Source organism: Pelodiscus sinensis, chromosome 10 (genome assembly GCF_052426305.1).
Source record: "Pelodiscus sinensis isolate ZL-2025 chromosome 10, ASM5242630v1, whole genome shotgun sequence".
Classification (NCBI taxonomy): Eukaryota; Metazoa; Chordata; order Testudines; family Trionychidae; genus Pelodiscus; species Pelodiscus sinensis.
This window is the reverse complement of record NC_143061.1, coordinates 30,499,555-30,787,912: the sequence shown is the minus strand read 5'-3', so window position 1 is coordinate 30,787,912 and position 288,358 is coordinate 30,499,555. Positions and strand designations below refer to the sequence as shown.

General features: G+C 43.8%; 5 protein-coding genes and 2 long non-coding RNA genes across 14 annotated transcripts; 4 read left to right on the top strand and 3 right to left on the bottom strand.

Moving 5' to 3' along the window:
* Positions 1-18,496: 18,496 nt before the first annotated feature.
* On the bottom strand, positions 18,497-65,823 carry LOC112544625 (uncharacterized). Of its 2 annotated transcripts, none has more exons than XR_016350363.1 (7): positions 65,685-65,823; positions 50,145-50,321; positions 37,089-37,239; positions 30,603-31,344; positions 20,566-20,617; positions 20,241-20,391; positions 18,497-18,767 (listed from the first exon to the last, which is right to left on the bottom strand). It is a non-coding gene; the product is annotated as an uncharacterized LOC112544625 (long non-coding RNA). The 2 variants fall into 2 exon arrangements; XR_016350364.1 differs by having other exon boundaries at positions 20,241-20,364.
* LOC102455777 (carboxypeptidase B) lies at positions 27,490-66,110 on the top strand. The gene is made up of 11 exons (XM_006115917.5): positions 27,490-27,617; positions 27,728-27,803; positions 37,961-38,085; positions 46,839-46,938; positions 47,030-47,131; positions 47,947-48,048; positions 49,778-49,888; positions 49,980-50,070; positions 51,056-51,258; positions 64,253-64,337; positions 65,734-66,110. The coding sequence occupies exons 1-11, from the start codon at positions 27,547-27,549 to the stop codon at positions 65,919-65,921; spliced, it is 1,254 nt and encodes a 417-aa protein (XP_006115979.3). The 5' UTR covers positions 27,490-27,546; the 3' UTR covers positions 65,922-66,110.
* An 11,124-nt stretch (positions 66,111-77,234) lies between these two features.
* LOC102456017 (mast cell carboxypeptidase A) lies at positions 77,235-91,983 on the top strand. Its single transcript, XM_006115918.5, has 11 exons — positions 77,235-77,393; positions 77,483-77,558; positions 78,325-78,449; positions 83,239-83,341; positions 83,997-84,098; positions 85,389-85,490; positions 86,005-86,115; positions 88,158-88,248; positions 88,428-88,633; positions 89,153-89,237; positions 91,456-91,983. The coding sequence occupies exons 1-11, from the start codon at positions 77,320-77,322 to the stop codon at positions 91,641-91,643; spliced, it is 1,263 nt and encodes a 420-aa protein (XP_006115980.3). The 5' UTR covers positions 77,235-77,319; the 3' UTR covers positions 91,644-91,983.
* A 32,233-nt stretch (positions 91,984-124,216) lies between these two features.
* On the bottom strand, positions 124,217-136,551 carry LOC102456607 (uncharacterized). Of its 3 annotated transcripts, none has more exons than XR_012906237.2 (4): positions 136,423-136,551; positions 134,365-134,546; positions 133,019-133,103; positions 124,217-132,726 (listed from the first exon to the last, which is right to left on the bottom strand). It is a non-coding gene; the product is annotated as an uncharacterized LOC102456607 (long non-coding RNA). The 3 variants fall into 3 exon arrangements; XR_012906236.2 differs by having other exon boundaries at positions 136,418-136,534; XR_012906238.2 differs by lacking the exon at positions 136,423-136,551 and adding an exon at positions 134,719-135,431.
* On the top strand, positions 136,516-167,841 carry GYG1 (glycogenin 1). 2 transcript variants are annotated; one of them, XM_075937695.2, is made up of 7 exons: positions 136,516-136,655; positions 144,755-144,890; positions 150,684-150,858; positions 151,145-151,307; positions 154,212-154,338; positions 162,974-163,193; positions 165,521-167,841. In XM_075937695.2, the coding sequence occupies exons 1-7, from the start codon at positions 136,649-136,651 to the stop codon at positions 165,695-165,697; spliced, it is 1,005 nt and encodes a 334-aa protein (XP_075793810.1). In that variant the 5' UTR covers positions 136,516-136,648; the 3' UTR covers positions 165,698-167,841. The 2 variants fall into 2 exon arrangements, with proteins under 2 accessions (XP_075793810.1, XP_075793809.1); XM_075937694.2 differs by lacking the exon at positions 136,516-136,655 and adding an exon at positions 142,900-142,995.
* A 4,741-nt stretch (positions 167,842-172,582) lies between these two features.
* Positions 172,583-284,005, bottom strand: HLTF (helicase like transcription factor). 3 transcript variants are annotated; one of them, XM_075937692.2, is made up of 25 exons: positions 283,898-284,005; positions 223,664-223,874; positions 222,065-222,231; positions 220,150-220,283; positions 218,981-219,078; positions 217,683-217,757; positions 217,233-217,424; positions 217,047-217,142; positions 213,960-214,008; positions 208,855-208,939; positions 207,466-207,542; positions 207,327-207,371; positions 205,927-206,016; positions 205,608-205,705; positions 204,075-204,215; positions 199,523-199,661; positions 196,638-196,773; positions 193,950-194,129; positions 192,305-192,429; positions 190,076-190,254; positions 183,922-184,047; positions 182,633-182,745; positions 182,186-182,366; positions 178,593-178,673; positions 172,583-175,159 (listed from the first exon to the last, which is right to left on the bottom strand). In XM_075937692.2, exons 3-25 carry the CDS (start codon positions 222,214-222,216, stop codon positions 175,007-175,009), a joined length of 2,745 nt encoding a protein of 914 aa, XP_075793807.2. In that variant the 5' UTR covers positions 222,217-222,231; positions 223,664-223,874; positions 283,898-284,005; the 3' UTR covers positions 172,583-175,006. The 3 variants fall into 3 exon arrangements, with proteins under 3 accessions (XP_075793807.2, XP_075793805.2, XP_075793806.2); XM_075937690.2 differs by lacking the exon at positions 283,898-284,005 and adding an exon at positions 228,314-228,469; XM_075937691.2 differs by lacking the exon at positions 283,898-284,005 and adding an exon at positions 228,314-228,469 and having other exon boundaries at positions 205,927-206,013.
* Positions 255,441-267,484, top strand: LOC102457342 (tubulin alpha-3 chain). 2 transcript variants are annotated; one of them, XM_006115924.4, is made up of 5 exons: positions 255,441-255,600; positions 257,085-257,307; positions 260,810-260,958; positions 261,546-262,226; positions 267,087-267,484. In XM_006115924.4, the coding sequence occupies exons 1-5, from the start codon at positions 255,598-255,600 to the stop codon at positions 267,381-267,383; spliced, it is 1,353 nt and encodes a 450-aa protein (XP_006115986.1). In that variant the 5' UTR covers positions 255,441-255,597; the 3' UTR covers positions 267,384-267,484. The 2 variants fall into 2 exon arrangements, with proteins under 2 accessions (XP_006115986.1, XP_014425441.1); XM_014569955.4 differs by lacking the exon at positions 255,441-255,600 and adding an exon at positions 255,901-256,146.
* Positions 284,006-288,358: the final 4,353 nt, after the last annotated feature.

Below are 288,358 nucleotides of genomic sequence, written 5' to 3'. Positions count from 1 at the left end.
CTTCTCAGACCTTGGGATGTGATGGCTGCCCCAATATGTAGAAGCTTGCAAAAATAGTCAAATTTATATGCAAAACCTCACTTTATGCAATTTTTAGTCTCCATCAGATACCTTGTGTTGCTGATAAATTCTAAGACTGCTATGTAGGCATTGTAATAACTCTTGTACCCTTTGTTTAATGCAGGGCAAGCCACCATGCTTACCTACACACAGGTCCACTGATAGGGGCAAAAGGGGCCTGGTGTTGCAAAGGGGCCTGGAATCCCAAACATCCCATGGCGTGCTCCGAGCGGCTCTTAGGGCTGCCTGGGGAGATGGGGGTGCCATGCCATGTGCTCCAGGCAGTAAGGGGCATGATGCCATGGTCTGGGCAGCTCTGAGGCCCAGCTGCCCTCTGTGCCACCCCTTCCACCTGAGGCCCCGCCCCTTTAGGAAGCAAAGAGCCAGGCCCCACCACCACCTTGCCCAGACATGGCTGTCAGCTCCCGTGCCTGCATGTCCACAGGTATGGCCACTTACAGGTCCCATTCGCCACTGTTCACCATTCCCAGCCAGTGGGAGCTATGGGAAGCAGCAGCAACTGGGACACCACACAGCCTGGACTAGGAGTCAGTGTCCAGAGCCAGCACCTGCCCAAGCCAGCACTGGAGATCTGCACCCAAAGCCAGCACCTGGGGCCACCAGTCACAGTGGCTCTTCCAGGAACCGCAGTGGCAAAATGAGCAGAACGTGGGACTGCCAGTCCTAGGAGCCAGCATCCAGCCACGGCAGCTCCTCCAGCGCATCTCAGCTGATACAGCCCACAGCCCTGACCCCAGTGGGGCTGCACAGAGCCCAGGAGACACAGCTGTGAAAGGGCTAGGGGAAGTCCAACCATGCCAGAGGAGCTGTTGGCATGGGGTCACCTTGCAGCAGCATGTTCTGCTCCTTTTGCCACTGTGGTTCTGGAGAGCCCTGCAGCTCAGAAATTGGTATCTTGAGCAGCAGGACAGAGATCCTCTTCCCCCAGGTAACGTGGGGTGGGGAGATTGCAGGGGTCCCGGGTTGAAGGCAGAGTCATGGGGGGATCACATGCCCCTCTTTAGCTGGTGCCCTCCTTTGTGTTCCTCCCAGGAGTCATCTGTGCCATGCCCCATCCAGCCAAGCTCCCTGGATTCCTGTTGCCCAACCACCCCAGGGATGAAGCTCGAGTCCCACTAAACCCCCTAACCCCAGATGGTGAACTCAGCATGCTCCTTCCGTGTTGTGCCTCACCTGAGTTGAGGCAATGCCGGGTGGTGCATCCAGGAGCAGCAGGGAAGAAAGGGGCAGTATGATGGGGGCTAATTTAGCTATGACAAATCAGGAAAGAGATCTTGGAGTTATCGTGGATAGTTCTCTGAAAACTTCCACACAGTGTGCAGCGACGGTCAAAAAGGCAAATAGGATGCTAGGAATTATTAAGAAAGGGATAGAAAATAAGACACAGAATATCTTACTGCCCCTGTATAAAACTATGGTAATCCCACATCTTGAATACTATGTACAGATGTGGTCTCCTCACCTCAATAAAGATATTTTGGCCTTGGAAAGGGTTCAGAAAAGGGCAACTAAAATGATTAGGGGTTTGGAAAGGGTCCCATATGAAGAGAGGTTAAAGCGACTGGGATTTTTCAGTTTAGAAAAGAGGGGATATGATAGAAGTATATAAAATCATGAGTGGTGTGGAGAGGGCGGATAAAGAAAAGTTATTTATTAGTCCCCATAATAGAAGAACTAGAGGACACCAAATGAAATTAATGGGTAGCAGGTTTAAAACTAATAAAAGAAAGTTCTTCTGCACACAGCGTGTAGTCAACCTGTGGAACTCCTTGCCAGAGGAGGCTGTGAAGGCTAGGACTATAACAGAGTTGAAAGAGAAGCTAGATAATTTCATGGAGGTTAGGTCCATAAAAGACTATTAGCCAGGGGATAGAATTGGTGTCCCTGGCCTCTGTTTGTCAGAGGCTGGAGAGGGATGGCAGGACACAAATCGCTTGATCACTGTCTTTGTTCCACCCTCTCTGGGGCACCTGGTACTGGCAACTGTCGGCAGACAGGATACTGGGCTAGATGGACCTTTGGTCTGACCCAGTAAGGCCGTTCTTATGATGCTCCCCTATTACTGCCCAGGAGCCTGTCACAGCCACAGGAAACCCCCTGATGGCTGCATACAGCCTGGCTATGTCTAGACTACATCCCTTTTTCGGAAAAGGGATGTAAATTAGACGTATTGCAATTGCTAATGAAGTGGGGATTTAAATCTCCCGCATAAAAATGGCTGCCGCTTTTTTTCGGCACAGAGCTTTGCCGGAGAAAAGCGCCAGTCTAGACGCTGATCTTTCGGAAAATAAAGCCTTTTCTGAAAGATCCCTTATTCCTTATTTATGTTCAGCATTGGCAAGCAGGCAGATTTTGTCATTTCCTTGGGTCTTTCATTTTGGAGTTCACAGAGGACTGGAGAATAGGAATGTAAAATCCCATTGAAATTATTTACCAGTTAAACAACCTGTTATAAGTGAGCCAGGCTCACTTGTAGTTTAAATAGTAAACAATTTACATGGGATTTCAAATCCCTATTCTCCAAACCTTTGTGAACTCCAAAATGAAAAACCCATAGAGATTTTAAAATCTCCCTGCTTGCCAATGCTGAACATAAAATGAACCATGATCCTAAGAGGAATGACTCCTGAAGGTTCCTAGCATGAGCACAGTTTATAAGTCTGACACCCTGAAATTAAAAGATCATGCAGTTGGCAGATTCCAAACCGCCTCTAAAGTTAGTAAACATTGAAATGATGGAGTCATGAAAATAATAAAGTTCCCCAGATAGTTGAAACAACACTTTACAAGAAAACAGGTTATATGTGGTTCCCAAATATGTTAAAACAAGCTAAGATGAGAGCGAAGACAAATAGAAGAACAGTTATCAAGAAATACTTAAAGGAGTTTTTTTCTTTTTTAAACAAATCTACCCTTCCCATGATCTCCTACCAAACAGGACTGAGCCAGTTTATAGCAACAAAAATATGAAGTTTGACTAGAGATTGTGTAGCCTCTATATCATTATTTGATTAATGACCAAAGTGAGAGAAATAGAAAATGGAAATAAATAGCACAAGTAGTGAAAAGTTTGATATTAAAATATTCCTTTACTTAATATTCTAAGGACCCCAGTTTCTGATGAGCTATTTGCAGGTGAACCTCTGTGGCCACACAGGAGTGAGGATTAAGTCAGCAGTTCTCAAAATATAGTCTCTGCAGAGCAGTTAGGATATGTCTAGACTACAGTTTTGCCAGAAAAACGGCCATTTTTCCAACAAAATCTGAGTTACATCCACACTGCAAGAGTGTTCTTTCAAAAGAAAATGGAAAGAACAGAGTGGTTTTCCCAGCATTTCTATGAGGAAGAGGCCTTTTTCTGAAAAAGCTCTTTTGGAAAAAGGTGTGTGTGGAGGGGAAAGAGAGAGTTCTTTTGAAAGAAGAGGAAAAAGGAAAAAGCACAGGTGCACTAGTGTCCGCTCCATACCAAGCAATCACAGCTCTATAGTTCCTGTCTGCAGAAAGAGACAAACACAAACAGAAAACAGAGAATGAGAGAGGGGGTGCATGAGCCTTTGGGAGGTCGCCGTCTCCCTCCCCTCCTCTGCTCCCCCCCAACACCCTAGGACCCACCTCCTATGAGGCCGTTCCTCCCCCCCCCCCCCCCCAGCAGCAGCAGGGCTGTGCGAGGGTAGGACGGCACAAGCCTCCGGGGACAGGGCTTTCTCCCCACCCCCATTCCACCCCCCACAGTGCCCAGGCCCCCTTTCCCAAGGGTCCCCCTTATCCAACACTTTCCCCTCCCCCCATGCAGGGACTGCAGCCCAAGAGCTCCTTACCTCCATAAGGAGGGCCCCAACAGTGGACTTCCCCACCCCAAACTGGTTGCCCACCACCCGGTAGCTGTCTGGGGTGGAAAGCTTCCAGGGGACAATTGCGACCTGCTTTTCCAGAGGGGTGGCAGGCCGCAGGTGGGTATCACATCTCCAGAGGGCAAGGGCAAGCCAGGCACCGAGCTCTAGAAAGGTGGCCTTGCGCATTCGAAAGTTTTGCAACCACTGCTGGTCATCCCACTGTCCAGGACCATCTGGTCTGATCTGGTCTCCAGCCTCCAGAATCTTCTCTTGACTGTGGGGTGCGGCAGCCAGAGTGAAACAGCTGCAGCCACGGAGAGGGTCTCCAGAAGGAGCCTGAGGTCCAGGTCCTCCAGGAACAGGAAGGCAGCTGGCAGAAAGTGCTGCAAAAACTGCAGCATGGCCATGTGGGGCCATCGCATGCCCAGGGGCAGCTCCAGCTCCATGGCACACAAAGGAAAAAGGTGTCCAAAAATAGAACAGGGCAACCACAGCAGGCACTGCTGTAGCTTTACTATCCCTCAAAGAGGTAGCAAGCACGCAGCAGAAGCAGAGAAATGGCTGTCCAGGGGGGGTCCCTTTAAGCATGTGTCTCTGCAGGGCTCCGAAACCAGCACTCGGAAGCAACTGGTGACCTAAAACCCAGCTTGAACTGGTTCTAGGTGGCCATTTATGCAAGAGAGCATCCAATCAGTCTGGACGCTCTCTTTTGCAAAAGCCCATCGCTTTTTCAATGCGCTTTTGTGTGTTGACACACTTGTGCAAGAAGTTTTTTCAGAAGATCTCTTCCAATAAAAGCTTCTGGCGCAAGAAGCCAGCAGTCTAGATGTAGCTTCAGTAGCATGGCACTGGCTCCCCCTTGTTTCCATATTATTATGGAGTAAAACAAGCTCAAAAGTATTTTAAACTCTTTTCCATATAAGCCAGTTGCTGCAAGGATGTTTTGTGATTATGACTGAAAGCAGCTGAGGTCAGCACAGTTTCTGAATGGGAGTGGAAGGGGATGCACAAGACAGCTCTGTCTCTCTCTGACTATATGGTCTACACTGTGAATGAGAACCCTTGATTAGATTTATTTGAAACAGATTTTTTGTAAGTATGCTTACATGCTTGCTCAAGTTATTTATATAGACATTATACTTACTCATACAGAAACGTTTACAGTACACATTTATATAGACTGTTCATGTTCTTCCAGTCCCTTAACCTACTGCTTGAATGCAATTGTTCAAGACAGATAGAAATAGAAGAGGTAAACAGTATAAAGCAAAAGCCTTTGCAGGATTATACTGAAAAAAAACCCTCAAGATCTGTAATGATCTTATCTCGTTAAACTCAATTATAAAATGGTACCTTCAATGGGAAAATCTTCCTTTTATGATCGTTTTTCTCTTGAACTAATTTTTCCAAAATCCCCTGAAAAGCTATAAGAACACTTTTTTAAACTTTGAGATGAAAAGAGTGAAGTAGGCCAAAGTATGTATCTATTTTCTGTTACTGAGACATGCTGTACTGTAGCAGCCAGCGTCAGCCTGAAATGCATAAGACCTGGAGGATCAGAATGAATAAACTTAAAGCAAGACATATTCCCGATAGGTTTAAATGCAAAATAAGAATGTAGCTTTTTATTGCCAGTTAAAAATGATGCTGTTTTTCTCCCCTTTTAAGGTCAAGTATGAAGTATTTTGGAAAACAAACAATAAAAAACATTTTTAGAAGGAAAGGAAGATGTTATTTACTTCAGTCAAAGAATGCATTCAGAGTAACTTTAAGTTGCAAATAGCAGTGGCATGAATAACACAGTGCTTAAATTACAAATGCAGTAGTTTATACGCAGTGGTCCCCAACACAGTGCCCGCGGGCGCCATGGCGCCTGCGGGGGCATTTGTGTGCGCCTGCCAAGTGCTTGGGGCTGGCCTGGCCCCGGGCACGTGGCGCATGGTGAGCGCCGGCCCCAGGAGCGCCACGGATTGGCCGCCCGTGCTCTGGGCGCGCAGCGCATGAAAGGAGCGCCAGTCCCGGGCACGCGGCGCTTGGGGGGGGGGCGCCAGCCCCGAATGCTCGGAGCTTGGTGGGGAGGCACCGGCCCCGGGCGCGCGGCTATGGGGGCCCCGCCCCCGAGCACGTGGCTATGGGGGGGCCCACCCTCTGATGCCTGGCGGACAAATGGCCACGCCCCCTGGCGCCTGGCAACCTTAAATGGTTGGGGACCACTGGTTTATAGTATCATAAGTCTGGAAGGAACCTCAAGAGGTCTTCAAGTCCATTCCCTTACACTCATGGCAGGACCAAGCACCATCTAGAGTATCCCTGACAGATGTTCATCTAACCTGCTTTTACAGCTCTCCAATGATGGAGATTCCCGAACTTCCCTATGTAATTTTTCTAGTGGTCAACTACCCTGACAGGACAAAACTTGAATTCAAAGAACATTGAGATGAGATGAGAAAGAGTCAAATAGGTTAGGTCAGTGGTCCCCAACCTTTCAAGGTTGTCGGGCGCCAGGGGGCGTGGCCGTTCGCCCGCCGGGCGCCAGGGGGCGTGGCCAGGGAGCGGGGACACATAGCTGCATGCCCGGGGCCGGCGCTCCCCCCGCCCAGTGCCGCGCGCCCGGCGCCGGCGCTCCCCCTGCCAGCGCCGCGCGCCCGGGGCTGGCGCTCCCCCCGCCATGCGCCTGGTGCCAGGCCAGCCCCGAGCACCTGGCGGGCGCATGGAAATGCCCCCGCGGGCGCCATGGCGCCCGCGGGCACCGTGTTGGGGACCACGGGGTTAGGTTATCACTGGAGCCCAGAGATTCCATCAGAAATCCACATAATATTTTAAACTGACATACATATCTATTAATACACTAAGTATACATGTTTTACTGACATTAATCAATACAGATAAAATAAATCTAAAGTGTTAGTTAACATTTGACAATGGCATCATTTTTAACAGCATATTTGGAGGGGACTATATATATATTAAGTGTATTCAGTTGCTTGAACAGTGAACTAGGGCTCCACACCTGGATGTGTTTCTTAAAATACATGCACTAGAAGTAAACCAAGAAAGGATGTGTCTCCTCAGAAACATCAGGTCAGTTTTCATGACAAAATCTTCACAAGAAGAGTAAACTATTCAAGAATAAGTTCTGTTCTGTAGAGCCAGTTCAGTCCTTACACACAGCATCTATCTCTTGCTTTGTTAGGCTTACAGTATAACAGCTGCTAGTTATCTGTGATATGAATATGCTCTCCATATACTGTATTTGAAACAGCTGGATAAACCAAGTGGAAAAACAACCAAGTGAAAAAAATAAAAGCAAAAGAAATGACCTGTAACAATATAAACACAATATGTCCTATATGAGGTTCTTACCAGTCTGGTTTTTATCAACTTAATTATTTTTGTTATCATTCAAGGTCTCCAGCTTTTATTGTACTATGCTTAGTTGAGTTTCAGAGGTGTTCAGCTTCCAATCTACCTTAGTATTTTCTGTGGTTCTTTGGTCTCTAGAGAAGAAGGAAGAATAAAATGGCCACAAAACATATTGTCCATACTTCAAGTGTTTCAGTGGCACAGCTGCTGTAGCGTACACTCTTGCTGCAGCAGTGGGAGGGGTTTTCCATCATTATAGTAAGTCAACCCCCCAATAGGTGGTAGCTAGGTTGATGGACGAATTCTTCCATCAGCCTACCTGTGTCTGCAATGGGGCTTAGGTCCACTTAACTATATCTCCCAGGGGTGTGAATTTTTCATATCCTTGAGGGGCATACCTAGGTCAATCTAACTTTATATAGACCAGGCCTAATTCAACATCTTCACTTCACATTCCCTTCTGTCTGAAGCAGGACATCATGAAAAAATGAATCAATTATCTGCTAGGGAAGTGAGAGGGATACTCAAGCAGATATGCCTCTTCCCTCACTGGTAGGAAGAGACTAGGTCAAGGCTAGGGGCCAGGGTGTAGCTGTAGGGTGTGTAGGGGAACCCAGACCTTCCCTCTCCATCAGGTCCTGACCCAGGGCCCCGAAAGTGAAGCAGCATGCACTGGCCTAAGTTCTGCCAACCCACTGGCTAATCTTCCCTCCACTACTTTCCTCCCACCACTATGTTCAATTTAGGGCATGATTTCAGTGGACTTAAGAGTCTTCACTTTCAAACGAACACAGTCCAGGGCCAATGACTCCAGACTCCTCAAGATCCTTCCCAGTTCTCCCTCCCTCTTGGGGAGCATCTAGGACAGCAGAGGAGACTCACAGCTGTAGGCCTTGCATGAACAATGAAAGATAAAAGCAGCAAGGAAACAGTTTAACAATAGACAAAGCTATTTGCAACTTGTCACAAGTGGCCTTGTAAATAACAGGTAGTCAACAGATAAAGAAATAGTAAGAAGAATAGTATGTAATAAGTTTTTGGCTGCATTTTTGCTTGCTAGCGTATTCTGCAGCACCCAGACAGTTCAAGATTTGTACAGGGAATGGTTACAAAAATTAATACGGAAATTATAAAGTGTGATATAATGTGAAATATAATGTGAATGCATTAGTCTGTTTTAGAATATGTACATAATCGGATGTATTATTGTGTGCTTTGGAGCTGTGGTAAGTCCCTATGGTCACCTCATTATGCTAGGGCAGTGTTTCTCAAAGTGGGCCACTCTGAGAAAGCTGCTAATGGGCCACTCAGGTTTATTTACATACTGGCTCCGCCACGGAGCCTCGCAGCTCTCCTCAGCTTAGGTTCACTGCTTATGGACAAGGGGAGCCGTGGGAAGTGGTGTGGCCTGTAATACTGGTTCCCATGGCTCCCCTTGGCTGCAAACTGTGAATCAGAGCCAATGGGAGCCACGAGGCTCTGTGGCTGCAGAGCTGGTAAGTAAACGAACTGGAGCGACCCACTAGCAGCTTTTTCAGAATGGGTTCACGGCCCACTTTAGAAACATTGCACTCGGGCTTGATCACACTGGCACAGTGTACCTGTAGTCCAGTTAAAAAAGGCCTGTGAAAAGTCCAGATTACTTGGTAACTGAGCAAAAAAAGTCAATAGCGAGGTGGCCTCTGTAGAAGCTTCCTCTCCTATTGTTGAGCAACGCCTGAGGGGTACGGCCTCCCTGACCCAGTACTGCTCCAATCCTTCCTTTCTCTGCCTGAGTGTGGGGTTTATAAACTCGATCACACTGCTGTTACCGTATTGCTAGGATGCTCTGCTGGCCTTTGCTGACACTGATTTCTCATCCCAACAGCTTTCCAAACAGCAAACTTACATAAAAACATTCACTACACACAAAGCAAGCCACTCACCTTTGTTTCATGTAACTTTTAGGTTGAGAATTTAAAAGCAAAAGGAAAATTATTCAAAGTCATTTTCTGCACAAATACTATCTTGTGATGCCTTTGCACAAAAGTAATATGTTTTTATTATTGTATATGCCATTAAGTAGGCATGTGACAGATAAGCAGTGTGGCTCAGTTTCTGTTGCTTGGAAACCATAATTTTGAATGCCTTAGCTTCTCTGCATTTAAATTTTCAAGCTTTTCCATAGCACTGAAATGTCTTTGTTTACATTATTTTAAAATGAAAAGAACAAAATAAGTGATTGCACATTGAAATAAATATGCCTGCAATGTGAGAATCAACCAGTAAAAAAAACAACAAACAAACAAACAAACAAAAAAAGCAATAAACCTAAAACAAGAGACTGATCACAGACTGAAATAATCACAGGCCTCTGCGGGGCTATAATAATGCAATCAGACCTGCCATTAGTTCACAGTTTCCCTGGTTTGGATGCATATCTTGGCCTAGAAAATCAACATAAAACAGATACAGGGGCAGCTACATGAATGCTACTTTACAGTAAGTTATGTTTTCACTCACTTTGAGGGCTAGGGATGACAGGCATCCAGTTTTCGAATGGAACACCTAGTCAAAAGGGGACCCTGGCAGCTCCAGCTGGAACCACCGTCTGGGCTGTTAAATGTCTGGTGGGTGGCACATAAGAGCCTGGGGCTAAGGCAGGGTCCCCACCAGCCCTGACTCCATGCAGCTCCTGAGAGCAGCCCTCAGGTGCAAGTAGCAGTGGCATAGAGAAAAGGGTACGGGGGGGGGGGGCAGTTGCCTCAAGGCACCACGCTAGGGGGGGGCATCAATTTAGCTGCCAAAAGTTATGTTGTTAACTTTTTTATGATTATTTCCTATTTTGTATATATTCCAACAGTCGACCGTGAAAAGGTTTCAGCAAAACCTTCAAAAAGTAAATAGGAAGATAGTTATCATAGAATCATAGGACTGGAAGGGACCTCGAGAGGTCATCGAGTCCAGCCCCCACCCTCAAGGCATGACCAAGCTCTGTCTACACCATCCCTGACAGATGTCTATCTAACCTGTTCTTAAATATCTCCAGAGAGGGAGATTCCACCACCTCCCTTGGCAATTTATTCCAATATTTGACCACCCTGACAGTTAGGAATTTTTTCCTAATGTCCAATCTAAACCTCCCCTGCTGCACTTTAAGCCCATTACTCCTTGTCCTGTCCTCAGAAACCAAGAGGAACAAATTTTCTCCTTCCTCCTTGTGACACCCTTTTAGATATTTGAAAACCGCTATCATGTCCCCCCTTAATCTTCTTTTTTCCAAACTAAACAAGCCCAGTTCATGAAGCCTGGCTTCATAGGTCATGTTCTCTAGACCTTTAATCATTCTTGTCGCTCTTCTCTATACCCTTTCCAATTTCTCCACATCTTTCTTGAAATGTGGCACCCAGAACTGGACACAGTACTCCAGCTGAGGCCTAACTAGTGCAGAGTAGAGCGGCAGAATGACTTCACGAGTTTTGCTTACAACACACCTGTTGATACAACCTAGAATCATTTTTGCTTTTTTTGCAACAGCATCACACTGTTGACTCATATTCAACTTGTGGTCCACTATGACCCCTAGATCCCTTTCCGCCATGCTCCTTCCTAGACAGTCGCTTCCCATCTTGTATGTATGGAACTGATTGTTCCTTCCTAAGTGGAGCACTTTGCATTTCTCTTTATTAAACTTCATCCTGTTTACCTCTGACCATTTCTCTAACTTGCTAAGGTCATTTTGAATTATGTCCCTATCCTCCAAAGTAGTTGCAACCCCGCTCAGTTTGGTATCATCTGCAAACTTAATAAGCGTACTCTCTATCCCAATATCTACATCATTGATGAAGATATTGAACAGTACGGGTCCCAAAACAGACCCTTGCGGAACTCCACTTGTTATCCCTTTCCAGCAGGATTTAGAACCGTTAACAACAACTCTCTGACTACGGTTATCCAGCCAATAATGCACCCACCTTATCGTGGCCCTATCTAAGTTATATTTGCCTAGTTTATCAATAAGAATATCATGCGAGACCGTATCAAATGCCTTACTAAAGTCTAGGTATATGACATCCACCGCTTCTCCCTTATCCACAAGGCTCGTTATCCTATCAAAGAAAGCTATCAGATTAGTTTGGCATGACTTGTTCTTCATAACACTGCATGTGATGGAGGGAGGGGAGATAAAGAAAGCAAGGGGGCAGGGCTTCAAAAGATGGGACAGGGGCAGGGCCTTGGGAAAGGGAAGGGATGGGGTGTTCAGATTCGTGCAATTAGAAAACTGGCAGCCCTGTACAGGGCCCTTTACATTGCTAGAGCAGAGTAAAAGGGCTCTTAGTTTAAATGACAATCAAGCCCACAGTGTATAGGGCATCCAGAGATACAGGGTTCAGAAAAGAATTAAGTAAGTTCATGGGGGATAGGTCCATTAATGGGCTATTAGCCAAGATGGTCAGGGATACAACCTCATGCTCTGAATGAGGATACAACCTCAGTCCCTATCTCTGGTTGCCAGACACAGGGACTGGACGACAGGAATGGCTCATTCGATAATTGTCCTATTCTGTTCAGTCCCTCTTAAACATCCAGCATTGGCCAGTGTGGAAAGACAGGATACTGGGCTAGATGAACCACTTATCTGGCCCTGCATGGCTAGTCTTATATTCTTATGTCCTTTTATACATAAGGAAATCTTCAGTATTGCCATTTGCAAAAGTTTAGCCACAACTATCCCCACTATGAACTTGAAAAACATATTGTTACTCTTCCTGCCATACAGCCGGCCTGATTCTTTTATCCAAAGTCATTCTAAACCGCAAATTACAGTATAAAAGAAGAAACTCAAACGTATCCCTCTGGAACCAGATCATGGCCCTATACCACAGGGGTGAGCCTTATGGAAAGAAACCATTTGTGCTCATATAAATTTAAAAGATATCATGATGCATATGCCAAGGAGGTAATATTAAATTACATGGACAGTTATAATACTGACATTTTCTAGCTTCTGAGCGCTTGATTTTACAACTTTAATAACATTCTTTAATAGACAGTAAAACCTGTGTTATCCGGCATGCTTGGGGATTAGGGTGTTGCAGTTATCTAAAAATTCTGGTTATCTGAGGGTCCCATCAACCTAGGAAAAACCAATGGACAATAATAGTAAAACTCAAGTTTTTAACACTGGTAGTTTTGTGAGGCAGTCGGTCTCACATTTCTATTTTGAGTTAAATATAATTAGTACTTCTTAAACAAAAAATTGTTAAGCCAGTCATGGTAAAAAAAAGCCAGGCCTGTGCACCTGAAGATGTGACAGCATTGTGGCTGGGGGCAATGCCAGTTAAAGTTTTCTGGTTAACAAAGTTCCAGTTAACAAAGGTTTTACTGTAGTTTTTATATGAAATACAATACTTTTTGGACATTTTCCGCACAATTCAAAAAAAGAATACATTGGAGATAGATAGAACAATCTGTGATTATCATGAAGGAAAGGCTGACCTTTAGGTTACATATTCTATATTTCATGCTGTTTCTTTTGAGGGTTGTGTTCAGAACGGTGTGCAGTGCTGATCAGTCTGCACAGCACTGGAACTTAAACTCAGGACTTCTTCACATCTTACACCTTCAAGGGTACCATCCACTTTTTCTCCCTCACTCCCTCTAGACCAGAACAGGGCTTCTAGAGCTCCCGTTATTCTCCCATCCTTGAGACTACACACTGATACAACTCTTCCTCCAAAGGTGAATAGGTCAGAAAGACCTTCGCTTCCTACCACCAAGAGGTGAGTTCACTCACTGTTTGGGACTAAGACCAAAGCTGCAGTCTCCCATGCAGTGAAGTGACATAAGAGCATGCAAGGCATGCATTACATGCCCCAGGACTGGCTGTCCCACAGGATGATTCCATCCAGCCCCAAATGTACAACAGTGTCCCCCACATACTGTGGCCTCGCGCACATAGCACATACAAAGTCAGGCCACATGGAGAATGCCATTTTGCATGCAACTGTACATTTGCATACCTGAGTAAATAGATCACCATAAAAATGTAAGATGAATCCCCTGCATGTCAATTTGTTTTAACATGAATGTGTCTTACCTTCCCTCATCTTCCTCCTGCCACTGTTCAGTTTCCTTTATTATTCCAAGGTCACTCTCATTATCTTCAGGAGGTTTATTTAGCATTAGTTCCTTAGAGTAATGTTCATCCACTGTATCAAATATATTTTTCTCTGGTATTAAGGAGAGGGGCGGGAAAGGACGGGAGTGATGCTTCCTTTCTAATCAGAAAATTAAAACTATATCCTAATTATGAGTTTCACGTTGAGGTTTTTAAATGTTTAAGGTGTCTCCGAATTGTTAATGTACAGTACCATGGCCAAATCCTGTATATGCTGCAAATCAGTATCCTTTTCAGTGTTCTTCCCCAATTATGTGCAAAATATTTCTACAAAAGCACATTAATCATCCCTAGTCATGCCAGTTTGGGAATGCTCACACAGTACTCACACATATCATTCTTGCCAGCATGTGCCAGGCTGCATGGGCAGATCAGGAAGATTGTGCTAAACACATAGACCATGTTCCTTGGCTTCTAAACTCAACCCAAACCCTTAAAATCCTCCCTTGGGGCTTGAGCTGGAGAAGCTACACAATGTCATCTGAGTAGGTTAAATTCTGCCATCAGTTATATCCATATGGGGTTGTGGGGGGCGAGGGAGGAGTATGACAATTAATAATATGCAAGATGAATTGAACCTTGGCATAAGTGGGCACTATTTCCTGGACTTCAGTGGAGTTCCCGCTGCTTTTACCAGGCCTGGATTTGGTCCTGTATCTTGAACTTTCTTTAGAAACACTAAGAATAAATCCTCAGAGCATTCCTTTCAGCTAGTTTATCCACATTTTTAGAGATGGGAAACTAACACAAATCAATTAACCAACTTCTCCAAAGCCACCCAGTGTGGGGAGGGAGCAGGCTTTTGATGCCTTATAAATGTGTTGGTTTTTAAGTGCTTGGTGTACTCTTCTGACAAACCACACTGACCTTCAAGCATAGATCAAACATTTACATGCTAATAAAGCAAATAAAAATGGCCTCTGTATTAATCCTAACTACTGCCACATTTAATATGATTTTAAAGCCTTATTCTGAAATTGTATAAGCCCTGGGAGGCTGATTTCCATGTCTCTTGTACATAAAAATTGCAGTGCACCTTTCTAGCATAATTCACACCAATCACTTCTGTTCCTCATGGCTCATTCAATGAAAAATGGGACTCTCAACTGGTGCATTAAAAACAAATACAGGAGGCATGCTTTTTTCAGGGAGAGGGAGAAATCAAGTATGGAAAATAAGGACTTTCTCCTGCTCCCACTGAGGTGGATGACAAAATTACCATTGGCTTCAAACAGAGAAGGATCAGACCCTTATGCTCATTTCTCCCATATGGCCTCTAGGCCATCCTGAAGAACAACAGAGTGTGAATACAACTCTGGGGAAAGAAAAGTGGCTAAAGAAAAACTAGACATGTAATAAAGACAAACAAAATCCACTCTGGCTATTCTGTTCTAAGATGTCTAGGCAGAACAACATAGGTAGGTGTGAGCAGTTCAGTAGGAACAGAGAGAAATCTAAGAGTCAAAGGCCACCCAAGCTCAGTATCTCTATGCAAAGCAAGACAATGGAAGGCTCAGAATTCTTCAGTCAGCCCTACTCCACAGTGAAGATAATTTTGTCAAAATTTTCCATGGAAAATTGAGTCTGAAAGTCAAACAGTTTGGGTTCACAAATGCCTGTGTAGTGTCTCATGGGAGTTCAGGTGCCTTGCACCCATATTCTCCTCTATGGACCAGGCTCCTTGGCCAGACTACATCCCCCAGGATGCATCATAGTTTCCAACATGAATCCAATGACCACAGTGCATCATGGGAGATGCGATTCAGTGAGAAAATCTGACCCATATGGGAAGAATAAGGTAGGAGGTATGCAAAATACAACTTCCTGGAAGCATGGCAGCAACATTCTCAAATCAAAATTATTTGCGTTTTGGCTGAAATTGTTCAACAGAAAGTCAAAATCGTCCTCTGCAAGCCCACACTTTTTCACAAAAAAATTCCTTTAGTCAAAAAGACCAAGTTTTTCTCTCTCTATATAAAAATGTTTCCTGCAGGATGACAGAGTGACGTCATCGCGTCATCTGCATCCTGACGTCCAACTCCGCCTGAGTCCTCAGCTGTGCGGCCTCCTCCCTCCCCACTCCCTGGTGCTCCGGGAAGGTGGGAGCCATGCAGCAAACCCCCTCCCCCAGCTGGCCCTTGCACCTCCCCTTGCTTCATGCCTGCAGGGTCTATCACTTTGAAAATGGGGCACTGGGAAAGTTGCCTCGACCCCAAGCACCTGACCTGCCTGCCCCGGGAAGGGGCCGTCCCCAGAGCTCCCACCTGGCACTGCCACACGCAGGGTCCAGGGCTCACGGCACAGGCCCGGGGGCAATAAAGGGGAGAGCGCAGGAGCACACGGGGGAGCTAAGTAAGGAAAGTGCATGTGTGTGGGCAGAGAAGGCAGTGGGGAGCCCCAGGCAGACGTGTGCAGTGTGTCCATCCAAGACAAGAGGTCCCTGAGCCAGGGGTGGGGACCAAAAGGAAGCTAGGGCAAGGGTTGATGGGACACTAGAGGGTCCTGGGAGCACTGGGCATTCAGGGGCTTTGCGCATGGGGCTGTAAGTAGGGGAAGCGTTGAAGGGATGTGGGTCTGGGAGGGAGCTCTGGGATTTGAAGAGACACTTAGAGATGTCAGGAGATGACGGAGGCCTCTTAGTAGGTAGCTCATCTCTCTCTCTATAAAAACATTTTCCTACGGGATGACAAAGTGATGTCATCACGTCATCTGTGTCCTGCTGCCCACCTCCATCCTCAGCCACACAGCCTCCTCCCTCCCCTCTCTCCGGTGCTCTGGAGAGGTGGGAGCCATGGAGCCTGCCTCCTTCCAAGTGCACCCCCTATCTCTGCCAGTGAGTGGGATCGAGATGAGCGCGCAGGGTCTGGGCGGGAGGTGGGATGCAGGAACAGGCTGGGAGTAGGGTGTCTGGGCAGGAGGGAGGGTACAGAAGTGAGCTGGGGGTAGGGTGTCTGGCAAGTGGGGAGGGTGCTGAAGCAAGGGAGGGTGAAGGAGCAGGCTGGTGATAGGGCGTAGAGGTGGTGGGGAGGAGGGTTGGTGAACATACCTACTAGAGGGAGGGAGTTGGCATGCATAGCAACTGGGGAGTGGTTTGGCAAGCTCCTGCACCTTCCCTTGCTCTTGCACCTCCCCACTGGGTAGATACCCTAACCACCCCCAACCTGCTCCTGCACCCGCCCTTGCTTCTGCACCCTCTCTCCTGGCCACACACTCTACCCTGAGCCTGCTCCTATACCCTCCCTTCTGGCCAGACTCTGCCCCCTCCCATTGCCCAGACACCCTACTCCCAGCTGGCTCCTGCACCCTACTCCCACTCAGAACTTGCACCTTTACCCTCTCCTGCACCCCAGCTCCCACCCAGACCCTGTACCCCCATCTCTATCTCTCTCAGTGTATGTCTACACTACCACCCTAGTTCGAACTAGGGTGGTTAATGTAGGCAACCGGAGTTGCAAATGAAGCCCGGGATTTGAATTTCCCGGGCTTCATTTGCATATTGCCGGGCACCGCCATTTTTAAATGTCCGCTAGTTCGGACTCCGTGCCCGTGGCTACACGCGGCACGAACTAGGTAGTTCGGATTAGGCTTCCTATTCCGAACTACCGGTACACCTCATTCCACGAGGAGTAACGGTAGTTCGGAATAGGAAGCCTAATCCGAACTACCTAGTTCGTGCCGCGTGTAGCCGCGGGCACGGAGTCCGAACTAGCGGACATTTAAAAATGGCGGCGCACGGCAATATGCAAATGAAGCCCGGGAAATTCAAATCCCGGGCTTCATTTGCAACTCCGGTTGCCTACATTAACCACCCTAGTTCGAACTAGGGTGGTAGTGTAGACATACCCTCACTGGCATCCCTGCCCACACACTGGATCCTTCATTTTTGGCCCCACTTCAGAGCCAAAGGGAGCCCACAAAATCCACTAACCCTGGAACCCCAGAAGCGTTAATCTGGCCTGAGGCCTTGAACCTCAGTCCTCCCTCCCCCCACCATAAGGCTGAAGCACCAGAGGAGTGAGGTGTTTCAGTTGGGGGCCACATCAGAGAGGGTTGGGGGTTTCTGGAGGGTTTTTTTCCTTCTCACTTGTGTGGTCCCCAGCTGATTTTTCTGTGGGTCCTGACCCAAAAAAGATTCTCCACTCCTGCCATAAATAAAGACAATGTTGAAACCTTTTGTGTTGGACATAATATTTTACTTTATTTAAAATGAAGCCTGGCCAACAAGGCCCCAGTTGGGGCCAAGCCTCCCTCTAGCCACAGTGTCCTGTCCCTGTCCCTGTCCCCAATCCTGGGGCAGGCCCCACAATCCAGCCCCCACCTGGCCACAGGAGGGCCTGATAGCAGCCCCCCTCCTGCTGCAGCATGGTTAGGAGGGGAGGCCATGATCTGGCTGCGGCCGAGAGAGGGGGTTGGTGAGCAAAGCGAGCATGGGTCGCAGCACCCTAGTCTTTCAAAATATAGTTAAGACAGAAAATTTTGTACCACTACCTTTCTGGAGGCATGGAATCCATCCTTTTATTGCCATGAAAGCCCAATGTGCCCAAGATTCAACTGAACAATTGCAGTACAATTGTTTCCCCTCTGTCAACAGGGATCTGTGTATCTCCTTCCTCGTGTCATGATGTATGTGATTAGGCTGACCAGATAGCAAATATGAAAAATTGGGAGGGGGACTGTGGGCTAATAGATGCCTGTTGCTCAGTGAGCAGGGTTCAGACCTACATGGGAAAACCTCATTGGATTTGGTTCAGTGTTTGTATTGCTCTGCATGGGGTGGTAACTCCAAAACTGCCTTGTCTGGGGGGAGACCAGTGGATCTGGCTCAGCAGCATAGGGTGGTGGGAAGTCCCAGAGAGCAAGAAGGCTGGCATCAGTGGCATGATCAGCACACCAGAGGACAACTCTAAGGAGACTTCTATAATTCAGCCTATCACAGTAACCCATCACAATGCCTAAAACAAAGTCCCAAATATCAGAGATACCTGTATAAAATTGGGACATCTGGTCACTCTAACTGTAAAACATCAGCCGAAAAAAAGTATTAGGGAAGGTCAGGGAGTAGAGTAGACAAAGACTTATGTTTATTCGAATGTGGACTGTAGTGGACATTTTTTAGGATTGCTAGGTAATTTATTGTTGTTTTGCTTTGTGTGTGTATTGGCCTTCATGGATGATGTAAATCATGAAAGTTCTTTTCTTCTGCATCTGGTGTTTGTGATCCTTATACATGATAAAGTTTAAAGCTCAATGTTTGGATGGTTACCTTCAACTCTGGATGGTTTTGAAATCTTTTGGCCTTTGCTTAGATGAGAAGCAGGCTGGATGAACCGCTGTGAGGGTGGTATGAAGGGATGAGAGTTAGGAAGTTCCACATTTACTAACATTCAATACATTTTAGAACTAAGAAGACTTTCTCAGTTGTCAATTGAAGGAAATAAGCCAGATTCACCACTGACATGAGGAGCAACTCTTCTAAAATAGGCTGCTGGGCACTACAGAAATGCAAATTTCAGTTATGGATTAATTTGGGTCAGTGCTTTTCCTCTATCATCAAAAGCAGAATAATTTGCAGCACAGTAGAATTACTTTCTGCCCTTTCTTTGTAATTCAGAAGTTATGCATCTGTAGTGTGACATGACATATATTGTAAATTTGTACAAATCAATACAATATGAGAAATCCCCAATCAATCCAAAACTAATAAATTTTGGTAGATAGGGTACTCTGGACATAAACTTATTAATCTAATGACATGTTCTGTTTCAAACAGTCCCCGGCTTGTTAACTGAGCACAAGTATTCATAAAACACTTTCCATAGTAATTCATTAGTCTAATAAAACAATACATGAACACCTCGGGAAAGAGTATTGAATATTTATGCATTTTTAGAAAGTTCATAACTGCAGTTTGCTTGTTATCTGAGTAAGAAAGAGCAGGTTACTCAGAAAGAATTGAATTTGGCACTGCTTGCATCTCTGTAAACTTACAAACAAACAGTACTAGAATCCACAAGGGAACCCATCACAAATGGCTACTAAGATTGTTTAACTCAGATGAGTTGCCTTGTGAATCCTGCACTCATACCCCCTCTCAGATCCTGCCTCAGGTAAGAGCCTTTTCCTTCATGCAAACACTCTGGCTACATCTAGACTGGCATGATTTTCCGGAAATGCTTTTAACGGAAAAGTTTTCCGTTAAAAGCATTTTCGGAAAAGAGCATCTAGATTGGCACGGACGCTTTTCCGCAAGAGCACTTTTTGCGGAAAAGTGTCCGTGTCAATCTAGATGCGCTTTTCCGCAAAAAAGCCCCGATCGCCATTTTCGCGATCAGGGCTTTTTTGCAGAAAACAAATCTCAGCTGTCTACACTGGCCCTTTTGCGCAAAATTTTTGCGCAAAAGGACTTTTGCCCAAACGGGAGCAGCATAGTATTTCCGCAAAAACACTGACAATCTTACATGAGATCGTCAGTGCTTTTGCGAAAATTCAAGCGGCCAGTGTAGACAGCTGGCAAGTTTTTCCGGAAAAGCGGCTGATTTTCCAAAAAAACTGGCCAGTCTAGACACAGCCTCTCAGACCCCACACCCTCTCCCACACCGCAGTCCCCTATCCCGAGCTCCCTTCTGCACCTAACCTCCATCCCATACCTCACACCCTTCCATAGAAAATGGCAGCTCTTCACTACATACTAAAATCTTGGAATGGTCCCCCATCAGAAATTATTGCCCACGCCTGCTCTAAGACACCCTTGCTCTAAGATACTAGCTAGCCAGTCCCACTATAGTACCCTCCATTGGTAGTACCTTTGCTTGCTTGCTTCTGTTTAGTCTTGTCAAGATGTCAGTCTTCAAACATAAATCATCTCCCGCCCAAAGAGGACTATAGTCAGACTGTAGCACTTGAGAACAGCTTTTCAGAAGGATGTGACTGCAATGCATTCGTGAATTAGACAGGCTGAAAGTGATAAAGGCAAGGCTCTGGGTAGTATTAGCGGAGTTGTAAATATAATTTGAATTACATTTTTATTACAGACAGGAACACTTGAGGTAGTTACTAGTGAGTGGCTGTAAATTGTACCAGATGCTAAGTATATTTTAACAGCTTTTTAGCTGCATTTCTTATACTCACAAAGGGGCTCCCATTTTAATTTTCAGGTAACTCCAGATTTTCTGCAGAGTACCTGGGAAGAGAGAAATTGTTTTGAATTGAAGCCCAGGGTATCAGTTGTTTGAAATTTCTTACCATATGCTTAACTTTATAAGGCACAAACTATACTTCCCTAGGATACACGCTGCTGAATGGTTATCTTCACTGAAGGAGTAGGAAACCTTCAGGACACCACCAGTGACGCTCATCACGAATGTCCAGATGGTCAAGAAGAAGTGAGAAACTTGGAAATAATCATTGTGCCCAAGGCTAAACAAATTAGCAGAATTAACAAACCTTGGAGACAAGCAGGCACTCCCAAATGTGAGAAAACAAACAAGAGATAACTATGGGAAGCCTGATAATAATCATCAAAGGATAACTGGAAAACTCTGAGATAGAAATGTAGCCGTGTTAGTCTGGGGTAGTTGAAGCAAAATGCAGGACAATGTAGCACTTTAAAGACTAACAAGATGGTTTATTAGATGATGAGCTTTCGTGGGCCAGACCCATGATCTGAGGAAGTGGGTCTGGCCCACGAAAGCTCATCATCTAATAAACCATCTTGTTAGTCTTTAAAGTGCTACATTGTCCTGCATTTTGCTTCTGAGATTAACACCATTTAAGGATTAACAATTGCAGCATGACATTGCAAAACCACACCACACCCCCTACGTCAACAGTAATTACCCCTAACACAAGGGCAGAGGTGGAAATACTCAGTCCAGCAGTATGTCCCCAGCAGCAAAGGTCCTTTTCCTTCCTAAGGCAACAGTAAGCGCCAAGCACAGGCAGCAGCACCAGTAGGCAATCTGGTAACCAGGTGATAGCAGCAACAGCAGGGGAAGGAGCCCTCCACTCCCCCTCTGGGGAGCAGACCAGCAAGACCTCCAAGGAGCAGCAGCAAACAGGGAGTCCACAAGCAGGCAAGGTAGCAGGAGAAGTGGGGGGCGGGAGAATGAGGCTCAGAAGAGAAGCTGAAGCAAGAGCTTTGGGCCCAGCAGCGGCAGCTTCATACTGACAAGGGGTTCTGTAAAGCCACTGTATTGGCTTTAGAATGTTAAAGACCCTTTTTCCTACAAGCTGAGAAGGGGTTACCTCAGGTCAGCTATAGGGACACCTAAATCTAATTAAGAGTTGTGTGAGACTTTTAACCCCCCCCCCCCCCTCCAGGAAAGAGGGAGAGGAAGCTGCCACCATTGCCTCCAGACTAGTGGCAACAGGGAAATAAGCTGCTCCAGGTGAGAGGCTGTGCCCTTTCCCACAGGCAAATAGCCAAACCTGAGTGCCTGCTAGGAGAAGGTTTTTGATCTGAGGAAGTGGGTCTGGCCCACGAAAGCTCATCATCTAATAAACCATCTTGTTAGTCTTTAAAGTGCTACATTTTCCTGTATTTTGTTTTAGCTACACCAGACTAACACGGCTACATTTCTATCACTATGCTAGGAGAAGGACTGACATGCCAGAGCAACCCACAAGATGACACCTGCCCCAGTGATGGGACAGTGAAAGGTTCCCCCTAGATTTTTATTTGAGACTTTCCTTTTTTTGTTTGATGAAAGATCCCTCAGGCTTACCGGAGCAATACAAGCAAGGGAGCAAAGAAGGGGGAAGGCCAACCCTGTCCGATTGGAGCTGATTATCACCGTCCCAGAGGGGGTGGTATTAAGGCTGGTGAGAGAAAAGAGGTGCCTTGCCTCATGTAGTGTGGGGGTGGGATCTGACTTCATGGCGAACCATTCCAGGGAAAAGTAAATCACCCTTATCCCCAAAAAGGACAATGTAGTGAAAATGTTGATTCAGGCCATGGCAGCTTAACAATAGGCAACCAGGGGTCTAGATGGGTGCCTAACAGGAGTCAGTACAGCTACAGCAGGAAATAATCAACTGCTGAAGAGACAGCTACCTTGCAGTAGGTCATGAGGCAACTGTAGGCCCTGACCCATCTGGCAAGCAGCCATGCTAGACGCACCCCTGGAGAAGCAGCACTATCCAGCCATAGAGGACATGCGCAGAACAGGAAGTCTGCCAGTCTTTGCTTCTTAGGGGCCCTTCTAAGTCCCTAAGCTGAGGCATCTATGGACCGAGGCTGCAGCTCATGTGGGGAGCTGTGAGGCATGGAGGAGCGGTGGTGGTGACAGTGCCTGCACCAGTGGGGGAGGAATGAGGGATGGGTGAGAACACCAGCCCCATCAGTGATCCTGGTGAGCTCAGGCAGCCGTGGCAACAAGCTGCTCTTCTGCTTCCCCTTCCAGTGGGGCTCGGAGCACCCGGCCGCCCAGGCTGGTAAGTGACAGTGTGGGGCCAGGTGCCATAGTTCCCTCTAAGCTGCGTGCTTGTGCATGCAAAGGAAATGTCTACCCTGCCCACCTCCTAAGCAGAGCTGTGTGGCAGGGGGCACACTCGGGCTGCCAGAGCTGGAGGAACCACATGGCTGGCGGGCAGGTGGAAGGGCCGGCAGCTGCTCCAGCTGGCCAGGGCCGGAGGTACCATGTGGGGCAGTTACTCCCACTGCCTGGGACTGGAGGAACCGCATGGTTGGTGGATGGGTGGCTGCTCTGGGCTGGAGGAACCACGGGGCAGGAAGCAGTGGCAGCTGCTCTGGCTGGCCAGGGCCAGAGGAACTGTGTGGGTGGCAGGTGGGAGGGAAAGCAGCTATTCTGGCTGGCCAGGTCTGGAGGAACTGCATGGCTGGCAGGCAGTTGGCAAAATTACACATGACAGCTGAAAATTAATTGCCATAGTGACTATGCAAATTAATTGTCATAATGAATATGCAAATGTGTTTGTTGGTCCACTAAAAGTTTAATGAGTTCGCCAGTCCGTGGTATAAGCAAGGTTGGGAACCGCTACCCTAGAAGACTAGGGTCTGCCTAGGTAGAGAAGGAATGCCTTGCAGCAAAGTGGGCCATGGAAGCCCTCCATTACTACAGGCTTGAGGGAGGTTTACCCTGTCACTGACCATGCCCCCATAAAATGGAAGCACTGGGACAAGGAAAGAAAGGCAAGATAACGAGATGGTTTCTCTCATTTCAACCCTTCCACTTCAGAGTGCAGTGCAGGTCAGGGACTAGGCATGGCAACACTGATGGCCTGTCTGGGGTGGCTGTTTCTCAACCCAAACAGCCCAACCCTATGGTGATGAGCAAGAGATGGGGATATATGACAGTCAGATGGTGGCCAGAGGGTCCTGGAGGCTGATATCTTAGCCCTACGATGTTAAAGGTCCTTTTCCCTACAAACTGAGAAGGGGTTAGCTCAGGTCATTTAGGAGCAACAGAATCCAACTGAGGCTTTAGACTAGTGGCAACAGGAAAATAAGCTGCTCCAGGTGTGCTCCTTCCCATAGTGGAGACAGCCAAACCTGAGTGCTTGCTAGAAAAAGGACTGACACCCCACAGCAACCAATAGGATAACACCTTGCCCCAGCAAGGGGGGAAGCAAAAGGTACCCCCGTTTTTTGGTTGTTTTTTTTTTAATGAGGCTGTTTTCTTTTTTTTGTTTGGGGGAGGATCACCCAGTAAGTCGACCCTCAGGCTTACCCTGAAGATATGATCAAGGGAGCACAGAAGGAGGAAGACAAAACCTTGCCTGTATGGGGCTGACGACCCCACATCCACTGTGACCAGAAGAAGTGCTAAGGCTGGCAAGAAAAAAGAGCCCCACAGGATACACACTGCTTGTTCGTTCGTGTTTTATTTTTGGTTACAAAATCTTGCCTTCAAATCTTTTCCAGAAGACAGGCAGTGTCCATGAACAAAGCTATCCAATGCTAAGCTTTTTCAGTCAGTTCCAAGTATATATATCAATAGTTTCCTAATCCATGTCCAGCTGATGAGTCCTGGTCTTGTCATCATAAAATGAAGGGAGCAGCTGGTCTACCCATATTTAATTTTCTATTTAATTTCTCCCTGTGCTGCCACTTTATTATACAGATATTGACCATTTATCTAATACTTATCTAACACTATTAGACAAGACCATATTTAGAGCTATGTTATGATATAATTTGATACATAACCATCAATTCTGGGATTCAAAATTAACCATTTCAAGAAGATTCCAAGTCCCCACTTTTCTCTGACCTAATCTCTGATGGATATGGCAAAGATTATCATCAGATATTATAAAATTCTACATAGCTTTGCAGCTCAGCAGTAAAGCTGTGTTCGTGACTGTTTTTTTTAAAAAAAATGGCCTCCAACTGCATGAAAAGGCACAAAGTATTTCTTAAAAGTGAATTCAAACACTGAAATCTGACAGTCTGCTATTTCTGAGATGCTTCCTAAAGCTCAACGGGGAATGATGACAGCTGCGATTTGTTTGATTACTTCTTGTGATCATTTATTCATTGCTAGTTCTGGGTTTGATCATTCTGTATTATTGTCTTAGCAATGTTCATAGGACCATACAACTTTATCAAATATTGTAGATATCTTAAAATTAAAACTTTTGAAGTCTTTGAATCATTGTTTTGGAAGTCTGTCAGAATAACTCCTGCTGTCATCCTGCAATAATCTGAGTAAGATTATTGTTTCGTGGCAATGTGGAGTGTTACAAAATTAGGTCATTTAGTTGTAAATTACGTTCAGTCCTTATTATTTTCGCAAATATAATTCTCAGGTACATAATTGCAATGGTAATCTTTTAAAACCAAATTCATCAAGGATCAGATTCTTAGGCACAAATGACAGTATATGTTGGCTGTTCCATTCTTAAAGTTTTTCCAGGCCTCCCAAAAGTATCATACGATACTAAGGTGTGGAATCAGTTATCCAAATTCGTTCTTAAAAGAGGTTTCCACAGTTTGGCCCAAATTCAAACAGTCCTTTTTGGATCGAAGTCTGTGCCGCACATGCACACATATCTGTGTCACAAGGTGTCTGTCTGTCACACACGCACAGAGTCTCTCACTCACTCACTCACTCACTCACTCACTCACTCACTCACTCACTCACATGTACTCTATCTCTAACCCCCAGCCAAGCTCCTTCTGTCTAAGGCCCCAGAGTGGCCCCGCTGAGAAAATTATTTTCCACCCCTGATATACAGTAAAAATTCTGTGGTCCTTATTTGAGCAAAAGGCTCACTATATTGGTTACATTTGAATTCAGTGTTAATTTTGATTGTGTATGGGCCTCCAAATTTGACCGACAGTGTTTATCCTCATACCTGACATGGCAACCCTACATATTTGCTCACCTCTGTTGAAATCCTCATGGAACTATTTAGAATTCTTCAGTGCTGTTGATTCACTGAGAAATATATTAGTTATTTCAAATCTCCTGCATTCCCAAATTGACTCTCCAGTTTCTAAACTGGAAATGTAAATATGTTGATATTTTATAGTTACATAGTTAAAATCAGAACACAATACAGAAGCCAGAGAGTTCAATTCTGCCCTAAGTGACATCTCCAGCTGAAGCCCTAAAATGAATAGGACCGCTCAAACATAATTGAGGACAGAATGTAGCCCTTACATTCCATGTTTTGAACATTTGGGCTTAGCCCATCAAAAGCAATTGAAAGACTCAGATACAAAGTTTAAATTACTACCGGTGAACACAATCAAATGAACCTATTGCGTGGTGAATTTAGTATGACATCTATCTATCAGAATTGTGTGTGTTATGGGGCAAGTACTAATTTTCCTTTGCAAACACCTGTATGAAAACAGAGGACACCGTTGGCCCTTTATTCATACAACTTTTGCCATTTGATTTTCTTTGTCCATATGCAGTATCTCAAGTGAAGTACTATATGAGCATTCAGACTATATCAAGGGTTTGGGCAAATTATTCATTGGCTGTGTCTACATTGGCAAGATTTTGTGCAAAAGCAGCTGCTTTTGCCCAAAAACTTGCTGCCTGTCTAAAGTGGCCGCGAGTTCTTGCACAAGAACACTGATGTTCTAATGTAAGAAATCAGTGCTTCTTGCGCAAGAACTATGACGCTCCCACTCAGGCATAAGCCCTCTTGCGCAAGTGGCCAGTGTAGACAGGCAACATGAATTTCTTGCACAAGAAAGCCCGATGGTTAAAATGCCCATCAGAGCTTTCTTGCACAAGAGAGCATCTACACTGGCACGGATGCTTTTGTGTAAAAGCACATGCCAGTGTAGACGCTCTCTTGTGCAAATACTCTTTAACGCAAGAGTTTTTGTGTTAGAGTATTTGTGCTAAATCATGCCAGTGTAGACGTAGCCCTAGACATTTAAAGATTCAGTGAACCATCCCAGTGTTCGCAGTAGGCTGAGTGCTCAAGTGGCCACGCAGGAGACATTCAGGTGCTACCAAGCTGATTAGCAGAGTACCCACTGCCAGCAGCATGTGTTTCTACTGGTGGTGCATATCTATGCATGCCTTGGTGCACATAACAAAATTTATTCCACCCATGGATTGAAGAAATTAGAGGGAGCACTAACCATTACACATATAATGATAAGCAATGATCTCCACCTTTCTGACTGAGGTATAGCATGCGTGTAGTGCCCCTGTGGTCTAGAGAGATACTATAGGCCCAATTATCATACAGCTTATGTAGCTAATTTATTCTCATATACATCCACTGATAGAAATGTAGCCGTGTTAGTCTGGTGTAGCTGAAACAAAATACAGGATACATCCACTGAATTGTTTTGAATAAAAAATCATGTAAACTGTTCACCAGTAATTCACAAATGGGAAAAAAAGAGAGCAAGATTCATCACATACATTCTCCACTATGAATAGCTCATCTAGTTTTAGTGGTGCTTGCCCTGAACCAGCTGTGAGATTCTCAAGCTCTGTTTCCACAGGTGTGCAACAAAATACACAGATTATAAACAGTGTATAGATAAAACAAGGACAGAAAAATAATTAATCAGCTAATGAAGGGCTGCTTAGCTGTGGAATTAGTAAAGAGCATGATAAACTGGATTATAAAAGCAACTGAGAATAACCACATGCCCTTTACTTTAAGAAAATGTGGGCGGTATTGGTTCTTGTAGGTGCCGCAGCTGCTTCAGCTCCATTTCAGAGTCACCAATTTGAGGGGTAAGAATTTAAATTATGGTTAACCTGGCACTTTTTTGCTAAACAAAACTCTCTTAGCTGGTCTGCCTGTTTTAAATATGCCTTTTTCTCTCACTTCTTCCCCCACCAAGAGAGAAGGTGTTTCGTGTAACACCACGAAATGAAGACCAGGTAGAATTCATCAACAACTTGGCCAGCAACATGCAGGTAAACAAGATGGAGTTTGACAGAAGAATAAATTTCAAATTAAAGGCCTTGTGTTTTACCAGTACTGATCTCAGAAATATGTTGTCATATTGTTGAATTAGAGGCCTGATCCTGAGTCCATTCAAGTCAATGGGAATTTTCTTGTTGGAGCACAACTGGATCACAAGGCAGGAACTAAGCAAATACATTACTAAAAACATAGCTCTTAATCCAAGGAGAATATTAACAAAACTATTCCCCTACATAGGAAAGATTAAAAAGTATGGCAGGAAACCACCTTGGATCAACTGGGAGATCTTATATGATCTAAAAATCAAAATGGAGTTGTATAAAAAGTGGGAACTAGGTCAAATTACAAAGGATGAATATAAGCAAACAACACAGGTATGCAAGAGCAAGATTAGAAAGGCAAAGGCACAAAATGAGCTAAATCTAGCTAGAGGTATAAACCGTAACAAGAAGACATTCCATAAGTATATTAGGAGCAAGAGAAAGACCAAGGACAGGATAGGCTCATTGCTCACTGAAGAATGAGAAACATAACAGGAAATTTGGAAATGGTAGAGCTGCTTAATGACTTTCTAGTTTCAGTATTTGTCAAGAAGATGGATGGTGACGGGATGCCTAACATAGAGAATGCTACTGAAAATGAGCTAGATTTAGAAGTTAAAATAAAAAATAACAAGTTAAAAATTACTTAGAAAAGTTAGATGTCTTCAAGTCGCCAGGGTCTGATGAAATGCATCATAGAATACTCAAGGAGCTGATAGAGGAGGCATCTGAGCCTTTGGCTATCATCTTTGTAAAGTCAGGGGAGATTCCAGAAGACTGGAAAAGGGCAAATCTAGTGCCCATCTATAAAAAGGGAAATAACAACCCAGGAAACTACTTTGATCTGAGGAAGTGGGTCTGGCCCACGAAAGCTCATCATCTAATAAACCATCTTGTTAGTCTTTAAAGTGCTACATTGTCCTGCATTTTGCAGGAAACTACAGATCAGTCAGTTTAACTTCTGTGCCAGGGAAGATAATGGAGCAAGTAATTAAGGATTCCATCTGCAAACATCTGGAAGATAATAAAGTGATAGGTAACAGCCAGCATGGATTTGTAAAGAAAAACTCACGTCAAACCCAAACCAATCTGATAGCTTTCTTTGATAGGATTACGAATCTTGTGGATAAGGAAGAAGCGGTGGATGTGGTATATCTAGACTTTAGTAAGACATTTGACACGGTCTCGCATGAGCTTCTTATCAATAAATGGGGGAAATACAACCTACATGGGGCTACTATAAGGTGGGTGCATAACTGACTGGATAACCATTATCAGAGAGTAGTTATTAACGGTTCACAGTCATGCTGAAAGGGCATAACACGTGGAATTCTGCAGGGATTTGTTTTGGAACTGGTTCTGTTCAATATCTTCATCAACGATTTAGATGATGGCATAGAGAGTATGATTAGTAAGTTTGCAGATGATACCAAGCTAGGAGGGGTTGAAAATGCTTTGGAGGATAGGGTCAAAATTCAAAATGATCTGGACGAACTAGAGATATGTTCTGAGGTAAATAGGTTGAAGTGTAATAAGGACAAATGTAAAGTACTCCATTTAGGAAGGAACAATCAATTACACACATACAGAATGGGAAGTGATTGTCTAGGAAGGAATACTTCTGAAAGAGATTTAGCGGTCATAGTAGACGACAAGTTAAACATGAGTCGTCAGTGTGACACTTGCAAAAAAACCAGACATTTTTCTGGGATGCATTAACAGGAGTGTTGTGAGCAAGACACAAGGGTTACATCTACACTGGCATGATTTTCTGGAAATGCTTTTAACAGAAAAGTTTTCCGTTAAAAGCATTTTCGGAAAAGCGCTCTAGATTGGCATCATTTTCGCGATCGGGGCTTTTTTGCAGAAAACACTACTGTGCCGTCTACACTGGCCCTTTTCTGGAACAGTTTTCCGGAAAAAGACTTTTGCCCGAACGGGAGCAGCATAGTTTTTCCGCAAAAGCACTGATGATTTTATATTAGAGCGTCAGTGCTTTTCCGGAAATTCAAGTGGCCAGTGTAGACAGTTGGCAAGTTTTTCCGGAAAAGCGGCTGATTTTCTGGGATAACTTGCCAGTGTAGACACAGCCAACAAGTCATTCTTCTGCTCTACTCTGCACTGATTAGGCCTCAACTGGAGTATTGTGTCCCATTCTGGGCACCACATTTCAAGAAAGATGTGGAAAAACTGGAAGGTCCAGAGAAGAGCAACAAAAATGATTAAAGGTCTAGAGAACATGAACTCTGAGGGAAGACTGAAATAATTAGGCTTGTTTAGTTTAGAAAAGAGAAGACCGAGAGGGGACACGAGAGTGGTTTTTAAGTATCTAAAAGTGTACAAGGAGGAAGGAAAAAAATTGTTCTCTTTGGCCTCTGAGTATAGGACAAGAAGCAATGGGCTTAAATTGCAGCAAGGGAGGTTAGGTTGGACATTAGGAAAAACTTCTTTTCGGGGTGGTTAAACACTGGAATAAATTGCCTAGGGGAGCTGTGGAATCTCCATCCCTAGAAATATTTAAAACAAACAAAAGGACGTTTTTCTTCACTCAGTGCACAGTCAACCTGTGGAACTCCTTGCCAGAGGATGCGGTAAAGGCTAGGACTTTAACAGAGTTCAAAAAAGAGTTAGATAGATTCACTGAGATTAGGTCTATCGATGGCTATTAGCCAGGATGGGTAGACATGGTATCCCTAGCCTCTGTTTCTCTGGTGGTGGATGACAGGGGAGGAATCACTTGAGGATTACCTGTTGTGATCTCTTCCTCTTGGGCATCTGGCATTGGCCTTCTCCTCTGCCCCCAGCCGCAGAACTCTGTCCCCACAAAATGTATCATTATAAATGTTTCATTTTAGATTTAAATAGCATGAATAAAAACCAGACCATTTATTTCATAACTATAAACACATTATTTTAATTTTATATATCGCATAATTTAAAATAAACTGTTTATCAGAGTGTGTAAGTAAGGGCTGGGGATAGCAAGTGATGGACAGGAGGAGAATAGAGAGGGCAGGGCTTCAAGGAAGGGGCGGGGTGATAGATCTTCACCTCTTCTGAGATTTAAAAAGTGATCTTGGGTGTAAAAAGGTTGGAGACCACTGATCTAGACAGTGCTTGGTCCTGCCATGAGGATAGGGGACTGGACTCAATGACCTCTTGAGATCCTTTCTAGATCCATGATTCTATGATTTTATGATAACTTCATTTGTTAATGCAATAGACTCTAAAAAGAGAGAGAGAAAAAATGTATGGTACAATACTTTCAAATACATGTTATGCTAAATCCCATGTGAAGATTTCAGTTTTCAGTGGTTTTAGCTTAATAGTTACAACAGAATTTGATCCCTTAGAAATAGCCTAAAAAACTAGGCTTGTATCCAAATTCAACTTGCCTTTAGCCTTCCATGTGATATATTTTCTTCCCTGGATTTTCTTTAAGGCTTCCTTCCATATCCAATCAAGTTGAATGTTTTTTTTTTTTACTGACCTTGATGCAGATATATGATGACATGGTGATGACATGAGAAAAAAATAATAAAGACAGTAAATGTGTTTTCAAAACTTCCCTTCAGCTTTGAAGTTGTAAAATAGCTGTAGAAGGAAAAAACAGCCTCCTCTGTGAGCTGAAAAGATGATATTGTTAATGAAATGCAGATGTGGAGGCACTATCATCAGCAATGGGGTGGTAAAGGCAAAGCTATTAGTGTTCCACTGCCTCCTCATCCTCATTATATATATTAATATGCTATACTTGTTTTGTTTTCAAATGTGCCTTATAAAGGAATTAAATTAGAAGGCTGGTTTTTCTTTCTCCTAAGAAATGAGAATCAAAAATCTGCAAAATTATGGCCAAAACAGTTGACAATCAGAACTAATAATACATTTAGGGATAACAACTAGCTCCTACAAATATAGCGTTCAAGGATGGAAATTCCTGCCACAACCTGTCTTACACTTTGGGAGGAGATGGCTAGTGAAGAGGTATAGTCAGGAGAGATGGTGAATCAACTCCTTGCTCAGCAGCCTCTACATATAGGACCTCAATGAAGCCATCAGTGAGTCTGAAAGTTGATTTCTCCCAACAGTAAGCCCAAGGGTCCTTTGTAGTAGTACCACCAACTATCCTCTCTGGGCTGAGCTCCCTATCTGGGGAAAGGGAAGAGGTATAATTTGAACACTGTACCAAATTTAGTAAATCAGAACCCACATTATTTATACAAATTGGAAATAATGATCCCCATCTCACTGAGTTACGTACAGTGTGTACAGGGGTCCTATGGACTACAGATACTCCATGGAACCAATTTTGCATGCACTTTGAATTCTCATTGATCTGCATCAGTGTGTAAGGAATGCAGAACCTGGTCTTATCTGTTGTAAAAGATAATTATAATCCATGCACATAACTCATACATTTATAATTATCTGTACACAGTAGTAATGAGGAAAGCATGCTGGTGCCTTTATAACCGTAGGCTTAATCATTGGGAAGTGACAATGTTGACTACAAAAGAACCAAGAAAACTATAGTCATCTTTGCAGCAATAATGACTATTCCAAGTGAAACATACTTGAAAATATTTGTTGTTATTGGAATCAGAGTTCTCTATATTTTAAAACACTTATGCTTGCCAAGACTTCCTCCCCCAAAATCCTTTTTAAAAAAGAAAAAAAAATTTGGACTATGCTTAAAATTATAGGCAGTGATAAAACTATATGGTCAGATATGTCTGCTTAAGGAATGGCATGACAAAACTTTAGGGGGTGTGTCAGTCCTCAGATAATGAACTCTTAATTACAGCACAGCATTATTGTGCTATGGAGTAGAGATGCCCCTGGGCAGGGAATCAGTATTTTGTTTACAAATGGAGGCAGGGTCATTAGGATAAAAAAGGGTTGGTGACGAAGGATCCAGCAGCTTATTCTATAAAACAGGGATCCCTCTATGAGATGGAGGGAGAAGGGGCTGTTACTGAGATAACATGGGAGAGGAGGGAACTTAGAAAAAATACAGCCAATCCTCTGAGCCAACGGGACATTCAGAAAAAGGGAGAGATTTGGGTGGCATAGGTGAAAAGACGAGGCCAAGAAACCCAGGGAAGGGATCTGCCTCCAGTCATTATGTGGCCCCATTGCTTTAGTATCTGAGGTTATATCTAGACTGCAGGCTTCTTGAGCAAGAAGCTTTTATCAGAAGAGATCTTCCACAAAAATTTCCTGCGTAAAAGCACATCCACACTGCAAAAGTGCATCGAAAAAGTGATGCACTTTTGTGAAAGAAAGCGTCCAGATTGCATGGACGCTCTCTTGAAAGTAATCTCTGATTGCTATGCACTGAATGGCCAGCAGGGCACTTGTGCTTTTTCCTCTTTCCTCTTTGTGCTCAAAAACCCTCTTCCCCATCCACACACACCTTTTTGCAAAAGAACTGTTGCAAAATGAGGAATACCTACGCCAGAAAACCCCCTCTGTTCTTTTGATTTTTTTGCGCAAAAACGCACTTGAGGTGTGGCTGTTTCACGAGTTGGGGTTTTTTTTTCCGGAAAAATGGCCCTTTTTCCGGAAAAAAAAAACCCTCTATAGTGTAGACATAGCCTGAGTGCTTCACAAAGTCTAACCTATTTCTCCTGACAGCCCCTTGGTGAGATAGAGCAGTGCTGTTATCCCCATACAGATGGGATACTGAAGGACACACCAAATAAAGGTGGGATTTTCAAAAGGTCCTAGAAGGCCAAACTTGGTGAACTGAAAAAAAGTGATAGAAAGTAAACTAGACAGTTCTACAATCGTTTCAAATATTATATTCACAAGTTAGTAACAAAGTAAGCATACTAAAATTTTAAACCTAAGTAGTTCCCTTTAAGAGATGTGACACAGGATGTGAGAACACATTAGTATTAGAGCTGAGTGAGGCTAATATTTATTTAATTCTTTTTTAAATATAGAAATTAGATACAATGCTCCTGTAAGCCAATTTCTAAGTTATTATCTGCAGAATATCTGCTTAAGTGGAATCATGGCTAAAGTTGCTCCTCCCCCTTAAATCTGAAATGGGTCCTTGGACACGTGTAAGGAAGCCAAAAACAAATAAATAACTTTTATTATTGTGGGGAAGATAAATGTATAAATCTTAAATAATGAACACCAATTTACCATTGTATATTTAGATGATAGCATTCTCTGTTTACATTATTGTAATCCCTAAGGTAGTAATATTTTTTCACTGCTTTGATACCAAGAAAAAAGCTTTTGCCAAGGGAGGTGGTGGAATCTCCCTCTCTGGAGATATTTAAGAACAGGTTGGATAGACATCTGTCAGGGATGGTGTAGACGGAGCTTGGTCCTGCCTTGAGGGCAGGGGGCTGGATTCGATGACCTCTTGAGGTCCCTTCCAGTCCTATTATTCTATGATTCTATGAAATGTCTCAACTCCTATCCATAGCCTTTTCTCATGCAAGCAGGCCTACTGAGTCCCAGGCAAAATGTATGCTACTTAAGATATAAATACAAATAAAGACCCTACAGCAATGGTACCCAAAAGTCATTCCTCACCCCTTACTAGTAGTGGAATCTGTCTGTGCCCTCCCTTCCCATATCTGCGCAACCAAAGCAACCAACAGAACTGGAGACAGTACTGGGGATGGTAGAAGAGATGGGGCTAGGGACACAACTGGTCTGAAAGTGGAGACAGAATGAGGGCAGAGACAAGCTGCAGGAAGAGAGGGAATCAAAGCAGAGCCTGACCAGGAGCTGTGGTTGTGAGCAGAGAGGGAACGGAGGCAAAGCCATGTTGGGGACAGAACGAGGGGTGCAGTAGAGTGTTGGCTGGGGGCAGAACTGATGAGGGGGTAGAGATGGGGTTGCCAGCTCTCCCAGAGCACATAGAAGGCATCTAGTCCCTCTGGTCTGGGAGAGTTGGCAACTCTTGGCAGAAAGAGAGTGAGATCAGAGCTGGTACTGGAGGTGCAGCAGGGCTGGGGAGGAGCAAGACTAGTGACAGAACTGGTTTGGAGGCCGAGCAGGGCTGGAAAAATGGCACCTTCTCCTTGCCCTTCATGGAGGCTAGCACCACCGCCACCATACACTCCCCTGACTGTGACTTTGTGCCCCACAGTTTGGGGACCACTGCCGTATCACCCTAAGCCTGCAAGCCCCTGGCAAGGGACTGGCTGGGGGCATGCCTCCTCCTCTGAGACTGCCCCTGCCCCAAGCCTCTCACCCCCCAAGTGCCCTTTAGAGACAGTGGAGAGGGGAGGGGCTGAAGTTCCCTCTCCTGATTCGTATGGGAACACTGCTGGCTGTTCTCCTTCAGCAGGAAAGTGCAAGGGGGAATGCAGAGATCTAAAGGTCACAGTAGATAACCAATTGAACATGAAATCCTAGCATGATGCTGTAGCTAAGAAGGCAAATATGATCCTTGCATGCAAAAGCAGAAGAATACCAAGAAGGCATAAGAAGTGGTATTACCTCTTTATATGGCATTAGTCAGGCCTGCCAATGGGGAAGAGGGGGCAAAAAAATGGGGCAGTTACGTGGGGGCCCAGTGATTCTAAGGGACCCCAGGATCCCAGCTGCTGCCATCCCCATTCTTGTAGCAGCAGCTGGAGCCCAAGTCCCTTTAAACTGTCACGGGAGTGCTGGGCAGTCCATGTGGCTCTAAGGGCTGCGGGAGGGGGCAGCGCCATGATCTAGGTGGTGCTGAGAGCTGGCTGCTCCTGGCCCCACCCCTTCTGAAGGTGCGGAGCCATACCCCCACCCACCTTGCCCATGGAAACTGTTCCCCCCTCCCTCCCGGCATTAGTGAAACCATTGCTGAAATACTGTGGATAGATCAAGTGTTCACGCTTCAAAAAGAATGATGAAAATTGTAAAGGAGTCAGAAAAGAGCTAAAAGAATGATCTACAGTCTAGAAAATTTGTCTTTATTGTGAGAGACATAAGCCCAATCTATTTTGTTTATTTAAGATAAGGTTAAGAGGTAACTTGATCATGGGAAAGAGATTTCAGTTAGTAGAGTACTCTTGAATCTTGCAGAGGAAGGGTTATTAATACACTAGTATGCTCAGAAGCTGAAAGTAGATTTAACAGTGAAGATAGGATGTAGTATTGGAAGAGACCTTGATATGTCTCCTAGTCCAGTCCCCTGCATGCAAGGCAGGACTAAGTATCAGGGCAGGGAACCTAGGGTCTGTGGGCCAGATGCAGTCAGCAGCTTGTTTGGATCCAGCCCACGAGGCTCATTACTCTCCTTCCCCTCGTGGCTGGAGTGCTAGTGCCACCTCCCCACTGCTGCAGGTAGGAGGAGCCACAAGCCTTGCGAGCCAGATCAAGGCAAGCTGCCAGCCACATCCACCACACGGGCTCTTCCTAGTGGCGATGGGCGGAAAAACGGCTCTGCCCCGGAACAGCAACCCAGGGAAGCTCTGTCCCCTGTGCTGGCTTGCAGGAACTGCTGCCTGTTGCTCCCATTGGCTGGGATTTCTGGCCAATGGGAACAACAGGTCTGGAGCCTGCTAGCCAGCTCAAATTGGTGCCGAGCCACCTGTTCCCCACAAGCTGTGCCAGGTAGGTGCCCCATCCCTTTCCTGCCAAGACCCCGCACCCTCACCCACAAAGGGGCCTGGGACTCCCTGCTGCCACTGCCACTACTCCGGCAGAAGCCACGCTGTGAACTCCGGGCACCTCTGAGGACTAGTGGAGGTAACAGCATAGGAAATGGCTGCCGACAGCCCCATTTTGCCCCAACCCCAGCCCCACGAGGCCATACCCCATCCAGAAGCACAGAGACAGGTCTCTCACCTTGCCTAGGGACCTGAGTAGGCTGTTGCTGCCCCTGCACCCAGACCCTGAAATTCCAGTCCCCTCCTGCACTTTGATAATTTTGGTTGGTTGTTTCTAGACCTTCTCCAATTTGTCTACATCTGTGTTGAAATATGGCACCCAGAACAGGGTACAATACTCCAGTTGAGACCTAATCACCACAGAATAGAGTGAAAAAATGACCGCTTGTGTCTTGTTTGCACTAGTTCTGCTATACACCAGGATGAGGTGTTTTTTGTTTGTTTGTTTGCTTGTTTTGCAATAGGGTTACACTGTTGAATCATATTTTGCTTGTGATCCAACATGGAACCCCCCTCTCTCCAGACCTCTTTCCACAGTTCTCCTTAGGCAGTCATTTTCCATTTCAATAATAATTAATATTGACGATAATTAATCATTGGAACAACTTACCTGCAGACATGGTGGAGTTTCCACACTTGACATCTTTAAATCAAGACTGGATACCTTTTTCAAAGATATGCTATAGCTCAAACAGGACTTGACACTTTGGCTCATGTGATAAAGCAAGTCTCTCTTGATTATCATATCAGTCTCTTCTAGCCTTTAAAAAATATGAGAGATGATATTTCTAACTTACTCACTCCTCAAACAGACATATACATTTGTTCAGATTTTGCCTTTGAACCTGCATGCTCAACTCTTACCTTAGGTCTCAGTCCAGTAAAAGCTCTTGATTATATGCTTAAGTACTTTGCTGAAATGGAATTTTGTAAAGCTGTCACTGCCATCTAAGCAAAATGATCTCTCACAGTGTGTAAACAGCATGCTTCAATAAAATCATGTGCATTAATTTTCCATGTTGACATCAATTTTGGAAAAGTTAGGCAGATCAATGAAATCTAGCCTTAGTGCTGTCTTGAGTTAATGGAGCTTGCCCAGGCCTATTGATGGGGGGGAAGGGAGAATGAGGCAATTGCACCAGGGCCTGGTGTTTCAAAGGAGCCTGGAGCTCCTGGCTGCTGCCCCTGCAGTGTTGGTGGTGCTGGGAGCTCTATGTGGCTTTGAGCACTGGAGGGGGGACCCAGCACTGCACTCTGGGGACTCCTGAGGGCTGGCTGCCCTCTGGTCTGCCCCTTCCGCCCAAGGCCCCATCCCTTCCAGAGGCATGAAGCTGGGCCTCCCACACACCTGGCCCCTGAGCCTGCAGTGGCTGTTGGTCCTGCTGAGCTTGCTATATTATCAAGCTATGCTATCACAATGTACATACCAATCTAACAACCACAATCACATATGGATGCATTTTAATCTGTTCTGCTTTTCAGATTGATTTCTGGAATCCAGAGACTGTCACACAAGTAAGAACAGAAATGAAGGTTGATTTCCGGGTTGAAGCAGACAAGACCTCAGCCGTTGAGAGTTTCCTGGAGCAGAGTGGAGTGGAATATGAGTATGTTTTTTTTTTTAATTTGGTACTTTGAATAAAAGAAGGTCATATGCAGAGAAAATGTACCAAGCTAACTCTCCCATAACAGAAAGGTTCTGCCTTAACAGCAAGGTTCTGCCATAACTACAACTAACATTGTCCAAAGCCCAAGATTTGGTGGTGATGGGGGACTTCAACTATCCAGATATATGTTGGGAAAATAACACAGCGGGGCACAGACTATCCAATAAGTTCTTGGACTGCATTGGAGACAACTTTTTATTTCAGAAGATTGAAAAAGCTACCAGGGGGGAAGCTGTTCTAGATTTGATCCTAACAAATAGGGAGGAACTGGTTGAGAATTTGAAAGCGGAAGGCAGCTTGGGTGAAAGTGATCATGAAATCATAGAGTTCACAATTCTAAGGAAGGGTAGAAGGGAAAACAGCAAAATAGAGACAATAGATTTCAGGAAGGCGGATTTTGGTAAGCTCAGAGAGCTGATAGGTAAGGTCCCATGGGAATCAAGACTGAGGGGAAAAACAACTGAGGAGAGTTGGCAGTTTTTTAAAGGGACATTGTTAAGGGCCCAAAAGCAAGCTATTCTGCTGCATCAGAAAGATAGAAAATACAGCAAAAGACTGCCTTGGCTTAACCACGAGATCTTGCGTGATCTAAAAATAAAAAAGGAGTCATGTAAAAAATGGAAAGTAGAACAAGTTACAAAGGATGAATATAGGCAAACAACACAGGAATGCAGGAGTAAGATAAGAAGTGCAAAGGCACAAAATGTGCTCAAACTAGCTACGGGAATAAAGGGAAACTAGAAGACTTTTTATAAATACATTAGAAGCAAGAGGAAGACCAAGGACAGGGTAGGCCCACTGGTCAGTGAGGAGGGAGAAACAGTAACAGGAAACTGGGAAATGGCAGAGATGCTTAATGACTTCTTTGTTTTGGTCTTCACCGAGAAGTCTGTAGGAATGCCTAACATAGCGAATGCTAGTGGGAAGGGGGTAGGTTTAGAAGATAAAATAAAAAAAGAACAAGTTAAAAATCACCTAGAAAAGTTAGATGCCTGCAAGTCACCAAGGCCTGATGAAATGCATCTAGAATACTCAAGGAGTTGATAGAGGAGGTATTGAGCCTTTAGCTATCATCTTTGGAAAATCATGGTAGACAGGAGAGATTCCAGAAGACTGGAAAAGGGCAAATATAGTGCCCATTTATAAAAAGGGGAATAAGAACAACCCAGGAAACTACAGACCAGTTAGTTTAACTTCTATGCCAGGGAAGATAATGGAGCAAGTAATTAAGGACATCATCTGTAAACATTTGGAAGGTGGAAAGGTGATAGGGAACAGCCAGCATGGATTTGTAAAGAACAATCATGTCAAACCAATCTGATAACTTTCTTTGATAGGATAACGAGTCTTGTGGATGAGGGAGAGGCGGTGGATGTGGTATAACTAGACTTTAGTAAGGCGTTTGATATGGTCTCACATGATATTCTTATCAATAAAGTAGGCAAATACAACTTAGATAGGGCTACTATAAGGTGGGTGCATAACTGTCTGGATAACCGTACTCAGAGGCTGTGTCTACATTGGCACCCTTTTCCGGAAAAGGGATGCTAATGAGACACTTCAGAATTGCAAATGCCGTGGGGGATTTAAATATCCCCCGCGGCATTTGCATGAACATGGCTGCTGCTTTTTTCTGGCTCGGGGTTTTGCCGGAGAAAAGCGCCAGTCTAGATGGGATCCTTGAAAGTAGGAATAAGGGATCTTCTGGAAAAGGGTTTATTTTCCGCAAGATCCTGTCTAGACTGGTGCTTTTCTCTGGCAAAACCCCGAGCCGGAAAAAAGCGGCAGCCATGTTCATGCAAATGCCGCGGGGGATTTAAATAAATCCCTTATTCCTACTTTCAAGGATCCCATCTAGACTGGCGCTTTTCTCCGGCAAAACCCCGAGCCAGAAAAAAGCGGCAGCCATGTTCATGCAAATGCAGCGGGGGATATTTAAATCCCCCGCAGCATTTGCAATTCTGAAATGTCTCATTAGCATCCATTTTCCGGAAAAGGGTGCCAATGTAGACACAGTCAGAGAGTAGTTATTAATGGTTCTCAATCCTGCTGGAAAGGTATAACAAGTGGGGTTCCGCAGAGGTCTGTTTTGGGACCGGCTCTGTTCAATATCTTCATTAACGATTTAGATATTGGCATAGAAAGTACGCTTATTAAGTTTTCAGATGATACCACGCTGGGAAGAGCTGCAACTACTCGGGAGGATAGGGTCATAATTCATAATGATCTGGATAAATTGGAGAAATGGTCTGAGGTAAACAGGATGAAGTTTAATAAAGACAAATGCAAAGTGCTCCACTTAGGAAGGGACAATCAGTTTCACACATAAAGAATGGGAAGCGACTGTCTAGGAAGGAGTACGTCAGAAAGGGATCTAGGGGTTATAGTGGACCCCAAGTTGAATATGAGTCAGGGTGATGCTGTTGCAAAAAAAAGCAAACATGATTCTGAGATGCATTAACAGGTGTATTGTGAGCAAGACACGAGAAGTCATTCTTCTGCTCTACTCTGCACTGGTTAGGCCTCATCTGGAGTATTGTGTCCAGTTCTGGGAATTGCATTTCAAGAAAGAGATGGAGAAATTGGAGAGGGTCCAGAGAAGAGCAACAAGAACGATTAAAGGTTTAGAAACACGGCCTATGAAAGAAGGCTGAAAGAATTGGGTTTGTTTAGTTTAGAAAAGAGAAGATTGAGGGGGGACATGATAGCCATTTTCAGGTATCTAAAAGGGTGTCAGGGTAGTCAAACACTGGAATAAATTACCTAGGGAGGTTGTGGAATCCCCGTCTCTGGAGATACTTAAGAGTAGGTTAGATAAATGTCTATCAAGCATGGTCTAGACAGTATCTGGTCCTGCCATGAGAGCAGGGGACTGGACTTGATGACCTCTTGAGGTCCCTTCCAGTCCTAGTATTCTATGATTCTATGAACTGCTAGTCAAGCTATTCATTAATTTTTCATTACCATTATTATTACTATTGTAGCACCTAGAAGCTGCAATTACGATCCAGATCCCATTGGGATAGACACTATAAAACCAGGAAGAACAAAATGTGTAGAGTTTACAATGTAAAAAGATAAAAGGCAGGACAAGAAAGAGGTCTAGTAAATTGAAGTGACTTACCAAAGGCCACATCACAGTTCAGGGAGACCAACAGAGGTTTCCTCACCAATGTTTTCATTTATTTTTAGGTCTCATCATAAAACTACTATGCAATTGTTAGTAAACTAAGATTCACAGACCTATCTGTTTGTAAAATAATCCTGTGGTGCTTTCTGATACAATCTGTCCAATACAACACCATGAGCAATGTGTTTTACTTAACAACACAGAATATTGAATCAGCCTATCAATTTGTCATTGAATGGATACAGAGCTTTGAGTGGCTTGAAAGCTTGTCTTTTTCACCCAAAGAAGTTGTCCAATAAAAGATATTACTTAACTATCTTGTCTCAGCATTAAACAATGTCTGTGATGAAGAGAAATTCAGCAAATTAGTCATTTTATTCCTATTTAATCCAGGAAAAGATTGTTGAGTCATGGGGAATCTTTCCACTCACTTGAATACAAATTGGATCAAGCTTCAGTGTTATATAAAATGTTTAAGTCCCCTATTGTTCGCAAAGAAGTTCTACACTAACACAATGTTATTAAAAAAATACAAGTAGTTCTGTGGCATTTTAGAGACTAGCAAAAATATATATAGTATCATGAGCTTTCGTGAGCAAAATTCACTTCTTCAGATGAGCTGGAAGCTAGAGTGGAAATAACAGGAACCCAGAATGTATAACAGAAAAAGAAGGGAAGAAAAATAAAAAGGTATCTGTCAATTGTAGTACAAGTGATAATGAGGCTAACTGAATGGGATGGAAGTTCTCCATACTTAGCTTTTGATGTAAATGAGGTGTTAAATGTAGGGAAGGAAGGCTTTATAATGTGATATCCAGTTAATGTCTTTGTTCAAGCCCAGGGAAATAGTGTCAAATATGCAAAAGATGGTCAGTTTTGCTCTCTTTCTATGTAATTGGCTTGTGAAATTTCTTTGTAGAAGGAAGGCTACTTTTAAATACATTCATGAGTGCCCAGGCAGGTTAAAATGTTCCCCTATAGGTTTATGTGTGTTATCATTTCTCATGTCAGACTTGTATGCTTTTATCCTTTGTCATAGAGACTGTCCTAATAGACATGGCAGAGGGGCACTGCTGGCACTTGATGACTTATATCACATTAGAGGATGTGCAGTTCTATGAGCCCGATATTGTGGCTTATGTGGTTAGGTCCTGTGGTGGTGTCACTTGTATGTGTGGACAGAGTTGGCAATGAGATTTACAGTGTTGTCTTAAAGTTGGCATTGTCAAGACCAAGTCGAGTCTCAAGTCACTACAGTTCAAGTCTCAAGTCGAGTCTTGAATCCCTAAAGTCACTTTCGAGTCAAGTCCCAAGTCGAGTCTCAAGTCTTAATTTAAAAAATGTCAAGTCACTTTTGTACAAGCCATCAATATCAGCATTTTCAGACAATTTTTTCACCAAGTCAATTTAACAAAATTAGCAAGTCTCAAGTCGAGTCTCAAGTCACAAACAATGAACCCGAGTTGAGTCTCAAGTGGAGTCACCTAGCCGACTTAAGTTGGACTCGAGTTCAAGTCGTGGGACTTGAGTCAACAACGCTGGAGATTTATAGCAGGGGTAGGTTTCTGGGTGAGTGTGTTTCTGGTGTGATATATGGGTGCTGGAAAAAATTTGTTTCCGGTTAAGGATTGTCTGTAGGCAAGGATTGGCCTGTCTCCCAAGGCCTGTGAGATGATACTGTACTACGTACAAGATACTATACATATTTTTGTTAGTCTCTAAGGTGCCACAGGACTACTAGTTGTTTTTAAAGTTACAGACTAACATGGCTACTCCTCTGAGACAATGCTATAAGGTAGGGATCTCAGTGTTCCCTCCAATCTTTTTCATCCGTGTTTGGATTTTTTTTATTCATATGCGGAATACATTTTATGTGCACTGAGGCATGTGTGAATGTGCACCACCAGTAGAAACAAAACTCCTAGCTGTGGGTGCTCTCTTAATCAGCTGGGCAGCATCTGAATTCTCCTGAGTGGTGGCACAAGTGTACAGCTTAGAAGGAGCATTGATCTCAAACTCCCAGCCCACAGGTCATCCCTGGAGGGAGCAACTGCACAATCCGGCCTGGGAATTTTGTTAGGCTAAAGGAGTGGGGCTGTCCATTAGTGTTCTCCAAGACTTGTCCCTTCCTGCCACCACCCTGCTCCCTCCCTTCCTCTCCCCCAGGGTACCCTATCCTCCGAGGACATGGCTTCAGGGATTACCAGGGAGGGAGGCCTGGCACAGTGCAGCAGCAGGGGTTGGGGCCCCTCCCCCCATATTCCCTATGGTGGTAGGAACTGCAGGGAAGCAGAGAACCTCAGGGGATGGGAGAGAGCGGGGCAGTGTCAGGAAGGGCCAGGGCTTAGGGACTGCTAGTTTGCTTGGCCACATTGCACAACAGCTCTGGCTGCGGATGGCCTGAGTGCTGGGAGTTTGAAACTCCTGCTATAAGATGAAGAGTATGTAATCAATCAATCCAATTATGGTCATAAATTTGTAAGGGGGCCATACATATAACTTCTTCCAATACATTGGGTGCAGTACTATTCAGGCTTACCCAGCAGCTACTAGGGAATACCACAGAAGCACTCGAGCAGGCTGGAAGAAATCTGACAGTCCTTCTGCCCACATAGTGAAAGATTGGTGCTGCTACGTCACTTAGGCTACGTCTAGACTGCAAGCCTCTTTCAAAAGAGGCTTTTTCGAAAGATACTTTTGAAAAAGCTTCTTTCGAAAAAGAGCATCTAGACTGCAACCTCTTCTTTCGAAAAAGTGAGCCGCTTTTTCGAAAGAGAGCACCCAGGCAGTCTGGATGCTCTCTTTCGAAAAAGCCCTGTTTGCATTCAAGAATGCCTTTTTTCGAAAGAGCACTTTCGAAAAAAGGCGTTCTTCCTTGTGAAATGAGAAGTACCGCCGTCGAAAGAAAAGCCGCGTTCTTTCGATTTAATTTTGAAAGAACGTGGCTGTAGTCTAGACACAGGTGAAGTTTTTTCGAAAAAACCCTGCAGTCTAGACACAGCCTTAGACACCTTTATAATTTATATTTTCAAATCCCTATCCAAACAGTGAACCAAAGCAGCTGCCAATAAGATTTATAGAGTGTTGTTGTAGCCATGATAGTATATGAGGGTATGTCTACACTACCACCCTAGTTCGAACTAGGGTGGTAATGTAGGCAACTGGAGTTGCAAATGAAACCCGGGATTTGAATTTCCCGGGCTTCATTTGCATAAAGCTGGGCGCCTCCATTTTTAAATGTCTGCTAGTGCGGACTCCGTGCCGCGCGGCTACACACGGCACGGACTAGGTAGTTTGGACTAGGAAGTTCGGACTCCTCGAGTAATGGTAGTTCGGACTAGGAAGCCTAGTCCGAACTTTCTAGTCCGTGCCGCGTGTAGCCGCGGGCACGGAGTCTGCACTAGCGGACATTTAAAGATGGCGGCGCCCGACTTTATGCAAATGAAGCCCAGGAAATTCAAATCCCGGGCTTCATTTGCAACTCCGGTTGCCTACATTACCACCATAGTTCGAACTAGGGTGGTAGTGTAGACATACCCTGAGAGACTCACAATGGGTGAGGTAATATCTTTTATTGGACCAACTTCTGTTGGTGGTAAAGACAAGGTTTCTAAAGAGTTCCATGTAAGCAAGAAAGCTTGTCTCCATCACCAACAAATGCTGGTTCAATAAAAGCTACTACCTCACCTATCTTTTCTCTCTACTAAGGTTTATGGATGACTTGTGTCACCACAATAGTACAAAATATCTCAACAATATTGGCTGCATCTGGACCATTAGTTGTGTAGTAGGTAAGTCAATAATATTATCTCATTTTACCAAGACACTGAAACAAACACTGGATGGCAGAGCTGGATTAAGATTGCCAAGCTTTTGGCTCACAGCCCCATACCTATTTCACTAGCTCAAATTCCTTCCTACTAGATCATGCAGCTCTCATTAAATTAGTCCCTTTAATCTGCTAAGTCTGTGTTTTCAATCTGTTAAGAATGCATCCCTAGAGACTTTTATTGGAGCCCCTTAACATAAAATATGACAAACATGCAAAATAACTAATGTAAATGGGATATTTACTTTACAAACATTTTACCACTAATATTAAAGGAGAGACCTCGATAGTTATCAATGGTAGTAACATTACTTCATTAAAAGACTCAATGGTTTCTTTTTCAGGTCCTAAGGAAACCACAGCAGTACTATTAATACTGCATTTGCCACTATAATTGTACTTCTGACATATTCAGAGTAGCCCCATGAAGGAAAGACCCATATATTTTGGCAATAAAAATATAATTATAGTTCTTGAGGATGTTTTCAGTGTTCTTATTACCCCCTTATAGCAGAAGAATCCATTGAAGGATTTTCTCTTTGGCAAAGGAGGAATTACACTGGTGTGTACTAGAATTTCCAACAATATACATAGATTTGCACAAGTTCATGCACCTCTCTTCTGATTGCAAGGCCCATGAGGGTTGCAGGATGTCCCTGACAAACCAGCAGAATGTCCTTGTGACAGCCAAAGTAAATACAATTCTTTGATCTGCAGCTGCAGGGCCCTGAAATTATGTATTTGCAGCCATTTTAAGTGTTCATTATGAAGGCTAGATTTGCACAGCAAATTGACCTCTCATCTGTGCCGATCACTTTGATCAAGAACATAATGTTTTTGCTATTTTTGACCCTCTAACCATACAGGGTAAGACAAGCACTTGAAAATAAAAGTCAGAGTGGCTGAAATACAAGCAAACTGTCCTGAGTTACTGCCTGTTAGTAAGCCGTAAGTGTTAGTCTTTGCTCATGGGAAAAGTGAGTGGCAGAAGAAGACAGGACTTCAGTGCATATATCCTGTTGCTTATTGAATGACTGCATTCACCTTGCTGCAGCTGGCATAAATCAAACCAAATCGAGCTGGGAGATGGTTCAATCCATTGGCATTAGGAGGCTGCCAAAACCACCTTGGGAGTTTGGTTGGGCAGAGTGAGGGCTACTCTTTTCCAGAGGTTTGCTTGATGATGCCTTTTCAATGGCCTGGTATGTTGTATCATCATGTTGTGACATGACAGGGCAAATGTCATTCTGTGCTATCAGCTCAAGGAAGGCCCTGTTCCCAAGAAGCCCATCCCCACAAGCAATACAATGCTGTCTGCATAAGCTTACAACGAGGTGAGGGGGAGAGGGCTGTTCCATGAGCGCATCCTTACAACATGGGGAAAATAAGGTTGTCAACTTCCCTGCTGCTGACTCTGAAGACCTTGCACTGTGGAGGCCTGGGAGCAAAGAGCTGGCCTGGTGGACAGCTGCCAGCCAGGAAGGGCTCAATCATCCCCATGCCCTGCCTTGGAGCAGAACATAAGGCTAAATTAGGTTGCTGTGAATTCCCGTAATTGTAATCAGGAATGTAGGCCAAACTCAACACTTCATTTCAGAATCACTGTGATTCCTAATGGTAGGTCAGTGATATCTGTCCAATGCTTTCTCTAGTAGGGAAAATCAAATTTGAAGAATAACTTTACCCCCGACAAGTCTTCTTGCTATATTTGTTACTACTGTGGGTTTCTTGCAGAATTCTGATCGACAACCTGAAGACAGTTCTTGATGCTCAGTTTGACAGCAAAGTTCGTACTGCTGGACACAGTTATGTAAAATACAACGACTGGGACACGGTAAAGTCTATAAATGTTACACTCTCCATTCACTAAATGCTTTGGAACTGGGGTTAGAGATGTCATTAAACTTAACAATTGTATTAAATAGATCACTGCTTGGACGGCTGACATTGCTGCTCAGAACGCAAAACTTGTCTCTCGCACTCAGATTGGGACTACATTTCAAGGGCGGCCCATGTACCTCCTCAAGGTAATTGTCCTTAATTTATTTTTACCAGTCTGGTCTCTTCTTGTAACATGAATATAATTACAATATTTATTAAGCCATCACTAACTCTGGCATGTATTATAAATCCTCTAGGAAATCAAAACACATTTTGAGAGCTACTTCTATTGTGATTTTTTTTATCCTTTTGATTTAAGGTAAAGAGTTGAGAGAGTGAAACCCATAATAAATATTTTGGAAGTTCAGAGCTATAAATTTAACCACATTCCTGTGAGCATTGTAAATGATAATCTACCTTTATGTAATTGTTCACGCCATCTGTTGTTTGTAAACCCACTTACTATAAAGGGATCTATAAATGTCAGCCTATCTCGCAATTGAAAACAATTTGTCTATCTTCTTCAGACATAATTTTCTATCCCATAACTCTTATGAATAAATAAGATATGAAGAAATAAACAGGGGAGGGGAGAAACAGATTATTTATCCAAAACAGCACTAGCATTCACCAGAATTTATATAACCAACCTGGTCTTTTCAACTAATAACACTACACTATGAAATCTACCAATAATGTGTAGTAATGAAATAATCTGGGAAAATATGGGCTTGTCTACATTTAAACAAAATAAAGGAAATACTATTTTAACTTGAACAGCTTGATTGTCCAGAGAGGCAAGGCAAGAATATACTCACCTAGTATTAGGTTTCCAATTTAATCAAGGAATATATCTCATGCTGTTGTTAAGTTTCACCTTTAGAGTCACTAGTCTGGAGATAGAATATTAGTAATTTGTACATCAAATAGATTGTATTTCATCATATTTTATTTACTATAGGTGGGGAAAAGTGGTTCAAACAAAAAGGCCATCTTTATGGATTGTGGTTTCCATGCTAGAGAGTGGATCTCCCCTGCATTCTGCCAGTGGTTTGTGAAAGAGGTTGGTATATCCAGTAACTAAGAAAGGTTTTCACAAAACAGATCAACTGTAGTAGAACATGACAAAGAGTATAACAAATGTGAAACAAATACAATAATAAGATCTCCTGTTTGTCAGTCCTTGGTAGTTTCTAGTCTAGAACTTTCTAATTTTATTCTCTGATTTTGCATTTGGGTTGGAATAATACAATTTGGGGTCCTTTTTCCTCTTGAAGTGAAGCATATACATATTGTGGGACAGATCCTTGCCCTTGCCTCAGTGCTTTACCTCAGAGACCTACTAACCATAACCTGCTTTGGAGCACTGTTTACTAGTCAACAAATTACACTGCCTGATTCTCAATTGCTTTGCATCCTCTGTGGTCATTCATATGTGTGCAAAGTGAAGGAACCTTGGGTGCAATACACTACGGCTGTGTCTACATTGGCAAGATTTAGCGCAAAAGCGGCCGCCTGTCTACACTGGCCACGAGTATTTGCGCAAGAACACTGACGTTCTACTGTATGAAATCAGTGCTTCTTGCGCATATAATCTGACGCTCCTGCTCAGGGATAAGTCCTCTTGCGCAAGTGTTCTTGTGCAAGAGGCCAGTGTAGACAGGTAACATCAATTTCTTGCGCAAGAAAGCCCAATGGCTAAAATGGATGCTTTTGCGCAAAAGCAAATCTTTTGTGCAAAAGCACATGCCAGTATAGATGCTCTCTTACTCAAATACTCTAACACAAAAACTCTTGCGTTTAGAGTATTTGCGCTAAATCTTGCCAGTCTAGATGTAGCCTACCAGATCAGAATGGTAGTTTTTCTATGCCCCATTTACACTCACTTTATACAGGTGTAGATCTGTAAATGATCACACAAAACAATAGAGAATCAAGCCCCGAGTGCTGGAGTTTTCATGATGCCTGTGTGATAAGGGAAGGAGTGGGGAAATTTGTCTCCATAGATCATTTAATGTTGTATTATCTTTTGTGATGAGAGTTTCCTAGAGTCAGAAGTGTATCTATTGTCCTGAATGTCTCAGAAGGATCCTCTCTGTGCAAATTCTGTGCTTGAAATGGGATTGAGACATATTTTCTCGAATACAAATAAAAAGTTTTAAGAAGGCAGACTACAGGGAGGCAAGAGCCCTTATAGAATATGCGGTCTGGAGCACTGAATCCCTCTAAATAAGATTTTTTTTTGGAGTGCTCTAAGTCTACTCACTTGCATGCTGATTTGGTGCATTGCTCGCGATCAGTGCTTATTCATCTATGCAATTTTAAGTTAGAAAATTAATGCTTTTTTACAACAGTAGTGTGGTTCTAAATGATATAACCTGGGATTTATTCCTTGTTCTTTCCAGTACTTAAAAATATCTCAAAGCTTTAGCCTGTCTCAGATGTCAAACTGTGGAGTGTATAGTACTAAACTATTATTAATTCTAGGGTGCTTGGGCCAGGACCCAAGCCTACTGAAGTCAGTGGAAAGACTCCCATTGACTTCAGTGGCTTTTAGATATTACCCTTAATGAAGAATGCTACCTCAGAACAACATATTTGCAGTTTTGGATTTAAATTGGTAGATTGCTTTTACACACAGAGCCTTTTGAATAACTTCCTGAAGATCAGATTAAAAGATTATGCATCAGTTGCAAAAGACAACACACGCTTTACTTTTTAAAATACATTTCAGAGCACCCAGCAATTACTGATTCAATGAAAACAGCAGCTCTCTTTTCACCTATATCTAGGCTGTTAGCACTTATGGAAGTGATACTGTTATGACACACCTTCTTGACAACGTGGATTTCTACATCCTGCCTGTCCTTAATATTGATGGCTATGTCTACACCTGGACCAATGTATGTATACTCCTCTTTCTGAAAAAGAATGTAATTAAACTGGTAAGTACTGTAACGATCCTACAGTATTTACATGCACTTTCTATTTCAGTATCGCATGTGGAGGAAGACACGTTCCACAAATGCTGGCAGCAGCTGCATTGGTACTGACCCCAACAGGAATTTTAATGCTGGGTGGTGCAGTAAGTATTGCCTAATATTTGATGAAAGTGAACATTGAAAGGTGCAGCATATAACATATCAAAAGGCTACTTACACAGAGATGGAATATCCTCGCTCCTTGGGTTGGTCCTTCCAGCTATGGAGCAATCATCAGCAACAACACTCCTTAGGGAAACTTATGTTGTTGTTGTTGTGCATGCCACATCTGTCCCTTTGGGTGAACAGAAGTCTTCTATCAGTAGGGCCATCAGTCTGGAAATTTCTATAGGCACTGAAATGATACAGGGGGAAGCATTGCACTATATATAATGCAAAAAAATGAAAGCTACAGACTTCCACTCGAATGCCCTGTGATATGTAGCAGACATTCAAGGAAAGGTCTCTAAAAAAGCACTGCAGGTCAACAGAATTGTTCACCCCTCATATGAATTCATTTACCCAATAGGATGACTTACTTCGGTAATGTATAAAATGTTCTTATTCCTCCAAATATAGTACCTGTGAAAAAAATATTTTGGCAAAATGCTTTGCTATATTGTCTAAAAGGGTGTGAGCACATAATAAATATTTTGTCTCTGTATATCATATATGCTCAAGGGCAGTGTTTCTCCAGTGGTACAAGTACCCTTAGAGGTACTCGAGAGAAGTCTGGAGGGTACGTCAACACAACTGAAATTTGGAGAAAACTGAATTTTTTATTTAAGTTTTACAGCACTTTATTATTTTTGTACTTTTAACACCCAAAAATTTCATCACCCACCCAACTACGATTAAGTTGTTTAAACAAATGTGTTTCAATGGAAGAAAAATGTTGTGTGTCTGAAAACTGTAGGTACTGGGGGGGGACTTATAATTTTTTTTTAATAAAGGGGAACTTCATTTAAAAAAAGGTTGAGAAACACTGCTCCAGGGGACTAACTTAAGGTTGCCTAAAAAGTCTTAACTTTTATGGTCCATTGACATAATTCTGTTTCATTACATATAAGCATTCGCCCCTCCCCACAGGTGTTGGTGCCTCAAGAAAACCATGTGATGACACTTACTGTGGAAGTGCCCCTGAGTCTGAAAAGGAGACCAAGGCACTGGCTGATTTTATCCGTAGAAATCTCTCCACTATCAAGGCATACTTGACCATTCACTCCTATTCCCAGATGCTGCTGTTTCCTTACTCTTATACTTACTCCCTTGTAAAGAACCATGCAGAGTTGGTAAGTAGAACACAAATACTGTAACACTTTGTAATTTTGGTGAAATATGGAGAATATGCACATTTCTTCACTTGCTATTTAGATCAGGTTAATTTCAGAAATTTTCTTACATATTCTAGGAAAAAAACTGGACAATCAGCTTTCAAAAGTAAATTACTTTTTTATAGCAAAAGAATTTGAAGAGCATTGAGGTATAAGTTTAACTCAAGAATCCCTGATTCATCTCCATCATACACAAGTTGGATTTGTCTGCAAGAATGTGTTTGTCTGCAAATAATGTCATATAGAGATGTAAATTATATCACATTGCTTCCACTTTATTCAATGGGTTACAGTGTATCTGGCTGCAATACATTTCAAACAAACTTCATGCTCAGTTGGCCAGATCCACAGCTTGTGTAAGTTGGCATAGCTCCATAGCTTTAATGGAGCTAGAATGATTCAAACCAGCTGTGGATCTGCCTTAAAATATCATTATTTAATGAAGTTTAGAGCCGCACCCAACTTCTAGAGATTTTTAAGTCTGATAAAGGCAATTTAGCAAGTGAATTATTTATCTTTTTTTAAAAAGGCTGAACATGTAAAAGTTGTAAGATTTCAAAAATATATAATAAAAATAATAAAATGACTTCAATTCTCTAGAATATTAGCAATTAAAAGTTGCCATGAAAAACATCACAACAAACAAAACGAAAAAAATCCATTTTGACCCTTTCTCTTCCCGTTAAGCTGCCAGAAATCTAAGGCAATGGCATTACGCTGGCTTTACTGTTGCAGAGCTTTGACACATTTGTAAGGGCTCCCACAATGTTCTATCTTAATTCTGAAGCAGAAAGGAAGAGTATGCCTAACTTAATAGTTTTGCTTTGCACTTCTGGAGGCTTACTTGAAAAGGGGAGCATTAAGAGATGGTTTGAGGTTTGTTTGTTATAATATTTTACATGTCAGAATTTTAACTGTAAATATTCCAGTAATTTCTTCCGTCTTTTTTATTTGTCTTTGATTTTTACTGAATGTTTTGAATTTTAAATTTCACACATGAGAGCTCAGTCTAATTAAATAATATAAACTCCTGAACTGCTTCTTTGTCTTGCTCACAGTTTTCTCCATATGCCAGAAGTTTGCATGATCTTCTGCCCAGTTTGCTGAGTCAAGCCCAAGTGTGATGAAGCATATTGCTTCAAGTGCAGCATGTTTCTCACATCATTACATTCAGATGGGAAAAAGTTATATTGACACTCAGACACAAAAAGTACAGTAAAACCCAACTTTAAAAATACACAAAATTAACACTAAGGCAGTGTCAATGTATCTTTTTTCGTTTTTCTTTTCTTTTTAAAAAATCCTGGGTGAACAATTTTCATATTCACTGTTCTGTCTTATGCCTTATTGACTAGAAGAATATCAAATATTGAAGAGCAGCTAAAATCATCCATGCTAAGGTCTTGCAATTTTATAAATAAATAAAAAAGCCCATTCCCCTTCCTTTCCTCCCCCACCCCTCTACTTCCTGTCCATCTACCCTCCTTTTGGTTTAGAGATTGAATCTTCCATTTTTCAGTATTAAAAAATGTAATTCAGGAAGGCAAGAGATATGTGTCAATAAACATCCATTTGATTTCACTTCATATAAGTTAATCTTTCCATTGTAATTTTATCCCATATTTTAAATCAGCCTCAATGTTCTCAGGGGGAAGTTTTATTATTTTTTCTACAAAGGAGCACAGCCTATCACTACTAGAAGGCTGTGATCCGATCAACTGTTCTAATTCCAAAATGTATTTCCTTAGTTAGAACTCCCAACAAAAAACAGCAGGGTCCCAGAGATGCTAACTTGTACTAATATTTGGTTTTTCAAAAGAAGGATACTTTCAGCCAAAATCCTTGGCTTTTGCTAATGAGATCACCGTGTCAACCAATCAGCACTGTCTGTAACTGGTAACCGTGTTAGTCTGAATCTGCATAAACAACGAGAAGTCCTGGAGTACCATAGGGTATGTCTACACTACCCTCCTAGTTCGAACTAGGAGGGTAATGTAGGCATACCGCACTTGCAAATGAAGCCCGGGATTTGAATTTCCCGGGCTTCATTTGCATAAGCGGGGAGCCGCCATTTTTAAAACCCCGCTGGTTCGAACCGCGTGCAGCGGGGCTACACGGGGCTTGAACTAGGTAGTTCGGAATAGGAAGCCTAGTCCGAACTACCTAGTTCGAGCCCCGTGTAGCCGCGCTGCACGGGGTTCGAACCAGCGGGGTTTTAAAAATGGCGGCTCCCCGCTTATGCAAATGAAGCCCGGGAAATTCAAATCCTGGGCTTCATTTGCAAGTGCGGTATGCCTACATTACCCCGCTAGTTCGAACTAGCGGGGTAGTGTAGACATACCCATATAGACTAACAGATTTATTGAAGCATAAGATTTCATAGGCAAAGACCCACTTCATCAGATGAAGTGGGTCTTTGCCCACAAAAGCTTATGCTTCAATAAATCTGTTAGTCTATAAAGTGACATAGGACTTCTTGTGTCTAACTGGAATATTTAAATGTAAAGGGCCTGATCCAAAGCCCATTAAAATAAATTAAAAGACTACCATGGTCTTGAATGGGATTTGGGTAGGTTCTAATGGTGTAGCTTTCTGATGACTAAGTATGTCCACGTGAACAGTCACAAAGAAATTAGGTTTTTCACTTAGCAATTCCTCCTTGGTTAAAAAAAATCAGACAGAGAAAAAAAGGAGGAGAAATAAAGGGCATTATACTAAATACCATGTAATGTGTCTCATATCAGCAAACTTTTGCCTAGATACAGAATTCAGAGAGAGGCTGAAGAATTGTCATCAAAAGCTTTATATAAATTGTTCTGGCAAATAAAGTGACTATAAATCATGCTCTAAATGAAGAAGTAAAATTTAGAACTATTATCTTATCTTAGATGTTTATTCTTACTCTGGCAGATCTAATAAATTAAAGGAAGTATAGTTGCTATTTCTTATCTTTTTCTGAGTGGGATGAAATATGTAGTTAAACAACAAAACCTCGCATGGCTGCTTATCATTATTAACATATTGCTCCACACTGTTTAATTCAACAGTGTGGGGCTAATGCTCCATTATAAAGTGAAACATGAAGGAAGGGAGCAAAATCAAGTAAAATGTTATTGAAATCACCCTAATCCTGCAGAAGAGGGGAACAGAGGCACCAAAATAGCCTCTTCCTCCTTTCTTCCAAGCCCACTGACCTTTCCTTTAGGCACAGTCTGCCATGGGGCTCTGCAGGTATTCAGAAAGAACAGTGGGTTAGGAGGTGATGCTGGAAAGCAGTCACTCTATGCAGCATTCTTCTATTAGAACCAGATGCAGAGCAAATATCCACATGGTCGCTAATTACACTAATGTCACTCCATGTCTTCATTGCCCCTGGAAGAGGAGTGTAGAGAACAGGCTGATGGACAGTAGAAACTGACAGCATCACTCTTCATTGAGTTTTGCTTCCAAATGGGATTGAGGCAACAGGGAGCAGATCCCAAGATCAACAGTGGTGGAGATGGTTTTGCCCCAATATCTTCTGGATGGTTTTCAGGCCATGCTCCCTGTCCCTTCATAAAGCCTTTAAAAGGAGAATGAGCTGCAACTTCATGGGCCAGATCCGTAGACCTATTCTTGTGCTGCCAGGATAGTTGCAGAGAAAGAAGGACAATCTGCTAATCTAAAGAGCCAGGTGGAATTTCCTCTTGTTAGGTAATCCCTAATGGCACGTCTACACTGCACAGCTATTTCAGGATGCTGGAGGTATCCCGAAACAGCTACCCTATGTCTTAACAAGCCGCCCATTATTTTGAAATATTTTTTGAAATAATGGGCACACTATTTCAGCATCCCTGTAACCATCATTCCATTAGGGTTAAGGGATGTCTCAAAATAGCATGTTATTTCAAAATTTGGCACTATGTAGACCCGCCAAATTTAAAAATAAGCTATTTTGCAATAGAATCAAAATAAGATATGCAATTTACATAGAGCAAATTGCGCATCTTATTTCAAGTTTAGGGTGCTGTGTAGATGCACCCTAAATGTGTGAAATGGTGCCTGCTTTCTTGGCTTCCAAGGCACGACAGGGCACTGTGGAGGCATTCTGGGAAGTCCAGTGGTCTCAGGCTTAGAGGGCCATTACAAGTTACAGAGGCCTTGATGCTATTCTAACTTAAATTCGGGACAAAAGTAGCCCTTCATTGTTCCCAGTATCAGGGTGGAGGAATGTGGTTGAAACCATTTATGATACTTCTCCCCGCTAACCCCAGAGCATGTGAGGTACAAACACAGAATTTTCCCATCTATGTAGGTGTCCCCAGGTTGCACGCAGCGTTTCAAAGTGGCAGCGCCACAGGGAGCCCAGGGTCAGCAATGGAGACCCCAGCTGACCCAAGTCTCCATGCGGCACTGCCACTTTGAAACGCCGCAGGAGCCCAACATCAGGATCCTTGCAGCGCTGCCACTTTGAAGTACCCCTGCTTCTCCCCTTCCCTCCCCACCGCTGCCTCTTTCTGATAGAGGGAGCAAGGGGGGAAGTAACTAATCGACAAGCCTCTCGAGAATTCAATAAGCATTTGCTTATCAGATAGTCGACTAATCCTTCACATTCCTATTCGGGGTGCATAAAGAGGATAATTTCAAGCAGAAGTTAGAGGTTAGAGTTTTACTTCTAGATTTGACCCTGATGCAATCACAGCTAGAATATTGTTTCTAGTTCTGGTGCACTTAATTCAAAGAAGATGTTCTGGCCTTGAAATCTATGAAGGTATGAATCCCACACTCATTTTATTTCCAGCAAAAATAAATACAACAGCCTCAATCCTGTTTTATACTTGAAATAGGTTAAGACTGAGATACAGTAGTTGTAGAAACCACCAGATTCATTCTGATAGATTTCTGAGCATGGGATGGGGGTTAAGGAGCTAATAGAGGAGTTAGACTACTTTTTGGATTTGTACCTGCATAAGGAACAAATATATTAATAATAGGCTCTTCAATCTAGTTGAAAAGACATAACATGCTCCGGCAGCTAGAAGTTGAAGCTAGACGAATCTGAACATGCACAAGCAACAAATCTTATGTTAGCAAATGGACTATAATGGGGTGACACTCAGCTCTCACGAGTGCCCCCCTCTGGCCAAGTGGATGTGCCTGCATTCTCTCTGTTTGACAGCCAAAAGCGTCTTTGGCAACTCAGCTCTCCAGCCAAGTCGAACCTTGTGTGAATCGAACCCGCTTCTGGGGGTATTCATCTACCAGAGGTCCATCTCAGTGCTCTCCACTAGTGCCCCTCGGTCTGTTTCCTCACTCTACAGTGAGTGGTGCCCCCAGGACTTCTCTTTCTGCAGGCAGCATCCTCGCCCTTGCCTTCAGGTACATCTAGACTACATTATTTTTTCAAAAGGAGATATGTAAATTCAGCACTAATTTGCATATCTTCTTCCGATCACTTTTTTGGAAACTGTTTTTTTTTAAAGAAAGCAGTTTAGATGCGGTTCTTTTGAGAGAAAAAAACCTTTTTCGAAAGAACCCTGGCACACCTCATTTTTTGAGGAAGACGGGTTCTTTCAAAAAAGGGGATTTTTTTCAAAAGAACCGCATCTAAACTGCTTTCTTTTTCGAAAAAAATGCTTTCAAAAAAGGAATTGGAAGAAGATATGCAAATTAGTGTCAAATTTGCATATCTCCTTTCGAAAAAAGAACATAGTCTAGTACTCTCAGGGCTCTATTTCAGAGTCTCATCATAGTTCATTAGTCTCCAACCAGCTCTCCCCATGGAGTTGTCCGTGGTGCTGCTGCTCTCTCATCCAGCCAGCCTGGCAGTGTACACACCTTGAAGGCTCCAGAGACACTGACTGCTGCTCTTTTCCCCAACTCCTTTTATAGGCCTTCCTGGCCCCTGATTGGCCTCTTCCTCTGCAGCTGCTCTTGCCTTCGTGATGGATCTCTCAATAGCTTCTCTACTGAGGCAGGATGTGGCAAGGCCACAAGCCTTTAGCAGGGGACTTCGGCAACTAGTCTACCCTGCCACATGGACATAAAGTAATTATCCAAAGATTAGACTTTTGTGGCATGTGTGGGGCAGAAGGCTGCTTACCTGAACTTTTATTGGCTACCTTACTATTCATGTTGATTACTGCATGTATGGGGGGAATGCACCCTCCTGAACTAGACTTATGTACCATTTAAAACCTATTTGAGCCCTTAAAATAGGGCTTAGAGAGAAAAAAGAGATTCAGCCTTATGCAAGTTCTGTGCAAAGGAGTGAATTTCTGCCATATCACATCACACGTTGAATATTTTTGTGATAACTATTTACCTCTTGATTGAAAACCAGAATCAATGGATTTTACTAGTGTTCATTTTGAGGTTCTTTGTGAACAAAATCAGCATAAAGAATGGTTGGACACGTATGCCTCAATGGGGCATAATTAGCTTTTGGTCACAGGAGCCTGAACCCGCACTTTTTCTGTCTTTCTGATAACTTCCTTTACTTGTTTCGAGTAGATGTTGGTGCTCTTAACTGTGGAGCAAAGTAAACAAAAGGAAATAATGCAAAAGGAAGATAGATAGAGGTAAATTATTTTTAGAAGTGGCTCCTGGAGCACAGAGGAGGAAAGTGAGTATCATGTATACGCCTGCTTCTCTTATTACCTAATACAATAGTGTGTTCTGTTATCAAACTGAGCTTGTAACTGTCTTGTAATGCCTGTGTAGAAATCACAGCATTGAGTACATCCAGTCATATTCAAGTTCTCACATTGGATGGACTCACTTTGGACTTGCAGTGCTACCATGGCAAAGGGAAATCAAGGAATCCCTACGTAATGTCTGTGAAAGTTACAATGAGAAGAGTGCAGCTTAGAGCCCCTTGAAGATAGCTGGCTTCAGAAAGGCAGTGCTTAGAGCATATAAAAGAACAAGATAGGGGTAGAATGATACGCAGTGGCCACGAAGCACATTACTGTCCATAACGTATTTTCAAGATCCTATAGTCATTATACATCAAGAATGCCATCAAATATCCTACTGATGTCAATGGGAGTTGCTTGGGTGTAGCAACTGCATAATCAAGGCCCCTGGAGTGTTTTTAACCAGCAGCAATTTGCAGAGGTAAATCTGAATTGATGATACAAGAGCTGCTTCCAAAAGAAAATCTATTATCAGGTACAAGGTGCTTAGCCTGCTGTATTATGCCTTAGATGCAATAAGGAGAGAGGCTAGAATCACATGCCTTTCCTTAAAAGCTAGTAACTGAACTGCCAGTAACTGAACTGTAGTTCGATGGGATAATGAGATCAGGGAACATGATCCTTTTGTGACACTAATTAGCTGACATGCTGAAATGGAAACAAAGCTGAGAGATCAGCACAGAGAATATTGGATTCTGGAACAGGCAGGCTACGTCTACACTGGCCCCTTTTCCGGAAGGGGCATGTAAATTTCACTAGTCGTCGTAGGGAAATCCGCGGGGGATTTAAATATCCCCCGCGGCATTTAAATAAAAATGTCCGCCGCTTTTTTCCGGCTTTTAAAAAAGCCGGAAAAGAGCGTCTAGACTGGCCCCGATCCTCCGGAAAAAGTGCCCTTTTCCGGAGGGTCTTATTCCTACTTATTCAAAGGAATAAGACCCTCCGGAAAAGGGCACTTTTTCCGGAGGATCGGGGCCAGTCTAGACGCTCTTTTCCGGCTTTTTTAAAAGCCGGAAAAAAGCGGCGGACATTTTTATTTAAATGCCGCGGGGGATATTTAAATCCCCCGCGGATTTCCCTACGACGACTAGTGAAATTTACATGCCCCTTCCGGTAAAGGGGCCAGTGTAGACGTAGCCGCAGTGTCTGGAAGTTCCGCAACAAGTCAGAGAATGGAAGGCCATTCTGCAATGGAAGGCATAAATCTGGAGTAAGTCCTTTCACTGCGGTGATGCTACTTGCTTTTCACTTGTGTAACTGACACCAGAATTTGTCCCTGAGAGTGAAGGATTCTTGACAGCGGAGCCAGTGATGTGTCATACAAACCCCATACTGGAGAGCAATTGGTTAAGGAGTCACTCTGGGCCCAGGCAGCTCTGCCCAGCTGTACCCGCAAAGCCTGCACAAGCTGCAGGCGGAGCAGCTCAGCTTGGGATGAAAGCTACTGTCCAGGAACTCTTATTGCCTGAGAACTGGAAAAGCAGACCTAATAAAACCTACAGAGGAGAGACAAGTGACTGACTGTGCCACAGGACTCCTTATTGCTTTTGCTGACATAGACAACACGGCTACGCCTCTGAGACTTTGCTTGTGATTCCATAGTTTACTCTGAGCAGAAAAGGAGGGTTTGATTAGGAAGTGATGCGGGACATTTGTGTAGCACTGTAAGATGCAAAACATACCCACTCGTCATCAGGCTCTTGTTTGGAGCTTATGGGTCCAGGCTCCCCTACCCACTCTCAAAAGATGAAATCAGTGAAACTCTTATATCAGTGGAGAGGCCCACTGAAGAATACCCTGACCCCCAAATCCCCAAATTAAGGTGAAAAACCTAAAGCCCTTGGGGAAGCTTATGGCCAGGACTAAAAGGGTATGTCTACTCTATGGGATAAGGTTAAGATACACAACTTCAGCTACATTAACTGCGTAGCTGAAGTTGAAATACCTTAACTTAACTTTAGGCGCTGTCCACACTGCAGGAAGTTGAAGGGAGAACACTCTCCCTTCGACTTCCCTTACTTCTTGTGGAAGCAGGACTATTGGCATCGACTGGAATGTGTCTCTCAGTTTGACTTAGCGTGTCTTCACTGGACCCACTAATTCGAACCCTGGCAACTTTGATCTTCACTGTAGTGTAGACATACCCTAACTGAAAAGGGCTGACAATCTGCTACACCCCTGCCTGACCACTGGGCAGTACTAGTTGTAATGTTCCTCTTTTATAGAGCCCCCGCCAAGAAAGCAAAAAAGAGAGCCCTGTGACAAACCAGATGTTCAAATGAATGTTGAGAACCAGTAGAGACTGTAGAAAGCGAAATGTTTTTTAAAATTAACCACAGCACTGCTTCTTCTTTTATCAGCAACACAAAGAACGTAAATCTCTAGGCTTGGTTTTCATCTCACAAAAGTTAGGCATTGTTTCCCCTTTTGAACATAATAGGCAGGCAGACAAGATGAGTCAGAGTGACCTAACTTCTGTTTTCCCACTGTTTGAAGAAGGAAAATTGTTTGCCAGCATTCTTCCTTTTTCTTTTTCCTTTTCCTTTTTTGACTTTTAAATATTCTTCCTTTTGTTACTATAAAATCATTCCATTTTGGTGCTGAGGTTTAGTTTTTTCAAGCTTTTCATACATTAAGGGTACATCAGTTATTCTGAAATAACACAGTGAGGGTGTGTCTAAACTACGTGGCTCCGTCAATGGAGCCATGTAGATTAGGCTGATCAGCAGAGGGAAAGGAAGCCGCAATTTAAATAATCTCGGCTTCATTTAAATTTAAATGGTTGCCGTGCTCTGCCGACCAGCTGATGATCAGCTGTTTGTCCGCAGATCGGGGCAGTCTGGATGTGCCATGGTCAACAAGGAAGCCTTTGTCGACCGGCGCAGGTAAACCTGGTTTCATGAGGCATACCTGTGCCGGTCGACAGAGGCTTCCTTGTCGACCGTGGCGCATCCAGACTGCCCCCATCTGCTGACAAACAGCTGATCATCAGCTGGTCGGCAGAGAGTGGCAGCCATTTAAATTTAAACGAAGCCGAGATTATTTAAATCACGGCTTCATTTCTCTCTGCCAATCAGCCTAATCTACGTGGCTCCATCAACAGAGCCATGTAGTTTAGACACACCCTGTGTGTCTATACTACAATCCTTTATTTTGAAATAATGTCGAGCTGGAGGACTTCTTACTCCAATTCATGGTAACCCTCATTTCATGAGAAGTAAGGAAAGTTGAAGGAAGACTATTCTCCCTTTGACTTCTTGCTTTGTAGACAGTGCCAAAAGCCACAGTAAGCTATTTTGATTTAAGATATGCAGTTGACATAGCTGAAGTTGCATAGCTTCATTTAACTTTAGTCCTGCTGTGTAGACATATCCTAAGAGAGCAGTTGGGAAAGCATGTTGCCTGATGATTACAGGAAGGGATCTGGTATCAGGACCTCCAGGTTCTGTTCTTAGCTTTGCTACTGACTTTGTGGTGTCACACAGGCATATTCAATTTACTGAATTACAAAATAAGCCACCATGCTCTAACCTGGAAAACATGAGAGTGTCTTTCAACAACCAGGAATTTCAACTCCCAGTCTACAAGCACCTTTCTTTACAGCTGCTACCTGCTCATTACGGTAATTCTGATCCAGAATAGGGTCATACTTTTCACAGGAATTTTTCATAACATATTTTTCTCATAGCTGATCTCTTAAATTTGGCAGAGACATGTAGCTGATGTTTTAAATTTGCCATTTGGCAGCTGGCTGACACTTAACGCCTTCTCTCCTTCTAGGAAATATTCCTATTCTATTTTTCTTAGTTTTTTACCATTGAGGAGATGACTACACTATATTAGCAGCATGCCCTATCCACAATAGGAGGCACAGCCATTTTATAAGTTTCCTTTATTCACTAATTTCAGTTGTACATGTCTATACAAGGAGGCAAATTACAAATTTTCAACACAGATCTCTTTTGTGAGGTGAACAAGAAATCCTTTTTCTACAGCTCCCAGCTGCATGCACATGTATTTAATTCAATATAAATAAAAGGTGATGGAGCAAAATTTGTTACATCACCATTAGCCAAACTCTAATGTCCAAACTCTGCAGTTCTTATGGACATCTGTAACAAAACTGCCATGGATTTTAATAGGCGGAAGCATGAACTATTAAGCCAATTTTTCAGCAGTGGAAGGTTTAATTATTCTAACTGTTAAGATTCTGAGGTTGTTGCTTTATATGTCACAATATCACTTTTCTTACAACTGCACATGTGGTGGTGTATTTAGAGTAGTCGGGCACTGTGTGCAGCTTCATTTTTAAGGTCCTCCTCCCCACCCCCAGGACCCAGTAAAGAAAAAGACCGTTTTCTCTTTCTCTCTCCCCACCCATCCCATTTTTCATACCTTTTTCTTCATCCTCCTCATCCTATATTACAACTCTGAGGTTGGGTTATGGGATGGAGTGAGAGGGATGGCGTTACCTCGGGCGGCACAGCTCCCAAAGCGACTGGTGCATCCCTCTGGCAGCAGCTCCTCAGTAAGGGTGGGCCACTGGAGTACTCTGCTCTCTGCTGCCCTCAGGCACCACTCCCACAGTTCCCATTGGCCATAGGTCCTGGTAAAGGGGACAGCACAGTTGGTGCGTTGTGCTGGGCAACTTGTGGAGAGGGAGGCAAAGTCTGCAGGGCGCTGCCTTAGCTCAGTTGCTCTACTGCTGGCATGTCTCTGTATGCTGCCCAGGGTGGGGGCCAGCATGCATGGAGCCCCTTACCCCGCCAGGCATTCTCAGAGATATGCCAGCAACCAGCCAGTTCCCTGAGCAATGTGGGGCCACTGGCCACTGGCCACAGGATGCCTGTCTGCCTGCCTGAATCTTGCTACGTTTTGGGGGGTCATTGGGAGCCCCATGCCACCGCCTAGCATATCTGCTCCTGTGCATATGTATAGTGAAGAGAGAGAACTAAACCCTATATTTCCAGTTTTTGGAGTGTGTTTGAAACCTGCTCACAGATCTGAATCTGGGTTTTGTAAAAGGCCTCCACCTCCATGTAACACGATGAACCAAAACCCTGCATACAAACTACCAGAATACCGGGGTGTACAAAACCCAGTTCTCAATGCAAATTTTGCACACTGAGCTTGTTTCTCCCAGTGGCAGCCATTACAATCCCATGGTATAAAAATGTCATTTTAACCATTATTCTGGCTTGTTACTACTTTCACAGAAGCAAGGAATCACTTAACCAATTTATTTTTCATAGTATTTTCAAATGCAGCTCTTGGAAAATTCATTAAAATGTGCAAGAACTAAATGAAAGTCAGAATGTTTTAAAATACTCCTCCTACTGGGGAAAATAATGTATGGTGTAATCTAGAGTGAAACAGGAGAATAGAAGAAATTCTTTGGAATACCATGCTGTTCAACTCTGAACTACAGAGGCAGATATGGTAATCCATTGTTTGTTCGCATGCTGAACATCTGTTCTCAACTAACGATATACAAATATTTATCATCCCTTAGGAATACTTTCCATAGTTTTATTATCAAAATGTCATATTATGAAGAAATGGGAAAGCCACACATTCCAAAAGAAAGCCTGCAATTTTTCATAATGCAAACATTCAGAACTGTGTTGTAGTGTTGGCAGACTTTGTGCAACCCCCACTGAAGTTGGATGGATCCACGGGAAATGCAAACTGAAATAATGGAAGTGTTGTTTATGGCTCCAGGGTACTTCATGCACCTCTGGCATGAAGTAATATTGTTGACATTTGCAGTCTGGATTTTACAGGATCTAGTTCTGATTTTACTTACACCACTTTTACTGTGTTGCTCTGGATTTATACTTCTGTAAGTAGGAAGAAAATGCTGTCTTAATAACTTCCATATGTATATCTACTGTACCTAAACCTCACCATCATTTTCTTTCATGTTTCTAGTTTATTCACACAGATCCAAGTGCACATTTCTTTTAAATAGAGTAATCCCTGGATCCTGTTATCCCCTTGGTTTCCCAACTCCAAATAAATTTCCATAATTAGAGCTTCGAGTATAAACTATTTAATGATATGCTACAAGAACGAAGTGTAGACATTCGCAGATTGTTAGACGATGACAGAATGAACTCTGTTACTGATTCTCAAAGAGGAACGAGAGTTACAGATAATTTTAAATTTCTAAAATGAGGTCCTTAGGCTACAGGATAATGTGTTAACTCAGATTTCTGAGTAAAGCTTTAAATGTCTGGAATAACTTCATATATTCTAATCATCCTTTCTTGTAGAATACAATTTCTAAAGCTGCAGTTCAAGAGCTGGCTGCATTGTATGGCACAAAATATACCTACGGAGCAGGAGCTTCAACAATCTGTAAGTATTAGCATTAATATCATAAGCAACTGTAGTAAGAATTATTTTTCTAGATTATGAGAGAAAATTATGCATCATCCCTTCCAGTAAAAAACATAAGACGAGCCCCCTCAACATGCACACCCTGCTTATCTCCTCATAATGGTGTAGGCTATGATACCTTGACTCTTTCTGAGTGGTACTTGTCTTTGCAAGTAGTCCCATTTACTGGACTCTCTAGAATGTATGTATGCAACATTTCTGGATTTGCAAATGTACGAACATGCACCTGTGGATTCCCAATGAAATTCACACAATAATTATATAGTACCCAAACACTAACAGGATGGGCCTATTAGGAATTCCTAAAACAAACACATAAAATGTGATTAAAACATGAGACAATCGCACTTGTGAGTTTCCTGATTTCCAGGGCATGCAAACCTCTGTGACAACAGTAATGTGAAACCTTTTTGACCAGAAACTGCCTTCACAACTCTAACCAGCAAATTTATATTCTGTTACTGTGAGATTATTTTAAAAATATAGAAATTCCAACCTCATTCTAACAATCACTTGAAACCAAGCTGTTGTGTTAGATATTTTGTGGTGTTATGTCCAAATCCTTTGTGATAACACTAATGTGGTATTGCCAAACCCAATTTTCCAAAGTTTTATAACGCTGATGTTTTGGCTCCTACTTTCTTAGGCCTGTTTACAATTCAGCGTTGTAGGATTTAACAACTTGAAAGACAATTTTTTTATCTTAAATAAAATGGCTACAGTTGTTTACCCGTGTATAAAAGATCAACTGAGATTTTGGGGGGATTTGTAGCAATTTTGAGAACCTCCTGTGGGATAAAAATTATTAGAACCCCATTCTCTCCTTACAAGGATAACCAAGAGAGTATATGTTAAATTCGCTCATCAAGAGGGAACAAAAAAAAGCAGGTTCCCCAGTTTTGTAGATCCCTCAAGAATTGTGTAGACCCTATGGAGGGGGATTCAAAGTAATAAACCTTGCTCCTGAGGAAAACATGCTTTCAGTTCTCTCCTCAGGCAAAAAATAACCCTCGCATCCATTCTCAGGAGGGATCTCTACAATGAGGCAGGAGCAGCGATGCAAAATAACTCAGACTATATTCTGACCAGGATTGTTTCTTCTATACATTTAGATGGAGAACATGGTTATATTCCTCCTCTTATCACTACGGATTTCCTTTTTCAAGGCTAATAAAGTAGTTGGCAAGCTCTGTTCCATATTCTGGATGCACACAAATGGTTTATTGACTCTGATTGCTTTGTACTCTGCCTTTCCTATATTTCTAATTATGTGGTATGATAGTTATAATAAATCACCCAGATTACCAGTGACTTGTCCTTTTCGAGTAAAGTTTTCATTTCTCCTCCAATGCAGATCCTGCTGCTGGTGGCTCTGATGACTGGGCTTATGATCAAGGCATCAAATACTCCTTCACCTTTGAGCTCCGTGATACGGGCAGATATGGATTTGCACTCCCTGAATCTCAGATCAAGCCAACCTGTGAAGAGACCATGAAAGCTGTGAAATATATTGCCAATTATGTCCTTAACCATTTATATTAGAATGGTATTGCAAAATTATTCAAGAAATATTGTTTCAAATATACTGTCCCTTTTGTTCTCTTTCTATGAGGGTGGATGATTTCTGCTTTACTGGATGCTGTTAGCTCTACTTTACATTTGAGCTCTTGAGCTAATGAAAATAGCTAAGGATTTTTTTCTGTAAATCACAAATAAAAATGGCAAAAACGACCTACTGTTTCTAAAATGGAAAAAAGTCTCTGACTGCACCATTGGAAAAGAATGAAGAACAAGGTCTATTTTGACTAGTTGATCAATTAACATGTTTTTTAAAATGTCCTTTAATGATCACTAAACCAAATTTAATCACGGGGCATTGACTACAATGGAGCTGGATAGGTATTTCTAGGAGCAGAATCTGGACCTCTCTTAATAGGCTAATAGTAATCAGAAGCTTTAGTAACAGCTAGCTCCTCGATGAAACAAAGGTAAGGCCCAATGGGAGCCCAAGAAAAAAGAAATTTGGGAAAAACCTAATAATGATTATATCAAATGCATCCCTAAATCAGAAGAAGGCAGAGATAAAAAATCAGATATTGAGAATTGAAGTGAGGGTCCTGTCCTGATTACTAAATTTAAAAGGTTACTATTTGAACTGAAAATTAAATATAATAAAAATATGAAAAATAATAACAGGAATTAACTTTTATACTTCATCAGTCATTACAGATTCTGCACATACTTATGTAGAAAATAGTTACTTTGATTACTCAGGCTTTGTTCCAACAGGTTTAAATTAAAGCAATACGGGAAGTAGTTAAGATCTCAGTTTGATCAGTAATTAATTTTGTATGTTGTGCATGATCCACCCAGTGTAAGCTGATGTCCTTATATCTCTGCAAGTGTAGAATGTAATCCTTGAATCAAATATACAGAACAGCTAACATAAATCCTTAGCTGCTAGCTTCATTTTGTGACTGAGAACCAAATGCACAGAAAAGCAGGAACACCTGCACTCCCAGCAAAACTTCAATAGCTAAACAATACAAATGAACAAAACCAAACAGAAAGACAGTGGAGCAAATTCTGTATGAACTCTCTGCATGCAAGGAAGATGTCGGGCAGTACTCAAGGAACTATTTAAAAATGTGGATGGACTGTTACACTGAGAAAGGCAATTAAACCTCTTTCTGAGGACCTTTAACTCCCAGAAGCTATCCATCTGAATAGATGTAATCTTTTCCCAACTAGTATAGGCTAGAATCATTAGTCTTATTAACATCTCAGTTATTTGAAGAGTAAGAAGGTTCAGATAGTAATAAAATTAAACAATTTCCAGTGAAACTCTATGAGGAAATTAGTTGCTTGTTGAACAATAAGAAGGGGGAATATAAAATCTGCCAAACAGAGAAAAAGCAGAAACATGAAGTTTATGTTGCTTTTAGGTTTGATTGCAGCAACTCATTGCTGTTCCTCACATTCATAGCTTTGACAAGAAGAAAGCTCTCTGAGGATCATTGGCAGACATTGAATCAATGATCACTTTAATTCAATATTATGTACACGCTATAGCACAGAAGAGATGTACCAGACAAAAGAGAGGACCCCTAATGCAAAGGAACTAATAGGCAAAGAGAGGAGCTGGAACAATGTAAAGTTATGATTATGGTTGGTTACTGATCTATTCTGAAGTGAGAAAATGTTTCATGTGAATCCTCAGAATGACAAACAAGTGAAATTCATGAATGACTTGGCCAGCATCACAGCTGAAACATTTTTACACAGCATGTCATATAATTAACTCTTCACTTTGTTTTAATTCTTTTCTGCTTCTTGCAATGGTCTTCCATCTCAGATATGCAGGTTTAAATCATCATATTCTGTGCATACATTGTCATAACATGGAGATAAATTTAGAAGTAGCATCTAAAGTGGCATTGCTAGACTCTCTCTTACATTTACACTGATGTACGAGGGAACATAAGCAACAGGTGAAAAAAGTAATAAGAAAGCGTATGTTAAAGAATCCTCATCTCTACCTTAATTTACATCTTCTACCACCTCATTGACATTTAAGTTACTTTAATTTAGACTCCTTTATGCATTAGGCCAAGTCTACACTGGTGGAGAAAATCAATGTAAGATACACAATTCCAGCCATGACAATTGCGTAGCTGGAGTTAACGTATCTTACATCGATTTTCTAGGGTAGCCTCACAGCAGTAGGTTGATGGGAAAAACTCTCATCAACTTCCATAGCATCTCATGACTGCGAGGTCACCCTTAGTGGCACCCTCAGTGGTCAACCCTCAGTAGCTGAAAGGGACACCCTTAGTGGTTAATTTAGCAGCTCTTTACTAGACGCAGTAAATCGAACCCAGAAGACTGATCGTCACAGCGTTGATCCTCTGATAAGTACAGACAAGCCCTTAGTAAAGCAGATAATTTTACCCACTAACTCTGCTAATGCTCATGTATATACACTGAATAGCTGATTATTTGTAAAACATATAGTGTAACACACAGCTGTTATCTTGGGATGACAGTTGCACCTTATGTACCGTGAGGCAGTCTCTGTATAACAAAACATTTATAACAGCCTCTACCAATAAAGAATATCACTGGGAGAGCAAGTACAGGCTATGTTGGAGAGGAAGAGATTTGTCTTTTGTAATAGTACATAGCATGGTTGGAAATGCACTGTATTTTTGGTGGACTGACTATATTGGTGTTGTCAGTATTATTTTGAGCTCTTGTGATACTTGACATCTTATTGGTATTTTGAGATGAACACAAAACATTTCCTGCCCATTCACTACATTATCAATATATGATGAAAAACCTGAAAAAAAGGCATATTAAGTTCCAGCACTGTAAAATCTATGTTCAGCATCTCATAAATAATTTGTACTAATTATTACTAAAGTACTGCACTGTAGTGATAGAGGCTTCTCAGCAGCACATTGGACATTCTCCAGAATAGATTATTTCATTATTTCCCCAAAATGTAAAAATCTTTGGCTTGTGTTCCTATCCATCTAGATACTGAATGAAACAAAAGCCACAAACCATTTTCCTGGGAAAGATTTAACACATCTTTAACTCAAGAGAAGCATTTCAACGAATTTATTAATAGAGGAATTAAATTCTATATAGCTATAAGCACAATTTATGAAGGCTGTGTGGTCAGAGAAACTATCTCTGGATTTTGCTCATGAACGCTCATGATGCTATATATTTTTGTTAGTCTCTGAGGTGCCATAGGACTACTCATTGTTTTTAGTTACAGACTAACATGGCTACCCCCTAATGCTCCCTCTACACTGTTTGTTTTTGCGGAAGAGGAAATGTAAATGAAGTGCTCATTTGCAAATCTCATGCTCTCATTTGAATATTTTCTTCCAATCCTTTTTGTGGAAGAGGTTTTTGTAAAAAAAATGGCAGTGTAGATGGAGTCATTTTTGGGGGGAAAAAACACTTTTGTGCAAGATCCTGTAAACCCCATTTTCTGAGGAATAAGGGATCTTGCTAGCCAGAGACTTGAGAGACCAAAGTCCAATCATGTGCTTCGCCACAGACTTCTTATGTCACATGAGGCAAATCACATAGCATCTTACTTTGTCCCAGCTGCCATCTGTAAAATGTGGATAATAGTTGTTCCATACAGGGGTATGCTATGGATAAATACATTAAAGATTGTTAGCTATTAGTGTTACTGGAGTGATATAAGTATTGTCTTAGTGTGATGGGGCAGAGGCGCCCCGCACTCCAGTCCCACCGGCACCCGCTTTCCTAGCGGCTCTCGGGGCAGGGGGCGGAGCTGCAGTGCTGGGCGCACTGCAGCCTGGGGGCTGAGCGGCGCCGGAGACGGCATACCATCAGTGTGCCAGGTGCTCACAGGCAGCCGCCCCAACAGGACGCCCGGGTACGGCGGGGAGTCCGGACGCCATGGCGGGGAGAGAGGGGGTGACATCATCACGCGGCCCCGCCGCTGGCCTGGAAGCGTGGCCACGCCGGAAGGGGCGGGGCCCCACGGGCTGGGAGCCAGCACGGATATTTAAACCCCAGGAGACGCCGGGGAAGGGGGGAGCTCGGAGGGAGCACCCCCCCGCAACGAGGAGCAGCGACGGGACCCAAAGTGAGGAGGTGAGCCTGGCTGCTAGGGGAAGTGGTGACGGCAGAGAGAGGAAGTAGCCCAGAGCGGGCAAAGGGAGCCTATGGGCTGGCGAGCTACAGCAAACGCCCTGCCAGCCGGACCGGATGGCATAGGCGTTCGTGTCCTCAGGGCCCTGGGCTGGGGTCCTTTAAAGGGGGCGGGCCCGGACCCCACTCTCCCCGCCTCAGGACCTAGCGAACTCCCAACCTAGGGGAGGCCACACGAACCACTGTTGAAACAAACTGGGACACCAGAGGGCGCTTAAAAAGAGGTGAAGGAAGCATGGGACTGAGGGAGGGGTGACGTGGTGCCACCGGGGCACCCTATAGACCCATTTACACTTAGATAGATATTTATAAACCCAATTTAAAAATAGAAAAAATTATGTTTCTCACCACAAAATAAGAAAAGCAAGAATGTTTTCTGAATTATCAGAGAAGCTGGTAAAGACTGTGTCAGCCAAGGGTAATGTGAAAAGTACTACAGTACAAACCAAGGAAAGGCCAAGACTTCTAAATAAATGGAGGAACTTTTTAAAAACTAAAATGTGAGTACATTTAGTGTTTGTAAAAGTTGCTGTGTCAACATCCCTAGACACGAGAGTCCTGCATTTATCCCTACAACAGGCACGCAGTGACAAAGCCTTGCCAATGAGCCTCAGTCGTCTTCCAGAAAAGTCTCATTGAAAGGTGAGAAGACTTTTCAATCCTCGGACTCTCTTCTGAAGCTGCCAACAAGATAGCTAATTAATGTCTGTGGCAGTGGTGGTTTCTGTGGTGTGGGCACTTGACCACCAGAAATTGAACTGAAATTATTAAATGTATTTCCCACAAGCAAGTAGAACAACAATCAGATGTAACAATTTTGGTCACTACTCATATGGACTTAACTAAAAAGACCAGATGTGCCAAATTTACTCGCAATCAACATGGGAAAGACTCCATGAGCCAAATTCACCCATGGCATGAGTGGGCAGAATTCCATTAACTCTAAGGGAATTGCATCCACTCACATTAGGAATGAATTTGTCCCTGTGAATCAATTATAGATTCTAAAAGATACATAGCATTTGAGGTTCTGTGTGTCCTAACAATATTTTATTTAAATAAATGCTTTTCTAAGGCTGCTGACGAGTGAGAAAATAGATGAGGTTTTCTGAAAGCAGGGTTGTAAACACTATAACTTATAAATGTGTGTTCACAATTTTAAAATATAATCAGTCATTGTCTAGAAGTATAACAACACTGTCCCAAGAGTTTTTCATTGCCACTATACATACTCACTAAGCCAAATGCATTATATAAGCACTAAAATGAGACACTTCTCATTTCTCTGGGTGGCTCAATTTCTGCCATCCAGAGTCAGCTCATGATGAAGTTGCTAACATAGAAGTGGATTTCTAGGTCAATGTAGTTCAATCCAGGCCAAGATTCTCTTGGAGCAGCATAAAATGCAAGTAAGTTGTGTGCATTGAAGAGTAATGGGAGACCAGAGGCATGCCAGGCCCTGCGCTTTTGCTGGAGATAACGGAGAAGTTGAGGGACTCTGACGGAGTTTTTTGGACTCCCTTCCCCATGTAGCCTGAGAATCCAGCCAGTAGCTCGGGAGGACTGGTTACCCAGTCCAGGCTGACCAGGAGCATCACCCAATGCTGTTTTAACCAAGGAATAGAAGCCCAAATCCTAGCAAGGGCAAGAGGGGCCCATGACGCAGTACTTAGATTGTGAGTTTGTGGACTGGGTCTGGGGCCCAGGAGTGTGACTGACCTTGACACAGGTGGTGTCAGGAGTAGGATACTCCACTACCATGAGACCCCACAGTGGACCCACCCAGGGCAAGCTAAACTGGCCCGTAAGGAGGAAGAAAGGCAAGATGGAGGATGTCGTGAAGGTGCTTGTGCAAGTCACCAAAGCACAGCAAGAAGCTACCAGAGTTCAGGTGGCTGCCCAGCGGGAGTCAGTGTGGCTACAGCAGGAAACTAATCAGCTACTGATGAACCAGGCTGCCCAGGACTGAGCCACCCTGCAGGAAGTGATAACGCAGATGAAGGGCCTGACCACACAGGTGTACAGCCAAGATGGGACTCAATCCCTGCAGGCCAGCAATTACCTCCAGAGATGATGGGGGCGGATGACATGGAGGCATACCTCTGGCCTTTGAGAGGACAGCCCTGCGGGAAGGCTGGCCCCGAGTCCAGAGGGCCAGCATGCTGGCTCCATTCCTGCGTGGTGAGGCCCAGAAGGCCTACTTCAACATATTTAACTGAGATGGGAGGCAAGCTATGTTGGATATTAAACTCACAAACTAAGTTGATTGGATTCAATTTGCTTTCCACTCTAATCCTAAACTAGAAAATAACATTGTATTTTCTTTTCCCTTTTTGTTTCCATGCTGCTTCTGCCGATCTTTAGCATTTTTTAAAATGTGACCATTAAATGATTATGTAAATTATCTAAATAGTAACCATTTCATTTTATACAGATTTCAGACAGTGATTATTTTGTTTATTTTCCTAAAATGGAAATACTGTTCATTGAGATGAAAGCTGTCTTTAAAATCCTAAACAGAACATTTTCAGTTCTAATAGGGCTAGACTTTCTAATGAGGCTTTACACTTTGCTCTCCTCCTTTAAATGTGCTTCTCTGGATCACGTCTGAAGAGTAACAATATAATCCTCACAAATGAAGCATAGCTTAGTTTAAATCGAAGGCTAGATAGAAAAATGTTTTGTTTTGTTTTGGTCACCATTATTCCTTTGTCACTTTCCAATTATAAGTTGCACCGTCATGGACAAGTGGTGCTGACAATATACTTTATTTTAAAAGCAGGTTTTTATCGCAATCTGCATGTTCACTTTTTCATACCCATTTTTCATAAGTTCATCCAACTTACATAATATTTCTTTCAAATAAGTCAAACATTAAAAACAATTCACACTGAGACAGTTAAATAGCTAAAGGGCTAGATTCTGACTTCCCTCACACTGACTTAGAGATCCACTGATTTTCTCTGGATTTATCAATATACCTATGCAGCATATTAGATTCTTTGGGTCAGATTCTTTCTTAATAGTTTTCCAGTCACTTGTATTAAACAAAGTTCTAATCATATCCATTTAAAACTTATTATGGGCCACATGATGGCTCACTCAGTGCAATGAGCAAAGGACTCTCAGTGGCCCATCCTTCCCTTAGCACTTGTGCACAGGAGTCAACCACAACAGAGCTAGCTGCATTCTCTAACTGTAAGGATGAGGCCTCTACTACCGCTACCACTCCTGAGTGCCCCAGAGGGTGTGACACAGGTGGCTGATATCTCCACCCACTACAGAAAGGAATGGCTGGTGGCTGGAGAAAGCACAAGTTACCTAGTGGACTTTACTATGTTTTCAAATAAAGTGTATGTGGGGAAAGTCCACCCAGTATGCCTGGGTACTGGAAATAGTTTATCTTCTTTTAAAATCTGGAGCGCTGGCAGACTCTTTCAGAGTATAAAACTAACCACAAGATATCTGTATCCATTGTCATATCACTGATGCCAGGTAAGATTCAACTCACATGACGGGTCAAGCACGCACTTCTCACACAAAACACTGAAGTCACTTGGAGCTCAGCTGGGAAAGGATATGTCACTATTCACACAGATGATAAAAAACAGAATGACTAATTCCTATGTACCCAAGTTCATAAGAAAGGAACACAAAGTCCAGCAATGTTTTAGGAAAGTCTTCATTGCTGACCATTTTCATCCAGAGTCTGGGTTACTGGGTTTAATGGTGGGCAGGCAGAGTCCTACATTCTGCCTGTCCTCTTCTTTTTAATCTTTCCCCCAATTCAGCAACATTTGGTCCCAGTGACCTTTAGTTGTGACTTATAGTGTTCCTAACAGCTTGTCTTTTACATTTCCCCCACAAGGGGTACTGATTCACTCTCAATAAAAAACCCTAATGACTTTTTGGTAAGTCAACCACATTTCACTCAGCCTTCCTGCCTTACATCTATGGAAACAGGGTTGATGTCTCACATGGCCAAGAACTCCCGCAGCATGTTAGCTACAACCTTCTCCCCAGAATATTGTCAGAGCCTGGATTAATTATAAAAAGGTCTGGTTCATTCTCGCATCTCCAGCATCCCTAAGAAATCTTGGAGCCTTGACGACTTATTTCCAGAACTGCAGCAAAACACTTAACAAATCTCACGTAATTCATAGTATACCTTCTCCTGGTTGTGCCAGGTGAAAGAATTCCTCAGGCAGTTAAATGTAAGGGTATGCATCATATGCATGGAATGCTACTGCATGATGCTCACCCAAAATATTCTTTGGTTGCTATGGAGCCTCTGTCTGTTTATAAATTTAAAGAAAAATTGGGATTCAGTATTCCTTTGTAAAGAAACACTTAAAAGAGCTTAACAAGTATTGGGGGTGGGGAGGATTATAAGAGACAGCACACAACATAAGGTTTCTCTAAAGACAGTACTATATCTATCATGCTGTTCTTTCTTCTTGAGAGAGAAGAGAGACTGTTTCATCTACAGTTTCAGTGAGAAACTGCAAGGTAGAAATAGGTCAGAGTAGATAAATTCAGCAGCTGTTTATGCCCATTAGTGACAAAATTATATCCATTTTCATAGACTGTAAAACAGTGTTTGAACGATTAGGGCTTGGAACTTTAATACCTGAAAAACATCAACAGAAGCCAAGAAATAAAAAGGCAAAGCAAATATCACAGCTCCCAATCTATTTACGCACCTCCTAGAACGTCCAGTTTCTACATTTGGTAGATAAGCAATAATAAGAGCTAATAGCATTATCGGACATAGTTATAATTACATTGTAACCGTGGTCAAAGACTTCAATGTTGCTCTGAACTTAATTCTTTCAGCCATCAGCAGAATTATTTATGTAATAATGCAAATCTCAGGATTCTTTTTAATTGAAAAACAACATTTTATCAGATAAACGGACTTCATCCCTACCTAAACTAGTCCGACTGCTAGTATGGAAAGTAGTCTAGGCACCTTTTAGATCAATGAAAGAGGAACAGAAAGGAAAATAGAGAGGGAGATTCATGGATTTCCAATTAAAGCCCCAAATACTTACACAGTGCTTAAATTTACTATCAATAAGTCAACCCACTGAAGTGTGTGGGACTATTCACAGTTAAGCACAATAAGTATTTGTAGGATCAGAACCCAATGATAAGAGAAAAGGTGAATAAAGAGGAGGTAACAAGGGGAAGTGCTACAGAAATGTTAAATCATTTATACCAAATCTAGAAATACTGAGTGCATATAATATTCTTTAATTTTTTATTGGTAAACATTAGTAAACATTTCATTGGTAAAGCAGAGATATGGTTGAACAAGGAAAAAATGGAAATGTGTATGGTACAAAACTCTTTAATCGATAAATAAATCTGTACTTTTAATGGCAAATCTAGTAGAAAGGAAGATTCTGAAACCTATAAAATAAGTATTAAAATTGAAAATTAAAACAAGATCATATTGGTCAAACTGGAAAGACTCTTCAAATAATATATTTAGCTAATATGTAAGTAATACATGAAAAGTAAAAATGAGAAAGTGAGTCAAATTCAGCTGTGGTGTAAATAGGCAAAACACAACTATTAATTTACCTGCTTATATAAGGGCTGAATTTCAAAAAAAGAGGGAAGATTTCTCTCAACTACCCACGTATAAATGTGAGATATTGATTTTATTATTTGTGCTGCAGTAGCATTTAAGAGTCCACAGTGAGAGACAGGATCTTATTACACGAGACACTGCGCACATATGATAATGAATTTAGCTCAGAGTTGATAGCAGAGAACAAGAGGAAGTAACAGCAATGATAAGCAGTTTTGTAGATGGAAGAGTTAGCTAGTACACAATTAGCAAAGGAAATTGATATGAAAAATTACTGTTGGCAAAGTAGAAGTCCAGATAATATACAGCATGTGTATGTGTGGAAAAGGACATGAGGATAAAAATCACACAGGTCTTAATCACCATTTTGACACTGTCTGATGGCAGTTTAGATTTCTGAGTGGCTGACATTTGCATAACACTTACGTGAAGGAAAAGTGTCAGACATGTAAAAATGAAGTGCCAAATTCTGCTCCCAATGAAATCAATGGCAAAATGTCCATTGCCTTCAATTAGCCAGGGTTAATTAGACTCAAGTCTAGGAAAGGCCAGAAGCAGAAAAAAACACATTATTTAAATGACCAAGTTAAACTAGACACAGTCTGGGATAACTCTGTGATTGAACTCACATATGTGACTGCAGAGGGAAACCATAGACATCCACTGGTGGGGAGGGGGGGAATCTAAATAAGTGGATCTTACGAAACTTTCCCATTTCCCACAGCCCTCTTAAACATAAACTCCCATTGACTTCAATGGGAGATTTGTAGTTGGAAGGGCATGGTTACCCTGCTGGTGGCTGGGTTCTAATTTATATAAATCACATTTCCTTCAGGTAACTGTTTCTTATTGTACCTTAGAGCCAGACTGACCTTAGTCTATGTCTACATTGGCAAGATTTTGCGCAAATACTTTTAACGCAAGAGTTTTTGCGTTGGAGTATTTGCGCAAGAGAGCGTCTACACTGGCATGTGCTTTTGCACAAGAGATGTGCTTTTGCACAAAAGCATCCGTGACAGTGTAGACGCTCTTTTGCGCAAGAAAGCTCCGATGGCCATTTTAGCCATCGGGCTTTCTTGCGCAAGAAATTCATCAGGCTTTCTTGCACAAGAACAGTTGCGCAAGAGGCCTTTTTCCTGAGCGGGAGCATCATAGTTCTTATGCAAGAAACACTGATTTCACACATTAGAACGTCAGTGTTCTTGCACAAGAACTCCCCGCCAGTGTAGACAGGCAGCATGTTTTTGCACAAAAGTGAGTGCTTTTGCGCAAAATCATGCCAATGTAGACACAGCCACAATGAAGAGTGCCTGACACAACTAACTGAAATCGGTGGGATTTCCTGAGGAGTAAGTTACTAATCATTGTGGGACTTTTATTCTCAAGCCAACTCTCAGTTATTTTTTTTTCAGATGTTAAATGCAAATGATAACACAAAATAGGCATAGTGCTCTTTCCCCATCTAGCCTGGAAACATTAATATGAATCTTAATTACATTAAATATGCATGTAGGTTAAGCCACAAAACAACCCATGCTGTCCAGCAAACCCCAAGAGGAAGTCAGTTGCTCACGGAGCAATAAAAAGCAGATTAGAACTAAGCTGACAGACAGTATTTGCTCTAGAGAAACAAGAAACATGAAGTCTATGGTGCCTTTAGGCTTGATTGTAGTAGCTACTTTTGCTCTTACTTCTTCTCGCTGTTTTGACAGGTAGAACATTCTTGCTTTAACTGGCCCTTGATAGAAACATTTTTGATGCTCAGGTCCATTACTTATTTCTTTTTTTATATGTTTTGAAGTGCAAAGGTGTTTCGAGTGAAGCCTCAGAATGAAAAACAAGTGAACTTCTTGAAGCACCTGGCCAGCATTAAACAGGTGAGAAATTTTACAGGGATTTTACAAGGGATTTGGGTTCTCATTCTTCAATATCCGGTATGCTCTAGTGTGGAAATTTTTAAATGACACAGTATCAGTGCCATAGCCACACATGGGCCTGGTAGTGGGGAAAGGTGGCCCTGATGGCTTCTGTCATCCTGTCCTTGCTGCCCACCCTAAATCAGGGACCACCCAAATGTCCCAAGAGGAAATCCAACTGAAGTTTTTGCTCATTCAGCAAGATGAAGAGGTCATGAGGATTTAATGTGAAAAAAAAAATCTCGTGCCAATTCCTAGAAAAACCCATTTCTCCTCTTCTCAGATGGAATGAATCAGAGGAAAGTATTTTCTATCTGCTATGTGGCCTTTAACATAAGTGTTTTACACATATAGAGCCTTTTATAAAGTAGTGTAGCATTTCAGCATTATAGCAATGACAGGGCTATTATTTAAGGGTATATAAGAAGTTTATAAATCAGGCAGCTCTATTTCCTATTTGCCTTCAATATTTTAGGGAAAATATTATTTTAAACCAATCTAAATTTATGCCACTTATGATTTAGTACAATTATTGTTGAATAACCAATCCCAAAGCATTTGAAAAATGGTCCTTCATAGCAGACTCAAACTTCTAAGATGGTTCCATTGCCAGAAATATATAGAAATGGGGCTTTATTTCAGAGAGAGAACAAACACTGACCTATAATGGTTCTCCTGACTACTCACCATTCACAAGTGCATGCATTATTGAATTTCTCCTATGCAGCTTGACTTCTGGCATCCAGATTCAGCCTTTCATGTAGTCACTCAGATGGAGGTGGATTTCCATGTCAGAGCACATCAATCCAGAGCTGTACAGACTCTCATGGAGCAGAATGAAATACAATATGAGTAAGTTGTACTTAATAATTCTAGCATACTGGAGATAGGAAGCCGCCTGAATATCAGTGGAGGGGATTTCAGAAATACCCAGTTGACTAAACAGCTCAAATCCCATGGACTTTCAGTTAATCCAGGGATGGACAATAAGCAAGAGCCGGTCTATCAGAGTTAGCCTTGGCAGGCCACTGGCAATTTATTTACCTGCACCTCTGCAAGTATGGCTGCTTGAAGCTCCCATTGAACACAGATCACCATTCCCGGCCAAAGGGAGCTGTGGGAAGTGGCGTAGATGCAGGCATTGCTTCCACAGTGCCCATGGCTGGGAATAGGAATTTGTGGCCAACAGGAGCTGTAAGTGGCCATACCTGCAGATGCACAGATAACCCTGGTGAACTGTATCTGGCCCGCCAGCTTGTTATTGTCCACCAATGAACTAATCCCTGATCTGGGATTAGTACACTCAAACAAGAATATCTTTAGACAGGAATAACATAGATTAGGTCAGGTCTGGTGATTGGAGGTGGCGGGGGGGAAATGGGGAAGTTGCCACAGGGTCTGGCAATTCTAAGAGGCCCAGGGGTCACTGCAGCAACATTGACAGGTGGAGCCCTGGGCTCCTTTGAATCACCACCTGAGCGCCGGAGCACCATGCCGGGCGCTTCGTGGGTTCTGGGGGCACTTGGCCCTGCTCAGTTAGGTTTTGAAATGTCCAGTTATTCAGATTTTACTTTGTTCCAAGTGCTAAGATTTTTGCATTCACCTGAGTTTGCCCAAATCACTGTTCTGATTTGCTTTAGTGCTACAGAATCCCAACAAAGGCCCCTAGTCTTGTAAAGGGAATGCATGGAGCAGACCTGGACACATACATAGAATCATAGGACTGGAAGAGACCTCAGGATGTCATCAGATCCAACCTCCTGCTCACAGCAGGACCAGCTCCAACTAAATCATCCTAGCTAAAGCTTTGTCAACCTGGGACTGAAAAACCTCTGGGGGCGGAGATTCTACCACCTCCCTAGGTATCCCATTCTAGTGCTTCACCAACCTCCTAGTAAAATAGTTTTTCCTACTATCCAACCTAGACCTCCCCCCTGGAGCATGAGACCATTGTGCCTCATTCAGTCATCTGTCACTACTGAGAGCAGCCTCTCTCCATCCTCTTTGGAACCCCCCTTCAGATAGTTGAAGGCTGCTATTAAATCCCCCCTCACTCTTCTCTTCTGTAGACTAAATAAACCCAAATCCCTCAGCCTCTCCTCATAAGTCAAGTGTTCCAGCCCCGCTAATCATTTTGCTTGCCCTCTACTGGACTCTCTCCAATGCATCCACATCCTTTCTGTAATGGGGGGGTACCAGAATTGGACACCAGATGTGCTCCAGATGTGGCCTCACCAGTGCAGTCCCACTGCCTTTGGTAAGAGTTGTGGGTGCTCAGTACTGCTGAAAATCAGGCCCAATGGTCCAGTGGGTACCCTCCTAAAAAGGGAAATCTGGGTGATAATCTGTCTGTCACCATATGCATGACAAGGATGGGCTCCTATGTTATTTAATTCATAAGTTTCTGCAAGTGCTTTGACACCCTCAGATAAAAGACCTCATAGAAATTGCACCTGCTATTCATATAGTGGGCTCAAAAGAGAATGATTGAGTAGAATCATAGAATACTAGAACTGGAAGGGACCTCGAGAGGTCATCAAGTCCAGTCCCCTGCCCTCACGGCAGGACCAAGAACCATCTAGATCATCCCTGGCAGATGATTATCCAACCAGCTCTTAAATATCTCCAGTGATGGAGATTCCACAACCTGCAATGTTAGAGTACTTAGAGACATGCAATGTTATTCACCACTTTTAAACCACTATCTGAAGTAAACTCAAATATACTTAAAAAATGTCATGTACATATAGGCTGTGTCTAGACTGGCAAGCTTTTCCACAAATGCAGCTGCTTTTACGGAAAAACTTGCCAGCTGTCTACATTGGCCGCTTGAATTTCCACAAGAACACTGGCGATCTCATGGAAGATTGTCAGTGTTCTTGCGGAAATGCTATGCTGCTCCCGTTCGGGCAAAAGCCCTCTTGCGCATATGCTTTTGCGCAAGAGGGCCAGTGTAGACAACCAGGTATTGTTTTGCGCAAAAAAGTCCCGATGGCGATTGGGGCTTTCTTGCACAAAACCACGTCTAGATTGGCACGGATGCTTTTCCGCAAAAAGTGCTTTTGCGGAAAAGCGTCCGTGCCAATCTAGACGCTCTTTTCTGCAAATGCTTTTAACGGAAAAACTTTTCCATTAAAAGCATTTGTGGGAAATCATGCCAGTCTAGACGTAGCCATATTGTCTTTCTGAACAAAGAACAAGGACTTTACTATGGGTAGTTTGTATGACGTCTTTCCTATGGCTTGATAATACTATGTTATTAAGTATACCTTATCAGAGAAGCAGTATAGTCCAGAAGTTACCGTGCTAGCCTAAGACTCAGGAAACCCACAAGCTCAATTCTTTGCTGTAGCACAGAATTTGTGTGTGACCCTGGGCAAGTCTCTTAGAGCTGGGGTGGGGAACCTTTTTTGGGTCAGTGGTGACTCACAGAAAAAATCAGTTGGGGGCCGCACAAAGGTGAGAAGCAAAAAAACCCCCCAAAACTAAAAACCCCAACACCTCACTGATATGGCCCTCAAGTGAGAAGCAGACACTTCCCACATTCCCCTTGCACACCAATGCATAGGGGACTCGGGTGCTAGTAGATTTTTTAGGCCCGCTCTACGCTATGGGGTTGGGCCAAAAATGAAGGGTTCAACATGTAGGAAGGGGCGGCTGGGAAGCAGGTTTAAGGTCTGGGCAGGAGGGAGCAGGAGTGGATTGGGGATGAGTGGAAAAGTGGGTGCAGGAGACGGCTGGGGGTGAGGATTCTGGGTGGGAGATAGGGTGCAGTTGTAAAGTGGGGGTGGGAGGTCTAGGTGGGATGGGGGGCTCCAGGCTACAGTGCCAACACTGGATCCCTGAGGGTGGGAAGCCCCAAGCCTCAGAGACTGGATCCAGGCAAACTGGGACCACCTCTGGTCCCCGGGCCTTAGGTTCCCCACCTTTGTCTTAGAGCTTATCTATACTTAAATCACTACAGTATGCTTAGTGCACTTAGATCTAGTATGGGTGCTCCACTGCAGGCATATCTATGCCCCACGCCTCTATTCAGAGGGTTTTGGTAGCAGTGACTGGCCCACACATGCGCCCTCGCTACCTTGTGCTATGCCGGAAGGTTATCTCGCACTGAGCAGCCAAACTGCTCTTAGATCCTTCTCAATCAACCTTTGCTTGAAGCAGAGAGAGTATCTGTGCAGTTTACTTACTTTATATTTGATATTGTTAGTTTGTAGTTCTTAAGAGTTACCATCTTTTTTGTAGCACCTTTAAAGTTTCCATTCTTCACTTCTAAAAATAAAGTTATTTTTGTCTTGTTTTCCCAACTTTGTTGTGAGATTGCCCAATAGGGGCATGCCTGGTTCCCCTGGCTTTAATAGGTCCCTTTCTTCAAGGAAGGCAATTCTCATGACAGATGGACGCTCTTGTTGCGTCAGGTGCCTTGCAGAGGGACATATCCTGCAGAAGTGCACCTTCTGCCAGCAGCAGAAACCTAGGTCTTGAAAGAATTGGGAGCTAAAATTGAAACTCCTTCTTACGGAGGTGCATCTGCCCTGGTCTTAAGTCCTTTCCAGAACACAGATTGCCCCAGGAGCCAGCTGGCACCCCATAGGTGAAATATGTAAAACATGAACACTATATTGTGTGCCATGACTTTTGTGTAAATATCTCTTATGACTGGGAGAAAGCGTGTGCAGGCATTTCTGATAGCTCTTAGTTCCAGAAGATTGATATGGAGGACTTATTCCATGAGTGACCACTTGCTCTGGACTTCATGGTTATTTAGGTGGACTCCTCGCCCTATTAGAGAGGCAGTTGTTGTTATAATCAATATTGGTGGGGGCTGCATGTATGGGATGTCTGCATGGATGTTGGATGATTTTTTGGATGTTGTTTGGAACAGAAGCAGGAGCTAAGCCAAGAATTCTTCTAGTACTATCTACACAGGGACTATGTTGGCTTAGCAATGCTACTTACTAATGTAGTTAAAACCAACATAATTGTCCAGTGTAGACTAGGTCAAAGTCTCTCAGTGCCTTTGAACTCCTCTATAAAATAGAGATAGTACTTCCCACCTCACAGAGGTGTTGTGAGACTAAACTCATTGAAGACTATGATGTTCTCATAGGCTATGCCAATGACCCCTATAAAAATACTTGTGGTCTTTGGCCCCAGGAAGTCTGCAGACTATGTCTGAGTTATCCACTTCCAGTACAGCTAGACTATAAGTTTTTCTCAGAAAAAGGAATTCAAAATGCGCTCTGCATTTTGATAACCTTTTTCCGATTCTTTTGTAGGAAGAGGCTTTTCCAACATTTGGCCTGTCTAGACTGGGCCAAATGTCAGGGAAAAAACCCTCTTTTGAAAACCCCCTTCTTCCTCATAGAACGAGAAATACAGGGGCTTCCATTTGTTCTTCTGCAAAAAAAGTGGAAGAGCAAATGCGTTCCCTGGACATGGTGGAGTTTTTTTGGGATACCCAAAAAAATCCTGCAGCCTAGCCATACCCTTCCACTTGAAGCTTTTTAAGAGGACCACAAATGAAAAAAAAAAAAAAAAAAAAAAAAAAAAAAGATTGAAAACCACTGCCATGGCCTTACTGTATGGGATTAATATTTTCCTTACCAGGCAGCATATATGTATATATTTTGTATTATAGAATTGTATTCAATAACCTGCAAGAAGAGATTGAAAAACAGTTTGATGGCAAGAGGAATTTCACTGGCAGATACAATTACAGAAAATACAATGACTGGGACAAGGTAGGGTTCAAAATTTATGGATTTATGGGTAAATCCTGACCCTTCCTTCGTGGCTGCAGGGCTCCCTCCACCAGGCTGAGAAGAGACCTCTCCTGCAGAATTTGAAAAGGAAACAGAGAAAGTGCACATCTTTTGCACAGCAAGAGGCCCCAATCCCTGTGGGTTACACATGTGCAATGGAGTTTGGGAATGAGACATTGTGAGGGAGAAGTGGGATTAGAGAATCTGCCACTATACAGCTCTTCTAGTCCTGCCCTCTGTACACAGGGAGTGGAGGGAAAGGCAGAAATTATTTAGAGACCATTCCAGGTTTCAAGTAACCATCAAGGAGCATCTCCACAGGTCCTCTAAAGCCTGGAAGAGGGAAGGGAGAAATGAGATTGCTCCATTTTCCCCCATATATAACTGAAGCAGACAACCAAATTATTCAGATTTTGGGAAAGGATCATTTAACCCTTTGATACAAATGGAGGCCCTGAATCAAGAAAGCATGTGCTTAAGTCTCACTGGCTTAAAGTTAAGCAGGTGATTCATGTTGCCCTGAACGAGGAAGCTTTCCTGAAACAGTACTGTAAATGGAAACAGTTTCCCTTTGATTCTGAATAGTATTTAATCCAAAGCTTGTTCAATAACTGCACATGACTTGTTATTCTAGATTGCTGCCTGGACTGTGAGAATTGCTAAAATGTATCCCAAACTGGTCTCCCGCATGCAGATTGGAAGTACTTTTGAAAAGCGACCCATGTACCTCCTTAAGGTATACATTTCTTTCCAGTGAGATTACGAACATGAAGAGTGGTTCAGATATTCAAATATATTGACGATTAATTAAGTAAAGATGAAAATAGCATCATGTATAAGTAATATTGCTCCAGTCTATTAAATTCCCAATGCTGATGTGCAGAAACACTTTGAGATGAAATATTGCCTAAGAGAGTCACCAGATTTAACACTCACTGAAGTTGAGAAATAGCAGTGGGGATGTGGGATTTGCAGAGGCAAATCAGCTATTGCAGTGATGCATCTGGTAAAAGACCTGAACTAACAGATACAAGCCAATACTAAGCACATTAGCCACGGTCCCATAAATACAGTCTAGTGATGAATGTCTAACCAAAGATCTACCAAAATACACAGATCAGCAGGTCATTTTCATTTAGAACAAAATCCTGCAAGCCTTATTTAGGCAAGACTTCTGTGAGAAAGACTCACATCTCATGGATTGCTCCCAGGGCTGAAGGAGGGAGTGCTGTTCTCCTAACATTTCCTTTCTCTCTTGAGACCCTGGAGAAACTCCTCTCCTGGATAGGGACTCTGTGACCCAGGCTCAGCCACTTTCTGTGACATTACTGAGGCCATGGCAACCCCCAAAATGAGTCAATCCTGCTTGAAATAACAGTTCTCATCAAGACTTTTCAATTCTGTCAGAGAAGACAAAAATGCAGCACCCAGTATAAAAGTGAACTGGGCTCTAGCCACACACAAAAAGCTCATAGGTTAAAGCCCAGTAGCATTGAATATCGGTTCCCCTATTTAGATTAGAGGCAAAACAAATGAGTTTGATTACCATGTTTTCTACACACAAAGACCAACTATAGACTTCCACTGTGAATGACTTATGGTAGGTAACAGAAAACAATCCAAACAAAAAATAGCAAAGTCTTCATGAGACAGCAGCATGTGTTTCATCTCTCACAAAATGGCAACTGCTTCTTCAGACAACAGGCTGTGAAATGTAAAGGAACCATAAAAGAAAACAAGATCATAGTCGTTACGTAGTTTCAGGCACTATGTCAGGTAACTAAACTGACATTTTCCTTCTATGATACAGAAAAGAGGGTGAGGAATTTTAAATTTAGATTGATATCAGATCTTAATGTCCTAAACAGTCATGATCTTTGATACTTTTTCTTCCATAAAGTTCTCTCAAAGGGACACAGGCTAGGAGGGTCATGTTTTATCTTTTGGAAGTGTCAGTGCAGGCTCTACAGGTTAACAGAGGAACAGCTCCAGAATGAAGAAAAGTAACATATTTGTCTTTGAGCAGGTTGGGACTGAGCGTGGCAGGAAGAAGGCCATCTTCATGGACTGTGGGATCCATGCACGAGAATGGATCTCACCTGCATTCTGCCAGTGGTTTGTGAAGCAAGTGAGCACACGTGATCTTATTCAGATATTTCCACATCCAGAATTTTCCTAGGGTTCAGATCTTGGGCTCCTTCCTTTGATGTACAAAGCTGGGTGGAGCTAGGTAGATTAGCAATGCCCAATTATCACAGAGTACTACTTGTATCCTATGGTGGGCGCTCAACCAACAGCAGCCAAAGATCCTTTCCCCAGGAATTAAACGGAATGTGAAAGATGCCTTATAGACTGTAATAACTATTCTCTAGAGAGTGGAAGAAAACCAAATTGGAGAATTGTCTAATATGTGACGGTTGTGGGGGCATAGTCTGAAAAATTCTCCTCTGGGTAAGGTTTTCACCAAATTAAAAGGCAAGTTTACAATGAAAAAGGTATTTTTGATCTCTTGGCATATTCTATCTTAAAGTACTTGTTTGTGGAAACTCATCTGTAAGTTATGTAGTCCTTTGTATTACATCATTGGGGTCTTCAGCAATGTGGAGGTGGGACATAAGTCTGCATACATCTCTCTCTCACAGGCAACTAAAACCTATGGGAAGGACAAGATCATGACACATCTACTGGACAATCTGAACTTCTACATTCTCCCTGTATTCAACATCGATGGCTATGTCTGGAGCTGGACTCAAGTACTACCCACATTTTGTTTTTCTCTATAACTCACCTATTTTAATGTCTGATCATCATTAGAATTTTAAGTCCCAGCTTAAAATAAAAATTCCTCTCTAGGACCCTCAAGTTATTCCTTAAAATACATCTTAGAACTGTAACAAACTGCATAATAAACCAAAGATTCCCTTAGGTTGCCAATAATTCCTTCTAGTGTAAAGTAATGCATGTTGGAAAAAATAATCAAAACTATGCATAGAAAATGATGTGGTATAACTTAACTCTTAAGACAAAAAAAAATCTAGTGATTATAATGGATAGCTCTCTGAAAACATCTGCTCAATGGGCAGCAACAGTCAAAAAAGCTAACGGAATATTAGGAACCATTTGGATAGGACAGATAAGAAGACAGAAAATATAATAATGCCACTATATAAATCCATGTTTCACCCACACTTTAAGTGCAGAGTTCAGTTCTTGTCACTCCATCTCAAAAAAGATAAATTAGAATTGGAAAAAGCATAGAGATTGGCAACAAAATTAAGGAGGGGGATGAAACAATTTCCATACGGGGAGCAATAAAAAACACTGGGATGGTTCATCTTAGAAAAGAGACAGAGAAGGGGTAATACATTAGAGTTCATAAAATCATTAATGCTGTGGAGAAACTGACTAAGGAAGTGTTATTTATCCTTTCAGATAACACAAGAACTAGGAGTTACCCAATGAAACCAATAGTCAGCAGTTTTAAAAACAAACAAAAAGAAGTGTTTCTTCACACAACGTATAGTCATCCTGTGAAACTCATTGCCAGGAGATGCTGTGAAGGCCAAAATTATAACTGGGTTAAAACAAAAAGACAAGCTTAAGGAAGAGGGGTCCATCAATGGCTATTAGCTACAATGGTCAACCCTGTGCTTTGCTCCTAAACCTCCAACTGCCAGAAGCTGGGCCTGGATGACAGGCCATATTGAATCACTCAGAATAGTCCTGTTCCATTCATTCCCTTAAAGCATCTGGCACTGGACACTGTCAGAAGCCAGGCTACAGGGCTATACAGTTCATTGTTCTGACCCAATATGATCTTATGTTCTTATGACTGAGAATCACACCATTTCCCTATGGAGGATCATGGGTATTTTATTTTTAGTTCGTATCACTTCCAAAACCATCAGATAGAATTTACTCAGGTAAAGAAGTAGGGCTTGACTAAAGTCCTCAATACCATGCAAGTCCTGCATTAATCTTTGGAAGAGGCAGGGAAATGCATGAAGTGGTAACACAGCCAGACCTTCACATCTTTTGCTAATCGAAGGATGTTCTACACTGGCCCTGAACAGGCAATGCAGAAAAGTCTATTTCAGTTGGAATGGGACAGTGCTATCTAATCCACACTTACACCAACCCAGATGCTGCAACCCATGCACAGGAGTAATCAAAAACGGTACCCTTTTTCAAACAACGGTGGAGGAATGGCTGTGTTGCAGTTCATGGCCCGGCTGGGAGAGGTAGAGTCTATTCCCCACCCCCCTATACAAAGTTTGAATACATGGGTTATATGATGCAGGAGAGAGGGGAATATATATAATTTCACCCATTAATAATTACTTCATTGCTTCTCAAATATGATAGATTGTTCTAAGATCAGAACAGGATGCTTCCTCTTTGTATTCTCTGAAGTAATGTATAGGCAATCACATCAGCCCTTGTGTTTATAGGTACTTGAAAGCATCATATATAGCCAGCTGGGAACAAAATCCAAGCAAATAGGAAGAAAAATGCTTTTCTAATTGTTCTTTGCTAACATATTGTAGATTTGTGGTACAGTTCATGCTTTGGAGACTCAGACTGACACAGGATAAAATCATTAGATGTGCATTCCCAGTGGACAGTTTTTCCTTTTATTGGGATTGTCTTTTACTTTAAAGATGAAAGTCCTCCTGTTAGTCATGTGGAATTTTAGACAAGTTCTGAGCCAATTTTTACCTTTCACAATGTGCCCAATTTGAGACAATAAAGAAGACAAGGTTGTGAATTATGATGTAAATACTTCATTTTGTAGGATCGCATGTGGAGAAAGAACCGTTCCAAACACTCTGGCACCAATTGCTCTGGTACTGACCTCAACAGGAACTTTGCTGCTGCATGGGGCAGTAAGTATTTTGACTAAAATAACAAAGATATTAAAAACAATCAGCAGGAGTGAGTTGATGATGTGGGTAAACTTGTCAGTCAATGAAAATGAAGAAGTTTAATAGTCCAATTAACACTTACCTAAATTTAGGCTGTAATTCAAATACTGATAAACTGTGACTAAAAATTTTGTTTGCAGCTACTGGTTTTATCTCAGATGACCCATGTGATGAAACTTATTATGGACCTGCCCCAGAGTCTGAGGATGAGACTAAAGCTGTTGCCACCTTCATTCGTAATCACCTCTCTTCCATCAAAGCATACCTGACCATCCATGCTTATTCTCAGATGCTGATATTTCCTTATGGCTATACTTCCCAGAAAGCACCTAATCATGCTGAACTGGTATGTATAGAAAAGTAGACCCAAGGTGAATTTGATCTCACACATCAGGAGGAGTAAGGAAGCCTAATCCGAACCACCTACTCCGTGTAGCCGCAGGCACGGAGTCCGAACTAGCGGGGATTTAAAAATGGCGGCGCCCAGCAAGATGCAAATGAAGCCCGGGAAATTCAAATCCTGGGCTTCATTTGCAACTTCAGTTGCCTACATTAACCAGTCTAGTTCGAACTAGGGTGGTAGTGTAGACATACCCTCGGTGAATTCATTCAGTGCAGGACTGAACTCCTAGTTACCAATAACAAGTCATATACATAAGAGCCAAGGTATCTTTCCATTGTTATGATGTAATCTTCTCCAGGAGTACAGTTAGACACAGGCAAACATGTTCTAACTATTAAAAAAACAGACATTGTTCACCAAACAAATATGCTTTCATGGCATTTGCTCAAGGTATTTAAATCTCCAACCAACTGGCTCTCCTTTTCACTCACTATCTCTCTCATTCTTCCTTTTGAAAACCAGATGGAGGTTGCAAAGGCAGCAGTGAAAGCTTTATCCAGCCTGTATGGTACAAAATACAAATATGGTGCATCAGCCTCTATAATATGTAAGTATTTGAACCCATTTTCTTTTTTAAACACAAACCACTCATACCAAAAAAAAAATTTAGTAATACAGGGACTAGCTTCCCCTTCCACCTCCAAAGATAAAGGGAATGAAATCTGACAGACCCCAACAGTGAAAAGCGTTGGTTGGCTCTGCATACCATTCCTCACTCTCCTTCCTCAACCTCACAAGAGATTCAAAATCTTGTTTCGCTTGTCTGGAATTGTCAGGAAGTGTGAGGTGGCTACTCGGTCCAATCAAACCTATAGACATTAGTATTAACTGTGTCACCTTTAACTCTGATTAAATCTACTTTCCTGCTTCTGTAGTAAGCCTCCAGAGGAAGATTTTCTGGAGCAAGGTAAAAACAAGGAGTCCTTTAGCACCTTAAACACTAGGGCACGTCTACACAGCAGTGGAATTAAGATATGCAACTTCAGCTAAATCAATTGCATAGCTAAAGTTGAAATAGCTTAATTCAGCTTTTGGAGCTATCTACACAGCAGGAAGTTGAAGGAAGAATTCTCTTCCTTCAACTTCCCTTACTTCTCATGAAATGAGTGTTACAGTCTGTTCCTTTGCTCCAGCTCTTTCTTACACAATTGAGCACAGTGTTTGAGATCCCTAGTTGGATCTGATGTAAAAAGTACAATATGAAGTCCAAATTTTGCCATGTTTGTCTCAACCAGAGAAGAAGAGTGGAAAATTACATCACAAATTATAACAAAGAATGCAAACTCACCAATATTCTGATGACCAAAAAAGGAAAGGGTTTAGTGCACAATTGTCATGCAAAGATGTGAGGTAGCCAAACATAATTTTACAGCAAGATTCAGTATCCAAAAATGTATTTTGGCCAGGAAAGGCATTTCACTGTATGCTAATAGCATTTAAGTTTCCAAATTAAAGCACATTAAATAAGAGAACCCAAACAGTCTGCCAAATAAATTCACTGAGCAAAAAAAACAAAAACAAAACAAAAACAAAAAAATCTAGGCTGTAACAGTAGAGGCCAATGGTTCAAGTGGGCTCTTTAGTTGTTTTATTATTTACATTTACTATGGTAACAAATGGAATTAAAATGTCCACTTTAGAAGCCCATTAGCATCCACCATAGGGAACATGAATCATAATTGAGGGACACTGTAAAGAATCCAAATCGGTTTTCCTTTTGTTGTAACTTTCCCCTATTTGTAAAAAGTTTAGAAGTTTAAAGTTAACATTAGTTTTATCCTTATATGGCAAGTGCTAATTTTGTTTTCCTACAGTATATAAGCCAAACTATCATAGTTTGCTAAATATTTAATCTTGTCATCAGCATTAGCAAAACTTCTTATGAGGAGTGTCATCATGGTGTTGGCAACAGCTTGTTAATTAACAGGCCCATCATTCTATCTGGTGAATCAAAATATGACATGGTCTTGCATGGAAACAAAAAGGGTGATACATTGAACTATATGACTTATGATTTTACTCTGGAGCGTGCATCTTTCAAATAGAAAGCTTGTTTTGGCACATCATTTGTTTCAAGCATCTATCAGTTAAATCCCTGTACTCCTGCTTGCCCAGTTCCAGGGGGAAATAACACTGCAACTGTTACTCATCCTATCAGTGTTAGAAAAACAGGTCCTTTTCCTGCCACTATCTTCAATAGTATTTCCATAAAAATACTATAGTCCTTAGTGACCCAAATTCTTCCTCTTTCCATTATTAGAACAGTATTGTAGCCTCCCACTTTCCCCATATATAGCTATGCCTTTTTGTTTGGTTGTAATTGTATTTTATTTTTTTAGCTTCTTCACTATCTCTGTATGAATTTGTTTTTGTTTAAATATTGTCCTTGTTATACTTCCCATAGTCAATGAATGGACATATGCTTTTGGTAAAAAGTACCTTTATTTTAGATTAAAAGAACAACAGAGGAAAAGAGTAAAAACTTGAAACAAGACCTTCACCTCATGTGGATCAGCCCTTCTACATACTAATCTAATACATACTCCTACAGGCTCTTCTGGACAGAAACCTTGTCCTCATGCTTGACTGCTAAGCACTCAACACATTATTGGTGCTATATACACAATAATAATAATAATAATTTGAAATGGCCTCCCCCTCTCTTTGACACACATATCCTCCTATATAAAAGGGCTCCTTGCTCCTTTTCTCTTATTACTATGTATCTGTAGCAGCAACTAATAACAATATTACATGTTTTATAGATCCTACTTCTGGTAGCTCTGATGACTGGGCCTATGATCAAGGCATCAAATACTCCTTCGGCTTTGAGCTCCGTGACAAGGGCAAATATGGTTTTCTCCTCCCTGAATCTATGATAAAGCCAACTTGTATGGAGACTATGCTGGCAGTCAGATCTATTGCTAGTTATGTCCTCAGCCATGCTTTGTGATTTTTGCCATCAGGACAGAGTATATTTTACTTTCAAAGACTTAGAAATTTATTCCTTTCAGAGCCTATTTCAAGCCACAGAAGAAAAAACAGTATCTATTATTAGTATTTGCTGACCTACTGCTGATATTTACAAACCAATAAATAAAGTTTTAGAATAAGCCAACAGAAATTGAATTCAAGAATAACACTACTATTGAGGATAAGAGCACCTCTCACTCATTAGCCCTAATTCAATAAGGTTCTTAAGCATATGTCTAAGTTTAAGCACAGGAGTAGTCCCACTGAAGTCCACTAACTAGCAGAACCAGTTGAATACAAAACATTTTAAAATGACATTTCCCCCCAAACTCTTTTTTACAGATGAGGAAATTAGGTTAGAGAACACTTGGGGCACCTGTTTTAAGTTAATTTATAAAAAAAGTCAACTAATCTTTCACTTCCAATTCCAGATTTCTGGTTTTTGTTTTGCACTTTGGACTACAGGAACCTACCCCTCATGGATTAGATTTTTAGCCCACTATATTAATCCTGGGGGAATTCTGCAATTGTTACATTTGGAGCCATAGTAAAATTTCAGAATTCCCCCAGGATAGGAATACATAAAAGAGTTAGATTCATGGGCCCGGCTAACTCCCTCCACTTACATAAAATGGGGACAATCCACTTGTTGAAGTGGAGGGAGACTCATCGCCCCTGCATAGAACACAGTGGAAAGTGTTATACTGGAGTACCAGGGGTACCGAGTTCCTTGGGATTTGAGAGGAACAGCTGGACAAAGATGCTTTCACGAATACCATCCCTTGCTGGCACTGTGAAGAGCCACATCATACTAGCCTGAGGCAATGTAAGGTTTCTGGGCTATTTTGGTTTGCATTTGGTTGATGCTAAGGGAGCTCTTTAAGAATGAGTAAACTATACCAGCTTTGAAATGCTCCTCTTCCTCCTTGCAGTGGTCCACCCATGATAGTGTGCACGGGGGAGATATAATAGTCATCTCTACACAGGAAGGCAATACAACTGCGAAGAAATCAGACCAATGAGTGGTGAGTGTAGAGCTCACTGCAGTGCTTTATCCCCTGGGGCCCTGGGAGCTCACTTGTGGCCCAGGACATGTGATATGTTAGGAAGAGATCACTTAGTTCAGTCTGAGCACACTTAACCAGTGCAAACAAAATATAGGATTATGTAGCACTTTAAAGACTAACAAGATGGTTAGTGTAAACTCAAAAGCGTGTGTCTATCACCAACAAAAGTTGGTCCAATAAAACATATTACCTCACCCAAGTTGTCTCTGTTACAGCTAATACTTTAGCAACAAAGCAACTGAAAACATGGACTTGCTGAGGGAACAACTCCCCTTGCAATTACTGCACTGGTTAATAGTGATAGAAATGTAGCCGTGTTAGTCTGGTGTAGCTGAAACAAAATACAGGACTATGTAGCACTTTAAAGACTAACAAGATGGTCTTGTTAGTCTTTAAAGTGCTACATAGTCCTGTATTTTGTTTCAGCTACACCAGACTAACACGGCTACATTTCTATCACTATTAACCAGTGCAGTAATTGCAAGGGGAGTTGTTCCCTCAGCAAGTCCATGTTTTCAGTTGCTTTGTTGCTAAAGTATTAACTGTAACAGAGACAACCTGGGTGAGGTAATATGTTTTATTGGACCAACTTTTGTTGGTGATAGACACACGCTTTTGAGTTTACACTGCTCTCCTTCAGGTGCGGGAAACTAGCTCAGAGTGTCACCACTAAATATAAGATGTGAATAGATTGTTTATCATGAGTAGATAATATATATTTCAAAGGGTTATTGAAGTTGAAGTGACCTGTTAACAATACTCCAGTCAGAGGGTGGAAGTGGGGGTGAGTGATGCTTAGCAGTTAACCAACAACCTCCCTAACAGTGTCCCTCTAAGATTTTCCATCCATAAGCGGAGTGAGTTTTGTCTTGTGCACTGTGACAGGGCGCCTGCCCTGCACTGGGCCTTTAAGCCCAAGGCTCAGGCCTTGAGCCTTAGGGTGGCTGGAAGAACCCAGCTGAAAGGGGTAGGCTAATGAGCCCCAGCTGTCAGGGATCTGGGAAGCCCGGGTGGCTAGGCAAGCCCAGCTGGCAGCTATAAAGGGAGAAGCCCAGTTTGCTGAGGGGGAAGCCAGTGGATAGCTGACTGCAGAGGAGGCAGGTGCTCCTTGGAGGGAGACAAGCTGGGGATAGCCAGCAACAGCTGGAAGAGGGCCAGCCAAGACTCCCCTGGTTAGGGGCTGGAGGCAAAGCTCCGCTTTGGAAGCGGACTTTGATACAGCCTAGGTAAGCAGGACAGTTGAGACAACCCCGATGCCTATGATGAGCAACCCCAAACAGACTGTAACTGGCCCTGCGAGGGGCTATATGAGGACAGTCAGGGGGCACTGAGGCGCACTGGGGGTGTGCACCCCCTGACATGCACCAATATTGAGGCCATGTGCACTTGTTCAGATGTGTGCCAAGTTATAAACCTCTACCTTTTCCCTTCTGCTGCCATGTCTCCCATCTGCTCCCCTGGTGCCTGCTCCTGACCCCCCACCACTTACTCTCTTCTGCTGTCTTGTCTCCTGCCCTTCTCACTCCTCTCAGCCCTTCTGGGACTTGCTCCCTTCCCCATCCTTTGCACCTGCCCTTCTCCCCATGCCCACCCATCCTCTAGCCTCCCTCCCCATTGTCTCTCCTACCACTTCCCTCTACCCACCTATCCTGACTCTCTCCTCTGCTCTCTGATGCCCATTCCACCCCTCCACTCTGCGTCTGCCCTTCTGATTCACCCCCACAATTCCCCTGGCACCTGCACCTTCCCTTACCCCTGTACCCTCCTGGTGCCTCCTCCTTCCCTCACTGCCTGTGTTCCCCTTCCCCTTTCTTCTCCTGCCCTGGCACCCTCCACTCCCCTCATCACAAGCCCCTTCCTCTCCTTACCCCCACCTTCCACTTGGTGATCCTGCCCCTTTCCTCACCTCTGCCATCCTGACACCTGCACCTGCACGGCAAGGCAGCATGACAGGCCACTGCCCTGTGTGCTGGGGTTGGAGCTAGGGCCTCGGTGCTATTTTTAGTATTGCAGCCCCAGCCCAAGAGCAGCTGCAACCTTACCCAGCTCCAATACCAGCACATTGGGCAGCATGCTCTGTGTGCTGGAGTCACAGAGGGTATGTCTACACTACCCCCCTAGTTCGAACTAGGGTAATGTATGCATACCGAACTTGCTAATGAAGCCCGGGATTTGAATTTCCCGGGCTTCATTAGCATAAAGCCGGCGTCGCCATTTTTAAAAGCCGGCTAGTACGAACCCCGTGCCGCGCGGCTACACGCGGCATGGACTAGATAGTTCGGATTAGGCTTCTAATCCGAACTATCTGTACGCCTCATGGAACAAGGTGTACAGATAGTTCGGATTAGAAGCCTAATCCGAACTATCTAGTCCATGCCGCGTGTAGCCGCGCGGCACGGGGTTCGCACTAGCCGGCTTTTAAAAATGGCGGCGCCGGCTTTATGCTAATGAAGCCCGGGAAATTCAAATCCCGGGCTTCATTAGCAAGTTCGGTATGCATACATTACCCTCCTAGTTCGAACTAAGGGGGTAGTGTAGACATACCCTGAGTTATTTTTAGTACCATGGTCCCGGCCCCAGTTGCTCCCAGGGGCTGGGCTACGCAGTGGGCAGCTGCCCTGTGTGCCATGATTGAAGCTGGGCTATGGTGCTATTTTGCATACTGCAGTCCAGGCTCCAGCACTGGCAACCGCCACACCGCCATAGCCCCAGCTCCAGGAGCAGCTAGAGCTGCAACTGAGTGGCTCTCCTGAGGGGGTGGGTGAGAATGAAATTATTGGTGTGCACCCACACAGGCGCGCACCTTACATGGAACCATGCTCTCTAATATCCACTGGACACTCCCACCCCTTTGTCCACATGCTTGTTAACCCCTCAAAAAATTCTAGTAGATTGGTGAGGCATGATTTCCCCTCACAAAAACCACATTAACTCTTCCCCAACAAATTATGTTCATCTATACATCTGACAATATTGTTCTTTACTATAGACTCAACCATTTTGCACAGTATTGAAATCAGGCTTACTGGAACCCTTTTTAAAAATCGGTGTCGCATTAGCTATCTTCCTGTCATTTGGAACAGAAGCTGATTTAAATAATAGGTTATAGACTAATTCGTAGTTCTGAAATTTTACATTTAAGTTCTTTCAGATCTCTTGCATGAATACCATCACTTATTACTGTTTATCATTTTTTCTAAAACTTCCTCTAATAACACCTCAGTTTAGTAAAAATTTCCTCAGATTTGTCACCTAAAAAGAATGGCTCAGGCTTGGGACCAACAAAGCTACAGCAACACCCCATATTAGCTACTATGGCAGAACAGTCACAAGTGTGTGATGAACAAATTTACCTACATGTGTCATACGAGCACTTGATGGGCCTAATCCTGCAACCATTGACTTCAATGGGGGTTGTGCTCTCAAGTGCACATAGAGCATCAAGTTTAATGAGACTTGGCAAACCTGTTACACAGCGATCTCACCATTTTCATTAGAACACTATTCTTGTAGGTCATAGGCTTTGAACAAAAAAACAGTTCTAAGATGTTTATCATGAGGGAGCAGCACATTTGAAAATCAATGTTCAAAAGCCATTTATCACAAAGAATCCAAGAGGAGGGCTTGAGAGTTCAGGTGAGGATGCTTGCTTATGTTTATGGGACTGACCCAAAAATACTTTATAACGTGTGCTTAAAGAGAATATGTCTCTTCCACTGCCAGAAAATATTCTAAATTGGATCAACAGTGACACTCTGTGGATGGGTTTTGCCGCAACAACCTATGTTCCTCGGAATGGTGCTCTCTCCTATGCTTTCAGACACATGTATATACTGAAGACCAGTTACTATAATTCTAAAGCTAACAAAGGCCAATTTTCTCTATTTTGATGCTCAGATACCGTGACAACCTACTGTGCTATGACTACATAGACATACAAAAAATTAACAGGTATATTATTCATGGGGCTGCAGTTGCCTACGGGTGTCACCAGTTTATGAGTGTATAAGCTCAGTGATTTGTGCAGTCATGATTCAATCATCCAAAACTTTCTTGTGTTTTATTGCATTTTAATCTCATACATGGATTTAAGTTTCAGATTTACACCATGTATAGACTTTGGCCCTTCCTCTTCTCTCTTTAGCAACATTCTAATCACACCCTCTGCTATCGTCCTTACCCCTAACTGCCACATGTTATGGTTTAGATTTTTCCAAAGCCCCAAAATGTACTTGATTGTTTCATCAACTTTAAGCTTGCTCTTCGAGGGGGGGAGGGAGGGTCAGGGGGCTGACTGCCACTTCATAGTACCTCTCAGTACCTGTTTTCAGATTTGTTATAGGCTGACATGAAAACACAGCAGAGGAGGTGGTGAAGGAGCCTCTGGGTGGCGAGATGACTCTGCAGCTAACTTACTTGAATCCGAGTCTCTTGGTAGCTGTAATATTTTAGACTAAGTTCAGTTATCAGATTTATTGTATGGGCATTGTATGGTGTTGGTGTTCTGTGATATATAGGAGGTTGGAGTAAATCAGGGATGGCCAACACATTTAACAGAGAGAGCCAAAATAGCGGCGGAAAAAATGCGAAGAGCAGTACCAGAATTGTCAAGCAAAAAAAAAAAAAAAAAAAGGAGACTGCCCCTTTAAGGAGCAAGCGAGCTTAGGCTTTTAGGCCATAACAGGTTCCCATCAATGGCCACCATCTTGAGCACTATTTTGAATCACTGTCCTGGTGAGCACAGGAGAGCCAGGGGCAGAGGGGTGCCGGGGGCCATCTGAGGGGGCACAGGCGTGGCTTTGCGAGCCACACTTTTTGGGGGGAAGAGCCACATGCGGCTTGGCTCGTGAGCCATGGTTTTGGCCACAGCTGGACTAAATGGTCTGTTAGTCCCTCCTGCTCTTAAAGTCCATGACTCTATGTGCAGAAGTGGAACAGGCAACTTCTCCCCTATTCTTGGGCTACAGGAAATAATGGTTGCTCATTATATTACAGTAAGGGAGACAGCGGTGTTCCCTCAGCAAGCAGGGATTGCCTACCCAGACTGGACACCTCTGAAATAATTGATCTGAAATTATTTCAGTTGGCAGGAAGCAGCAAAGATGCAGCAGGGGAAGAGTGTGGGGTCTTGAAGAAGAGAGGCTTTCCTGCCTTGCCTGTTCTCATGCACTGGAGAGAAGCAAACCAGGTTAAAAAGGATGCAGGCAGCTCAACCAGATCAGCTGAGTATAGGAAACCTAGGCCAGGGAAGAGTTATCAAGTGACAACTGTTTGTAATCTGGTTTAGCAAAAGAAAGGGGCCAACTGGGAGCAGGTATAGAAATTTAGTTACTAAACATTGGCCCAGACCAGATAAAACAGATCAGCTGGCTGGCCTCAGAAGGAGCCCTCTGAATACAGACCGTGAGTAGCACATAGCCCACAGCCAGACCTAATGTGATTGCCAGCAGAGCTTCCAGCCAACAGGCCCAACTACCAGTGGAATTTGAAGCAGTGCAGACTCACCAGCTAGAGCAGAATCTCACGTACAGCAACCAATTTACCTAAGACCAGAATCAGCTGCAAAGGCTCAGCAAGTTTCTGCTCCAGAATTCATCACAAAATCTCACCCACCCCTCCTAGAATAATCCTCTCACCTATATCTCAGATATTGAAGCCTTCAAATACTTTGAAGACCCCAAGATGCAGAGAATCCTCTAGCTGTGATCTGTACCCTATGCTACAGAGGAAGGCGAAAAACCTCCAGGGCCTCCGCCAATCTACCCTGGAGGAAAATTCCTTCCCGACCCCAAATACGGCGATCAGCTAAACCCTGAGCATGTGGGCAAGACTCATCAGCCAGACACCCAGAAAGTTCTCTATAGTAACTTCTATCATCCCTCCATTAACCTATTTCCCACTGATAATGAATGGTCAATTAGTTACCAAGATCATGTTATCTCATCAAAACATCCCCTTCATAAACCCATCGGCTACGTCTACACTGGCCCCTTTTCCGGAAGGGGCATGTAAATTTCGTGAGTCGTAGTAGGGAAATGCGCGGGGGATTTAAATATCCCCCGCGGCATTTAAATAAAAATGTCCGCCGCTTTTTTCCGGCTTTTAAAAAAGCCGGAAAAGAGCGTCTACACTGGCCCCGATCCTCCGGAAAAAGTGCCCTTTTCCGGAGGCTCTTATTCCTACTTCAAAGCGCCCTTTTTCCGGAGGATCGGGGCCAGTGTAGATGCTCTTTTCCGGCTTTTTTAAAAGCCGGAAAAAAGCGGCGGACATTTTTATTTAAATGCCGCGGGGGATATTTAAATCCCCCGCGCATTTCCCTACTACGACTCATGAAATTTACATGCCCCTTCCGGAAAAGGGGCCAGTGTAGACGAGCCCATCTAGTTTAATCTTGAAACCAGATAGATCTTTTGCCCCCACTACTTCCCTTGGAAGGCCGTTCCAGAACCTCACTCCTCTAATGGTTAGAAACCTTCGTCTAATCTCAAGTCTAAACTTCCTACTAGCCAGCTTATATCCATTTGTTCTTGTGTCCACATTGGTATTAAACTTAAATAATTCCTCTCCCTCCCTGGTATTTATCCCTCTAATATATTTAAAGAGTGCAATCATGTCCCCCCTCAGCCTTCTTTTGGTTAAAGTAAACAAGCCAAGCTCCTTGAGTCTCCTTTCATAAGACAGGTTTTCCATTCCTCGGATCATCCTAGTGGCCCTTCTTTGTACCTGTTCCAGTTTGAATTCATCCTTCTTAAACATGGGAGACCAGAACTGCACACAGTATTCCAAATGGGGTCTCACCAATGCCTTGTATAATGGCACTAACACCTCCTTATCCCTACTGGAAATACCTTGCTTAATACATCCCAAGATCGTATTAGCCTTTTTCACGGCCATGTCACAATGGCGGCTCATAGTCATTCTATAATCAACCAGGACTCTGAGGTCCTTCTCCTCCATTACTTCCAACTGATGTGTCTCCTGCTTATAACTAAAATTCTTGTGATTAATCCCTAAATGCATAACCTTACACTTCTTGCTATTAAATTTCATCCTATTGCTATCACTCCAATTTACAAGATCATCCAGATCTTCCTGTATGATATCCCGATCCTTTTCTGAATTGGCAATAGCTCCCAACTTTGTGTCATTCGCAAATTTTATTAGGACACTTCCACTTTTGGTGCCAAGATCAGCAATAAAAAGATTAAATAAAATTGGCCCCAAAACTGATCCCTGAGGAACTCCGCTAGTAACCTTCCTCCAACCTGACAGTTCTTACTAGCCTCTGCGACTGGAAGAGTAGTTTGCACTGTTTGTGATCCGAGTTGGGGTCCTTATTAGAAAAGAATCTGAAATTGACTGTGTTCATCCTGTTCTGTTATGACAGCACCATCTTTGTATGCATGACTGACATGCAGTTCCCTCAAGAAAATGTTACATACCCACTCAGACGGGTGTCAGTACACTCTTCAGTGGTCACGACTGCATAGAGCTAGTCAAAACACAAAAGGAATGAAATTTGAAAGAAAAATAAAATAAAATAGTTTTTACTTTCAAAATTTTGAAATACGAAAAAAATTGAGCAGCTGCATAGTTGGTTAAAAACAACGAGAATTTTTTTTCTTATTTGATTTTCTCTTCAAAATCTCAACATTTTGAAGTTCAGAGATTTTGATTCTCTCTGGTACTGATAATCCCTCATCATCGTACATCTGCCATTGCCACATTGTTCACTAGATACCTCGCAGAACAGTTTGACCACATCTTTGGGGTGAGAAGAGACTATCTTTTCCAAAGGGAGAGCAGGGACCCAAATAGGTTAAGTAGAATTCAGACATATTTCTTTCTCCCAAGTATAGTGAGTAGGGGATAGTCAATTATGCATTTTCCAGGGGAGTCCCCATCAGAGAGCAAAGTCATAGTGCTCTCAAGTGATTTAATTGGATTTGTTTAATGGTCGGACTCTTAACTCACTAAGGGCCTTCAGGATATCACACAAACAAGCAGTTTCAACTCATGATAAGACCAGAGACGCCATCAGCATTAACATGGTTAAATGACTGTCATATACAGGTTTGAGTTATAAATTAGATCATTTTAGCGGTTGATGAAAGCAAATCAAATTGTAAGTTGCTGGTTTGACTGGAAGATTTAAGGATAAACTGGCTCCTGGCTTTAGCAAACAGAAACTTCTTCATCTCAGCAGGAACATTCTGCATCTCATCAAAAGCAACCCAGCCCCATTAGAGACTTCTCTATTGCTAACAATTTTACATGGAAGGCACTCAGATACTATGGTGATTGATGGGCAATAGCATTAAACCCTAAGCTACTAATCATCACTGCTTTTATTCCTGATCCTTAATAGCTCCCATTAAAGTATACTCTTACTATCTCCACAGACAAATTTTATCTAAAGCCTTGCTCTGTTAGTATGGCATACGTACACTCCACCACAGCAGGCTTTCCCACACTGCCTTGCCTCCACTCTGATCCAGGCCTCATCTACTGCACACCTTCATGGCAATCTGTGGTGCAAATCTCCCACACCCTAAGGTCTTGGTAGTGTAGACAAGTTTTGTTGCCCAAAACTGTCTTTTGGTAACAAAAAGTGAGAGCATACACACTGCAAAGTGACTTTGGCCACAAAAAACCTTCCACCTCTATGAGAGACTCTTTCCCCCCTTCCCTCTCCCCACACACCTTTTATTGTCAACAAACATGCAGTGTATAGAATTATAGAATACTAGAACTGGAAGGGACCTCGAGAGATCATCAAGTGCAGTCTCCTGCCCTCACGGCAGGACCAAGCATTGTCTATATCATCCCTGACAGGTGTCTGTCTAACTTGCTCTTGAATATCTCCAGTGATGGAGATTCCACAACCTCCCTAGGCAATTATTCTAGTGTATAACCACACTGACAGGAAGTTTTTCCTAATGTCCAACCTAACCCTCCCTTGCTGCAGTTTAAGCCCATTGCTTTGTGTCCTATCATCAGAGGCCAAAGAGAACAATTTTCACCCCTCCTCCCTGTGACACTCCTTTAGATACCTGAAAACCGCTATCATGACCCCTCTCGGTCTTCCCTTTTCTAAACTAAACAAACCCAATTCCTTCAGCCTAATTATTTCAGTCTTCCCTCATAGTTCATGTTTTCTAGACCTTTAATCATTTTTGTTGCTCTTCTCTGGACCTTCTCCAATTTCTCCATAACTTTCTTGAAATGTGGTGCCCAGAACTAGACACAATTCTCCAATTGAGGCCTAATCAGTGCAGAGTAGAGCAGAAGAATGACTTCTTGTGTCTTGCTCACAACACGCCTGTTAATGCATCCCAGAACCATGTTTGCTTTTCTTGCAACAGTGCCATATTGTTGACTTATAGTTAGCTTGTGGTCCACTATCACCCCCAAATCTCTTTCTGCAGTACTTCTTCCCAGACAGTCACTTCCTATTCTGTATGTGTGAAATGGATTGTTCCTTCCTATGTGGAATACTTTGCATTTGACCTTATTAAACTTCATCCTATTCACCTCAGACCATTTCTCCAGTTTGTCTAGATCATTTTGAATTATGACCCTGTCCTCCAAAGCAATTTCATCCCCTCCCAGCTTGGTATCATCTGCAAACTTAATAAGTGTGCTCTCTATGCCATCATCTAAATCGTTGAATATATTGAACAGAACCGGTCCCAGAACACACCCCTGTGGAACCCCACTTGTTATACCCTTCCAGCATGACTGTGAACCATTAATAACTACTCTCTGAGAATGGTTATCCACCCAGCTATGCACCCACCTGATAGTAGCCCCATTTAAGTTGTATTACCCTAGTTTTTTTGTAAGAAGTTCATGCGAAACCTATCAAACGTCTTACTAAAGTCTAGGTACATAGGCGTGCGCACAGGGTGTGCCGGGTGTGCCCAGGCACATCCTAATGTCTCGGGCTGGCTAGCAGCTGCTGGAGGAGGGGGGGGAATTTGAGATGGGGTACCACAGCCCATCACTTTCCCCGCAGCCATCTACGGGGCACTTTGGGGCAGAGAGCGCACGTGCATGGCGGAAGCAGCTGGGGCCGGACCAAAGACACCAGCCTGAGCCATTTTTTCGCCTCAAGCTCTGCCCGGCCCGGCAGCACCGTGCGGTGCCCCTTCTGCATCTGAGGCCGGGGTTCCAGCCCCAGCCTTGGCCCTGGCCCTGGCCCAGCAGCACTATGCGGTGCCCCTTCTGCCCCTGGGGCCGCAGCCCCAACCCCAGTCCTGGCCCCAGCCTCAGCCTCGGCCCCGGCCCCAGCCCCACCCTGGCAGCAATGTGTGGCACCCCTTCTGCCCCTGGGGCCGTGGCCCTGGCCCCGCCCATCCCGGCAGCACTGCGTGGCGCCCCTTCTGTGCCTGGGGGTGCCCCACCCGGCCCAGCCTGGCCGCACCGCGCAGCGCCCCTTCTGCACCCAGGGCCTCGTCCTTGGCCCCGCCTGGCCCGGCCGTGCTGCGTGGTACCCCTTAAAGTGAGGAACCTCAGGCTAGGGCCCGGCCAGCCTGTAGCTTGGGCTGGCTCTGACTCCAGCCCAGCAAGCTGGAAGGCAGAAGCCGATTTAGCCTAAAGTAAGGGAAAGGGAGAGGGGGAAAATAGGCAGGGGTGGGAGAGAAAGAGGCCTGTGCTGAGGGGAGAGGGGCAGGTCAGGAGAAGAAAGGGGAAAGCACCAAGGATCAGGGTGGAGGAGAGACAAATGTGATGGGGCCAAGTGGAGACAATGAGGAAAAGGACAGGAAAAGGGGAGGTGTCAGTGGGAGGGGCGACAGGATGATGCTGGGAGAGGAGAGGGGAAGGGCATTGGAAGTTTGAGAGGAAGGGGGTTGTGCTGGGAGAAGGCTTGAAAGAAGGGGTGGGCATGAAGAAGGCAGGGATGGAGCAAGACCTGTGAGGGCACAGGGGCATGAGGGGAACGGGGGCAGAGGGTGGTGAGGGGATGGGAATCAGGGAAGGGGGGGCACCAGGAGGGTGCAGGGCTAAGGGAAGTTGCAGGTGCCAGGGGATTCTGGGGGTGAAGCAGAAGGACAGACACCTGCAGGGGAGGGACCAGCACCAGAGGAAAGAGGCAGGACAGGTGTGTAGAGGGAGGTGTTAGGAGAGGGGAGAAGGAGGGGTAGCTCACATGATCAGAGTGGGGCTACTGGAGGAGTGGGCACAGGGGGGAGAGAAGTGCTCATGGAGGGAGGCAGGTCTCAGGTATGCTGAGGACAGTGAAAAGGGCAGGAATCAGGAGAGCAGAGGAGGGTGAGGGGTTGGGGACAGCAGCACGAGGGGAGCTGATAGAGCAAGGGGAGATTTGGCAGCAGAAGGGAAAAGTAGCAGTTTATAAGATATTTATTAATAACAGTGGCACATCCAAACAAGCCACATGAACTCAGTACTGGTGCACAAAACAAAATTCATTCTGCTCATGGGAGGAAACTCTTAGAGGGAACACTTCCCCCAGCCTCTCTGCCCCTGAGTTAATGTCACACACATTGAGTTAATGCAACTGCAGTATAATTGCATAAGGAGGGTTTGGTGGGGGCCAAACTAATACTTATTGGTAGGAGGATAGTGGAGAAAGTCCTTAGAGGGGGGTCATCTTGCCCCGAGAGTGTTACCTCTAAAGGTGTGGCCAATGGGAGTCGGGGTGTGGCCACTGGGGATCAGAAGAGTGGTTAACGGGTCAGGGGTATGGCTAATGGGGGTCAAAGTACATTTTTAAAAATTCTTTGGGTGCACACTGTGACAGGGCGTTCGCCCTGCACTGGCCCTTTAAGGGCAAATCCCAGCCTGGAGCAGGGCCGGGGAGTTTAGCCCCAGCTGAGGCTGCATTCATGGATTAAGGCCCAGCTGGGAGCTATATAAGAGCATGGGAGGCTGCTCCCAGGGGAGGGCAGTGAGAACCTGGCTACTGGGGGAGTAGGAGGCGAGGCGAGGCGAGGCAGGGCAGGGCAGGGCAGGGCAGGGCAGTCCAGTCCAGTCCTGTCCTGTCCTGTCCTGTCCTGGCAGGGCTAGGGGAGCTCTGGCCAAGCAAACCTCCAGACTTCAGGGCCTGAATAACGGCCTGCTGGAGAAACAACTAACCCCGGAAGGGGGGCTCAGAGACTGACTTGGGCACTGTCAGAGGGCAGTATGTTGAAGAGGATGATGCGGCCTGGAGGAAAGAGGGGAAACACCACCGGAGGGAAGGTACCCCGCCAGCTAAAGAAGCTAATTTCTAGGACAGATGGCCTGGGGTGCTGCGGTGGTGAGTAAACCCCCTCACACACACCCTAATGCAATGTGCTGCACATGCCTATGTCTAGGTATACCATGTCCACCACTTCTCCCTTATTCACAAGACTTGTTATCCTATCAAAGAAAGCTATCAGGTTGGTTTGATATGATTTGTTCTTTACAAATCCATGCTGGCTATTACCTATCACCTTATTTTCTTCCAGATATTTGCAGATGAATTCCTTAATTACCTGCTCCATTATCTTTCCTGGCACAGAAGTTAAGCTGACTGGTCTATAGTTTCCTGGGTTGTTCTTATTTCCCTTTTTATAGATGGGGCCTCTCCCCCCATTCACCTCATATCAATAGATGGGCACTAGATTTGCCATTTTCCAGTCTTCAGGAATCTCTCCTGACTTCCATGATTTTCCAAAGATGATAGCTAAAGGCTCAGATGCCTCCTCTATCAGCTCCTTGAGTATTCTAGGATGCATTTTATCAGGCTATGGTGACTTGAAGACATCTAATTTTTCTAAGTAATTTTTATCTTGTTCTTTTTTATTTTAACTTCTAAACCTACTACTTTTCCACTAGTATTCACTGTTAGGCATCCCTTCATCAAATTTCTTGAAGACTGAAACAAAAGTCATTTCCAAGTTTCCTGTTATGTTTCTGCCTTCTCACTGAGAAATGGGCCTACTCTGTCCTTGGTTTTCCTCTTGCTTCTAATATATTTATAGAATGTCATCTTGTTACCCTTTATGTCTCTAGCTATGTTTAGCTCCTTTTGTGCCTTTTCCTTTCTAATCTTGCTCCTGCATATGTGTGGTGTTTGCTTATATTCATCCTTCGTAATTTGACCTAGTTCCCACTTTTTATATGACTCTTTTTTGATTTTTAGATCATGCAAGATCTCCCAGTTAAGCCAAGGCAGTCTTTTGCCATACTTTCTATCTTTCCTATGCAGTGGAATAGTTTGCTTTTGGGCTCTTAATAATGTCCCTTTGAAAAACTGCCAACTCGCTTCAGTTGTTTTTCCTCTTAGATAATCTTTCTTCCCACGGGACCTTAACAGCTCTCTGAGTTGACTAAAATCCGCCTTCCTGAAATCCATTGTCTCAGTTTTGCTGTTCTCCTTTCTACCATTCTTTAGTATCATGACACTATGATTTTATGATCACTTTCACCCAAGCTGCCTTCCACTTTCAAATTCTCATCCAGTTCCTCCCTATTTTTTTAAATCAAATATAGAACAGATTTGCCCGGGTAGCTTTCTCAACCTTCTGAAATAAATGGCCTCCAATGCAGTCCAAGAATTTATTGGATAATCTGTGCCCTGCTGTATTAGTTTCTCAACATATGTCTGCATAGCTGAAGTCCCCCATCACCACCAAATCCTGCACTTCGGACACTGCAAGGCACTGTTTTGCTTTTACTGCCCTCCAAGAAGTGTCCCACAATCTCCATGCTGCCACTCTGGTCAGTTTGAACTCCACTTCCCCACAGCCAGGTAAACAGCAATCCGCCCCTCTCCTCTGCAAGCTCCGGGAATTTTAAATTCCATTTCCTGTTTGCTGGCATGGAGAGGTCTCGTAGTGTCTTCTCAGGTTATCATGGCTGGGTGATCATGGCTGGGTATTGCACTAATCACTCTTACTTGGACCGCTGTGAAACTGTTGGATCTAATCAGCGTATGGGGAGAGGAGTCTGTTTTACCTCAGTTGTGAATGATCCACAGAAAATGGAACACGTATGAGAATTTCTTGAGGCTTGTGTGAAAAGGGCTCTGACTGGGACATGGTGCAGTGCAGAGCGAAGATAAAGGAGCTGAGGCAGGCTTACCATAAATCGAGGGAGGCAAACCATTGCTCTGGTCCTGCATCTATAACCTTCTGTTTCAATAAGGAGGTGGATGCTATCCTTGGTGGTGACCCCATCTCCACCATCAAGAGCCCCTTGGATACTCTGGAGGCAGCAGAAAGAGGACTTAAGCTGGAGGATGAAATAATAGATGAAGCGGTTCAGCTAGATGAGGATGTGGGGCTCCCAGAGGGTTGCCCAGTGGGGCAGGTAGCAAGAACTATTCTCCACTCCTGGGGTGCAGCAAATCCTCCAGAGAGATGTTCTGAAAAATTTCCTGGAGGTGCTTGCTAATCCTCTGCCACAGGTTCCATGGCAGTGCAGCTTTGTTCCTTCCCCCCCTCCGCGCCCCCCCCCCCCCCGCATTGTAGGCCACTGTCCCGTGCCATTCTGCAAGCACTTGTGCAGGGACAAAACAGCACACAGGTGAGCTGCATATGGAGCAGGGAGAAAGCCACAGGCATGTAGCAAGTGCTCCCTAGTTGCCCTGCTTACCCTCAGCAGTGAAATGGCTCCTAGAATGATCCCACCTGTGGAAAAGTGGACTAGTTTTAGGATGAGTTCCCTGCAAAGCTGCACCACAAGCCCTGCAAAGACTGTATTTTATTTTGTCTGTGCAAATTCCCCATTTGCAAACTCTGAAGCACCCCAGTCCCAACCCTCTTCATGCTTAGGGTACTTGCAGAGGTGTGTGCCTCACAAGGGTCAGTGAGAAAGTGATTGACATTTTGCTTGTAAGTGAAATGTTACAATGCTGAGCTGGAATCTAACAATCCCTGTTTCGTGCATTGCAGCTGAGACCTTCACACTCACTACAGAAAAAAGGCTCCAGCCAGTAAGAAAGAGGCCAAGATGCAGAATAAATTATCTGTTTAGGGAGGTGCTCCAGTGGGAGACAAAATGAGTGCTGGGAAGCTGGAAGGAAGGACAAAAAAAGAATGAAGCATTTGCTCAGGATGCCACTGACTGGATGATAAGTCATGGGGAAGCAGACAGAGATGCTCAAGTCCTTAATCAAGCTGCAGAGTAAGCAGATATGAGGTCAACTTCTACAGCACATGCACAATTCTTTGTCTAACAATGCCCCCCTCACCTCCCACCCACACATTTCTTTTCACTTTCTGGGATTCCTCAGTTTTCCCTTCACTCTTCCCTTTCTCACAACTTTGACAATGGTAGCTGAACCCACACACAGTTGTGAGGTGTCATCCTTTCCAGGTGCCTCCTTTACCAGCAAATTTGGTATGTTTTACTGTGCTCCATTTTGATCGATAAAAGCAAAGTTTTTTAATGATACAATATTTTCCTATTGTTCCACAAATTCACATAGTAATAACTTGGGTAGGTACAGGGTGTTTAAGCATTTTCATACATTGATACGTGTTATATACAGCTGGAAAACAACTCCAAAATGGAGATATGTTAGTGCCCCTCATTGTCAAAGTGCTTTTGTAAAACCTCCCTGATGTCTGGCTGCTCAAATTCTGCAGCCAAGTGCTGTCAGTGCACCATCACTGAGAAAACATTTCATTCTTAGATTCACAGAGATTATGCAAACTGCAGCAAGTGGCTGTTATCCTCAGTAAGGTCTAGCTTGCCATGGAAACACTTTATCTTGCCTTCAATCTGCCAAATGCAAATTCAACTACCATGCTCAGCCTGATGTTAAAACACTCCTTCCTGCTGTCCAGAGGCCCTGTGTAAGGCTGCATGAGTCTGGGCTATAAGGGGTAAACTGGATCTCCCAGAAATATTATGGGCATTTCCACATCCCTCACTGGAATCTTGAGGTCTGGAAAGAAAATCCATGCTTGCAGCTTTCTGTACAGACCTGTGTTCCTGGAGATGTACATATCATGCCCATTTCTAGACTATCCTACATTGATGGTCACCCATGGAAATCCACAAGCACCTGCAATACCATTGAGAAATATTCCTTCTTGTTTCTGTACTCTGTTGCAAGGTGGTCTGGTGCTAAAATTGGAATGTGTGTGCCAGCTATTGCTCCTCCCCCAACCCTACAGTTAGGGAAGCCTATCTCTGCAAAGCCATCCTCTGTTTAATGCACATTTCCCAGCATCATGGTCTTCCACAGCAGAATGCAATTTATTGCCTTGCACTCTTGTAGCAAAATAGCCCCAGCTCAGCACACAGCTCCAGGAAGATTGCTTGATGCATCCTAAAGTTCTATAACCACTGGTCTTCATCCCACACCTGCATGATGATGTGATCCACCAATCAGTGCTGTATTCCCTAGCCTAAAACAGTCTAACCTAGGCAGCTGGTCTATGAATGCCAGAATCAATGCTAAGTTGCTGTTGCGCATATAACACATAATGCTGGGTGCCTGTGAGTCTTCCTCTGTGTAACTTTCAAGAGTAATTGTGCTGCCATGCATGATGTCCTCACAACACTTAATAGAACATAGAGAAGTGTGGAATCCATCCTTTCCCACTGGAGAGCATAGCACAGAATGGCAGGTGGAAAAATGGCACAAAGCAGTGCCTGATGGGATGTTTTGCATGGTCTCAAGATGTGCTGTGCTCCTGTTCTGCATTCCCACAACACCTAGTGAGAGAAGGTATTCCCAGGCACTATGGAATATGTACCCACAATGAATTGCTCACACTGTCTGATGGAGCTCCCAATCTGGACACAATCTGTGTCCCTGAGGGGAGCAGGTGAGAACACTCTTTGGCAGCTTTGCTTTTGTTGATTATTGCATGTTAATGTTAGTTTCATTGATAAAAACTTTATAATGAAGACCATGGTTACTCAACACATGGCCCGTGGGCCACATGCAGCCCACAGCTTGTTTGTTTGCAGCCCACGGTGCGGTTTGGGTTTACACAGGGCTCAACACACAGCCCACAGGTGGAATCCTTTGAACATGGCCTCCACTGGGAACATGTTCCACAACGAGTCAATGTAATGATCTTCTGTTGATATACATTTTAGTAGTTACATTCCTGGACTGTCATTGCTCATTAAAAGTGCTTTCATGTGGGTGGAAATCGGGTAAATATTGCATTTTATTAATATCTGCAGAACAGACTTAAATGGGGCCTGTGTGTTGTGTAGTCTTGCCTTAATCTTTGTATTCATGCCTGCCAGTGTGAAAGAAGCTATTTGCATGTATATGCAACCACACTTAAGTTGTAGCCCTCGGCATGTGCTGTGTGTATCAGTGTGACCCCCAGGGCTTCCAAAGTTGAGTAGCCCTGATGTAGACAATTCCTAAAAGTTCTTTAATGCACTTAAGCCTACTTTACTTTGAAATGATGGGAGCAAATTAAAGCACAATAGGAAACTTTCAGTGCATGGAAGCAGGGTGCATATGGACAGTTAGCACACAGCAGGCTGATAGAGAATAGATTTATACCCCAGATTCCGGCAAGTTATTTATATAGACAAGCCTCCAAAGAAACCAGCTCATGGACTGAGAAGGTAGTTTGGTCCCTATTGACCTTTCAGTCCTGGCTTAAATCTTCCCAGAAATAGTTAATAATAGTGTTTTGATACTGTTATACTTGGAGCTGGACAGAGACCTCCAGCTCTGAGCACAAAGCCAAGACATAGGAAAGAATTTGCCTCTTTTGTTAACAATTATTTCGATTTTATCTTGCTGTAGCAGGTTTATGCATCAGTTCTACCATGATGTCAGCACAGTTCTGAGTAAAGTGCTCATCTGCTGTTGCACAGCCAGAAAGGAAACAAACATCATCATCAAATAGCAAAATTACTGGATTGTTTCCTCTTACTTCTCCACAGTGGGGTGCTGGTTAAAAAAAATATATGCTCAAATTAGAGGGCTCTTCTCATTCAATTAGTAATGAGGATGTAAATCAGAACTGGAGCCAAAATCAACATAGTATCACATAAGAGAAGCAAGTTGCTTGCCTGGACAAATACTGAAAAAGCAAGGCAGTAGGTATATGAAATGAAGCCAGCCCAGCACACTCTTATTTCAAACTGACCTCATCTCAACTTATAGTCCCTGATCCTCTATGAAATCTCCAGATTCCTTCCTAGATAGCTCACAGCTATTTCCGACACACTGTGTGGGAAGAGCGGAGTGAAAAAAATTCATTAGAGCAATGGCCATATTAAGGGGACAGCAGGGTCTGTGCTTAGTCACAGATGGCTCTTGAGACTCAAAACACAGATCCAGAGGTGTGGGGGGCAGGGCTCCTCAAACTGTGGGAACAGCACTGGATTTAATACCAAGCCAAGGAGGGGTCTGCTCTTGTCTTAGTGCCCCATTTGGCATAGGCAACAAGATCTAGTGGGCTATGCTACCGAGGGCCCAGCTCCACCAAAGTTTAAGGCCAGGTCTCTTTCCTGGCTCTGCCTGCCACCCCCTGGAGATTTAAAAGAACCCAGGCAGCCCCACTTGCCACCACTAGCAGCAAAGCAGAACTAGAGCAGCTTCTAGCTGGTGGCTGCACACAGCTGCTGACATGTCCAAGCAGAGAGGGGCAGCAGAGCGAGCTGGGTGATGCATGCGGGTGACAGATAGGTAGCAGCATGCAGAGACACCCAGAAGAGGGTACCCCAAGTAAGCACTCCCTCCCCCTGCACTCCCTTGCAAACCCCACTCTCACCCAGAGCCTTAGGCAGGTGTGGAGTAGCAAGTTTGAAGGAGGGAAGGGTGCAGGCTCTAGACTTTCTGGGCATCACCAAAACTCCTGCAAACCTGTTGCCCCAGCTGTCTGGTGCTGTTACCTGTGTCTAGCCTACAGCCCAACTAGCACAGGCAAGGTCAGGGCATGCTATGCAAAATGACCTTCTTCTGACCCCCTAGGAGACAAGATGCTTTATCATCACTCCCACCTACTTAGGAAGCTGATAACAGTAAACAAGAGTGGGGTTGTGGCAGTGTGAGGCAAGTTATGGGAGAGAGACAGAGTAGAATAACCTCTGGGGCAAGGGAAGGTAAGTAAAAAAACCAGTGCTGTGTGCAGTGAGTACCAACGGATTTGATGGGGCTTCGAACAGGCTTACAGCATCATATGCAGTGGAAAGTTCAAACTCATAGATTAGCCAAGCTCAGGAAGGCTGATCAAAGCTGTAACACCATTTCTGAAAGTGTCACCACCTGAGTCCATTCTGCACAGTCTTCCATTCATTATGTAATAATTAAAATATGGTGCACTCCTGTTTGTCAGGATGGCTCACTGCAATGCTGGTTATTGGTAGAATTCCTGGAGGGGTTCTGATAACCATGCCGGCAGCATTACTGAAATAGAAGCAGCACAACGACACAGAGCCTCCGGTCTGTTTGGAAGGCTCAACACAGGTGGAAAGGCAGGAGGTGTATCCGAGGGCACCCATAGTTAAAATGGAATTCCAGTGTTATGTAACAGCAGTGCAGTGCCTGCCCCCAGCAAGGAGGAAAGAATGTGCATTCCTATGTCCCAGCAATCCCTTACTTCTGAAACAGACACAACTGGGGTAGGGTGTAATTTAGAGCAGTTCTGAGGCTGGATTGATCCCTGGCCGGACACAAAAGTGGAGAAACAAAGTTGCATTAAGCTACATTTATAGCTCCCCGCTCTCCTTATAAACTAAAGCCAGTGCAGCATGGATGCAGCCCAGGATAAGGGCCAAAGTTACTGTGCTGGTGCAGTTCTCCATCAAAAGTCTAGGTGAGTCACTCTGGTTCTCCTTAGCTAACACCCCTCGGAGGCTGCTGTGTCTGGTGGGCTGTTTTCTGAACTACAGATACTGTCTCTGAATTTCTGCAGTTGCTCTTAAATTACTGCTCCTAGATTCCAGGCCAAAAGGGACCATTGTCATAATCTGCTTCTCAATCTATTTGTCATCGTGAGTCATGTATGACCTGGGCCACAGGTGGAAAATGATAGCATAGCCTCCCTAAACCTTCCACACAGGCTATGCCCAGCACCTCCAGTCCAGAGCTCGGCTGATCAGATGATAGCCCTAGTCTTTCTATGTGATGGCAGCAGCCCTGGACACCAGAGGTCCAGCCAACAGCCCTGACCTTGAACCCTGGTCAGGCAGGGATGACTAACAGCCCCAATCCTGACCCCACTACCGGGTGCTGAGCAACCCAGACCCTGCCATGTGGGACAGCTGGACAGACAAGAACTGGGACCCCACCATGTGGCCTGATGGCCTTTAGCACATAACTGCGCTACAGTGCTGTGCCAACTGGGCCACATGTGACCCTCGAACCACATGCTGAAAATCACTGATCTAGTCTGATCTGCTGTATAACAGGCCGTAGAACTTCCCCAAAATAATTCCTAGAAAAATATCCAATTTTGATTTAAAATAGTCCGTGATGGAGACGCCACCAGGAATCTTGGTAAATTGCTTCAGTATTTACTCTCACTATAACACATTTACACATTATTTCCAATACATAAGAACGGCCACACTGAGTCAGACCAAAGGTCCATCTAGCCCAGCATCCTATCTGCCGACAGTGGACTATTGATGCCCTGGAGGGAGGGATCACAAAAGGTAATCCTCCCTGTCACCCACTTCCAGAGAAACAGAGGCTAGGGACACCATTTCTACCCATCCTGTCTAATAGCCATTGATGAACCTAACCTCTATGAATCTATCTAGCTCTTTTTTTAACCCTGTTAAAGTTCTAGCCTTCACCATATCCTCTGGCAAGGAGTTCCATAGGTTGACTGTGCACTGAGTGGAAAAAAAACTTCCTTTTGTTTGTTTTAAACCTGCTGCCTATTAAAATGTATATGAATAATATGAATTTGTCTGAATTTGCTTCAGCTTCTGCCCATTGGACATGGGCGGTGGGTGAAGGTAGGGCTGGGGGAGGCAAGCCCCCACCTCCTTCGTTTTGCCTAGGCCCTGCCCCCCCAGGAGCCAAGCCACCCCCCAAGCACTACAGGGAGGTAAGACAGAAAGCAGCCTCAGCTTCTCCCCACTTCAGCACCATGGGGAGGATGGGCAAGTGTGGCCCCAACCTTTCCGACCTCAGAGTATGCAGCCCCAGCCTCCCCAACCCCAGAGCACAGGGAGGCGGTATGTGGCCCTAGCCTCTCGGCCCTGGAGCATGTGGGAGGGGGGCAGGTAGTGCACAGGCTCAGCTTCCCTGCCCCAGAGCATGGGGACGGAGTGCACCCAGGTGCAGCAATGCTCTGCCCCCACTATTCCTACAGTAGGTGTTCTGGGAGTGGAGAATGGGTGGGGCAGGGCTGGCAGTCGCCTATGATACTTGCTGCCCCTGCCACTGGATTATGCTAGATTGAAGAATCTGTTATTAAATATTTGTTCCCCATATAGGTACTTACAGATTGTAATCATCTCACCCCATAACCTTCACTTTATGAAGCTAAACAAATTTGCTAAGTAGACTGAGTATCAATATAATAAGGCATGTGTTTTATGCCTTTAATGATTCTAGTGGCTCTTGTCTGAACCCTTTCCAACTTAGTAGCATCCTCCTTGAATTGCAAACACCAGTGCTGGACACAGTATAAGGGACCCTCGCAATTTGCAGAATCGCTGTTTGTGGTTCCACGTATTTGTGGAGTTCTCCTGGACTGGGAAAAAGCAGGGGAGGGGGGGGGCGCGGAGGGGAGGAGGAAGGGAGTCAGGAGCCATGGGGAACTCTCAGTTGCCAGGAGCCACAGTGAGTTCCCTGCAGCTCCCAGCAGCTGCGGTGAGTTCCCTGTGGCTGCCTATATCCATGGTGAGTTTCCTGCAGCTTTCCATCTGGGTGAGTTGGAAGCCACGGAGAGCTCACTGCAGTGGCTGGGAGCCATAGCTCCCAGCATTTGCAAATGTTGCCATTGGCGGTGGTGCCAGGAACGCATCCACTACAAATGGCAAGGGTTGCCTGTATGACAGCAGTGGTCACACCAGTGCGAAACGGAAAAAAAAATTTTTTTTCTCCTACTCGAGATTTCCCCTTTGACTCCAGCCAGGGGCAGATGACCATTTTGCAGGGCCCAGGGCAGCCCAATTTCACGGGGCCCCTCTTTGCCACGGCGCATGCGTGGGGCTTTTTGAAGCACGGGGCCCGGGGCGGCCGCCCTGCTCGGTCTGCCCTATATCCACCCCTGACTTCATCATTAGCTCTTTTGACCACAGCATCACATTGAGAGCTCATGGTCAGCTTATTTTCCATTACAACCCAAAATTGTTTTCAGGGTCTGTCAATTAGCCAGGGTTTAATGCATGTAATGTTTTTTTCTGTTAATTTTATATCAGTCTAGTTTTTCTAAATCAAAATACTATGCAGTAACAAGTCAAACACCTTAGAGAAGGCTAGATAGATTACATCAGCACTCCTGCTTTCTCAACCACACTTGTAATCTTATCAAAACAAGATAGCAATATAGTTTCACATTACCTGCCCCTTAATTCTATATTAATCAAGTTGTACTCCATTATTTTGCCCAGGATTGAAGTCAGGCTGACGGGCCTATAATTACACACGATTCAGTTTACCCTTTTTAAAAACGGCAACGTTAGCTTTCTTCCACTCTTCTGGAATTACCCCAGTGCATCAGCAGGCACTTGAGAAAGATCTTCTAAAACTCTTGGATGAAAGTTATCAAGACCTCCTGACTTTAAAACATCCACTGTTAGTTGTAGGGATGTTAAATATTTAATTAAATGTAACTGTGTAACCACTGAAAATTTCAATGGTCACACACCGGAGCAGGGGGGCAGTTGGCTCCCCAGGAGCTGGTACATTCCAGGAGCCAGCTTTTAAGCTGGCTCTCTGTGCATTCCAGGAGCCTGCATGTAACCGTGTACTTGGTTAACTGTTCATTGATTAACCGTGTACATGGTTACGTTTTCACATCCCAAGTTAGTAGCTTCTTATTTAACATCTCCCAGAGATACTAGTGGAAAGAAAGAGTGTTATCAGCACCATGTGTATCGTCTGTGGCTCTCTGGAGAAGCATGTGCTACACAATCTGGGGCCACTGCACTGCAGCTGTCCCCAAATGGACACTTGTAAATACTACATGGTTAAATAGTTGTGAATGATACACTGAGGCAGATAAAACTAAATGTTTCTCTTACTGGGAGAAGGCCCTAAGGGTAATAAAGGCAGACTTGCCACTGGTTCTAGCAATTAGTACAGGTTGGACACCCTCAGGACCTGACCAGTTCCTAAGGGATTTTGCCGGACCAGGAGAGATCGTTTCTGTCTGCTTAGCTTAGCTCCTAACCCGATTCCACTTCTGGCCTGGCCACTGGCTTCCTGCTGGCTCCCCCGCTAGCATCAGCCCATCTGGGCTCACAGTGACAGCAGGGCTACCAGCTTCCCTGTCCCTGGTGTGCCTGCTGGCTCTCCACCTGACACCACTTCACCGGCCCCTGGTAGCCCTTTCCCATGCCAGGTCCCCAGCCCTGCCGGGTTCCTAGCTCGGACTCCCAGCCCATATGGGCTCTGGGCCTAGCAGACTGGGCTCCCAGCCCCACCATGGCAGCTCGCTGCCCCACTAAAGCCTGCTGGTGCCCCATTCGCCCTGCTGCCTGCCTAGCTAGATTCTTGCAGCAGGGCTCCTGGCCGCTGGAATCCCTGCAGTCAGCCCAGCTGGACTCCCAGTTCCTGCAGGTCTCCTGCCTCCGGCCCTCCACCGGGACTCTTTGGTCCAACAACAGAGTCCCAGTTTAGAGCAGTTTAACATGTACATCAAGATGAGAGGGACCATTAAAAAGAGGCTAAGACAAAGAGAGGCTTTTCTTTTGGCAAACAACCAGACTGGTAACGATTGTGCAGAACTTATAATACAGGCAGTCCCCGACTTACGTTAGATCCGCACTTACGATCGGGGCTTTTCTCGCCATGGAGCTCGCGGGCGGCGGGACCACCCAGAGCGCAGCGGTCCCACCACCGCATCCTCCAGGGCGAGAAAAGCTGCTTCGGGTCTCCCTGGTGTGCTGGGGGGGACTCCCCAACACAGCAGGGAGACCCGAGCAAAGCCGCATAGGCGGCGGACCCCGCTGCCCGTGCGGCTTTGCTCCTTTGCCCCGGAGCAAAGCCACAGAGGCGGGGGACCCCGCCGCCTGTGCGGCTTTGCTCCGGGGTAAAGGAGCAAAGCCGCACGGGCAGCGGGGTCCGCCGCCTATGCGGCTTTGCTCGGGTCTCCCTGCTGTGCTGGGGGGGACTCCCCCAGCACAGCAGGGAGACAGGAGCAAAGCCGCAGAGGCGGCGGGACCTCTGCGCCTCCGCGGCTTTGCTCGGGTCTCCCTGGTCTGCTGAGGGGGAAGGGGGCGCAGCTAGTGCCTCCCCCCCCCCCCGCCAGCAGACCAGGCTTTTGTTGCGGGATGCCTGGCGTAGAGCAGCTGGGGTGCTGCGGGGACCTACCCGGCAGTGCCCCAGCTGTTCTGTCCCAGGAGTCCAGATTCAGCCGCTGTTGAAACTGATCAGCGGCTGATTCCAGGAAGCCCGGGGGGGCAGAGCAACTCTGCCTAGGGCTTCCTGTGGTCAGCCGCTGATCAGTTTCAGCAGCGGCTGAATCTGGAGCCAGTTCCGACTTACATAGAGATTCAACTTAAGAACAAACCTATAGTCCCTATCTTGTATGTAACCCGGGGACTGCCTGTATATAGAATATATTTACTCCATCATGCCTAGACCCATGAAGCTCAAAAAAATATCATTTTTTGACTGCATAAGGGGCACATGTTTCAAAGGCTAGTATGCCCCTAGGACTGGCTCGGCTGCAAAACACCGCAGAGTTAAGCAGTGCATTTTGAGTTTTAAACAAATAGGACTTGGTCCAAACTATATTGAGATTGTTCTGTTCTCGTATAGCAATGGCAATGTGCCAGTTCCCATCACAAGGTGCAAGGCAAAGATACCCTTTGTCATCTCCACTTTATGTTGTCTCCAAGATGTCTGAATTACCCTCCCCTGGGTTAAGTGCCTACAGTTTTCCAATCAATAAGCGGCAACGCAGTTTTTAAAAGAACAAAGGAACTCTGTAGAGCACTACTATAAACTTTCAACAAATCTGGTTAGAGGATCAGCACAGTTACCTTCCGTGATTATTCATTTTAATATACTGAGTGCCAATAGTGTGCATGGTGCTAAGACACGGCCTCTAAGAAATTTATATTATAAATTACACAGAAAATACAGTTTAGGCACAGTGCACCAGACTTGCAAAAGACGCCACCATCCCAAAAAAGGGCTGATTTTTAAAATGTTCTTCTGACTTTGGTAGATTAATGAGGCTTTGGAAAAATAAATGTGTTAAAGAATGACTGGAATAAAAACAAAGTGGTTATTTGACCCATACAGGGGAGGCAGTTCCAAAGGTGATGTGTGAAATAGATAGGGCCCTACCAAATTCACAGTCCATTTTGGTCAATTTCACAGTCATAGGATTTTAAAAAATAATAAATGTCATGATTTCAGCTCTTTAAAGCTGAAATTATTGTAGTAATTTATTGTAGTATAGTATTGTAACTGTAGGAATCCTGTCCCAAAATGGGAGGGGCATAAGGTTATTGTATGTACTAGACTACAGTATGGGGAGAGGGGTTCTGTACTGCTACCCTTACTTTTATGCTGCAGCTTGTGGTTCACTGCCTTCAGAGTTGGGCAGCTAGAGGGCAATGGCTGCTGGCCAGGAGCCCAGTAAAGAAGGCAGCACCAGAACAGAAGTAAGGAAGGCAGGATGCGGTACCACCCTTTCTTCTAAGCTGTCTGCTGCAGAGCTTGGGTCCTCAGTCAGCAGCCACCATTTTTCGGCTGATCAGCTCTAATGGCAGTGGTGCAGACATAAAGGTGGCATGGTATTGCCCTACCACCCTTTTGTGCTGCCGCTGATGTAGCACTGTCCTCAGAGCTGAGTGCCTGGACAACAGCTACGACTCTCCACCCACCCAGCTCTGAAGGCAGCACAGAAGTAAAGGTGGCCCCTCCTGCCCTCTGCCTTATGTCACTACAGCTCCCTTTTGAGTCAGGACCTCCAATTTGAGAAACACTGGTCTCCCCCATGACATCTGTATAGTATAGGGAAGTGGTCACCAACCAGTAGATCGGGATCTACCAGGAGATCTTGAAGCCTCTGACAGGTGACTAGTCCAGGAAGCTCTCAAGTGCTGGCACTTCAGTTTTCTCTCCACCCACTGTCATGCTGCTCCTGCCCTCTGCCTTGGACCTGCCCCCATGGGAGCCTCCTGCTTGCTATGCAAGGTATGGGAGAAGAGGGGGCACTGATGTTAGGATGTCCATCTTTCTCCCACTTCTGTACCCTGTCTCCACACAGAAAGGGAAGCAGAGAGCTTGGCAATGCAAATCTGTCACACTCACACAGTGTGTGTTTCTGACATTCTCTCTCACACACACTTCACACTCATCTCCCGACCCAGCACATATGTGGGTTGTTGTTATTACTACTTTTACTGCTTACAAAGTGTAGTATGTTTGGGTTTTGACCGGTCTGTGCATTTCATAATTCTCATTTCTCTCTTACACCTAATTTAATTCTTTGAGGAGTCCTAAAATGCCTAACCTGTCGTGGCTGGAGTCATTATCCTTGTGGTAATTGCTGCTCCTGGAAGTGACTAGTATGTCCCTGCAGCCCCTGAGAAAGGCAGAGCAGGGGATCTCCACATGCTGTCCTTGCCTGCAGACACCTCTCCTTCAGCTCCCAGTGATCACTAATGGGGAAGAATGGCCCCTCTGGACCCAAACTCCTTCGTAGAGCTTGCACCCTGAACCCCCTCCTGGAACCCAATCCTCTGCTTGGAGCAAAGCCCAGAGCCCCACCCCACCCAAGACCAGAGACTGCAACCCTACCCCAGCCTGATGAATGTGAATGAGGTTCAGGGAGTTGAAGTGAGCAGGGTGAGGCCTCGGAGAAGAGGTGGAGCAGGGGCGGGGCCTCAGAGAAGGGGCAGGAAAGAAGCAGGGCCAAGGGTATTTAGGTTTGAGGTAGATACCAATGTGGACACAAGAACAAATGGATATAAGATGGCTAGTAGGAAGTTTAGACTTGAGATTAGACGAAGGTTTCTAACCATTAGAAAAGTGAGGTTCTGGAACGGCCTTCCAAGGGAAGTAGTGGGGGCAAAAGATCTATCTGGCCTCAAGATTAAACTAGATGGCTACGTCTACACTGGCCCCTTCTCCGGAAGAGGCATGCTAATTTAGAACTTTGGAATAGGGAAATCTGCAGGGGATTTAAATATCCCCCGCGGGATTTAAATAAACATGGCTGCCGCTTTTTTTCCGGCTTGGGGAAAAGCCAGAAAAAAGCGTCTAGACTGGCGCGATCCTCCGGAATAAAGCCCTTTTCTGGGGGATCTCTTATTCCTACTTGCAAGTGATAGGAATTACTAGAGAACTTTCTGGGTGTCTGGCTGATGAGTCTTGCTCACATGCTCAGGGTTTAGCTGATCGCCATATTTGGGGTTGGGAAGGAATTTTCCTCCAGGGTAGACTGGCAGAGGCCCTGGAGGTTTTTCGCCTTCCTCTGTAGCATGGGGTACAGATCACAGCTAGAGGATTCTCTGCATCTTGGGGTCTTCAAAGTATTTGAAGGCTTCAATATCTGAGATATAGGTGAGAGGATTATTCTGGGAGGGGTGGGTGAGATTCTATGGCCTGCACTGTGCAGGGGCTCAGACTAGATGATCATAATGGTCCCTTCTGACCTTAAAGTCTATGAGATCTTACATTGCACTTAAATTGAAACTGTGATCTTGTGGTTAAAAGGACTGGAGACCACTGGTATAGGGTAAAAGCACACAAAGATCAGATTTCATAGTCTGTGATGCTTCACAGCTATGAATTGGGCTGGGCTGGGCATGGGAAAAGGCACCACAATGGCAAACGGAAACAAACAGGAAGTTAAGGAAGGAGGCATGGGTGAAACTGTGGGAAGTGGGTGGGGAGGAGGAGGACTTGAGAGCTAGGCATGCCCCACAAGACTGATTTTCCAATGTGACTAACAATACACAATGAAAGCAGGAAAGGCTTTCATAGGACTTTATCAAGCTTGAATACAACAAAGGGTTTGACTTTTGCAGCAGCACTACCCTGAGTCTGGGTGATTCAGAGTCGCACTACCTCAGAAGAAACTACAGAAGGGTCTGAGCCTCAGGAAGGTACAATCCAATTGGCACCCAAAATACTCAGGCTGTGTCTACATTACATAGCTTTTAGTGACACAGCCATGTCACTGAAAATTGGGATACGTCCACCCCCTACAAGTGGTGTTGGCACTCCTGCCTACAATGATCTGTTTATACTGCCACTTGCCATTGCAAAACTTTGTCTTTGATTGGGGGGGGGGGGGGGGGAGGATTAAGCACCTGTGAATGACAATGGTTTTGTGGCTCAATTGGCAGTATAGGCAGAGCCTTGGGTGGCCTGGTCATTCCATCCTCCCTTCTTGCAGAACACACCCATTTCCACAGGCAGACTGTGGTGCTGATGTAGGGCAGAGTGTTCCTCTGCCTGTTTTGGGATAACTTATGCTTCTTGACATGCTAGCACACACAGGAAGTGAAACTGCACAAGGGGAACAGCATGGTGAAAGCTTCTTACATCTTCCCTGTAATGTAGCTAGTGAGCAGCAAGTCACTTGGCCCTAAGAATTTACATATGCCTTTTGGAGAGCTGCCACTGGACTAACAGCACACAAAATAGTCTAATCCTAGACTAGAATTCAAGCGGTGTTAGAAAATGTTATCCATTGTAGTGGTATCAATAAAATGAGCTTTCGGATTCTAAAGAGAATCCGAGAACAATCTCTGGATACCAATAAGGAAAGGATGCATCACCTACCGCACATGCTCTTTTAAAGAGAAAAGGAGAACATTAAATACTTATGGCGGACATATCTAAATCTCATAAGGAACTTTAGTCCCTTAATTATAAATCTCCCATAGCCCAAACTAAAGCCAATTTGTGAATAGGATTTATTCTTGCCCTGTCTGAAGTTAGCAGGCTTAGTGTGATAAAAATGAATGCACTGGAAGTGTTTCTCCCTTCTCACTTGTCACTGATCTGCACAGACAATTTCTAAAACAAATTTTAGTCAGTTTTATTTGGAATAATAGAGCTCCTGTTCCAGATGGGGAAAAAAATAAAACCAAGCCTCACGTTTCTTTAGAATAGTCACTATTCATAGCTGGGTGCAAAAACTGAAATCTAACTGTAGCTTGTGGAGTTTTACTTTGGGGGAAGAGACAAGTCTTCTGCAATTAATAAAACTAACAGTTTGTAAAACTGAATCCAGAGGGGAAAAAATGTGACCCCTGGGATTCTTATTCTGGCATATAAAGGAACCAGGTCCCACTCTATAGCTACTTTACACTCACCTACTTTCAGCTCCTTTACACTGCCAGTGCAGCTTAGGGTTGCCACCTGGCTATTTCTTTGCACTGCTTCGCCAGTGAAAAAATTTAACATGCCTTTCTCCCCTCACCCTTACTTCAGACATGTTAGAATCCTTCGCACCCCTGTAGACCAGACTGTGGCACTATGCCAGAATGAGAAAAATGACAAAACAACACAAATATACAAATATTGGGGGAGTGTAAAATGGCTCTCAAACATTTTGTAGTAATTAGCAATAGTTGGCACCACAACCCTTTGTATTGGCAACATGTCACCAGAGGTCAGTTTTTCTAGGTCTTGAAGGTGAAAGTTCTAAGCGCAGCCTATGCACAGCCTTAGTACAAATGAAAATCAGGACCTAGGTCTGCTGGAAAAAATGTACAGACAGGGAAGAAATAGTTTTTATTAACTGAGATCTAGAGCAGGACCCTTAGCCCAGCTAACTAGTTTCAAGGATTTAACATAAGTCACTTAATTTATCTTTGGTTAAAAGCTTATATATATATATATATATATATATATATATATATATATATATATATATATATATATATTCAAAAGGTGGCTTACAATGATTCAGCCATTCAGTAACTGATCTCACTTCAGTGGAGTTAAATCAGAGATGAATTTAGCCCACTGGGCTTTAGCAGTTTTAAGTGGTAAACCACAAGGACATGTAAATGCCTCTCTTCATTAAAAACAATATTGGCAATGCATTCTGCTGCAACCCAAGTGTCATTTTATATAAAAAACACTAGTATGCATGGTGACCACTGCATCAATGATGCCCCCGATCCCTCCAAGCAAAACATTCTTAGAGTAAAAATATCAATATATTTTTACATTTTCTGAAATGTAAAAGTTGATGAAAAACAGAAAAAGCCTGTATTAATTCTTGGGAAGTATGGACATCACTGCTCAGCTAACAGTGGGGTGCATTTTACTTTATCCTGTTTTAGGATTTCTTAAGTATTTACATATCACCAAAATTCCACATTTATCATTTGGGGTTTTCTTTTACATACAGTGGCTAATGTTTAAATTTAAAATCCTATAAAAAGATATAGATATAAAAATAAATCCTAGCTGAATCCTCTTTTCTACCACCTATACAAGACTCTTTCAGCCATGAAGGCTCCCTGCATATACATAATTCTAGTTTTCAATATGAATGAATATTGCTCAGACAGTTTTAAATAATCCTGTCAACCATGCAAAGGAGGCAGGAAAATGGAAAGATAAGGCAACCACAGCAAGAGAGAACACTCTGAAGAATAAAATCTCTTTTATATAATATTTTCATTCTTTTTCAAATCTTCATACTAATTGGGGGGTGGGACAGAGAAATGACTCTACTTCCGTGTACAATGTTGAAATCTCACCCAACCTTAAGGTTCTGCTGGATATTCAAAGGCAAGTCCCACGCACAAAACAATTTACATTAGTCAGCATTTCAGAGGAAAACAAAGAACAAAGCAGATGGAGGTCTCAAAGCCTAAGGCAATAGCTCTGTTAAGGAAAGGCCTGTTAAGTAACGGTTACACCAAAGTTAGACTGAACAGAGCCACTGTCCTGAAGCACCACCAGACACATAAAAACCCAATGAGATTTTGCCAGCATTCGGGACCGTACTCCGGAATTTCTGTGGGGGGAGGTGCTTTCTTTATAAATGTGGACCGTGATTTTTTTTAAATATAAAGGAGTTCAAAATAGTCATGCAATGAGTGCTTTAGAGAGGTTAATGAAATATTTGAGTGGAAACAGTGATTGGTTAAATGATTTTGTTTATAACATGCTAAAAATGTATACAGGAATAAAGATTTTATAGAAATTACCTTCTGCGATCATGGTGGGCAGTGAAGCCGCCATGGGCCTGTTCCCTCAGCTGCCTCTACCTGCTGCTGCTCCACCTGCTTTGTGAGGCCAGCACTGCGTGAGTGCAGGTGGGTCTTCTGGCCAGTGAGGCTGGGCCCAGACTGCTCCTTGAAGGTGGAGGATGCCATTCCCCAGCCCTGTTGCACTGCCACCAGCCCCACCCACCCATCCCCCCACAACACAGCACTCTCCTATCACCCTAACACACTCGTTCTCAAACTTTTGGACCCCTGGCCCACCTGGCTCAATGCAAACCCTTCCGTGGCTCACCAGTTGCTAATGGAAACTCACCGTTAATTACATAATTACACCCAAGCCATTTTGCTAGTGCTGCAGGTAGGGAGAACGGTTTAAGCTAACCAGTAAAAAAGGAAATATTAATTTAAATTATTAAACAAAGCACTTTACTTGTCTGTTGGTTTATCAAACTTCATTTTAAATAAAGTAAAATATGAATTTATGTCCAACACAAAAGGTTTCAATGGTTTCTTTATTTACGGCAGGGGTGAGGAAACTTTTTTGGGTAAGGGGCACTGATCCACAGAAAGATCAACTGGGGAACCACACATGGGAGAAGAAGTCTCCAACCCTCACTGATGTGGCCCCCAACTGAGACATTTCACTCTTCTGGGGCTCCAGCCCCACTGGGGGAGTGAGGGGGACAGGGAGGACTGAGGTTTAGGGTTTGCCATAGGCCAAATTTACTCTTTTGGGATTCCAGGGTTAGTGGATTTTGTGGACCCCCATAGGCTCTGGGGTTGGGACAAAAATGTGGGATTCAGTGTGCAGAACAGGGCTGCCAGCAAGAGGATGGAGGTGCAAAATCTGGACTGAAGGTGGGGTGCAGAAGTGAGTGATGGTGAGAGGCCTGCATGGGAGGAAGGATGCAGGAACAGGCTGGGAGTAGGGTGTCTGGACAGGGCGAAGGGTGCAGGAGCAGAACAGAATGGAGGAGCAGGCTGGGGGTAGGGTGTCTGGCCAGGAGGGAGAGAGTATGGCCAGAAGGGAGGGTGCAAAGGCAGGCTGGGGGTAGGTGTCCGGCCATGGGGAGGATACAGGAGCAGGCTGGGGGTATGAGATGTTGGTGGGGGGTAGGGTTGGCATGGGGGGGTGGAGGAGGTACTTGCCTTTACATCCCACACTGCTCCTAGGCACTGCATCTCGCTGCTCCTATTGGCTGGAATCTGGCCAGTGAGAGCAGCAGGGAAAGCCTCCAGGCAGAGTGCCTACACGCTGCTGCTCCCCAGCTCGGGGAGCCAGAAGCACTTCCTCCCCACAAGTCAGATCAAACCGCAAAGCTCAGGGCTTTCTCCTCTCCTCCTTTTCCCCTCTCCTCCTCCCCCGCCCCTGCAGGAAGCCAGTGCTGGCATTCCAAGCTCATGTGTGGGGAGGGCAAGGTTAGAGCAACAGTGTAGGGTACCCGCTGCGGGGGGAAGGAAGAGGGCTGAGTCTGAGCTGGAGGTCATGTACAGTTTGAGAACCACTGCCCTAACAGAGCACCCTCATGCATGCTTGGGGGACCATATAGGTGCATTTGCACCCTTTGCACGTGCACACGCCCACATACCTCATATAGGCCTGACATAAATTACTTCCTTCTACCCTCCACAAATTCTCTGGGCTCACTTCAGCCTACTCCAGTTTTTCCTCCCAAAGAAAAGTCTTTGGATGGCTGCCATCCTTCCTTCACAGGGCTTTCCTGGCAGCACTTTTTGGAAAACCACTCCTGGCCTACTCTTCCCCTCTAGACTTTTCTCTCAGTCCTTACCTCCCATGAATTCATCCAATTTGTCATCCCACAAACTTCTCTGTCTGTCCCTAGCAGTCACTTTTCAGAAATGTACCTAATTCCCTCCCTTACCCCCAAATATCTAGTTCTCTCTTCCCTAACTCTCTAAATAAGTGTCTTCTTCCCCAACTACCCTTTCCCAGTTCTCACCTTCCACAGCTCCAAATCCTCCCTCCTCTTGATTTCTGCGCATTCCCCAGGCCTAACGTTTCCCGCTTCTCCTCCCCCCTTTATGATTTCACTTATTGTCTTCTCAGAATTGCTAGTGCCAATGCCCTCTCCCAAAAATCCAGTCTCCAACTTCTCATTAAATTCCCCCGACCCCATCTTTTCCCAAACTCACCTCATTTTCTCTAACCCCAAATCACTTCAGAACTTGTGTTCTCCTTCCTGTATGCATCCTCCCTTCCCCTAAAGCTTTCCTGCAATCCTAACTCAGTCTGTGGAAAAAATTAGCTTTATCTACACTAAAAATGGGTCTGACCACACAAGTTTGTTTAGATTTGGATTTTGGCTTAGGCAATTTTAGAAATTGAGCAAATCCATACATAAACTTCTGGGATATGAGATTTGGCCATTTTGGTTAGGCTCAACTCCAGTTTTACAGATTCTAAAAATATAACCACCTGTACATGTCATTTTCTTTCATAAGTTGTCACCTTAATTTCCTTTAAAGACATGAAGCTTTTTAATTGTGGGGTTAAATTCCGTGTCATGAATAAGCAGCTCAAGTCTGACACATGAAAAAAAATACAGGTCTCAACAGTAACAAACATAAGTGTTTCCAAAAATTTTTAATAGAGGTTTCTTAAACCAGCAATCAGCCAATTCTTCATCTTCTTGGGGAGTGAAACTGGATACCAGAGAACCATAATTATTTCACCTTCTTTTTACTGCATCTGCATGTCAAATGCTGCTTACTACTCAGCTTTTTGGTAAGGTACAGAAACAGAATATTTTGCACTCTGTAAATGATGGCCAGGTATGACCATGTTTTCTGTTTCTTTGCCTTGTTATTCCCTCAAAATATTTGAATTTTAATTACTCTTAGATACTCTTTTCCTTCCTACATGTGACAACACGGCACAATTAAAGTATTTCTATGTGGGACCCAAATCTTAGCTGCTGTCCCCAAAATAAATGATTCTGTAATGGGGTAGCAAAGGAAAGAGCAGTAATTTACATGAAGATATTGACATTAAAGACAATTCCATAATTAAATATACATATCAACTTTATTCAGAACTGCAGTTTTCCGGACCAACTGAAGCCAACTTTCCGTTTCCTTTTACTGAGAGAATAAAACATTTCCTCAACCTATATTCATGTAAGTGATGCTCAACTCTGTCTATCCAAATGGTCTACCTTAATATACGTCATATCAGCATTAAGTGCTTAATATAATACAGGCTAAAAATCTATGTTCTCTCAGATGGACCATTATATTCATTAAATGTTAATGGATGTTTCATCTATAAATGTATTCCATCTCATTTTTCTAGCAACATTCATAACACAAATCAGCCAATATTAGGAGCTATAAATCATAAATTTAGATTTGAAATAACTGCTGTGAAACTCCCTAGTTATAAATTATTTTTATAAAGACATTCAGTAAAGTAGGTAGGCTCTCAGAGGAAGATGGGATTATTTTTAAAAAGACGCATTTTCATCGAAACTAGCATTTCTCAAAGTGGGAAAAGCTGCTAGCAGACCCGCACTGCTTTGTTTACCTAAAGGGTCCATAACCATGGAGCCTTGTGGCTCCCATTGGCTCTGGTTCACCATTTCCCACCAAAAGGAGCCATGAGAAGTGGCATGGCCTGGGCTGCCGCTTCCCACAGCTCCTCTTAGCTTGAAATGGCAAACCCAAACGAATGGGAGCTGCAAGGCTCTGTGGCTATGGAACTATAGGAAGCCCAGGTCTGCTAGTAGCTGTCCTAAAGTGGGTCAGAGCCCACTTTGAGAAACACTGATCTAAACTATGCAGTATGTACCCTGTAAACAAGACTGTTTCAAGGTTATATAGCCCCCCTCTAAACATCAAAACATTCAGAACCATGAATCATTCAGAAGTTACTGAAAATTATCCTACCTATTGAAGGATACTGGAGAGCTGTGAAGTGGGAGCATCTCTACAATCGATGGTTACTATTTTACAAACTGTAAAATTAACCTGTGGAACTCACTACCACAAGCCAATGTTAAGGCCAAGACTTTAGCAGACTTCCAAAATGGATCAGACATTTATTTGAATAATAAAACTCACAATCAGATAGGATTAAAAACTATGACAGACCAAAAAACACTCAAAAGCCACATATCTCAGAAAATAAGCACTGACTGCTGGGGTTATACAGAAACTTCCCCAAAATATGTGCTATTTGATATTTGTCCATTGCAGGATTTCTTGCTTCTTCGTCTGAATCACGTGGAACTGGCCAGATATAGGATACTGCTCTAAATGAATCACTAGCTTGATTTGATATGAAATCCAAATTTCCACATAGTTTGGGTTCAGGGTTTTGGTTCATTCCATGAGAAAGCTATAGGCCAGCCACAAAGTTAACCAGACCTTCACTCAAAATTCAGTGGTGATCATATCTGAGGCTATGCTTTAGTCCCATTTATGATTTTGACTTTGTTCAAAGCAGGAAACAAAACATGTTGTAAGAGACAGTGTCTTGATCTTTCAAAAGCAATTAAATTTCAGTAAATATATGCGCATAGAACAACATGTGGTCTGACCAGTTAGCAACATGTATCTACACTATTCCAAAGCAAACTGTTTCTCTTCATAAAGAAAGGCTGTATGAAACTGCATATGCCCTCTTTCTTGAAGAATGTTACAACTGTGAAGTTTATTTCACAATCTGAGGATATCAAAACAATATTTATAAAATCTCTACTCAACCACTCCAGGCATTGTGCAGTGCTATAACTTCACTATGAAGTACAGTAAAAACATGGTATTAAAGAACTCTCAAAATTCAAGGGAGTCAAAAAATAAGACTAAAAATTGGGAAAATATGCAGGAAGAAGATTAGAACCATGGGGACAATGGTAGTCATCATAAATAACTTCTCTGAAAAGAAAAAAATATTTTAAGTGGGTGTTATGAACTCAGACAATGAAGAATGAGTTACATTTATTATGCACCTGCCACCTTACAGGTGGAATCCCTAAAAGGCAGATTGCATAAGAGTGCAAATAGACATCAGGCCAAGTTTTGAAAGAGTGTGTACGTAGGCTAGGTCTATACCACAGAGGGATTTAAAAATCAACAGTAACAACTTATATTCCATTTGCCACTTTATAATGTAGAGGACACAAAGTAGGTGTAATAGGACTGCAATTGTTTAACCCCATGAGAAAACATGCTGCTCCACTCTTAATAATCTGCAAGCAAGAGATTCATTACTGAACACCCTGATAAGAAGCAACTGAGATATCCTCTGAAAAAGGAATGAATTGCTGTTGAGAACTTGTTATGAGACGTACAAGTGTGTGGTCTGTGCAAACCATGTGGAAAAACAGCTTTCTATCATCTCATGCAAATGGGAGCTAAGCTGTGGAAAGGACATGGTCACATATGATGCCAAATTTCTTAATGTGACTCACTATTTTAAAGAGACAAGGTGATATTTTTTATTGGGTAAACTTTTTATTGAACAAAAAGGATAAGCTTTGGAGCTACACAGAGCTCTTCAAAAGAAGAGCTTTACATAGCTCAAAAGCTTGTTTTTTCATAAAAAGGAGTTGGTCCAATAAAAGATATTCTCTCTCTCTCACCTTGACACTCTAATATGTTGGGACCAACACCACTACAACATTGCTATTTTGAAACCATTTTTTAAATACCCACCCAGCACTGGATATTCGCAAACTCTTAGCTACAGTTAACAGATGTGAGGACTGTGACATAGGGAGTGATGGCAAAGATACTTTGTACAGCTGGTATGGAAGCTATAACTGTGACACAATAGGAAATTGCTTTCTATATACTCTGAAGTAATGGAGGAGGAGAAGGACCTCGGAGTCCTGGTTGACTATAGAATGACTATGAGCCGCCATTGTGACATGGCCGTGAAAAAGGCTAATATGATCTTGGGATGTATTAGGCGAGGTATTTCCAGTAGGGATAAGGAGGTGTTAGTGCCATTACACAAGGCATTGGTGAGACCCCATTTGGAATACTGTGTGCAGTTCTGGTCTCCCATGTTTAAGAAGGATGAATTCAAACTGGAACAGGTACAAAGAAGGGCCACTAGGATGATCCGAGGAATGGAAAACCTGTCTTATGAAAGGAGACTCAAGGAGCTTGACTTGTTTACTTTAACCAAAAGAAGGCTGAGGGGGCACATGATTGCACTTTTTAAATATATTAGAGGGATAAATACCAGGGAGGGAGAGGAATTATTTAAGTTTAATACCAACGTGGACACAAGAACAAACGGATATAAGCTGGCTAGTAGGAAGTTTAGACTTGAGATTAGATGAAGGTTTCTAACCATTAGAGGAGTGAAGTTCTGGAACGGCCTTCCAAGGGAAGTAGTGGGGGCAAAAGATTATCTGGTTTCAAGATTAAACTAGATGGGTTTATGAAGGGGATGGTTTGATGAGATAACATGATCTTGGTAACTAATTGACCGTTCATTATCAGTGGGAAATAGGTTAATGGAGGGATGATAGGAGTTACTATAGAGAACTTTCTGGGTGTCTGGCTGATGAGTCTTGCCCACATGCTCAGGGTTTAGCTGATCGCCATATTTGGGGTCAGGAAGGAATTTTCCTCCAGGGTAGATTGGCAGAGGCCCTGGAGGTTTTTCGCCTTCCTCTGTAGCATGGAGTACAGATCACAGCTAGAGGATTCTCTGCATCTTGGGGTCTTCAAAGTATTTGAAGGCTTCAATATCTGAGATATAGGTGAGAGGATTATTCTAGGAGGGGTGGTTGAGATTTTGTGGCCTGCACTGTGCAGGGGTCAGACTAGATAATCATAATGGTCCCTTCTGACCTTAAAGTCTATGAGTCTATGAAGCAAAAGAGCAATTCTTTATCTTACATGAGCTATACTACTATACTATTACGTAGTATACTATTGTACTATAATCTAATTTGAGAAGGAAACCTGGGAGCCTCATTTAGTTAATATTTACTCCTGAGCCATTTACTATTATTATTACTTTTACTATTACAGGACAGCTGTGTCTAGACTGGCAAGTTTTTCCGGAAAATCAACTGCTTTTCCGGAAAAACTTGCCAGCTGTCTACACTGGCCGCTTGAATTTCCGGAAAAGCACTGACGATCTCATGTAAGATCGTCAGTGCTTTTCTGGAAATACTATGCTGCTCCCGTTTGGGCAAAAGTCTTTTTCCGAAAGACTTTTGCGCAAAAGGGCCAGTGTAGACAGCACAATACTGTTTTCCGCAAAAATGCCCCAATTGCAAAAATGGCGATCGGGGCTTTTTTGCGGAAAAGCGCATCTAGATTGGCCATGGACGCTTTTCCGCAAAAAGTGCTTTTGCGGAAAAGCGTCCTTCCAATCTAGACGCTCTTTTCTGAAAATGCTTTTAACAGAAAACTTTTCCGTTAAAAGCATTTCTGGAAAATCATGCCACTGTAGACGTAGCCGACATGTGCCCTTCAGTGCAGACTAGAGGGCTGCGCCCCATGCTTACTACACTTGCCAGCCTTCCCTCTCTCTGGCTGCTTTCACAGCTAGAGAGCATGATGTCGTCATTCTGTCGCCCAGCAGGAAAGAGATATGCTGCTTATATGGTAGGCTTTAAATTCTATCACTGCAATCTGTTTATACTGCTATACAGAGGGTAGAACTGATCTCTCTCCAGTCATCACTCTGGTTTAAGCCTTGAGTAATGAATGGACACTTATGTGCAGATCTGTAGGTCCTAGAGATTTCAACTTTATGAAACTGAACTCCTATAAAAAGGAAGCCTTATTAATCTGCCTGCATACACTGACATACCCAGTTCAAGAACTCAGGATACCTATCTAGAAGCTCATGTTAAGTCTACTGTTTTATATGATGAGTAAAGGCCTAATGACAGAGTATAGATGTGGAAGTGAGTTCTTGAATTCTAACACTAGCTGTGCCACTGATTGCTGCATAGTTATTTGGTAAGTCACTTAGGGTCAATGCTGCTCAATCTTAAACTGGTATAAATTAGAAGTAACTTCCCTGAAGTCAGTTAAGATTAACTCCACTACATTTTTACACTAGCATAAAGGAGTAATAATTATGCTCTTTAATTTCTCTGAGTCTCATTTTCTTTCTTTACAAAAATGGAGATAAGACCTGCCTCGTAGCCATGAGTATTAAATTGATTAATTTACAGAGATTCTTCCTGTAGTCCCTTCTTTAAAACACTGAAGCTGTTTGCACTATTGGGGCATGAAATGAGTGGGAATGTCTTGATTTGACTACAACAAATGAGGTTTCCCAGAGGGGCATAATTACAGTCAGAAACAAAACTGCTCAAACCCTCATTGGCCACACATTCCTGGCATGTCACCCCTTTTCTCAACCATTACACCAGCCCTTAGTAAAACACACGGATGGCCAAACTGAGTGGGAGGAAAAGAAGAAAGTCTGAACCTCTGCACAAATATTAAAGCCTTTTCTTAGGTTTCATAACTATGATAAGTATTACCCTTTTCTCTCCCCAAACCTTTGCTAGATACCTACACCTCCAGATCTCAAGATTTTACAGTCTTGCCTTTTTCTGTGCTCTCTGTCATCTTCAAATCTTGTGAGGTTCCAGAGTTTCCTGGCATGAGAGGTCCAATACATTCTGAAATGCAGGGAGCCTTACAGTTCATTCAGTGTTAAGATAACAGCACGACATTACTCACCAGAGAGAATGTATGGCTTTAATATTATTAGTCACGGATCAGCACCTGGAGACCATAACAGAGGAGAGAATAATCTGAAACTTTCTGAGGAATTTGGAACAAGGTTGGTTCAGATTACAAATGGTGGTTAAAATAAAGTATAAATAGTACAACTAAATCATACAATACACCTCTTTAATATCACACCTGATTATGGAACAGAATCTCTCTTATGTCCTTCAGAATAAAAAAAATAAAATATTAAAAGAGAAAACATTTGCATGTTAAATTCTAAAGAACTACGTTATGGAAGCCCCAATCAGCAGTGCAAGGTTCTGCAACTGTGGAACATACTTACTAGAGATCTGAAATCAGAATTTTTCTGTTGAACATTGTGGGCACTCTCTATGAAGGCCAGATTATTACAGCAGCTGTTGTAAAATCTGGAGGAACAGAAACGAGGTCAGTGGACTTTCTCCAGATTACACTTGCGTAAATGCTAGCAAAATCAACTAAGTTACTCTAAATCTAGATTTATATCAGTGCAAAACTCCAGTGATGTCAGTGGAACTACTCCACATTTTACACGGGCACAAATAAATCAGAATCTTGCCCATAGATAACAGGCTTTGGTGGACAGAAGTGAATAGTTGTGAACATAGAAAGACCTTTATTACTTAAAAGCTTAGTACATATAGAAATCTTAAATCAGAGCAATATTTTAATTCTGATCGGGTTTCAAGTCTGGATGAGTCTATGTAGATCTGAATCAAACAGTTTCAATACTTATTCTACCTTATTCAAACATTTTAGGGAGCCCTTTTGCTCCTTCCTTGCATCAAAGTAAGTTTTATTCTCCTCATTCCCTTCAAAAGGAAGAAGTTACTCACCTTGTGCAGTATCAATGGTTCTTCGAAATGTCTCCCCCCACGGGTGTTCCACTGTGGGTGTTGGGCTCGTCCCAGTGCCGGGGATGAGCCCGACACCCACAGTGGAGCACCCACAGGGACACATACCAGAGAAGAACTCCATCTTCCTTGAACTCTACTACCTCCTTCCCAACAACCAGAGCTCTCTCTCTAAAGCTTTGTTTTACTAGGAAAACAAGTAATTTTTACCATATGTTAACTAACATGTGATAACTAAAACATGGTAAAATACTAGTGTGGACAAAGCAAGTACAGTTCTAATATAGGCTAGCACACTGAGGTAAAAATTTGGCTGTCCCTTAGTTAATGTGGTTAAAAACCCCCCACCTTTTTTCCTAATATGGATCTATCCCAACTCTGCCAAGCCCATCTCTATAATCCCTACCATGGGTGAATGTCCAAATGGGCAATCGCATACACTGTGGCTCGGTGACCTCAGCAGGACCCAGAAGACCTGAGTTCTAATCCCAACTATGCTGCTAATTAGTTGGGTGGTCTTGGGCAAGTTACTTCACTTTTCTCTATCTTTGTTTCTTCCCATCTAATATATTTACACTATAAATGTTTTAGAGCCTCACTATGTATCTGAACATCACCTAGCATTATATCAGCGCTCATCCCCCACATAAACAAATAATCTATCACCCTCAGTACAGTGGTTGTGTAGGAGCTGGTCTGGTCACTTTTTTCAGACTCCAGTGGAAACTTACTATACTTTTAGTCTGAAAAATGACTGAAAAAAGGTTCAGCAAATGTACTTCCTGAGGCTGCTCACCTTACTGAATCAAGTAAGATTTTGTGATATCCTTCCACAGCCAACACAGCTTGAAATCCAGCTGCTTCATGCACTATCAACAGAATTCTTAGTGTAGAGTTGTAACTGCCGAATATTTATTAGTGGAACAGATCTAAGCCACAGGCAAAATGCACCTTGACTCTCAGATTCCAAATGAACCACTAGAAGGTAGAAAACATATTTTTATTTACAAGGTGAACAAACTGGGCTTGAAAATTGTTAAGAAAGAACAATATAAGAAATCTATTGGTCATTTTTACAGGGTCACTTATCAGACCATAACCCCTGGATAGCCATAAGCACAAGCAAAGTACAAAAGCTACTTTGACCCACATTCTCCGTGGGACTCTTGCATGCACACCACACGAGCTCTGTAACATCACAGGAAGGCCAGATAACTTTTCCTAGCAGTGGGAAAGGAAGAGGGGGCAGTGCCATACTGCCTTCAGCAAAGCAAGAGACTACTCAATGCATCAAAGCATTCAGATACCCCCGCAATAAAGGTGGCCTAACAATATCCAAGAATTCCCCAGCACCAGATGAATCCCCGGCAAAACAGTAAGGGCAGCTTTTTGGCAGCACAAAGAACATGGACAAGGAGAGGAGGATCTGGCCTCTTAGCATACGGTGACTAGAGAACATGTTGTGAGCAAAACAGATAGGGAGAATGGCCTCGAGAGAAGGAAATAGCCAGAGGAAAGGCTGTTCTTAGGCAGAGCAGCAGGCAGCACGGGAGATAACCAAAGGTGAAAGTAAGCCGGTGTGCTGTGCTGCAGTGAAACAGGACAACTGCAGCACAGTAAGAGACAGGACAACTGGAGGCAAGGCTCTGCATGATGCTGTCACCATGGACTGCACAGCCACAGTGCACCCAGGCTCCAGCCCCACTGCTCAGGCGACCAGCCAGTGTGGTCACTGTGCCCTGGCAAGCCCTGGGGATCCAGTAGCCCAAGGCCAGGCAGGCAGCACAGTGGCTGCACTCCCAACCCCAAGCTCCCTCACATACTCCCCCAATCTCCTACCCTGATGCCTGCACCCCTACGCCCTCCACACCCCAGTCCACCCCTGCTCCCACACCCCAGTCCTCTGCTTGAGTCCCCCCCCCACTCCAACTTGACTTCTACACCTGACACCCTTAGCCCTTCTAACCCTGACTCCTGCACCTCCCCAATCCAACTCCTGCCTTAAGCGCCCAACAGCTCCAGCCTTCTGCCCTGAGTTGACCCATACTCCCAACTCCCTACCCTAAGCCCCCAGCACCTCCAGCCCCCTGCCCGGCGTTGCCCCATACTCCCACCCCCCAGCACCTCCAGCCCCCTGCCCGGCGTTGCCCCATACTCCCACCCCCCAGCACCTCCAGCCCCCTGCCCGGCGTTGCCCCATACTCCCACCCCCCAGCACCTCCAGCCCCCTGCCCGGCGTTGCCCCATACTCCCACCCCCCAGCACCTCCAGCCCCCTGCCCGGCGTTGCCCCATACTCCCACCCCCCAGCACCTCCAGCCCCCTGCCCGGCGTTGCCCCATACTCCCACCCCCCAGCACCTCCAGCCCCCTGCCCGGCGTTGCCCCATACTCCCACCCCCCCAGCACCTCCAGCCCCCTGCCCGGCGTTGCCCCATACTCCCACCCCCCAGCACCTCCAGCCCCCTGCCCGGCGTTGCCCCATACTCCCACCCCCCAGCACCTCCAGCCCCCTGCCCGGCGTTGCCCCATACTCCCACCCCCCCAGCACCTCCAGCCCCCTGCCCGGCGTTGCCCCATACTCCCACCCCCCAGCACCTCCAGCCCCCTGCCCGGCGTTGCCCCATACTCCCACCCCCCAGCACCTCCAGCCCCCTGCCCGGCGTTGCCCCATACTCCCACCCCCCAGCACCTCCAGCCCCCTGCCCGGCGTTGCCCCATACTCCCACCCCCCAACACCTCCAGCCCCCTGCCCGGCGTTGCCCCATACTCCCACCCCCCCAGCACCTCCAGCCCCCCGCCCGGCGTTACCCCCATACCATTACCCCCCCCCCCAAGTCATTTGAGTTACTTCACTCCTGATAACGCAGCTCCCGGCCCATGCTGGGAAGCCGGGCGTCCGGGGTCCCCAGCTGGGCGCCGCCGCGCTAGCGCCGGGCTGCCCGGGCCCAACTGCGGGGCAGCGTACGTGCCCCACGTGGCTCCGCCCGCCCAGATATAAGGGGCGGCTCCGGTTCCGGCTCGCGAGTAGCCGCACCATCTGCCCCTGGCGCTGTGCGGAGGGGCCGGCAGCGCGGGCACCATGGCCGGTAAGTGCGCCCTGGCCGGGCCCGCGCGGCGCTTGGCGGAGCTGCGAGAGCGGTACCGGAGCCAGCGGGGCAGCGGGCGGCCCCTGCCCCGAAGCCCCTACCCGGCGGGTGCTACCCCGGCGTGGGCTGGCTGGCTGGCGGGAGAGCTGCGCCCTGCGCAGGGCGGGCGCCGCGGGGAGGCTCGGGGAGTAGGAAGGAAGCGGCGCTTGGCCTAGCCTGTTCCGCGTTGCGGGGTCCCCAGCGCTCGCTCGCTTATGGCGGCTCCTATTTCTAGGCGAGCCGCGCTCCTGCCTGCCCCCGGCTGGGTACCCCGTGCGCCCCCGCACGTCCTGCCCGTCCCCCGCTCTGGCCGGAGAGCTCCCTGCAGCGCGAGTGGCCGGGCGGCGGTGTAGAAGCGGGTAGCGATCTACCCCGTGTGCGCACAACTCGGTGCCGCTTCATGGGCGCGTAACTTGCAGAGGAGATGGGGCTGGCCCCAACTGTCCTCTGAGCTCTGGGGAGAGGTACGGTCTGGCCCTCACGCCTGTGGCTGGAATGGGAAAGCTGGGGAGTGGGGAGAGGCATCTCCAGGAAGTCTCAGTCCTGTTCGGACTCTTGATGGAGGCGCGGGGGAAGGTTGTCAAACAGCTGAAGCTTAAATTAAAATGACACACTCAGCTCGAAATCTGGTTGCACTAAAACGGGTGATAGCTCCCAACTGATGTTCTGCCTGTCCCTGGAAAATTCCTCAGTATTGTGCTGTTAAAAACTGAGCTGCTGCTTCTTCCCCTCCCCCTTAACCATCCCTATGATGGAAACTGACAGATGTATTTGACAGTACTTGCTCCATGCCTAACCGGCTCTGATCGTTCAGCTACAATATTAGCTCTTGTAATAAAGCAAGTATCTCTCAGAAGTGTGGCTGACAAAATACAGTCAATGCCTTTCAAATGCTAAAGGGATGCTGTCCTCTCAGTGCATCTATTAATCTTTCTTAATAACCTTTTTTCATCACAAGAACTTTCTTGGATGATCTGTCCTCACTGATGGCCCAGGCCAAGAGACGTGGATAGAGGAAGTCAGGTTTGCGTTCAGATTCTTAGTACTACTATGTGTGACAGGGGTCCTTTTTTTTTTTTTTCAAGATGCCTCCTCAATATGCTATTAACAACTCCAGCGCTGCGGGGCGGGGGGCTCGGGATGGGGGGGAGGTTGGGCATAGGGATAGTTTGACTTCTATTTTGGTGGGAAGGGGCCAATGTGGCTTAAGAAAATGCTACATGGCAGGGTCTGGGGGAAGTGCTACCTACTTCCTTGACAACTCAGCAAGCCACCCAGCCTGCCTGGGTTTGGGGGAGGGCACACAACTAAAAGTTACAACTCAAAAGTGGACTTGGCTCAGTTTTAAAACCAAGAGATAGCTGAGGGCTGTGTACAGAGAGCTGAGGGTGCAGGGGGGGAATAGCTGGGTCTCTGTGGGCAGGGAGGTAGCTCTGGGTTCAGGGAGGAGGTGTTTAAGATTGTATATGGGCACGGGATTGGGGTACAGGGAGAGGGGTACTAGGAGCTGTGAGGGCTCCCTGAGGTACTTGTTCTTGGAAAGGTCTTCCAGTCATGAAGTCTGGTGTCCCCACCCAGGAAGCTTTTACCAGCTGCCTTTGCAAGTGAAAATGGGGCTTGGAGCTGAGGAGCAGTTTGAACTTGGGGCACCAGCAGGAGACAAAGGAATGCTGCCATTACCTGCCCCATCACAGCAGCCAGAGCAGCAGCTGACCAGCTCTGGCTCTGCTCCTCTGACCTGGTGGGACGGGGGGAAGCTGCCCCTGGGACTTATGCTCTTGCACAGTGTATGTGTGGGGAGGGGAATACCCTCTGTTTTCCAACTCTGTCCATGGGCTCAGGTCTTTGGCCTCACAGGGAGCACCAGGGCTAGGGCTTCAGCCACAGCTCCTAATTTCAGCTTTGTTAGGACTCGGGCTCTGGGTTTTAGTCACAGGATCTTACATCCTCCTTGGAAGGGCTTGTAGACTCAACGAACTAGTTGAGAACTGCTGATATATGGGTTTAATGCAGTCCTTAGTAAATAGTATTCAGACACATTTCTTTGCATTTTTCCAACTGCTCATACAGATATGGTTGTTGATTATACATAGGTTCTAATGAACCTTCTATCTGCAGAATTTAAACTTGCTAATCTCTCAAACTCAGTGGTGGAGTCTGCTTCCATTCTAGGCAGTTTCCTTTTGAGAGAGAGAGAGAGAAAGAGGAGTACAAAGGGCATGTATAGTCTTGTAAATATAATGCCTCAGGCCTCTGAGAGGAGGGCTGATGCACAGAAGGTGTTAGGCCAGTCACAATTGCTTAGCAACAGATCAACCCCCGGATAGCTCTACACCTGCTAAGACAGCCTTTTTGGAGTTAAAAGTTCTATGTTCAGGCAAGTAAAGCTTGTGTCCATAGGCCAGTAGTGGTGGTGTGATTTCTTTCTCTCCCTCCCTCCCCCCCCCCCCCCGTCAAGAACCTTTTTTCTCGTGATCCAGGTGAAGAAAATTGTCGATGCCCGTGACCCAACATAATTGTACCTTTTGATTAGAGTGCAGGCTCAGGGTTGGGGCCAGAGATGAGAGGTTTGAGGTGCAGGAGGGGGATCAGGGCTGGGGCAGGAGTTTGGGGTATGTGGATGAAGCACAGACTTAACTCATGTGGCTCCAGCTCCGTGTGCTGTGGTGCTGGATGGGTGTGAAGGCAGGCATCCAGTTCTGGTGCTGTGGACCACACTGCACCCCAAAAGTGGCCAGCAGCAGGCCCTCCCTTGTGGGAGGCACACAGGTGGTGCTGCTGCTCTCACCTGCATGCACTGTTTCCCAGCTCCCATTGGCTGCCAATTGGCCAATGGGAGTGCAGAGCTGATACTTGGCGTGGGGCAACATGCAGAGTCCTGTGTGCCTCCCAGCTTGGAGCTGGACCTGCTGCTGTCCACTTCCAGGGCACAATGTGATCTGCAGTACCAGGACTGGCAGGAAGCTGCCTTAGCACCCTTCTGGTCACCCTACCTATAGCAAGGTGACCAGGTGTCTGACATTCCATGACCTGGTACTAGGTTATAAACCATTCTTTGAAAACCACTGCCCTGGGCTATATAGAATTGCATGCATGTCTCCATTACCTATGATGACCCATTAGTGTGAAGGGTACTCCCCTGTTCAGCTGCTGTAGCCTGTAAAGGGAACAAAGTAGAAATGATAACGAAGGAACTGAGGAGGTGGAAGGATGTTCCCAAAAATCAATTGACATGGAGCCTCTGGCTAGCACTGTTACAGCAACTTCGTCATTTCTGATATCTTTTGTGTGCTCAAATTTAAAAAGAGAAGCTGCCTGAATCTTCCACATGAGTACGAAACCTAATACCTTTCCTATGGAACACCAAGCCTAGGCTAGCTATGTTAACACTAACCTGTCCTGTTTTATAGACTTGGGATATGTCAGATGAGGAGACTTGGGATATGTCAGATGAGGATATGTCCGAAGGGGTTGACAGTGCCACACTTCATTAAGCAAAAGTAAATACAGCCATGCTGTCCCAAATAGGGATGTTAGATATTGTGTAATTGAATAGTCGTGTAATGGCACAAATGTTGTCGGTTACGTGACTATTTAATAGTCCCCAGGGGTGGGGCCAGCAGCCAGTGTGCTCCTGGCTCCACTCCTGGTGATTCCCCTGCCACTCCCACACTGCTGCTTCTGATACAGAGGGAGGAGGGCAGGTGGCTCTGCGGAGCTGGTCCATGAGGAGAGCCGGCCCATGCATATTAGTTCCTGCCTGTTTTTCCCCCATCGGAGGCAGCAGTACTGCGGGGAGGGGGAAGGTGGCTCTGCAGATCTGGTGCTCGTGGGGAGTCAGTTTTCTAGCCAGCCCCCCATGGCACTGGTTCCTGCTCTCTGCCTTGCTGTGGGGAGGGGGGAGATGCGTGTAGTTAAGCTTAATCCATAAACCGAGGTTTATCGGTTAATCATGTACTTGACTACACATTGACCCTAACCCTAGTCCCAAAAAGCAAAACTAGCAAGTAACTTAGTAGCTAGGGTTTGCCTTGTATTTATTGTTTTCCACATGCTCTCTCTGTTGCTTATCCTCTAGTGCAGTGGTCCCCAACCATTTGGGGTTGCCAGGCGCCAGGGGGCGTGGCCATTCGCCCGCCGGGCGCCCGGGGGGCAGGGCCCCCCCATAGCCTCATTCCCGGGGCTGGCGCTGGCGCTCTCTCCCCCCCCTCCTCCATGCGCCGCGGGGGGTCAATCTGCGGCGCCCTCTGGGCTGGCGCTCACCGTGCGCCACGCGCCCGGGGCAAGCTCCGGCACCGCGCATGCGCCACGTGCCCGGGACCAGGCCAGCCCTGAGCACTTGGCGGGCGCAGACAAATGCCCCCGGGGGCGCCATGGCGCCCGCGGGCACCGTGTTGGGGACCACGGCTCTAGTGTAACTTAATGCTTCATTCTGACCATAAACCCCAATATATGTTACCTTGGCCATTCTTAAGAATTTTCTGAATTGTTCATAGGTCTTGGGCTAGTGAATCCTGCAGTATGAAACTTGAATATGCAGTTTCAAAAAGGCAGGCAGACATTGAGACCTTTGTATGGCCTCAGTGGAAATAAACAACAAGGTCGTTGGATCACTGGCAGAGCCATATAGCCTAGAAAACATCTGAACAAAGACTTAACATTGAATGATGGCACAAGTGATGCAGTCACTAGTTTGTAAGACTATTCATGTGTGTATAATCCCTTTATAAAAGAGTAATATGTTGGTGTCTTGTTGAGTCAGGTCTACTGAATTCTTAACTTTTCAAGCCAAAACTCTTCATTCATTGGGAATGAGAAGAGTAACTTATAAATCCAAGAACAAGAACACAAGTGTTTGTTACTAGAGGAATGTTTACACTGCTTAAAATACTAATAACTTGCTGTTCTGACACAGTTCATGCAAGCAGTTTATAAAACTTTTGCATTCAGACTGGCTCCTTGGGGACAGAATGGAAAAATAGTTCTTCAGAATTTTCCCAAATAACTACATCAACAGTATGCATAACTTCTAGACCTGTGGTTCAGCATTAATGCTACTACTTTCTAAAGTTCTTAACAGACTGGGAATTGTTCTGTTTATACTGTTTTTAGACTCCCCAAGCAAAATGAACTACTACAGATCACTATTTCTCAGTGAATTTAAGTAAGAAATCTAGCCCTTCCATTTATGACTCTGTAGGGAAAAAACTGGGCTAAGTTAAAAACATGTAAACACTACAACAGGTATGTCAAACAGGCCTCTGGAGGGCCCACTCGAAATTTTTTTTGGCCCACGACTACATTTTTATAAAAATAAAGTGCAGCCTCCTGGCTACTCAGAGCACATGGCCGAGTGCAGATCACAGCCTGCTGACCAGCTGCTCTGCACACAGCACCGCAGCGACTGCTCACGGCTCGCCAGGCTGCTTGGTGCTCCAGTGACTGCTCAATGCTGGCCAGGCCACTCTGCATTGGGCAGTCCAGCATTTCCTCACAGCCGGCCAGCTGCTCTGCACAGGCATCAAGCGCCTGCTGATAACTGGCCGCTGTGCTCACGCCGCCCCGGTGTCTGAGGAAGAAATGTGTGGCGGCTCCGGGACCCATTAGGTTAGGGGGGGCTGGGAATGTCTGGCTCTGGGGAAGGAGGGAGGTATTAGGTTGGGGGGCATAATCTATAATTATGACTTTCTGATAGAAGTACACTTTCTTTGGCCCTGAAACCTATCGGTTTTCGTTTGTGTGGCTTTCAGTAGGCTTCGAGTTTGACATACCTGCACTACACTCTAGGGGTGCATCTAGCCTGGCATGATTTTGCGCAAAAGTGGCCGCTTCTGCGCAAAATCTTGCCGCCTGTCTACACTGGCCGCGAGTATTTGCGCAAGAACACTGACTTTGTAATGTATAAAATCAGTGGTTCTTGTGCAAATACTCAGACGCTCCCGCTCAGGGATAAGCCCTCTTGCACAAGAGGGCCAGTGTAGACAGCTATGTTAATTTCTTGTGCGAGAGAGCGTCTACATTGGCACGGATGCTTTTGCGCAAAAGCAAATCTTTTGCGCAAAGGTACATGCCAGTATAGACGCTCTCTTGCACAAATACTTTTAACGGAAAAACTTTTCCGTTAAAAGTATTTGTGCAAAATCATGCCAGTCTAGATGCAACCTAGATGACCTAAGATTTGATTTAATTTTCTTTCTATTCTAGCCAAAGGTTTACATCCAACAACATATGGCAGTTTAATACTTGAAATCTAAAATACATCCAATGCTTGCAATTGGTCTTCCATATAGGTGGCTACTACGCTAGTTGAAGAACTTAATATGAATGCTTTAAAGAGGATTCCTTAACTTCTTTCTTAATATCAAAGATATCTTCCTCTTCTCCCCTCCCCCCTCATGCGAGAGAGAATATTAGTTTCTTCAGCTACAGCAAGGTGGTTACACAACTCAAGAATGCATTTATATTTTTAACTCAGCAAAAGATTTTAAGTTGCAATATTGGATAGAAGCTAAATATGAACTTTAATGTCTCACTTCAGCAGCAAGGGGTGGGTTTTATTGCAAGAAGTATCTTAATTTGCTTCCTAACTAAGGGCAACTTCTCATTTCCTCTAAATGAAAGGAAGTGGGGGGACGAATCCTGCCTGCTATTTTGAGGCTATGCTATAGCTGCAGACTTTGAGTTCTAAGCCAACCATTCTTACATAAGAGCTATCCAGCAATATGTTCTACACACTCAGCAACTCTCTGAAAAGTGAATGATACCTGATGCAAGTTGCTCCACATGGCACTCCAAAAGTATGGACCTCTTTTGTGTAGAACTAACTTTGGCAAGTGTGTAATCCTTTGAAAGTCACACCTTTAAGGTTTTTTTGTCAAAGCTGTGGTCCTGGCAATTTTTTTTTAAATGGTCACTGCCCATTTTATTTGAATATAGAATATTAAAAAAATCACCCTAGTTGCTCAGAAGTCTATTGTTACTAAAAAGATGCAAAGAACCTCCTTGGAAGCTTCAAAGTTTCTCTCTGTGTCTGAAGTTGGTCCAATAAAAGATATTACTTCTCTTGCCTTGCTGCTCTAAAATATCTGCAGTCAAATTTCTGTATTCAAAATATGAACCAAACTAATAATCTAGCTAAACTTCCTAAAAGCAAAACACAAATTTGAAACTTGTTTCAGCAATTCTGAGCACAGCTATCCATCTTCTTTGGAAGCAGACAAGCTGGATTGAAATTGGCAGTTTAAACTGCTTTGATTTATCTCACTAAGCAGAAAATCTTGGTGTGTTGTTTTTTTCCTAAAATAAAAATGATTCTCACTGGTGCTCTGGCAATGATTTTTAAAGGGCCAGGGCCTCTGGCTGCTGCTGCAGAATCAATGGTAGCAGCTGGGAGCCCTGGGCCCCATTGGCGGGCCTGCCTCAATAGGGAAGTGAAAAATCAAACATGTTATCACAACTCCCTGAATATTCAGATTTAAACACATTCCTGTAGGACTGCCTCCAGAATGATAATAGCACTATCTGACAGATATTCACACGAGGTTGGCCGGTACCCAAAAAAATCTTACATCTGCAGCTGTTGTTTCCTTAACCACCTAACAGTCCAGAATGTGGATTTTTGAATTCATTCTGATTTACACTTTGGATACAACTCAACCAGGACCTAGATGCAAATTTTCCACATCCAGAAGAAAGTTTCTACTGGGTAAATTAGAGGCTAGGATGTACTATTTGGATTTCTTCTCCACACAACATGGAATGTGCTTCCTTCTGCATTTAGGACCATGTCTGTCAATGCACTGGCTGAGCTAATCAAGACATGTTACTGTAGCATACCTCAACTGTGCCAACCTCTTCCGTAAATGTTGTGCATGCCTACTAATGTACAAGGGGTCTTAAACACAGTGAGTGGCTCCTTTACTCCTTTGAGGTTCCTCAACTTAAATCTCTGCTTACCACCTTCTGGCATGAAATGCAGTGGTGGGGCTGAGTAATTTTAGAAAGCAGACTGGTTTTAAAACGAAATGTGAACACTAACACAATGTTTCTTCCTTTTCAAGATCAGTCTTTTGTGACTCTAGCTACAAATGACTCTTATGTTAAAGGAGCACTGGTCTTGGGTTCTTCTCTGCAACACCATAGAACAACAAAGAAATTAACTGTGCTCATCACTCCTCAGGTCTCTGCTCCCATGAGGTAAGTAACCTAATTCATTGATCACTCCTGTTTCTTTGGGGGTTAAAATTATTTTAAGTGCTCTGTAGTGACCGTCAGAAGCTGGTAAATGTTATTAGATGTTCGGCTTCTTGTTTGTGTTCTCCCTGGGTGCCAACCCAGTTATGTGCAGGTATCGGGCACAGGAGACCTTGCACGAACTGCCCAATGCCCACAAGGACCAGTAAGGTAACAAAGCACAGTAATAGTATCCCTAGAGTCTGCCAGATGCTGGCGCTTTGTCTACACTTCTAAAATTAAGCACTGCTATGGCAGTGCTTTAAATGGAAAGTATGGCCATGACAGGAGTGCTGGGTGAGAGCTCTCCCAGTGTTCTATGTAAACCATCTCCATTAGGGGAGTGCTGGGGGTCCATTTGCACTAGCACTTTACAGCGCTGTAACTTGCTGTGCTCGTGGGGCTGTGGGGTTTTGTTTTTCCACACCTCTGAGCCAGAAAGTTGCAACACAGGAAAGTGGCAGTTTAGAGTTCACTTAAGACTAGCTGGAGTTACCTGGTGTTGCTCAGGACAGTTGATATAACTGAGATGATGAGCCTGAGGGGAGGGAGGGGGAAGGAGCTGTGTGCCTGCTGCTGGCACCTGATCCCCACCCTCCGCTTCCTTGTGCCTCCACCGGCCTTAGTGAGCGACTGTCCCCGCTGCTTCCCCCGGGAAGTCAGTTATCCCTGCACTGCCAAGTTCCGTGTAGCCCTGGGGAGAGGCATCTCTCTCTCATCTCGTCCCACCCACAGTCTCTTAACCTTTTATCCAGGAGAAGGTTTTATCCCATGCAAAATTTGGTTGCGGTAGCTCTTAAAGTGGACAAGTTATTAGTGCACAAACATACAAACATTCTCCTTTATATATTAAATATGTATGCATGAGGTGATGGATGCAGCTCAGTCAGTCGTGGGACTTTTCACTGCTCCAGCTGTCCAAACACCCTTCCTTAGACTTCATGTTGTTTCCGTATAACCAAGCTATGTATTGCCCCTCTGAAGTGGCTGGCTGGCACCCTTTAACATCACATAATCTAGTAGCACTTGATAGACTAACAAAACATGTAGATGGTATCATGAGCTTTCGTGGGCACAGCCTACTTCTTCAGATGACCAGAATGATGGAAGTCCAGAACCAAGAATAAATAAAGGGGGTGGGTGAAACTGGAGACATGGGAGAAGGACCATTAGGTACATAAGTTTCAAAGGGATAGCCAAGCCAGTCTGTAACAAGAAAAACGTAAACAATAAATAGTCTATTAGCACCTCAAAGACTAAATAGTTAAGAGGCTGATGATGATCATTAGGCTATGTCTAGATTACATCCCCCTTTCAAAAAGAGGGATGTAAATTAGGCAGATCAAAAGTGCAAACGAAGTGAAGGTTTAAATATCACGTTACAAATATGAAAATGAAGATATTTAAGTTAAAAAAGGGTGGGTTTTTTCCCCCAAAAGTACCATGTGTAGTCTGAGATTTCACTTTTGAAATACCCTTTTTCAAAACAGCGATTTCAAAAGTGAAATCTCAGTCTACACATGGTACTTTTGGGGGGGGAAAAAAAACCCCACCCTTTTGGACATAAATATGCAAATGAAGTGCAGTATATGTAAATCTCCGGTTCATTTGCACTTTCAAAGTGCTTAATTTATATCCCTATTTCGAAAGTGGGATGTAGTACAGACAAGCCCTTAGTTTAGTACTCTTCCTAGTGCAAACTAATGGTTCTTATCCGCCTCTTTTAACTATTTAGTCTTTGAGGTGCCACCAGACTATTCGTTGGTTTTTAAGTTTTTCCTGTCACTGACTAATTCGGCTACCCCTCTGAGGGTGTGTCTAGACTACCTAGTTTTGTCGACAAAACTATACCAGCGTCTACACTACCGCTGAGTTCTGTCGACATAATGTCGACAGAACTCAGCAGTTTTGTCGACGCTGGTATACCTCATTTTACGAGGCATAACACCTTCTGTCGACAGAACTCTGTCGACAGAAGGTGTTATTGCCTGTAACATTGCGTCCAGACTACGGAGTTCTGTCGACAAAGCAGCTTGCTTTGTCGACAGAACTCAATGTGTCTGGATGCTCTTTGTCGACGGAAGTTTTGTCGACAGTATCTGTCGACAAAACTTCCGTCGACAAAACGCAGTAGTCTAGACGTACCCTGAGACCCTCTGACATGTAACCAGTTACCACCTATCACCTTCTCTTTCCATTTATGCTGTCATCCTGACCTTCTCTTTAGGAGAGGTTAGTATGTTCCTGTTACCTGTGATAAATGCGTTTGCACCATCCTTGAGATTGGGAACATTCTGGTACCACACTTTTGGATTCTGTTTGTGTGAGTACTCTGTACTTAGCATTACTTAGAAATGTGTGTTTCTGCAATATCAGTCTAGTTCTTGCCAGATTCTGTGAGCCTGTAAGCAGGTAGAGTCTGTTTGCTCACAGCCTGATTTTTTTTTTTCTAACTTTGCTTCATATCAGCAAAGCTTGCCTGTTAGTTTGGCTCAGGTCTCTAATACAAGAGCTTATATCTAAGGGGCTCCTCCTGCTACACTCAGAATATTATCTCAAAACGCTGAGGGCAGTAGATACGAATGAGTTATTCCATCAGTTTCTATACCCTTGCTGCTTTCAGCAGTAAACTGTCTAGCCAGAGCTTGCTGATAGACAAGCTTGTATGCTGAAGAGACTGACACATAGCTAAACTTTAATCCACTAACTTAGAAAAGCAACGATGATTTTGTGGTTGTCTGGGGAGATCAAAGTTCAATGTCTGGCTCTACCACAGACATCTTGGGCAAGTCCTATCTCTCTGCCTCGCTTCATCAGTAAAATAGAGATAATGCTTCCTCTCCTACCCCTTCTCTATGTTGTATTTTAAGGCTGACACTGATATGGGAAGCACTATGTTGGTAGGAAAGCTTCTCTCCCTAGCGTAGCTAATTCCACTCATTGGGGGTGGATAAATTATATCAATAGGAGAGATCTCTCCCATTGGCATGGAGCAGCTACTTCAGAGAGCGGAGAGAGAGCAGAGGCGCTGGACTGCTGTAAGATCTCTTGTGTAGTCATGGCCCTAAATTAAGTTCTTCAAGGTACTATTTCTGCCTAGGGACAAAGGACAAGTAGTTTCAAGCTAGTGCACTAGACTGTGATCAAGGCTGAGTACCCTGCTGTCCTATGAGGCATCGTGTGACCTTGTTCAAGTCTTAATCTCTCTCCCTTTGTTTCCTATCTGTACAATGGGAGAGACTAGTCCTTCCCTAATTCATAGGTGTTTTGAGATAAATGCATCAAAAGCTGTGAGAGTGGAATAATCCAGTAATGAAGGCTATATAAGTACACTAGATAGAACTTCCAATTTTGAAAACACTTATGCCCTTGCAAACTTTGATGCTGACCATTCATATTAAATTCTTCTTGAATGTAGAAAATGGGCAAGCAGATTGTAGAAGCTCAAACGATGAGGAGAGTCTTATCTGGCATTGAATATATCAATGTAACAATCCTTTCCACTACAAACCTAAACTCTGGCATGAAACAAACCTTAAGTCTCTGACTATAGAGTTTAACTTCAGGCCATGACTCCCCGTTGAACTTAAGAATGGGAAGTTACTAGCTAGACTGGTTACATGACCCTTGTTCTCTAATCCACAGGAAGCTGTTTTGGCAAAATACTGCTTGCTGTAATGACAGGTGATTCCATGATTATCTCCAACACAAAATGGGCTACTTAATCTCTCAGAGCTCTCAACTTCAGTGCCTCACTTACACAACAGTCTGTTCAGGTGAATCTTACTCCTGTCCACTAGGCTAGCAGTTTCCTCCACAAGAGGAAGGGATGAAAGTAAAAACACATGTAATTTAAAAAAGTTTATTTGCACAACCAGTAAAATGTGGCATTATTAGAATTTGCAGATTTCATTACTGATCTACAACATCATTGCATATTTTAGAAGTAGCTTTTTAAAAAACTTCCACTAGAATGATACTGAATGTCACTTAAAAAGCACAACAGGTGACAATCTGGTGGGCAAAGTACAAATTGAATGGTCTTGATCTACAACAAGTATACAATTTAACTCCCTGATAGTAGCTCAAAATACTCCAGATGCTAATGGGCTGGCTAGTTCCAACTTGCACTGCTGTTGTTAAATGTAAAATGTCAAGGACTCAGAAACAATAAATGTTGGTCCCCAATAGCCCGACAATAGTCTGTCGAAATCAAGTGTAATACTCTTAGTCTCTCTACTCACTAAAACATCAGAATCAGCAGACTTAAATGATAAAAACTGAACCTGAAGAACTGCCAAGAGCTTTAAGAACTTGTATCATACTGTAGTTTAGCTATTCAGAGTTGAGTCTTTTAACTTAGTGGACAATCTCTTGCTGCAAGAGACCATTTCCAAGTAAAAGGAAGTAAACTAAGCTACCTAGATATTTATTTCACTCATTGGCACACAAATCCATGACTCAGGCATAGTCTACATTAACAAATTTGTCAACAAAACTTATGTTGACACCCAAAAGTCGTCAAAACAGATTGCCAGAGGGTGTTTACACTTGCTCCCTCTGTCAACGGATCCCATTCACATTGAGAGCACCATCAGTGATGGTGCAAGCAATACACTCTGGGTAGGTGGAGCTGATCTGAGCATCTTGGGGATACCCTCGATTCTCCCACAGCCTCCTCAGCTGCTGAGAGTGGTACTATGAGTAGCTCCGAGGTCTCCATTCTGAGATGTTAAAACAGCACAATAGTCTGTCCCCTCCCTTTGCAGCAGCAGATTGCCTGCTGTTGTGATTCTAGTGCAGGGCAGAACAGGAACAGTCCAGTGATTTGCTCTTTGTTTGTGAGCAGCATACTCAGCTCTCAGATATTTCCCTTTCAAAGCTCTGGGGAAGCGATGTATCCCTGCAGGGCAGCAGAGATCAAAACACTGAGCAGAGCAATCTAGGCAGGCATTGTGAGATACTGGCAGAAGCCAGTTCTGTCAACAAGACAAATAGCAGTGTTTACATTGGCTCTGTCAACCATTAAGGGAGGAGAGAAGAAAAGTCTCTTGTGGAAATTTTTCTGTCAATGAAACTGAGCATTTTTCCTGACAAGCTGCATTGCATGGTGTACACTCTCACTGTTTTGTCACCAAAAAGCGGGTTTTTGCAACAAGATGTGGTAGTGTGGACAAAGCCTAAGTGAACACTCTCTTGATGGACTAGATAAACTAGCAACATTGGGGTCTGGTCATTGTAGCTTTAAACATCAACAGTTGTTTTTGACTTAATATTGCCTATGCAAGGAATGTGTTATGCAATTACTTGTACTAGAACTGTTTAGGATTCAGCTGCTGTCCAAAGTCCTGTACAGACTAGTCTAATAGCCTTCTGTTTTTCAGTTAGAGGCTTAAAATAGTCTGTCACCTCATCAAGAGGCAGTGTTTTCAGGTCTGGCTGAGGCAAACTGTGTGGGAGGCTTAAACTGTAAGACATTATCTACCTGACTTATACACATGACTTCAGTTCTCATTGGTGATGGGATTAGTAGCATTCAGGAACACCAACTTGGTAACTAAGGCATTTCTAAACTAGACATTTGACAACTCTTACCCATCTGTTTTGTTTTTTTTTAAATAGACTAAATTTAAGATTTCATCTAGGCTTCCACTCCATATTGTGCTCTAAAAGTTTAAGCCGTACAAAGCTGTCTCAGGGTTGGGGATATTGGAAGGATTGTCTTGCAAAAGTAAATCAATGATTACTTTTCCACAGGAAAGTGCTAGAGAAGGTTTTTGATGAAATCGTATTGGTAAATGTCTTGGACAGTGGGGATTCAGCCCATCTAGCACTAATGAAAAGACCTGAGCTGGGTGTCACATTAACAAAACTCCACTGCTGGGAATTGACTCAATATTCAAAATGTGTGTTCATGGATGCAGACACAATGGTAAGTTTTATATATTTGCTATTCAGAATACTGTTCCTTCTATTGGTTTGCAGTAGAGACCTCTTATTATTGGGGACTTGTAATTCAGTGTGCTTAAGCCTACAAAACAACTTGTAATTGGTTGCAATAAGGGAATATATCCATGTCAAAATGATCCTCCAAAAAATGAGATGTTTGATATGAACACTTGCGTTCATATCTTGGGGTGGATGGCAAAATCAACAGAGCATAATGCTATGAATCACCTAGCCTAGAAAACAAAGCAATTTTTCCCCCTTACAACTAGGTTTTATCAAAAATTGATGAGCTTTTTGAGAGAGAAGAGCTATCTGCAGCACCAGATCCAGGCTGGCCTGACTGTTTTAATTCCGGAGTTTTTGTTTATCGACCTTCCATTGAAACATACAATCAGCTGTTACAACTTGCCACAGAAAAAGGCAGCTTTGATGGTATGTATTGAATTCACTGCCAGCATTCAGGTTTACATTGTTTAAAATGTTGTGGGATAGGGGAGAGAATATTTCAGATAGGCATTCCTTCAGGGACACCATTTACATTAGAATTCTGAAATTCCAGTACCTCGCTGGAAAGAATACTTGTGTTTACAGGAATCTCATATGTATGGATTCCTATAGATTGAGTCTGACTTGATTATAGTTGGAAATCTAACATCAATCATTAATAAGCTTATCTAGTATTAAAAGGCCTAGATGGAATTCAAAGGCACCTTAATGAGTCTTAAGTGGAGAAAGCTAGGCCAAACTAAACAGCCATTTGTAAAGCTCTTTCTGCAGTTCTCAACTAGGATACTGAACATTGTTCAGACAATAAATCAATATAGCATCCTGCATTTTTGAAACCAGCTAGTCACTAATGGATTTGATTGCGTTGGCCACTTAAACATTAATCAGTGAAAATAAGCTCCTTTCTAGTGAAACTTTTCACAAAATAATTTGTGGATATCCCAAGGACAAGGTGAATGTGATGTTCAGAAAGCTGGATTGCTCTAAATAGCTTTTTTTCCCCAATTAAACTTATTCTTCCACTCCCAGTAGTTTGTCAGATAGCTTTCAGTGAAATTGGAGATTTTTATTAATGAATAGCAGCATTTCCTAAAAAAAGATGAAATTTGTCTCCATGGAGACAACCATAGTGCATGTGGTGAAAGCATTTGGAGTCATGTACCTTCCCACCCCTCTATCCCTCATTTGTTGCTTTGCTTGTATTAAGCATGCTCAATACCCTTACCCTCAGCTACCCTCATTCTGAGCTCCACCCCTCACTATCAGCAGGCACGGGTCATCTCTAGTTGGTAACTTATTAAAATTCAAGTGAACTTCTTTAACAGCCTTCTTCATACTGAGTAGCAGTTTGCTTATCAGACTTCTAAAGAGGGTTCAGACTGACTATTCCCAGGAGTAAGTTTCCTGGTGTACGTGGTTCCTTGCTTTTCTGTATTTGTTCTGGCAGGTGTTGTTGCTAGGCCCCTTAATCTAGAGTGGTAGCCAAATGAGATTCAACAAATGGCATACTGATTATAGGTGGCTGGTAAATGTCCTTTGGAACACCTTTTTCAAATCCTTTGGTAGTAGAGTTAAACTTGCTGCTTCGCTGAATAGCTAGACATGCAGTCCAGAAGTTCCATGTAGTTGCTACCTTGTGGACCAGCAAACTGGAGTATCCCCTTCAGGGATAGAAGAGAAAAATTGCCATTCCACCTCAAACTGCTGTTGTAATAGAACTGTATTAAGATGTGTTGAGTTGGTAGAACACCATTGGAATAAGCATCTCAAATACTTACATAGGCACTTCCTAATAGTGTAGGAGTCTTGAAAAAATAAAGGCCTGCAAGCTCCCAATATATAGTCTCTTGACTTGGAAGAGCTTTCTTAATATCAGGTGGTAAACTCAGTAGGTTTCTGTGACCCTCAAATGTATCCCACATGTCACTCATTGCTTTTTTAGTGCTGCTTTGGCAAAAATCTTCATAGTAAAACATGGCCATGATTTCTTCAGAATTGTATCTTTTTGGCTCTGCTATAGTGATTTCATTATGATAAGATGGGCTCAACAAATAGGCTAATCTACTCACCCATGGCGAGTAGATTATAGCCCGATGCGGCTGCGCAGCGCGGTTTGTGCATGTGCAGTGTGCGCTTCTGCGCAGCTGGCAAGCAGGGCTCGCTGCTGCTTGGCAAGCTCTGATAAGTGATAAGCTTGCTTGCCCAAACTGGCTGGCTGGACTAAATATAATTGAATTGTTACTGCTCTCCCCATGTTTAGTATTAATACAGTAGTTTTAATGTTACCTTAATACTCTTTACCAACATAAGATCGTATGTGGGGTAGCCCTATAATGTCCTAAAACAGAAATGGTCCAGCTAAGGTGGGGGGGAAGGGAGTGGAGGATTTGTTATTCTCTGGAAAAAAGTACTGAAGCTATATCGGTATGTAAAGAACAAATGTCAAGGTGAAGAACATAATATCACTTCTTTGTCTAATCTACTTCTATTTAGCATTAGAAGTCTCCTAGGAAAGCACGTATCATAATTGTTCTGCATAATTGTCCAGGTAGATGTTCACTGACTTCTTGTGTTGTAAACTAGTCTACATTCAACATAGGGGTCTGAACACTTACTGTATGTATCAACTTCTGAAGCATAAAACTTCTAGTATCATATGCATTTATACAGCTAACTAGGCGCTTTAATCCAGTAGACTTCTAGTATGACATCCCTCAGAAAATGTAATGAAAGCCTCAACTGCTTTTAGCAAACCAGTCAGGCCTTGATCCCAAAAAAGCAGTCCCCTGCAAAACTACCAAGCCAAAAGTGAGTCTCTAATAATTAATCATGAGTCAGTGTTATCTTGGTTATACATGTAAATCTGGAGTGACAGATCATAATCTAGACTGATCTACTGTATCTGCCTAACTGCAACTGAAATAACATATCTGACACTTCCAATGTTTACTACTCCAGTTTAACTCCAAGTTATGAATGGAAATTGAGTAGCATCATGCAAGACCAAATATATGTTCACATGTAGCCACTAGGGACTCTAAGCCTTTGGTGGTCTTCTGGGAGGTAAAATAGCCTATAAAGTATGACTGAACTTTGCAAATCTCTATGTGGCAAGAAGAAGAGGACTGATATGCCCTCCCAAGGGTGAAAATGTAAGTTGAAGAAAACTAACTTCTACAAATAGAATGCTACTCCATTGCCAGAGATTTCTACTGGATATACGAGCTCATGTGACTAAACTGAATCTTGAATCAGTTAGTGATATAGATAGAAAATTAACAGAAATACTGATTGTTTCCATGCAGCTTGCTAACTCTCTTTCCCTTTCAGGTGGGGACCAGGGTTTATTAAACACCTTCTTCAGCAACTGGGCAACAGCGGATATCAACAAACACTTGCCATTTATTTATAACTTAAGCAGCATTTCTCTATACTCCTACCTTCCAGCATTTAAAGCGTAAGTTCAACATTTTCTTGTAGAAAAATGATTTATCTTGTGTAGCCATTATATAGGCCAGATTTAGTAGATCTCTTATGAAGCTGATTGATCTCTTGCTAGATGGAAAAAGCTGTGTATTTAAAATCAGTTCTTTTGACTCCATTTTCAGTATGGAGATCCATGGCTTAGGCCAAATGAAGGGTATGTAATAGCTAGTGCAGGCTCTTAATTTCACTTTGAACCATGTAAAGGGCAACAACCATGTAATGGTTTAAACTTAAGCTTAGATTAAAAAAAACTAATTAAAATTGAAATAAATATTCTTTACATATGTGGTAGTAACTCATTCTTTAATTTACCTGGCATAGGTGCATTTGACATGCTCTTGTTCTATTGCAAGGGTGCAACTCTCACTCTTTTAATGTCACATTCTGCTGTGAACAAAGGTATTATCTGCCCTGCAGTGCTTCCTTTCTAAAGAATTTGGTTGAGTGAAGCCCAAGCTAATGTGGGCTAGATATGGGGGGCAACTCCTAGCTAAAATATATATTCTCTCCTTCCTTTTTGACCTCCATGTTACAAAAATTAATCCTGATACCAGCATAGCTATTGGGTTGCCCCTTTTTTGAGGCTATCATCGGTAGCATAAATATTTCACAAACAATGTGGCAGGGACACCAGGTTTTATATCCTGCAAATAAGCAGACATGAAGCTTTTTCCTCTGTTTGCTTACATTGCACTTCACCGCAATCTTTCTAAATCTGCAATAGACCGCTCCTAGGGCAGCAAGTAAAAGTTTGGTTTTGTCCTTCTGATCAACATGCCCCTGCAATTCTCTGCCATTTCAGGTAATGTTTTTCCTATGTAATGGCACTCTACATTGTTACAGCATGAAATATATGCAAAAACTATTCGAACATGGGCTCAATTTACAACCTGTTATAACTGGACCATGTTACATTGCTAGCTTCAAAAGCAAGTGAGGAGTAATTCCATGAAAACTCAGCTGATCTCTAGATGACATCAAGTTGCTAGAGATTAACGCAGCAGCTAACATAAGCAGTATTGTTGCTGGCTCAAGTTCAAACCATGTCTTGTGATCTGAACATCTGAAATTGTCCGGTTTAAAATTAGAACACCTATTCTAAGAAGAAATGCATGCAAGCCAGAATGAATACTCACTCAGTAGTCCAAATAAACAGAATGTAATAAGCTAAAAGCTATTGTGATGTACACCTTTCTCAACTACTCCTTTGCTGAGATTAATCATTTCATATGGGAACTCTTATAATTGATCTTGTTGCCATGAGAGGTCAGCTGGATCTGCCTGGCGCAGGCAAAACTTTTTTATAAATTAAACTGAGATGCAGTCAGCTTAATGCGCTAATGGTTGTGGCTTCTGGATTTTGCAAGTAACAGATGATCTGTGTCAGGGTAGGCATGCTCAGTGAACACCTTTTTCATGTAGATGTCCAGATCCACTAGACTGCTTAATGGCTGGAAGGAACCAAAGTTTAAATCTACCCCAACAAATATCTAATCCTGTGTGTCAGTCCCCGTAATACACGAGGTTCGAAGGGATGCCGGAAAGGATGAGACCACAACTGGGGGTTTCAAAAAGAACAAACTGATTTTATTTTGATGGCGCCAGACAATCATCAGAACAAAAATTAAACAGATTGCCAGACAACACAAAACAATTCCCTGAGGCTTTTCTAAATCACAATAATTCCCAATAACTGCCCAGGGGTTAGGAACAGTTGAATTAACATTGGTATTATCCATAGGGCTGACTATTTACACAACTTTATACAAGGAAACAGTAAAAAATCTAAACCACAACTATTTATAAACTAACTTAGTAACTTTTTAGCCACTGTCACTTGGCAAGCAATAAGGACAACTAAAAAATCAATTAGGATAGGGATGATGGTGGGGGGGGGGGGGTGTTATACCAGTTCTGGAGACAGCAGGAACACAAGTACCGGTCACACGCTCATAAACTGTCTCCACTCGGGTCGACCAACTCGGAGTACGCTCAGTAAGACTCAAGAGCGGGGGGTGCAAGGCGTCTGGGTGATCAGGCCAGGCGTTCACTCAATGCGAATCCCCAGTGAGAGAGGGGCTGCCTGCCTGTTTTATTGCCTGTGAACTTATCACCCCATAGGTTGGTTTTTGCTGCAGTGGGTGGAGTAGCAGGCCTGAGCACCAGTCAGCCCACTGGCTGATCTGTTACTGCAATGGGTGGAGCGAGCAGGGGAAGATTATTAATTTACATGCCCTTATATGGAAAACACTCCACCTCACAGACAGAGCCCCCTATACCAGCCTCAGAGGTATTACAGGCTATGGCTCCCTGCGACGGGCAGTCATTCCTGATGTTCTGTCTCGGACATGCCCCCGTGGCTGTCCGGAGCAAGCGGTAAGAGGGTTGCCTAAGGTGAGAGCGCACGTAAGGGTAATCAGCAAGAAGCCAATTGGGTAAATTGAGGTTCTGGTGAGCTGCTGTCTTCAGAAAGGGGAGAAAGGGAAAAGTAAGCAACAGTAACAGGGAAAGCGGAAACAACTCTGTGGATAAGAGCTTTTGCAACAGCAGTGCCCACTAAAAAGGCTAGTAACACAAGAGCACATACAATCAACCACTGCTTAATGGTGGATGCCCAAGTACTCAGTCCTCAAGAGGAAAGTTTTGTTTGCCACCAGTCCCATTCTTCCCGCTGTTCGTGAATCCGAACTGCAAGTGAGGTCAGCTGTTGGGTGATGGCTGAAACGTTGTTCCACCCGGGCTTGAAACGCAAACAGTATTGGTCCTTAAACCTGGGGTCAAGGTCCTCGAGTGCCATACAAAAGTCCTTCTGCAATATAACCTGTATCATTATACGATTCTTTTCGGCATAATGAGCTAGTACAGTAAGAGCCAAATCGACTTGTCGAAACCCTTCAGCGGTCAAATTAGTGAGGGCTTCGAGATTGCGGGACATTTGGTAACATATTCCCAAACGAAAGATTCAGTGGCAGACTTAAATTTTTTCCATCTTGATGGTTCTCGTCGGCTCCGGAAGTCAAACAGCCGGTGGGGGGCTCGAATGGGTTGGTACCTGAAAAACAAAAAGGGGACAAACAACGCCCTCAAGGCGGGCTAATTAAGATCGAAGAGAAAGCCAATTGTGATGGACTAACGTAGGTTGCTTCAACGCTATTTAATCCCTGTACAAAGACTATTTTTCCAGTGGGGGTGTGGGGCATATCGGGGGGGATGATGGATACCTGTGCCCCCGTGTCTAACAAAAAGGGGATAATTGTCTCGTTTTCGGTAGTCAGGTTTTGGTAGGGTCGAGGGTCATTTAAATCGGGCCGAGTGACCGCTAGGCACTCGGCCTCTCCCCGTTTTTTGGCTGCGGGGGAATAGGGCGATCTTCCCACCCCAATTTCACAGCCAAGTCTTTCTGTTGATCACTATTCATTTTCCTAATAGCTTCCTTGGTGAGTCCCTTACCCAATAAAAATCCAAAAATCTTACGCTCGATGAACGAAAGCTCGGGGTATTTGGGTTTGGGCGCCATTTTGGACCCTTTCACCAGAGTAGAGGGGGTTGCAAGTAGGGCGGCCTTTAGTGTTGCCCACTTCACCCTCTCTACAGCGTCGTATAGTCGGCCAATAGGTTGTCCTGTGTATCCCCTTAGCCACAGAAGAGCCCCTGTGTCTAGATTAGGGCTGTTGTCCACGGCTAGGGTAACAGCTGCATCTTCTATGGGAATCTGAGTGGGATCATCAACAAAACGAAATGGGTTTTGTGCTACCGTCTGAACGTTAGTTAAGTTGAGGGGGTGTGCGGTGGGATCCCAGAGCAGAATAGAACTCCCAGCGATTGCGTACATAAGGGTAGTGGAGTTATTCACACAATCAGGTGGCATCTGTACTGCGCGAAATCCCCCTTGTATTTGGAGGTGCGCGGCAGCTGCGGCCGTTACAGGCCAATGATTATTCGCTGCCAATACTCCCCCCATAAGGCCCCGCGACCAACTCCCGGTACGGGTTAACGTTAAGGCTTCCTCCCGGTCAACCCAGTCACTCCCCTGTTCCAAGGCTAATCTCCCTACCCAGATTATAGGAGGCTCATCCGGACGTCGGGCAGTATCTGTGATGAACTCCTTCATTTCCGCCTTGGTTCGGGGGCGGGTCTCAGTTACCTGAGAGGTATTCCCCTGACCATCCCTTTTTAATCGGGTTACAGTCACAGGGAGGGCCTCCGGTACAATCAGGTCGGGGGCTGTGGGTATGGTTGAACTCAGGGTAGTCAAGCCAGGGTAAATGTTTGGTGGGTCATGAGAGCCTTGGTATGGGGGAGGAAGTTGTGTCTCTAAAGGAGGCGTCTTTGGCGCCTGAGGGGAAAACTCCGGTTCTCCCTCTGACTGTGAGTGCGCCACCCCACGTGCACAATTTGTAACGGCCCCATGGTAAACGGTAACTTTATCAAGGGCCGCTGCCAGGGTATTGCAGATGGCAGCCAGAACATCCTCTGATTTATAAGAATCAGGGCGTAGTTTTTTAACCTTTTTTATCCCATCTAACCTTTGGACCAATCCTATTAACAGGTGGTGTGCAGGTGATCCATGTGGGGCTCTTGGCTCGGGGGCCAAGATGGAGGGGGCTACCCCACAGAGTTTAATTACTCTGTTCACCTCTTTCCAGAGGCTAAGAGGGTTTGAATTAGGGGCTGTCTCACCCACTTGAGTGAGACACGGTTGAAGGCTATTATCAGCCGGGGTGGCCCTGAAGGTGGGATGGCAAGTTAGCAAGCAGCCCACATCGCTCAACCCCAAAGGAATGGTGTAGGTCCTACAATCATGGCCGTGTCCTATGACACAGACCCAGTCAAAAGTGTTAGGGGCCCCTTCGCGCTGTCGAGTACAGAGGAGGTGGTATTGCAAATGATTAAACTGATCCTCCTCAGAACCTGGGGTCTCAGTTTTAGCCCAGGGGCAACTATCAGAGTTGTCATGGTCTCCAGAGTTCCGGCATCCTGTTCGTGACGCCATGTCAGTCCCCGTAATACACGAGGTTCGAAGGGATGCCGGAAAGGATGAGACCACAACTGGGGGTTTCAAAAAGAACAAACTGATTTTATTTTGATGGCGCCAGACAATCATCAGAACAAAAATTAAACAGATTGCCAGACAACACAAAACAATTCCCTGAGGCTTTTCTAAATCACAATAATTCCCAATAACTGCCCAGGGGTTAGGAACAGTTGAATTAACATTGGTATTATCCATAGGGCTGACTATTTACACAACTTTATACAAGGAAACAGTAAAAAATCTAAACCACAACTATTTATAAACTAACTTAGTAACTTTTTAGCCACTGTCACTTGGCAAGCAATAAGGACAACTAAAAAATCAATTAGGATAGGGATGATGGTGGGGGGGGGGGGGTGTTATACCAGTTCTGGAGACAGCAGGAACACAAGTACCGGTCACACGCTCATAAACTGTCTCCACTCGGGTCGACCAACTCGGAGTACGCTCAGTAAGACTCAAGAGCGGGGGGTGCAAGGCGTCTGGGTGATCAGGCCAGGCGTTCACTCAATGCGAATCCCCAGTGAGAGAGGGGCTGCCTGCCTGTTTTATTGCCTGTGAACTTATCACCCCATAGGTTGGTTTTTGCTGCAGTGGGTGGAGTAGCAGGCCTGAGCACCAGTCAGCCCACTGGCTGATCTGTTACTGCAATGGGTGGAGCGAGCAGGGGAAGATTATTAATTTACATGCCCTTATATGGAAAACACTCCACCTCACAGACAGAGCCCCCTATACCAGCCTCAGAGGTATTACAGGCTATGGCTCCCTGCGACGGGCAGTCATTCCTGATGTTCTGTCTCGGACACTGTGAAGTGTACGTACCATGAGACTAAGCTTCACACCTGCTTAGAAAGTTGTACATGTTGTCAAGCTTCAAAGCACTGAGTGGAGGTACCATTGCAGGGTATATGGGGGGGGGGAGCGGCGAATACAAATGATTGCAATCCATTAAGTTTTCTATGTATGTTTAATAAAAGATAAAAGCACTTTTGTCCTGATTTCAAAATGAGTGGCAGCAGAGAACAATTCAGGAATGAACGGACTGTACTAGTGTAACTCAGAGGAAATTGGTATTCTACAGTAAAGTCTAATGTTCACAAAACCAGAAGAATCATCCTAAACCAGCATTTCTCAAATGCAGGCACAGCCTCCTGGAGAGTAATGGGCAGGGGCGGAATGTTACATAAAGCAGTGTTTAGCCAATGTACAAATATCACTTTTCACAGATTTACTAGCGAGCAAGTCTTAACGCAAAAGAAACACCAACAAAGATGGGAGCATAAGCACAGTCGCTTCTATTCTGTTTAGGGCTAATGTAGTGTAGACTTGCCCTGGAACAAAGCCAACTGAGGGAAGGCTGCCCTCGAGGATAAAATGGAATTGTCTTGATTCCATTAAAGCAGTCTTGACTAGCTTAAAAATTAAACTTGGCCATCTATTCTAATCCAATCCCTTACTCTCTCTCAGGGACTCCACATGAAGCCTAAAAGCAAAATTCTTCAAAGCAAACTCTTGTCTCTTATTTATAGTTAATAGCAAGTTTGACCTAAACTGTGGCAACAAGATTCCTCCAGCTGTATCATACAGTAGTCTCAATCACTTTCAAAGGTTTATGTTGACACACATGAAAACATGCCATTTAATAAAATGTAGTTTTTAATTACTCCAAAACACTAAAATTGAAAAACATGCTACAGATCTCATTAATAGAGTTATATGTACCCTAAAGTCTGAGAAGTGGGAGTATTAGCTGCAGAGGAGAGAGCCAGGGCATCTGGGCCCTGGGAGAAAGTAAGCTGAGCTTGTTTAAATTATCTGACTTTTCTGTTGAAATGATCAGAAGTGAAGCGGGGAAATATAGACACCAAAACCACTGGTAGTTCACCATTTGGAAAACTTCTGCCTAGAGATTTGAGACTGATTGATTAGACTAGGTTCCTGCAACCAGAGAGGCTAAAAACTAACTCTCACTCTGAAGCTATGTCTAGACTGCAAGCTTCTTTTGGAAGAAGCTTTTCCAGAAGAGATCTCCCAGAAAATTTTTTTTTTGAAAGATTGTCTACACAACAAAAGTACAATGAAAAAGTGATCTCATCCACACTGATAGGATGCTATTTTGCATTTCAGTTGTGATTACTGAAGACAGAATGGTTACCAGGGCAGTGCTTTTTTCTTAGAGGCCTCTTCTTTCAAAAAACCACACTTCCGTGTCCACACATGCGTTTTTTAGGAAAAGGCATCCTCCTCGTAGAAAGAAGTTTACCGCTGTTGGAAAAACCCCTCTATTCTTTTGACTGTCAAAAGAAGGCAACAGCAGTGTGAATGTAAGTGTAGTTTTTCCAGAAAAACTCTGCAGTGTAGACATACCCTGAGTGGAGGCAAGCTGCATAGCTATGTAACACTAGGAGTTCACTGGGCTAGGCTTCCTGGTCCTACTGGATTACTATTAGCACATTAAAGGGACTTTAAAAAGTACATCCACACTATAGCTGCATGACTATTAGTTTTTATGTAAGGACTACATAAATAATCAAATTCTCTTGACCTACCTAGAAAGCTGAGATTTGTAGGGGTTTTGAATAGTTATGTATTTAAAAGATGCAGTTTGTCAGTGTGGGGGAGAATTGAATTACCCCCCCACCCCCGCCCTAGAGTCTCATCCTGACAGGTGGTACAGACTGAGCCAGTGTTGTCCGTAGGGATGGTGCAGTGCCTGGGACAAATCTACCTCTCTGCTCTCCTCCTCATCTGCCTGTCACTTACCTCCCAGCTAATCTCACCATCCATCCAACACATGTCCACCTATCTCCCATTCACTACCTAGTCTCCAAGCTATCTGTCCAGTGTCCTGCCCCCATATCCACCTCCTTGCCCCTTTCCTGCCTGCTGTTTGCCTCACCCTCCTGCCCACGTTCTCACCTGAACTGTGGTACAAATAGCAGCCCAATTGTACATGGCTAGGAACACAGAACAGAGGGCTAACTACTGGGAAAGTCCTGATTCTATCAAAACATGGGACTCCCCAAAACACAGGGCCTTGGGCAGTTGCCCCAATTTGCTCTACCCAAGGCACAACTCTGGCCTGAACTACCCTTAGCAAAGGTGCTCTGGCAACCAACTAGAACTTCCCCTTCTGTAGGGCTGAAGACTAAGAAACCAGTGATCTTGTCACTGGGATCTGATTAAGTTAAGTGTATGGTACCTAGCTATTTGGATCACCGAATCTGTAGTGGAAACTCTCATTCTTTAAAACTTGTTCTGATTGCAACTGCTGCTTGAGACTGTTCCATCCTGAGCACTTGTGGACCCCAAACTACAAAGAAACTGGCTGTTGTAAGTACTGAAATAACCCAAACCTAGTGGTTTGTGCTATTTTCAATCTGAATAAGCTATTTAAGAGAGCTTTCTACCTGCATTCTTCTGTTGCATAGTGATGTGTTCAGTGTTGGTAGGCAATAGCAATTCCTTAGCTTTTTCTTTAGGAGATGGAGTGCTATCCTGGTAGTGTTTGGTTTTTTTGGTTTTTTTTCCTGGACATCTAATATCTAATTCAAATGTCTTTGTTTGGCAGGTTTGGTACAAATGCTAAAGTGGTGCATTTCCTAGGAAGAATGAAACCATGGAACTACACATATGATTCCAAAACAAAAAGCATAAAAGGTGATACAAGTGATCCTACAATTGTTCACCCAGAATTCCTCAACATGTGGTGGGATACCTTCATCACCAACATCTTACCACTACTAGAACAACATGGAATTGTAAAAGACACTGCTACTGGTGTAAAGGCGGTATGTTGTCCTCTTATCTTGGATACCTGCTTCAAAACAGTGTAAATGGGAATGTTCTATTTCCCCATCCCAGACTTCAAATTACTGAAGGCTTCAGGGGCAATCCATTGACTTGAAGTGTAGCTTTCTCCAGCTCCTTTGACTTCAAATAAAATTGAACAAAGGAAATAACTGGGTTAGCCTCACCGCTGGTAGAACTGTTGACCCATCTCCCTCTCCAAATAAGTACTGTAGACTTCCAATAATCTGGCACCTTTGGGACCTAGGTGGTGCCGGATTATCAGATATGCCGGAGTAGCGGGAGGTCCTGGTACAGCTGCATGGCTTAACAGCTGGCCGTGACACACTCTCCCTCCCTCTCCTCCTCCCCTTTCCTCTTAGCTTCTACTCCATGCTGTAACCCGATCCCCTCCCCCTCTCCTTTCCCCTTCGCTGAAGCAGAAGACTCTTCTCCATACTGTAATACGATTCCCCCCCCCCCCCCACACACACACACACACACACACGCACGCACAACCTTATAGTCGGTCCTGGTACAGCCGGCACCCTGTGCTGAGTGGTCGGCTTGTTAATCAGCTGGACAGGAGCACCTGACATTTTGATGCCGGAGTATTGGGAGTGCTGAACAATTGGGTGATGGAGTATTGGACTGCAGAGGATTACTGAGGAAGTAGCTACTAACAATGCTGCAGAAATCAAATTGGGGTAAATCTCTTTTCAAACTACATAGAGGCCTGACTCTTACTTACTTCAAGTGAATAGACTTGGTCATCTAGCTCAAGCGGTAAAGACTCAAGGTTCTTGGGGACAGTCCTTACACCTGTCACCCAAACAAGAATGTTATCTTACAAAGTAAAGAGTCAGGATCCTGAAGTCCTTAAGTAATTTGCAGCAACCTAACATTCCTACTAACTAATAGGAATTACCTAGCTGTTAACCAATTTAAAGCTCACCAGAATAAATTTGAATAATTTTCCAACAGGAGAACTACATACACTGAACTAAATGTTTCTAATTTTTCCAAAGTCAGCACATCTCAGATTAGAAAGTACGTGAACCTGAGCCTAAACTTTGTCTCCATTTACGTCTAGTACTGAAGCTATGCTACTGATGCAGAAATATCAACCCACTTATTTTTTTAAAAAAAGATATTTGTCTTGTAACAAAATACTGAATTTTTACATGGTATCACAAACAAGAGAAACTCCAGAAATCCATCCTGAGCTACCTTGTAACTAACTAACCCCCCTTTACTAACTAAAGTGAACCCCCATCTTATGCTCCATGACTAATGAAGAGCAAAATGTTGATGCTGAATGGCCTAAAATTAGGATAGATCAGGAACCTCTTATTAGAGGTTCCCCCATAACAATGAAACTGAATTCTGAACACTGGTATCCTAACTTCACTGATTAACAGAGCCCCTATTAGTGAGAGAAAGCAATCTGATGCAGTGATTAAGCTCTCTCCCTCAATGACAGTGTGCCAGTATAGGCACCACAAGTGATATGAGATATATGGGTGATCATCCTTCATTCTGAAGCTACTCTGTAGAAGTAACCTAACAGCATTACTATTCATGCATCTCAGACTGAGGCTGCAGATAGTTTATAAGCATGACTAAGAGAACTTGGCATACCACAAGTGCTGCTAATGCACTCAAGGCTGGTGTTGACAGTCTCTGAGGAGAGAGGAGAGAAAATAAATAGAATGCTACATCTCTAATGATTCAGTCTGACTAATCTAACAAGAAGCCAGAAAAGCTAGTCTAGAAGACTGCATTGGTAGAATAAATGCAAAGTATAGGGTAAAGCAACTTTCTATCTTTATTTTACCTTTCAAACTGTGTGTTTAATAGCATGTATGGAATGCAGCTTTGCAGTGACTATATACTAAATTTAATATAAGAAAATAAATTAGTTTTAAGTTCTCAACCTTTCTAAGCCCAAAGTTACTGATCTATTAGAGCTGTTGTTTCTGTTATCCATCTTACACCTTTCTAATGAACTATTTGCAGCTATCGGGCTTGGTCTATTCTCTGGCTTTCTCTTGTGGCTTCTGTAGAGAGGTATGAAGAACTTAAACCAGTACATTCCTATGCGCTCTCCATTGACTTCTCACTCTGGTTTTTGTTTCTGTTGTTTTTTTTGTTGTGCGGTTTTTGTTTTTGTTTTCCAGCTAAGGAAGTTGTATAACTCCTGCATTTTTTTTAACAGTGCTTGCTGCTTTGCATGAGAGCATCTTAGTGGTTCTCCTGCCCTCTATTGCTTGCTTAGAAATAGGCCATAGAACTCTTATACAGTCTACTTACTATGCTCTCTTTCCAGGAAGAGGTTGCAGAGGCAGTGTCCCACATGTCACTTTCAGCAGCAGTGCCAACATCTACCCTACCAGCTGTATCTTCAGAAGAACGGAAGGAAAGGTGGGAGCAAGGCCAGGCTGACTACATGGGAGCAGATTCCTTTGACAATATCAAGAAAAAACTTGACTCCTACCTCCAATAGAAGCGCTTCTGTTGCTGATGTTCAGATACAAGAACTTGTTCCAGAGCTATAGCATCTAGGAAAGTGTTTAAATATGGTCAGTTAAGCTTGCTAGTCGTTTGATAAAACTCATCAGGCTGAAGGTATTTGCAGTACTACAGGTGAGAACTGAGCAAAAGGGATAGAGTAGAAATCCTTGTGCCAGCTGTACCTGCAGAATCCTGAAGTCTTCCCTTGTAAGTAAGACTGCTGGATGTGCCTAGTTTAAACAAAAAACCACACTTCGAACAGGGGCACTAAACTGGTTAGACACTTATTCCTTAAACCCTGTAGGGCTGTGCTTTCTCTTTTAAAAGAGGAGTGGCATCACTCCTTTTTGCTTGCTATCTTGTACAGAAGACCCTATTTTGTGGGCGATTGTTTAGAATTGAAGTGGTTGGAACACTGCCTTACTGTAAATGTTAGTACTAAACTGTTAGCATACAAACTTAATAGAACTTCTAACAACAAAGGCAAGGCTTTACTGTATTAGTCTCACACTGAAGGTCTTGAGCTGGTTTTATGTACAGTATATGCAGCATGATAGAATCTTTCTTTAGTTCTATATACTATGGGACTAGTAAAACTGAGTTTTACCTGTAATTGCATTCATTGCAAAATAAACTCATGATGCATTTCTGGTTTCCCTAACTAATAATCTTGAGCCATTCTAAGAAATATTGGATACATCTGCAAAGGTCTCAAAGTCCTGACTGCTAGAAATGGGAGACCACTGCAGTAATTAAACTCCTTGTAGGCTCATAGAATAGCTTGTGAATTTAATGGACTTCTTTATTTTGGGGACAGTAAAGCTACGGTCTACACTACGAGTTTTGCCAGTAGAGGCAATGCAAATGAAGCGCAGATTAGCATTTTCTTGCGCTTCATTTGCGCTAGGGGTTTTTGCGCAAAAAGGAAACATCCACACTGCTTGTTTTTGTGCAAAAATAGATCGGAAGTGAGTGTGCAAATGAAGCATGAGGAAAATGCTAATGCATGCTTTATTTGCATTGCCTCTTCCGGCAAAACTCATAGTGTAGACGTAGCCTAAGAGTAGCTATCTTGTTGGCAGTGGATGGATAGATAGTGGTGGCAGCATAAAACATGTCTGCAGGTCAGACTAAGAGCAAAGGAGTCCTGTAGAGAATACGTCTTGAAAGAGGTCTGCGTGGCTGACTAGTCTGAGTTCCAAAGGATCTCATCTCTCAAAGATAAACCAAAAGTTCTTCAGAGTGATGGCTCATACAGGAGGTCTGCCCCCTCCGCTGCCCTCCAGTAGGAAGATCAACAAAGTGGCCTACAAGAGCTGTGAAGGACTAGACATGGAAGGAGACTTATTCCCTGGCCTTCAAAAAAAAAAAAAAAAATAAATAAAATCTTAAAGGGTTCCCTAGAGAGCCCTGTTGCAGACAGTAAAAGCTGCCATTGCTTTGTGCAAACCCAGGTCTTAAGTCCAATAAACCAAGTTCTAGCAAAGCTCCCTTATGTAAATTTTCCCCAATAGACAAAGAAATGCCACATACTCATGCATGGAGTAAGACAAAACTCAAGAGGGCATGCCTCACCTACTCCATTAGCAACTGCTGACCTGCAAGGCAAGAGGTGAGGCAGTATGTGGCAGGAGCACAGGCACTGCAGTAGAGCCTTGTATAGTTCCAAGCACATGTCAGCTTCATGGAGTGTGGGGAGGAGAAGAGAAGTGGAAGACAAGCCACATCTCTGTAAAAAAGACATTCATGCACAATGTCAAGGATTTAAACCATCACTCCAACTTTCCTTTGACTCCTGCCTCTTCAACTAGTCCATATCTGCCTGTATCTTTGGATGCAGCCACTAGCACTAACTTGCAGTCACCAAGTCATTCTACTATGGTAGTGTCTGGTCACTGCTCTAATATTGGCTTCGGGGAGGTTCCCTTACTCAAGATGTAGTGGAGGGTTCAGGCTAACTACTATTTTGACAGAATTCCAGTTGGTAGCTCTACTGAGTTTAGCATCCTGCTTAGCAGAATGAGTGGGACTGGAGTTTGCCATAATTTGTAGCAGGACTAGCATCATTCTCACCAGTCCCCTGCCACCAGTAAACAATCCCACAAAGGATGTGCTATCAGGAGTGGGTAATAAAAACAGCCCACAGCATGTGTTCCTGCTGGCCTACTGCCACTGTTTACCTGTACCTCTGCAGGTATCAGGATCACAGCATTGGCTGGCTGCAACTCACTGTTTGCAACCAATGCAAGCAGCAGGAAGCATCACATGGCACGCTGCTTCCTACCATTCACATTGGCCATGAACGAACGGCAATCCACAGCCAACCACAGCTGTGATACTCCGATACCTAGAGGCACAGGTAAACGAGGTCAGGCCTGCCAGGGACTAACCCTGCATACAGGATCCAACCTGTGGGCAGGAATTTGCCCATCTCTGCTTGCTGTAGAGATAAAGTCAGTAGTATATCAACAGCATCCATCTCTGTGCACTGATTTATTTACTGCCTGAATACCATGATACTAGCATGCTGGGTCTGTGTATATAGCTTTTGGGTAGCATGTTTGTCACTGTACTCTTGCCAATATATGGGTGCACAGTAGCTACAGCAATTGTTCTGCTTTAAAATAGCAGAATGTTCAATACCAAAATTGTTTATGTAGCTTTAAGTGAATATCTAATGCTTTGTGATCTTAAATCATAGAACTGTGCTCCCTTTTTAAGGGAAGTCTGGTGTGAACCTATATGAATCTCTGTATATAAAAGCATCTAATTTTCAGTTCAGTTCCCTTATCTGAAATGGAAGGGGCAAATATCCGAGCAGACTGTATGCAATGATTTTTTTTTTTCAGTATAAGAAAGGAGCCAGTTAAAAACCTTGCCAAAGAGTTGGATGGCTAAGGAATGGTGAAGTTAATTTTATTTCCAAAGGTGTTTAACAAAGGACTGTACTCTCAAAGCATAGGCGCTTTTCTATAAGATATGTTCATGCTACATTTGACCACATTCACTAAGCAAGCTGAGCCTTTGTACATTTTCCACAGAAAAGACAACAACCAACTTTTGTTAAGTGGCTCTTGTGTTTGAAACCACCACCCTTAGGCATGGTAGATGCAGAATACACAATCAGAATTTACATGAATTCAGTAGTATGGTTCTAGGTACAATGTAAATTCTAACTAAAAGCAGAGGTGCTTGAAGTACGTTATTTCCAAATTGACAACTAATGAAGCTTTTGACCTAAAAGCTAACATGGGAGTTCTAATTTTAGTAGTCTTCCCTGAAAAATAGTTAGTGGCTATAAATATTTTAAATAAATGTTTCTGCTTAATAAAAGGCTATTCTACATCACCGATCCAGGAAACGAGAGAGCAGAAGCAGTGTTTACTGTCCTCCATTTATACCTGATAGTAAATCACTCAGTAGTCTGAAAATGTCTTAAGTATGAGCTACCACTGTTGTAGACTGCAACTTCAAGCCATAGTTATAACTCAGTGAAACTTAAAAGGTCTATTGACCCAGCCCTGAAAGAAAGGCACAGCAATTTAGCATGGAGAGCTTACAGTCTTTGCAAAATCCTAGGAAAACATTTAAAATGTATTTAAAGTACAGGAAACCATTTCAAAATTGACACTACAAACTTGTATCTTGACTAGCCAGAAACTACCATGATTTTAGTTCACTATCCACAACTACATTCCTAGCCTCTACTGGTTCAATGATATTTCCAACATACAGAAGATGAAAATATTTCAACTATTCTGATCTTTTAGGTATCACCAGAGTAGCAGCCTTTCTATTTCAATTCTTGCAGTGAGATAGGGCCTCAAAATGCAGGTCTCAAATTTTAACACTTAAGTTAAGGTATAAATGTCTTAATTCTGCTCTTAACATATGGAAAAAAGCAGTGTAAAAGCTGAACAAACGTTACCTGCAGTAGTATTTTAAGCTGGCCAGGAGGTGTACTAATTGTTCATGAACCATTTTCCAAGTTTTAATATTTCAGGGGCAAATTCAGTCTTCCTATCACACTTTAATGCTGAAGTCAGATGCTCACCATAGCAGCGGGCAAAAAGACGTAATACAGTTCTGTGCTCTTTCTTGCATGTTTTCATGCAACCATATGTTCTCTGTGCTTACATTTTTTTTTTTACTTATACCCCTTGCCAGCTGATGTACATAGTTTGTCTTTGCAGAAAGTATGCCACTTTTGCCAATGAATCTTATTGATCCATATTGTAAGTTAGTATCGGCTGGTGCATTGTCAAACTGTATCACCTTAGTGTGTTTTCATATGTCTGACATGAAAGTGCAAAGAAAAAAAAATCACTGGTCTGTCACATTACCACAAGAATCTCAACCTTCCTTGGCTATTGTCAGTGATTTCAGCAGCAGCAGCTGCTTGTACAAAGCACAATATTTGAAGTGTTCATGGTGTCTACAACCATAACATAGGGGCAAGGACTAAGCCTCTGGCAATGGGCATTTAAATTAGTATTTAATATTTCCCAAATTGGCATCGCATTTTTTCCTATGAATTACTGATGGACTATCTTCCAGAATCAGACAAAAGCCTGATTACTCTTTCTTTGGCATCCATGGACACTTGAAAAATATCATGACCACCTATGATATGATGATCAGATAGATTACAGGCAAATTGCTTAAAGTAGACTTTTTGAAGCCATCTGTATCCCTAAATTACTTCTATTGAAAGCTGCCTCCATTGTGCAGCATGTGGCAAACCACAATCAGTTCAGAGTTTGATTTCCAGAGTAATGCCATGCTGCATTAAACTAAGGGAGGATAGTGGGGGGGCCTAGCACCTTATCTTCAACAGTGAGCAGTATGTTACTGGATTTTTAAGAGGAAAGTGCAAAAATTTACCCATCATGTACCTAACCCTGTAATGGTTTAGCACAAAGAGACTTATATGATTATGCTTGTGATCAGCTGCTGAGTAAGCTTCATTGTACCTAGTATAACAGCAGATGTTTTATTTAGCTAAATGTCTAATACTTTAAGATTAAACTTTTGGTCTTGACTTTTGTGTAAGAGGGCAAATCAGTGACTTGGAGGTTTGCTCTACCGTGACACCCCATTCTTATATCTGGGACATTCTATTCCATACCTCAGTACAGGCAGTCCCCGGGTTACGTGGATCCGACTTATGTCGGATCTGCACTTACAAACAGGGCTTTTCTCGCCCTGGAGGATGCGGGCAGCAGGACCGCCCGTGTCCTCCAGGGTGAGAAAAGCTGCTCCGCATCTCCTTGGTCTGCTGGGCCCCCTCCCAGCAGACCAGGGAGACGCGGAGGACTGGGGTGGTGGGACCGTGGCGCGTCTCAGTCCCGCCTCCCGTGTCTCCCTGGTCTACTTGGGTGGGGGCGTACAGCTAGTGGTCGTCCCCCCCAGCAGACCAGGCTTTTCTCGGGATGCCTGTGGTAGAGCAGTTGGGGTGCTGCCAGTTGGTCCTGCAGCACCGCTCTCAGCGCTACTGGAGCAACCCAGCAGCACCCCAGCGGCTCTGTCCCAGGTATCCCCCAGTCAGCTGCTGCTGAAACTGACCAGCGCTGACTACAGGAAGCCTGAGGCAGAGTTGCTCTGCCCCGGGCTTCCTGGAATCAGCCGCTGATCAGTTTCAGCAGCAGCTGACTTGGGGATGCCTGGGGTTCTTAAGTTGAATCTGTATGTAAGTCGGAACTGGCGTCCAGATTCAGCCGCTGTTGAAACTGATCAGCGGCTGTTGAAACTGATCAGCGGCTGGTCAGTTTCAGCAGCGGCTGAATCTGGATGCCAGTTCCGACTTACATACAGATTCAACTTAAGAACAAACCTACAGTCCCTATCTTGTACGTAACCCGGGGACTGCCTGTATAGGCAATACTGATATAGTCAGTGGAGCTTCCTGGGGCTAGACGTGTGGTTTCAGGTCTTCAATGTCAGAGAAGCAGTTTGATTCAGCAAGTTCAGGAAGGCAAAGGCCTGGGCTAAACTGCTATTTGTAATCACTACAAAATATATACACCCACTTGACCAGAAGCACTCAACACCCAGCCACAATTTTTTTCTACTGCATTCCAGGAACAAGGAACTCAACTGTAAATAGGTATGCCCACATAGCAAAGAAAAACCCAGGGCTAGCCCATGACAGCATAATTAGGATTGCATGAACCCTCTAATCCCACAGGGTCTTAGAGACCAGACAACATCCCAAACTCAGAAGTTGAGACAGCAATGAACCACAGTCCAGCTGGGGGTGTGTAGATGTACCCAATGAGGCTATTAGTCATTTCACTATCTAATGCCCAGAAAGTAGTCACAATTCTTTGTTATTGTTGGGCCCTCATAGCTCAGGACAAATTAAAGGTAAAAGACTGATGAGGAAAGGCATAAAAATAGCACCAATTTGTGTGTAACCTAGTGAGGGAGGTCAGTTTGTTTTGGGAAGGAGTGGGGGGAGGAAAAGGAAAGTTAGTCAATGTTAAACCCATCTAAGGCAAAAGTAAAAATTATTTTCTAATTCTAAGGATGTTAAGAAAGGGGCAGTCCACTAATCATGTAGTTAAACATTTTATCAAAGGCTTTCTCGGTCCTGGCTCTCACTGTGTCCAGGACTGAGCTGGAATTGCTCATTCCCAGCTTGGGCTGGGTCCAGCAGCCCCCTGCCTTGCCTGTGTGTGGTGCTGCCTGCTGGACTCCAACATGCTTTTAAGCTAGCTCCCCTCCCACCTTGCTACCACTGATACAGAGGCAGCAAAGTTGAGGGGAAGCATGTAGTCCTTACTTCTGACCACACTAACCAGATCCACACATATATCAAGGAAAATCTGACTTACCCAAAGGCATAACTACTACATAAGGAAGATCTACTTAGATATACTTGTTCTACATTTATTTCAGCATGAAATAGAATGCACCGAGTTTATACAATGGGCATATGAGAGACTTGCGGCTGAGTAGAATCACACTTCTTATTCAAATTGCAAAGAACAAGAGCGAGATTAAGAGTCATCACTGTGAAACAATTTTTTAGGCTTTTTTACTGGTGGTGATAGAAGTGGCTACTGTGACTCCCTTGTGTCTTGCTCCACACATCAAGGCAGCATCCAAATTGTCAGTTCTTCCTCTAACATCTCTAAAATCTTGTCTCTGACCTCATAGCTAATATTCTCATTCAGGCCTTCATCTCCTCAACCACTTCCTTCGTAACAACTTATATTAAGCTATAACTCAATTTAAAACAAAGCCATCAAAGTTGTCACCATATAACTCCTGAGTTTAACTACTCTTCATTTCACAAAATTAAAGCACATTGTCCTCATCTCCAATGCCCTTTCAACTTATCTGTACTTGTATCTTTGTCGTATTCTCATCTAGTTCTTCCCCTCCATCCTTTGTGCATAAAATGACCACCCCAACCTACTCTATGAAGGTCCTACTATCTTCTCCATATGGTTCATTTGTACACGAAGACCTGTATCAACTGATAAAAGCTTGGTAGAAGGACAAAAGGTACTGAAGATCCATTTAAATATATTACAACAATTCAAAACCATACATTCACGCAAATAACTAGGTAAATATGAATGACCAGTTAACTTCATCCTCCCTCCCCATTTCATATTATTGTTTCTTACAATCACTTATGTCCTATTTTCTTACTCACTTATGCAGCACCTATCTACCACCACAGGGCTCTGATGAGTGCCTTGGGCACTGTGATAATAAATAAATATTGCTAACGTCATGGAATTGCCAATTGTGTTTAGTAGCCCTTCCCCTTAGCACAATTAAACCAGAAGGAAAAATACAAATATAAAATAATAGACCCAAATCCATTATATCTGAACAAAGTAAGGACTTCCATCCTTTACATTTAATTTTAAGAATTTAAATTATTCATCCAAAGACAATATTATTGGATGTGCAGTTGCTGTTCAGTTACAATTTTGCACTAGCACCCAGAATACTGAGCCGCGTGACAGCAAATGGAAAGTGGAATACATCAAAAACAAATTTTGACCCCTTTCCTGTTACAAGGAACCTTTCTTGAATTTTCTAAGTCCAAACTAGTTGAGCCAAGCATCAGGCAGCACGGGAGCAGTAAGGAAGCACATGTCTGAGGAACAGAGAAAACTGGGAGGAGGCAGGTAGAAGGAGTGATATGCAACTTCAGCTTTTTGTACTAAGTTTGAAAAAACAGAACTATAGATTTTTATTAAACTGCCTCTTCCCCTGGCAATCAAGTTCTAGACAGATCAGTCTTCCATATGGCATCTTCCAACTTGGATATACAAAAAAGTATTTAGAGATGGGAAAACTTATTACAAAGCTTCTAACTACTTTAAAAAATTAATTATTTTCCAATGTCCAAATGGGGTTACAAAACAAGCACAACATATTCTGTACGTTGAATACAGCAAAACTATATATAGTGGCAGATTCCAAAATCCAAACACATAGTGATAGCACGAATACCAAACTAGAATTTGCATGTTCTTTCCCACACAGTAAAATATTTTTATATAGAATTACTATCATCATACAATTTTCATACACTTATATGGAATTCTGTTTAAATGAAGTTAACACACTAAATGTAAATATTTACATGAATAGTTGAAATAGTTCACTTTGACAAAATCCTGGATCCCCAAAGGAACATTCATTCCCTGATGCACAGAAAGTGTCTTCCTATAAGTTTTACTTCTAAAATATTTAGAACTACCTGTACAGACTAACAAAAAATAAATCCATAAATTAAAATCAGTCTTCACAAGGAGTTACCATGTTTTTAATTTTGCAATTACTATAAAACATCAGTCCTGAAATACGAGCAAGACCTGATTGGTTAAAAGAAAGTTTATGTTCTAGTCTGCATTTTATTTACATTTGTAATGCTTCCATTTTTTGGGGGGTAGATGATCATATTTTCAAAGCCAGAAAAATAAAATTTGCATTTTCATTCTAGAAATAGGTCAGTATCTAGCAAGTAATATTTCACAGTAAAATAAGTTATATATTTCTGCTGAATTTTTGGTCCATTTCTCAAACAAACTACTGTGTGACTTTATAGGTTCAATGTGTACAAAAATATTTAAAGTATTTTTTTAATTAACAAATACTCAAACCAATTTTTATTCTTGTTGGATAATTTGACAGTCTACATTCTATCTGCCACAGTACTTTAACAGCATCATAATAAACATACATGGAGTATGGGCACATAAAAACTAATGCCACTAACTATAGTTCTATATCCTTTATTCAGAAAGCATGAGTGACCTACCCTCTTACAAAATTATAAATCAATCAGTGTCTTAATTTCATTGATCTTGGTTTGTTTTACTTCACTAGCAGTAGGCTTTTTAGCTGCAAAGGCTCCTGCTGCAAGTTCCCTTTTCTTGTTCTGGATTTTCAGCATATTTTCTTCCACCGAATTCTTCACAATGAACTAACATACATTAAAAAGAAAAACAAAGTAAAAAGCAGACATTTTCAAAAACAGGTGTCTAAATGTATGCACTTAAGTAATGAACTTGAATTATTCTTTACTTAGCACATTTGAAGTCAGGTCACTTATTTGAGTACCTATCAATGGATTTCAAAATACAGGCCCGTATTTCTGAAAAATTTATCAAATACTGTAACACTCTAAAGTGTGGCTCTATCATTAATCTACTTTGCCAATTTAGAAAGTGGCAGAGTAAATAGACAAATCTTGGGTCTTGGGGAGAGGCATAATTTCTCTTTTGCCTCTATTTTGATTATTAAAATAACACATTCTTCCTCCTTGAACCAGACATCACAAGAGGAACAAATCAATTTTCCCCAGTTTCCTAAATGTGATCCCCCCCGCCACCTACCTCCTCTGAAGAGCCGTGCAGCAGGTGGCTGCTCCCGCAGGGTGGGGCTGGCTGAGACAGCATTGTGAGGGAGCCGCTGGGGCGTGGGAGAGGATGGAGGAGGGGGGGAAGGAATGATTGGCTAGTGAAGAACAGCAGGGACAAAAGGGAGAAGACTTGGGTCCCTCCCTAAAAAGACCAACACACTTGGCTGGCTGAACAATAACACGCCTAGAGACCTACAGAGCTTGGTTGTGTCTAGCCTCTATTTAGGTGTCAGGAGCATGAAACACCTTGGGAATCCAGAGCACAGAAACTCAGATTCCTCTCTCAGCAGTTCTAGTGAATGGCCAGGAAGGGACTGTCTACACAGCAGGACAAAAGTCGAATTAAGCTATGCAACTTCAGCTACGTCAATTGCGTAAGTGAAGTCAAAATAGCTTAATTCGGCTTTTGGCGCTGTCTACACAGCAGGAAGTTGAAGGAAGAACACTCTTCCTTCAACTTCCCTTACTCCTCCTGAAAAGAGGGTTACAGGCAGTGTTTTCTCTAAGATTTTCCAACCACGAGTGGAGTGAGTTTTGGCTTGTGCACCAATATTGAGGTCGTGTGTGCTGGTTTGTTGTTCATGTCACAGTGGCACCCAATTTATTAACACTGCCAAAGCAGAAACCACCCTCCTCTCATGCAACAGGTCCCGTTCCTACAAGCTGGAGCAGACCCTCCCCCTCCCTCCCCACGTGCCAGTCCCTTTCTCAGCTGCTGGAGCAGACCCTGACTTCCTCTCCCCCTCGCCATGTGGCATGTCCCATTCCCAACCACCAGAACAGACACCAGCCCCCGCCCATGCGGCAGGTCCCATTCCCAGCCGCCAGAACAGGCTCTGCCCCTCCCCCTGCCATGTGGCAGTGGCAGCCCCAGCCACCGAAGTAGGCCTCTCTCCCCCACACCCCAGTAGCTCCCTCACAATGTGGTCTCAACCAGCCCCACCCTGCCGGAGCAGCCACCTGCTGCAAGGCTCTTCAGAGGCGGTAGGTGGCAGAAGAATTTTTGTATGCAGCTGCGCAGGCACACACCTTAGCGGGAATACTGGTTACAGGAGTCAGAGTAAGAAGTCCTCCAGCTTGCCATTATTTCGAAATAATGGCTTGCTGTGTAGATGCACATTTTGTTATTTCAAAATAACGTCAGTTATTCTGAAATAACGCTGCTGTGTAGATGTACCCGAAGAGATGCTTGATGTGACAAAATGGTGGTGTTGTAGTAATACATGAATATTTTAACAACACTGTTACAAGGGCTTATTCTTTTGCTCTTCAAACTGAAAGCAAGAGTGGTCTGTTCATTTGTCTTCAGTAAAAGCTATTTAAAAAGCACAATTTACAAGTAGCTCCTGAAGAGCAGCTTCTAAGCATATATACAGTGAAGTCTACCTGCTCCTGATCAGGAGAAATGGGAGTTGGTGGCCAGCATGCAATCATGTGCCATGAGGTACGATGGGTCACATGCACCAAATTAGCAGACGGGGATGTTTCTTTTTCTCCTATAGGACATGCAGTGATAAAGTAGATGGGCCCACAAATAAACCAGCACAGGTATCTGCAGTGACTAATGGTACAGAGCTGTGGAGATTGGAAGAGACATGCCCAGGACCATTTCCTGGAGCTTGCTGACCTGGACAAAACAAGGCAACTCAAACAGGAGAAGAGGATCAAGTCATGCCCATGGGAATGAGGAGAAGGACAAAATCGTGTGCCTGATCAGAGTTAACATACAAATAGATGAGGCAATGATGGACACTATCACTCTGCCTGAAGCTGAATCACTATAAATACTAAAGTTTCTTCTGGGATTCTGAGTATGGGAAATTATTTTTCCATGTGTGTTTTCGGCAATAGAGTTGTACAGCGTTAAATCACGAAGTTGAGAGTACAAGTCCACCATGCCAGATTCTGTGGCTGAGGGGGCAAACTTGCCATCTACCCTCACCGTGGAAATTGAGTCAGTGCTGAGTGTGTCTGTGGCATAACTAAAAAGTGATGTCTCCCAGAATCTGCTGCGAGCAACAAGAAAACAGTACAGCTAGGAAATGCTATCGAACAGAACTCCTCTAGGAGTAGGGAAGATTACTAGGTATGGTGAAACACTGATACATCTAAAAAGTGCTGTGGACCAAAATGGCACTAGGAAAAGGGAAACTAGATAGGCCCTAAGGTGACATGCCTCAGAGCGACCCTAGAACAAGGTAGAGACTGGGGGGTAAAAATGCTGACATCCATGCAATTCAGTAAAGGATGGGAAAAACCCAGATAGGTCAGAACCAGTGCAGCAAGTGAATATGTTAATGAGAAAGGTGCCCTTTCATCTGTGGGCTTAGTGATCATGCGAGAAGGAAACACACCTCACCTCTCCCCAAGAGGAAATTAACATGGGAAACTAACCTATGACTGTATTTTAGTTTGAGTATTGGAACAGTTCACTAGCTACACAAATGTATGAAGCTCAAATTAATAAGCATTAATTGCTGATACCCTGTCCAGCCGGCTTAAAAGCCAGACCCGCTCCGCATGTAAATGTGTATCAACTGAAACTTTCAGCGGGTACATGTTTACCAAAATAAACACATTTTAACATCCCTAGCTAACAGACTGGTGGTGACAGAAGAGCTGACACTAAGTTAGATACTAGTAAGTCATTCTCTTACTGGAGTCAGTGAAGGGTTAAGAAGGTGAATCACAGTTCCAGGCACCTTGAGAAACCATCACACCTATCCACCTTAAGATCTTAGCCCAGAACAAGCAAACCTGGCTCCAAAAATTAATGTCTCTTCAAAGAGAGAGGTCATATGCCATTTCTGCAACTTTCACAAAATTTCACAGTTCTGTAAGTGATGAAAACAACAAAGCCCAAGCTAACATTTCAAAACTGCAACCAAACTATAGTTATACTATTGCTATATCCTCCACCCAATTCTTTTAAATAAAGAGTTGTTTAAAAGAAAATCACTCCTATATCAAAATCACAGTTGTTCAGACAGCTCACCTTAGTGATAACAACATCTTGCTTCTGGCCAAGTCTGTGACATCTGTCAAAACATTGATCTTCTGCAGCAGGATTCCAAGCCTATCAATGGTACATGATCAATCAATCAGTCTAAACTTTGTCTTGAACTATTTTAATTTTCAAAATTACACTTTCAGTACATTAAGACACCAAGATAAATTTTAAAAATGAATTCACTAAAACATGTTACCATACAATGAAGGCTTATAATAAAAGTAGCCATGTGATTAGGGTTGTTTATTTTAACAGTAACTATTGTTATTAGGGCATGTGACAAGACCACACTATTTTATGTAACGAAATAGGGCGAATTTTAAAAATGCAAGTAAAAAAATCATTAAAAAATTCAACAAAACCATGGATAAGTTTGTGATCAGGATCAGCAAATTTCAGCAAGACTCCACAAATGAAAAGTTCACTTGGTTCATTTACGCAACCAGGTCTCTCTTTTGTCTTATTCAGAACAAATACTCCATTGAGAGGGTTCACTCATTACTACCAGGCTACACTCCACTCAGCAGAACAGACATTGCTGGAAGGTTTCTGTATATAATGTACAAGAAGGAAATTAACAGTGTGCAAAAAACATTGATGAGAAATTTGTTAATCTGAGCCTTGATGGGTGCAGCAATGTACAAAATGATTTAGTAATATGTACTTGCATGACACAAGAAGATGGGGTTTTTCTATCTTCCAGAAAAAAAAATGATACATCAGGAAATGTCCACACACAGCAGAGTACTTAAAAAAAAGGTAGTAAAAGCTGTTACAAAAAGTGAACAAAAATTCAAGTGTGAAGCACATAGCTTTGTCACAGACAATATTGCAAATGTAGCAAAGATGAGCAGAAGAAGCAGGAACCTGAAATGTATATAGGTGCAGTGCTCATTTGATTCATTTTATGGCTAGAGACTTAAGTACCACTCCAGGAATGAATGAAAATGTTGATGAAATTGAAAATACTTTACCACTTTTCTTCATCTTCACCGAAGAGAGCAAGATCCAAATTAAATTCTCCTCTATTGTGTACAATGGAATTCAGTGGCTGACTGCCTTTAACTTATTAAAAACTTTCCTATTTTGATGTCAGTTTGTGATGAAAATCAGAATAAAATAGATGGAATTATCATGGGCAAAGTAGCCTATATCACACACTAAATGGAAATGTAGAAGATATGCTGAATGTTGTGAAATCTATTTTCACTGCCTTAGACAAACTGCAGAAAGTTTCAATTGACTGAAAAGAGACATCTAACAACAAAAATTAAATTGCATGCAGTAAAGATGGTGGATCAAGCACTTACTCCACCTCAATTTCTTGCTAATATTATCAACTCAAAATATAAAATAGATGTCTGACTATTGAAGAGGATGCTGCTGCTATGACATTGCATCTAATCCAATCAATCATGCCAACTATAACAGATTTCAAGGCTGGAGTGAACCATTCAAGCAATACATGTTTGCTAAAGATATTTTAAAGAACATCACACCAAACTTGTGTAAGTCCTTGGCTAAACACCTGGACCTGGAGTTTATTGAAGTGCTAAGCTTTTGACAGCAACAGCCACTTCTGCAGACAGACAGAGAACATTTTCTTCATTTGAACTAATTTATTCATAGTTGAGAAACTGAATGGGAGCTGGAAAAAAAAAGACATTTTTCTCTCTTCCAGTCTATAAATAAAACGAAGGAGGGGATTAGATTTACTAGTTTTAAAAGTTTAAACAACAGCCTAAGTAACTTAAGAGACTGTGATTTCATTTTCAAGAGACTAAAAATATAGGGGAATACCATAGTACACAAGAGAAGCAGACACTCCTAAGGAGTTCATCTTACAGACATTACATCAAGAAACAATCTGGGGCAGGTGACTTCGCTCTACCCATTATGCCACCAGTGGGGGGGACAAGAGGATATAGAAGCAGTCCCAAAAGAATCTGCTGGCCAAAAAAAATCTGATCTCATGCATCCTGGGTGTATGTGCACCAAGAATGAACTCTAGTTGCTCTAACAGCAGAAGAGAGTTGTGCTAAACCTAAAGATGCTATAGACTAGCATTTCTAAAACTGAAGTCTCTGAACCCCTGAGGGTCCATGAGGAAATTCTAGTGGGCCTCTGGACCCCCTGATCAATTCCCACCCTGCCTTTCTCCCTCAAGTGCTTCCTAGGGCCCATATTCCACAGTTAAGGCAGGCTTATCTGCCCTGGTTCCATTTGGCTCATAGAAGCAGTCACCAGGTGCCTGCAGCCTCTAGGCACTTGGATAGCCAGGGAGGCACCAGGCCCAACCCTGGCCCAACTGCTGGCTCTACAACTCCCACTGGCCAGGAGCTGTGACCAATAGGAGCTACGACCAATAGGAGCTACAGGGGCAGAATCTATGGATGCTAGGCCAGCAAGTGGTGTCTCGCTGGCTGCCCACACACCTAGGGGCTGCAGGGGCCTGGCAGCCACTTTTTGGGTACTGCAATAAATGTTGCTGGCACCCCAAACTCCCTCCTGCAACCCAAACCCCTCACTCCCAGCACCACCTCAGATCCCTCATCCCCCATGCACCCAACCCTTTGCCCCAGCCTAGTCTCCCCTAGTCCCACCCCAGAGTCTGCACTCCCAACTGGAACCCTTACCCCTGCCCCCTCCTGCCCTCCAAGCCTCTGTCCCAGGCCAATGAAAATGAGTGACGGTAGGGAAGGGCAAGCAACAGAGAGAAGGGGGATGAAGCAAGCAGGAAGAGGGGGTTCCTGAAAATTTTAAAACTAAAATGGGGGTCCTTGGGTTGCTAAAGGTTGAGAACTGCTGCTATAGACTGAAAGTGGCTCATGCACAATCTCAGTCAGCTGTACTCTGCAAGCTGGTAGAAAAAAATACAGGATTTCTCCATTCAAACTCAGTGCTATCCCTCTCTCTCTCTGACGCCTCTCAAATAAGCAATGAAGATAGGAAGCAGGGGACAAAGAACAGACAAACAAAAGAGGATTAAAAATACATAAAAATCAACAGAAAATAAAGGGCAGTACTTAATTTCAGTACTTTATATGAAGTTTCACTAAAATCAGACTTTTAGCAGCCAGCTCTACTATTATTGCACAAGTAGTTCGGCCTTTTCCAATTTTTCTTTAAAAAAAAAGAATACAAAGAGTGTTATGTTGCCAAAGACAGACATAGAAAAAGGAGAGAATGTCTTACCTGCCCCTCCTCCAGATATTTCTGATGTCATTGACTCTTAGGGCATGTTTATACTGTGCCAGCTGACAAGGCTCCAATCCAAATCAGAATATCTATGCCACAATTAAAAAGTTCTTTTTCCCAAGCCTTGAGAGCCCAAGTCAGCAGACATCAGCCAGCACTAGATTTTTAATCGTAGCACAGGTTTTACACCTTCCTAAATTTCTGAGGGAACTGCAACTAGTTTTGCACAGATCACTGTCAACATACTCTGGTCATCTGAAGAAGTGGGCTGTGCCCACGAAAGCTCATGATACCATCTACATGTTTTGTTAGTCTATAAAGTACTACCAGACCATTTGTTGTTGTTTTTTTAACATACCACAGTTAAGCCTATTACTTACAGGATCCATTAAAAACACTTGTGAAGCAGCTGTTAGATTTAAACCAACTCCACCAGCTTTTAGGGACAGCAGCATAATGGTCGGGGACCCTGCATGGCTGTCTTGGAAGTGCTTAATTGCTTGTACTCTTTTCTTCCGTGTCATGGTTCCATCCAAACGAGTGAACACAAATCCTGATTCTCTGCAAAAGGAAAAACATTTATCAACCTTTGTGACAACAGGAAATACATATATTTACAAGCCTAACCTCTTCTGCGAAGTTTAAAAAGTTATGCTTTTAAGTCAAAACAGAAATTGAGAGACATGGATCTATACCACTAGACAAAAAGTAATGTGATTCACTAACATTCCAAAAGGAAAGCACATTTGGTCTATGAAATATCCATTTTAAATAAAATGGACATTTCAGCCACTGGGAGGTACAACATTTTAATTAGTTCAACTTACTTCAGTGGAGTTTCTATTAGAGACAGGAAAGTGGTGAACTGTGAAACAATCAGACACTTTGCAGCTGGATTCTGCTTCCTTAGGTCTATCAAAGCATGCATTAGAGCACTGATCTGAAATGCCAAAAATTAAGACTTATGCAGCAGGATTATGATCCCAGTTCTGTGGATATACTTCAAAGCTTTATACTTAACTACTGTACTGTGTTAATAATTGATAAAATCAATTAATTGAATTAGCCTTTAATAAACAGGGTAGTTCTAAAGAAAATGTGTTTTTTAGAACAACTCCTCAAAAGAAAATAAGGATTGGACAGTTTTTATGGTTACATGGTGGCTAGTGGGAGGTTGGCAACATTTAGAGAAAGAACTTCTTGGAGGAATTAGTATCAATCTAGTCTTGGTATCCAATGCATTTTTCTCCTACTAACAAGTGTCAATAACCTTCCTCAAGCAAGAAAGCATACAAAGAGGAAAGCTATGGAGGGAAGAACCCAAAGCAATGAGACTGAGATGAGGTTCTGGGGGAAGTAGGGTTATAGAACGTGAGGAGGAAAAGGAAGATCAAAGATTCTCTTTTGACCTGAGAGGAACAAACAGTGACCTCTTCCACTTTTGTGCCCAAAGGCCAAATATACTTATTCTTCAGCTTCTATAATGGTCAGGTTGGAGATATTTTTAAGGGCTCTATATATATTGACTTTGAAAGGGAAGTAACTTTCTTTCAAATTCCAATTAAGTTTGGTAAAAAAGTCAAATTCTGCAATTAAAAACAAAATAAAAAAAGAAATCCCATGAAAGCAGGAAAATTTCTGATTTGGTAGTAAGATCCTTGCATGCTGACAAAGTTGAGACTAAATAAACAGACATAACCAGCTAGGTAAACTAGTGAAATGTTTCTTTATACAACATTTGTGAAATATAAACTGTGAAGCTCATTTATTTTTCATTCAGGAAAATTAAGAATTTTCTAAAGAAATGTATACATTCAACCATTTTTAAAAAAGTTAAAGATGATTTACTTTTAGAAGAGCACACATCTTCAAAAGAAAAACACATTAGGTTTTCTGCTTTTCTGCTGAAATATTTTAATTAGCATACTCCAACCCCGCAAACAAACCTTCCCTAAGGGAGTTTTTAGATCAACAACATGATTTAGCTGCAAATTTAAACCAATTTTCTGTTTTCATATTGCAACTAAGGCTTATGGTAGGATGAAAATTCTATTTTAAAGCACTGAAAAATATTTCTATGTAGCATGCTAGATTTCACTATACAGTGGGAAGTTACTTTTGAACTGGATATCCATTCCTGATCACCCTGCTTTGCAATACTAGGATTTGACTCCTCCAGAGGGCATTCTACCAAATGTTCGACTCGAAGTTCATTCCTACAAAGAGGACATTTGGCATTTGGCTGTTAAAAAAAAAAAAAAAAGTGAATTGAACATTAAGAAAAGCACTTTCTTCATTTTACATCAAATTAAGAGCATTTCCCCCCTGATAAAATAGATTTTCACTTGCACATCAAAAGAGTTCTAAGATTGCCATCATGAAGTACATTCACTGAAATTGAGGACTGCATTTTCATTCACACACGATTCATTTTTCCATATGATAGAACACCTCGAACCACGTGACAAGACACTGAAAAAGCAAAGTGATTGTATCTGCCACACCATGAAGTCTATACTCATGTTTCCATTCTAATACTATTTTATTCACATTTCTTTCAAAATTTCTTATTGAACTAACATATTTATGTTTGGAACAACCTAAATATGTTTATTTTTAAACTTTGAGCTAAGTATCATTTAATCTTCTAGAAAAGGAAGGGAAGAGAAAACCTCTTTGTATTCAAAATATCAGAAGCAGAAAAATAAACCACTTTTTAAAAACTGAGTTCTTACATCTAGAACACTAAGGAAAAGACTCCTCTCCTTGCAGTTAATCTTTTATGTTTTATTTTTAAAGTTATGAACATCCCTGCCCTTACGCTATATTTAGCGGCAGATATTCGGACACTGACTGTCACTATTATAGGTACAAATAACTAAAGACACAATTTTATGCCTGCAAATATTTGCTCTCACTGAAATGGAGACCTGGTTAAGGCCAGGCCAAGAATTTCTCTATTAACATTTCCATGGGGTTGCATTCAACACACACTGCATGGATGGTCTGTGCTGCAGGAATGAAGGGCAAGAGCCCTAGTTCACGGTCTCTACAGAAGGAAAGGAAAACTTTTATTTAAAAAAAACCTAACAATGGCTTTAACAAAGAGAACTTCTCTGGTTGAAGATTTTGACTGCTGAAATATGACAACAGAGAATGACAGCCATGTAAGAAATAAAGTGTTACAATTCTGATGATATAAAATCCCCCCCCCCCTCCTCTGGCAGTTGACTAATACAAGACTACTAAAATATAATAGTGAAAACCTATGTTGTTTGTGGTGTAGTAGCTGTGTTGGTCTCATGGATTTTTTTTTTTAGTACACCAAATAGGTAGTGGGGCCACTACGCAACAAATGTGTTAAAGGAACACTCAAGGAAAACAAGGCCATTTCAGAGGGAAAAAATGAATACTTGGCATCAGTATTCACTACAGAGTATATGGGGAAAGATACTCACATCAGAACTATTATTTTGGGGCAACATATTTAAAGGACTGACCCAAACTGATGTGTTAATAGAAGAGGTTTTAGAACAAGTTAATAAACTAAACAGGGAAGTTTGCTGGACCAGGGGATACATGATTCAAAGATCTCTTTCTTGGGTGGTAATAGCAGATTTAGAATCCATCATTACGTATGAATAAAATTGGGATATTTTTTCCCACCGTTGATTACTCTGCCTTTATCAACATTGAATTTCATCTTCCATTTTGTTGGCTAGACACCCAATTTTACGAGACTCTTCTGTGAGTTCTAGCTGTTTGTTTCAGACTTCATTGTCTTGAATAATTTTGTATACTGTGTAAACCCCTCTGCTGGACCATGGATATTGCCTAACCAGAGAGCCCCTGGACCAGAGAACCCCAGGAGGTCCTCAGCAGGGAGGGACTGGTCACAAGGCCAGGAGCTGATGGACTCCAGGCTCTCCCAGGATCTGTCAGCAAATCGTCAGGCTCCTGAAAACTTCACCTCAATACATAGTGTCAAAAAGACTAACTGTTAGGAACTGTTACAAAAGGAACAGTAAGTAAGACAGAAAATATTATAAATGCCACTATAAATCCATGGTGTGTTCACAACCTTGAATACTGTGTCCAGTTCTCATTGCCCCATCTTGAAAAGGATACTGTGGAATTGGAAAACATTCACAGAAGAGCAACAAATATATATGTTCAAGCTTGGGAGGCTCAGGACATATCAGCCCCCAAACGCTTGGGGCTCCCAATCTGCAGCAGATCATCAAACACGCAGGGCAGCAACCAAGAGCCCAGGGCTGCTGGTGAATCACATGGGTCCAGAGCAGTCACCATGATTCGCCAGACCCTACAGTCAATTCAGTGTTCAAGTGTACACAGTGGCTTCTATACAAGGACAGACTAAGAAGATTATGGCTATTCAGTATAGAAAAGAGAGACACCTAAAGGGCAATATAATCAAGATCTATTAAAAATCAAGAATCGTGTGGAAAAGCAAATAGAGAAGTGCTATTTATGCTTTCACACAAAACACAAACTAGAGGTCATCCAATGAAATTAATAGGGAGCAGGTTTAATACAACAAGAGGAAGTACTTTTTCCACATGATGCACAACCCGTAGAACTTAGCAATGGGATGCTGTGATAGTGTAACAGTTCAAAAGTGTAATAGTTCAAAAAGAATGGACCAATCAATGGCCAAAAACCTGACAACCAGAAGCCCAGAGTGAAAGATGGAGTGGATCACTCCATAATGCCCTGTTCTATACATTCCCCCTGGAGCTCAGGTAAAGGTCACTGTTGAAGACAGGTTACTAAGCAAAATGGACCATGTCTGACCTAGTATGACTGCTTCCATGTGAGAGAGACAGGATAGGTGAGGTAATACCTTTTATTGGACCAGCTTCTAATAGTGAAAAGGATAAGCTTTCAAACAACACAGAGGGTATGTCTACACGACGGCTAGACGCGGCACGGGGTTCGAATTAGCCAGCATTTAAAAATGGCGCCAGCCGGCTTCATGCAAATGAAGCCCGGGAAATTCAAATCCCGGGCTTCATTTGCAACTGCGGATGACTACATTACCCCCGCTAGTTCGAACTAGCGGGGTAGTGTAGACATACCCAGAGTTCTTCCTCAGACCTGGAGTAAGTAACAGAGTCTGAGCTAAGCATAAGAGGTCTGACACATGCTGCAGAAGACCACTTAAACTTAAGTGGGCAATTAAGGATTAGCTGGCAGGAACATATGTGACAGTTTGCTGTAGACAAAAAGAACAGTACTTTTGTTTTTAGTGTTGAGAAGAGTTAGAAATTTAAGTTCCCAAGCTTGTCTTTAAATGCTGTTCTGCAGGCTTCCTCTGAGGACAGGTCAGATCTGGAGTAATTGCTTTAAGTGATACAAGGTTTTTGTCTTACCATTTTTCTATTAGAATTCATTTGACAAATTACATCATGGAACAGATCACCCAAATACCTCTGAACTTTCTGCAGCACAAAAAACAACAAAGCCACTGACAGCACATCCTTAGTTGTCATCTACCACTCCACAATGGAACCCACACAGATAACATTAAACAAACATAATCCATATTTGATGGGAACTAGTGATGTAAAGGGTTAACCGGAGAGGGGCGGGGGGCTGGAGCAGCTCCTCACCCACCATGGCAAAGGGTTGCTTCAGGCCTGGGTACATCGCAAGCAGAGGCTGCTCTGGTCGCCCTTGCCTGTGGCAAGTGGGCTGCAGGTAGGGAATGCTCTGGCTGGGCTGGAGCAGGCCCTGTCTGTGACAGGGGGAGGGGAGCACTCCAGCAGGCTCCCCTGCCTACTTCCTCTTTAATCGGTTAACCTGTTAAACATTAAACGTGATTTTACATCCCTAATGGGGACCACACAGTGAAAGAAATATTTACCAAATATCCTCTTCTGGCCTTTAAACACCACCCAACCACACCTAGCTCATCAGAAGCTCCCCTGCCCACAGGCCAAGACACAGTAACTCAAAGCAGTATGAGACCATACCAAAACAGATGCAAGCATGCAGACATATCTCCACAGCTACAATGTTCAATACCCCCAACAAATCAGTTTCACACATACAGAATGGGAAGCGACTGTAGGAAGGAGTACGGCAGAAAGGGATCTAGGGGTTATAGTGGACCACAAGCTGAATATGAGTCAGCAGTGTGATACTGTTGCAAAAAAAGCAAACATGATTCTGGGGTGCATTAACAGGTGTGTTGTGAGCAAGACACGAGAAGTCATTCTTCCGCTCTACTCTGCGCTGCTTAGGCCTCAGTTGGAGTATTGTGTCCAGTTCTGGGCACCACATTTCAAGAAAGATATGGAGAAATTGGAGAGGATCCAGAGAAGAGCAACAAGAATGATTAAAGGTCTAGAGAACATGACCTATGAAGGAAGGCTGAAAGAATTGGGTTTGTTTAGTTTAGAAAAGAGAAGATTGGAGGGGGGACATGATAGCCATTTTCAGGTATCTAAAAGGGTGTCATAAGGAGGAGGGAGAATACTTGTTCATCTTGGCATCTGAGGATAGAACAAGACACAATGGGCTTAAACTGCAGCAAGGGAGGTTTAGGTTGGACATTAGGAAAAAGTTCCTAACTGTCAGGGTAGTCAAACACTGGAATAAACTGCCCAAGGAGGTTGTGGAATCCCCATCTCTGTAGATATGTAAGAGTAGGTTAGATAAATGTCTATCAGGGATGGTCTAGACAGTATTTGGTCCTGCCATGAGGGCAGGGGACTGGACTCGATGACCTCTCGAGGTCCCTTCCAATCCGAGGATTCTAAGATTCTATGAAATGCACCTTTCAAGACGAAGGAGTCTAACGCATCAAGTGCACCAAATGCCCCAACCACCAAGTGTTGAAAACGCATAATCAATATGCTCTTGAATGAACTTCCATGGAAAAATTATAATTTAAAAAACCCCAAGAACATTTTTTACAAAAAAGTCTAACCTCTCAGTTCCCCCTCTCAAAGAAAACCTGCATAATACCTTCAAAAAATGAGCCCAGGATCTTAAATTTGTAAGTCATCTCAACATTAAAAACCATGCACTTAACAAGACTTACCCGTTGTCACACCTTGTATTCAGTTCAGATACAATGGCTACCTTCTCAAGTCCTGAGGAAGATATGTCTGTAGCTTGAAGCTGTCTCTTACACCAGCAGAAATTGATCCAATAAAAGATACTGCCTAACCTACCTTGCCTCTCTGTTTTCACTTTCTTATTCTATTATTCCCCAGCCTTCGACTCAGCTTACAATGGGTAAAGAAAATAGCCTCGCCAATGTAGTGAAGGTAGCCTCAGAATGAGCTCTTATAAAATGATTAGCACCAACGTCTGGTGACAAAATCGAGAGAATACACATGCCTCTGATCAGTGAATAAGTATACAGTTTAAACAGATGTCAGCTAGCATACAAAAGGTTAGTGAGTCTACATGCTGCAGGGGGAATTTCAATATTGCTGGAGCTTCCAAGTGATCTTTTTACTCACTTGCAGAGATTACATACAGACCTATCAAAAAGGTTCTGTTTTATTAGGGTCTTCCAGATGACGCTAGTGTTTGTTTTAGTTACTGATTTATTTTTTTTTAATTTCCAGTGATGTAACTTCCGTTAAACAGTACAATAGAAACATCTCAGTCAAATAGTAAAGAAAAAACACACACCTTACTTTTCAGATTCACTATTAATTGCTCATCTTCAAAGACAAAGTGATTGATTTATTTTAAATGCAGTTAGAGAACATGCTAGCAAAATACTTGAAGTATACATACTATATATCCCCAGTGATAGTCCTGGAGATACACACAGTACTATACATGGTGCCATTATATTCAATTCAAAGACGCATAGCGTATCAGTAATCTCAAAAAGTTATTCCTATTTTATAATGAGAAAAAACAAACAATGACTGGTAAAATCTGCACTGGAAACAGCTATATGCACATCCAAAGACTAAATTTTGTCCTTACTTAGGCTATACCGATGGATGTTATGCCTCCTATAATACTCTTTAGCCTTACAGATGCTCTGTATTTATTAATGTTTATGATTCGCTATCTGTAATACAGCATAACTTCCACTATGGAATACGTTGACTGATATCAACAAGAGTTACATCAGGGATGATTATAGCCCACTGCCTCCACAAATTCTATACAGTTATCAAAACAAACGGCAGATAAGCTTCTGACTGTCCAGATTCAATCCACGTTGCTTTTTAGATTTGTCACTATGATTAAATGCAATAAACAAAATAGCTAACCTGTTCACTTTGGATGACTTCACAAATACATGGTTTACAAAACACATGTGCGCAGTGTGTTATCACAGGAAGATTCAGAGAATCCAAGCAAATTGCACATTCTTCATCTGAGCCAGAGCTCAGAATTAATTTCATTTTATTTACTAACTTCTCACGTAATTCTTCAGGAGTACTATTGCCTAATATATAAAGAAAATAAAAGTTTTGTAAAACTAAAAATCATTTTACACATGGAGCCAGATCATCGGCATAGTTCCTTTGAATCCAACCAAACCATGCTGATTTACACAACGTGAGGATCTGGCCTAAGATTCATTAAAAAAAAAAAAAAAAAAAAGTAAAAATGGCAGAAAGTAATACAGCATTATTCTTGATCAAACAGAAAACATTAAGAATAGTCGAGTCACCTCAGAATAAACTTAAGATATCCTAAGTACACACTGGTCAGTACATGATGCAACATGCTCAGTGACAGTAGGAAAAAGAGCATCATTTATGGAACAGCAGTTTTCAACAATGAGTCTATTATTGAGATGTTGGTAGCTACTCCATAGTTGAGACTGCACTGTGATTTATGCTTAAAAGGAGGAACAAACCCATCTGTTTCACACTAATTGAATGGAATCCACAAATTTAACACAGTAGAACTCTATATGGAAAATTCATGTCCTATGATTTTTTTTTCAGGAATAATGTTTAGCATCATTTTAAAATGCTCTTTGAACTTTTGGCCCACTTACTCAAATTTCTTTTTTTCCAGAAGTTCAAAACTCTTCCTACTGATCCAGATGACACCTCAGATGCAATTTTGAAATTTTAGAACTGATCATCAAAAGATATTTTTATATTCAGGATATTTTAAACTGGACTGTGCTAAGAGCAGTTAAGGGACCTATTCAAATCCAGCAGCTACTTTCCATTTTCTGAAGTTACAGGGGCATCTGCCTCTATAGTGGAGCTAAACACTTTTGGCAAAAGATCATGGGGAAAGAAAAACCCACAGCTTGCAACTCCACTGCAGAAGCAGTTGCTACTTTTGATACAGCTACAGAGCTGTCCCCATACCTCATTCATCCTCTTGTCCTCAGAAGGGGAGAAATAGGGCCAAGACAGACCTACCTTAATGAACTTTCAATGGCTCAGCAGAGCAGAGCCATGCTCTGATAAGCCTCCTACAGTGCACTATACAAGAGCTTGATTTTGGCTACCTATCTTTGTGACAGCAGAGCTGTCAGATTCTCCATGACCCTCTATACTGTCTTGCTCCTCCTCTTCCCCCAACGTACTTGCCGGCCATATTCCGCCTTTAAATATGTACTAGTGGTGATAGATCTACATATTAAAAGCAGAATATAGTAGGAAACGAGGACACGATGGCTAGAGCAGAGAGAGCAATTCAGGCTTTGAAGGGTACTGGGGAGGAGGAGGCCAGGATTGGGAGCAATGCATACAGATGGAGGCAGGAGAGACAGTTATGGGAAACATCAGGCCTTTACAAAGGACCTAGAGGAGATAATATGTATTAATGCTGAATAGCTAATCACAAAGCTGTCAACACCAATACATACTCATTAAATCCTGGTAAATTCCCCTACCATAAAAAATAATGAGTAGTCTTGTGGCTCCTTAGAGATTAACAAAAATATGGTGCTACAGGACTAATCATTGTTTTTAAAGTTACAGACTAACATGGCTACATGTCCCATCCGAGACAAAAAACAAAACGTACCTTAAAAGTTAAGTTTGCTAGACTGTACATCCAAATGCTTACAAAAAGCAAAGAAATATGCAGGTAAGCCATTCAACATCCTCCTATTATCTACATGCTACCCCTCATACTATATACATGGGTCTATTTTCATCCTTCAATCAACATGTAGTTAAGGAGATATTTAAGGATGACAATGGGAACCAATGAGTGAACTGTAGATGGATTGTTGAATTACTTAGATGGATATTTTCTTCTTTTCTGTGGGCTTGCCTTTGGTGGTATATGAAGATAGCATATATAAGTTAAGGAGAGAGGGCAAGGGGGTATGTTTTAAAGATCAATCTAAAATTCAAAATACTGTAGGTAGAACACATCAATATAGTCAATCACAGGGTAAATGTTTTTGTCTGTAATACAGCAGGTAACAAAAAGCCTACCGGTAATATTTCTACTCTTGGAACTTAAATGTAAATGCTGTTACAATTTTTAGAATGATATACAGAAAATATACCTCTCACCTATTTGAAAACTAGAAGATGATGCATTTGTGCAAAGATGAGGATGACAACACAGCTGCCTCAATCTGAGCAAGACACCAAGGACATCTGCATAATGTGCCAGAATAGTTCCTTCATTAAAATACCTGAAGAACAATTTTAATATTACAGTGTGTAAAACACACGGTCTCAACATATGAAATCAGTGACAATAAATCGTGTCCTATTCTTAGTCACTTTTACTTGTTTTTCATGCAAAGCATGCCTTTTCAGCATGTTATTTTTTTTTTATGCATGCACACCAAATGGAAAAACTGGAGGACTACCATTTACCCTAACAGTGGTGTCCTGAACATTAGGGATATCCCTGAATCTGACCCAGACTTTCATGACATGGTAGCCAATTGCACTCTATACTTTCACTCACAGAAACTAAGGACTTCTGAATGTTTGAATAGTCTCAGCTATTTTTTATTGTGTAGATTTTCAGAGAGGTGAATGAACTTTTAATAATCTATTTTACATTGGCCCTGGTTCTCCACTCATCCACTCAACGTAACTTCACTGAAGTAAGTGGGCTTGCACCAGGTGAATTTGGGTCACCAGCTAATATAAATCACGTCTGAAACCTCATGCAGTTCTTTTTTAGGTGGGTGTGCAACTGCTTGTGTCTTTAATTTTGTTAAAGTTGTGAAACACAAAAACAAACACTAAGACTCATTTAATTCTACTTTTCTCCTGAAATACTGAGAGCGAATTAGGAATTTAAGTGAGTAGTCAAGTAATCAACTACTCAATAAGCCTAAACCTATCAGGAAGTCGAGTAATCGACCACTCGCTCATACAGAAGTGGCAATGGGGGGAGGGGCGGCGGAAACAGAAGCCGGTGTTGGGGAAGCTTACCCCAGCACCATCTCCCCAGTGCCACCTCCTCCCCCAACCTGCAGCAGAGGCTTCTCCAGCAGCAGCACCTGTCCGTGGCCAGCCCCGGATGCCAAAACAGGGACTGCTGCTAAAGCAGCCTCTGACCGCGGCCAGCCTGGGCCACCAGGGACAGTGGCTGTTGGACCTGGCGCAAGCCAGGACCGATCTGAGCCATCCCAGCTCACGCCAGTCAAAGACCGCTGCACCTCTGCGTTTTAAATGTAGTAAGAGCAGCCAACAGGAGCTGCACTGATTGCCCACCAGGGACCGACCATGGTGAACCACATCTAACCTGTGAGCTGCTTATTGCCCACTCCTGTGCTAGAATATTCTTCATATTCTTCCTCATGCTAACAACTGAACAAATCAACAGTCATTGGCAATTATTCATTTAGGGCATACTAAGAGTGAAAATCATGGGGATGGGGGGGGAGAGTGAGTTTGGTCTGCTTTAGATTAGGGATGTGAACAGATAACTGGTTAATGAGTACCCAGGAATAGCTCACAACAGGCAGAGGGCTGCTCTAAGAGCAGGGAGTGAAGGGGGGCTTGTAGCAGGATCCCGTTTAATTAGTTAACCGGTTAAACCTAAGGTTTAACTAATTAACTGGATTAACTGTGATTTTACAACCCTACTTTAGTTACATTTTGCTATTACAGCTGGAGCAGTAGTTTTCAGAAGTCAGACTAAAAAAAGAACAGATAACTCTAATAATAACTGCACAGTTTAGTTTCTATCTACCTGCTAATAGCAGCTTTGCCTTCATTCTTCACAGACTGATAGATTTTTCTCTCTTCTTCTGTAAGTGTAACATACTGAATGAATACCTTACGTTCCGGTAATTCCAAAACAGGCTTTCCATTAATTTTGCTTGTTTTTGTTCTTCTCAGAGTGATGTTTTTAATTAGGGACTGTAAACGCCTAGAAAGACACATGAACCAGTATTTAGTAAAACAAACTAACAACAAAATTTTGTACACTGTCAGCAACCTTTTCAAACCAAAGAGCCAAACTACATAAAAATTCACAACAAGTGGTCAACAGAGAGCTGTATAAGAATGCCCATTTGCAGGGCTGAAAATATACTATGTAATATTATTGATAACTGATAAAGATTAATAATAATATAAATGAAACATTTACTCACAGCCTTTATTTAATGGGACTTCTGCTGCTAAATCTTTTCACACATTTCTTTGAAATTTACATCATAACTGGTTAAATCCAACTTTATGCATGCAATCAGGCTGTCTTCTGTCAATCTTATGGCAGGGGGCTGGTGACGCGGGGGTGCAGAAATCTTGGTTGGGATGTACGAGGCTCAAGGCAGGAGACTGGGGTGTATGGACAGACTCAGGGCACAAGGTTGGGGTGTGTAGAGGGGCAGGAGTGTTATGGCATGGATCTGGGGATGTGGAGGTGCAGGACTATGAGGATGTGGCGATATTAGGGGCTCAGGGCAGGGGGTTCAGGTGTATGATGGGCTCAAGGTTGGGGGAGGGTTTGCAGGAGTGTTGTGATGCTGTGTCCAGATGAGGGCTGGGCCCCAACTGGGGGCTCTTGGCCAGGCTTCATTTTTAAATAAAGTAAAATATTATGTCCAACACAAAATGTTTCAGTGTTGTTTTAATTTATGGCAGGAGTGGGGAACCTTTTTTGTGGACCACTGACACACAGAAAAATCAGTCGGGGACCACACAAGTGAGAAGCAAAAAGAAAAAAACATCTCCAAAAATCCCCAATCCTCACAGATGTGACCTCTAGCTCAAACACCTCACTCCCCTGGTGCTCCAGATCCATAGTGGGGGGGACGGGCAGGAAAGACTGAGGTTCAAGGCCTCAGGCCCTATTTTCTCTTGTGGTTTCAAGGTTAGTGGATTTTGTGGGGCCCCCTAGAAGGGGATAAATGGGTGGGGTCTGGCCAGAGGGCAGGAGCAGGCTGGGAGGCTGGCTGCCCGGCCGGGGGGGATTCTGGCCAGAGGGCAGAGAGCAAGGGGGATTTGGGGCAGGTGACTGGGGATGTCTGGTCTAGGGTTGCCAGGTGTCTGGTACTGAACCGGACAGTCCGTTATTTTCGCCTCCTGTCTGGCAAAAAAATTCTGAAAATACTGGTCACCTGAAATGTCCAGTACTTACTGATTTTTTTCCTGGCCAGGAGGCGAAAATCCCAAGCAGTTTGGCTCAATACAGAGGCAGCCTGGCAACCCTAGTGCTGTCCAGCCCAGCGCAGGGAGGCAAGACGGCAGGCAGCCACCGGCAGCCTGTTAGGGCCAAAAAGCCTCACCACGCAGTTTTTAAAGGGACCACAGTGTTTTGTATTGTTTTGCTTAACAACTCTCGGGGTCCTTTTTTCTTTTTGCTCAACAAACTTTTTCCTGGCTTTTTTTTGTTGTTGTTGTTGGTTTGATATTTTTTCTGAAACCATCTGGCAACCCTAGGGACCGGGGGGAGGAGGGAGAGGAAATGAGGGCATTGGGGTCTTAGCATAAAGGTGTGGGGAGGTGCTTACTTTTTTTCACACTGCGTGGCAGGCACTGTGTAATATACCTCCTGCTGCTCCCATTTCCTGGAAGCCTCCAGAAAAAATATGCATGGGAAGCCTCCAGGGAAGTGTTTCCCAGGGGACAAAAACGGCCAGTGTTCATGGAGCCATTTTGGCTGCTTGTTTCCTGCATGTGAGGGAAGGAAAAGAGCTGTACACCGAGACTTTTTTTGCTCTGCTTGTTCTCTGCATGGCAGATGGGGGGGGTAGGGGTTCGGGGCTCTCTTCTCTCCCACAGGAAGCCAGAACTGGCATTCTAATCATGCCAGGGGCTGTAAGGCTGTAGCACCAGTGCTGGCTCCCTGCTGCGGAGGGAGCAAGGAGGGACTGAGTTGGGTTCCAGAAGAGCCATATCTGGCTCCCTAGTGAGCCATAGGTTGCCGGCCCCTGGTATGACTGATTCTTATGCATAAAATTTGAGTTTGATAATACACTATACTGCACTAATATTAAGCTATATATAATATATTACATTTTACAACCAAAGTATAAATAAATCTCATGAACCAAAAATGCACATAATGTTTAAATTAGGGACGTGAAAGGTTAACCAGTTAATGGGTTAACCAGTAAGCATCACCCTTAATGGGTGATGCTTACCTGTTCTGGTGATCTGGTGAGGGGGCCTGCAGCAGAGAGGTCAACCCTCCCTTTAATCGGTTAACGGATTAAACATGCTATTTAACTGGTTAGCCAATTCAACGGGAATTTACACCCCTAGTTTAAGCTAAGTACAAATGCATAATGCCATGAGAGCAGGGGACTGGACTTGACCTCTCAAGGTCCCCTCCAGTTCTAGTATTCTAGGATTATATAAGTCTGTCATAATGCGTTAACAATCAACTATCACATTTACTATCCGCAAACATTTTGGAAGCTCTTCATACCTGAGTCCCCCTTGCTCTCCCAGCATGACAGGGCGCTGGATTGTTCTGTGCCACCACTCTCGATCAGTAAAAGGTTTCAGTTTTAAAAAGGAAAGAAGAGACCACAAATCCTTTAAGGAATTCTGGATAGGAGTGCCTAAAATAAGAAAAAAAGAATCCAGAAAATCTTAAGAGCCAAACATACAAATTTGATTAAAAGAAGTAGTCCACCCTTCCCCCTCCACAAGGGGCAAGGTTTTAAAACACAGAGCACAGATTATTGTTTTTTCAAGATTGAGCCATGGATCCACTATGTGAAATAAAGTACTGGTTTTCACAAAGAAGGCAATGTTACACTAGCATACACATTTCCAAAGGAGTCTTTCTGAAGCTATTTTAAAATATAGTAGTTTTCCCCCACAGTTTCACTTAAATAGAAAAGGCATAATTGAGGAAGAGCTACAACTAGCTAACAAAGATTCTAACCCATATATAATAATGGGACAACACATTAAAATCACTCAGATAACACACACAAGGAAAATGCAAGAGCTATCATAAAAAAGAGTTAGAACTTGGTTATTTCTTTAAGATCATTTCATCTCTTTACAATGAAATTTTAAATACACCCTAACAGCTCATGATAAAAAAAGACTAATTCTCTGTCCAAAGTGGCAGTCTCAGCATCTACTCTAGAAAACCTCTGAAGTAGACCGACAATTGGCTGAAACTATGTTTGAAACTTAGAAGAAACTGGTGGTTTGAGAGTCAGGGGAATTCTAGATCACAGCAGTTTTGACACAAAAGTACTTGTTTATTAAGACTGATAGACATACAATGTTACTGAATGTGTGTTCCTTTTTCATAGATTATGATAATCTAGTCTCAGAGCTCTCATTTTTAGTCCAGTCACATTACAAACTCTCTAGGCTTTTTTTTTTTTAAATAGTTTTCAGAACAAAGTTTCAGTGCCTCACCCCTCCTTACAAGACATGCAATTTGCTGTAGTAGGAATTCAAAAACAAAATACAACAAAACTATACACAGTGGTTTAAGTAAAGAAAAGCAAGTATAGTGAAAGTTTTCCGTTTCTAGGATTATTTTTAAAACAAGCAAGTTTTAAATATTGAAGAATTCATACTAGTTGCATGCAAATCTGAAAAAAATGTAGTCAAAGTCATCTCCAACAATATTTTCTGTCAGATGAAAAGATAGCTTCAGCCCAAACTGAACACAAAGTACCAGAAAACAAAAAACACTCTTAAAAAAATTTGCATATCAATTTTTCTTAAGAAGATAAATGAATAACATGACTGAGTCTTCTTTTTCTAAGAGAAATACTTCAAAACACTCTGAAATGTGAGACTTGTGAGAAATCTATACTTTGCAAACACTACAGAAACTTGAAGGCTGATCTTGTGAACTGATACTAGGAATGACGAAGAAGAAACTTTTGGCCTAGGAAAGAGAATGAGAAAGATCACAGTCTGGTGCTTAGGGCATTCATGATGTGGGAGACCCAAGTTCAAGTTCCTGCTGGAATGATTTTCTGAATGTATAGAAAGTAGAACAGGAGAAAGAGCAAGAACCAAACCAGAATCTCTCATAGCCCAACGTTAGGGCACAATCCTGTAATGAGAGACAAGGAAGACACCCAAATGTACAAAATTTAAAAAAAAAAAATCATTGACTTTTTCCTGCAGCCAAAAAGGTAAATATAGCGGTAGGGGCCCGCCAGGAGCTAACCGTGGTGGACCAGATGCAGCCCGAAGGCTGGTATTTACGCATTCCTGCTGTTTACGGTTTGCAGTTCACTTAGGCCGCCGTTCAGACAAATGATTATTTTCTATTGATTTAAGTCAAGCACACGCTTAAATGTTGTCCTGAATAAGGATATTTTCCTGAATTAGGGATGAAAGTGACTAGTCAACTATCTGATATGCAAAAGCTCGACTAGTCACTTCCTCCTACCCTTGCTGCTTCTAGCAGAGACAGCGGGAGGCTGGGAGCTAGAGCCAGTGCTGGGGGGAGATGGCTTAAAACCAAGTTTCCCCCCCAACACTATCTTCGCGAGGGGGCAGGGAGTAGCAGCTCTGCCTTTTAAATGTATTAAGAGCCTGTCAGCTCTTAATACATTAAAAAAGCTAAAGTGCAGCAGGAGGGACCCAGTGCAAGCTGGGACAGCTGATTTAAAAGGCTGGTATGCAGGGGTAGGGGAACCTGCACGAGCCAGGAATCAACTGTCCCAGCTCTCATTGGACCCATCTTACAGCGCTTTAGTCTTTTAAATGTATTCAGAGCCAAAAGGCTCTGAATACAATTAAAAGGCAAAGCCGCAGCAGAGTTAGCTCATGGCCTAGGAGCTAACTGCGCTGCAGCTCTCCCGTTTATTGACTAATCCATCGACTAGTCAATTAGTTGGTTAAACTAAATTTAACAATCTTATCCTCAATCAAGGCCTAAATTAACAAAACACCTGGGTTTCAAAGAAATTCAACATGTGGTTTGGTGCATCAGTCACTCACTACTTTGCTGATAATTTAAACTGCAGTTGAAATAATAACATTATTTTAAATAGTTTAGTTTAATTTGGTTGCATTCTCATCAACTTTTATAAAGATGATATGAGCAGCCATTTTCGATTTATTTCTAATTCGGTATTGAGGACCTATGAAAAACTCTGTCATTACTTTTTCAAAACTGTTTTAAGATCTTTATCTTGAACGAAGATTAATTTAAGAATATTCCAAAATAAGTCTGAACTTAGAGCCCAACAGCCAACATAAATGTTAGGTTTTCTGAATAAAGACAAAACGAAAATATTTCTTTAAAAATACAGTGTCATTGTAATACAAAAACAAAAATAATGCTTAACACTACAATTACAGCAGTGTAAAACATTTCACCTGTCAGTATCCATCTCCTCTGTGCCTCCAGATTTAACGCAGCTTTAGTCAGCTGAGCATTTGGATTTCGAATAGTGTGCCCCTCATCCAACACCACTCTCAGCCACTTTAATCTGTGTAACAGGCTATCAGTTCTGCTCTGAAATACAGGATCAAAAATAAAATTGTAACTCAAACAAATAGATATGTTTGCAATTATGATAAATAGAGCTATAGACTTAACAGACATAGCAGAAGTGAGGTAGATTCATTAGGACAGATTACTAATACATGAAAGCATATTCATTTTTAATCTTGGTTACTCAACAACAAAAAATAATAAAACCAGTAATGTGAAGAACCCCATCTCTTGGATTTAAAGAAGCCTTGGAAATGTACATCAAGTTCTTGGGACTAAGAGGATGCAAAAGGGAGACCAGAGTAATAACACGGAAGCCAGATCAGACAACAGAAGAGTGGGAAGCATGCTACATGATAATAAATTAAATAGGAGGGGACATTTCAAAGATCTGATACTAAATCCTTTTTTTTTTTTTTTTTTTTTTTTTTGAAAGAGACTTGAGATTTGCAGGAAAATTAAGCTAAGCAAATCACATTCCCTTATTCAGGAAACCATTACACTCCTCAAGAAAAAAAAAATCAGTTTTTACATATATTCATTGACTGTGCAACTAAAAAGCTTTACTGAAGCACCATGGCGATGTAATAGAAAATAGCAGGCAGGGTTGGAACGATCTCTGCAGTGGATCTAACAGAGTAACTAATAGCAGTAAAAGGTGTTAATCCTTAGTGTGGATCTACACTAAAAAGGAATGGGACACTATGCCAGAGTGTTTAGCAGATTTTTTGTTGACACCTGAGGAAAAGTGAGACTCGGGAACCTTGAGTTTCATTTATTACGCTATATAATAAAGCACAGCACACCACTTCTGCCAATCTCCCCCCACCTTTCAAGCTCAACATCTTATTTTCTGTCCCAATCCTATGGCCCTAACATCATGGCTATTTATCCCAGTCCCACTTCCCTTGTCTATCCTATTCCAAACCCCTTGCCCAGAAAATCCTTGCCTCATCCATCAGGACTCCCCCATCGGTTATTTGTCCCTACTTTCATCCCTCTGCTCAACCCTAGTTTCCATCCATTCTCCAGCTTCCTGTCCCCACTCTCCTTACTCACATAGTCCTCCATCTTTCTCCCCAGGGCCGTGTCCAGACTCAGGGGTTTTTTCGGGAAAAGTAGCCTTTTCCCGAAAAAACTTCCCCTGCGTCCAGACTCAAGCCGCGTTCTTTCGAAATTATTTCGAAAGAACGCGGCTTTTCTTTTGATGGCGGTAAACCTCGTTTCACGAGGAAGAACGCCTTCTTTCGAAAGTTCCTCTTTCGAAAGAAGGCGTTCTTCAATGTAAAGAGGCCGTCTTCGAAAGAGAGCATCCAGACTCGCTGGGTGCTCTCTTTCGAAAAAGCGGATTTCTCTTTCGAAAGAAGCCTGCAGTCTAGACATAGCCCAAGTCTCCAAATGCTCTCCACTTATATTCCCCATCCTGACTACCCTCCAGAGCTCCTCCTTCCATCTCAGTGTCCCACACTACCTCCAGCCCTTTGTCCAAAGTCTCTTTGTCCAGCCAGTCTTGTTCTATCTTTGCCCTCTGTTCCCCCTACCTTATTACCTTCCCACATTGCAAAAGCGGCGAGGAGTCCTGTGGCACCTTATAGACTAACCGGAGTGTTGGACCATAAGCTTTCATGGGCAAAGACCCACTTCGTCAGACCAACACTCTGGTTAGTCTATAAGGTTCCACAGGACTCCTCGCTGCTTTTGCAGATTCAGACTAACACGGCTACCCCTCTGATACATTGGCTCTAAATCCCAGTCTCTGCCTCAAGCTCTTCATCCAGTCTCAATCTCTATCCACACCTTTACCTGCTGCTTCTTAATCCATCTGCCTCTTCTCCTACTAGTCCCTGTCTCTTTGCCCAGCTAGTCCCAAATTCCCACCCCAATGTTTGCCTCCTCTACAGCTGCCTGTGTTCTAACCTGCTCTCCATCCATCTGAATCAGGCAACTTCCTCCTCCATGCTGCCAAGGGTTTGCGGGATCACTGACTACTGAAGATACATACTTGCTTTCTAAGACCCAGCACAGTCCACAACTACCCAGAACTAAAAATATAAGGAAAATCCTGTGCAGCCCCAGCTTAGATCAAGCACAATGCAATAAGAATCTGTGGGGAAATTGTCTGTTGAAAAAAAATCAAAGTGCCTATTAAGCCAGAGGTCGGCAACCTTTTCAAACTAAATAGCCAAACTACATCAAAATTCACAACAAGTGGTCAACAAAGAACCATATAAGAATGCTCATTTGCATGACTGAAAATATACATCTTAATATTATTGATAATTGACATAATGATTAATAATAGCATCAATGAAACATTGGAATGTGAGAAAAGATGCAGCAGCAGTTTACATCATAATTGGTCAAATCCAGCTTCTTTCATGTATTCAGGCTGACTTCTGTCAATCTTATGATGGAGGCTGGGGACGTGGGGGTGCAGGAGTTTGGATTATCACAGGTTTGAGGTGTGTGGGTGACACTGGAGTGTTATGGCAGGAACTGGGGCTGATGGGGTAAGAGGGGTCCAGGCAGGGGGTTCTGGTGTATGATGGGCTCAGGGCTGGGATGGGAGGGTGCAGGAGTGTTCTGATGCTGTAGCCAGATGGGGTCAATTATTATGCCCAACACAAGAGGTTTCAACATTGTCTTTATTGATGGCAGAGATGGGGAACCTTTTTTGGGCTGGGGGGGTCACTGTGCCAGAGAAAAATCAGTTGGTAACCACACAAGTGAGTTGCAAAAAAACAACCCCTCCTGCAACCTTCCACCCTCACTGATGTGGCCCCCAACTGAAACACTTCTCTCCCCTGGTACTCCAGCCTCATTGGGTAGGGTGAAGCGCAGGGAGGACTGAGGTTCAAGGTCTCAGGCCAAGTTAATTCTTCTGGGGTTCCAGGGTTAGTGGATTTTGCGGGCTCTCCCCCCAGGCTCTGGGGTGGGGCCAAAAATGCGGGGTTAAGTGTGTGGGACAGAGCTGCCAGTGAGTGGGATAGAGATGGGGTACAGAATCTGGGTGGGAGGTAGAGTGTAGGAGCAAACTGGGGGTATGTGTCTGGCCAGGGGAGCGAGGGGGCAGGAGCAGGCTGCTGGTGGGTGTCTGGCCAAGGGTTTGGACTGTGACCTAGAGGAGGGGACTGCGGTGCAGTTAGGGTTGCCAGGTGTCCAGTTTTCACCCCGACAGTCCGGTATTTGCGGGCTCCATCCGGTAAAAAAAAAAAAAAAAAAGAATCAGGAAATACCAGACATGTGCAATGTCTGGTATTTCCTGTTTCCCTGGGACGGAAGCCAGGCAGGGACAATTTTCCCCTGCCGCATCTGGGGGAGGGAGTGGAGCGCACGCTGTTCTGGCCCATGTGACCAGCAGAGACCGGGAGCTGGCCACGTGATGCTTCCCTCTCTCTACAATGAAAGCCGAGGCAGCCAGACCGGGCAGCAGGAGCAGCCACTTGAAAAGTCAGATTGTTCCTCCATGCCTGGATCTGCAGGGAGGGGGGACTGCACTGGAATGGGGGAACACTAAGGGAGCCTGGCTCTGAGGCAGGGGTGAGTGCATTGGGATGGAGGGCACTAGGGGAGCCTGGCTCTGAGGCAGGGATGAGTACATTGGGATGGGGAGACTGGGGGGCCTGGCTCAGGGGGAGGGATGGGTGCATTGGTGATTAAGTGTGTGGTCCCACACTGGAGGGAGTGGTGCAACTTTTGCTTAACAACTTTGGCTCTTCCCCCTCCCCCCTTTTTTTAAAACAACTTTGGTTCCCCCACTCCCACGACAGATTTTTTTCCTGGTGCTGTGGTTTTTTTTGGCAGGGTGTGTGTGTGGGGGGGGGGGGGGAGGTAGTTTTTGTTCAAACATCTGGCAGCCCTACATGCAGTATCTGGGAAGGGTATGGGCTCCGGAGGGGCAGGCAGAGGATTTGAGTTATATGGGGTAGGAGGGTTGAAGGGAAACAGGCAACTTCCATTAGCCAGAACCGGCCAATGGGATTGTGCTGGAGGCGGGAGCAGACATGAGGCACCACTCCCCCCCTCTGCTGCCAGCTCACAGTGTGTGGAAAACAAAGGGTCCCTCAGAGGCTTTTCTGCATGGCATGCGGGGACGGGGCAAGAAGGGGAGGCAGCATGGGGGCTCCCTGCTACCTCCACCGACCCAATTCAGCCAGTGGAGGGGGTTTTGCCCAGGCTTGCTGTAGCACCAGCTGCCTGCTGCAGGGAGAGCAGGAGGGGGAGGCTGGGCTTGAGCTTCAAGAGCCATGTCTGGCTCCCTCATGAGCCATATTTGGTTGGCGAGCCATAGGTTGCCAACCCCTGTACTAAGCACTTCATACAACAGATATATTCAAAGAAAGCCTCTCACTCTCCATAAATGGCCATTTTAGATTTGTTTGTTTTTTTATCTTCTGATACTAATGCCTTTATAGCAACTTTTTACTTACTTACATAATCACTGGCTAAGACATTGTAGGTTGTCAGTACTACATCTTGTTTTGAAAGAAATACTGGGTCTTTGCTGCGGTCAGGACCATAATAAACATATATATTCAAGCAAACATCTGGCCTGATATGTTGTTCAAACTGATCCTAGAAGGAAATTCATTAGAGAAACTGCAATTAATCAAATGTTGCCACAAAACTACATTCCTGAAGGATGATTTAGAGGAACAACTGCAGTTCCACCTCTGTGAGATATTGCAACTACCAATAGTACAGATAGGACATATAAAAAAAGTCATTTGTATGAGGGTAAGAGAAGTAGAGGGAACTGCAGCAGACAAATCAGTAACAGCAAAAACAGTGCCAAAAACAAAGAAAAGCTGCACGGGAACTCTCAAATAATTGTACTGCAATGGAATTGTGGGGAAGAGGAAAAAGAGGAGAAATTTTTACGCAGATGTAAAATAAAGCTGGAATGGCATTTCTGAACAAAATTTCTCACGTTACTAACACACTTTATTAAAAAGAAAAGTAGCTCTATAAAATCTTTCAATCATTAGTGTTTAATTTTTGCAACTGTTTCAAATAGCTATTCACTCATCACTTTCATTTTTTTTCTAATGTGTTTCATCTTTGTTCTTCCCCAGCACTAGTACCATGGTGTGGAATTTGAGCTATTGGCAAAAAGGAGGAAATGAAGTCTTGAGAGAATGATTTTGATCAAAAGTAGCACTGTTCTAGGACACAAATATAATGTATGAGGAAGTAAATTTAACTGCCTGATTTAGAGTTCTCCATGCAAAGCTTCATTATTGGATTTTCTGCAAGTTTCTCCATTACTAAGTATTAGGCAGCATTTTTCTGGCAACTCTATTTCAGCAATTTCATGAATCACCAGAATCTAAAGAAGGAATTTTAACTACAGCTAGGCAAAAAAATTTCAGAATAGTTTATTTCCCATCAAAAATTGCCATTTCAGTATATTCAGAGTTATTTGCAAATTTGTCAGATTTTCAAACAGCTAAATGAAAATAGTTTCAGATGCCAAGTTCTCAGTTCAATTTTGTAGCTATCATCTCTTTTCCATTTTAATTCTTTTAGTTGTAAAATCCGTTGGCATAAAGATTATAAAGGAACATATGATTTTTTTAAAGCTGTGTGTCCCTTTAAAATGTTTACAATGAACTCCTCTCCTGCAATAGCAAAGGAAAGTGAAATTGTGAGCCCCAGTGGAAATCATTTGTTCAATAATGACTCCCTCATATAGATTGTAAGGTGACTAATATTTGTTGCTTTTTAAAAGACATGAAATAAATCACATGCACCAGTGAAGAAAAGCCATTTAGTCTCATTGCATTAATACTTCAATTTGTTCTGTTACCAAAAATTACCTGTTTTTCAAATAACTACTTTATTTCTGAATTAAGGAGAAGCAGTAATTTTTAGTCACATGACATGTTACAGGAGCAATGTAATTTATACTACCAAAATTATGCATCACAACATATTAAAGAATGAACATGATAATGTAAAACCTACAATCCAGTTGCTCAGGACAGAGAGTGGACATATGATCAGTGTTGTTCTGGAGCCATCTTCACAATCATTTTTCTTAACAGACTGTATACTTGTAGTACCTGAGAAAATAGAAGTGACACTTTCCCAGAATTGTCATTTAACTTAATTATTTTATGTTGAAATATTATAAAAATATAAATCTAAAAAAACTGAACAGTTCCTTGTATTCCTTTTGTAGGTCCCCATCAAATAATAGAACTTCTCAGGATAAGCAACATTTGTATATCATTTCAGTATGAAAATAAACAATAATTCATAAGGCTTATATTTATTTCATTACCTTTTTTCTTTGCTTTCTTTTTTAATGGAGTAGATGGAGCTGCAAGAGCAGATGCAAAGCCTGTATCTTCTTGAATAATGCAAGAAGCTGCTGCCAAAAGACAACATCCGAATACAAGACATTTTTAAAATGTGTGCATGGGTGGGTATATTTTTTAATACAGATGTCACACTAAGTGAAACCTGTTAACCAAATGTTTTTCTCACTGTTTTACAGGTGGCTACAGATTACAGTGTAACTAACATGAAGTGAATCTCAAACAGATAGAATCTATTAGCCATTAGGACAAACGATTTAGCCCAAAATTCCATTCCAGGAGCACACATATGTATCAAGTACTTTGGACTTGTTTACACAAACAGCTAGTTAACATTAAGCTGGGGTGTAAACCAATGTTCCCTCTAAGTTTTCCACGTGCAGAATAAACGGTGTTATGTGTACTAAGGCATGTATGGATGTGCACCACGAGTAGAAGCACATGCTGCCAGCTGTGAGCTCTCTGCTAATCAGCTGAGCGGCATTTGAATCTCTTCTAAGTGGCCACCCCAGTGCTCAGCTTACAAGGAACACTGGTTTAAACCTACCCTCTGCTAGTCTGCCATTCACTAAATGCCCACATGGTCCTGCTGCTGCACCCTATAAGTTCCTTAGAATGCTTCAAAGCTTCAACTTGAAGTCTTGTTTCAAAGCAGCATAAATCAAAGCGCACTAGGGAACTTTTAATGCACTCCAGCTGTGTCCTCGCAGACACTTACTGCAAGCAAGGTAGCGCTGGGTAGATTTACATTCCAGCTTGTTACAAACTGTTTGTGGTAAACAAACTCTCATTGCAGAGTATCTAGTGTTTTATAGATTTTCTTCCATCTAAGATGTTTAGTCTGACAGATAACATATCTTCTCGTACGTTTAGATTATCATCAAAGCATTTTCATTTGTAATACAGCTTTGCCTTTCAAATATACTTTTTCCATTTCAGTGCCTACGCACCACCACATCCTTGTCAGAATCTAAAGCATTTCATGTTTCTTCACTATACCTTCCACCACTGAGGAAAGGACTCTTCAAAAATTGTCACATTATTATTTATTTCTTCAGCCAGAAAAGCTGTTAAGAAACATAACCCCAGGAAAGGAGTATCATCACTAGATTAGCTCAAGAGTCAAAGAGTTCAAGGTTCTATTTTCTAGATAAATTTACTCTGACAGATGGTATTGGTCAAACCAAGGTCTATGCTCACAGCATTAACGTAAGTCTGCAGGAGTTTTACTGAAATATCATTTGTAATATAGATTATTTTCTTTATAAGAAGTTGGTCTGAAGTATATAGTAGTGTACCATTTCTGCTTGTATTTCTCATACAGTAAAAACACCCATACTCCAAAGGAAAAAAAATCCCATACGTTTACTTCTCTTTCTGGTTGCTGGGACCTCTCTCACACATTTATCTGAAACAAACAAACAAAAAAATTAGAACAACTGATTTTTAAAATCTGAATGAAGTTAAATAATTGGGTTAAAACAGAAGTAAGTACAGCTTACTCGTTTGTTGTGGCAGCCACTCTTCAGATTCTTCTGAGTCACTGATTAATATATAGTTGGTTTTTTCAGATTTATCTCTAAAATATTAAAATGAAAAACCCTCACAATCAGTACTAAAACTTGAAGAGCATGTTTTAGCCACAGAGATTGACATACAACAGATACGGCCGATGCACTCTGAAAAGCTTCTCAGAGAGTGAAGTGGGAGGGGACAAAACAAAACACACTCTATTCATTGTTGCACTTCAACACGCAAAAATTCTATAGACAGATTATTTTCTCAAACATAAAAAACCCACACAGAAATCGTTACATTAACCAATAAAAAGAACAAGCTGTGCCATGATGAAATGGCATGAACAAATATTAATGTTTTAAACTCATATGAAGCCAAAAGTTGTCCCTTGAATATACCTGAAACACTGACAAAAATAATGGAATTTAGCAGGACATCAGAATTTTATGTCAAGGTTTTTAAATCAAACAAGGTTTTTAAATCAAACAGAGTTTCTGATTATTTTAATTCTGAAGTAGATAGCTGGCACTTATGCTATTGCTCAGTCTCAATTTGTGGTCTTTGATACTTCTCATCTTATAATACATGCTATAGCAGATTTCTGACAACTGTAGACTACAGCTTTGAGGGAAAAGGGACTATTGTTGCTATGGACACGGACAAATGGAGCATTATTTAAAAAAAAAAATCAAGAAGGGGTATCAAAACAGCATTATTACAAGAATGGATTAGTTATCACCTTTAATAATATTATTAGAGCTCTGTATCCAGGTACCCGTGGAACTGCTGGGCTTTCCCAGAGATCAAAGCATCGAAAGGAACAGAACGTGGAGCTGCCACTCCCAGAAGCCAGCACTCCCTACATTGCTGTATCACCGCCAATCCTTCTATGCAGCAGTATGTTTTACTTGTCCAGTGACATGGTACTGAGACCCTGGTGCCCATGCCACTGGAAGGGGCTCTTGCAGTACAGCAGCATAAGAACTGCTGTTGGTACATGATGCTGTCTCCTGGGAGTGTTAGCTCCACATTCTGCTCTTTTCGCTGCTGTAGCTCCTAGAAGAGCCCTGCAGTTCTGCAGATACCAATTTACATCTGCAGATATCTGCATCTGTGGGTATAAGTCTGCATCCATGCAGTGCTCTATTACATAGGGACAAGAGAGATAAAAACAATTAGAAGGTAGGTAACAGTTATAATAGGCAAAGAAGAGGACGCCAAACACTTAGCACCTGGATAAGATCATCCTTACTCCAATCCAAATTATGTAAAAACCCAGGAAAAGACTGTTTCTTCTAAGTTTCTTGCTAATCACTTATTCAAATGTCATGTATCAAACCAGCAAAGAGAAAAAGTGTGTTTCAGGATCTTACCCTTTTAGCTGGGAACTACAACATTGTGACTGAACAATTTCACTCTTCTCATTAGAAATGCTAGGCTCCACATTACAGCTGGTCCCTTCAGAAAAAAAGTGATGAAAAACAAAATACAGGTTTTTTGCCTGAAAGACAAGCTACCTAAGAGCTATTTGATGCATAAAAGTAGTACAAGATTTAGATAATAATGTTCTAAATTCCTCAACATGCAATCAGCAAAACTAGCATTTTGAGTCAAGACAGTAAATGTAAAATAAAAATATATGAAGATGTTCCTAATATATTTCTAGATATCTAAATGCCGAGACATAAAACAACCACTCTGCACCTTGATCAGCTAAATTTGAATACAAAGTTAAAAAAAAAAGTTAACAGCCTGTATGATAGAGTACACAATTGCACTCACACCTTAGTACACTAATCTTTGTACAAAGCATGCCTTTGAAAAATATCATTACAAAACTTTTGACCTGATAAAATATATTGTGCAACATTTGAATGTAAAGTTATATATGTTTAACTAATTAACCGGTTAACTAATAAGCCAGGGTTATTGGTTAAACTCTGCCTTTCTCCTGCAGAGGTAACTTTGCTGCAGCAGCGAAACCTTCTCCCTTGAAACGGGGCCAGCAGAGGCTGGCAGGCTCCACTCCCAGGGAGGCTTCACTGCAGGCTCTGCAGAATGAAGCTTAAATAAGCTTCATACTGCAGATCCCGCAGCAAGTGTAACCACTAAGATTTTTAGAGGTTAAACGGTTACCTTATTAAATTACTTCTAACGTTCCTACTGTGCAAAACTTACATTCCACCAAAGTGGTCAGAGGCCTAACTACTGGCCTAAAGGAGATTATGTTTGCCTTAGTTTGCATTCAGAGTCATCAAAGAAAGCTCAAACAGATGGGGAAAAAACAGTAAGAAACATCCTGCCATACAGACTCTCTCTTTCCTAGATCCCAGCTGGAAAAGTTTTTAGGGGGAATCCGAAAGTTTTTCAGGGAGTGAGAATTTGAAAATTATAAAAAGAAGGGGCAAACACCCCAAGTCCCTCTCTGTCTACCTATGGTATTGCACCTCAGACGACAAAGGAAAGACCGCCATTGAAATCTGGGGGGCACCGGTTTCTGAAGAGTGTGGTCAAGAACAGCGTTCCCTCTAATTTTTTATATGTATGTGCAGAATGAATTTTGTTATGTGCACCAATATGGCAGTGACATCTCACATCCATACTGGTGCACATAAAATGTATTCCACACAGATGGCATGTGACAGTAGCCAAAGGAGGGTGGACAGGGATGAGATGTTTGGGGTGCAAGCTGCCCAGGGAGAGAGGACTACCCCTAGCCCTCTCTCACTGCAGCAGCTTGGAGCCAGGTAAGAGATGCCAGGACAGGGGTCTCTCCTGTTTATGGGCAGGTCTGGAACAGCACAGCCACACAGCTAAGAGGGAATGTAGGTTAGTAACTTTACTGGACACGTGTATTGAGAATTTTGCTTTAATTTAATATAGTTTGTTAAGTTAAAACACTTACTAGTGCTAGGAATGTAAAAGGGCAACAGGTTACTCAGTGAGCATTGCCTTACCGGCATGCTTACCGGGGTAACCAGTTAACCAGCGCCCAACCTAGTCAGAGGAGACCCTGTCTGCAGCACACTCTGGATGGAAGAGCTGCTCTAGTACAGTTGGGCCCACTGAACTGCAGTCAGGGAACTGCTCCAACCCGGCCAGGCCCCCTGCACAAAACATCTTAATTTGGGATTTTACATCCCTAATTAGGGCCTTTTTTGGGGGGGGGAGGGTAGCCAGTTGGTGTTTCAATTACCAAACAATTGGTGGTCAATTACTTATGCTCACTTAAAATCTCTCTTTGTAGTTAATAAACTGGTTTTATTGCTTTAGCTAACCCAGTGTGTCGAAGCTGAAGTGTGTGGGTAACTATTTAAGATAAAAAAAAAAACCAGCCTATTTTTCCCTTAAAGGATGAACAGACTTAATATGTTTATGCTGTGCAGTACAGAATATAAGTTTCTGGTGGGAAATCTGGGACTGGGAATGTGTTGAGTTCCTTGTGCGATATAACCAACGAGAGCCAGTGGATAACTGTCAGGCTACAGTTACACACAGACACTCCCCTAAGGCAGGGATTTTAAAAGCTGGGTTGCAAGCCTGCGCAGATAAGCTGCTGGCAGGCCGCAAGATACTTTGTTTATCCTGCAGCTCCCCTTAGATGGAAACAGCGAAAAATTTCAGCAGTTACACATTTACCCTCTGGGGGAAGGAAGGGAGTAGGGACCAGAGCACATGGGAATGCAGAGGCAATGGGGAAGGCCTGCACGTGACTACACAATGAATCCAGGCTCCTGGGTTTACCATGTAAACCAGTGTTTCCCAATTTTATTTGGCCACCGAACCCTTTTAAACTCGAAAGAATTTCATGCAACCAATAGTCATATATATGGAGCTGAAAAAGTAGACCACAAATAAGTAAGATAATAATAAACAAATGCTAAACAAGGTCATGAGATCAACATCATCTTGTGTAGAAAAAAACCCACTGGCTTTTCTTGTTATACTTAACGGATTTTGAATCCAGTAGTTGTTATTTATGGTTGGAAAATACATCATGATGCTTGTGTACAAATCACAAAGATTATTTGCAATGTTGCTGCGAATATATTCATCTAGTTCACATTTGTTTTCTTCAAGGAAATCATTCAAGGTTGGGAAACAATCCAAATTATTTTGTCCCATGAGATCCGAATTGTAGCTTTCATGACAATGACAAAATTATATCTTTCGCATTAAAAATATTTACATTCTTTCCTTGTGACACATTTACTTCATTTAGTTTTGTAAAGATGTCCACAAGGTACGCAACTTTCGATAACCACAAAAAGTTTGTTAAATGATCAGACAGTCAGATATAGAAAATATGCAGAGAGCTCATGATGCAACCCAAATAATCTAACAAGCACTTTGCCTCATGATCACCACCTGATTTCTGTATGTAGAAGCAGGGCTGTGTGCTAACTGCCCATATCTTCACACATAATTTTGAACAGTCTTGATTGTAATGGTCGAGTTTTTAATATAATTATTAATCTGCACTGCTTTGTCCAACACTTTTTTAAGAGAGGGAGAAATATTCTTAACTACCATGCATGTATGAGGAGAACACAGTGACTGCTGGTGCAGTCTGGTGCTACATTTTTTATTCGTGTTACAGCACCAGCCACTGTTCCTACCATTGCTTTGGCACCATCATTACATACCTCAACACATTTTTCCCAGCTTATTTCATGTGTTTTCATAAAGTTATTGATACAATTGAATATATTCTTACCAGTCATATTGGTTTGCAAAAATTTGCATAATAGCAAGTCTTCTTCAACAGATTTATCAAAATCATAACGGACAAATACAAACAAAACTGCAAGACCTGAAGCGTCAGTGGACTCGTCTAATTGTAATGTATATGCATCATATAAATGCAGCCAAAAATAAGCTCTTTCTCAATGTCAGCAGCAAGATCATGAATACGACGTGTGACAGTATTGTTTGATAGCAACACAGCCTCAACTATAACAAGACTCCTCATCCAACATACACATTACAATATCTTTTGCACGTGGTTTTATCAGTGATTCCCCAACTGTGTGCTTCTCCATCGAGCGATATACGATAGCTAACTTTGTAAGATGACTGTTGCATTTTCATTATCTGTTTTAGCAATTTTTGACACAAAGAGTTTGCTTTTTTCAAGTGATTCAAGCTTCCATTTAAAAAAAACTAATGTCTTTATCTTTGTATTCCGAGTGATTTGTTTCAAAATATCTTCGTAATTTAGCAGGTACTAAAGAACCATTAGATAATATTTTGTTGCATAGTGCACAATGGGCATCTGGAGCATCTTTATTTCCATTGCTTGTGAATCCAAATGACAAACAGTCCTTGGCATACTTACGTTTCTTATTACTTGGCTGTAATTCTTCATAATTAACTTGAACTGCCTTGGTATCTCTTCCTTGCTGGTTTCAGTAACAACAGGAGTGAATTACTTGCTTTTTTCTTTAAAGTCTCTTCTTTAAAGTTTCTCCTTTTAGCCAATTATCCATGGGGAATTTTGGTCTCAATAATTTAAATTCTATGTGTAGATACTATTAAATAGTTGTATTGTTAAAGTCACCCAAGTGATCCATGCTCCTGGACAGTGAGCACGGGGATTTCTGGTGTTATACAATACACAATTGCACCACTGACTGACTGCACGTGCAGCAATGAGTAATATTTTCTTGCGAAACCCTTTTTTTCACTTTGCAGAACCCAAGGGTTCTGCAGAACACCATTTGGGAAACACTGGTGTAAACAGTTACATTTTCACATCCCCATTGTTATCATCATATGAATATCTTTGTTGGGACTGTCCTTGCTATGTCAGGATAGAACACTTTCAAGATAAGGGTTCTTCTAACTGAAGACTTGATTAATTAGGGATATCTGAGTTTTGGGGTTACCTAAAGCTAGCTAAAGTCAACAGGATCAGAGATATGATCCTGAGACTTGCAAAATCTCCAATCCAAGGCAGGGTTATCCTGAAGCTACAGGACTCAGAGCTTCTAGTATTATTGCCAAAGATATTTCCCATGGCTTCCCAGCTCTTGACTGCAGACAAGGGAACCTCGGCTTAGAACCCTGGCTCAAGTTCTATTTTTCACAGCTTTCAGATTCTGTGCTATGGAGCCCAGCCCCAAGCTTCAGTTAAAAGTCAGGCCTTCCAGATCTGCCAAGCTCTTAGCTATATAGGAGCCTGGAAACCCTGGCATAGCAGAGCTGCCCCAGGGCAAGCCCCCTCAAGCAGTCTGTCAGGCAAGTATTCAGGTTCCATTGGGCTCTGCCAGAACCGGAATCATTTTTGTGAGCAATTTCAAGTTTGATGAACTAGTATTTTCCAGTCTGATTACAAAATTTCCAACTAACTATAATTGCATATCATTAGTCTAAATAACAGTAGTGTTATTTACTACTGAGATAGCAGATCTAGAGCTAGAATATCATATTAATAATTCAAGTACTATTATATGTCCTTTCACATGTTTATTGTTACCTTCCAAAAGTTCATGTCCTTCATTTTTCACACCAGTGACACCAAATTCCTAAGAAAAAAATTACATTTTGTAATATAGTAAATATTACTGTAATAGGATAGTTACTGATTTAATCTGTCCAGATAATTTTTTGCATACAAAAAAAAAAAAAAGAAGATTGATTTGGGGGGTAATACATGTATATTAATCAAAAACTTAAGATATAAATTTAACAAATAATTTTAAAAAAACCAAACAGATATATTAAAAAGGCAAAATGAGAACTTCAAATTACACAAGTATATTGGAAGGAAAATGAAACACTAAGCTTTTCAGACTATACTGAGCCCAGACAAAAAGCACTGCCAGGTAATTTTGAAGCAATCATGTACAAAATACAATAAAATAATCAGTCAATGCTATTCCACAGCACAGCTAATTAAACTTATAGGAATGGCAGTGAGTGCAGCAAAATAGACAGGTGAATAAGATGGTCCAAGAGGACCTTTCCAACCCTCAGTGACCCTCCTTAAAAAAAAAAAAAAAAAAGCCACACCCACACACACACCCCACTATTTCGTAAGCAGGTATTCCAAAAATTAAATCTGAAGTGCCCCCCTCACCCTGCAACATTCAGACCCTTGGCTTCATATTTTTAGGGAACTATGTAAATAAGTCTTTGGAGGAAAAAACGCTCATTTGTGTTTTCATAACAAAAGGTCATTTTTAAAAATAGACCTTTGTATTTGATTTTATATGAATAAACCCAATAGAACCTGAACAAAGTACATTTTCATGATCTCTGAATTAACTCTTCCCTGGAGTACACTGTTTTAAGTTCAAACACAGACCATTTTGTTTCAGAGAGAGATGTGTGTATAAAAATATAATTCATTTATATACACATATACATGTATCTACACACAGAATCACAGAACCGGAAGGGACCTCAAAGAGGTCATCGAATCCAGTCCCCTGCCCTCACAGCAGGACCAAGCACTGTCTAGATCAGTGTTTCTCAACCTTTTTTTGCTCATGGCCCTGTTCTGAGCTTCATTCATCATATGCCTGGCAGTTTAGTTTAGGTGGCCCCCTCAGAAGCTTACTGTGGTTCCCTAATGTTCCGGTTTTTTTCCATGTGGCCCCCTAGAAGTAAGGCATGGCCCACATTGAGAACCACTGGTCTAGATCATCCCTGACAGGTGTCTGTCTAACCTGCTCTTAAATATCTCTAGTGATGGAGATTTTACAACCCCCATAGGCAATTTATTGCAGTGCTTAACCATCCTGATAGTTAGGAAGTTTCTCCTAATGTCCAACCTAAACCACTCTTGCAGCAATTTAAGCCCACTGCTTCTTATCCTATCCTCAGAGGCCAAGGAGAACAATTTTTCTCCCACCTTCTTGTAATACCTTTTTAGATACTTGAAAACTGCTATCATATCCCCTCTCAGTCTTCTCTTCTCTAAACTAAACAAGCCCAATTCTTTCAGTCTTCCCTTATAGGTCATGTTTTCTAGACCTTTAATCTTTTTTTTTTGCTCTTCTCTGGACCTTCTCCAATTTCTCCACATCTTTCTTGAAATGTGGTGCCCAGAACTGGACACAATAGTCCAGCTGAGGCCTAATCAGTGCAGACTAGAGCAGAAGAATTACTTCTTGATCACAACACTCCTGTTAATGCGTCCCAGAATCATGTTTTGTTTTTTGCAACAGTATCACACTGTTGACTCATGTTTACCTTGTCCCCCATTAGAACCCCTAAATCCCTTTCATCAGTACTCCTTCCTACAGTCGCTTCCCATTCTCTATGTATTAAACTGATTATACCTTCCTAAGTGGAGCACTTTGCATTTGTCCTTAAACTTCATCCTGTTTACCTCAGACCATTTCTCCAGTTTTTTCAGATTATTTTGAATTTTGACCCACAGGAAAGCACTTGCAACCCCTCCCGGCTTGGTATAATCTGCAAACTTAATAATTGTATTTCTATGCCATCATCTAAATCAATCACACACATATCTATGTATAAATAAAGTCCTGTAATTGTAACGGACTTGGTGGTGTAACGTAATACCATTCTGCTTCTTACTTTATATCACTAGATATTACAAGATTAAAAAGCTCATGTCAACTATAAAATGATACAAAGTAAGGATTTTTTCTTACTTGCTAGAACAGGGCTGGATAAAATACAGCCCGGGGGCCAGATCCGCCACCAGATCAGGCCTGCGGACCACCCAGCTGGGATCCTCAGGCACACAGCTGCTGCAGTTTCAAGTGCAGTCCCTATGTTTCTCTGCTATGCAGAGAAGGGAGAAGCTTCCTGTGATTTCCCCACCCCCAGCCTAATCCTCAGCTCTTATTGGCCACAAACAACTGAATGATAAAAATTTACCTCAGCCAATCTCTCAGCTCCTATTGGCTGGAAACAGCCAGTCAATCTGAGATGAGAGATTGTCCTGGGAGCCAGGGAGCAACACAAGACTCTTCCCCCACCAGGAGTTGAGAGCCACTTGGAGGGAATAGCCTGTATTTTCAAGGAGTCTGGGGCTGCAGCAGGCAGGGAGCCCAGCCTGCCTTGGGGTGCTGCAGTAAGAGGCTTAAGTAAGTGCATCCCAGCCAGAGCCTGCCTCTGGCATCTCTGCCCCTCCCGCACCACAACTCCCTCTTCCAGGTCACCATCCAAACCCTCTGCATCCCCCCAGACCCCAGGTCACAACTCCCTCCCAGACTCTCTGTACCCCCTCCTACATCCCTCACCAAAGCCAGAATCCTCTCCTGCACCCAAGCACTCTTCCAAACCCTGCACCCCATTCCCCTGCCCAAGGTCACAACTCCTCCTTCCCCAAACACCCTCTGAGACCCCATACCGTCTCCTGCACCCCAGTCCCTTACCCTGTGCACTGTTCTGTACTCAGCCTCCATCCTAGACCCCACATCCCCTCCACAGGAAAGTCCGTCCCTTGACCACCTACCAAAATCTTGGAGTAGGCCCCCCTGCAAACAAAAATTATTGCCCATCCCTGTGCTAGAAGAAACCGATTCACCAGAAAAAAAAGCAAGTCATGATGTGCGCTATCTACCTTAAAAAAAAAAAATCTCACCTTATGCAACTGATCACTTTTAATCTTTTTAACAGGAAGAGGTTTGCCATCATGAAAGTTGGTAAGAATTAATGCAATTGTTGCAAGTGTTTTACCCTAGATAAAAATACAAAGGACAGAATGTATTATGTTTCCAGAGATAAGTCAAACTGTATTCAAATTTATTAAAGCACTAAGCATAGTTACCAATCCCATATCATCAGCTAGTATTCCTCCAAGAACATTTTCTGGTCGTTCTTTTTCAGCGAAGTTTGTAAGTGTATTATAGTAAAAGTTATTTTTCTCCTCCCAAAACAGTGGCAACTCCTTACTGTTCTCATGTGAAACCATCCAAGCTAAAGCCTGCTTTTGGTGTGGAAGTAATGGTGTTCCAATAGCCTATATGTAAAAAATAAGTAACATTATACATCTTGCACATTAAATAATCCTAATCCCTTTGAAAAGACAGGGGCAGGTATGTTTGATTAATGACTATTAAAATTTTATTTAAATTAACTGGCATCTAGGGCAACTCATTCTAGCATAACACTGCTAAAATTTAAAGATGTGTATACATATTTATATGCAAAGTGTGTATGATAAGCTTTTAAATCAAGTCTTAAATTCTATGTAAGACTTTTTCAATAGAACAAATACCTCTGGTCCTTCCATTTCATGAGTTTTATCATCTTCTTTCAGATCTTCAAATAATTTGTCAAACTCACTTCTAAGCTGCAATATAAATGCACAGAAGTTGCAGTTAAACTCAATTTCTACCTTAAATAAATACTTAATTACATAATGGATGCCAATCACATGGCCATGTGGATACCCAGATCTCCATATCTGTAGTTGTGGCTACTGGGGAGGTAGGTAACAAAGAAAGTGTGACAACCTGAGAATCCATAAGTGGGTGAATAGATCATTCAGCTTCTCAACATTTAAGAAAACTGAAAAATGGCTTTAAAAATCATAAAAACTGGCAAAGAGTATCTGGGGTCAGGTCCACACTATAGCTAAAAGGTCGGCTCCGGTATGCAATTCCAGCTACATAAAAAAATGTAGCTGGAGTCAACTAGGAATGTAAAAGGTTAACTGGTACGGTCTGGAGCAGCTCCCCACCTGCCCGGGGCAGGGAACTTCTCTAGCCCCGCGCAACCCATCGCCGACTGGAGCAGCCACTGCCCATGGCAGGGCCAAACTGGCCCGGCTCTGCCCCCCCCCACCTCAGCTTACATGCTGTGGCTCCCCAGGAGTAGAGTTGGCCAGGACTACTGGCCCACTCCCAGGAAGCCAGCTGCAGAGCCCACAGCAAAGTCTCCCTGGGAGCCAGCCCCAATTTCAGGGAAGCAACTTCGTTGTGCCAATGAAGCCTCTTCCCCAGGTGCAGGGCTGGCAGGATCTGCCAGCTCTGCTCCATGGAGGCTTCGCTGCAGGTTCTGCAGCATAAAGCCCAGCACAACTTCTAAGATTTTTAATGGTTACAGAGTTACCTTTTTAAATGATTTTTTAGATCCTTAGAGTCAACATACCTTAAGCCAAGCCATTCTCACAGCAGGAGGTAGATGGGAGAAATGCTCCCATCAACTTCCCTTACTCCTTGTGAGGAGTAGGCATCCCAGTGTCAATAGGGGCAGCCTTAGCATTCAATTTAGTAGGTCTTTACTACACTCACTAAAATGAACTCCGGAAGATCGACCACTTCAGGAAGTGAAGGCGTGGTCTGCAGCAGATAGAATTGAACCTATCATAATGGTTAAAAAATTTAAAAAAAAAAAAACACAACAACCCAGATTTCAAGTTGACTGAACTCTTTAAAATACATTTGTTTCAAAGGGGGAAAAAATCCTTCAATGCCAATGAAAAAGGTTTAATTCTCACTTTTATGAGCAGTAAGGTCACTTTTTTAAAGTATGTAATATGAAAACAACAACCAAACCAAACCATCACCATACCTGTTCTGTTGTCATCTGCACAGCAGCATGTCCTAAAGCAATATAGCTTGGTCCAGCTCTTCTAGAAACCCAACTTGATCCAAAATCAAATTCTGAACCTGCGTTCCATTTAGAAAAAACATGAAACAAGCAGTTAGAGACTTGGCTTGCTCAGATGACTGATAAGAGGATATAGTGCCTTTTTCTCCCCATTTGTTTTTTTATTCAACTATGTGCTGTAGAAACCAAAAATGTTTATCAAGTAATGTCTATTTTGACACCTGTAAAAGGACTATGACCATGTATTGCTCATCAGTTAGGCATTTTTTATTCTTATGTTTTGCAATGGTTTAGTACTATAGCATAATTATAACAAAAAAAGGAAAGTGATGCATAAGTTCTTGCAAGCATAAAATATCAAAGCGTGACTGTTGATTTCAAGAACCATGGTACAAGGAGTTCCTGACATATTTACACTTGTGTTATAAGGTTTTCTGATTTTTCACTGTGTAAAAAGATGAAACTGTGTTCCAGTCACATTTAAGATCAGGACTGTAATTCAGTTTTTCATCTTTGTTTTAAATATATTAAAGCACTTAATTATATAGTTACAATTTTATAAACACACAACTCAACTACAGTCAACATTGTATGCTCACCCACCTTGAAATTATATACCAACTTTATAATCTATCTCATTCAAGGAAAATGGAAAATAAATGGTCCTAATATTATACCAGAAACCAACAGGTTCTCTTTTACACACCTGCAAAGGAAACAATATTTTGGCTCAACACTATGAAAAGAATTAACATGAACACTTGAACTCCTTTCTTTCACAAGGAGGTTAGTGGTACTAACACAGTCTCCATGTCACAGCCAAGCTTAAATAAAAGGATTAAAAAAAAAAGTCAAGATTCCAGAGGATACCAAGTATGCTTTAGCACAATCTTCAATCACTTTTCATGTCTACAAAGTCAAGGAAAAACCCACACTATTAGACACAACGGCACATACACTATGAACCTAGATCTAGCCAGTTTGGGGCTGATTGTGTCCCCAATGAATCCAGAGAAATATTACCACTGACTTCACTGGAAGATCAAGCCTTTAAAGTTTTTTCTAAACAACTGGGGCTTTGCAAAACTCATCTTTAAAATTTTTAAAAACAGAACAAATATATACTTTACTTTTTAAAGGAGGAGCCAATTTAAATCCATGCATTTTCAGTCTATCTAGAACAGCTTGCTTATTTTCTTCTTTTCCCCAAAAACTCATTTGCACAGGCATAGTAAAGGCATTGTTTGCTCCATAAGGGACAACCCTAAAGAAAGAAAGAAAACAAAAAAGACCATACCTCTCACTTAAAAAGTAAAATATTTTATAGCAGACTAATGGAGAACACACATAATTAATGCTCACACAAAATAAAGAATTTGTCTATACTTATTAGAACACTGAAACAGTAAGTCACAAGTGCCAGCAAGGAATCAAACGTCTAAGAAAACTATCAGACATTCATCTATATTCATGGTGCCCAACACACTAGCCCAGTGGTCCCCAACTCGGTGCCCGCCGGGGCATTTATGTGCCCCCGCCGAGTGACCAGGGCCAGCCCAAGCCATTCTTGTGCCCCTGCCCCTAGGCGCATGCGCGGCCCCCACCCCTAGGCGCATGCGCAGTGCATGTGCGGCCCCACCCCCGGGCATTCGGCAGCCCCAAAAGGTTGGGGACCACTGCACTAGCCATTAGCCACACGTCACTAGTTGGCTTAAACAACTGGCTTTTTGGACAGTTGAGTGTGGCTACTGCTTCAGAATTGGTTGGACTAGAGATGGTTGGACTAGAGATGTAAACAAGTAGTTGAGTCGACTACTCAATTCCCCCCTCGACTCCCACAAGTGCCTCTGTATCAGCGGGGACAAGCAGGAGTCGTTGCTGAGGGGAGCCGGCTTAAAAGCTAATTCCCCCCAGTACTGATTTTGCGGTGCCACCTCCCTCCCCACCGGAGAGGGGGGTAGCCTCTACTGGCTGCAGGCCCTGGCTCACATCCCGCAGAGCAGCACCTGTCTGTGGGGGGGTCTCAGGGCAGGCGGTTGCTTCAGCTGGGCTGGAACAACCCTTGTCTGTGGCAGAGGGGGCTGCTCCAGCCCAGCCAGGCTGAAGCAGTGCCCATGAGCACTCCCCTGTTTAATCAGTTAAACTTAACATTTAAACAGGATTTTACATATCTAACATATATACAAACATACACACACACTAGCATATCAAAAGTAGGGAGTTACTTATCAAGTGTAGGACCAGCTGTTAATGAGGCCAATTCACTCAGGTGGATGTGGCACCTGCCCAGCAGTTGATGGGGAGGTGTGAAATTGCCTTTGTAGTGAGATAACCATTCTAAGTCCTTATTCAGTACTAATTTGATTGTGTTAAAACTGCAAATGAATTGCAGCTCTACAACATACAAAAAAAACCAGTGAGAGAACACTTTAACTTCCAAGACACACAGTTACTGACTTGTGAGTTGTCATTCTCAGCCAAAAAAGCTTCTAAAACAAACTGCAGTGGAAAACTGCAGCCCAGAATTCATATACAAATTTGGCACCTTCAAAAGAGGTTTAAATAGAAACATGGAATGCTCTCTCATTACAATAGGTAATTTCCCTTTCAAGTACTCTCCCCTTCTCATCATTTGTTGGAGGTAAGCCACATACACTCTGATTTGATTTGCACTGATATCACATTTTTATTAATTCATTTCTCACTGATGCCTCATTTGTCATTTACAGAGGAAAATGAACTGTAATCTGGGTGGTTCAGTAAAGGAGCCTACAACCTGCAGTGATAACATTATAATCATGTTATGGCAGCCATAAGTGGCCATGTCTACACTGGTGCTTTATAGTCCTATAACTTGTTGCGATTGGGAGGTGGGGGTGTTTTTCCAGTAAAATGCCAGTGTGTTAGCTACTCCCTTCATTTAGGTGGTTTACATAGACCTCTCTCTCAGTGCTGATGACATGGGCATATTTTAAAACAGTAGCACTTTAATGTTTTAAGTGTAGACTTAGCCAGTGTTACTGCTAGTAATCTCATCCCACTTACCCTTCAACTATTGCTAGTTTATTGTCCATGATGTATGCCAAGGGTGCTGCAAGTTCTTTTTTGATGTGGCCTACCTGGTTTCCATTCACATTATTTACTTTTACTGCATTTTTATCATAGAGGTTATTGGGCTCTCTCTGAAGTGCAACCATTTCATTATTGTTAACCTGCAAAAAAAAAAAAAAAAAAAAAAAAAATTATTTACAGAAACACCTAAGGGTATAAGCATTTCTGAAGCTAAATTTAAATATCTTAGAATAGTACACTGTGTTTACCTCTCTTAGGGTATGTCTACACTACCACCCTAGTTCGAACTAGGGTGGTTAATGTAGTCATACGAACTTGCAAATGAAGCCCGGGATTTGAATTTCCCGGGCTTCATTTGCATGTTGCCGGGCGCCGCCATTTTTAAATGTCCGCTAGTGCGGACTCCGTGCCTGCGGCTACACGCGGCACGAACTAGATAGTTCGGACTAGGCTTCCTATTCTGAACTATCTAGTTCGTGCCGCGTGTAGCCGCGGGCACGGAGTCCGCACTAGCGGACATTTAAAAATGGCGGCGCCCGGCAACATGCAAATGAAGCCCGGGAAATTCAAATCCCGGGCTTCATTTGCAAGTTCGTATGACTACATTAACTACCCTAGTTCGAACTAGGGTGGTAGTGTAGACATACCCATACTTCTTTATTCAAAATACTAAAGATTTTAGACGTTGGATTTGGAAGTCCACCCGTCACCAGCAAGTACAAGCCCTTTAAACAGAAGCAACAGAAAAGAGGTCACAGCTCTGCACCACTGGCCTGCTGCCTAGGAGCTGCTCAGAGGTACCAGCCCTTTCAACTGCTTCTATTCAAAGGGCTTGTGCCTGCAGGGCAGCTGCCAGACTATAGGATAGCAGTGGAGGCCAGTAGCTGCAAGTCCTGTTACATGAAATCTAAGCCTCCATCCCAGACAACTCTGGGAGGAGCCTAGCTCCCAGGACCCTCCCCTCTGCTCCAGGTCCCTTACATTGGCCAGGAGTCAGGAGGCAGGGATCCCAAGTCAAGCAAAGCTCCCGGTAGAGTAGCTCTCAACCCCGTCTCTTCTGCCCGAGGCCCACAGCCACTTCCAAAATTTGTGACGTGGCCCCCCTTCAAAAATTATTGCCCACTCCTGACCAACACTGTCAAAACCACACCCACAGTAAGGCCAGGAAAGAGCTAGCCACAAGCATGTTTGCACAGTTCTACATGAGTGTACAATTGGAAAGGCAAGGTGAGGAAGACACTTTGAGAAGGGAAAACACCTTCCCTTCCACTACTGTCAACTTCCTGGGGGCTTCCCTCATCTCTCTACCAGCCAACTTAAGATATCTTTTAGATCTGTTATTTACTCTGAACAGATCTTGAAAGTTAAGTTGGGATTTTAGACTAGTGAATTCTCTTGGAACTCTGTAGAATCTTAAAAACACTGACACTAACGAATTAATGAGAAAACCCTAGAACTGGTCAGAAAACTCTGGAAAGCTGTGGAATTTTAACAACAAAAAGGCAAAATGTTCCATTTTGCCCCCATTTTCCAACTAACTCTACTTAGTCAAATTATTCATACTGCACTTACAATCCCTGTGTAATAACGTAATCCAACCACATTTCCTCTCAAGGTTCCAAATAAAACAGCTGAATCTGTATCTTCATCTGTCCCGGGAATGTCATCTGTACATAGAAAGTCTTCTAATCCAAACTGAGAATAAAAATCACGAGAAGTATAATAGGAATTGTTTCTCTCTCTTCCATGATGGGCAGATTGTAGGTATTTCCAGGCAGAATCTCTGCAGAAAGACAAAGTAGAAGTTATTTGATGATATTTTTTAAAAAGTAGTCAGAATGTTTCAGTTACTGTCGATCCCTTTTTGTGTCTATTTAATTTTTCCTTTCATAGTGTGGATAGAAAGAGAGTCTCACGTCTTTATGTGACCATTCCACTTTGCCTGGCAACTTTCACATAAGTGAAAGTGCAAAGAAAAAAAAACTGTTTCCATGACATTATAATTAATCTCACACAAATAGCACTCTGTCAAATTCTTTTTGCTGTTTAACTTACTAGAATATAATCTTTAACCACTCAGAGTAATAGTCCACCCTATTGAGGAGGCTGTTTGGCTGCTTTTAGGGGAATATCGAGCAACAAGAACAGAAGACTCAAAGGATAGAAGTGGGTTTTATTGCTACTACTTCAGAATTTTTCTGCTGCGTGGGGGATCAAATGAGCAAGGAACAGGAGAGAGTTGATCAGGGATCTTCATGCTCATAGATTTATAATTTTCTGCTAAAAAGACTTTGCGGTGGCGAAAATGCTTTTACTTCTTTCTCCAGAGAGAACCAGAAAAAGGGCAACACCATGTTTTTTAATAGAGTACACAACACAACAATAAATGCTCAGTGCTCTAAAACAGTGGTGCTCTACCTATTTTAAATTGCAACCCCTCAAGACTGGGAACATTTTTTTGTTGAGAAGAAAAAAAAAAAAAAAAAGCTGCGACCGTGCCCACGGGTTGCGCACCGCTGCTCTAAAAGTCTGTTAATGGTTGCATAGCACATTATAACTTTGCACTGCAAGACCCTCCTGCATAGTTGTATTATTTACTTAAACTACGGTCAGTATGTGAAACTAGGTTCCAAATGCTGAATATTTGGAGTTTTGTCTGAATCAACTTTGGTTTCTTTTGCACAGCGTCACTCTAAAATTAGAGTAATTCATGGCTGAGCAAAAAACACAGAACCAGACCCAAAAATTTAGCCAGGGTTTACCACAAAGACATCTAAGCTTTGCCCACCAAAGGGCTTTACTAGCATCTCTTCCTGGGAGAATTCTACGCCAAAAAATTTAAAAATTCTACACACCATATTTTTTAAATACTTCATATTTTATTTTTTAGAATAATGCATAGGAACATAAGAATAGCCATACTGAGTCAGACCAAAGGTCCATTCAGCCCAGTATCCTGTCTGCCAATGGAGGCCAATGCCAGGTGCCCCAGAGAGAGTGAACGGAACAGGTAATCGATCTCTCTCCTGCCATCCATCTTCACCCTCTTGCAAACAGAGGCTAGGGACACCATTCCTTACCCATCCTGGCTAATAGCCAAGGCTTGAGAAACAGCGGCGAAAGCCGCTCGCCAACACCGCACATGCACAAGAGCTGCATTGTGCATACACGAGCCGCCGGTAAACAGGGCTGAAATCTACTTGCCACAGGCAAGTAGATTCTGTAGTTTGTCAAGCCCTGCTAATAACCATAGACTTAACTTCCATGAATTTATCTAGTTCTTTCTTGAACCCCGTTAAAGTCCTCTTTTAAACCCTGTTATAGTCCTAGCCTTCACAATGTCCTCAGACAAGGAGTTCCACAGGTTGACTGTGCGCTGTGTAAAGAAGAACTTCCTTTTTTTTGTTTTAAACCTGCTGCCCATTAATTTCATTTTGTGGCCCCTAGTTCTTATATTAAGGGAACAAGTAAATAACTTTTTCTTATTCACTTTCTCCATACCACTCATGATTTTATATACCTCTATCATATCCCCCCCTTAGTCTCCTCTTTTCCAAGCTGAAGAGTCTTAGTCTCTTTAATCTCTCCGCATATGGGACCCGTTCCAAACCCCTAATCATTTTAGTTGCCCTTCTCTGAACCTTTTCTAATTCCAGTATATCTTTTTGGAGATGAGGAGACCACACCTGTACTTAGTATTCAAGATGTGGGCGTACCATGGATTTATAGAAGGGCAATAAGATATTCTTCATCTTATTCTTTATCCCTATTTTAATGATTCCTAACATCCTGTTTGCTTTTTTGACTGCCGCTGCACACTGCATGGATGTCTTCAGAGAACTATCCACAATGACGCCAAGATCTCTTTCAGTATAATCATGCTTGTTTCAATTATTTTGGTTAATTATATTTAAAACTACAGTACAATGGATGAAAAACAGAACACCGAAGGAACTCCTCAAATCCCCTTTAATAGTAACGTAGCTAGTAATGACACTTTATTGATCAACAAATATATACAGCCATTTGCTCAGTGTTACACCATAGGCAACTGAAGAGCAAGTGAGGGCTGGGCACTCTTACTTACAATTTGAATTGACTACTGGCCATTTCCAGAAAGGTCAGTAGCAAACAGTTCATAGACCACACTCTAATAGGAAATTTTCAGTCCACAAATTTAGACCAGCTCTAATCACTGAAGTACGAGAAGCTTTTATAAGGCCATACTGACACCACTCTGGCAATGTAAAGGAGCCTTAACATTTTTTACACCTTGTATATACTTCTGGGGAAATTCACTAAGAATTAGGGATGTAAGCAAACAGTCAACTAACTGATAAGCCTAGGCTTATCGGTTAAGCTAGTCAACTACTCGACAACTCACATTTGTCCGTCCGTCCCCACTGCCTCTTTATAAGAGGCAGCAAGGGGTGGAGGAAGCAGGAGCCATTACAAAAGCCAGGTCATCACAGCACCATCTCTGTGGTGCCACCTGTGCTCCCTCCTGTGCTGCTGCCTCTATCAACTGGGCATGTACAGGGGCTGCTCTGGCCAGGAACCTACCCCCTGCTGTGGCTCTGCATTTTAAATGTAGTAAGAGCTGAGCTGCCTGCATGCCTGGCCTTTAGTATATTTCAACTTCAGAGCTGCAGCAGGGGGTAGGTCCCAGTCCTGGACATGGAGCAAGCCACAACTGAGCGGGGCTGCCTTCCCTTATCAACTAATTGAGTGGTCGATAGTATTTTTATTGACTACTCGATTAGCCAATTAACCGCATCTTAACATCACTAAGAACAATAGGAACAATTCACTAAGAAGGCAGGCTGCTACATTTTGCTCTGCCTGAGGAGCCTGCCCCACACCTACCTCCTCAGAAATATCCCTTATAGCTCACAACCCTGCCTTAATTTGGACATGTTGTGGTAACAAAGAATTAACTAATGTAACATGTCTAACTGAAGTGAGATACCAACATTTAGAGAGCACTAAAGCCCAACTAAGGAGATACAACAGAGGTCACAGGATTAGTAAGGGAGTATGAAAAAGACAGTCATCTCACAAAAAGTGAGAACTGGCTGTTCTCTCCCCTTCAACACTAACTGATAACTGTTTCCATAACAATTGGTTGGACCTCTATAGACTGGCAACATATGTGGTCTGACATCCCTCTGGATGTTCCCAGGTTGGAGCACTCATAAGGAAAAGCCAGGGCCCATCCTCAGCAACTCCTCCCCTGTCCTCCCAGAGCACCACAAATAGCTCATTTGCAGGGCTCAATCTCAGGGACAAAGGGGGAGAAGCAGGAACTGGGTGATGCTCAATGGAAGAGGCAGGAGTGCCACCCTATGGGCCTCTGCAGCCACCTGGCCTTTTTCCCCCCAAGCGCTCCCTCCATTTGCTTGGTCAATGCCAGTCCATCTGCTGCCATTGGAGTGGAACCCCACAGCAAGCAGCAGCAGAGGAGCCAAAATTGACCTCCTCTGGTCTGGCAGATGCCTTGGTTTGTGATCAGTCAGGTCCTTAAAGTAACACATCAAGAAAGTACAAACCCACCGAAGCCTCCCAGTCCAGAGAGCCAAAAGTCTAATCCACTGCTGGTTTCCAGCCCGCAGATGTGAAATTGCGGTAAGCCAGTTAAATAAAATGTTTAACTGATTAACTGTAATGCTGCAGGGTACACACGAGATGCAGAGGGGCTGGGGCTGCAGCTAGCCTGGGTCCTGTTTGCCCTTCCTAGGGCCAGGGCTGCCAGGATCCTGCCTGTCTCTGTCTGGTGGGGCTAAGGCAGGGCTGCCACAGCTGTTGCCCTGCCCTGATTCCTGCCACCCAACCAGTTTAACCAGTTAACTACCCGGTAAACCTAATGCTTACCCGGTAACCATTTACACTCCTGGCACAGCTCCACTATGCACCCCCCCCCACACACACATCCCTCATGGCACCCAGTCCCACTCCCTCAGCCCCATTTCCCCAGGGTGCCCAGTCCCCCCCCTCGCCTCAGCCCCACCTTCACCCCCCCCCCAGCACGGCGTCCAGCCTCACCCCCATTGTTCCCCTCCAGGCTCAAGGCACTCAGCCCCACCGGCCCCAGGACGTCCATTCCCACCCCCTCTCTCCCCAGGCCGAAGGCGCCCGGCCCCTCGGCCTAGCCCGGTCTCCCAGCATCCGGCCTCGCTGGCCCATTGCACAAGGCCCGCCCGCTTTGCCCCCACGGGACCTCACCGCATGTCCATCCAAGCCATGGCGCTGCTGGGGGCCGCCGCACGGCTAAGGGCACAGAACAGATCCTGCCGCGTCCTCCCCCCACAGCCCGCCGTCAGTGCAGCGCTACCAGCCTGATTGACAACAACCACACCAATCTCACCCCGCATGTCACAGGCACCAGCCAATGAGAACAGGGCTGTGGCAGAGGGGCGGGACTTTCTCCGTGAGTTCTCTGTGCGACCGAAAAGAGCCGCCAAGCCTTCGAGCGGCTGCTTCCTGTGTCCCACCGTCTCCCTTCCACCGCCGCGGCGGCCAGGAGGCTGCACCCACAGCCTGGTTGCCAATTAATTCCCCTTGCCCGACCCCCCGCTACTGACATCTCAGCCCGCGGTGGCCTTCGGGCTCCCTGCACAGCGGGCATAGAAGAGGTCACCTGGAGAAGCAGTGGAGTCTCTGTCACTTGCAGTCTTTAAATCTGGACAGGATGGCTTTCTAAAAGGTCTGCCCCATCGCTGAAACTCAAACAAGTTATGGGTTTGATGCAGAAATTACTGCAAGAGATTGGCCTGCGTAATGCAGGCCAGACTAGATTATAATAATGCCCCCTTCTAGATTTAAAGTCTATTCATTGCATGTCATCACATCTTGATATCACTGGATCAATTTGTGGCATTAGTACCTAACAACTCAATGGTGATTGACTTTTCAAGCCCAGGGCTGCCAGGTGTCCGATTTTCAACTGGAACACTCAGTTGAAAAAGAATTTGGAAGGTTCCAGTCAGCACTGCCAACCTGGCTGTTAAAAGTTCGGTCAGCAGTGCTGCAGAGCGAAGGCGGTTCCTACCTGACCTGGCTCTGTGCTGCACCCTGCAAGCAGGCAGCAGGGGTATGGGACCAGTGCTCAGGGAAGGTGCAGCATGTGGAGCCTTGTGGGTTCCCCCACCTAGGAGCCAAACCTGCTAGCTGTTTCCAGGCACAGTGTGGTGCAGGATAGTAGGCACGAATGGGTCTGCCACTTAGCATACATGCCCACCCACCGCCCTGCCTCTACTACCACCAGACCATGAGGGCTTGCCCATCTCCACTCAGTGCTCCAGGGCTATATCTACACTGGTGGGTTCTTGTGCAAGAACTCTTGCGCAAGAACACGTCCACACGGCCATGTGCTTTTGCACAAGAGTATCCATGGCAGTGTGGATGCTCTCTTGCACAAGAAAGCTCTAATGGCCATTTTAGCCATAGGGCTTTCTTGTGCAAGGAGCTCCTGCTGCACATCCACACTGCCATCTTTTGCAAGAGCTCTTGCACAAGAGGGCTTACACTTGTTAGAAAAGAGCGTAGCTCTTGTACAAGAAGCCCTGTCTTCCGACACCGTACTGTAAATCTTCTTGCACAAGAGCAGATGGGCAGTGTGGACGCTTTGTGGGTTCTTGCGCAAGAACGGCCATTCTTATGCAATAATCCACCAGTGTAGACGACAGCCCAGGAGATTAGCCTGCTCCTCCACCTGGCTCTCCCAGCAAGCCTCTGTGCCCTGACCCAGCTTCCCTGCTGGGAGCTCCAGGCAGCGAAGCAGGGCAAGCCCTGGCAATCCATCCATGCTGGGTGGCATAGCAGGGCAAGCCCCTGTGCTCTGACTGTTCCATGCTCAGAGTGCCAGGCAACAGAGCAGGGCAAGCCCCAGAGTTCCAACTCCACTGCTAGCTGGAAGCGCCAGGTGGGCGGATGGGACATACCCATGCCCTGAGTGAGGGGGGAGCAAATGGGAGGATCGCACATTTATATGGGGGCTCCCATTTTTAAGAGGGCCCCTGGTCAGAGCATCTATCCCTTCCCCTCTTCCAAGGCATGCAAAGAATGCAAGCACTTTCCCCGCACTCCCTGAGACACCTGGGGAACGGGATCAAAAACAAGCCGCATCACAGAGTGCATGGCTGTTGTCCTCTCCCCTCCCCACACTCCATCCTGCCACAATTCCACCCTTGTGAGGCAACTGCAAAACCCAGTGGAGCTGCTTCTAGCCCTCAGTGCTTTGGAGTTGCAGCTTCAGCCCGGGCAGGGGCCTTGCAGAGCCCAACTAGGGCACTGCAGGGCAGGGCGTGCTTGGGCTTCGCAGGTGCACTTTGTGTGTTGCCGCTTTCTCTCCCCTTGCCCTACCTGCCCTGGTGTGGGAACAGCAGCACAGTGACACGCTGTCCAGAAGCTTTCCTCACAAGAGGACGCAAAGCTAGGTAAGAGTTCCTCCTCATGCCCAGACCCCCCACACCTCAATCCCATCACTCAGTCCCCTCCCCAACCAAAACCCTGCACCCCCAGCTTGTGCTGACACCCTCCCTCCCAGCAGTCTTGACTCCTGTGCCCGGAGCTCTGCACTCTGCACAACACTGCTGCCAGGGACTGTCCCCAGCAGCTCCACTGCATCCCAGGACTCCTGCGCACTGCCATTGGCTCCATTTTGCAGTTTGCAGCCAACGGGAGCCCTAGGAAGCAGTGTGGGCTGGGCTGCTGCTTCCCGCGGCTCACCTGGGCTCGAAACAGCGAAATGGAGCCAATAGGAATAGCGAGGCTCCATGGCCACAGCGCCAGTAAATAAACAAACTGGCGAGGGCAGTTAATAGGTTTCTCAAAGTGGTTTCGTGGACCACTTTGAGAAACATTGAGCTAGAGGGGAGGCTGTTACAGATATGATTTTGACAAAAAGGGAAGAATTGTTTGAGAATCTGAATGTAGGAAGTACCTTGGGTGAAAGTGATCATCAAATGATGAATTCATGATTATAAGAAACTAGAAGATTTCAGGCATTGCTCGGGTCCATAGCAGCTTGGAGTCAGGTGAGAAGCACTTCTCCATGGTTGCTGCAGCTCCAGGAGGCATAGCCAGGGAAGGGGTTCATGTCCCCTGGCTGGGGCAGGTCCAGATTTGTCTGTTCACTACACTCCCCAGATTGAGGAATGGAGCAAACTGTGTATTTTCCCCTCACTCCCTGATAGAAGAGGAACAGCCAGCATGTTCCCATGCAAATGGGGGGTGGAGCTGCAGCTCCCCCCACCCTCGCTAAAGGGTACCTGAGGGATGGGAGGCCCGGGCCTAGGACAGTCCTGGATGTGGGACACACCCCAACCAGCTCCTTTCATCAGCCTGGTGATTTCTATATTGTTGTATGTATCCCTTTTTGCATGGCGGGGGGGGAAGGGGGGGGAGGGAGCTTCAGCCTGCCCCATCCCAGTGCAAAACCAAACCTTTATCTTGCTTTAAGTTATGATTCACTTTCTTTTATTCCAAATTTGGTGGTCCTATCTCTTACCATTTAGGAGGAGTTCTTGAACAAACAGCTGGACAGACTTACTCACAAGTTCTCAAATATATAGTAGATGATAGGGAAAACAGGAGAATAAAAATAGTGGAAATCATGCTTCACCAATCTTTTAGAAGTCTTTGAGGGGCTCAACAAGCGGACAAAGAAGATCCAGTTGATTCTGTGTACTTGGACTTTCTGAAAGCCTTTCACTAGGTCCCACACCAAAGCCTCTTGAGCAAAGTAAATACTCATGGAATACGAGATGAGAGTCTAGTGATGGGTTAAAAGGAAGCAAAGGTTAGGAAGAAATGGTCAGTTTTCAAAACAGAGAGAGGTGAATTTCTGGGTCCCTCACAGATATGTACTATGACCTATTCTGTTCAGAATATCCATAAGTGATCTGGAAAAGGCGATGGACAATGAGGTGCCAACATTTGCAAACAATACAAAATTATTCAAGACAGTTAAGATCAAAACTGACTACAAAGAAGTATAAAGGAATTTCACAAAAGTGAGAATTGGGCGACAAAATGTCAGATGAAATTCAACATTGGTAAGTGCAAAGTAACGCACGTTGGAAGATATAATGCCAACTATAAATACAAAATGATAGGGTTTAAATTAGCTGTTGCCATTCATTCTTTGAAAACGTGCTCAATGTACAACAATAGTAAAGAAGTTAAACAGAATGTTAGGGAGCATTAGGAATGGGACAGATAATACAGAAAATACTGTCACTACATAAATCCACACTACATCCAGGCATTGAATACTGCATATAATTTGAATTGCCCCATCTCAATAAAAATATATTAGAAATGGAAATGATACAGAGAAGGGCAACAAAATAATGAGACTTAGAAAAGAAATGAATGAAGCTGAACATGAGTAAAGCCTATAAAATCATGAGTGATGTCAAGAAAATAAATAGGCAAGTATTATATCCCACTTTCAAATAATAGAAACCAAGAGTTACCCAATGAAATCAGTAGGAAAGAGATTTAAAACTAACATAAGGAAGTACTTCTTTACACAACACATAATCAACCTGGGGAACTTGTTGTCATTGGATGTAGTAAAGGCCAAAAGATTAACTGAGTTCAAAAAGAATTAGATAAGTTCATGGAGAATAGGGCCATCAATGACTGTTAGGGATGCAACCCTATGCTCTGCATGTCCCTAAACCTGTGCCAGAAGCTAGGACTGGATGACGGAACGAATCACTCCATATATGACCCTGTTCTATTCATTCCCTCTGAAGCATTTGGCACCAGCCTCTTTTAGAAGACAGGCTACTGGACTAGATGGATCATTGATCTGACCCAGTATGGCCATATTATAGTCTAAAGTATTTATCTCTTGCAGGATTGAGTCCTTTGACAATAATTTCTTTATGGGTGCTCCAAGAAGTGAAACTGAACTGAACCTGGCTACCACTCCTGCCATAGCTGAAATGGAATAAGCTGTAATTTGAATCTAAAAGCTATCATTGTAACTGATTAATGAGGAGAATGCAGTCACAACTAGGGTTGTTGTTTTTTTTGTTTCATAACACAAGACTAATGCTAAAAATGGGGGAGCAGGAGGGATAATTGGACTTTTTAAAAGCTTTTTTGGCTGCAGATAGTATAATACCCCCACTATTCAAGGATACATGAGATTTCAGTAAAGAAATTCAAAAGATACTCTCTGAGGTCATGAAGGAAATAATGTTATCTAGTGAAATAATGGACCTTTTCGAAGGGGAATCTCTAGTGAAACTCTCACTGATAAATCTTCCTGGTAGGTAGGAGTAAGTCTAATACAAAATTGGTGCTTTTTCTACTGTTTATCCATTAAAGTGTTTCACTGGTTTATATAAGAATTTATCAATTGGGCAAGCATGCTAAGTCATGAAATTAATACATCAGCATTTGTTGACTGCATAAGGTTCCCACAGTAACTTCAGTTCTCTCTTACAGCCCAAAGGAACACTGTCAACAACTAAAGTTAGACTTTAAAAAAACACACTAAAATGTATTCATGCAATGAAAGGCTTAAACAGCAGCTTTTATGAAAGACTGTTTGAAAACTGAAATACGCTGCCTTTTAGATGCTAATTTAAATGAATCAGGGAGTACACTGATGTTTCAAATAAGAAAATTGCATAATCCTGCTCCCACTGAAGTTAATAGCAAAATTCCCATTGATTTAATGCAATAGCATCAGGGTCTTCAAATGCATCTCCACTTTGTTTAGTAGAAATTTTCAGGTCACAGATACTGCAGCAAATTTCAACTAGCTGTCACAGTAAATGTAATAAACGTCAAAGGCAACTAATTTTACCATGATTGCTCCCTGAGTTTTGATAAAATATTGCCCTCCTCACCCAATTGGGGGGGCTAGTCACCTACAGCTGTCCCCTGTACACCTGGCTCCACAATCTTAATTCTGATATGGCACAGAGGGGAAGCCCCAGAAGTATGTGGGGGAGAAAGGGATAGATGGTGTCCAATGGGGCTTGGCCCAGTACCCCACACTTACTCCTATTGGTAATTTGTGTGGCATCTGACCCATTGTGGGCTGGGTCCAGTAACCTGCCCCATGCATTGCAACTTAGCCTGTGGGGTTTTAGTGCTGCTCAGGGTTGGCCCACCCCATGTCATGAGGGAGGGTGGATCAAGTCTGAGCACTGATGAAAACAGAGAGCTGGCCCCAACGCTACAGGACAGGAGCAGCAAGAGCCACTGCTTTGGGAGTAAATCACACACACACAAAAAGTCAGACAAAAAGGAAAATCATGCTATCCATGATAGGGATGTGAATGTCTAGTAGCAAAAGAGACAGCAGGCGGGGAAAAGAATGGTGTGATTCAAAGTGGCAGTGCCGCATGGAACCCGAGGGCCAGACCCTGGGTTCCATGTGGTGCTGCCGCTTTGAAACAGCACGTACAGCCCAGAGCCAGCTGGGAAGTCAACTAGCCTGAGCTGCACGCAGCATTTCAAAGCGGCAGCTGCGTGCACTCCCCCACTAACCCCAGGCACCATGCAGCGCTGCCGCTTTGAAACACCTCAGGGAGCACGGGGCCAGCAGGGGACTGCTTGAGTCCGCCACTGGCCCCGTGCTCCCTGCAGCGCTTTCGCCTTTGAAGTGTTGCTACATTTCAAAGGCAGAGGCATCCTTACTGACTAATCGAATAATCAATGCAAATTTAATCGACTATTCGATTAGCCAATTAATCTATATCTAACATCCCTAATCCATGACACCCCAACTCTCCAGTCCCCTCCTCCTATGATAAATCTGCAAACCTAGTGAGGCAGCTTAATAGAGAAAAAATCTAACAAAACATTTTTTCCATAGAAATGTGCTGGTTTGTCAAAATTGGAACATTCTATGGAGATGGTTTCAACAAATTTCTGATTAAACCCAGGCAGAGTGACAAAATGCTGCCTCTCAGGTGGGGCCTGTGAGGCAGGCAGATTTCTATCACAAACCTGTCTGGTTTCCTGCCAGTTCACCTGCTTCCTTAGCAGCTCTGACAAAGTATGGGAGAGCCTGGGCTTCCTGGCTCTTTAGCAGCTCAGTTGGGAGATTGATACAGAATCAAAAGGGAACTCTTCATCTAGCTATTCCCAGTCTCTTCAGTGGTAAGGGAGAGGAAGAGAGCCCAAGGGGAACTAGCTTTCCACTTCCCAGAATCCTGGGTCACCTTCTCATATTTCTTCCTTCACCATTTCCATTGTCAGTAGCACTCCAGAAAGAGAGAGGGCAGTGTGGCAAAAACATGAGAGGTAACCTGGTCCCCTCATTGGGATAATTCTGCTTGTGGCTTACAGCAATTTACAGGATCTGGGACCCTGAGCCTGCCTGTCATGCGGGCTATCACTGTACTGACTTTTGTTTTTCCTTAAGGCTGAGCCATTCACATCTGCCCTAGAACCCTGCCATCAATCCACCCCTTCCACTGATCAGAGAAGTAGCCATGTTAGTCTGAATCTACAAAAGCGACGAGGAGTCCTGTGGCACCTTGGGGTATGTCTAGACTACACGCTTTTTTCGAAAGAATTTTCAAAAAAAAAATTAGAAAAAACTTCTTTTGAAAGAGTGTGTTCGGACTACAAACACGCATCGAAAAAGCAATCCGTTTTTTTCGAAAGAGAGCATCCTGACTGCCTGGGCGCTCTGTCGACAGAGAGGTTGCCCAGAACCACTTCTGTCAGGGCATGGGGGCAGCATTTACTTCCTGGTGCTGCGGCATGCCCCTTGCTGCACAGACACGTGCTGAAAGGTTCCCCCTAGAGCCTTTAGGTGCCTACTGACCCGCCTCGACATGGGGCAGTGCAACATCCCCGAGGTGGTGGCCGCGTGTTGCTTGCTCCACAACCTGGTGGAGAGCAAAGAGGAGGTTTTCCTTCCAGGGTAGGGGCCAGAGGCTGGTGGCAATGGAAGGCCTTTTGAGCAGCCCCGGACAGCTGCCATCCGCCAAGTACATCAGTTGGGAGTGCGTATCCGGAAGGCCTTGAGGGAGAGGTTTTCTGAAGGAGCCCACTAACACTCCCCAGGGCATACCCAAGGGGGGGGGTGTGTCTTGCCAACCCCCGAATACATTTCCCAACATAACACTAACCCTTTCTCAATTCCCCAGAAAATCAAGACAGACACTGTGTTTTACTTGAAGAAAAACTTTGTTGAAACTTGAAAATAAACTCTGTTGGAACTTTACAATAAACTTTGTAATAAATGATAAATAATTTTTAAAAAACTTTCTTATAAACATATTTTAACTATTTACAATAAATCTTAGAAAACTGTGGTGGAGAGGGGAGCAAAACCTGGAGGAGAGGAGAGGGAGGGTCAGAAGCCGTAGGGAGGCTTGGAAGTAGGAAGGAGGTTTAGGACTGGGAATGCCTGCACCTTCCACCTTGGGTCCGGGGTCCTCTGTGTGATCGAGATTGGGTGGGGCCTGGGACAACAGGGGGCTGCAGCTGAATCAGGGATGGCAGGGAGGAAGGGGGAGCAGGGAGAGCCATGGGGACAGGAACAGTGGGAGCAGCAAAGGGAGCCATGACCTCCTTAATAGTGGCACAGGTGTTGTCACTCTTCCACACCAGTTCTGTGAGCATGCGCTCGCGCCAATCATCCTCTTCCCAGACCTTCCATAAGAAGGTCCGGCGTATGTCCCGCAGAACTGATATGTGCTGGTGCATTAGTTCTTGGTGGGTCCACCAGTGCCTGCAGCTCCCTTGGCTGCGGCTGGCTGGCTGGAATGGTGTGGCTCTCCCATCAGTCACTGCCGTTGCGGCTGTGGAGGACTAGAGAGAGAGGTTGTCAGTCATCCCTGAACATACAGCCTTATTAGAGGGGACGCTCATGTCCCGAGACCCAGGCCCCATGTCAAGGCTGATTCCCCACTCTGTCACGATGAATGCAGAAGTGGGGGGATCCACAAAAGCAGCCCAAAACCTGATCTCCACAGGCTTGAGTACGAAACTTCCCCCCAAAATCCTAACCCCTGTACTTTGGAGATTCTGATGCCACAATCAAGTGTCTTTGAACCCACAAACAGGGGTGCACACTTGAAACCAACCCCAGCGGCACCCCAAGCACTTTTCTACAAAGTTCTTGAAAAAGACAGAAAATACAAAGTGCAATCTGCGGCTGCTGTCCCCTAGTCAGGGGCATGCAGATTCCACAGAAAGATCTAGCTGGGCAGCGCATGGGCCGTGCGCCAGCGGCCGTGACCGGCCCGTGCATGCACCGAGCGTCCCAGGGGTAGGCCCTGGGCTTCGCGCCAGCGGCCATGGGCGGCACGCGCATGTGCCGTGTGCCCCGGGGGGGCGGGCCCGCGCCCCATGGGCGGGCCTGCACATGTGCCCTGCATCCAGGGGTGGCACCACACACCCGGGCCCAGGGCTTGTATGGATAAGTATGCTATTCTTCAGCACACTCTGGATACTTTGAGCCACTTTAATGAAGCAAAGCAGCCACAAACCCAGATAAATTGGCTGGCCATTTGAACAACACAAAGTAGCTGTCGTATATATTGGTGAGCTGGACATAATGTACATGTGATTTATGTATATTTGTGCATCTCCAATTTTTAGAAGACTATAAGGCAGGCAAGTTAATAAGCAAGTTCTGTATTATGAAATAAGAAGGTGACACTTTCTCTTTACATGTCCTGCATTCACATAGTTCCTTAATCAGAAAAACATGGACCAGATTTTGAGTGAGTGTAATTCAGCATAGATCTATGGACGTCATTGGAACTTCCTAGTGACTTTGATGGGGTTATGGCAATTTATTCACTTCAGATATGACCAGTGCTTACTAGAAACAGCTAAGAATTCATCTTTACTTGTTTGTTAAAACATGAGAGAGAAACTGCAATTTAGCAAGTATTCTGTTAATGATGTTGGGTTTTTTTTCTGAACAGCAAAAGGATGTGGTGGATCAGCGCTATTTAGCAGATAATTCTGATGACAGATGTTTGCAATAGATTCATTATATAAACTAAGATCATCTGAAGCAGTCCTTGCAAATTTGCTAGCTTCAAATTAAGGTAAAATAATTCATATTTTAATTTGTTATCATTTTAAAGAGTTTAACAAGAATATTAAATTAGAGGAGCACTAATATGAACCTTATCTGATGATTATTTCTGATAAAAATAAATAGAAAAGATCAAATGCATAACGTTCTGCTTGTCTTATAGCAGAAGACATATGTCTGAGATTTAGTGATGACTATACCTAAATATTATGATCAGATTATTAATACCTTAATATAAAAATAAAAATATGTAAATATAGTTTAATTACATGGAAACTACATGGGACTTTTGTTCATTGTTGTACTGAATAACTCAATTCTTCTGTTGACTACCCATAGTATCTCCAAAAATAGTGTCCCAGTATGATGAATAATGATCTAGAAAATAGAAATAAAAAAATTCTACTTAATAGCAGAATTTAACAGTACTTAAAGAGTGTGAGCCACATTGTTTTCTCCATTATATTGATGCAATGCTAGCATTAATTGTGAACAGAATTTGCCGCATTACTGTGCTAAAAAATGCTATATTATTATTGCAATTAGATTAATATGCCTGGGCACTTGGGTTTTAATTGTCACCAGTTCAACATTTCATTTCATTTCTATTTAAAAATACACTTACACTTTGCATAAAGACCTAGATTATATGGTAAGAGAGTTTAACAGATATAAGCTGATTTTGAATCAGTAGTTTCCATTCATTGCTAATGCTCATATTTGAAGGAACCCACAGAACCAGATCACCTCTAATTTTAGCTTCATAAAGGAAGACATGCACGTAGTTTATATTGCAAATTGGAAGTAAGTATGTTTCCTGTTTTATTGTAATTTATTTTATTAACAGTGTGACGGGTTCCCGGGGTGCGAGCTCCTCGCCCCTACTCTCCCGGCCACTCTCGGTCCAAGTCTGGGGAGGGGGGCGGGGCCCAGCGTACCCCTCCCGCCTGAACTATGTTCGTAGGTCGCCCCACCCGGGGTCCGTCTAGTAGGTCCTAGCTGCGGGGGCAATCACCCCTCAGCCCCGAGGGACTGGGGGGGTTCTGCGACCCCTCCGTCTCTTTCCCCTGCTCCTCGACCTGGCAGAGTAGGGGCGGGTAGTGTCGTGGGAGGAAAAGGGGAGTGGGGGACCCGGGCCCTCCCTCACCTCCGGGTCCCAGCCCGAGGCCCTAAGTGGGGGTTCAAGACTGGTCGTCGCTCCCCACGGCGGACGGGGCTGCAGCCCTCAACTCGTCCGCCCACGGGCGCCACAGGAACCCCGCCTTGGGCTTCTTCCACTCCCTGTTAACCTGTCCCACAGGCGGAACAAGCCCCGGGTGACTCACCACGCCGGAGTCGTCTGGCGCATCCCAGGGCGAGCCGCCAGCTGCCGAGTCCGTCTCGCCGGGTCGCCCCAAGGGCTGGGAGCTTGGTGCTCCTGAACGCCAGGATGCCCGTTGTCGGAGTCTTCCCCCCCTCTGGCCGGGACGTCCCCGGCTGTTATAGTCGCCGGGGGATGACGTCGGGGTGGTTAGCTCCGCCCCCCCCTGGCGCGGCCCCCCTCCCGGGTGTCCGTGCGCGCTCCCGGGTGCGCGCCTGGGGTGTCAGTCGGGGCAGCAGGGGCGGGCGCTTCCTGGCCGCTCGCGCTCGGCCCCGTCTCCCGCTCCCGGCTCTTTCCGGGGTTGCAGGACGTCCTGCCCCCAGTGCTGCCGCCTGGGCACGCTCGGCGGCCGCTGCCGCCGCTTTTCCCCTCGTGGAGGGGGTTCCCCCCGCCGGGTCAAGTGCGGACCCTACCGGGTCCGTCACACACCTCCCCCCCTTCGAAAGGCGAGCTCCTGGGTTTGGTTGTTCCCCTATCCGGGAAAAGAAGTCTGCGTTTTTGTGGGTGATTCCGGGCCGGTGTACCACATTAAAACAGTATGGCTGTAGGGCCAAATACCACCGCATTATACGCGCGTTTGTTTCTTTCATGGAATTTAACCAGACTAAGGGTGCGTGATCAGTCACCAACTTAAATTTATTTCCCCATAAGTAATACCATAGTGTGTCGACTGCCCATTTCACCGCAAGTGCTTCTTTTTCAATCGTGGCGTAGGCCCGTTCGGCTGGTAGCAGTTTTCGGCTCAGGTATAGGACCGGCTGATCTCCGCCCTGCTCCTCCTGGGCTAGCACTGCTCCGAGTCCCACCTCCGAGGCATCTGTATAGAGGATGAAGGGTTTATCAAAGTCTGGTTGCCTCAGTACCGGGGCTGAGGCCAGTCTTTCCTTTAACATTTGGAAAGCAAGTTCAGCCTGTGGGTTCCACTGAACCCCGGTTGGTTCTGTATTCTTTATCAGTTCGGTCAAGGGGGCGGCTAGGGAGGCGAATTGCGGTACGAACCTCCTATAGTAGCCCGCCAGCCCCAGGAACTGGCGGACCTGTTTTTTTGTTGTCGGGGTCGGGTAGTCCTTCAGGGCTTGTATTTTGCTGTAGATTGGCTTCAGCTTGCCCCGCCCCACCATGTAGCCCAGGTAAGAGACTTCTCGTTGTGCGAAATGACATTTTTTTGGGTTGGCCGTGAGGCCCGACTTACCCAGTGTCGTCAGTACTGCCTCAATGTGGCCTAGATGATCCCCCCACGTCCTGCTGTAGATGACAATGTCATCTATGTAGGCGGCGGCGTACGCCTGGTGGGGTGCCAGGACTCGGTCCATCGTCCGCTGGAAAGTCACGGCTGCCCCATGGAGTCCGAAAGGCATGGTCCGGAATTGGAACAGCCCGAAGGGTGTTGAGAAGGCTGTCTTTTCCCGGGCCTGGGGGTCGAGGGGGATTTGCCAGTACCCCTTAGACAGGTCCAATGTTGTTATGTATACAGCCTGTCCCAGTCGCTCCAACAGCTCGTCCACTCTCGGCATCGGGTAGGCATCAAACCGGGAGATGGCATTCACTTTCCTGACCCGTCGGGCTTAGGGACCAGGACGATCGGGCTGCGCCACTCGCTGGTGGATTCCTCTATCACCCCCCAACGTTGCATTAGCTGTAACTCGCGTTTAACCGTGTCCCACACCTTCTGGGGGAGGGGTCGGAGGGGTTCGCGTACCTTTTGGCCCTCCTCGGTGATGATCCGGTGCATTCCCATGGTCGTGCGGCCCGGTCTCGTTGTGAGGGTCTCCCGATGTCGCTGGAGGACCTCTCTTAACTGCTCCTGTTGCGGGTATGTTAGTCCGGGGTCCCAGCGGGGTTCAGGTTGCTCTTCTTCTTCCTCTACTCGGGGCCCCAGGTCTTCCCCCCGGGAGGCCGGTGCTATCAGCAAGGTCTCGCGGGGTACCCACTTCTTTAGTAAGTTAACGTGGAAGAGCTGTGTTCCTTGCCTACTTCCTGATAACTTTACCTCGTAGTCTACCTCCCCCACCCTTCTCACTACCTCAAAGGGTCCCTGCCACTGAGCTAGCAGCTTGGACTGGGTTGTGGGGAGGAGTAGCATCACCTGATCCCCTGGCTGGAAGGTCCGCTGGCGGGCGTGGGCGTTATAATACCTCGCTTGCCGCCTCTGGCTCTCTTCCAGATTCAGTCGGGCGTACTCACCCAGCCGGCTTAGCTTCTCCCGTAGCTGGGTGATATACTGGACCGTTCCGCGTCCGGTGGTCGGCGTCTGCTCCCATCTGTTACCAGATTTGCCCAATACTCTGGGGTATGCTCATTTATCAGGATTACCCTTATGGGACTGGGGGAAGGTTAACAGTTCTATCAGTGTGCTGTTGGTGCTTACTTGGGCTCTCATATGGAGCTGAATTCTCCCTGCTGCCAATTCCCCCTCCCACTGGAGCTCTCCTGCAGGAACTAGGTTCCTCAGGATGGGGTTCTTCCCACCTTAGCAACACACACAGATACTCACACCCACTAATCAGAGCACGTCTGAGAGGACTGGGTACTCAGCACTCACAAGCTGACCCCCTCATATGTCCCTGGACTCAGCTGGCTGGGTTTCACAGCAATGCCACACTGCACCCTCATGTGCCTTTGGACTCCGTGGGCTGGATTAAACAGCACTTTAAGCTGTCATCCTCATAAGCCCCCAGGTTCAGCACCCCCTATCCCCACTTTCACACCACAGTCATTCACTGGTAAACCACACGATGAACAAACCCCACAGGATTTTGGGCACTACAGGGATCTTTTGCTTGGGTACAAGAAGCGTTGTTGCAGAGCGAATGGGGAAGCCAAAACAACACCCCTTAAGGAAGAGTGAGCAAAAGAGAAAGAAAGAGAGAGAAGCAACTAGCTTAACAATGAAAGTGATTTATTTCTGAGTAGTGAATAGATATCAAACAGTTACAATATTAAATCTAACAATTACAATATTAAATCTAAATTGAAGCTGATTACAAATGTTAGGTAACCATATAACAGTTTACACAGGGCAGGGTCAGGAGGCTATGCTTAGAGAGATAGTTGAGAGAGAGAAATAGAGATAGAGAGAGAGAGAGAGAGAGAGAGAGACCTCACCACTCCACGGAGCTTGCACTGATCGGGGTTCCCAGATGATGATGGTAGCCGGGGGTCCAGAGGGCAGGAGAAAAGCAGGACAGAGCCCCCAGCACGATCAGACAGGAGATGAAGAAGTCTCAATGGAACTGATGCAGTTTAAGTCCAGGTATCAGAACAGTTTTCTTGGGACAAGGATAGGAGTTTTTATAGGGATAGTTCAAAGAGAAAGAGGAGAGACAATAGAGACTGATCACACCTGGTTATGGGTGATGTTCCTTGAACGAGCTCACAATGCAACTTGGCAGTTTCAGTATTTTAGATGTCAATAGGATCGTTACTAGAATTGGTCTGATAATGACTAATTTGGGTGTGAGCAGGCTTAGGTTCATTAGCATCTGGAGCAGGGATTTCCCATCAGGCAGTGCTTCTCTGCTTTCGGTGTCCCATAGTTCAGTGCGGTTCCTGCCTTGGAAGAGCTGCTCTCCATTCTGTATGCTAATGAGATGTCCCTCTGTTCCATCTTTAATGTAAATGAGGCTAGTGTGTTTCCTTAATTGTATCACCCTTGTCTGAAGCAGTTTAGGTGTGTCTTCCCCGGCCTTTTCTTTGCTTTGTCTTTGATTCTAGCAGAGGCCTGAGGGAGGGGAATGGTTTTCCATGAGTGTCACTCCCTGACTCCCCAAGAGCACAAGGCTGACAGGTGACCATGTTCTGGTTCCCCAATAATCACAGAGCTGGTGGGTAACACATCCTTCCTTCAAAATGTCCAGGATCCCTCAGGGTCGCCGTCCGTACAGCAGCTCGAACGGAGAGAACCCTGTGGAAGCCTGGGGGACTTCCCGTACGACAAACAGGAGGCTGGGGAGCATCCGATCCCACCCCCGGGGGTCTTCCTTTACGAACCGGCGCAGCATGCCCTTGAGCGTTTGGTTAAATCGTTCCACCAGGCCGTCGGTTTGGGGGTGGTAAACCGACGTCTGCAGCCGTTTGATTTTCAGCATCCTGCAAAGCTCTTTAATGACCCGTGACGTCACGTTCGGGTCTTGGTCTGTAAGGATAGCCTGTGGAAGTCCGACTCGTGAGAAGATCCGCAAGAGTTCCTGGGCCAGGGTAGGGGCCTTAGTATTCTGGAGGGGTACTGCCTCCGGGTACCGGGTGGCGTAGTCTATCACCACCATAATGAAGCGGTGTCCCCTCCCCGACGGTTCTAAGGGTCCGACCAGGTCCATGGCCACCCGCTCGAACGGGACGGCCACCACTGGGAGGGGTACCAAGGGGGCCTTTGTCACTCTGGCCGGGCCGGTCTGCTGGCATTCGGGGCAGGATGCACAGAAATCCTGCACGGCCCGAAAGACCCCCGGCCAATAGAACCGCTGCAGGACCCGGTCCAATGTCTTTTCGCGTCCCAGGTGGCCCGCCCAGGGGTTAGCGTGCCCCAGCTCCAATACCTCCCGGCGAAACCGAGTGGGGACCACTAGTTGCCTCCGTTCCTCCCCGCCCTTTTCCGTCATAACCCGGTAAAGGCGGACTTCCCATACCTGGAATTGAGGGCCTTGGGCGGATCGATCTGGGCCTTGCTCCGTCTCTTCAGTCGTGATTGCTTGGTCCCAGGCGTTTTGTAGGGAGGGATCCATCCTCTGCTCCGTTAGGAAGTCTGGCTCCGCTCCTATCTCCAGGCAGATTGCCCCCCCCCCGGGGCTCCCGGTCCTGTCCCGGGTCTCGGGTCTGCCCTATCCGTCCCTGGGGCTTTAGTGGGGTCCGGCTCTGCAGCAGGGCCCCGAATCCAGGCCAGTCTCGGCCTATAAGAAGGGGGTAGGGTAGGTCCCTGGCTTTCCCCACTTTCCACAGCAAATCTTGACCCCCGCCAGTCAGGTGTACGTGGGCGGTGGGGTAGACGCGGACGTCCCCGTGGACGCACCGCATCCAGATGGGTTCTCCTTCCGCCTGGTTCTGGGGGACGAGGTCCGCCCTGATGAGGGTCACGGAAGACCCGGAGTCGACCAGGGCCTTAACTGGTCGTCCTTCCACCCACATCTCCCGGATGACCCGGTCCCCGGTACCTGTCGTCTTTGCCGTAGTGCCAGCTGGTTCTCTCTGATTCAGTGTGCAGTCCATCATGGGGCAGTCCTGTTTAAAATGGCCCTCTTGCCCGCACTGGAAGCAGGGCCCCCGGGTTCCGGGTCGTGCTTCCGTCTGGGTCCGCTCCGCCGGCCCTCCGTCTTCGGTTCTCTCCAGTCGTTGGGGCGGCCAAACCGGGGCCAAACGGGGAGTCTTCTCCTGTCCTCGTCTTTCCCCGGGGTTTTGTTCCCGCCCTCCGGGTTTCCCCAACAGCCGGGACCCTCCCGCCTTCGGGCCTGGTAGGACTTCTCGCCGGCCCCCGCTCTCCTCTTGCTCGGCCAGCAAGTGTGCCTCCATCAGGGCCACTGCCTCGGGGAGGGTTGAGGGTTGGTTCCTCCGGACCCACCGCTGCCCGTCCCAGGGCAATATGTGTAGGAACTGTTCCAGGACTATCATTTCCGTGACCTGGACCCCGGTCTTCTGCTCCGGCTCCAGCCACCGGTTTGCCCACTCCCGCAGCCGCTGGGCCACCGCTCGGGGCCTGTCTCCGGTCTTGTACCCCTCTTGTCGAAACTTCTGTCGACATGTCTCAGGGGAGTGTCCTATCTGGTCCAATATCGCCTCACGCACTTTGGCGTAGTTCAGGGCGTCCGGAATGGCTAGGCTCCGATAAGCCAGTTGGGCGGGTCCGCTCAAATAGGGGGCCAACAAAGTGGCCCACTGCTCCGGTGGCCAGCGTGCTGCCGAGGCCACCCTCTCAAAGGTGGTCAGAAATGCCTCGGGGTCATCTTGGGGGCCCAACTTGCTGAGGCGTAGGGGGAGGTTGGGTCCTTCCCCGGCTCCTCCGGGTCCTCCCGTGGTGGTCCCCCACCTTTTCTCTGCTGTCTGTCGCCACTGGTCCTGCTGAGCGGCCATCTCTTGAATCAATACCCTTTGTTGTTCCTGAAATTGACTCGTCAGTTGTTGGACCAGCTGGGCCTGGCGCTCCTGCTGGATCTGATTCTGTTGCCGTTGGTTCCCCTCGAACCATTCTAGGAATTGCCGTGGTTCCATTATTCCCTCCGGCTCCGTACCGTACTCTGGGGAAATCGCCCGGTTTTCCCGGTCTTGCTCGTCTGTGGGGAACAATGTTTATGCCCACATTCTCCACCAGTGTGACGGGTTCCCGGGGTGCGAGCTCCTCGCCCCTACTCTCCCGGCCACTCTCGGTCCAAGTCTAGGGAGGGGGGCGGGGCCCAGCGTACCCCTCCCGCCTGAACTATGTTCGTAGGTCGCCCCACCCGGGGTCCGTCTAGTGGTCCTAGCTGCGGGGGCGATCACCCCTCAGCCCCGAGGGACTGGGGGGGCTCTGCGACCCCTCCGTCTCTTTCCCCTGCTCCTCGACCTGGCAGAGTAGGGGCGGGTAGTGTCGTGGGAGGAAAAGGGGAGTGGGGGACCCGGGCCCTCCCTCACCTCCGGGTCCCAGCCCGAGGCCCTAAGTGGGGGTTCAAGACTGGTCGTCGCTCCCCACGGCGGACGGGGCTGCGGCCCTCAACTCGTCCGCCCACGGGCGCCACAGGGGCCCCGCCTCGGGCTTCTTCCACTCCCTGTTAACCTGTCCCACAGGCGGAACAAGCCCCGGGTGACTCACCACGCTGGAGTCGTCTGGCGCGTCCCAGGGCGAGCCGCCAGCTGCCAAGTCCGTCTCGCCGGGTCGCCCCAAGGGCTGGGGGCTTGGTGCTCCTGGACGCCAGGACGCCCGTTGTCGGAGTCTTCCCCCCCTCTGGCCGGGACGTCCCCGGCTGTTATAGTCGCCGGGGGATGACGTCGGGGTGGTTAGCTCCGCCCCCCCCGGCGCGGCCCCCCTCCCGGGTGTCCCTGCGTGCTCCCGGGTGCGCGCCTGGGGTGTCAGTCGGGGCGGCAGAGGCGGGCGCTTCCTGGCCGCTTGCGCTCGGCCCCGTCTCCCGCTCCCGGCTCTTTCCGGGGTTGCGGGACGTCCTGCCCCCAGTGCCGCCGCCTGGGCACGCTCGGCGGCCGCTGCCGCCGCTTTTCCCCTCGCGGAGGGGGTTCCCCCCACCGGGTCAAGTGCGGACCCTACCGGGTCCGTCACAAACAGCATTTGTGGTATTCTCTGTACCTGAAGGGCTATACTGTGGCTTTTAAGCCATGTCTCTGCCTACAGGTCTGTGCAGCACCAAAATGCTACAGAGGAGTATTGGGGAGGACTGGTGGATGGTGCAAATTAACCCCATTGGGTATTGTGGTTAATTCAGAGTGAACCGGGCCACTGGAACAGGAACATCTTACTTTTACACAATCTAGCACAGAATGGGGAATAGTATGACTACTATGTTAATAATATAAATTATGGTAAAAAGTAATTGTTACACATATTTGCCTTTTTATGTTTGTGAATTGTCTTTCGCAAGAAGTGAAAAGAGGAAAAAACACAGGTGCCACTCCATCCATGGTAATCACAGCTTACATGCGAGATAGTGTCCATTACTGGACACTATCTTTCAAAAAAGGAGATTGCTTTTTCGATGTGTTTTGGCAGTGCGGACGCTCTCTTTTGGAAGAAGTTTTTTTGGAAGATCTCTTCCAGAAAAGATTCTTCCAAAAGAAGCCTGTAGTCTAGATATAGCCTGACTCATGTTGCTATAATTAAAGGGACTTCCATTGTTTTAGTTATGGAATTCATTTTTATGACCTTTAAATCCAATCTTAACAATTTGCTCTTCCTGACTCTTCACATAAGAAGGTTTCTAGTTCTTTGAGTATTTTTTTTCAAATTTGGAAATAAATTGATTTCTTGAAAGGCCACAAGTGTGCTATTTTTTAAAAGTCAACTGTATAGGTAGCTGATCAGTGGTATTGACTAACTGCATGTGTGCTGCAGCTGTATATTTATGCCTGTATCAGATGCATATATGTTTGACCGAAGATGTTTCAGTGGGGTAGCTGTGTTAGTCTGTAGCTGGAAAAACTTAAAAAACAACAAATAGTCTTGCAGCACCTTAGAGAATAACAAAAAATGTGTTCATGGGCACAGCCCACTTCTTCAGATGACCTCAGATGTGTTAGCCAATAGACAAATTACTGTAATTGATACATATGAAGAGCTCTCTTGCACACAAAGAGATCTTTGTCACTTGTAATTGGGTCAAACAGGAGAACTCCTCTGCAGTGGCAGATCCCAGAGACAAAATGGGCCTTTCTTAGTACTGCAGTTTCAGAAACTCATATTCTCAAGGATATTATAAGTCATTTCTGTCTGTATCAATCATGTTACTTAGAAAATTGTCAACTAAAGGTTCTTGTGGGTAATAGAATATTCTTATTTTTAGTTAATATACCTTTTTATTTTAATTACAGCATTAGAAAATCATATATTTGAATTTCTTGGGGTGACTCTGCAATGATATAGCACTTGTATGCTCATTGTCATCCTGATTATTGCTTTCAGTGCCTGTACTGGACATTTTCTTCTGAAAACAATTATAAAAATTAGTCTGATTGCATTCACCAGGACAAACCGGGGGCCTCACAATTATAGCAGTAATGCATACTTTAATGATCAAAAGTAAAGTCACAAAAAGGAAAGAAGAGGTCACCAACTCCACACATTTCAGACAACTAAACAACAACAACAACGGGGAAAATAATTTATAATCTATAATCTTCACCCTGTTTACTTTATTCCCTGAGAAATCCCATGAGTTCCATCACTCCTTTTTCATACTATCATGTAATTATCTGACAACTTATTTTACAGTTTAAATAATTTAGTACTCTTTTTAAATAAAAAATATTTTTAAAACCTACAGTCATAGAATAATACATCGATCCTTTAAATGTTTTTGTTTATTTTGAAAACTAACTTTTGAGAACCATTTGTATGAACATTTATTTCTTTTTTTGCTTCAGGAAGATTCTTCCCTAGGGTCGCCAATGTAAGTAGTAAAGACAATGGAGGCTTTTAGGAGCAGCAAAACTGAATAAATCTATTGTTTCCCAGACAAAATGAATGAATGAATGAATCCTCTGGCAGCCAGGAAGGACAATCTGTGACCCAAGACTGCTGATCAGAGCCACTGCATCTAATGTCACAGCCACTGCAAAAGGTTTAGTTGATTTTTTTTATTGTTAACTTATCACCTGAGCAGCAGTACCTATTAGATTTAAGTGAAGTGTGTATGTACAGATTCAGCAGTCAAAGGAAAGAAATATTTGATTGCTCTCAAAGGTAGAATCTTAACTTCCAGAGCCTGCCAAGTGCCAACACCAGAAAATGGACAGTGATATATATTCACACTGCTTGCCAGAGTATCTAGTTGCCCTCTGTCCCTCGAAAGCAGATGGAGTATGCAGGGCACAGAAGTTCATTATCAGAGAAGCCTCTTGAGGAGATTAAGAGAAGTACAGTACCTCTGTGTACAGATCTGCAAGGATTGGGATTCAATTTCTAGTGAGAATTTAATATAATTTTAAGTGATTTACCTCAGAAAATTGGCTGTAAAATCATGAGAATCATGGGATTCCATATTTATTGTGTCTGGATGTTTTGCCAATAAAATTTGCTCAATTTATGAATAAAAATATAATTGTCCTAATTGCTAGGGTTCCAAGATGGTTTCAACAAAAATACCGGACACACTTGACATTACATCACAATCTACATTACATCTTATTTAGAAAATACCAGACATTTTCTAATTTATATTTTCTCAATTTGTTTCCTGAACAGAAAGCTCAAATACTGGACTGTCTGGTTCAAAACCGGACACCTGGCAACCCTACTAATTTTTGACCACCAATAAGAGAGGTTTTGCTGATGCAAGGTACTTCTGTATAAATCAGGGGTTTTCAAACTTGGGTCACGGACCCACTAGGAAAAGCCCCTGTTGGGCCTTCAATGCTTCATTTACTCTAAAGCAGGGGTTCCCAAACTTTTTGACACGGGGACCAGTAAATCCATTCATGAGCTTTTGGAGGACCTGTAACATTCATTTGCATGTTTGCATATTCATTAAGCAAATGAAGAATATTCAAATAAGTTGTTTCTGGTCCTCCCAAAGCCTCCAGTGCCAGCTTTAGCAAAGCTTTTGATATGGTCACCACAATATTCTGCCAGCAAGTTAAGGAATAGGGATTGGATAAATGTACTGTAAGATGGACTGAAAGCTGGCTAGACCAGGGTTTCCCAAACTTTTTACTTTAGTTGGAACCTGTTTTTTTTTCACTACTGTTTTTTGCAGCCCAAAAATATAAATGCATATTAAAAAGAATGAAAAATGAATAAATTTTCACTGTTTCACCTGGCTGCATCCTCCAGTCAGCCCGGGCCAGGGCTTGAGGGACCCGGCGCCACACAGGCACTCCGGGAGGTGAGAGCAGGAGCTAGCATCCTGGGGACTAAGGGATTAAATATGTCCCTTACCTAAATCAGGTGGCAGGCAGCCAATAGAAATGTAGGTAGGAATTTCAAACTGGGACAAAGGAATTTGGGGTTTTTTCCCTTTTTTGTCCTGAGCAGTTTCTCTCCAGCTATTGAAGGGAACAGAATGTCTCCTTCTAAGAAAATACTCTTCACGGTCCGTCAGTAGGATAAAGTTTAGATAAATCTGCTAGGTTTTATTGTTTTATGGTTTGGGAAATGGGATCTGGTCTGTGCATTTAAAAATGGGTTTTCCTCTCCTTTGTAACTAAGTTCCTGGCCCATGGTAAATTTCTCCTCCATTAGTATATTATTTTGTTACTGTTCCTTCTAGTCATTATGCTTGCAACAGGAATATTGAGGTGATAATAAAAGTTCTTTCTCTTTTCTTTTTATTAACCTGGTATTGGTTAATTTGTGTGTCCTGATTTGTACTTTAGGGGTGAGATTGCCCAAGTAGTCTCTCCCTGGTTGCTTTTTTAATATTTGGGTGGTGGCAGCGGCATTTTATTCTCAAAATCTAGGTTAAGATTTTGGGGGGAAGTTTTATACCAAAGCCTGGCAGATAAGGTTTTGGGTTACTTTTGCTGGCCCCCACTTCTGTATTTATCATGTCAGAGTGGGGAAGGAGCCATGACACCATCTCTTTGCCAGCTACACCCAGCGCCTGTGCAGCAGTGCGGCCTCCCGCTGCTTCATTTGCAGCTGGATGGTGCGGAGCAGGAAAAGCTCCTTGGATTAGCACCACACCACCTTCTCCAGTTGCATGCACAACCCGGCCCTGGGCACGCGGCGCATACAGGGTCCCGCCCCTGGGCACATGGTGCCCCTTACCTATTCAATCACGCGCCCCCCCCATAGGTTGGCACCCTGGGTAGCTGCCCGGCTAGCACCCCCCCTTAATCCGGTCCTGAGTACTTCTTACACTTATATTTTCCTTGCATAAATTAAATAAACTGAGCTTCTTAAAAATTGAGACATATTTTCCAGAAACTAAATAATTTTTGAACCTCTTTTCTGAGCCCTTTCCAATTTTTCACTATCCCTAGTGAAGTATGGCTACAAGAAATTAACAAAGTATTCCACTAATAGTCTCACTAATACCATATACATATATGCCTACCACCTCCCTACTCCTACTTACTTATACAAGTAAGGGTCATGTTCATCCTTGTAGCTACAGCCTGATACTAAATGCTTGTGTTCTATTGATTATCTGCCATGACTCTCCTCCCAAATTCTTTGCAGTGTCACTGCATTCCAAGATACAGTCCCTCATCTTGTGAGTGTGGCCTACATTCGTTGTTCCTAGATGTATGACTGTAGCATTTGGCTGTAAAATGCATGTTGCACAAATGAGACTACTTAAAAATATTTTTGTGATGGGTAATTTTACAAAGTAAATAAATGTATAACTAGAAGATTTACCTGGCGTTGCACAGTTCCTTAACTTAATTAATTTTAGCTTTTCTTCATTTAAATCATTGCTCTGGGGTGGGGCTGGGGATGAGGAGTGCAGTATGCAGACTTCCCTGGAGAGAGAGGACCCCAGTCCTTCCTCACCGCAGCAGGTTGGGGTCAGGTGAGAAACGTCTCTCCATGACCACTGAAGCTCAGGTGAGCACAGTCAGGGAAGGCTGCATGTCCCCTGGCTGGGGTACAGATAGACACACATAGCGGTCCCTTTTTCTACCCCTGCTCTCTGCTGCCCAATGGGGTTATAGCTGTCTAAAACCCAATCTCTGTCCACTTGCTGCCCTCCTATGGTCACTATACAGTATAACTGTCTCTGCTTTCCATCCCATATTCCCTGCTGCCCCCATGTGGATATTATATGAGTCCTCCCTTTCTGTTTTATGAGAAACAATCCTATTCCAGACATATCCTATATTTCTCACACAACCAAACCCTTACGTTGCTTTAAGTTATGATAAAAGGAAGCTGCATAACAAATAATGGTGGTCCTAGCTCTTGCCATTTAGGAGGACTTCTTGAACAGACAGACAGACAAACTCTTTCAAATGTATAGTAAATGAAAAGGGGCACTGTGGAGTACTTTAGGTCTAAACAAGTGTATGTTTTATGTATAGTGTATTTATATTGCTATATTCCTCTCTTCTGTTTCTTAGGCATGTAAGTATTGTTAGCTTAACTCTTAAATTCCCTTTCTGATTCACTTCTGAATTTTATAGTGACTTAATTCCACCTCACTAAGCATGTGATGAAACAATGCCTTAAAGAAGGATCTAAGTTTGGGTGAAAGGATGGATGTCTTTTGTATGTCTAGCATCCTTCAAGTTGAAAGGTGCTATTACACAGAGATGGCAGAAACCTTTCTCATGTCTTTTCTCTCTACACAACCACATGGGGAAACCACAAGGACATAGGAAGGTTTCTTAAACCTAGAATTTGCAGGGTGTGCTGATTGAACTGTAGCAATGTTTTGATTGGATGCACTGGGAGTGCATGTCTCTCAGTCAATGTTGTATGCAGTCAGCATGCACATCATTTCATGTGCCCTTGCTTTACATATGTAGGGGTGACTGCTGAGGAGGCATGGGAGAACACTTGCCCCCTGCCACTCCTAGTTCGTGGGAGGGATGGAACAACCCCCATCCACACCTTCACCATCTCTTTCCACTCCACCTTTTCCCCACTCCTGCTTTGCCCTGCCTCTTCCCCCCAAGTTTCTTCCCTCAAGTGATGCGGCTCAGAGCACTAGTGGGGAGTCTAATACTAGCAGCAAGGGTCAGGCCTCCCACTCACTGGCAGTGGCAGGAAGCAGATCAATGCAGCCCCAACCTGCTCTGCTTCTCCAGGTCCCAGCCATGTCATTCCATTTTCCTTGGTGAATAGGGGGCAGTCCAGTCCCCTCTCCTAAGCGATGTGACCAGGGGAATGGAGCAGGATAAGGCTGTGTCATTTTGTTTTCCGAAGCCATTGGTGAGTGCATGGTGGTGCCTCACCTTTGCTATAGGCACCAGACCCCTACCTTGTTAGTCTCCTGGGCTGCCCATAGGCCCTGGCCCTTTGCCCCTCCAGCCTATGTGTATGAGGGGGACAGGTGCCCCCAAGCTGGCCTATGTGTATGAGGGGGACAGGTGCTCCCAAGCTCCCCTATACTTTGACTCTGTATGTACATGCCACTTTAGTAATACCAGCAGGAAAAAAACAACACTGACATGTTGCCCCAGAGACTTGGACAAGTAATTGAAATATAGGCCGTATTATTAAGATGTTAAAGTTTCTCTGTACAGAAGCCAGATCTGACCTGGTATTCCGTATCTAATCACCAGTGTCATTAACAGCCACAAATCAGGCACACACGAATTTAGGGCCAAACCATATATTGTTGAATTGAAATGCACAAACATACAAACAAGCAACTTTAAACAACAAGTCCACCCTATCCCTGAAGAGAAAGAAGACAGACAGATGTCTATACACAAAAGGTGAGTATACTTTACAGAGGTTTTCGGCGATTGATGCCCACAATCTACAACCTTTTGGCTAATGGTAAACCTAGAAGGAAGACTGGTGGGGCGATCCCTCATAGCAATTCACTCCTGCTGGAGATGAGACTGGAGAAATCCTAGTCGCTGCGTGGTATGGCTCCTCTCGAATCCAAACCCATCCGATCCTTCGATCACTCCGGTTGATTCGATAGTTAAGTATGGTATATAGAGTCCCCGTTCACTGGCCTATGCCAATAATCCACAACCGTCAGGAATTCCCTCACGCAGGATAGCAATCTAAGGCTAGGTCTAGGCTTCAAGTAGCTAACCATGAACCATGAAGATGTCAAGGACAAGGAATGTCACAGGGACGAGATGAACAGACGAACAGTGACGAACCCGAGCTCGCCTCAGAGCAGGGTTTATAAACGCTCCGAGGTGGGAAAAAGGTGTTAAGAGCTGGGTGCATAGAATGGTGTCGTGTACAATGCCTGGAAGGGAGGAGTGCATCATTTTGGGCGGTGTGCAGCCCATTGGTGCTGAGTGCACAGTTTGAACCGGGTGCACAGGCTAAGGAGAGGGGTGCAATGAGGTATAGTGATGTGTGCACAATCAGTAGTTAGGTGGCAAAACATATCTGAGGTGAATTCCTTACTTAAAATGGAAGTCAGCTAGACTCCATTTTGTATGCACACAGGGTTTCTCTTTTAAACTCTCCCTTATTGGGCAACAGACAGAAAGCAGCAGAATATAGCAACCCAGCTTGTGAACAACAGTAAACAAAAGGTCTTGCAGGCCAAACAAAGAATCCTATGGGCTGCATGAGGCCTGTGAGCCACAAGTTGCCTGCCACTGGGCTACAGTCATCATTTTGAGAACTGTGGGGAAAGAATGTAGAAGAGGGAAATGTCACTGTAACAGAAAACCCATAAAGGTTGCTATTACAGAGCTGGGGCACTGACAGGATTGCCAGCTCCTAGGCAATGTGTGGGGAAAGGGGCAGTATCCCACACTGAGAAGGGGTGGGGCCTCATGTGGAAGGGGCAGCTGGAGCAGCCAGCCCCAAGCGCCACCCAGACTGCACAGGGACCCCCAACCCAGCCCTCAGAGCTGTCTGGTGCCTGTGGTGTAAGGTTCTGGAGTGTGCAGCATCACGCTCTGGCAGTGATTCTAAGGGGACCAGGGCTCTGACTGCTGCTGCTGCAGTAATGATGACTTGGAGCCCCAGGACCTTTAGTAGTCCTGGGACAACTGCCTGTCAGCGGTGAGGTGGAGAATGGCTATTGTTAAACAGAAAGGGAAAGTGGCCAATACAGTTTATGGTTGTGCCTCCTAGAGACCAAGGCCTGCAAGATCAGGCTATTGCCAACTCTGGCCTCTTTTTTTTTCTGAAGTGGTTGGATTTGGAGGCTGTATGAGCACTTCTGGAAACACTGAAAATTAGCAGAGACTCACCCCCTGCACTGGCCAATCTCACAAAAGGGAAGGGGAGAAGAAGGGACCAGCAGCTCAGTACAATTTCACCCCTTGCTATGAGAAACAGATAGGCTGTTATCTCTACTGCAGCCCCTCTGAACCTGTGAAAGTGCAGATGAAACAGTGCTGCAGCCTCCTGTAAGAGGGGGCTGAAGAACTCCAGAAGTGAAGCTGGGAGAAAGCTGAATTGAGGGAGAGCTTGGGGGGGGGGGGGGGCAGCTGACCAGATGGGAACAGCCAGGATTAATGCACCTAATGCAGCACACGTGGCAGATTGAGCAGCTCTAATTAGTATGGGCAGCAAGAACATTTCAAAAATCAATAGGGAAAGACCAAAACCACAGCGCTGGGTTGTTGCTTTTTAAAAATCACATGCTGTTGGCAGGACCAACGTTCCTCCTGAGACATGCTACAAACTATCCCAGCCCCACGTGGCAGAGCAACGTGCCCAGCCAATGAATGGGTGGAGGGCAGGGCGCGAAAGTCGGGCCGCCAACCAATGGGGTGACACCGCGTGGAGGCGCGAGGCGGCAGTTAGCTGTTCGCAGTTGGCGCGTCTTGCAGCTTGAGGCGAACGTAGACTCGAGGTTTTGAGGCTCTCTCCATTGACGAAGCACCATGGTGGGGAACTGAAGGCGCGGGGACCCGGCGTTTACACCACAGGGGGCTGGCTGGAGGGAGCTGCTGGAAGAGTTGAGGGGATTCGCTGCGGTCGGGGAGTCGGGGTGGCCGTTAGGCAGCACGAGGATCGGCGGGGGGTGGGGCAGCGTCCGCAGGCGTGTAGCGCTTGAGGAAAGTGCCAGCGAGATTGGGGCTGCGCGCGAGCTGACCGTGGGCAGTCGGTGGATCTGTAGCAGCGCACGCAGCTGCGAGAGGAAGCAGTTGGCCTGTGGTGCCTGGCGCCCTGCAGCGTGGCAGGGCTGAGGCGGAGCACGGGGAGGGAACAGGGCGCGGGTGGGGAGACTCGCGCGCCAGTTACACCCAAGAGTACTTTTCGCGCCAGGAGAGTGGTGCTGCCTTTTCCCGCGTGGGGAGGAGCGCGAGCCCACTGGGGAGGGAGTCTCCCCGGCCGTCAGTTGGGAGGCACTGCGTATGGGCTAGAGGCGGCTGGCGAGTTGGCGCCTCCTGAAGCGGATTCTGACGCTTGAGTCGAGGTTTCGCGCCGTGGTGAGGAGCCGTTGGGGCGGAGGTCGCCACGATTGAAGCTGGGCCAGTGGTGTGGAAAGGGGGTCTCGAGTGGAGCAGTGGGGGAGCACTTGAGCATGATCGCCCTGGAGGAGTCGAGCGAATGACGTGGCAAATGGGGTGAAATCAAGGAGAATGTGAAGAATCAAGGAAGCTGCGATGGTGGGGTCAGGTGGAGAAGAGAGGCCACAGACACAAGGGATACTGTTGTTTCTCCCTCCCCCAACCTATTTACTCAGTGATACGGGCCCTAAGGCCGTTTAGCTGTTGGGACGCTGACTTAAAGTTGCATGGGTGTGGCACAGAGCTGAGTTGTAGGGATGACACTGGTAGGTTTAAGCTTAAAGGCTGCTTCCGAGCAGGTAAACTGACACATTCAGGTTAAACATCTTGTTTAACTGGTTAACCAATTAAACAAGATTTTTATATCCCTATTCTGAGACCCTTTATCTAGTGTCTCATTCCATAAGAAATGTGAGGCTTGGGGATCATTTTAATAGACATTTCTGCAGTGAGTATATTGAAAAGCCTGCTAATTAAAGAATAGTGTAAAGGAAGCTAACAGGAACATGTATCATTGATAATATGTATGCAGCGTTTTGGAGGGGAAAGATGAAATAGTATCGGTAAAACTAACTTTGTTCGTAAGTGTGAAAAGTAGTAGATGGAGGATACTTTGCCCAATGCTTTTTTATTTAACCCTTAAAACAATTTTCCAAGAGTCATGGTGGATTCCCCATTGCTGACCATTTTAAAATCAAATGTGGATGTTTTTTCTAAAAGCTATGTTCTAGGACTTATTTTGGGGAAGGTCTAGTCTGTAGCCTGTGCTAAACTGGAGGTAAGATTAAATGATCAGAGTGGTTACTTCTGTCCTTAGAGTCTGAAATAAATCTGATTCCTGTTTTGTCCTCTTGCAGCGTGAATGTATCTCTATTCATGTTGGTCAGGCTGGTGTTCAGATAGGCAATGCATGCTGGGAATTATATTGTCTTGAACATGGAATCCAGCCTGATGGTCAGATGCCCAGTGACAAAACCATTGGAGGTGGAGATGATTCATTCAATACTTTCTTCAGTGAGACAGGGGCTGGTAAACATGTGCCCAGAGCTGTATTTGTGGACCTTGAACCAACTGTGGTTGGTATGTATATGACATTGAGATCTTTTACTTAAGAGTACTTCACAATGATTTATTTTTCCATTTAGTTTTTCAAATGAAATGCGGGAAAGTCCACCTTTTATTTTGATAGACTTAAATGGATACTGTAATCTTAAAAATAGACTATCAGTATATTTTTACTAATAATTTAATAAGATTATTGTATATAAAAAGACAAATATTTTCCTTTTTAATTTGTGTGAATACCAAAGATAAGAAAACACTTTTTAAAAATAAATTAGGACAATATAAGCATTCACAAAGAATACTGGATAGGGATTCACGGGCAAGTATTGTACTGGTAATAAAATGGAATATGTACTAGGAATGGTAGGGGTGATGCTTACTAGGTAAGTGATTAACCAGCAGCCGGACTAGAGCAGCGTACCTACAGTGCAGCGTTGGCAGGCCCGGCTTGACCCAGGTAAACTCTGAACATGATGGGCTTGTCATGGCCTGCCCCAAGCCGCCCACAACATGACGGGCCCGGCAGAGCTGGAGCAGCCTCAGGCTTATATGGTGAGGGAGCCTTTCCTGCCGGGCCAGGCTCACCAACCATAAGATCCCAGTTAACAGACTGCTGCACCGTGTGTAACTGAAATTTTCAGCAGTTATTTAATTAAACACATTTTAACATTCCTAATGCTCATTATAGTACTTCCAGCTCATGTAGTTTAAAAAAAAAATGCTGTTCTGTGCTGTTTAAGAAACGTGCCCTAAAATGCTTTTGCTGCAGTGAATGAGAGAGATTATTTTGTCTCAAACTTTGCTGGGAACACACAATTGTAAAGATCTTTTGCACATAAAGTCATTTGAAGTACACTGGTGGCATTTGAGAAGCATGTAAATCAGTGGTCACCAACCAGTCGATTGTGATACAGTCAGGGTTCCCAGCCCCTCTGTTCACCCCCGCCCCTCGAAATTGAAACCAGTGCTGGCTTCCGGGGTGTGGGGAGTCCCAAAGCTCCACACCAGATCTGTCTTGTTATGAAGTGTGTGCAAGCTGCTCCTCATTTTCCATGCTCTGGGGGGAGGGTGGGAGTGGCTAACATGGCAGTGGAGGATCTGGACTCTGAGCAGCTGGATTTCTTAAAGGAGTGGCATGTGCTCTTCCAGTGTTGCCTGCAGTTCCCGAAAGATATTCGACCCTGGAAACCCCCAGGTACCAGCCAAGCTGCTCCTGCCCTCTCCCTCCTGCCCAGACACCTACCCCCAGTTTGCTCCTGCACCCTACCTCCCACCCAGATAATTCACCTCCATCCCTTTCCTACTCACTGGCAGCTTTGTCTTGCACACTGGACCCCTCATTTTTGGCACCACAAAATAGAAATCACCACTTCCTAACTCTTCTGTGGTGCCCACTCTCTAGCAGTGCAGTTGTAATATTTTTTAAATAGTCTGAAGGATAGTATTGGGAGCTGTTGAGAATCCCTGTTTACCTTCCTTAGTTAAGACTAAGTACAGTGGCCTGTACTTAGGCGATGTATAAGTCGAGAGACAAATATAGGGGCAATTATAATTACAGTCAGACTTACGTCGGATCCGCAGTTACGAACGGGGCCGTCTCCAGCAGACCAAGGAGAGGAAGCAAAGCGGCGGAACACGCGGGCAGCGGACAGCCCAGATGCGTCTGGGCTGCCCGCGTGCTCCGTGGCTTTGCTCTGCTTTGCTCCCCATCTCCCTGGTCTGCAGACCAGGGGGACGGGGAGCAAAGCGGCGGAACACGCGGACAGCCCAGACGCATCTGGGCTGTCCGCTGCCTGCGTGTTCCGCCGCTTTGCTCCCTGTCCCCCTGGTCTGCAGACCAGGGAGACGGGGAGCAAAGCAGAGCAAAGCCGCGGAGCCCGAGGGCAGCAGGACAGCCACGGCGCGTCTGGGCTGTCCCGCTGCCCCCGGGCTCTGCGGCTTTGCTCCGGACGCCTGTGGTACAGCAGCCGGTTGGTCCCGTAGTGTCGCTCTGGGCGCTACTGGACCAACCCGGCAGCACCCCAGCTGCTCTGCCCCAGGCGTCCCCAAGTCAGCCGCTGCTGAAACTGACCAGCGGCTGACTACAGGAAGCCCCTGTCCCGGGCTTCCTGGAATCAGCTGCTGATCAGTTTCAGCAGCAGCTGACTAGGGGATGCCTGGGGTTCTTAAATTGAATCTGTATGTAAGTCAGAACTGGCGTCCAGATTCAGCTGCTGTTGAAACTGATCAGTTTCAGCAGCGGCTGAATCTGGACGCCAGTTCCGACTTACATACAGATTCAACTTAAGAACAAACCTACAGTCCCTATCTTGTACGTAACCCGGGGACTGTCTGTACCAGTTTTGGATCCCCTTGATGTTATAAATCTTCTGATTTTCTTAAAAAAGAAATATAAAAATTCCCCCCATTACTTTTCCTTTCATCCTTTAAAATGTGATTTTAAAAAAAAGTCACAGCATTGCATTTCCATGGTTAATGTATATCACTCTTATTGCTTAGCATAACTATTGTCTTGCATGCTCTCTAAAATCTTTACATATTGTTTGAGCCACTTAATAAATAAAAGTACAAACAAAACCTCCTATTCTTTAAACACTTCAAACTGAAGTGTGAGATTAGAGTGGGTGTATCAGATTTTGCAACTGGGGGAAATTTGGGTTTTGCATCTTCCATTCATGTTAATAGCACTTTTTTTCTTGTCTGTTTGACATTTGTGCTGCAGGCGAAGTTCAGCTCAGTCTTTTAAGCAGGCATGTTTAAATACTGGTTAATTGAATAGTCTCTCAAGGCATCCCCCTGCAGCAGCAGTCTGCCTGCTGCCGCATTTCTAGTGCAAGGCAGAACAGAAGCATTCTAATTATTTGTTCTTTGCTCCCCAAATGGAGTAGCTGTCTGATACTTCCCAGACCTTTGAAGTAGGAGGGGCATATGCCTGCAGGGCAGCAGAGACCAGGAAACATTGATCACAGCCACCAGGGCAGGCATTGTGGGATACTGTCAGAAGCCAGTTCTCTTGACAAGAGTTCACACTGGCTCTTTGTCAACAATACAGAGGGGAAAAGACAAAAATCTCTCTGAGGGTCAAAGGTTTTTTGTCACCAAAACTCGGTTGTTTTTTCGTGACCAAAAGTACACTACAGTGTGACATTTTCTCACTGTCTTGTTGACAAAAACAATTTTTGGTGATAAAACATGCCAGTGTAGACAACAAGATTTTAATAGCAATCCAAAGGCATGGAATGGCTCTGAGTAGTTCCCAGAGTTCTGTAATGGTCATTGGCAGGTGTTTTCTGTAAGTTCATCATATTGTCTCCTGAGCAAAGGGTTGTCAAGAGTTTACATAATAGGGGTGGGAGTGTATTTAAAAAAAAAGCGGGATGCTCCTTATGCCCTTTCCTCCCCATGCACCTACATAAATGTCAAGTAAGATGAAGTGCTGATAGAGCATACCAAAATGCTTATATATATAGAATGAAACACACCAACTTTTACATCTGAATATTTTCTTTTTCTGTAGATGAAGTACGTACAGGCACTTACAGGCAACTATTCCATCCTGAACAGCTCATTACTGGGAAAGAAGATGCAGCCAATAATTATGCCAGAGGCCATTACACTATTGGAAAAGAGATTGTTGATCTAGTGCTAGATCGCATTCGCAAGCTGGTAGGAGTTCAAACAGCAACATCAGTATTTAAAATAGCTGCATCAAATCCATCTTGCTATACATAATTGTGAAACTGAAAGTTATGTGAATACATATGTAAAACTGAATGTTCTGGTGTGTTTTAGGGATGTGAAGGACCAGTCAGTTACACAGTTAATAGTTTTTTTTTAAAAAAATTTACATCCCTAATCTAGATCAAGTTTGCTTCATTTATATGTAAGTAAAACCCATTTTCTAACTACCTACTCTGCAGCTTCTACTTGGAGAATTCAACTAGATTTTTCATTACTTCTATACCAACACACCATCACACAAAATGTCTATGCTGGCTATGTTGCCTCTGTTAAAACTGTAAAATCCATTTGTTTTCAGTAATGCTGCACAAACATTAGTAAGGGCAAAATTTGGCCTTTTATTGGGTTGACTTAGTTGTGTTGATACATGCAAGATAGAATGGAACCCATTTAGGATCACGTAGCTGTGGGCCATAATCTGCTTTCATTTACAATGGTGCTAATCTGAATCAAGTCCTTAGACCACAATGACCTTACCTTCCCCTTTTATGTTGTTTTTTTTTCTCCTCTAGGCTGATCTGTGCACAGGGCTGCAGGGATTTCTCATCTTCCATAGTTTTGGAGGAGGCACTGGTTCTGGATTTGCATCTCTACTCATGGAAAGGCTTTCTGTTGATTATGGCAAAAAGTCCAAACTAGAGTTTGCAATTTACCCAGCACCACAGGTTTCTACTGCAGTAGTGGAACCCTACAATTCCATCCTAACTACACATACAACATTGGAGCATTCTGACTGTGCCTTCATGGTAGACAATGAAGCCATTTATGACATATGTCGTCGTAATCTTGACATTGAGCGTCCTACTTATACCAACCTAAATAGACTCATAGGGCAAATTGTTTCATCTATCACAGCTTCACTGCGTTTTGATGGAGCCCTCAATGTAGATCTGACTGAGTTCCAGACCAATCTTGTGCCATACCCAAGGATCCATTTCCCACTGGCAACATATGCACCTGTCATCTCTGCTGAAAAAGCATACCATGAGCAGTTGTCAGTGGCTGAAATTACCAATGCTTGTTTTGAGCCAGCCAACCAGATGGTAAAATGTGACCCTCGCCATGGAAAGTATATGGCCTGCTGTATGCTATACAGGGGTGATGTTGTCCCCAAAGATGTTAACGCAGCAATTGCCACTATCAAAACTAAGCGAACCATTCAGTTTGTGGATTGGTGTCCAACTGGATTCAAGGTATTTAGAAATTTGTCACACTTTATTTTAAGAATTGTTAGTAAAACATGGAGGTGTAGCTTTCATACTACAATACACTACTATTATTCATATGTCAGGTTCAGTTTTAAATATGCACGAGTAAGGCCTGCAAAAATGGTAGCTGCTTGTATAATTTAAATTGGTTAGAACTGTATTTTTATACCTTGTTTATAGTAATGTACTTATCTGAATAAAATTACCTAAGAAGGTAGCTATCTTAGCTGATTCAGCTACCCAAAAATCCACTTCATAGGTGCCTTTCCAGCTTTATACCACATCACTCATAGAAGAATCTGCTGACCACACTGCCCTTATCCTTGATCCAGACCCATTTTCTTAAGTGGTGTAACACAAATGTAATAGAATTTGGCTCTGTGATTGGGATTTAATTACATTGATGAAGCACAAAACAATATAAACTAGCTTTTTTTTCATTCACAGCTGTGCAAACCCACTGCAGGCTAACGAACAAATTCTAGTAACATCTTAGTTATCACAGAATAAGAAAATAGACTGAGTTCATATAAGGACCCCCTGCCAGTTAAATTAATTTACTCATTTAACATTAAATATGATCACATGGTGTGATCCTTACTCAGCATGAGCGAGGAGGGCAGAATTAGGGCTATGGATAAAATCAGGTATTAGGTTAAAATACATGTACTAATAAGCCATAAAAATGGCCATACTAGATGGATCTTTGGTCTGACCCAGCCCAGTATTCTGTTTTCCAACAGTGGCCAATGCCAAATGCCCCAGAGGGAGTGAACAGAATAGGGAATCATCAAGCAATCCCTCTCCTGTCACCCACTCCCAGCCTGGGACAGTGGCTGGGGACACCATTTCTATCCATCCTGGCTAATAGCCATTGATGGACCTAACCTCTGTGAATGTATCTAATTCTTTCTTGGACCCTGTTAAAGTCCTGATCTTCACAACTTCCTCTGGCAAGGAGTTCCACAGGCTGGCCACGCTGCGTGAAGAAAAACTTCCTTTTGTTTGAAAGCTTCTACCTATTAATTTAATTTGGTGACCCCTAGTTCTTATGAGAACAAGTAAATAACTTATCCTTATTCACTTTTTCCACACCAGTCATGATTTTATAGAGCTCTATCATATCCTCCCCTTAGTCTCCTTTCTAAGCTGAAAAGTCCAAGTCTTTTTAACCCCTGTTCATATGGGATCTGTTCCAAACCCATAATCATTTTTGTTGCCCTTTTCTGAACCTTTTCCAATGCTAGTATATATTTTTTAAGATGTGTACAGATGTAGTCGCCTCAGTATTCAAGATTATGGGCATACCATGATTTTATACAGAGGCAATAAGATGTTCTCTGTCTTGTCCTCTATCCTTTCTTAATTATTCCTAACATTGTTTGCTTTCTTGACTGTTGCTGCACACTGGGTGGATGTTTTCAGAGAACTATCCACAACAACTCCAAGATCTCTCTTGAGTAGTTGTAGCCAAATTAGTCCCCATCATTGTGTGTGTGTGTGTGTGTGTGTGTGTGTATATATAAATAAATATAAAATTGGAATTTTCCAATGTGCATTACTTTACATTTATCAACTTTACATTTCATTTGCCATTTTGTTGCCCAGTCACTTAGTTTGCTGAGATCTTTTTGAAGCTCTTCAGAGTCTGCTTTAGTCTTAACTATCTTGAGCAGTTTAGTATCATCTGCAAATTTTGCCACCTCACTGTTTACCCCTTACTCCAGATCATTTATAAATAGGATGAATAGGATTGGTCCAGTACGGACCTTTGGGGGACACCACTAGTTATCTCTCTCCATTCTGAATTTACCATTATTCCCTGTCTTTTAACCAGTTAGGGGATTGTCAAAGGCTTTCTGGAAATCTAAGTACACTATATCTCCTGGATTCCCCCTTGTCCATATGTTTGTTTGACCCCCACAAAACTCTAGTAAGGCATAATATCCCTTAACAAAAACCATGTTGACTTTTCCCCAGTGTTCATCTATGTCTCTGACAATTCTGTTCTTTACTATAGTTTCAACTAATTTGCCTGCTACTGATGTTAGACTTACCAGTCTGTAATTGCCAGGATCACCTATTGAACCCTTTTAAAATATTGGCATCACATTAGTTTTTTCCAGTCATGAGGTACAGAAGCTGATTTTAAGCAGTCATGTAAGGTGTCAAGACATTTTGTTTCTGCATCCTGTCCTGATGTGACATGTACCCAGTCAATATGGAGATAGTTGAAATCCCCCACTATTACTGAGGTTTTTTTATTTTGATAGCCTCTCTAATCTCCCTTAGCACTTCATAATCAATATCACTGCCCTGGTCAGGTGGTCGATATATATTGCTATATTCTTATTGTTAGAATATTGAATTACTACCCATAGAGATTCTATGGGACCTTTTGATTTTTACTTCCTTTTGATTCTACATTTTCTTTCAAGTATAGTGCCACTCCCCCACCAGCATGACCTGTTCTGTCCTTCTGATATATTTTGTCCCCTGGTATGACTAGGTCCCATTGATTGTCCTCATTCCACCAAGTTTCTGTGATGCCTATTATATCAATATCCTCCTTTAACACAAGGCACTCTAGTTCACCCAGCTTCTTATTTAGACTTCTAGCGTTTGTGTATAAGCACTTAATTTTGTCACTGTATCTGTCTGCCATTTCCTGATGTTAGACTTTTTCATTTGATTATTTCTCATCTGATCTTACCCATACTTTATCATCTTGCATCCTCTCCTCTTTACTAGAACATAGAGAATAGACCCTCCCCTAAGAGATGTCTGTCCAATCCATGTCGTCCTCCACACCTGTCGGCTTTCCCCCAACCCTTAGTTTAAAAACTGCTCTGTGACCTTTTTAACGTTAAGTGCCAGCAGTCTGGTTCCATTTTGGGACCCATCCTTTCTATATAGGCTCCCCCTTTCCCAAAAGTTTCCCCAGTTCCTAATCTCAACCTCTCCTCTCTACACCGTTGTCTCATCCACACATTGAGATTCTGATGTTCTGCTTGCCCTGCACATGGAACTGGAGCATTTCAGAGAATGCTAATATAACGGTCCTGGATTTCAATCTCTTCCCTGGCAGCCTACATTTGACCTCCAGAACTTCACTCCTACCCAGGAGCAGCCTGAGGCTGGCTGCAGCAGCTGGCGCCCTAGGCGAGGTGGCACAATTGCCGCCCCTGCCTGCATAGCCGTCAATGGCCATGATGTCATCATCGGGCACTGGTGCCCTAGGCAACTGCCTAGCTCGCCTAGGCTCACGGGCTACCCTTGCTCCTACCCTTTCCTGTCATTGGTACCTACACGTGCTATGCCCAGTGGCTCCTCCCCAGCACTACACATAAGTCTGGATGTTTCAAGAGAACTGGAACCTTCACACCAGGCAGGCAAGTCACCATATGGGTTCTTCCCCTCCCCCCCGTAATCACAAACCCAGCTATCTATGTTTCTAATGATCAAATTCCCCCATTGCTAACACCTGCCTCTTCCTAATGACTGGTGTTCCCTCCCCCTGCAGAGGTAGCCTCAGTGTGAGAGGACACCACAACATCATCTGGAAGGAGGGTCCCAACTGTGGGATGGTTTTTCTCTGCTCCAGTTGAATATTCTTTCCTTGAGTCTTTCACCCTCCTTAACAGCACCTGGGCTGTCTCACTGGAAGTGGGACAGTTCTACAGTGTCCTGGAAAGCCTCATATGTACTTCTCTGCCTCCCTTAGCTCTTCCAATTCAGCAACTCTGGCCTGCAAAGTCCATATATGGTCTCTACATATGCCACCTGTCCATAGGGCAGGTAATCATACATGCTATATTGGGTTCAGTAAACAGGATAGCCCCCGCTCTGCTGCTGGGTTTCTGCCTGCATTCTCTTCTACAGACAATTGGATTATTGATAGGGTTTTTATTTAAATCAGGGAATTGGAGTTTAGGTTTTAGTTTAAAAGTTTTAAAGAATGCCAAGTATGTCTAGCCCTCTTCCAAGTTCGCCTTTAAACTCCGTTAGCTGCTCCTGTTCACCAACCTCCCTGGTTGCTTACTAGCAGTCTTTATATATCCCTGGCATTCCTGTTAGCCCTGTGCCTTGACTAAAGCTTGAGCAATGAACAGAGGGTTCTAGATTTCAAATCCTCATTAAAAAACTCGCAGCTTCCAACTGCCGGCCTCAGCACACAATTCTTCCAACAAACAATTCAGCATATGATCTCCAAACAAATAGACAAACACAAGCTCAGCACACAGTGTCTTTCAGGAAACCAGTGAGTAACCCCCCAAACACACTACAGACAGCCACTTACCCCAAGGGTCCCGTGATTACTCCTCCTTCACCTGGAGAACTCCCTCACGAAACTCTGTTAGCTGCTCTTGTTTGCTAAGCTCAGAACATATTGCTGTCAACTCAGAAATAAGTTGTAAAATCACTGTTTAGTATTTTTTCAAATCTCCAGCTGCTAAAAGCATGATATTGGATGAGAATTTCAGTTTTCATTAAAAAAAAAAAAAAAATCCCTTCTGGTTTCAGAGAAACCCTCCTCTTCCCCCCACCCCCCCCCCCAAAAAAATGAAACAAGGACACACTAAAGGCTCAAAAAGCAAGAGGCAGATAAACTCCCAACAGTTACTTTTTTTTTTTAAATTATATGAGGGTTTTTTAAAGCTCATCTCTCTATTTTCAGGAGCTGGACTTAAACATTTTTAGTACTTGATTTGGCAATGTTGTGCCAGCACAGTATTGTCAGTATATGTTAGCTTGTTAAATATACTGTGAGAAAAATAGAAGAAAACGAACACTTTTGAAATACTAACTTATGATTACTGCTTTTGTCTTGTTTTTTCCTCAAAGGTGGGAATTAACTATCAACCTCCAACTGTAGTGCCAGGAGGTGATTTGGCCAAGGTGCAGCGTGCTGTATGTATGTTGAGTAATACAACTGCTATTGCAGAAGCTTGGGCTCGTCTTGACCATAAATTTGATTTGATGTATGCTAAGCGTGCCTTTGTACATTGGTATGTTGGAGAAGGGATGGAGGAAGGAGAGTTTTCCGAAGCCCGGGAAGATTTGGCTGCGCTTGAGAAAGATTATGAAGAAGTGGGTGTTGATTCTGTGGAAGCAGAAGCTGAAGAAGGGGAAGAATATTAAAAGATAGGCTAAAAGTCAGAAAATGTCTTACAATATGGATTTTTTCTTAATTCAGTTCACTTGTTTGGTTTTCAAATAAAAGTTTGAATGTTGTAATAGTAGTTTTGGTTTAGTAGTTATTTTTAAAAAATTACAAAGCACAAGACTATTGTTAGGCTAAGGAGTTAAATAATAAGTGTACTTTAGAAGTGCTTGTCAGAGAAGCAACAAGAAAAGGATGTGACCTTGATAAGATGGGGGTTTGTGCCAATCAACTGTAAATAACCTATAAGGTACATCAAATATTTAGCATGTCGTTTCTGAAATAAAATGTTGTGTACTTACAAAATTTAAAGGATGCAATTTAGCAATTGCAGAGACCAGGCACAATGACTGCTAGAGTTGCAGGGCCTACCAGTTGCATTTCCAAGATTTGAGGGAACAGGGGAGAAGGTGACTCTCTTTTTTTTTTTTTTTTAAACAGGGAAGCAGCCCTGATTCAGGTAAAAAGGAGGGGGAGAAGTGGCCTTATTGTGAATCACCACTACTATTCTCATTTTCTTCTGCCTTGGTTAGGTTGGGGCATGCGGCTTCAGCTTCTCTTGATCAGGCCTGTAAGGCATGGGGCTCTTCCTTTTCCCTGCTACAAGAGGGAAGCAGCAGTGTTACCCTGGAAATCAGTAATGTTTGTTAAATTTAGAATTTAGACTGACTTAGTGATGTTGAATGTTCCAGAACTTAGATTCCCTAGCACACTGTATCTATCACCAGTGGCTTAGTCCCCAGATAAAACAGTCAGGTATAAGATTGGTTAAATCTATTAAAAACAATTTAAAACAAATACAGAGCAAGTAACCATATACAACAACAAAACACCGAACATTAGTACTTAACCAACCTATGCCCTCAAAACTAGAAATGACAAGAAGATAGAACAGTTCCCCTAGATAAGTATATTACTGTATCCGATGACTGACAACACAGAAGCAACCAGAGAACTGCAACCTACGACCTACAGTCGTTCAGCAGGAACCTTGCTGTTCAGGAGGAATGCTAGGTGATCCTTCAATGTTCTCAGGGATGACAATGCAATTCCTGGGCTTTCACCACAGGAATCCTGATCTCTTGTGAGTGAGGGGAACTAAAGAACCTTGCTGAATGTATGCTGGTCACAAATATCCACCCTTCAGTATGAGATGTAAAGGGAAACACCTACACTAGTTCAGAGATTCCAAACACTCTGGTGACCTATAGATGGTACACTGGAGAGCTGCAGCAGATCTGGGAACCACACTTTGGGCCTTCACCACAAGCGGAACAGAGCCACAAACTTGCTGTCCAGATGAGAGACGAAGCACGCACGCTGGCCCACGAGGGGATTTATATTATTTCATGGGCGGGAAAACAAAGTGGGGGTGCTGAGTGCAACTGTCCCTGTGATGTGTGCAAAAGTTCATTGTTGTGTGCAGCAGAGTGCATGTCTGAGGTAGCTAACATGCAAATGAAGTTCTTGGTGGGAAATGCCAGTTGCAACCAGTTCTTGTTTATCTCTGGAATCTGAGAAATTCAAAATGGAGTCCAGCACATTAATGATTCTGTACAGCAGGGAGCCAGCACTAAAGTCCCTGCATTGCCAGCTTTGCCTGGTAGAGGAAGAAAATGGTTCCCCACATTGCTATTTCCCCTAGCTGTGGGAATGGCAGTGCAAGGAACTACCGACTTTTCCCGTGCTGCTCTCAGTGGCCAGGAATCTCAGCTGCTGGGAGGTGATGCCTGCAAGCACAGGGCTGTGTGGAGCCACATGTTCCCCCATCAGAGCTGTGCCAAGTGTCCCAATCCCCAGTACCCTCCCAGACACCAGCCTGCTTCTGCACCCAACCTTCTGCCCAGACCTTACACTGCCACCTGCAGACTACTCCCTGGTTGCCCCTTCCCATACACTGAATCCCTCATATTTGGCCCCACTTCAAAGCCTAAGGGGGCCTCACAAAATCTGTTAGCCCCAGTCCCTCAAAAGAGTTAACCTGGCTGTCTGTGGAAGCCCTAGCATCCAGCATGACAGGTATCTTTTTCCCCGTGCTTTTTCCTGCCAAGTCAAGGGGTGGTTTTTTTTCCTTCTCACTTGAGTGTGGCCCCTTCTGTGGATCAGTGGCCCCCAGACCCTCTTGAGATTACTCATCTTTCAAAAGCACCAAATATCTAAATAGCTTGACAGAGGAAGACATAGAAATATTAAAAAAAAGAATGTGAGCCAGACTGTGGGTAGCCCTATATATGATGTGCAAGAACTTCTGTTCCCAACTGCCTTGTTGTGTCTGAGCAGAAGCCAACTATAGATGCAGTCCCTGCTGGTGTCTTTAGAATGTATATTATTCCAAGGGAATAGAGAGCAGGTTCAATGAATTGTCCCATTTTCTGTCTGCGTATCTTTCCAGTAACTGTGGGGAATGCACACTATGTCATAAGAACGGCCATACTGACCCAGACCAAAGGTCCATCTAGCCCAATATCTTGATTGCCAACAGTGGCCAATACCAGATGACCCAGAGTGTTACCAGTCTCTCGAACAGAGTAAGGAAGATCAAAGGTGTTTAAAGACTTCCCAGAGAGTTATTAAATAACCCGACTCATCCGCTTAGGGATGGTATTTCAGGTTGGGACTCCTCTTTCCGTATCTAATCACCGGCAGAGTGTCAACGCTTAGATTGAGATGGCGTGTTAAATAAAAACTTAAGATTTGGGTTTTCAGTAATAACCACAAGACTATATTAATCAGATTAAATTTAACAAACAGTAGAATATATAGAATGGTATACATCTAATTAGCAAATAAGGGGGCAGTCCCCTATTAAACTACACGGACAAGAAGGGGAAGTCCCTCCCAAGTCCCTATGCCTACCACAGAGTCTTCGACGCAGGACGATTGATGGGAAGCTAGTGACCTTCAATCCCTTGGCTATTTGAAAGCCGCAGGAGAGGAACAACCAGGTGTACCTCGTCGGCTGCCTCAGGGTCAAAGCTGGCAACCTCAATCCATTCGTCCTTCCGGACCTCAAGAGAGGAACAACCAGGAGTCCCACGGAGAGCTGAGCAGAATTGCTGACTTCACCTTCCGCGAAGTGCGATTCTTCAGGCTCTTTGGCGCCTCTGGAACAGGCGATGGATGCTAGACTCTGCTCTATCTAACCTAACCCTAACCTAAAAATAAAACCTTAAACTAATCCCAACGCGCCCGACGTACAGACACGACGACGGCCGACATGCGTGGACCGATGCAGCCTGATGTACAGACTCGATGACGGGAACTAACCTAACTAACTACTAAACTAACTAATCCTAACCTTAAGTGAGAAGGTCTGACCTTCCATCAGCCTAACTCACAGAAAAATACTAGATTATATAGACTGGAGGGAACATAGCCTTCCGCTAGCTTCTCCAGATAAAGCTTTACAGGACCTTTCTCATACCAGCATTCGCTCCTATGCCTAAGCCTAAACCCAACGCAAGCGACGCCCTGATCTTCTCATGACTTCACCGAGAAGTCTGGAGGTGTGCCTAACGTAGTGAATACAAGCAGAGAGAGGGTAAGTTTAGAAGATAGGATACACAAAGAACAAGTTAAAAATCACTTAGGAAAGTTAGATGTCAGCAAGTCACCAGGTCCTGATGAAATGCATCCCAGGATACTCAAGGAGCTGATAGAGGAGGTATCTGAGCCTTTAGCTATGATCTTTGAAAAATCATGGCAGACGGGGGAGATTCCAGAAGACTGGAAAAGGGCAAATATTGTGCCCATCTATAAAAAGGGGAATAAGAACAACCCAGGAAACTACAGACCGGTCAGTTTAATGTCTGTCCCAGGGAAGATAATGGAACAGGTAATTAAGGAAATCATATGCAAACACTTGGAAGGTAATAAAGTGATAGGGAATAGCCAGCATGGGTTTGTGAAGAACAAGTCATGCCAAACTAATCTGATAGCTTTCTTTGATAAGATAACGAGCCTTGTGCATAAGGGAGAAGCGGTGGATGTCATATACCTAGACTTTAGTAAGGCATTTGATACGGTCTCGCATGATATTCTTATTGATAAACTAGGCAAATATAACTTAGATAGGGCCACGATAAGGTGGGTGCATAATTGGCTGGATAACCGTAGTCAGAGAGTTGTTGCTAACGGTGCTAAATCCTGCTGGAAAGGGATAACAAGTGGAGTTCCTCAAGGGTCTGTTTTGGGACCTGATGGGGAAATCTCGCTCCCCTGGGGTACAGAGACCCCAGAAGGGTCCGAGGCCGGAGGTCAAATCAGTGAGGCAGGAAAGAAACCTAGAAGAGAAAACTTTATGATGCATGCATGCAGGCTGTCACTTCCAAGAGTGAAGCAGCAGCCCTGACAGACAGATTCAGGGAGTCTTTATACAGTATGATCAGATAGCTCAGTTGTGGATTGTTTCTCTTTAACATATCAAAGTCTCAGCAGAAGTACTCTGAGACTTCTGTTCACCCCAGGAGTGCTAGAAGTAAGTTTTTACAGTACACAAAGCCACATGAGAACTTGAGTGGAGGAGTCTACAAGGCAAACTGTGACAAAGATAAGAGTTTACATGACAAATTGTGACAGACTAGGAGAATCCATGAATTTGAGATAGTCATTTGTAAGGGTCTTTGATTAGAGCTAATTTGATTTCTCTCTGTTACAGGGAGAGAGGCCTGGAAAACTTTTTAACCCTTACAGCAGTTTTCTTTAGAGAGTTTTGATATCCTGCACAGTCCCTCCTTAGACACAATTGGAGTTATTTGATTTTCCCCACAATTCCCCCCTTTAATACTCCTATTGGAGTATTACTCAAAGTTATTTTAGACATTCTTAAGTATTCTTCTTTTGCTAGGATTAATTCTTATCTTAGAGGGAGGTTTTCTTTATCAGTTGGGTAAATGATCCACTGCCCATTCACCCCCAGATCTTTACCAGTGCCAATATTGCTTTTAAAACATAAGGGAAACATAAGGGAAGCATTCCCTGATGGATGTAATGCTTGAGTAAGGGGAATCTCTGAGGCAATCAGATTTTTATGCCAAATCTGCCTGTTCCCCCCCATGACTATGTACTTTTGGCACAGTGTTATCATTCTGGGCATTTACCCACTCCCGATCTCCTGTAGAGTACTGACTACCAGTAAATCTGAATTTTAGGGGTCTGGTCCACAGGGAGGCAGGAGTTGGGATAAACTGTAATGGTAAAAGGCCTTCAGAGCCTTTTATAAGCTGTTCACATATCCAACAGTCACTTGTATTGGTGAGGGACACAACCTTTTGCAGGGCTTCCCAATGAGGGTGAGGAAAGTTATATACTAAGGCTATTCTGACTACTAAAAGAAGGAAAACAATCCTCATCTTATAGTATCTTAAGTCTCTAAAGTAGAAGGATAATAATAATATAGTAATTAGCTAGCAACTAGCAAAGCAGTCTCTTTAACTAAGCTTAATCAGTTAGTATTGTTTGGCTTGCCTCTGCAGGCACTCTTCGAGATTTCGTAGTCTCTTAGTTCACTCAATACTGGAATGGATTTCCCTTTGTGAGAGTTACAGAGCGCCAGGCTCACCTGTAGGTCTTTGCTGGTACAGTCCTACCTCTCAGGTTGTACCTCGAAGCTCCTGGTGGAGGCCGGTTTGGTAACAGTCTGGTTTGAGAGTCTGCCGCCTCGGTCCGCTGAACCTCGTCCTCAGGTGATTCCTCCAGGGAGGGGTCCTGGGTGACGGGGTCAATCAGCTCTGTTGGATCTGCAGTTCGGCGTACATGACTTGCGTGGATCCACGAGCGGCGCTCCTTCACCTTTACTGCTGTGTGGGTGATGAGCAGCAATTGGAACGGTCCTTCCCACCGGGCTGTCAGGGAATTCTTTCTGCGATGTTCCTTCACGAACACGTAGTCGCCTGGTTGGATGTTGTGGCACGGTACATCAGTAGGTACTGGGAGGGCTTCCTTTACCTGCAGGTGCAAGCTCTCCTAACCGTCATTTTATGTCTAGGTTTCTTCTTTCTGTGTGGCTGCTAGCCTGTGGGCCTCCTGCAACATTAAACTGCTTACAAATCACACATGAATTAGATATGAATTAGATATTCTTGAGACAGCTTCTAGGTGCACGCCTGGGGCGTACCATTGTTTTGGGATTTGTGAGGCCACCCCCCTTTTGCTCATGTGTGTCATTTGATGAGACACCTGAGCAAGCTGCCATGTGAGAGATTTTTGGGGCGACTGGGCAGCCATCAGGTGCACCCATTATCCCAGCTGGGGATAAGGAGCAGCCTGCTTTCTCCCAAAGGTTTCTCTCTTCAGGTTGAGCAGCTTGCTGTAGTTCTATCAGGTCCTGCAAAGAAACAGGGAGGGAAAGAGAGACCAGAATCTGAAAGGGAGCCAGAGGTCCATGTGCTGCCGCATGTCTGGCTGCTGCATCAGCATTCCCATTACCCAGAGAAACAGGATCAGTGGCACCTGTGTGGGCCGGGCAATGGGTAATAGAGAGGGATGTGGGTAGCTGAATAGCATCAAGGAGTTGGGAGATAAGGGGACCATGAGAGATAGCAGAGCCAGAAGAGGTAAGGAAACCTCGTTGTTTCCAAATTTGTCCTGTGGCATGACAGACAGAGAAAGCATACTTTGAGTTAGTATAAATGGCAGCAGACTGTCCGGAAGCTAAAGGCAAGCACGAATTAAAGCGATGAGCTCAGCAGCCTGAGCTGATTTGATTCCTGGAAGAGAAAAAAACCTCTAAAACATTATTATCTGAGACCACTGCATATCCAGCCTTTAGTTTACCAACTGAATTTCTTTTATATGAGCCATCAGTGTACAATACAAGATTTGCATTTTCCAGCGGTTGATCAGACAAATTTTTGGGGAGGTTTTACACAGTGCCCAAGCAATTCTTCACAGTTATGGGTATGTGCTTTACCAGTAGAGGGTAAAGGAGAAAAAGTAGCTGGGTTAAGTACATTACATCTTTGAATTACCACATTTGGGGAAGAGAGGATAACATTCTCATACAGGGTTTGTCTCTGAACAGATATGTGCTGGGTGCGGTGTCGCTGTAAGAGAGCAGAGACAGCATGAGGGACCTGTAAGATAATGCTGTGGCCTAATGTGACAGGTTGGGCCTTTTTCAAGTAATTCAGCAGTAGCTGCAACAGCCTTCAGACAAAGTGGGAACCCATGGGCTACTGAGTCCAGTGTTGCAGAAAAATAAGCTACTGGACGAGGTGTGTGTCCAAGGGGTTGACAGAGAGCTCCAGCTGCAATTCCATCCTGTTCATGACAAAACAAAGTAAAAGTCTTGCTATAATTAGATAAGCCCACTGTGCAGAAGAGTTTTAAGGGAAAGGAAAGCAGATTCACATTCTGGGGACCAGGTCACTGGGTCAGGAGCTAAGTCTAAGAGTAGAATAGTAAGGGGTTTGGTGAGTTCAGAAAAGTTAGGAATCCATTGTCTGCAATATCCTGCAGTACCCAGAAATTTGTATACCTGACTTTGGTGAAAGGGTGAGGAATGAAAAAAAACTTGAGATTCGCTCAGGTGTTAACTGGCGGCCATCTCCTGAAAGTAAATGTTCTAAGTACTGAACTCTTTGTTTTACAAACTACAATTTGGCTTTGGAAGCCTTGTGACTCTTATTAGCAAGACACTTTAACACATATGAGGTATCAGTTTTACATCTTTCCTTAGTTTTACTAGCAATTAGCACATCATCAACATACTGAACTAACACAGAACTGCAGGGAAGAGAGAGAGAATTAAGGTCAGTTTTTTAAAAACCTGAGAAAACAAAGTAGGGCTTTTACAATAACTTTACAAAAACATGTCCAGGTTAATTGATGACCCTGAAAGGAAAAGGCAAAGAGAAATTGGGAATTCTTATGCACTGGAATAGAAAAATAGGCAGAACATAAATCTATTACAGAAAACCAGGTTAGGTACTACTGGAAATCTAGGGATTACAAACTTATTAATGACTCTTAGGTCTTCTACAAATCTATAGATTTGCTTTTTCACAGGTAGTATAGGTGTATTACATGGTGAAGTTGTATAAACAAGTATCCCTTGTTTAAGGAGGGAAGAGATTACAGGCTTAATGCCCTCTTGTGCCTCCCTATCCAATAGATACAGGGCTACCCTTGGGAAAGGCTTGTTGTGTCTGTATGTTATTTGCACTGGTGTTGCAGAGGCTAGCAACCCCACTTCATTCACATGGGCTGCCCACAATGTCTCTGGGACATCTGAGAGGTCCAGGAGGGGTGTATGTCCTGAGGTCTCATCAGATTCCTCTGAGAGTAGTAATGCCATCAAATTTGGAGCCTGATAGGGGGGAAGGTCAACAAAGATCCCTTCCTCTCTACAGAGAAGGTTTGCACCCAATTTACACAACAAGTCAGGTCCCATAAGGTTTACAAGAGAAAAGGGAGATAACAGGAAAGAATGTTCAGCTGACAAGGGTCCAAAGCGGGTGGGGGTGCAGATGGCACATCTGGGGAATCAAGCTGTTTCTTTAGAGTAGCCAATTCTTGCTGCAGCTTTTCAATAGAATCTTTTTTGCTAGCCATAATGCTCTGATTTTTTTTTTTACTGCCACATCCTCCCAGAGACACCAATATTCCATCTGGTTAGGATGTTTTTCCTCGAGGAAAACTCTAAGATAAGCAAGCTTTTGTAAGTCAAAGCTCTAGTTGCCATTTATTCTGGGAATTCCCCTGAGTATAGCCATTCCAAATGCTCAATAATTCCTTAAGTCTCCTTAGTTTTAAACCTGCAGGCAATACCTAGCTGACTGATCATCTGAGACAAGGGAGTCCCAGGCTGTGAGAAACCTTTTCTCTCAGTAGGAGACAGACTTGAGGGAGCAATCTTATCCATGTTAGCACTGTCTTGTCCAAGGACAGCACAGGAGCCCAACAGTACTACCCTCTCCAAGGATAGCACAGGCGTCCAGCAACACTACCCTCTCCAAGGATAGTGTGGGAGTCCACACAAACTGTCAGCTTCACTCACACTCCTTATGTGCCGGGGGAAACCGCCCTTGCTTTCAGCAGCTGTGCAGTGACACTGACAGCACTGGTGCGGCTGCAGTCCCACTCCGGACTTCACTCATTCAAAACCATGTGCTTGGACTCGCCACCAATCAGTCAGCAACAACAACAACAACAAAATCCAACCCCTATTTGGCTATACCCAGTGTTTTCGTTTTAAGTTTCCGTCAAGCCTCTTAACAAAAAATTTTAAGTAAAAGATGACTCTTACCGCCAGCCGGTCCAGCTGGTGACGAGAACAGGGAGGCGGACCGGGGGATTTTAAATGGATCCCTTACCCTCCAGATGCGCGCTGTAGTCCGTTCCCATTCCCCATCATCAGCCTTTCCAACTGGAGTTCCAAGCCATCCCACTTCTGACACCAAATTGATGGGGAAATCTCGCTCCCCTGGGGTACAGAGACCCCAGAAGGGTCCGAGGCCGGAGGTCAAATCAGTGAGGCAGGAAAGAAACCTAGAAGAGAAAACTTTATGATGCATGCATGCAGGCTGTCACTTCCAAGAGTGAAGCAGCAGCCCTGACAGACAGATTCAGGGAGTCTTTATACAGTATGATCAGATAGCTCAGTTGTGGATTGTTTCTCTTTAACATATCAAAGTCTCAGCAGAAGTACTCTGAGACTTCTGTTCACCCCAGGAGTGCTAGAAGTAAGTTTTTACAGTACACAAAGCCACATGAGAACTTGAGTGGAGGAGTCTACAAGGCAAACTGTGACAAAGATAAGAGTTTACATGACAAATTGTGACAGACTAGGAGAATCCATGAATTTGAGATAGTCATTTGTAAGGGTCTTTGATTAGAGCTAATTTGATTTCTCTCTGTTACAGGGAGAGAGGCCTGGAAAACTTTTTAACCCTTACAGCAGTTTTCTTTAGAGAGTTTTGATATCCTGCACAGTCCCTCCTTAGACACAATTGGAGTTATTTGATTTTCCCCACAGACCCGTACTGTTCAATATCTTCATCAATGATGTAGATATCGGGATAGAGAGTACGCTTATTAAGTTTGCAGATGATACCAAACTGGGTGGGGTTGCGACTTCTTTGGAGGATAGGGACATAATTCAAAATGACCTTAGCAAGTTAGAGAAATGGTCAGAGGTAAACAGGATGAGGTTTAATAAAGAGAAATGCAAAGTGCTCCACTTAGGAAGGAACAATCAGTTCCATACATACAAGATGGGAAGCGACTGTCTAGGAAGGAGCATGGCGGAAAGGGATCTAGGGGTCATTGTGGACCACAAGTTGAATATGAGTCAACAGTGTGATGCTGTTGCAAAAAAAGCAAATATGATTCTAGGTTGTATCAACAGGTGTGTTGTAAGCAAAACTCGTGAAGTCATTCTGCCGCTCTACTCTGCACTAGTTAGGCCTCAGCTGAGTACTGTGTCCAGTTCTGGGCGCCACATTTCAAGAAAGATGTGGAGAAATTGGAAAGGGTACAGAGAAGAGCGACAAGAATGATTAAAGGTTTAGAGAACATGACCTATGAAGCCAGGCTTCATGAACTGGGCTTGTTTAGTTTGGAAAAAAGAAGATTAAGGGGGGACATGATAGCGGTTTTCAAATATCTAAAAGGGTGTCACAAGGAGGAAGGAGAAAATTTGTTCCTCTTGGTTTCTGAGGACAGGACAAGGAGTAATGGGCTTAAAGTGCAGCAGGGGAGGTTTAGATTGGACATTAGGAAAAAATTCCTAACTGTCAGGGTGGTCAAATATTGGAATAAATTGCCAAGGGAGGTGGTGGAATCTCCCTCTCTGGAGATATTTAAGAACAGGTTAGATAGACATCTGTCAGGGATGGTGTAGACGGAGCTTGGTCCTGCCTTGAGGGCGGGGGGCTGGACTCGATGACCTCTTGAGGTCCCTTCCAGTCCTATTATTCTATGATCTCAGGATAAACCCGAGGACCAGAACGAACTGATGCGCAGCAAGAGCTTTTATAGCTTCTACTCATGCATATGCATAAATGCTTCACTTTAAAATGATTGATTGAATTAGGATGCTTTTACAGTGTGGTTTAAACTAATTGATTGGCTTAGAATGCTCATACATATTCATAACTTATGCAAATTATAACCAACATGTGAGTGAGTTTTTAAATCCTAACAGCCACCTATGGACGTGTCAGAATGTATAACTCAAATGGATGACACCAGAGAGAATGTCTAAATACAAAATGGAGTTTCAGACTCCATTTTGTAACATTGCAAAATTTCATAAAATCCTAAGCTTACAGGTATTTGAATAAACAAGTTGACCTTTACATTTGAAAAATCATCAGCCCTGAACACTATACAGAGGTTCACATGGTACATTTTACATCATCAAGATATTATACATTTGCATTTCTTTTACATATTCATTTCTACCTTACAAGAGGTAGGATCACAACAGGTAATCCTCATGTGATCCCTTCTGTTACCCACTTCCAGAGAAACAGAGGCTAGGGATATCATTTCTACCCATCCTGGCTAATAGCCATTGATGGACCTAACCTCTGTGAATGTATCTAATTATTTCTTGAACCCTGTTAAAGTGCTGATCTTCACAACTTTCTCTGGCAAGGAGTTCCACAGACTGTGTGAAGAAAAACTTCCTTTTGTTTGAAAACTGCTATCTATTAATTTAATTTGGTGACCCCTAGTTCTTATGAGAACAAGTAAATAACTTATCCTTATTCACTTTTTCCACACCAGTCATGATTTTATAGAGCTCTATCATATCCTCCCCTTAGTCTCCTTCCTAAACTGAAAAGTCCAAGTCTTTTTAACCTCTCTTCATATGGGATCTGTTCCAAACCCGTAATCATTTTTGTTGCCCTTTTCTGAACTTTTTCCTATGCCAATATATATTTTTGAGAGGAGGTGACCACATTTCTATGCAGTATTTACGATGTGGGCGTATCATGATTTTATATAGAGGAAATAAGATATTTTCTGTCTTATTCTGTATCCTTTTTTAATTATTCCTAACATTGTTTGCTTTCACTGCTTTCACTTTTTCACTGCCACTGCATACTGAGTGGATGTTTTCAGAGAACTATCCACAATGACTCCAAGATCTCTCTTGAGTAGTTGTAGCCAAATTAGTCCCCATCATATTGTGTGTCTATATAATTGGGATTATGTTTTCCAATGTGCATTACTTTACATTTATCAACTTTACATTTCATTTGCCATTTTGTTGCCCAATCACTTAGTTTGCTGAGATCTTTTTGAGGCTCTTCAGAGTCTACTTTGGTCTTAACTATCTTGAGCAGTTTAGTATCATCTGCAAATTTTGCCATCTCACTGTTCACCCCTTTTTCTAGATCATTTATAAATAAATGGAACAGGATGGGTCCCAGGATGGACCCTTGGCGGGGGGGACCCCACTAGTTACCGCTCTCCGCTCGGAAAATTTACCATTTATTCCTACCCCTTTGTAGAACTATGCCCACAGGGACCCCTACAATTCTTGCCTTAAGTCAGGGCTACTCAACACGTGGCTCATCTGTTTGTGGCCTGCGGTGCAGTTTGGGTTGACACGGGGCTCAACATGAGGTCCGCAGATGGGATCCTTTGAACATGGCCTCCAATGGGAACACGCTCCTCAATGGCTAGTCAATATAGTGGTCTTCTGTTGATATGCATTTTAGTAGTTAAATTCCCAAACTGTCATTGCTCATTAAGGGTACGTCTACACTGCAATGCTATTTGGAAATAACTAGCGCTATTCGTCCATGTCTACACAGTTGGCAGTTATTTCAAAATAGTGTCAAAATACTGTCAAACTAGAGGATTTCTTACTCCTATTCCTTTAACCCTTGTACAAGGAGTAAGGGAAGTCAGAGGAAGAGTGCTCTATTTTGAAATAAGAGCTGTGTAGACACTCACTATTTCAAAATAAGATACACAAGTGATGTAGCTCAATTTATGTTGCTTATTTCGAGTTAAGCCCTGTAGTGTAAATGCACCCTAAAAGTGCTGTAATATGGGTGGAAATTGGATAAATACTGCATTTTATTAATATCAACAGAACTGACTTAAATGGGGCCTGCGTGTTGTGTAGTCTTGCCTTAATCTTTGTATTCATGCCCATCTGTGTGAAAGAAGTTATTTACATATATTTGCATGTATATGCACCCACACTTAAATTGTGGCCCTTGGCATGAACTGTGAGTATCATTGTGGTCCCAGGGCTTGCAAAGTTGAGTAGCCCTGCTCTAGTGAAAGCCCCTGGGACTGTTTTGGCACAGGCACCATGATCAGTGCCCAGCTTTGCACTGCAATCAGCCTTCAACCCAGCACTAGGATCAGAGCACAACTCAGCATGAGATCGATCTACAGCCTGGCACCAAGATCAGCATGCCTCCAGACATTGTCATTGGAGTGAAACCCTGCACCGTCACTGGTGTGCAACCTAGCATTGCAATGCTATCCAGAGAAGTGGTTAACCTGGGTTATGCCCTGCCTTCTTCAATGCAGTTTGAGGTTCAGGAGGACATAGAACTGGTGGACCTTCATCTTCCTCCTCTGATGAGGCAGTGGTGGGCTCATTCACCTCCTTACTGCCTATGCACAATAGGGCCCATCAGGAACTACTCAGGAGGGTAGCTCAGGACTTGGGTCTTGAAGCCGAAGAGGTAGCCGAAGACCTTGACCCTTCAGCCAACATAATGGTCCCCAAGGGATCCTTTAGATTGGCCGTGGCTTTTATTAAGATTATTTCAACCACCACAAAGACCTTGTGGCAAACTCCTGCTTCCATTTCTCACTGCAACAGGTATGGAGAAGAAGTATTTTGTCCTATCTAAGGGATATGAATACATAGCTGGGTGCTCTGGTGGTCGACGTGGCAAATACCAAGAAAAGGCAAGAGTCTACCCCTAAGTTGAAGGAAGCAAAGAAAATGGGCTTCCTGGCCACAAGGTCTATTTGACAGAGGGGCTTCAGCTGAAAACATCAAATCAGCAGGCCATTCTTAGCTGTTATAATTTTTACTCCTGGATGTCTTTGCAGAAGTTTAAGGAACTCTTTCTAACAAGAGTCCTGGTCAGAGCTTCAGCCCTTTTAGAGGAGAGTAAAATTATTTCCAGGACCTACCTACAGGTGGCACTAGATGTGGCAGACTCAGCTGTGCGTACAATGTCCATGGTCACTGTTATATGCCAGAGTTCTTAGATTCAGGTTTCTGGGATTCCATGAGAGGTCCAGAAGACAATTGAGGATTCGGAACTGTTTGTGGAGCAAACGGTCATGTGGTTCGATTTATTTTAGATCCAAGAGAAACCAGGACATGCCCGGGCTACTTAACCACTTTCTTATTTATTGCAAGCTTTAAGCAGTTAATACAGTTGTTTAAGTTTTACAAGCCTTAAAAACAATTACTATACAATTTAAACCTTAAATACTATAAATTCTAAAGCAATTAATACAGCACAAAGCAATGCAAAAGGAATTACAAGACTATCTACTATAATACAACAATAAAGCCTAATTCACTTACACTTCACCCGGATGCTACCTACAGTACAAGGCAGGAGGTCATGGTTCCTTTTCTTCCCATGCAATGGAACACCATGCACTGGGTCGCCGGTGTGAAGGGTCTATTTACTTCTAGTTACATCGAGCAGGACGTATGGGTCAATCCTTCCCATCGATTGTTCTTACTACACCCATTATATAACAAACTTGGTTGTTCTAATAATATTTACCAATTGATTACGTATTGTGTAGGATACATAAAATGCCCGGTGCCCCACTTGGGGTACATTCTGCTCAGGACATTGCTGCTATGTGCGTAGTTGACAGTTTCATGGCTGCCTCTGTAATTTTTGCTTATCAGGAATAGAAGTACCAGTACAAGGTTGCTTGTCATATGTTCTTGACGTGGTCTCGCGTACCATGCTTAATCTGCATTGTTATTCAAAACAATTCCTGACTCTCAGGCCTGGCCTGCATGCTTTGGCGCACCAGACTTGAGACAGACCCGGGTTTGCTTTTAGACAGACTTCACCATTTATTGCCAAGGCAGGGTAGTGCAGGCTCCCCCACACAAACAGATTCCAGGCTCCTCAGCCTCAAGGACACTATGGCCACTCTAATGTCACTGGGCTTCTATACACCAGCCCCACAAAGGAAGCCCTTCAAGCCGCAGCCCCCCCTCTTGTTACTACCTGTCCCAACAGAGGCACAACTTTGGGGGAAGGCACAACCAGAGGAGGCCTCCTAACGCCTCAAACAAGGGTGCAGTCCTCATCCAAGCAGTCTTAGTCCCAAAAATGAACTTTTGAAGTTGCACTTCGGGACAGCATTCCAATCTCCATCCAGATCCTTCCCCATTGTTTGGAAACCTCTATACCTCTTCTGCCGTGCTTGGGCCCAGATTACTTCAGATCGCTTGGTGTTAAGTATGGGAGAACTGGAATATACCCTCCAGTTTTCCTTCCTCCCACTCTGCATCCCTGGCACTATTCAGGGACCCCTCTCACAGGCATCAACTATTTCAAGAGATGCAGTTGCTCTTCCAATTGGGAGTTGTCAAGGCTGTTCCTCACTCCAGCACAACGAATGCAGAAGCTGGGGGCCCTCCAGAGCACTCCAAAACCTTGCCCTCTACAGGTTCCGGTACAAAAACCAAAAACTTCCCCCTGAAGTCCTAATACAGTAAAACTCCAATTGTCCGGCATCCAGTGGTCCGGCACTCCTGATAATCCGGCACCAACTGGAACCCCGGAAGTGCTCTGGCCAGCCGGACAGTTGGAGCTGCTCTGCCCCTGGCGTCCCCAAGTCAGCCGCTGATCAGTTTCAGCAGCGGCTGACTTGGGGAAGACGGGGGCAGAGCAGCTGGGGTGCTGCCGGGTTGGTCCCGCAGCACCGCCCTCTTCCACGCTGCGCAGTTCCCCGCCAACCCCCACCTCAGACCCCTCGTAGCCCCCCTTCCAGTACTCCGGCATATCTGATAATCCGGCACCCCCTGGGTCCTAAAAGTGCCGGTTTGTCAGAAGCTTACTGTACCCAGATTTTGGGGAATCCGCTGCCACCATCAAGTGCTTTAAACCCACAAATAGGGTGGACACTTGAAACCAACCCCAGGGGTACCCCAAGCTCTTTTTCACCAAAAGAGTTTGAAAAAGAAAAGAGAAAAACAAGCTGCAGTCTCTGATAGCTGACCGCTCAGTCAGGCATGCAGATACACACAGACAAACCTTCCAGGACACAAAAATCAACCAATACTGGTTAATTAGAAAAAAGAAACAATTGTTTATTATCAAAACAAAACTACAGTTGAAAGCATAGTAAATTGGCTAGATGGAAAGAGCCACCATTTAATATAGATACTCAGAGAAAGTCCCTGGTCTAAAAGCCTTAGTTACAAAAGAAAAAAACAACAACAGCTCAGACATTATTTTCAAATCCCAAAACAAGGAAAACAACAAATCCTGATGGACTAGCTAAACTTTTCCCTACTTACATCTTGTAAGAAATCTGTCCTTGGAGAGAGAAGTGTCTCCCATCTTCCTCAGTACTTGGTAGAAACTGCTCTGCCTCTCAAACAAAGCAAAGAGAAAGAAAACCCCTCTCTTCCAGTTTGAAATTGCTACCTGCATTGTTATTGGCTGACAACTGGCTGGCTAGGTACAAGAGAAATTAGTTAACCCCTTACTCACTCGGTGCTGGTCAGCACTCCTGATTATGACAGGAGTGGTGGAAGAGGTCCCTCCAGACTTCCAGGGCGTGGGTTTTTACTTCTGTTACTTATTATGCCAAAAGCCAAGGGTGGCTTTCAGCATATTTTTGACTTTTGCAACCTCAACCAATACATAAAGAAGCTAAGGTTTTGTACAGTCTCCCTGGCAGCTATCATTCCTGCACTGGATTCAGGCAACTGGTATGCCTCCCTCAATTTGAGGGACGTATATTTTCATATCCCCATAGTGCCTTCCCACAGGAGGCTCCTTTGGTTTGCACTGGGAGATGCACTACCAATTCACAGTCCTCCCTTTTGGCTACCAGTAGCCCCCTGGATATTTATTATATGTATGGTGGTCGTGGCCGCTTTCTGTGCTGGAGGGGTGTTCAGATGTATCTCTAACTGAACAATTGGTTAATCAAAAGAAGATTGAGGCTACAAGTCAAGCAGCATGTGACTCTAGTGTGTCACATTCCTCGCACTAGGCCTAATGCTGAGTGTGGAAAAGTTGATCCTAATTCCATTTTAGAGGATAGAATTTATAAAAATTCAACTAGACTCTATCCAGATCAGGGCTTCCCTTCCTCAGACTCGCTTTCTGATCCTGGGTACACTTATTTGGGACTTAATAACTTTTCCCACTGTCTCAGGCTCCTGGGTCACATGTCAGCCTTCACTTACATATTGCACCTGCAACCTCTGCTGGCGTGGCACAGGTCTGCAGACTGAGTTCTACTGGACATGATAGTCACCCGTACCCCGCAGGTCCTCAACTCCCTCTGGTAGTGGCTAAACCCTCAGATGGTCTGCACAGAGGTCTCTTTCTTATCACCTGAATCATCTCTCATTCTGATGACAGATGCCTTTGCGTTGGGCTGAAGGGTTCACACTGGTGACTTCAGGACACAAGGTCTCTGATCTCCAGGGTTACGGCTACACTATGAGTTTTGCCACAAGAGCCTATGCAAATGAAGTGCAGATTAGCATTTTCCCACACTTCATTTGCATACTCTCTTTCATTCCATTTTTGCGCTAGGGGTTTTTGTGCAAAAACAGGCAGTGTGGCTGTGGCCGTTTTGCACAAAAACCCCTTTTTCCGCAAGATCCTTATGCCTGTCCCAGATAAAAAACAATTTTTCCTCCTTTTTCCTTCTTTTTAATCCCAAGGGAGTTAAAAAAAAAAAGGTACACTGTTAGGGAGAACAAAAGAAACAAAAGCTACTAATTATGCTAATAATACAAATAAGGAAGGAACAACTGCTCTCTCTGGCTACGTCTATATTACAGGGTTTTTGTGCAAAAACCCACGGAGTATCTACACCTCAAGCATGTTTTTGCGCAAGTACATTTACAGTAAATCAAAAGAACAGAGGGGTTTTTGCGGTGTAGGTATTCATCTTTCTATGAGGAATAATTCCTTTAAAAAGGTGTGTGTGGACGGGCAACGGGGTTTTTGCGCAAAAAGAGCCAATTGACAAAAGCACAAGTGCTCTGGTGGCTATCCTGTGAATAGCAATCAGAGCTTTCTTTCAAGAGAGCATCCATGCAGTCTGGATGCTCTCTTGCGCAAAAGCGCTTCACTTTTGCAATGCATTTTTGTAGTGAAGATGCACTCTTGAGCAAGAATTTTATGCAGAAGATCTCTTCCACAAAAAGCTTCTTGCGCAAGAAGCCTGCAGTGTAGACGTAGCCTCTGTGTGAGGCCAAAGGCAATTGAGAGAGAAGTGAAAGGATTTAGCCCCCCTGCAGTGCTAGATACCCTCAAGGTATATCAAGAGGAAGGGACAGAACATGCGCAGGCTCAATGGGCACTGCTACCAAAAATCTCCAATTAGAGGTGCAGGAGCGCACATATACCCAAAGTGGAACACCCATAGGGACACTACTCGAAGAAGCCCAAATTTCTTCAGCCACTTAGAGGTTTGGACAACGAGATACATAGTTGAGAATTTCAGAACTTAAAAGCAAAGAAATGGCAAGGTTTTTCAGTGCAGTCATTCTTTTCTTTGTTAGGCAGTTTCTATACCTTGTTTACCCAGCAAATAAATATTTACCTCAAAAATTAATTTAATTTACCTTTGGATGGTTTTATAATTGCTTTACTGACACTCATGTAGAATCTAAAACATCTTCATATGTGCATAGTGTGTTCCTTCCCTCTCCTGTTGTCTATAGAAACAAAAGTTGAGGTTCTCTCCAACTTCTCAGGCACACAATCAGTTACAACCAAGATAGTCATTAGGATCATCAGCTGAGAGTCATCTGATTATGTATCTTTGCGTTTTCTATAAATCAACATGAATTGCACTTGCTCTCACATGACATTTAAAAGTTTTCTCTAATTCCTTATTGGGATATGATCTGAAAAGCCTATTGGAATTTAATAAAGCCCCTTCACAAAGAAAACTTCAGTATAATGAAAAGATCCTAAGTTTAATTTGTCTAATGACATATTTTCAGCCATGTTAAAAAAAGAAAACAGTTAAAGGTGGCAAAGATAAAAATTAGGCTGTCAAACAATTTAAAAAAATATCAATTGTGAGATTAAAACAATTGCTAAAAATTGGAGTTTTAATCACAGTTAATAATAAAACATGAAATTAAATTCAGAACGAAAGCACATCCTCTTGGAATGGTGGTTGTAACAGGAAGGGACATATGAATGTTTAGTACATCCCATATGTAAATACTGTGCAACACCAACTATAACAGTGCTCACTCTCAGGTGACATAAGTAAGAAGCGGGAAGCATTACCTCCTGTAAATTAAAACAAAATTATATGTCTGAGTGACTGAGCTACAACTCTCTTCCTCAGATGCTAAAGGTGCTTTGCTATGGAACTTTGGGTTCATAATGCCACCAACTCCAGAAGAACATCGGATCACGACCGACAAAAGGCCCTGCTCTCCTTCTGTGATTGATCTGGCTGGCCACTAGATTGATCCAGACTCTGGACTGGTAACTATAACATCATCTGGCGGGACTGTGTGTGTATGGTGTTTGTGTGTGTGAGTGACTGAAAAGCATATGCTACTGTTGTATTCTCAATAAATGCGGCGTACTGCCTTTTCCCCTATAAAAGACCTTGTGTGCTTCATTTAAGCATAACAGCAGCGTGGAGCAGCCTGGGCCTCGGCGCTCCACAGAGGCAGCAGCAGCTTGTCGCTGGCCACCCATCCCCAGATCTGCAGAGCAGCTCCAGCCCTGCCTCCTCCCAGAGCAGGGAGCAGAGCCTGTAGTGGGGGCTGGGGGTGTTAACCCCTTAGCTCAGGGGTTCTCAAACTTTGTGATATAGCGACCCCCCTCTAAGTTGCTCGTGACCACCCGGGGGGTCGGGACCCAGTTTGAGAAACGTGGCCTTAGCTCTTGGGACCTGCATGCCCAGGCTTGGCAGGCACAGCCCCAGGGACGTGGAGTCCAATGCGAGGTCATGCCATCTGTTCCAGCCCCTACATGCCCATGCCTCCCCCCACACTTGCCCTTCCAGCAGGAAGCCGGGGCTGATTCTCCAGCCTGCAGCTGCACAGTGACACCCAAGGCTCCAGCCACTGCTGGGGGGTGGGGGGAGGCGGGGTGAGCTCTCACCACGCATGCCACTAATAATTGGCTCGTGCCATTTATGGCTTACGTGCCATTTAAGGTTGCTGATCCCTGTTGAAGATCCTTGATGATGTGTGGAGAGGTTTTAGCTGGGGGCTCTAGCTTGTAGACATTACAAATGTTTTTGATTTAATGAACACAAATAATGGCTCCACACCCACAGAAGAAGAGGCATTTCTTCCCCCCCCAGCTGTGAGCTGGAGCTGAGTGCACCCCAGAGCAAGCTACCCACCCCACCCCTGCTGATGGTTGCCTGGCTGATCCCAGGAGTGGGTGAAACATGGGTGGGACTAAAACCCACAATCTGGAGGCTGATGCTTTATCCATTAGGCCAGGGGTTCCCAACCTTTTTGAGCATGCAGACCCCTTTCAATCTATTAAAGTTTCATGGACTCCCCCAGGGGGAAAAAACGAAAAGGAAAAGTAAGGAAAGAAAAATAAAAAAAAGAAAGAAGAGTAAGAATCAGGCCTACTCCTCCTTTTTAAACTTTCCATAGACCCCCTGCAGTATCATCCCAGACCACAGGTGGGAAACCACTGTATTAGGCTAGTGGGACCCACCACACCTCCCTAAACTGCCACGGATGCCTCATCCTCTCTACCCCAGCTGCTGCCAGCTCCAGCCTCAGGGCAGCTTGCTT

Coding starts and splice junctions, on each gene's coding strand:
- LOC102457342 (XM_006115924.4), top strand. Junction 257,308..260,809: donor CCTTGAACCAACTGTGGTTG/GTATGTATATGA, acceptor CTTTTTCTGTAG/ATGAAGTACGTACAGGCACT. Junction 260,959..261,545: donor TAGATCGCATTCGCAAGCTG/GTAGGAGTTCAA, acceptor TTTCTCCTCTAG/GCTGATCTGTGCACAGGGCT.
- HLTF (XM_075937690.2), bottom strand. CDS start 228,462: ATGCGGGGTGAGATTGGTGTGGTTGTTGTCAATCAGGCTGGTAGCGCT. Junction 220,284..222,064: donor AAACTAGCAATAGTTGAAGG/GTAAGTGGGATG, acceptor TTCTTTCTTTAG/GGTTGTCCCTTATGGAGCAA. Junction 178,674..182,185: donor AAGTGTTTTTAATGGATCCT/GTAAGTAATAGG, acceptor TACCATTGATAG/GCTTGGAATCCTGCTGCAGA.
- LOC102455777 (XM_006115917.5), top strand. CDS start 27,547: ATGTGGGCGGTATTGGTTCTTGTAGGTGCCGCAGCTGCTTCAGCTCCA. Junction 49,889..49,979: donor ATGTCTACACCTGGACCAAT/GTATGTATACTC, acceptor TTTCTATTTCAG/TATCGCATGTGGAGGAAGAC. Junction 64,338..65,733: donor AGCAGGAGCTTCAACAATCT/GTAAGTATTAGC, acceptor CCTCCAATGCAG/ATCCTGCTGCTGGTGGCTCT.
- GYG1 (XM_075937694.2), top strand. CDS start 142,959: ATGCTTGCAATTGGTCTTCCATATAGGTGGCTACTAC. Junction 144,891..150,683: donor CAGGTCTCTGCTCCCATGAG/GTAAGTAACCTA, acceptor ACTTTTCCACAG/GAAAGTGCTAGAGAAGGTTT. Junction 163,194..165,520: donor CTGCTACTGGTGTAAAGGCG/GTATGTTGTCCT, acceptor CTCTCTTTCCAG/GAAGAGGTTGCAGAGGCAGT.
- LOC102456017 (XM_006115918.5), top strand. CDS start 77,320: ATGAAGTCTATGGTGCCTTTAGGCTTGATTGTAGTAGCTACTTTTGCT. Junction 77,559..78,324: donor ACCTGGCCAGCATTAAACAG/GTGAGAAATTTT, acceptor TCTCCTATGCAG/CTTGACTTCTGGCATCCAGA. Junction 84,099..85,388: donor GACCCATGTACCTCCTTAAG/GTATACATTTCT, acceptor GTCTTTGAGCAG/GTTGGGACTGAGCGTGGCAG.